Below are 288,358 nucleotides of genomic sequence, written 5' to 3'. Positions count from 1 at the left end.
GTGTAAATGTTAAGAAACAGTGTGCACTTCTTGTGGATTGACACAGTGCGTACACCAATTTTACATTATACCTCCATAACCACAAAACATATAAAGTCGATAAAAGTGGTTTTGGTTTGTTGTTTAACGCCGCACTCAGCAATTTTCCAGCTATATGACGGCAGTCTGTAAATAATCGAGTCTGGATCAGACAATCCAGTGATTGATAAAAGTGGAAAAACTCCAAGGCTTCCTGAGGAGTTTTTCCACTTTTATCAACGAGTGTTGGGGGCGGTCGGGTAGCCTAGTGGTTGAAGCGTTCGCTTGTCACGCCGAAGACCCGGGTTCGATTCCCGACATGGGTACATTGTGTGAAGCCCATTTCTGGTGTCCCCCGCCGTGATATTGCTGGAATATTGCTAAAAGCGGCGTAAAACCATACTCACTCACTCACTCAACGAGTGTTGATATATTTGATATCAAATGACATGAGGGTGAGATTTTATTTATCATCCAACATCATTCTTCCAACTTTTTCATTTTGTAGACAGTAATATGCAGTGTCTTAAGTGTAAAAAGTACTGCTAACAGCTTCAGTAGCAGAGCCATAAGGGATGTCATTTGATTGTGACGTCATGGTAACTAATGTCGTCACAATGGTCTGCAAAGCATTGTGATGCAATTTCATTGCAGTGATATCTACAATGTAGATATCGCTTGATCTCACCCAAGCATATCTCCTGCTGGAGCCAGTTTTGGATGATAAAACACATTATAGGCGTTACAGAGCTAATTAATGACACTATCCAACAACAAATATCTTCAGTGTTACTATAAAAAGTGGTGGTCAGGGCAGTAGTAGATTAATTTAATATTCATTAGTATTTGAGTCTATGCACCAGGATCTTTCAATCATTTATCCAATGATGACTCCAACATGAGATACAACTTGCACAAAATCAAACATTTGGAAAACTTGTGTACAAAGTTTGAACTTTTCAGGATCTTATTGTACAATATTCTAACATTTCATAATATTGGTGTACAATGTTCTAACATTCCAGAATACTTGTGTAAATGTTCCAACATTTCAGAATATTGGTGTACAATGTCCTAACATTTCTGTATATTTGTGTACAGTGTCCTAACATTCCAGAATACTTGTGTAAATGTTCCAACATTTCAGAATATTGGTGTACAATGTCCTAACATTTCTGTATATTTGTGCACAATGTTCTAACATTCCAGAATACTGGTGTAAATGTTCCAACATTTCAGAATATTGGTGTACAATGTCCTAACATTTCTGAATACTTGTGTAAATGTTCCAACATTTCAGAATATTGGTGTACAGTGTCCTAACATTTCTGAATACTTGTGTAAATGTTCCAACATTTCAGAATATTGGTGTACAGTGTCCTAACATTTCTGAATACTTGTGTAAATGTTCCAACATTTCAGAATATTGGTGTACAGTGTCCTTACATTTCTGAATACTTGTGTAAATGTTCCAACATTTCAGAATATTGGTGTACAGTGTCCTAACATTTCTGAATACTTGTGTAAATGTTCCAACATTTCAGAATATTGGTGTACAGTGTCCTTACATTTCTGAATACTTGTGTAAATGTTCCAACATTTCAGAATATTGGTGTACAATGTCCTAACATTCCAGAATACTTGTGTAAATGTTCCAACATTTCAGAATATTGGTGTACAATGTCCTAACATTTCTGTATATTTGTGCACAATGTTCTATCATTCCAGAATACTGGTGTAAATGTTCCAACATTTCAGAATATTGGTGTACAATGTCCTAACATTCCAGAATACTTGTGTAAATGTTCCAACATTTCAGAATATTGGTGTACAATGTCCTAACATTTCTGAATACTTGTGTAAATGTTCCAACATTTCAGAATATTGGTGTACAGTGTCCTAACATTTCTGAATACTTGTGTAAATGTTCCAACATTTCAGAATATTGGTGTACAGTGTCCTAACATTTCTGAATACTTGTGTAAATGTTCCAACATTTCAGAATATTGGTGTACAGTGTCCTTACATTTCTGAATACTTGTGTAAATGTTCCAACATTTCAGAATATTGGTGTACAGTGTCCTAACATTCCAGAATACTTGTGTAAATGTTCCAACATTTCAGAATATTGGTGTACAATGTCCTAACATTTCTGTATATTTGTGCACAATGTTCTATCATTCCAGAATACTGGTGTAAATGTTCCAACATTTCAGAATATTGGTGTACAATGTCCTAACTTTTCTGTATATTTGTGCACAATGTTCTAATATTCCAGAATACTGGTGTAAATGTTCCAACATTTCAGAATATTGGTTTACAGTGTCCTTACATTTCTGAATACTTGTGTAAATGTTCCAACATTTCAGAATATTTGTGTACAATGTCCTAACATTCCAGAATACTTGTGTAAATGTTCCAACATTTCAGAATATTGGTGTACAATGTCCTAACATTTCTGTATATTTGTGCACAATGTTCTAATATTCCAGAATACTGGTGTAAATGTTCCAACATTTCAGAATATTTGTGTACAGTGTCCTAACATTCCAGAATACTGGTGTAAATGTTCCAACATTTCAGAATATTGGTGTACAATGTCCTAACATTTCTGTATATTTGTGCACAATGTTCTAACATTCCAGAATACTGGTGTAAATGTTCCAACATTTCAGAATATTGGTGTACAATGTCCTAACATTTCTGTATATTTGTGCACAATGTTCTAACATTCCAGAATACTGGTGTAAATGTTCTTACATTTTCAGAATATTGGTGTACAATATTCTAACATTTTCAGAATATTTGTATAAATGTTCTAACATTCCAGAATACTTGTGTAAATGTGCTAACTTTCTGAATATTGGTGTACAATGTTAAAACATTTCAAACTATTGCAGTACCATGTTAGAACATTCTCAGTACTGATGCACCATGTTTCAGGATCCTGGTGTGACGGATGGCCATTGTCAAACAGATGAGGATTGCACACCCAATACACCTGTGACAGCAGGCAATGGTGAGGATTCAATTATGTCTGCTCTTTGTGGAGATTACGGGTTAGGATAGGCCCCCTAGCAACCTCAGATGCAACCAAATGGATTGGGCTGATATGAAAATTTTCAAATTGGCAAAAAATTCAAACTTGATTAAATTTCATGTTTTACAGATTTGTATCCTCAAAATGTCTGAAGACAATTAAGTTATTTTAAAATTCAACAAGGGTACTGCATCTATTACTGGTTTTTTTTCGTGTATATAATACACCACCACTTAATGATGCCACCTTATTTCGAAAATATGCTATCCTTTTGCTCACGATATAACAGTTAAAGTTTGGATAACGTTTTCCTAAACATACCGTATTCGACATAATAAGTGCCCAGGGCGCTCTCAATATTAGAAATAGGGGGCTCTTATTAGAATATTATTTTGGTGAAAAAAACAGAGCTGAAAGATCGTAAATTTTGTGGTTAATGCTGACAGCCTGAAATGTTGACATACGACAGATATATTTTTCCAGAATTTAATTGCCCATAATTAAGGGTGCATATAACGCACAAGTGCGTATTATACACGAATAAATAAGTCTTGTGTACATTGATCATTCGGAAGGGGTGCTGATTGGGATTGTTCACTAGCCAATATATTAGCAAATATCGCCGTGGGTGCTTGTTAGAGCGGGGCGCTTATTACGTCGAATACGGTAATTATCACTGACTACACAATGTCTTCCTTTTTTGTAAAATCGATTAACTGGGATGGGGATCTGTAAGATGAGTGACTAAATGATCTGGGCCCCATTCCACATTGCGATCATAGCACTAAGGTGATCTTAACTTCTATACTGTAACATATACTGAAGATCGCTTTGGGGAACAGACCGTAGACCTAAATATCTTTGATATTGCATTCTGTTCTCTAAGGACAATAACCTCCTCCGTTGTCCACTGGATAGAGAGTCTGCCTGGAGAGCAGATATTCGATGTTTGATTACCTTCTGCATCATACCAAAAGACATTAAAAGACGGTACAAGTTGTTACCTTGCTTGGCGCTCGGCATTTAGTAGTCCGCTAAAACAAGGATTGGTCAGCTAAGAGGCAGTATACTCTTTCTGAGTGGGGTATTCATGTTAAACTGCAGCATGGTATCCCAGTGGACGAGCATTAGTCCAGATAAGTACAATACATGCAGACAAGCGCACACGTGCATGCTTGTCGCTATGTAAGTGCAATGATCTTGAATGCATCCTTCAACCCAATATGACCTCACCTAGTCCAGATCATTCTCATCCAAAGTATAAATTGGTTTCCATGGCAACCATATTGAAAAGAACCATCTTAGGCCATTCATTAATGTTGATGTTTGAATGGTTCTGATGCAGTGTTTCCCATTCTAAGCATGAGTTTTCATTGTGATGATTTTGCATCAAATGCATCTTTTTTTCTGAGTGAATTTAATAATTTAAATCCTATTTTTCAACCTTCTTTTACAGGTTATAAAACAGGAATTTGTATTAACTCAACTCGAAACAAGACCCAGAGAGTGTGTGAAATATATGCGTGGTGCCCCGTGGAGATAGACCAAGCGTGAGTTGCCTCCCCTTGATTTTATTTGAATGGTTGAAGATTCCTTCAGTGTGATATTGATGTTCACTAGTCATGGCTCATTATCCAGCTGTTTTGTCATGTGAGAAACACAAGGTGACAGTAAACATTTGATAGGGGCGGTTTGGTAGCCTAGTGGTTAAAGCGTTGGCTCGTCACGCCGAAGACCCGGGTTCGATTCCCGACATGGGTACAATGTGTGAAGCCCATTTCTGGTGTCCCCTGCCGTGATATTGCTGGAATATTGCTAAAAGCAGCGTAAAACCATACTCACTCACTCACTCACTCACTCACTCACTCACTCACTCACTCACTCACTCACTCACTCACTCACTAAACATTTGATAAATGATCAGATTCTCCTCTGTTGCCTACGTCACACAACCAACACCCCAGGAAGACCGGGGTTAGAATTGTCTTCAGCAACCCATGTTTGTCTTCAGAGGCAACTTACAGGATCAGATGGTCAGGCTCGGTGACTTGGTTGATGCATGTCATCATATCTCAATTGCGTTGATCAATGTTCATGATGTCAATCACTGGATTGTCTGACCAAGACTTGATTATTTACAGATTGCTGTCATATAGCTGGAATATCACTGAGTGTGGTGTTAAATAATAAACGAACAAACAAACACTACCAAACACTGACTCACATTAAGTGATTGTTCCCAAATACATACAGACAAACAAAATGTTCCCTTTTTTCTATATTTTATGAAACACACTGTATAAACTATACATGCTTCATATGAATCCGGTCCAAACAAATGCTTCTTCCAAAAGAAATGTAAATACAAAAATTAACTATCCCCCCCGACTTACGTTTTTACAAATGTGGGTGAAAACCTAATAATTAATTTATTGTTGTCTGAGTTCCAGAAACTTTCATTTTCTGTTTGTGTCAAATCCTTCTAGTCACCTCCAGCCCTAGAGATAAAAAAACTATCCAATTGATATTATTTCAGGTGAGGTCAAATTCATATCAATTCTGATCAAGAACTTTATGCCATGTGGCTTGGGGGACTAACCATCGATTATTCTGGATCAAATTATTTTTGTCAAATACCTGTGTATCCCTCGCACTTAGCTGTGATACAAAAATATTATTCAAAATGTGGCAGTTTCACCATCTCATCACTCTGTTTAATTAAAATAACACATCAACTTAAGGAATACCGGGTTAGAATTGATGCCAAAAAACCTATGCTGGTCATAAGAGGCGACTTTAGGATCAGGTGGTCAGGTTCGGTGTCTTGGTTGGTGACGTTGCATTGTACCCTGACGCCATGGATCGTTGCTCACAATGTCAATCACTGGATTGGCTGGTTCAGATTTGATTGTTTACAGTCCACTGGAATATTGATGAGTGCAGCATTAAACAACAAATGCACACACACACAAACACATCCGTTAAAAGACATTGTGCAATTCAGTGTCTTCGGAAACATATATTTTTGACAAAATATTGCTGTCTGTTACTGTGCTTATAGTAAGGACCCATGAAGACCTGGGTTAGAATTGGTCTTTAGCAACCCATTCTTGTCGTAAGAGGCATCTAACAGGATCGGGTGGTTAGACTCACTGACTTGGTTGATGCATGTCATGGTATCCCAATTGCATAGATCGATGCCCATGATGTCAATCACTGGATTGTCTGGTCCAGAGTCGATTATTTACAGACCGCCGTCATATAGCTGGACTTTTGCTGAGTGCGGTGTTCAACAACAAACAAACAAACAAACAAACAAAGCTTAAAGTAAGGTGGTGGAATAGCCATGTGGTGAAAGGATTAGCCCATCGCACCTGAAGGAGCCAGATTCTATGTCCCACACGCTTATAAGGTGTGAAGCCCATTTCTTGGGTCCAGTTCCCATGATCTGGCTGGAATATTGCTAAAAATGTTTTTGGGAATTGATATATATTGGTGTTTGACATATCATCTTCAAAATTATAATTTCTTCAAATATACTTATTTAAAATTGTGTCATTTAAATTTAAGTGAGTGAGTGAGTGAGTGAGTGAGTTTTACGCCGCTTTTAGCAATATTCCAGCAATATCACAGCAGGGGACACCAGAAATGGGCTTCACACATTGTACCCATGTCAGGATTCGAACCCCGGGTTTTGGCTAGATGAGCAAACGCTTTAACCACTAGGCTACCCGACCGCCCCTTTAAATTTAAGCATCACACCATTAAAGATGAGCCCATGGAGATCCAGGTTAGAGTTGGCCTTCAGCAGCCCATGCTTGTCGTAAGAGGCAACTGAGGGGCTCGGGTGGTAGGGCTCACTGACGTGGTTGATGCATGTCATTGTATCCTAATTGCAAAGATTGATGCTCATGATGTCAATCACTGGATTGTCTGGTCCAGACTCAATTAGACCGCCATCATATAGCTGGAATATTGCTGAGTGCGGCGTAAAACAACAAACCAACCAAACCAACCAAACCAACCAACCAACCAGACTCAATTACTTACCGATCGATATCATGAGGCTGGAATATTGCTGAGTGTGGGATTAAACAAAAAACAAATGAAGAGAAAGGACACCATTAAAGATTATTGACCAAGAAATCAGGATCATTTTAAATCGTTTGACCCTTGAATTGTTAGTTGAATGTCCTGATGGCACGGAACAAGAAGCAAGCAGCATGCGGTTTTATATATGTATTGATCTATTGATTTATTGATTCCTGTTTGTGCATACTGTGCTTATGGCATGTTTGTGTTTCAGACCAAAGACTGCAGTTTTACTAGAATCAAGAACCTTTACAGTTTTCATAAAAAATAATGTGGAGTTTCCAAAATTTTCAGTAAAAAGGTAAGTTTTTTATGATTCTAGAACATTCTTGTAAAAACGATATGTGAGCATTTGATTTCCCTTCTTAATGGAAATCTTGCAGACTCCTGAGGGAAATCTTGTCATAGCCGTGAAGTAAACTTCGTAGGCCTCAAAAAGAAATCTCGGCATAGCCGTGAAGTAAATTAGTAGACCTGAAGTAAACTTAGTAGACACACAGAGGAAATCTTGACTTGTTTGATAGGGATTTCGTAGAAGTTGACAGATGACAAAGTAGACAGAAATGTTTTATGGATAAAGAGTTGCTTGACAGTGTTATAAGAATCAATACCATAATGTCGCAATTACCGTATGATAAAGAAGTTGTTATCCTAAAACAATTTTTTGTCTTCTTTGGAAATCTTGACACAGCCTTTAACTAGACCTCAAAAGAAATCATGACAGTGCCTTGACGTAAACATAGTAGACCCCAAATTGAAATCTTGGCATAGCCTTGAAGTAAACGTAGTAGACCCCAAATTGAAACCTTGACATTGCCTTGAGGTAAACGTAGTAGACCCCAAATTGAAATCTTGGCATAGCCTTGAAGTAAACGTAGTAGACCCCAAATCTAAGTCTTGGCATAGCCTTGAAGTTAACGCGGTAAACCCCAAATTGAAATCTTGACATTGCCTTGAAGTAAACGTGGTAGACCCCAAATTGAAATCTTGACATTGCCTTGAAGTAAACGTAGTAGACCTCAAATTTAAGTCTTGGCTTAGCCTTGAAGTAAACGTAGAAAACCCCAAAATGAAACCTTGACATTTTCTGGAAGTAAACATTGTAGACCAAAAATCAAAATCTTGAAGTTGCCTTGAAGTAAATGTAGTAGACCCCAAATTGAAACCTTGACAATGCCTTGAAGTAAACATAGTAGACCCCTACAGGAAATCTTGGCACAGCCCTGAACAGGCATGCAATGTAACCTGAACATTTTCTTCTTGGAACAGTGATATCACATAAAGACACTGCTGAGAAAGCCTGAAATTCTACTAGCCCTTGCAATACTGTTACCTTTTGACAAAATGAGTTTGACATGTGGACTTCCTGGCTTTACCCCAAGAGGAAACATAAGCAGGCCCTTTGTGGATATCTTGACAGACCCTTGATGAAAGTTGGGTGAGTGAGTGAGTTGGGTTTTACGCCACTTTTAACAGTATTCCAGTTATATCACGGCGTGTCAGCTTAATGTGGGAGGAAAGCCCGAAGTGATGCAGGTCTCAGATGTTTACCACTTCGTTGAAACCCACGAGCACGGGTATGGTGCTGACAAACCTAGAAACATAATCGGGGCGAACCGGGATTCGAACCCACAATCATAGGTTTCCGGCATGCCCAAGGGACGCAACTCTGCACAGCGAATCGCGGCACCTTAGACGACTGGGCCACCCCTGCCCCCTGATGAAAGTTGAGGAATTGCACTGTCATAAAAGGATATTTTGACATCTTTCAACCTCTTCTCCTCAGAAAACTTGGATCAGTGAAACTAAAAGTTCACACACTTGTTTGCATCAATGATGACATTCCAATTAAATTTTCTATATGGCTGTCCCAGCAGCCATACTGAAAAAAATATTATGGCAATTCCGCAGCCATTTTTATTCAAAATGTAATGAAATTTGGTATGTGATTAGTTAGTAGTAGGACTAAACATGTGTTCCATTTTTAAGGGCGGTCGGGTAGCCTAGTGGTTAAAGCGTTCGCTCATCACGTCGAAGACCCGGGTTCAATTCCGGACATGGGTACAATGTGTGAAGCCCATTTCTGATGTCCCCCGCTGTAATATTGCTGGAATATTGCTAAAAGCGGCATAAAACCAAACTCACTCACTCACTGTTCCATTTATGTGATATTTTATGTTTAGATCATTGTGTTGACCAAGCTCATAAACTCATAAGTTTTTTTCTGGCTCTGTAAACATCTTCTCTGAAATGTCCAAATTGAGGAAGCTATACTTTGGCATGCATGTGTCTCCTCGTAATGTCATCATATCTTGTTCAAGTCAGATTATAGCATGTGTTTCTTAGTCATCAGTATCTGTGCAGAAAATATTTGACTATCAATGCTGACAGCAACTTTTGTCAAGTGATTGTCTTTGTTGACATTTTAGGATGTTCAGTACAGTTATTAGGGGAGTTGCAGTGCCTTTGGGGGAGGATGGCCAAGTCGTCAAAGGTGTGCAATTCGCTGTGCAGAGTTGCGTCCCTTGGGCATGCCAGAAACCTATGATTGTGGGTTCGAATCCCGATTCGCCCCGATTATGTTTCTAGGTTTGTCAGCACTATACCCGTGCTCTTGGGTTTCACCAAAGTGGCGACCGTGTAAGACCATCACTTTGGGCTTTCCTCCCACATTAAGCTGACATGCCGCGATACAGCTGGAATACTGTTAAAAGCAGGGTTAACCACAACTAACTCACTTACTCACTGCAGTGCCATGGGACTATTTTGTATATATATATGATAAAAAATAGTATCAAGAAAACAACCAATGACAATTAGGAATTCCACGTCTTGATATTCTCAGCAAATATGTTTTCGTCTTGTTACCCACGGCTGCTGGTAGTGGTTCCGCAGATGATGCATAATGGGACGAGGATGGATTGTGTGTGTTGTCTCTAGTGATGCATAAGCTATGCTGTTGGAGCACATGCGCTAACAAGGTCAAATATGATCCATCATCAATCAAAATTATAACAGAATATTCTACATCTGTGACAGAATATATCTTTATATGCTTATCGGATTGTTCTTTAATGCATTCCAACAGATGCTGGATAGTGGTATGGACAGAGAACAGAATTTGATATCAGAGATTAGCTTGAGGTCAATCCTGAAATATCAATAAGTTCTGCTCGTCTCATTAGGAGAAAGATGAGTGAGGGTTTTTCCTGAAGGTCAGGACAGAAGTTATGGTGTTACGTTCAGTGAAACATCGGCTGATATGGTGTTCTTGAAGAAGTAATGTTTCGCATAGGATTCTTGTGTGTAATTGATTGGTTTACTAAATACAAATAAATGTTGAATAAAATGAAACATGAGAGCAGCCTTTGTCCTTCCCATGGGTAACTTACTTCTATTTGAAAATTGAAAATTGAAATTGAAAGGCAGTCAATTAGGAAGGGCAGTAACCCTTTGAGTTTTCAGTTGAAAACTCTTTTTGTTCCTTCTCTGAAATTGGTTTGGGAGATTTCTGAAGAAAATGTTCTTGAACTTTCATTTTACTTTTATTTTGACCTCTGACACTATAGTTGTGCAAAACGGTCCTAAGGTCAAGAGGTCACTAAAAAAAGGACAAATTTGACAGAGGACCAGTTCTTTTATTAAATGAGCATTTGAAAAAGAGTGTTTTGGACCACGACTAGTTATTTCTAGCTTACATTGTGATCAGTTTTTCAAATTCATCTTTTTGGTAGTTCACAGGGCAAGTGAATATATTGCAGGACGAGTATAAATATATTATCTATTTGCCCTACAGGACAAGTTGGGTTTAAGAAATTTTTCGAGCCTTGTTAAGTTAATTAAATTAAAAAAAAGTTAAATCCCAAAGTAAAAAGTTGCTGTGAAAATTAAATATCAACCAAGTTTTTAATTTGAACTTGGAATTTTGTCAGCTGTTTTGTGTGTAATTTTCTTCCTCTTCTCAACCAGACGCAATTTGCCCAACAATGCCACGGACGCGTATCTACAGATGTGTAGAAACAATGCCTACGACACTGTGGACCAATACTGTCCTATATTTATACTGGAGACTATTGTCAACCGCACTGGACAAGACTATGCACGCATTGCCGAACAGGTATTGGTCTCCACCAGCTATGTCTGGTCTTATCTGGTCTGGCCCAACATGAACCTGTAGATGCCGGTTTAGGCCAGTTGTAGACATGAGCACCAAGTTCTTGTTTCTGTCAGAAGAATATTCAAACTGCAAAAATGAAAAAATATTTCAGCGTTTATTTTTTCATATTATGACTGCTCAATAATATACAATGTACTGCTAAAAAAATGTTGAGAACACACAATTTTTTCATATTACTTTTCAGCAAATTCACTTGATTTGGACCAAATTTAATATTCTTCTTTCATAAACTTGAATAAGCTTGAAGCATGGGAATGACTCATCTGCATTGATGGTAGAGGGAAACGTGATTCTGAGTTCAAATTTCTTAAAAGAATGACATCATTATCTGAACTTTGATCAACTGGTATTTTTCTCAAAACCATCTGTTCTGATGCCGAGTCTTGGGGAGAACTGGTTCTGCAGCATGTATCAGCCACAATCCTGCAATGCTTCTTGAGGTCCCATGCTTCGGTTGAAGTGTATATATACTTCATCACCATTGCTAACCGTTATTAATGTTGTCTTTCAGAAGGAACATTCTTGGCTTCAAAAGTGACAAAGCTTTGGGGAAGTGTCGATTCTCCCCTATCGATCCACATAATAAGTTTTGTCCAATTTTCATACTTGCTGACATTGTCAAATTCACAAGTCAAGACTACGCCGTGTTAGCGCTATCGGTAATTATCTATTTCATGAGAAAATTTCACCCTGCTGTGACTTCGGTGTCTGTCGTTATTTTGTTGTTTTTCGTTGAGAAATTTCCCATCTGCATCTCGACTGTTCCAAATATTATTGCTCCCAACTTCAGAAACCTTACACAAATATGTTGCCCAGTTTAATGTAGGATCGGAATAGTTTTGCATTATGACTCAAAACTATAACTCAATTTATTTTCAAATAGGAGTTCCTTGGTTGCAGTGACAACCATTTGGTTTCGATCATGCACGGGTGGCCCAGTCGTCTAACTAAGGCGCCACGATTCGCTGTGCAGAGTTACGTCCCTTGGGCACGCCAGAAATCTATGATTGTGGGTTCGAATCCCGATTCGCCCCGATTATGTTTCTAGGTTTGTCAGCACCATACCCGTGCTCATGGGTTTCACCGAAGTGGTAAACGTCTGAGACCTGCATCACTTTGGGCTTTCCACCCACATTAAGCTGACACGCCGCAATATAACTGGAATACTGTTAAAAGTGTCGTTAAACCCAACTCACTCACTCACTCACTCACTCACTCACTCACTCACTCACTCGATCATGTTGGTAGACATTTGGTAGGGGTGAACATTTCCCTCATTTGTGAATATTTTTTATAAAAATTCATGAAATTTGAGAGTTTTAAGAACTTTTGTCTCAGTTACTTTATTCAGTGTTCATGCAGGTGGGAAATTTGTTACATTAAATTTCATTAAATATTATCTTTTCACTTTAGGTATTGTTCTAATTGTTGTGGAACCCCCATCCAAGCTGATTGTTACGATTTGGTGATTCTATTCACTGCATGAACTTTTTGTGTGTTGAAGCATGCTAAGCATGGAAGACCATTGATTTGTGTTTTTTGCATAATACCAGTTGGTCATCATGATTATGCTGACATTTAAAATGTGCAGAGTTGTGTCCCTTCTCTGGTCTTCACACAAGCTCCTCACAGTGACATCCTGTTCGGGGAGCTCTCTATACTATCGCTGCCACCAGTCAAAACTCCCCACTGTGATAGGTGACCACAACCATGCTTGGAGTTGAACTCACAACTGATGGACCGTAATGTTTACAAATAAGCGATGACTGCTGTGACGCCGAATACACTTACGCTATCTAAATTATTTTTGGTGTTTGTCAGTTTGAACTTCTATTTCATTTCAACTATCATGTAATTGGTATAGTAAGAATGTAAGAGGGGAATTTGGATGATTTTCCGTTTGTCTGCAATCTCGAACCAATTTGATCAAACAAACAAGAAGTTAAATTCATCTGGGAAATATGGTCAGTTGTAAATTTTTTCAAAGTTCGCTATGATGGCATTCCCGAAGACAAAAACAAAAGTATAAACGTTACTATATTTGGGGTTAGAGGGTAAATTTCAAGATTCTTGTAATGGCCGCGCCCACACTGGTAGCAGCGATGTTACCGAGAGTGTAACGAAGGTGTCACGCGCTGGGAAGGAGCTTGCTCTACACATAGATTCTACCAGTGTGACCTTGACCTTTCACCACCTTTGTTTTTGTATATTCTATAATTTGGTCGTAGGCCCATGTAAATTTCAAACATTAACAGTTACATACCCGTTCTGATGGGTTTCACAAGATGAGGTACCCAGCATGTGCCTCATTTTGCTTTCCACAGAGTCGAAGCATCTTCATTGTTATATGACTGAAATACTGTTCAAATCACAATTGGCTTGTACTCCAGGATTGTTGCGTTAAATAATTCCCCCTTACATATTTCTTGCCATTGTAACCTGATGGACAGGATCGTTGCTCATGCTGTCAGCCACTAGTCTGTGATGCATGATCATGTATACAGCACACAGGTCACAAATCAGTTGAAGTTTAACAACGCTGGTCGCGGGGAGTCCTAGGATGGGTGACTGTGTTGGACAGCTTGACTGCTGAGAGTTTCTAGGGCTTCGGTCCTGCCCCACACTGAAGCACATGCACCACATGGTGTCTCCATGGGCAGGTGACTTAATGTTGAAATTTGTCACTGTTCACCCAGCAGTGAATGGGTACCCAGTAGGATGATGTGTTAATGTGACTGTTAACCCTCTTGCACCTAACAGGCAGCTTGGGTTGTATACTTCCTAGGAAGCTGAGAATGAAATCGAGTAGACCCTAAAATGGCCTTATCAATAGTAGTATTAGTAGCCTGACTAATCCGATACATCTGGAATATTGCCGACTGTGGCTCAAAACAATATTCATTCACACGCATCAAGAGCTAACGTTACTAACAAGCTCAAACTAATTCTAACTGTCAGATTTTGCCTCACAAAATTCACTGACAATTATGAATGTTTTCTACACCATAAAACCATTCCAGTGCCTAAAAGCATGTATTGATTAAAATTCTTTTTCAATTTGAAACTTGTCAAATTCAGTTAAGAGAATGTTCCACATTGCAATTCTTCAATTCCAAGTTAACTACATGTTTTTGCTCTCGTCTCTTCTTTCTTAAGAGGGTAATGTGTTGGTGTTTATGTTTTCAACATGATGGACTCCCAGACATGATAATCAAGGCATGCTATTTGTAATACAACTGGCTCTCTTGGCCACACAGAGCATGAAATTAATCTGGTTATTTATTGATTGTTCAAAGTTTTCAATCTGTCCTTGTTCATAATTGGGAATGTTTTGGCCAATCTTTTTTTCAAGGTTTGCATTAGAAAGTGTTCTTTTTCAATTCTGTGAATATGAAGCGTTGTGTTATGTCTATGTCTTACTTCAAGTGTTAATGTAAAGTGATTGTGTTGGTTTACATTAATCTCTTCACACGATGTTGTTAATTCATCAATGGGGCCAACCATTTGATTTCCGGGGGCACGGATGGCCCAGTCGTCTAAGGCGCTGCGATTTGCTGTGCAGAGTTGCGTCCCTTGGCCAGCCAGAAACCTATGATTGTGGGTTCGAATCCCGGTTCGCCCCGATTATGTTTCTAGGTTTGTCAGCACCATACCCGTGCTCATGGGTTTCACCGAAGTGGTTAACGTCTGAGACCTGCATCACTTCGGGCTTTCCTCCCACATTAAGCTGACACTCCGCGATATAACTGGAATACTGTTAAAAGTGGCGTTAAACCCAACTCACTCACTCACTCATTTGATTTCCTGAGGGGGGCCTGGGATTTTGTATCCAGATTAGATATTTTTTGAGCTACAGATATAAAACCATTTTCTTTATTTAAGACTCTGAGCCTGAAGTTTCTTTTTGGAAAACACTCTGCAAGAATGTAATTTTTGTGGCAGTCAATTTAATTTTTTTCAAGACTAAAGCATTAATATTCGTTTCCAAAATGATGGGGCCGTTTAATTTTTTTGATAAAATCCCAGAAATAATATATAAGGGTTTACAAAAGTCATTACAATAAGCACTAAGATTGCAAATGGGAGAGGGTTACTAATTTCAGAATGGGTAGTAAGGTAGGTAAGTATGGTGTGTGGGAAAGTCAAGTCATACTGATCAGAGTTGTCAAACTACATCTTGCCTGTTCTAACAACAAAGGGGCGGTCGGGTAGCCTAGTGGTTAAAGCGTTCGCTCGTCACACCGAAGACCCGGGTTCGATTCCCGACATGGGTACAATGTGTGAAGCCCATTTCTGGTGTCCCCCGCCATGATATTGCTAAAAGCGGTGTAAAACCATACTCACTCACTTATTCACTCTATCAACAAAGTGGCCATAGGTAATTTGAGTCAGGTGTCCGGGCAAACAATCTTTTTCTTCATTTAACCTCATAATAGATGACAATAAGTATAGAATTTATAAATGATGAAGGAGGGAATCAGAATTGTAAAGATGAAATTATAAATACCAAGATTTATACACCATCTGTCCTAAAGCATGGTGATATGAGCTTGCTCAACTTGCTGTTATATCGTGGCCTATGTTATAACTGCTTCTGTGCCATGTTTCAGGGTGGTGTCATACAGATTGTTATAACCTGGGACTGTAACCTTGACTACAGCGTGGATGATTGCGTCCCGGAGTACACCTTTAGGAGACTGGATAGTGACGATTATAAAGTTTCTAAAGGATATAATTTCAGGTAAGGTCAAATTGATATCAGTACTGATTTTGTTTATCCATGAAAGCATTGCGTGATGATGCTGGTGAATTTAGTCCTCACTTGTTTGTGTCTGTGTGAGTTGAACTATACAAGCATTGCTTGATTGTGTTTGTGAAGTTTATTATGAAAGCACTACTTGATTGTGCTTGTGTGAGTTTGACAATGAAAGCATTACTTGATTGTGCTTGTGTGAGTTTGACAATGAAAGCACTACTTGATTGTGCTTGTGTGAGTTTGACAATGAAGCACTACTTGATTGTGCTTGTGTGAGTTTGACAATGAAAGCACTACTTGATTGTGCTTGTGTGAGTTTGACAATGAAGCACTACTTGATTGTGCTTGTGTGAGTTTGACAATGAAAGCATTACTTGATTGTGCTTGTGTGAGTTTTACAATGAAAGCATTACTTGATTGTGCTTGTGAGTTTAATTATGAAAGCATTACTTGATTGTGGATGTGTGTACAACCATGAAAGCATTACTGGCTGCAAATGCCAGTAAATATTCCCAAATAGGAATTAAAAAATTGGGAATTTAAAAAATCTCAATTTATGTTAATATGGTTATACTAATGAGATAGCTTGGTCAAGGTGACCTATCGGTATATTTCACTGGAAGTTAGGTAATATAGGACCAATGTAGAGGAAGTGATCAATTTTACATTAGCGCATTGAAAACAATTTTAAGATACTCAGAAATTAAAGAAAAAAAGAACTTTTAATATATATATAAAAAAATTACAAAATATTTTTTCCCAAGGGCAGTTTTGAATCCTAGATAAATCCATTGGGTCTCTTACTGCTCTCACGAGTCCAAATTTCCACATTTAGTTTTCAAACTCCCAAACCTCAGTAAGAAAATCCACTTACATAAACATTAAACCTTCTGTAATTACTCAGCGACCAAGCAACAATCAACACTAAAGTGCACAAGGTACAACTGGGACATTGAACAGTAGATTGTCTCCTACTGCAGAACAAATGCCTCGCTCTTTCTCCAAGTAGTCATAGCCAAGAAAGGGCAAAGGTTTATGAAAACTGTCTCCAAGGCAGACGAATCTTATCTTGCACCATGACAATATAAACGCACACAGCACAGTTGTAAATTGGATTTTTAAAAAGTGATGTACATAGGAACCCTGTTTATGTGGACAGTCCTGTTAGTTGAGAATGGCTGTATTACCGAGTTTGATTAGAATTCTCTCCCCTGCCTCTGTACTTTTAGACCATGTGAGTGAGTTGGGTTTAACGCCGCTTTGAACATTAAACTGGGCATAAAAACATATACTCACTCACTCTTAATTTTAACTGGTTTGTCAAAAACAAGTGAACATATTTAATTGGAATTGTTGGATCCTTTTTTGGAATTGGGGGGCACAGGTGGCCCAGTCGTCTAAGGCGCCGCGATTCGCTGTGCAGAGTTGCGTCCCTTGGACACGCCAGAAACCTATGATTGGGGGTTCGAATCCCGGTTCGCCCCAATTATGTTTCTAGGTTTGTCAGCACCATACCCGTGCTCATGGGTTTCACCGGAGTGGTAAACGTCTGAGACCTGCATCACTTCGGGCTTTCCTCCCACATTAAGCTGACACGCCGTGATATAACTGGAATAATGTTAAAAGCAGCGTTAAACCCAACTCACTTTTTGGAATTGAATGTCATCTAGGAAATGATTTCAAGTAGAACACTAACCATTAGCTGTGTTGATCAGATTGTTTAGGGACCTGAAAATTGAAAAATACACAAACAATTTCATCATGCCATTGATGACAGATGTAACAAGATTTGGTGTTGAAGATGATAGTGAGGTATCGGTCATGAGACATTGCCGTGGGTGGTTGAGAAGCAGATGATTAAACCAGAGTGTCATCCCCTCTGTCTTGAGTTGGTTCTTATCCATCAGTGTGGCGCCAAGCCAAGTAGTGTCTCAGACTTTAAGAAACTACATTTGAACTTATTACCGTATATCGCTGTGTATAAGGCGACCCCACGTATAAGACGACCCCCCTGTACACGCCTTAAAAATCAACCCAAAAGCCTATACTCCGTGTATAAGGCGACCTGGAATGAAACACATCACAAGTCTGATTGATATTCCGGTAGAAGATTTAACGTGCTTTAACGTTACTTTGGAGATTTAATGTGCGCTTTCCGACTGATGCGTATTTCGCACACATCACAAGTGCGCACACAAACCTTATATATGCAATAAAAATATGTTTATCTTGCGTTGTTTTTTTTCTACAATGATAGGTCGCGTGTGTAACTCCGGCACACGTCGCCATTTTGTGTTTACACGGTACGACACCAAATTGGTGCCCGTAAAATAAAATTCATTTATGAAGTAATAACATATAAGAGACAATGGTGAGTAATTTAATCGCCAATTAACTATGTTGTAACTAACTAGGCTTATGTTTGCTTCACATTCAGCGTGTTTATTCCACAATCACTTGTACACACCGTCTCCAACACTTGTTAATACAACTGTAAAAACAGCGGGAATTGATTTCAGCTTCACCGGTTATCACATGTTAGGTCACATGTGCAATATGCAAATGATTACCGGTACTTCCGGCTCTCTACTCACGGATGTTGATTGTTTTACCGTGTCAGGTGGTTTGACAATCTGCATCGAGGAGAGAGTCATTTCAACTTTATTTGCAGAAATTATTAAACTTTATTCAAGGAAAAGAGATACAAAATCATGTTTATGTATGGAAATAGTTCTTGGAACAGTTATTTAGGACGAAATGCGAAGTTTTATTGTCAAATGCTGGGCTGGCTATCGGACGCCAGTTGACATCGCCAGTGGAAAAAAATGTGAGATCTTCGACTCCGTGTATAAGACGACCCCCCTTCTTAGCCCCCTCATTTTAGGTACGAAAAACTCGCCTTATACACAGCGATATACGGTACTTTATGTGTTTACGTGGCATTTGTTTTGCTAACCAAGCAATTGTTTTGGCATTTTTGTTTCCAGAACCCCCCAAAAATATAAGGCTACACCAACTATCTGTTGCTTGCTTGTTGCATTATTGTGCTGAACAAGGTCACTGATTTCAAATGGTTGTCTACAGGTTTTTGTGTTATAAGCTTTTGTTTGTTTGTTTGTTTGTTTATCGTTTGTTTATTGTTTATTGCCACACTCAGCATTATGCCAGCTATGACTGTGGTCTGTAAATAATCGAGTCTGGACCAGACATTCCAGTGATTGACATCATGAACATCAATCCACGCAATCCAGATACGGTGAAATGCATCAACCAAGTCAGCAAACCTGACCATCCGATCCCGTTAATCGCCTTTTACAGCAAGCATGGTTTGCTGAAGACCAATTCTACCCCGGATCTTCACAGGTCGGATTCAACCTATATATGTGCTTGGAGATATCACTACAATAAAATTGCATCACAATGCTTTGCAGACCTTTGTTGCATCATCGGTTACTGTGACGTCCTGATCAAATGACATCACAAAACTCTCTGCCTCTGAACCTGTCAGCTGTACTTTTTACACTCAAGACACGTTTTTTCTTGGTGACAAACTGAAAAAGTTGGAAAAATGGAAGAATTTTTTATGATAAATAAAATCTCACCCAAGTGTCTTTTGATATCAAATATATCAAACTCGTCAAAAAAACTCCTGAGCACATGCAAGCTTTCCTAAGTTTTCAACTTTTATCGATTCATCTGTGTCCCTCGCTGTGATAGTGCGTGAATACTGTACAGACAGTGGCAGAACCATATTCACTGAATACATTTAGGTCCGCTCCTGGAAGCAGTTTGTGCAATTAACACAGCAAGCTCTCTTTTAATTTGTGAAATCTTACAAGTGACTTTTTAAACTGCATATTTTTTTGTGAGTGTGAATAGTTACAATTTTTCAGAACTTTCTTCGAAATTTAAGTCTGTCCTTAACTGACAAGTTAACATTTCTTAACAAAGGTCAAACAGCTTGATAAGAAGTAAACTCAGTCTTGTCTCTCATTACTGATCTGGAGCTGAAATAAAGAGGCAGTTAGTTGTCCGGAACTACAGATGTCAAGAAGCCTGGGTGTGATGAAGGTGTGTTAGGGAAGGAAGATCACAGTGTACCTTGTGGTTCGTCATTATGTAGTTAGGTTTATGGAGAAATAACGAGATTTTTAACTCATTTTTCTATCTGGTTCAAAGTTGCAAAAATATTGGGGTGACAGCCATGAAGTATTCTTGGGGATTGGGATTTTGTGTGGAGACTGGATATATTTTCGGCAAAACCAGACATGTTTTTAATGAAAACTATAAGTCTAAATACTTTTTTCTAAAAAAAACACCTTGCATCAATGTATGTTTGTGGCATAAAGTTACTTTTTTTAAGCATAATTATTTTTTTCAAAAATTCTCTGGGATGATTTCTCCTTTTCGAAAAAAATCTCATATTTAGCTCACCTGACTGAAAGTTGTGTGTGCTTGCATCATAGCCTGCTTCTTGATTCCTATATTCAATATGGCTGCTTCAGCTTTGTGGTTTGACCATGGTCTTATATTATCACAAAATGCATTTATTTGCCCTGTACACATAATCTCTTCAGAAATTTACAGCAATGATGTTCAAGAGATTTGAATCTGAATTTCAATATGGCAACCACGGCAGCCATATTGAAAAATCTATTTATGGCCTTTACTCAGCCATTCTTTTTCAATATGTAATAAAATTTAGTTTTTCATATTGGCTATAGATTATAGAAAAATATGTATTGAAAGAATTCCCAATACACAAGAATTTGAGTTGTCCAGGGAACAAAACACAATTCCAGGATACATCATAATCATTAAGGTGTCACACTTGGCTGAGCGGATCTGTGTTTTTCATTTGTGACAGGATCCACTGGTCTTAGGTTTGAATCCCAGATTTGACCTGTTTTTTGTCAGAAGCACCATCCACACCACCATGATAAAAATGAACTATTGTTCAATGGAGTGTTTACGATTTCCTGATTGACCCTAATCTCGCGCTCTGCCCCTCAACCTTTATATTAGATTGTCCCGAGTTACATCCTAACTGTTACATTTACATAAATTTATTGCACTTCACATGTGAAAACACTAGTGTATTTTTTGTCTGTCACAATCATTTTCAAGCACCCTCTGAAACAGTCTTTTGTAAGCAGCTGTTTTAATTGTTGTGCTCTCTGTTTGAAGCTGCAGATAAAAAAATAGCTTTAAAACTTGTAAGTATTTGTTGATTGAAAAGTAGTTTAAGTCAGTTTCAATCAATCAATATTGCATCGAGAACAGTTGAATTCTCTTTGAAATTGATCATGTTGAAAAACATTGAGATTAGAAGCTTGGAGAATGTCAACCTTTTTTTATGAAAAAGCCAATAAATAAAGATTTCATGACAGTGTTAAAAGATAAGAAACACTTGCAAATTGACAAAAGTCAGGATTTCAGGAATTTTAAAAAATGGGTGAACCCAGTGGAGGTACCAAGACAGTATTTTGTTTGTTTGTGTGTTTTTTAACGTCGCTCTCAGCAATATTCCAGCTATATGATGCCAGTCTGTAAATAATTGAGTCTGGACCAAACAATCCAGTGATTGACATCATGAACATCAATCCACACAAGTGGGATACGATGACACGTATCAACCAAGTCAGTGAGCATGACCACCCAATGCTGTTAGTCGCCTCTTACAACAAGCATAGTCGCTTTTTTCGGCATGCATGGGTTGTTGAAGACCTATTCTAACCCAAATCTTCACGTGTCACCAAGGCAGTAATAGTTGTAAGCATATGAGATAAAGACAGCCGAAATGATGTAATATTATTATTTTTTCTTGTGTGTTCTTCTGAGAAAATGCATCATACAAAAAAACAATGTGCAAGAGTTGGGTTTGATGAACAGTCCAAGAAATACTAGGATCAGTAGAGTCACTGAAACAACATTGATGATTTCTTCCACGCTTGTGCATCGTGCATCACACGGCAACATGTTTTGTACATGTACATGGTGTGTACCAGATAACCTGACATAAGAATAGGGACACGGAAACTGACACAGATAGGAAACAGGAAATAACACTGTTGTTTAAGATGGAAATGTTTCATTAGTGTTGAAAATGTTCCATCAAGAGCGGGGGCACGGGTGGCCAAGTCGTGTAAGGCGCCGCGATTCGCTGTGCAGAGTTGCGTCCCCTGGACACGCCAGAAACCTATGATTGTGAGTTCGAATCCCGGTTCGCCCCGATTATGTTTCTAGGTTTGTCAGCACCATACCCGTGCTCGTGGGTTTCACCGAAGTGGTAAACGTCTGAGACCTGCATCACTTTGGGCTTTCCTCCCACATTGAGCTGACACGCCGTGATATAACTGGTGATATAATGTTAAAAGCGGCGTTAAACCCAACTCACTCACTCACTCCATCAAGAGCACAATACCCCTTCTCAATAAATGTTCACAGTGGCAGAGGCCCTATAGTGAGAATTCAGTTTTATGAAGACCCAGTTTGTTGCTAGCATGGACTTTTAATTCTCAGTTTCAATTTTGTCCTTTAATATACTGGAAGATTGACGATCCTACCAATAATTCTGCCCAGCTTGTGAAGATTTGGGGTGGGGCTCCAGCAACCCATGCTTGCCATAAAAGGCGACTATGCTTGTCGTAAGAGGCGACTAGCGGGATGGTGGTCAGATTCGGTGACTTGGTTGATGCATGTCATTGTATCCCAGTTGCGTGAATTGATGTTCATGATGTCAATCACTGGATAGTCTGGTGCAGACTCAATTATTTACAGACCGCCGTCATATAGCAAGAATATTGCTGAGTGCGGCGTAAAACAACAAACAACCAACATCCATCGTCCAGGTCCAAATAGATCTCCAGTGCCCAATGCTTATCTCCCTGTAATTGTTCCATGTCTGAATAGATCTCCAGTACCACGTGCTTCTCTCCCTGTGGAGATTCTAGGTCAGATCAGATCTGAAGTTATACCTTTTTTTTGCAGATTAAAGCCATCTTGACATTTACAAGTAGCCACTTCAGATCAATAGAAAACAATTTTTTTTGGCGAAAAACACTGGCTAAGTCCCTCTGACATTACATAAAGACAACTGGTTTGAACAAACCAGGGTGATGAGAATTCAAGTAATGAACCGATGTTTAAACAAATCAAATCCTTGAAACAATTGCCCTTTTATTCCTGGTTCCCCTGTCAACATGTTGAAAATTTATCTAATTTGAAATCCTTGAGTGGAAATCTCTCCCCAAAGAACTGCTGTCAATGTCTGTGGATGTCTACCATTAAGCCATTACCGCTGTCAGCCATCTTGCTTTTGTCTCTGCCAAACTCTGGCAACTTCCTCCGAGACAAAATTCACAAATGTTTGATCACAGCATACTGATTGGCAACTGTTATAGAGGGTTCTTTTTGCCTGTGATGCTAAATGTTTGAGTTCCATGAATTGTTTCGTTTCTATGCTGGACTGACAGTTGAGATAAGAAACAGCCTGTGAAATGCCGTTGATCATACACTATCTGTCGATCTGGGCAATATCTTTCCTTTCTTTTTCTTGTATCGGCTGGGGCGGTCGGGTAGCCTAGTGGTTAAAGCGTTCGCTCATCACGCCGAAGACCCGGGTTCGATTCCCGACATGGGTACAATGTGTGAAGCCCATTTCTGGTGTCCCCCGCCATGATATTGCTGGAATATTGCTGAAAGCGGCGTAAAACCTTACTCACTCACTCTTGTATCTGTTTAAGTGGCAGCGGAAAAATGATTTTCATTTTCACGTTTTTGTAAGGGTTTGAACAACTTAATGCACAAGATTTTGATGACTTACAATTTGAAATGAATAATCTTCTAGTTGTTTTCATTCATTGGTTGTGGTTTTGTTTTGCAAGAGTATCCTCATCCAGTTGGGGGTATTAAAACAATATCTTGTGTTCAAAATGTGTAACACGTTCAAATTGGTCAGATTCTCTCTGTGGAGGTTCCAGGTCAGAATAGATATCCAGTATGCAATGCTTGTCTCCCTGTGGAGATTCTAGGTCAGAATAGATCTCCAGTACCCCATGCTTGTCTCCCTGTGGAGATTCTAGGTCAGAATAGATCTCCAGTACCCAATGCTTGTCTCCCTGTGGAGATTCTAGGTCAGAATGGGAGTATGAAAACAATAGCTTGTGTTCAAAATGCTTCACACGTTCAAATTGGTCAGATTCTCAAGAGGCTAAGGAATTTGGTATAAATGTAACAGTTATGTGGGATTAATCACGTTTGACAGATGTATTTTTTATTACTCCTGATGGTATTGATTTGGGGCAAATGGAGGTCCACTGTTGGTTTATGGGGTCACTTACGCATTGAAGAAACATTTGTATCCTTTGTGGAAACTCTGCTATTATTCTTTGTAAACGTAGACTTGGATGCATTGATCTTTATGGATGTAAGTAGGGAAGATGATATTCCCACATGTAGTTGTAGCCACCACTCTGAAGTCATTAGTTCAGTGTCCAAATTATTGTGGTATTCGATTTAATCAATATTTATTTCCAAGAAAAAGGAATGGGATTGGTGAACCTATTTAAACACCTCTCCTTACAAAGAACATTTATCAATTGATAAGAGTAAACTGTACGTAAAATATAAATTTAGATTAATTGTGCCTACTGTTGCAAATATTATGATGATATACAAGTCACACACAAATACATGCATACATATATCAGTACATATACAAGCAGCATATCACACATACAAACAACTATTTGATCGATGTAATCATTGTGAAGACATATTTAGATTTTAAATCTTTTAGATTTGGCAATGAACAAATGGACAGATTGTACAATAGCAGTATTCAACCAAATATTTATGCCCCCAATGTGAAGAGTTAGGTGAGAGCTCGTTTCCTGAGCAGAACCCCAAAACCTTTGAATATTTCTGGATGAAACTTGCAGTACAGATTAGTTTAGTGGTGAACTGGTGCCATTTGAAGATTTGGGATTTATATGGTTTGGTTTTTTTAAAATTGTTTTTATGACAAGTTTGACCTGTACTGAAAATGAGGGTCATGCTCATGTCAGGAGCAGGACTCCAAAACCGTTGACTATTTCTGGATCACCACTTGTTATTCAGATCAGTTTAGTGGTGAACTGGTGCCTTTTTATGATTTGGGATATTGAAACAATATTGAACAGCACTAAGTTTTTCTTCACTGACCTGAAGGTGTCCAATCAGTGCCTTTTTGAAACCAGCTTACATGGTAGAATGCTTAACATCATCTGGTAACAGCATATCACAGTACCGCATTTGACGTAATAGGCGCCCAGGGTGTTCTAAAAAGTAGAAATAGAGGGCTATTATTAGAATATAATTTTTGGAAAAAAAACAGAGTTGAAAGATCGTAAATTTCATGGTTTATGCAGACAGCCTGAAATGCTACAAAAGAAAGGTCTATGCGTATTATACACAATAGGTATATTTTTCCAGAATTTAATTGCGCATAATTAAGGTGCATATAACCCAGGAGTACGTACTATATATGAATAAATAAGTCTTGTGTACATTGGTCAATAGGAACAGGTACTAATTTGGATTGTTCACTAGCCAATATATTAGCAAATATCGCTGTGGGCCCTTATTAGAGTGGGGCACGTATTATGTTGAATACAGTATTTTATACTGTATATTTAACAGAATGTGTAAAGCTGGATTGGTAAACAAGTAAAGACTTATGTCAATACCGATCCAGTTGTCACACAGTGTTATCAGTTATAATGTACAGTCCGGGGTAAGTGGAAAAGTAACTGTTATGCTTAAAAACACAGTTATTGATTTTAAAGTACAGTATTTGTGCCCCTGTAGGGTAATTTGTGGAAACCTTTTCACAACAGTAAAAATTACAAATTGGAGGTTGTCCAAATCCTTTCTCTAACTGGTATCATAATCTCATTTGCCGCCAGACACATTGTCCATACTCGATGGCTTAACATTTCACTACATTCAGCTCATTTTCAATGAACAGCTGTGCTTTGATACAATCATTTTCTCATTTATCCCAATCTCATTGAAAGAAGTGGAACTTCCATAAACCTCCCCCAACAATGTTCACATTTCTTCACAAAGCAGACTGAAGATATATCATTGTTCACGTTTATTCACAGTTGTTAAACAAAGTTAGATCATCATCAGTTGTATAAATGTTTTTAACACATGACCCCAAAACATGTAACCGAATGGATTAACTATATAATTGATAAAAGTCAATTTAGGGTAAAAATTGATTAAAATGTGAAAGTTTTTACACAAAGTAAGACAAAATTCCAAAAAAAATTATTTTATCAGTGTCAATGACCTGTCCCCAAGCTCACTTTCAACAAAGGTTTTTACCTATTTAGTGTCTCTTTGATGGATGTCGCTGTTTGTTTGAAGTTGTCAGTGACTCGTTAGCCTCAATAAAACACACAGTGCCTTATGTAACGATGTCTAATTAAATTCCTCTTTACACTAACAGTTAGAACTGCTCACCCCATGTGGTGCTCGTATTGATAATCCTTAATTACAGAAGCTTGGGGTGAATGAGCTTATTAAGCAGGCTGCTCTGCCAGTGATTGATGTCACTTGTCTGGCTGACTGGCCATGGACTGTGGAGAGGGGGGGGGCTCACTGTGCAGCCTTCTTTTGTTTGAGACTATCAGTGCAGTGGAGCATGGTGATTGGTAACAACGGACTGCATGGGGGGCCATATACAAAATACAGTAGCTGATATTGATATACATGTATTAATATATTTTTGGATAACACACAGTATTGGTGATTCAAGTCTTTTCCTTTTTAAATTCAAACAAAGATTAAGAGACTCTTGTTCTCATTTTGCATTTTGCATATATCTTTCTTATGACATACCGATCCACTTCATAAAACTATTTACGAATTCCAGATGCAATATTTTCGGACTTAAAGTTGAAACAGGTTGAAATCTAAATATTCCATATGAGAACAGACTCTGTATCTTCTGCGATTCCCTTGATAAATCCTTTATAGAAGATGAACATCATGTTGATATAAACATATTTATTTCCATAAAGTGGAGGGATTGGCAAACAAGCAAATTTTGCTTATCTGAATGCCTCTCCCAAACATGATACACATACAAATTACAATGTACTGAAAGTGACGTGAGTAATAGCATACATTGTATAATTGACAGTAAAGATAAAGATTCTGTAAGTGTTCAATTATTGGATTATCTTTCGTAACTACACTTACGTTATTATTTACATCCAGCACAACAACATCGCATTATCATATAGCAAAGCCAACATCTCAGACAAAATCTCCAAATCGTCAAAAAGAACATCATGTTCTCATGATATGCCCAAGAAATCAGACTGTCAGATATCAATACATAGCACAAGGTTTACACATTGCTCAAATTGTTTAACATTCGTATCATTAATGTCATCAACAGATAAAAATATTATGATATCTATTGGAAAGTTTTTGCTGATAGTATAAGAGAAGAACCTTTGGTTGTTTAAGCATAAGGATTTGAATCATGTGTCATAAAGTCATAAATGTGCTACATACATAGCATACCTACATGCGTGCAGGTTATATAACATGTATATGGGTATGATTTAAAAACGATATTACATGGCAGTAGTTTAGTTGGCAGTTCTACAAACATGACTATTCTTAAATCAGTTCATTATTTCATTGTCAAAAGCAAAAGATTTGAGTAGCTTAATTTTATGCAAAACTGCTATATCTTATTTTGCAGACATCACTTGTATTGGCTTCATATATTTCATTTGTGCATTTAGTATGTTTATGTTTATCACTTTCTTATATATAACCAGCTGTTGTAAAGTTATTACCTGGAGAGGTATTTACATAAGCAAGTTTTGCTTGTTTACCGATCCAGATTTCTTTTGAAATATATTTATGTTTAAACCACCATAACATGTATATTTTATTGTATTTTGGGGTGGAGGCCTAACTACTGAATTAATCTTGTCTTGTCTATATTTATGTTTCATTTGCCTGAGATACACACACAGATAAATATTGCATGTGTGAAAATTGTGCTATTTTCTATATGATTATCTTAGCATATAATACAATCAGAAATACATTCACATTAGAAATACACAACACCACTTCTGAATATACATCTACACACCAAAAACCACTTGTGATATGGCCCCCTTTCTTAAAACAACACAGATTTTTTAATACCCTACAAGCTGCCTGCACAGGAGGTTAAACTGGGAAGGAACAGAATTAATTAGCCCTAACGAGGTGTTGAGACACCAATTGTTTTCACCTGTGTATAAAAGTATCGGTGTGCTATGCAGTTCTCAATCTGAAGTCAACATGCTGACATCATCACTTGCTGAGAGTCTGCCCCAGAAGGCTGTGGAGTACCTACACGAGCAGTCGCAATTCTATCTGGAGTCCTGGTACTTCAAGGAGACCGACCACAAGGTGAAACTATGCTTCTCTTATGACAACAGCAGACAGGCCAAGAAGGTAGCACTACCAAAAGCAAGTGGGAACAAGTCTGAAAACCAGAATAAAGATGGTGCCAGAGCTTCGAGAAGAGATAAGAATTTTGAGCGGCAAGAAAATTTGTCTGAAAGTTTGTGTCATGTAAATTATGAAAATCAACTTGCATCTGTTGCCCGGACACCACTGAAGTGTGTCCCTCGGACTGAGAACCTTCAGACCTTCCAAGCCCAAGCTGATACACCGCAGAAGTTTTTTGCCAACTTGTTGAAGAAGAAACCGGCACATTCTAAGAGTGATGTCAGCATCAGGAACGACTCCCCCACAAGGAGCAGCCCCGTACAGCGGATGGTTGCTGTGATGGTCGGCAAGACTGATTACTACCCAGAACATTCCAATCTGGTGGACAGAACCACGCAGGCGGGTACTACAGTGTCCTGTCATGGAATGACAACACAGACAGATCATTCAGCCCACAGTTACGGGGTCAATGTGTACCCTCAGTCACAGAATGGATGTGTTCAGACAGAGTCAGCTTGGAGTGACGTCAGTGTGTGGACTCAGACAAACATTGAAGTGAAGGCCAAATGTGTGCAAGCAGGATCAGGGTTGGATTGTAATGGTGCAGCCACCCAAACGGAGAGCAGAGCAGTGAAAGTAGAAAACACTTCAGTACAAACTTGTCGGGTCCTCAGTGGATCTGCTTCTTTATCTGCACATCCACAAGAAGGATCTGTTTCTGTACAAACTGAGCAATTCAGTGAATCTGCTTCTCAGACTGATGGGCTTGAAGTACTTCCTCAACAAGAGAACATTTCAGTTCAAACTGATTCCAGTCAGGCTGTCACTGGCGTTGCTTCTCAAACCGATACTTCAGTTCACCCTCAAGGTGAGACTATTTCAGTTCAAACTGATTCCAGTCAGGCTGTCAGTGGCGTTGCTTCTCAAACCGATACTTCAGTTCACCCTCAAGGTGAGACTATTTCAGTTCAAACTGATTCCTGTCAAACCCTGAGTGACATTGCTTCTCAAACTGATAATTCAGTTCACCCTCAAGGTGAGACTATTTCAGTTCAAACTGATTCCTGTCAAACCCTGAGTGACATTGCTTCTCAAACTGATAATTCAGTTCACCCTCAAGGTGAGACTATTTCAGTTCAAACTGATTCCTGTCAAACCCTGAGTGACATTGCTTCCCAAACTGATAATTCAGTTCACCCTCAAGGTGAGACTATTTCAGTTCAAACCGATTCTTCATGTCAGGTCGTCAGTGACATTGCTTCTCAAACTGATGATTCAGTTCACCCTCAAGGTGAGACTATTTCAGTTCAAACTGATTCATGTCAGGTCGTCAGTGACATTGCTTCTCAAACTGATGATTCAGTTCACCCTCAAGGTGAGACTATTTCAGTTCAAACTGATTCCTGTCAAACCCTCAGTGAAACTGCCTGTGAGACTGGTATTGATGTACACCCGCTCGTTGAGAATAGTTCCATGCAGAAAACTGGTTCATTTGTCAAACAAGGAGCTTGTACTCAGACAGATACTGCAAGCCCCCATGTTGACGATGGTTGGGCACAAACTGATCCCGTTGATATTTGCCACAGTAATGCTACACATCTGGAACAAGCCACTCAAATCAGCAGTAAAGACATTGACTACAGTGCTGAGGTAACCACTCAAACAGATGTGGGTCCACTCGAGACCAGGGTCACACAGACAGACTATTTCCAGCATCGTCATGCAAGCACACAGACTGCAAAGTACAAGGTTTTGAGATCCAAAGTAAAACCAGTAACTGTTTCTCCTTGGAACAAGGTGGAGAAGTTCACAAAGCAGTTATCATCCCCAAAGGTTTCCACTGTCAATAATGTATTTCAGTTCAGCTCAAATTCCGATCCCCAGTTGACATCGCCAAGCAGGCAACAGTTAGGAAATAGTGGGAAGAAGTCAAGTAGAAAATCCAGAGATGCCAGCAAACAAGCAGTGAAGGAGAAACATGTTTCCTTTAAAATTGACGTTTCCAACATGATGGAAAATATTCTCAACGGCTCAAAACAACCGACGATAGCAAGTGCTGATTGCTGTGCCTCTGGAGTCACCCAAGTGGCAAAGGTCAATGCTTCATGTGAGAATTCAACTCTGACCTCTAACATGCTACAGAAACCAGTTGCTTCGTCAAATGTTGTACGGTCAGACGAGACCCAAAAGAGCAACACACCTAGCCCATCAGCAGAGTCTCACAAGACCAACTCACCTACCCCATCAGCAGAGTCTCACAAGATCAACTCACCTACTCCATCAGCAGAGTCTCACAAGACCAACTCATCTACCCCATCAGCAGAGTCTCACAAGATCAACTCACCTACTCCATCAGCAGAGTCTCACAAGATCAACTCACCTACTCCATCAGCAGAGTCTCACAAGACCAACTCATCTACCCCATCAGCAGAGTCTCACAAGATCAACTCACCTACCCCATCAGCAGAGTCTCACAAGACCAACTCATCTACCCCATCAGGGATGACCCAAAACTCATCTACTCCATCAAGGAAGAAGACGACCACGACCATTGTTTCTACACCCATCTTCAACACATCTTCCGAGAAGACCAACGTTGCCACCCCTATCTTCTTCACAGTATCAGACAAGTACGATCGCTCCAGTCTGCCACTCTCCGATGAGGCTGTCACTGTTAGGTCTCTAATACAGGCAACCAAAGCCTTCATCATCAAGGACTACAAGTACCAGAAGGGATCAAAATCCTGGCGGATTGATGATGCCGATGGCCCTGACGAATTCTGTGTATATGAGACCATTAAGGGGAAGCCAGAGTATGACATAGAGCTGGAGTCGATGCATGCAGTCAGGTTAAGCATGCCGTTTATACCAAAGGCAGTGTTGAGGCAGGTTCACTACAGATGTGTGTATCGGAATGTGTACGAGTATGAACCTGAAGGGAGGATGCTCCTTCGGGAAGTACTGGAGTGGCAGGACATCCTTGATGAGTTGATGGATTAGGTTGAAGATGTGTCCCGGTACTGTTTGGAAGTGGCCAAGGGTCCATGAGGTGATGAGGGGTTAGCTTGAAAGTGGCCCCTGGGCGTCCAAATGCATAAATTTGTCTAGTGTCTGATGGTGTTGAAACTTCACGATATGTGTACCATATTAAGGATTGGACAGTCACACTCTCTAGGACTGGTTGCAAGATCATGTACAGTTGTGGGACTGATCTGCTATGTCATGTGTTTTATGTGTATTCGTTTGTAATCAACTCTCTGCAATAAAACTTTTATATATGAAGAGAATGTTGTTGAAAGATTTCCTGTTTCACCTTGTTCAATAGACAGTGCATCAGTCAAACACTGAATCATTTTAAGAACTGACTTACGGTACAGAGGAAATCTCCTTTAAAATTATCATTCATCAACTCTTCGATTCTTTACCATGTTTACACTGACAGTTTGAAATGCTTGATGGGCATTCCTTAGGAGTTGATGGATGACAAAGTAGACACAATTTATGGATAACAACTTCTTATTTTACTGTAATTGTGACGTTTTGGAATAGATCCTCATACCATTGTCAGGCAAGGCTATTTGTAGCTTGTTCTTGTTCACGACGGATGTAATATGTTGAACAGTATGGACATCTAGTGGTCACATCTGACAGAGCCCTTGTGGGTCATTCGGTCAGATAAATAGCAGGTCAAACAGAGAGGCGGACAAATAGGTTAGCGTGGTCCAGGAGCAATCCATCTGTGTCTTAACCTTGTTAGGGTTGGTGGTTGGTTTGTTTCTTGTTTAACACCTCACTCAGCAATATTCCAGCTATATGACGGCGGTCTGTAAATAATCTAGTCTGGACCAGAAAATCCAGTGTTTGGCATTATGAACATCGATCCACACAATTGGGATTGATGACATGCATCAACCAAGTCAGTGAGTCTGACCACCCGATCCCGTTAGTTGTCATTTACAGCAAGCATAGTCACCTTTTACGACAAGCATGGGTTGCTGAAGACATTCTACCCCAGATCTTCCCCATTGTTAGGGAATGATAGAACAGGTTGTGTAACTTTGTCAGTGTGTTTGGGGTATCGACAGTGATTGTTATTTGTCTCAATTTTACTGTTATTTTTGCAGTTTGAAACAGTAAAATGTCACAGAAATTTATGTATTAAATGTTAACAATGGGTTTTATTCATTTTTGACTGATTTCCTCTACAATTTGTTTTTAAAAAAAGCCGAAAAGAGGAAATAATTGGCAGGAATTTGGCATCTGAAGAAAATAAATGTTCATCACCCAAAACTGACTGTCACACAATCTCATTAAAATCAGACCTTAGTTCTCGCTACTGATAAACAAAGATCTGAAGACATCTCATTAGGGTCACGTTAGAACGACCTTTTATCCGCCCAATCAGAGCGTTGCTTAACAGATCATGAAAGTGACAGTTGTGATTTCTAATCATGCAACCCCAAAAACTTTACACAGGGTATTCCAAATGATAGTTATGGGTTTAATGTCTAACTCCATACAATCTAGACCATCAATTTGCCATTCCAGAATGTTCTTTTGTTTAGGTTTCAAATTTGTAATCGAGATTTTGTCAAAATATGTTTCGAAGCGTAGTCACCAATTTGAAATTAGTGTCATAAAGCACAAGAAAACTGCCTTCTGATTGGTCATGCCATTGGTCGGTCAAAGTTTGCGCAAGGTCGGTCTGACGTGACCCGTAATGGGATGTCCTCAGATATTTGTTTTGCGGTAGCAAGAACTAAGATTTGATTTTAATGAGATTGACTTTCACAGGAGATATCACTACATTGTGAAAAACTGGTAGAGATATGATATCTGTTGTTGGAGAAAAGGTACATAGAATGGATCTGGAAATTGTGAGAATATCTGGGAACTAACCCCTGTTTCCAAGAATGGACTTGTCCGACACTGCTGAGGCCACATTGTATTCAGGGAGTCTTCATTATTTGAATACGAATAAATATTTTTGAGTGATTGTGAGTGAGTTGGGTTTAACACAGCTTTTAGCATTATTCCAGTTATATCACAGCGTGTCAGCTGAATGTAGGAGGAAAGCCCGAAGTGATGCAGGTCTCAGACGTTTACCACTTCGGTGAAACCCACGATCACAGGTATGGTGCTGACAAACCTAGAAACATAATCGGGGCGAACCAGGATTTGAAGCTACAATCATAGGTGTCTGGCGTGCCCAAGGGATGCAACTCTGCACAGTGAATCGTGGCGCCTTAGACCACTGGGCCACCCATGCCCCCTAAATGTTTTGAAGTTTGTACACTCTCTTAACACAGTAAAGGGGCTGTACAAAATGTTGATATCACATATAAGAAATAAAGACTCATGGTCATTGTTCATCGTACAATAATTATTGAATGATAAACAACAAGTCATGTGTTTCTTACATAAGCTGAAAACGTCCTCACAAACTACCAGATAATATATGTGCATCTCCCTCGATGACCCTGATACTAAAATATTTTCACTTTTTTTATCAAAATTATGATGAACTGCCATGGCAGATGTATTTATGATCGTTTTGAGACAATTATCATGACAGGTTGTTTCAGTTATTGGTAGTTTTACCATACACGGTGTCAATAGTTTTGGATGAGTGGACAATAAATATTGATAATATGTTACTGTTTGATGTATGTACATCCACTGGGGAACTGTTTTGACTCTATTGGGGAATCCACTGTAAGGCAAACCACTAGTTCAAGAAGTCAATAAGTCACTGTGTTGGCACTCAAATACCACAAGGATTGTCATGGAAATGAGATTGCTCTCCTTACCGATGAAGATGATTTGCCATCCATGCTCTTTCATTATCCCAGCCATATTTTGCGTATATTTTAGATGATACTTACCCCACAACTCATGTTTTGGCATAGTGTTAAATAGGAGTGTAGTAACTGATTAAATTTTCATTGATGCCATATTAATGTTGTATCCATAGTTGACATCAATGTCATGCAACATTCATCTTCCTGAGTGGGGCACAGGTGTGCAGAGTTGCGTCACTTATGACTTTGAAAACACCCTTTTTCTTTCTTACACTTGCAGGGGGCACGGGTGGCACAGTCATCTAAGGCACCGCTGTGCAGAGTTGCGTCCCTTGGGCACGCCACAAATGTATGATTGTGGGTTCGAATCCCGGTTCGCCCAAATAATGTTTCTAGGTTTGTCAGCACCATACCGGTGCTCGTGGGTTTCACCGAATTGGTAAACGCCTGAAACCTGCATCACCTCGGGCTTTCCTCCTACATTAAGCTGATACGCCATCATATAACTGGAATACTGTTAAAATCGAGCCTGACCACCCGGTCCAGTGAGTCGCCTTTTACAGCAAGCATGGGTTGCTGAAGCCCATTTTACCCCGGATCTCCACGGATAGTTGTTGTAATAATAATAATAATTAAAGCTGCAAGCAGCAATGGCGGGCTCCAAGTAACACTGTGCACAGTGCACATCCATGTTCGAATCCTCAAAAGGTTTCCTTGAACCAAATCCGTCAAATGTAGGCATCACTTGCAGGGTATCGCCGCTACAAAATTGGCGTGTGCCAGGGTGTACAGGTCTGTTCTAAAACCATTTACGACCTCGAACATGTTCGAATCCATAAAGGGTGTGCTTGTACCAATTCTGTCAAAAGATAGTCAACGGAAATCGTCGCTACGAAATTTGCGTGTTCCAGGGGTGTCCCAAATATTAATCAAATATTACCACCAAGCGGTGTTACTTTTAGCATACAACCATGAACAAAAAACGAGATGCATATGACACACTAACTTCATGTAAACTTGCAATAGTTTCTGTCAACAACCTTACACGATATGATCTTTAAAGTAAAATTTCGGTGAAAAAAATGATCAAAATCAAAATCCAATAGGTCCGTCGATTTAAAAGATATCCAAAATCGGCTAACAGAGTTTGATGTGCTATGTATGGAGACCATTCTCAGAAAGTGTGAAAACATTTCATGCAATGGATTCAGAGAAGTATGCATTTAAAGACAGGTACCCAAAAGACAATGTGGAAACCTTGAATCCAATATGGCTGCCAAACCACGTTACCAATGACCAAAGTCAAAGAACATCAAATGTCAAGCACCCAAAGCAGCAGACACATCTCAAGTTTGAAAGTAATTGGACAAGCGGTTGCGAAGCAATTGGGCAAAATATAGCTTTTAAAATTGCTTATTTTTCAGTTATCTGCCCTTGGTCTTTAGGCCTACGGCCTTGGAATTTGTTTGGTATCTGGTACGTAAGTATCTGGATACACATACAAAATTTGAATGGAATCGAGGCAGTGGTTATTATGCTAGCTCTGGTACAAAAATCGGCGGAATAATAATAATATTAAATCGAACGATAGCACTGGGACTCTTCAGCTTTTCGGCTTGGTGACTCTGAACCAGACTGTAACTTCTTTGTCAGTTGGGCTCCAGTCAAATGGATGAGCGTTCTGAGTTCGTCAGGGCCCCGGGTTTATGTCGTATTGCTGAGATAAAGTGCTAAACCTGTTTCCGACCTCGTCCATGTTCGAATCCTCAAATGGTTTGCCTGTACCAACGCCGTCAAATGTAATGAACCGCTTGTCAGACATCACCACGTGTGTCCCAGTGTGTTCTTAACCCATGTTTGACTTCGACCATGTTCGAATCCTCAAATGGTTTGCCTGTACCAACGCCGTCAAATGTAATGAACCGCATGTCAGACATCACCACATATGTCCCAGTGTGTTCTTAACCCATGTTTGACTTTGACCATGTTCGAATCCTCAAATGGTTTGCCTGTACCAACGCCGTCAAATGTAATGAACCGCTTGTCAGACATCACCACATGTGTCCCAGTGTGTTCTTAACCCATGTTTGACTTCGACCATGTTCGAATCCTCAAATGGTTTGCCTGTACCAACGCTATTAAATGTAATGAACCGCTTGTCAGACATCACCACATGTGTCCAAGTGTGTTCTTAACCCATGTTTGACTTCGACCATGTTCGAATCCTCAAATGGTTTGCCTGTACCAACACCGTTAAATGTAATGAACCGCTTTTGAGACATCCCCACATATGTCCCAGTGTGTTTTTAACCCATTTCCGACCTCGAATCCTCATATTCGAATCCTCAAATGGATTGCCTGTACCAACTCCGTCAAAAGATAGTCACCGTTTGCAGGACTTCAACACTAAGAAATTGGTGTGTGTCAGAGTTAACCAGAGTGTTCTAAACCCATTTACCACCCAGACAATGTTCGAATCCCGATAATCGCCTCTTGAGACAAGCATGGGTTGCTGAAGACCAATTCTAACCCTGATCTTCAAGGGCAGCATACATACTGCAAAAGACACTTGACGGTCAAAGGGAAATAACCCTAGGTTTTCTGAGCGATGTATTCGGTATTTTGTCCATATTACCACCAAGCGGTGTTACTTTTAGCATGCAGCCAAGAACAAAAGATGAGCTACATGTGTCCGACTAACTTTATGTAAACTTTCAATAGTTTCTGTGGAGAACCTTACAAGATGTGATCTTTATATAAAGGAAAAATTCGGTGAAAGAAATCATCAAAATCAAAATCAAACAGAGCCGTCACTAAGACAGATATCCCAAAACGGCTAACAGAGTTTGGTGTGTTATGTGTGGAGACAATTCTCAGAAAGTTTGAAAGCATTTCATGCAGTGGATTCAGAGGAGATAGTATTTGAAGACAGGTACCCAAAAAACCCTGTGAAAACCTTGAATCCAATATGGCAGCAACTAAAAAAGATATCCAAAATCGGCTAACAGAGTTTGATGTGATATGTATGGAGACAGTACTCAGAAAGTTTGGATGCATTTCATGCATTGGATTCAGAGGAGATAGGATTTGAAGACAGGTACCCCCAAAACCCTGTAAAAACTTTGAATCCAATATGGCTGCCAAAGCACGTGACCAATGACCCAGATCAAAGAACAGAAAATGTTCAGCACCCGAAGCAGCAGACATGTGTAAAGTTTGAAAGTAATCGGACAAGCGGTTGCGGAGCAATAAGGCGAAATATATCTTCAAAAAATACTTGTTTTTCAGTTATCTGCCCTTGGCCATAGGGCCTACGGCCTTGGAATTTTTGTGGTATTTGGTACCTAACAACCTGCACACACACAAAAAATTTGAACAAAATCGAGTCAGTGGTTAAACTGCTATCTCTGGAACAAAAAACGGCGGAATAATAAATAATAATAATAAATAATAATAAATCGAACGATTACAATAGGGCTCTACAGCCTTTCGGCTTGGAGCCCTAATAATAATAAATCGAACGATTACAATAGGGCTCTACAGCCTTTCGGCTTGGAGCCCTAATAAATAATAAATCGAACGATTACAATAGGGCTCTACAGCCTTTCGGCTTGGAGCCCTAATAAATCGAAAGATATCAACAGGACAACATGATTACAATAATAAACTCGACAATCCCAATCTACACACGAAATTTGGTCGAAATCGGACCAGTAGTTTCCGAGTTACAAGTGTTCAAAGGTCTGCCATTCAGAGGTCTGCTGTACGGCAGCTTGTGGCAGGGTGACAGGCAGGGTGGGTGGCAGGGTGACAGGCCGACAGGCCGACAGGCCGGGTGGCACTTTGTGACAGGGGGTCAAATAGTCCGGGAGAAGAATGAGCGTAGCTCCTTTGTCCATTGAGCTACAGACAAACGGATCAGCGTTCCGAGCTCGCCAGCACCCCGGCTTTCTGTCGCACTGCTCGGATAAAGTGCCGAACCCGAACCTGTTTCCGACCTCGTCCATGTTCGAATCCCCAGATGGTTTGGTTGTACCGACGCCGTCAAAAGCAAGGAAACGCTTGCGAGACATCGCCGCTACGAAACTGACGTGTCCCGGAACGTCCCGTGATGTTCTACGCCCATTTCAGACGTCGCGCATGTTCGAATCCGCATAAGGTTTGCCTGTACCAACGCCGTCAAACGTAAGGAACCGTTTGCGAGACATTACCGCATGTGTCCCAGTGAGTTCTTAACCCATTTCCGACCTCGAATCCTCATGTTCGAATCCTGAAAGGGTTTTGCTTGTCCCAACTCATGCAAAAGATGGTCACTGTTTGCAGGACATCGCCGCCACAAAATTGGCGTGTGCCTGAGTCAACCAGAATGTTCTAAACCCATTTACCACCCAGACAATGTTCGAATCCCGATCATCGCCTCTTAAGACAAGCATGGGTTGCTGAAGACCAATTCTAACCCTGATCGTCAAGGGCAGCATACATACTGCAAAAGACACTTGACGGTCAAAGGGAAATAACCCTAGGTTTTCTGAGCGATGTATTCGGTATTTTGTCCATATTACCACCAAGCGGTGTTACTTTTAGCATGCAGCCAAGAACAAAAGATGAGCTACATGTGCCCGACTAACTTCATGTAAACTTTCAATAGTTTCTGTGGAGAACCTTACAAGATGTGATCTTTATATAAAGGAAAAATTCGGTGAAAGAAATCATCAAAATCAAAATCAAACAGAGCCGTCACTAAGACAGATATCCAAAAACGGCTAACAGAGTTTGGTGTGTTATGTGTGGAGACAATTCTGAGAAAGTTTGAAAGCATTTCATGCAGTGGATTCAGAGGAGATAGTATTTGAAGACAGGTACCCCAAAAAACCTGTGAAAACCTTGAATCCAATATGGCAGCAACTAAAAAAGATATCCAAAATCGGCTAACAGAGTTTGATGTGATATGTATGGAGACAGTACTCGGAAAGTTTGGATGCATTTCATGCATTGGATTCAGAGGAGATAGGATTTGAAGACAGGTACCCCCAAAACCCTGTAAAAACTTTGAATCCAATATGGCTGCCAAACCACGTGACCAATGACCAAGGTCAAAGAACAGAAAATGTTAAGCACCCGAAGCAGCAGACATGTGTAAAGTTTGAAAGTAATCGGACAAGCGGTTGCGGAGCAATAAGGCGAAATATATCTTCAAAAAATACTTGTTTTTCAGTTATCTGCCCTTGGCCATAGGGCCTACGGCCTTGGAATTTTTGTGGTATTTGGTACCTAACACCCTGCACACACACACAAAATTTGAACAAAATCGAGCCAGTGGTTAAACTGCTATCTCTGGAACAAAAAACGGCGGAATAATAAATAATAATAATAAATAATAAATCGAACGATTACAATAGGGCTCTACAGCCTTTCGGCTTGGAGCCCTAATAAATCGAAAGATATCAACAGGACAACATGATTACAATAATAAACTCGACAATCCCAATCTACACACGAAATTTGGTCGAAATCGGACCAGTAGTTTCCGAGTTACAAGTGTTCAAAGGTCTGCCATTCAGAGGTCTGCTGTACGGCAGCTTGTGGCAGGGTGACAGGCAGGGTGGGTGGCAGGGTGACAGGCCGACAGGCCGACAGGCCGGGTGGCACTTTGTGACAGGGGGTCAAATAGTCCGGGAGAAGAATGAGCGTAGCTCCTTTGTCCATTGAGCTACAGACAAACGGATCAGCGTTCCGAGCTCGCCAGCACCCCGGCTTTCTGTCGCACTGCTCGGATAAAGTGCCGAACCCGAACCTGTTTCCGACCTCGTCCATGTTCGAATCCCCAGATGGTTTGGTTGTACCGACGCCGTCAAAAGCAAGGAAACGCTTGCGAGACATCGCCGCTACGAAACTGACGTGTCCCGGAACGTCCCGTGATGTTCTACGCCCATTTCAGACGTCGCGCATGTTCGAATCCGCATAAGGTTTGCCTGTACCAACGCCGTCAAACGTAAGGAACCGTTTGCGAGACATTACCGCATGTGTCCCAGTGAGTTCTTAACCCATTTCCGACCTCGAATCCTCATGTTCGAATCCTGAAAGGGTTTTGCTTGTCCCAACTCATGCAAAAGATGGTCACTGTTTGCAGGACATCGCCGCCACAAAATTGGCGTGTGCCTGAGTCAACCAGAATGTTCTAAACCCATTTACCACCCAGACAATGTTCGAATCCCGATCATCGCCTCTTAAGACAAGCATGGGTTGCTGAAGACCAATTCTAACCCTGATCGTCAAGGGCAGCATACATACTGCAAAAGACACTTGACGGTCAAAGGGAAATAACCCTAGGTTTTCTGAGCGATGTATTCGGTATTTTGTCCATATTACCACCAAGCGGTGTTACTTTTAGCATGCAGCCAAGAACAAAAGATGAGCTACATGTGCCCGACTAACTTCATGTAAACTTTCAATAGTTTCTGTGGAGAACCTTACAAGATGTGATCTTTATATAAAGGAAAAATTCGGTGAAAGAAATCATCAAAATCAAAATCAAACAGAGCCGTCACTAAGACAGATATCCAAAAACGGCTAACAGAGTTTGGTGTGTTATGTGTGGAGACAATTCTGAGAAAGTTTGAAAGCATTTCATGCAGTGGATTCAGAGGAGATAGTATTTGAAGACAGGTACCCCAAAAAACCTGTGAAAACCTTGAATCCAATATGGCAGCAACTAAAAAAGATATCCAAAATCGGCTAACAGAGTTTGATGTGATATGTATGGAGACAGTACTCGGAAAGTTTGGATGCATTTCATGCATTGGATTCAGAGGAGATAGGATTTGAAGACAGGTACCCCCAAAACCCTGTAAAAACTTTGAATCCAATATGGCTGCCAAACCACGTGACCAATGACCAAGGTCAAAGAACAGAAAATGTTAAGCACCCGAAGCAGCAGACATGTGTAAAGTTTGAAAGTAATCGGACAAGCGGTTGCGGAGCAATAAGGCGAAATATATCTTCAAAAAATACTTGTTTTTCAGTTATCTGCCCTTGGCCATAGGGCCTACGGCCTTGGAATTTTTGTGGTATTTGGTACCTAACACCCTGCACACACACACAAAATTTGAACAAAATCGAGCCAGTGGTTAAACTGCTATCTCTGGAACAAAAAACGGCGGAATAATAAATAATAATAATAAATAATAAATCGAACGATTACAATAGGGCTCTACAGCCTTTCGGCTTGGAGCCCTAATAAATCGAAAGATATCAACAGGACAACATGATTACAATAATAAACTCGACAATCCCAATCTACACACGAAATTTGGTCGAAATCGGACCAGTAGTTTCCGAGTTACAAGTGTTCAAAGGTCTGCCATTCAGAGGTCTGCTGTACGGCAGCTTGTGGCAGGGTGACAGGCAGGGTGGGTGGCAGGGTGACAGGCCGACAGGCCGACAGGCCGGGTGGCACTTTGTGACAGGGGGTCAAATAGTCCGGGAGAAGAATGAGCGTAGCTCCTTTGTCCATTGAGCTACAGACAAACGGATCAGCGTTCCGAGCTCGCCAGCACCCCGGCTTTCTGTCGCACTGCTCGGATAAAGTGCCGAACCCGAACCTGTTTCCGACCTCGTCCATGTTCGAATCCCCAGATGGTTTGGTTGTACCGACGCCGTCAAAAGCAAGGAAACGCTTGCGAGACATCGCCGCTACGAAACTGACGTGTCCCGGAACGTCCCGTGATGTTCTACGCCCATTTCAGACGTCGCGCATGTTCGAATCCGCATAAGGTTTGCCTGTACCAACGCCGTCAAACGTAAGGAACCGTTTGCGAGACATTACCGCATGTGTCCCAGTGAGTTCTTAACCCATTTCCGACCTCGAATCCTCATGTTCGAATCCTGAAAGGGTTTTGCTTGTCCCAACTCATGCAAAAGATGGTCACTGTTTGCAGGACATCGCCGCCACAAAATTGGCGTGTGCCTGAGTCAACCAGAATGTTCTAAACCCATTTACCACCCAGACAATGTTCGAATCCCGATCATCGCCTCTTAAGACAAGCATGGGTTGCTGAAGACCAATTCTAACCCTGATCGTCAAGGGCAGCATACATACTGCAAAAGACACTTGACGGTCAAAGGGAAATAACCCTAGGTTTTCTGAGCGATGTATTCGGTATTTTGTCCATATTACCACCAAGCGGTGTTACTTTTAGCATGCAGCCAAGAACAAAAGATGAGCTACATGTGCCCGACTAACTTCATGTAAACTTTCAATAGTTTCTGTGGAGAACCTTACAAGATGTGATCTTTATATAAAGGAAAAATTCGGTGAAAGAAATCATCAAAATCAAAATCAAACAGAGCCGTCACTAAGACAGATATCCAAAAACGGCTAACAGAGTTTGGTGTGTTATGTGTGGAGACAATTCTGAGAAAGTTTGAAAGCATTTCATGCAGTGGATTCAGAGGAGATAGTATTTGAAGACAGGTACCCCAAAAAACCTGTGAAAACCTTGAATCCAATATGGCAGCAACTAAAAAAGATATCCAAAATCGGCTAACAGAGTTTGATGTGATATGTATGGAGACAGTACTCGGAAAGTTTGGATGCATTTCATGCATTGGATTCAGAGGAGATAGGATTTGAAGACAGGTACCCCCAAAACCCTGTAAAAACTTTGAATCCAATATGGCTGCCAAACCACGTGACCAATGACCAAGGTCAAAGAACAGAAAATGTTAAGCACCCGAAGCAGCAGACATGTGTAAAGTTTGAAAGTAATCGGACAAGCGGTTGCGGAGCAATAAGGCGAAATATATCTTCAAAAAATACTTGTTTTTCAGTTATCTGCCCTTGGCCATAGGGCCTACGGCCTTGGAATTTTTGTGGTATTTGGTACCTAACACCCTGCACACACACACAAAATTTGAACAAAATCGAGCCAGTGGTTAAACTGCTATCTCTGGAACAAAAAACGGCGGAATAATAAATAATAATAATAAATAATAAATCGAACGATTACAATAGGGCTCTACAGCCTTTCGGCTTGGAGCCCTAATAAATCGAAAGATATCAACAGGACAACATGATTACAATAATAAACTCGACAATCCCAATCTACACACGAAATTTGGTCGAAATCGGACCAGTAGTTTCCGAGTTACAAGTGTTCAAAGGTCTGCCATTCAGAGGTCTGCTGTACGGCAGCTTGTGGCAGGGTGACAGGCAGGGTGGGTGGCAGGGTGACAGGCCGACAGGCCGACAGGCCGGGTGGCACTTTGTGACAGGGGGTCAAATAGTCCGGGAGAAGAATGAGCGTAGCTCCTTTGTCCATTGAGCTACAGACAAACGGATCAGCGTTCCGAGCTCGCCAGCACCCCGGCTTTCTGTCGCACTGCTCGGATAAAGTGCCGAACCCGAACCTGTTTCCGACCTCGTCCATGTTCGAATCCCCAGATGGTTTGGTTGTACCGACGCCGTCAAAAGCAAGGAAACGCTTGCGAGACATCGCCGCTACGAAACTGACGTGTCCCGGAACGTCCCGTGATGTTCTACGCCCATTTCAGACGTCGCGCATGTTCGAATCCGCATAAGGTTTGCCTGTACCAACGCCGTCAAACGTAAGGAACCGTTTGCGAGACATTACCGCATGTGTCCCAGTGAGTTCTTAACCCATTTCCGACCTCGAATCCTCATGTTCGAATCCTGAAAGGGTTTTGCTTGTCCCAACTCATGCAAAAGATGGTCACTGTTTGCAGGACATCGCCGCCACAAAATTGGCGTGTGCCTGAGTCAACCAGAATGTTCTAAACCCATTTACCACCCAGACAATGTTCGAATCCCGATCATCGCCTCTTAAGACAAGCATGGGTTGCTGAAGACCAATTCTAACCCTGATCGTCAAGGGCAGCATACATACTGCAAAAGACACTTGACGGTCAAAGGGAAATAACCCTAGGTTTTCTGAGCGATGTATTCGGTATTTTGTCCATATTACCACCAAGCGGTGTTACTTTTAGCATGCAGCCAAGAACAAAAGATGAGCTACATGTGCCCGACTAACTTCATGTAAACTTTCAATAGTTTCTGTGGAGAACCTTACAAGATGTGATCTTTATATAAAGGAAAAATTCGGTGAAAGAAATCATCAAAATCAAAATCAAACAGAGCCGTCACTAAGACAGATATCCAAAAACGGCTAACAGAGTTTGGTGTGTTATGTGTGGAGACAATTCTGAGAAAGTTTGAAAGCATTTCATGCAGTGGATTCAGAGGAGATAGTATTTGAAGACAGGTACCCCAAAAAACCTGTGAAAACCTTGAATCCAATATGGCAGCAACTAAAAAAGATATCCAAAATCGGCTAACAGAGTTTGATGTGATATGTATGGAGACAGTACTCGGAAAGTTTGGATGCATTTCATGCATTGGATTCAGAGGAGATAGGATTTGAAGACAGGTACCCCCAAAACCCTGTAAAAACTTTGAATCCAATATGGCTGCCAAACCACGTGACCAATGACCAAGGTCAAAGAACAGAAAATGTTAAGCACCCGAAGCAGCAGACATGTGTAAAGTTTGAAAGTAATCGGACAAGCGGTTGCGGAGCAATAAGGCGAAATATATCTTCAAAAAATACTTGTTTTTCAGTTATCTGCCCTTGGCCATAGGGCCTACGGCCTTGGAATTTTTGTGGTATTTGGTACCTAACACCCTGCACACACACACAAAATTTGAACAAAATCGAGCCAGTGGTTAAACTGCTATCTCTGGAACAAAAAACGGCGGAATAATAAATAATAATAATAAATAATAAATCGAACGATTACAATAGGGCTCTACAGCCTTTCGGCTTGGAGCCCTAATAAATCGAAAGATATCAACAGGACAACATGATTACAATAATAAACTCGACAATCCCAATCTACACACGAAATTTGGTCGAAATCGGACCAGTAGTTTCCGAGTTACAAGTGTTCAAAGGTCTGCCATTCAGAGGTCTGCTGTACGGCAGCTTGTGGCAGGGTGACAGGCAGGGTGGGTGGCAGGGTGACAGGCCGACAGGCCGACAGGCCGGGTGGCACTTTGTGACAGGGGGTCAAATAGTCCGGGAGAAGAATGAGCGTAGCTCCTTTGTCCATTGAGCTACAGACAAACGGATCAGCGTTCCGAGCTCGCCAGCACCCCGGCTTTCTGTCGCACTGCTCGGATAAAGTGCCGAACCCGAACCTGTTTCCGACCTCGTCCATGTTCGAATCCCCAGATGGTTTGGTTGTACCGACGCCGTCAAAAGCAAGGAAACGCTTGCGAGACATCGCCGCTACGAAACTGACGTGTCCCGGAACGTCCCGTGATGTTCTACGCCCATTTCAGACGTCGCGCATGTTCGAATCCGCATAAGGTTTGCCTGTACCAACGCCGTCAAACGTAAGGAACCGTTTGCGAGACATTACCGCATGTGTCCCAGTGAGTTCTTAACCCATTTCCGACCTCGAATCCTCATGTTCGAATCCTGAAAGGGTTTTGCTTGTCCCAACTCATGCAAAAGATGGTCACTGTTTGCAGGACATCGCCGCCACAAAATTGGCGTGTGCCTGAGTCAACCAGAATGTTCTAAACCCATTTACCACCCAGACAATGTTCGAATCCCGATCATCGCCTCTTAAGACAAGCATGGGTTGCTGAAGACCAATTCTAACCCTGATCGTCAAGGGCAGCATACATACTGCAAAAGACACTTGACGGTCAAAGGGAAATAACCCTAGGTTTTCTGAGCGATGTATTCGGTATTTTGTCCATATTACCACCAAGCGGTGTTACTTTTAGCATGCAGCCAAGAACAAAAGATGAGCTACATGTGCCCGACTAACTTCATGTAAACTTTCAATAGTTTCTGTGGAGAACCTTACAAGATGTGATCTTTATATAAAGGAAAAATTCGGTGAAAGAAATCATCAAAATCAAAATCAAACAGAGCCGTCACTAAGACAGATATCCAAAAACGGCTAACAGAGTTTGGTGTGTTATGTGTGGAGACAATTCTGAGAAAGTTTGAAAGCATTTCATGCAGTGGATTCAGAGGAGATAGTATTTGAAGACAGGTACCCCAAAAAACCTGTGAAAACCTTGAATCCAATATGGCAGCAACTAAAAAAGATATCCAAAATCGGCTAACAGAGTTTGATGTGATATGTATGGAGACAGTACTCGGAAAGTTTGGATGCATTTCATGCATTGGATTCAGAGGAGATAGGATTTGAAGACAGGTACCCCCAAAACCCTGTAAAAACTTTGAATCCAATATGGCTGCCAAACCACGTGACCAATGACCAAGGTCAAAGAACAGAAAATGTTAAGCACCCGAAGCAGCAGACATGTGTAAAGTTTGAAAGTAATCGGACAAGCGGTTGCGGAGCAATAAGGCGAAATATATCTTCAAAAAATACTTGTTTTTCAGTTATCTGCCCTTGGCCATAGGGCCTACGGCCTTGGAATTTTTGTGGTATTTGGTACCTAACACCCTGCACACACACACAAAATTTGAACAAAATCGAGCCAGTGGTTAAACTGCTATCTCTGGAACAAAAAACGGCGGAATAATAAATAATAATAATAAATAATAAATCGAACGATTACAATAGGGCTCTACAGCCTTTCGGCTTGGAGCCCTAATAAATCGAAAGATATCAACAGGACAACATGATTACAATAATAAACTCGACAATCCCAATCTACACACGAAATTTGGTCGAAATCGGACCAGTAGTTTCCGAGTTACAAGTGTTCAAAGGTCTGCCATTCAGAGGTCTGCTGTACGGCAGCTTGTGGCAGGGTGACAGGCAGGGTGGGTGGCAGGGTGACAGGCCGACAGGCCGACAGGCCGGGTGGCACTTTGTGACAGGGGGTCAAATAGTCCGGGAGAAGAATGAGCGTAGCTCCTTTGTCCATTGAGCTACAGACAAACGGATCAGCGTTCCGAGCTCGCCAGCACCCCGGCTTTCTGTCGCACTGCTCGGATAAAGTGCCGAACCCGAACCTGTTTCCGACCTCGTCCATGTTCGAATCCCCAGATGGTTTGGTTGTACCGACGCCGTCAAAAGCAAGGAAACGCTTGCGAGACATCGCCGCTACGAAACTGACGTGTCCCGGAACGTCCCGTGATGTTCTACGCCCATTTCAGACGTCGCGCATGTTCGAATCCGCATAAGGTTTGCCTGTACCAACGCCGTCAAACGTAAGGAACCGTTTGCGAGACATTACCGCATGTGTCCCAGTGAGTTCTTAACCCATTTCCGACCTCGAATCCTCATGTTCGAATCCTGAAAGGGTTTTGCTTGTCCCAACTCATGCAAAAGATGGTCACTGTTTGCAGGACATCGCCGCCACAAAATTGGCGTGTGCCTGAGTCAACCAGAATGTTCTAAACCCATTTACCACCCAGACAATGTTCGAATCCCGATCATCGCCTCTTAAGACAAGCATGGGTTGCTGAAGACCAATTCTAACCCTGATCGTCAAGGGCAGCATACATACTGCAAAAGACACTTGACGGTCAAAGGGAAATAACCCTAGGTTTTCTGAGCGATGTATTCGGTATTTTGTCCATATTACCACCAAGCGGTGTTACTTTTAGCATGCAGCCAAGAACAAAAGATGAGCTACATGTGCCCGACTAACTTCATGTAAACTTTCAATAGTTTCTGTGGAGAACCTTACAAGATGTGATCTTTATATAAAGGAAAAATTCGGTGAAAGAAATCATCAAAATCAAAATCAAACAGAGCCGTCACTAAGACAGATATCCAAAAACGGCTAACAGAGTTTGGTGTGTTATGTGTGGAGACAATTCTGAGAAAGTTTGAAAGCATTTCATGCAGTGGATTCAGAGGAGATAGTATTTGAAGACAGGTACCCCAAAAAACCTGTGAAAACCTTGAATCCAATATGGCAGCAACTAAAAAAGATATCCAAAATCGGCTAACAGAGTTTGATGTGATATGTATGGAGACAGTACTCGGAAAGTTTGGATGCATTTCATGCATTGGATTCAGAGGAGATAGGATTTGAAGACAGGTACCCCCAAAACCCTGTAAAAACTTTGAATCCAATATGGCTGCCAAACCACGTGACCAATGACCAAGGTCAAAGAACAGAAAATGTTAAGCACCCGAAGCAGCAGACATGTGTAAAGTTTGAAAGTAATCGGACAAGCGGTTGCGGAGCAATAAGGCGAAATATATCTTCAAAAAATACTTGTTTTTCAGTTATCTGCCCTTGGCCATAGGGCCTACGGCCTTGGAATTTTTGTGGTATTTGGTACCTAACACCCTGCACACACACACAAAATTTGAACAAAATCGAGCCAGTGGTTAAACTGCTATCTCTGGAACAAAAAACGGCGGAATAATAAATAATAATAATAAATAATAAATCGAACGATTACAATAGGGCTCTACAGCCTTTCGGCTTGGAGCCCTAATAAATCGAAAGATATCAACAGGACAACATGATTACAATAATAAACTCGACAATCCCAATCTACACACGAAATTTGGTCGAAATCGGACCAGTAGTTTCCGAGTTACAAGTGTTCAAAGGTCTGCCATTCAGAGGTCTGCTGTACGGCAGCTTGTGGCAGGGTGACAGGCAGGGTGGGTGGCAGGGTGACAGGCCGACAGGCCGACAGGCCGGGTGGCACTTTGTGACAGGGGGTCAAATAGTCCGGGAGAAGAATGAGCGTAGCTCCTTTGTCCATTGAGCTACAGACAAACGGATCAGCGTTCCGAGCTCGCCAGCACCCCGGCTTTCTGTCGCACTGCTCGGATAAAGTGCCGAACCCGAACCTGTTTCCGACCTCGTCCATGTTCGAATCCCCAGATGGTTTGGTTGTACCGACGCCGTCAAAAGCAAGGAAACGCTTGCGAGACATCGCCGCTACGAAACTGACGTGTCCCGGAACGTCCCGTGATGTTCTACGCCCATTTCAGACGTCGCGCATGTTCGAATCCGCATAAGGTTTGCCTGTACCAACGCCGTCAAACGTAAGGAACCGTTTGCGAGACATTACCGCATGTGTCCCAGTGAGTTCTTAACCCATTTCCGACCTCGAATCCTCATGTTCGAATCCTGAAAGGGTTTTGCTTGTCCCAACTCATGCAAAAGATGGTCACTGTTTGCAGGACATCGCCGCCACAAAATTGGCGTGTGCCTGAGTCAACCAGAATGTTCTAAACCCATTTACCACCCAGACAATGTTCGAATCCCGATCATCGCCTCTTAAGACAAGCATGGGTTGCTGAAGACCAATTCTAACCCTGATCGTCAAGGGCAGCATACATACTGCAAAAGACACTTGACGGTCAAAGGGAAATAACCCTAGGTTTTCTGAGCGATGTATTCGGTATTTTGTCCATATTACCACCAAGCGGTGTTACTTTTAGCATGCAGCCAAGAACAAAAGATGAGCTACATGTGCCCGACTAACTTCATGTAAACTTTCAATAGTTTCTGTGGAGAACCTTACAAGATGTGATCTTTATATAAAGGAAAAATTCGGTGAAAGAAATCATCAAAATCAAAATCAAACAGAGCCGTCACTAAGACAGATATCCAAAAACGGCTAACAGAGTTTGGTGTGTTATGTGTGGAGACAATTCTGAGAAAGTTTGAAAGCATTTCATGCAGTGGATTCAGAGGAGATAGTATTTGAAGACAGGTACCCCAAAAAACCTGTGAAAACCTTGAATCCAATATGGCAGCAACTAAAAAAGATATCCAAAATCGGCTAACAGAGTTTGATGTGATATGTATGGAGACAGTACTCGGAAAGTTTGGATGCATTTCATGCATTGGATTCAGAGGAGATAGGATTTGAAGACAGGTACCCCCAAAACCCTGTAAAAACTTTGAATCCAATATGGCTGCCAAACCACGTGACCAATGACCAAGGTCAAAGAACAGAAAATGTTAAGCACCCGAAGCAGCAGACATGTGTAAAGTTTGAAAGTAATCGGACAAGCGGTTGCGGAGCAATAAGGCGAAATATATCTTCAAAAAATACTTGTTTTTCAGTTATCTGCCCTTGGCCATAGGGCCTACGGCCTTGGAATTTTTGTGGTATTTGGTACCTAACACCCTGCACACACACACAAAATTTGAACAAAATCGAGCCAGTGGTTAAACTGCTATCTCTGGAACAAAAAACGGCGGAATAATAAATAATAATAATAAATAATAAATCGAACGATTACAATAGGGCTCTACAGCCTTTCGGCTTGGAGCCCTAATAAATCGAAAGATATCAACAGGACAACATGATTACAATAATAAACTCGACAATCCCAATCTACACACGAAATTTGGTCGAAATCGGACCAGTAGTTTCCGAGTTACAAGTGTTCAAAGGTCTGCCATTCAGAGGTCTGCTGTACGGCAGCTTGTGGCAGGGTGACAGGCAGGGTGGGTGGCAGGGTGACAGGCCGACAGGCCGACAGGCCGGGTGGCACTTTGTGACAGGGGGTCAAATAGTCCGGGAGAAGAATGAGCGTAGCTCCTTTGTCCATTGAGCTACAGACAAACGGATCAGCGTTCCGAGCTCGCCAGCACCCCGGCTTTCTGTCGCACTGCTCGGATAAAGTGCCGAACCCGAACCTGTTTCCGACCTCGTCCATGTTCGAATCCCCAGATGGTTTGGTTGTACCGACGCCGTCAAAAGCAAGGAAACGCTTGCGAGACATCGCCGCTACGAAACTGACGTGTCCCGGAACGTCCCGTGATGTTCTACGCCCATTTCAGACGTCGCGCATGTTCGAATCCGCATAAGGTTTGCCTGTACCAACGCCGTCAAACGTAAGGAACCGTTTGCGAGACATTACCGCATGTGTCCCAGTGAGTTCTTAACCCATTTCCGACCTCGAATCCTCATGTTCGAATCCTGAAAGGGTTTTGCTTGTCCCAACTCATGCAAAAGATGGTCACTGTTTGCAGGACATCGCCGCCACAAAATTGGCGTGTGCCTGAGTCAACCAGAATGTTCTAAACCCATTTACCACCCAGACAATGTTCGAATCCCGATCATCGCCTCTTAAGACAAGCATGGGTTGCTGAAGACCAATTCTAACCCTGATCGTCAAGGGCAGCATACATACTGCAAAAGACACTTGACGGTCAAAGGGAAATAACCCTAGGTTTTCTGAGCGATGTATTCGGTATTTTGTCCATATTACCACCAAGCGGTGTTACTTTTAGCATGCAGCCAAGAACAAAAGATGAGCTACATGTGCCCGACTAACTTCATGTAAACTTTCAATAGTTTCTGTGGAGAACCTTACAAGATGTGATCTTTATATAAAGGAAAAATTCGGTGAAAGAAATCATCAAAATCAAAATCAAACAGAGCCGTCACTAAGACAGATATCCAAAAACGGCTAACAGAGTTTGGTGTGTTATGTGTGGAGACAATTCTGAGAAAGTTTGAAAGCATTTCATGCAGTGGATTCAGAGGAGATAGTATTTGAAGACAGGTACCCCAAAAAACCTGTGAAAACCTTGAATCCAATATGGCAGCAACTAAAAAAGATATCCAAAATCGGCTAACAGAGTTTGATGTGATATGTATGGAGACAGTACTCGGAAAGTTTGGATGCATTTCATGCATTGGATTCAGAGGAGATAGGATTTGAAGACAGGTACCCCCAAAACCCTGTAAAAACTTTGAATCCAATATGGCTGCCAAACCACGTGACCAATGACCAAGGTCAAAGAACAGAAAATGTTAAGCACCCGAAGCAGCAGACATGTGTAAAGTTTGAAAGTAATCGGACAAGCGGTTGCGGAGCAATAAGGCGAAATATATCTTCAAAAAATACTTGTTTTTCAGTTATCTGCCCTTGGCCATAGGGCCTACGGCCTTGGAATTTTTGTGGTATTTGGTACCTAACACCCTGCACACACACACAAAATTTGAACAAAATCGAGCCAGTGGTTAAACTGCTATCTCTGGAACAAAAAACGGCGGAATAATAAATAATAATAATAAATAATAAATCGAACGATTACAATAGGGCTCTACAGCCTTTCGGCTTGGAGCCCTAATAAATCGAAAGATATCAACAGGACAACATGATTACAATAATAAACTCGACAATCCCAATCTACACACGAAATTTGGTCGAAATCGGACCAGTAGTTTCCGAGTTACAAGTGTTCAAAGGTCTGCCATTCAGAGGTCTGCTGTACGGCAGCTTGTGGCAGGGTGACAGGCAGGGTGGGTGGCAGGGTGACAGGCCGACAGGCCGACAGGCCGGGTGGCACTTTGTGACAGGGGGTCAAATAGTCCGGGAGAAGAATGAGCGTAGCTCCTTTGTCCATTGAGCTACAGACAAACGGATCAGCGTTCCGAGCTCGCCAGCACCCCGGCTTTCTGTCGCACTGCTCGGATAAAGTGCCGAACCCGAACCTGTTTCCGACCTCGTCCATGTTCGAATCCCCAGATGGTTTGGTTGTACCGACGCCGTCAAAAGCAAGGAAACGCTTGCGAGACATCGCCGCTACGAAACTGACGTGTCCCGGAACGTCCCGTGATGTTCTACGCCCATTTCAGACGTCGCGCATGTTCGAATCCGCATAAGGTTTGCCTGTACCAACGCCGTCAAACGTAAGGAACCGTTTGCGAGACATTACCGCATGTGTCCCAGTGAGTTCTTAACCCATTTCCGACCTCGAATCCTCATGTTCGAATCCTGAAAGGGTTTTGCTTGTCCCAACTCATGCAAAAGATGGTCACTGTTTGCAGGACATCGCCGCCACAAAATTGGCGTGTGCCTGAGTCAACCAGAATGTTCTAAACCCATTTACCACCCAGACAATGTTCGAATCCCGATCATCGCCTCTTAAGACAAGCATGGGTTGCTGAAGACCAATTCTAACCCTGATCGTCAAGGGCAGCATACATACTGCAAAAGACACTTGACGGTCAAAGGGAAATAACCCTAGGTTTTCTGAGCGATGTATTCGGTATTTTGTCCATATTACCACCAAGCGGTGTTACTTTTAGCATGCAGCCAAGAACAAAAGATGAGCTACATGTGCCCGACTAACTTCATGTAAACTTTCAATAGTTTCTGTGGAGAACCTTACAAGATGTGATCTTTATATAAAGGAAAAATTCGGTGAAAGAAATCATCAAAATCAAAATCAAACAGAGCCGTCACTAAGACAGATATCCAAAAACGGCTAACAGAGTTTGGTGTGTTATGTGTGGAGACAATTCTGAGAAAGTTTGAAAGCATTTCATGCAGTGGATTCAGAGGAGATAGTATTTGAAGACAGGTACCCCAAAAAACCTGTGAAAACCTTGAATCCAATATGGCAGCAACTAAAAAAGATATCCAAAATCGGCTAACAGAGTTTGATGTGATATGTATGGAGACAGTACTCGGAAAGTTTGGATGCATTTCATGCATTGGATTCAGAGGAGATAGGATTTGAAGACAGGTACCCCCAAAACCCTGTAAAAACTTTGAATCCAATATGGCTGCCAAACCACGTGACCAATGACCAAGGTCAAAGAACAGAAAATGTTAAGCACCCGAAGCAGCAGACATGTGTAAAGTTTGAAAGTAATCGGACAAGCGGTTGCGGAGCAATAAGGCGAAATATATCTTCAAAAAATACTTGTTTTTCAGTTATCTGCCCTTGGCCATAGGGCCTACGGCCTTGGAATTTTTGTGGTATTTGGTACCTAACACCCTGCACACACACACAAAATTTGAACAAAATCGAGCCAGTGGTTAAACTGCTATCTCTGGAACAAAAAACGGCGGAATAATAAATAATAATAATAAATAATAAATCGAACGATTACAATAGGGCTCTACAGCCTTTCGGCTTGGAGCCCTAATAAATCGAAAGATATCAACAGGACAACATGATTACAATAATAAACTCGACAATCCCAATCTACACACGAAATTTGGTCGAAATCGGACCAGTAGTTTCCGAGTTACAAGTGTTCAAAGGTCTGCCATTCAGAGGTCTGCTGTACGGCAGCTTGTGGCAGGGTGACAGGCAGGGTGGGTGGCAGGGTGACAGGCCGACAGGCCGACAGGCCGGGTGGCACTTTGTGACAGGGGGTCAAATAGTCCGGGAGAAGAATGAGCGTAGCTCCTTTGTCCATTGAGCTACAGACAAACGGATCAGCGTTCCGAGCTCGCCAGCACCCCGGCTTTCTGTCGCACTGCTCGGATAAAGTGCCGAACCCGAACCTGTTTCCGACCTCGTCCATGTTCGAATCCCCAGATGGTTTGGTTGTACCGACGCCGTCAAAAGCAAGGAAACGCTTGCGAGACATCGCCGCTACGAAACTGACGTGTCCCGGAACGTCCCGTGATGTTCTACGCCCATTTCAGACGTCGCGCATGTTCGAATCCGCATAAGGTTTGCCTGTACCAACGCCGTCAAACGTAAGGAACCGTTTGCGAGACATTACCGCATGTGTCCCAGTGAGTTCTTAACCCATTTCCGACCTCGAATCCTCATGTTCGAATCCTGAAAGGGTTTTGCTTGTCCCAACTCATGCAAAAGATGGTCACTGTTTGCAGGACATCGCCGCCACAAAATTGGCGTGTGCCTGAGTCAACCAGAATGTTCTAAACCCATTTACCACCCAGACAATGTTCGAATCCCGATCATCGCCTCTTAAGACAAGCATGGGTTGCTGAAGACCAATTCTAACCCTGATCGTCAAGGGCAGCATACATACTGCAAAAGACACTTGACGGTCAAAGGGAAATAACCCTAGGTTTTCTGAGCGATGTATTCGGTATTTTGTCCATATTACCACCAAGCGGTGTTACTTTTAGCATGCAGCCAAGAACAAAAGATGAGCTACATGTGCCCGACTAACTTCATGTAAACTTTCAATAGTTTCTGTGGAGAACCTTACAAGATGTGATCTTTATATAAAGGAAAAATTCGGTGAAAGAAATCATCAAAATCAAAATCAAACAGAGCCGTCACTAAGACAGATATCCAAAAACGGCTAACAGAGTTTGGTGTGTTATGTGTGGAGACAATTCTGAGAAAGTTTGAAAGCATTTCATGCAGTGGATTCAGAGGAGATAGTATTTGAAGACAGGTACCCCAAAAAACCTGTGAAAACCTTGAATCCAATATGGCAGCAACTAAAAAAGATATCCAAAATCGGCTAACAGAGTTTGATGTGATATGTATGGAGACAGTACTCGGAAAGTTTGGATGCATTTCATGCATTGGATTCAGAGGAGATAGGATTTGAAGACAGGTACCCCCAAAACCCTGTAAAAACTTTGAATCCAATATGGCTGCCAAACCACGTGACCAATGACCAAGGTCAAAGAACAGAAAATGTTAAGCACCCGAAGCAGCAGACATGTGTAAAGTTTGAAAGTAATCGGACAAGCGGTTGCGGAGCAATAAGGCGAAATATATCTTCAAAAAATACTTGTTTTTCAGTTATCTGCCCTTGGCCATAGGGCCTACGGCCTTGGAATTTTTGTGGTATTTGGTACCTAACACCCTGCACACACACACAAAATTTGAACAAAATCGAGCCAGTGGTTAAACTGCTATCTCTGGAACAAAAAACGGCGGAATAATAAATAATAATAATAAATAATAAATCGAACGATTACAATAGGGCTCTACAGCCTTTCGGCTTGGAGCCCTAATAAATCGAAAGATATCAACAGGACAACATGATTACAATAATAAACTCGACAATCCCAATCTACACACGAAATTTGGTCGAAATCGGACCAGTAGTTTCCGAGTTACAAGTGTTCAAAGGTCTGCCATTCAGAGGTCTGCTGTACGGCAGCTTGTGGCAGGGTGACAGGCAGGGTGGGTGGCAGGGTGACAGGCCGACAGGCCGACAGGCCGGGTGGCACTTTGTGACAGGGGGTCAAATAGTCCGGGAGAAGAATGAGCGTAGCTCCTTTGTCCATTGAGCTACAGACAAACGGATCAGCGTTCCGAGCTCGCCAGCACCCCGGCTTTCTGTCGCACTGCTCGGATAAAGTGCCGAACCCGAACCTGTTTCCGACCTCGTCCATGTTCGAATCCCCAGATGGTTTGGTTGTACCGACGCCGTCAAAAGCAAGGAAACGCTTGCGAGACATCGCCGCTACGAAACTGACGTGTCCCGGAACGTCCCGTGATGTTCTACGCCCATTTCAGACGTCGCGCATGTTCGAATCCGCATAAGGTTTGCCTGTACCAACGCCGTCAAACGTAAGGAACCGTTTGCGAGACATTACCGCATGTGTCCCAGTGAGTTCTTAACCCATTTCCGACCTCGAATCCTCATGTTCGAATCCTGAAAGGGTTTTGCTTGTCCCAACTCATGCAAAAGATGGTCACTGTTTGCAGGACATCGCCGCCACAAAATTGGCGTGTGCCTGAGTCAACCAGAATGTTCTAAACCCATTTACCACCCAGACAATGTTCGAATCCCGATCATCGCCTCTTAAGACAAGCATGGGTTGCTGAAGACCAATTCTAACCCTGATCGTCAAGGGCAGCATACATACTGCAAAAGACACTTGACGGTCAAAGGGAAATAACCCTAGGTTTTCTGAGCGATGTATTCGGTATTTTGTCCATATTACCACCAAGCGGTGTTACTTTTAGCATGCAGCCAAGAACAAAAGATGAGCTACATGTGCCCGACTAACTTCATGTAAACTTTCAATAGTTTCTGTGGAGAACCTTACAAGATGTGATCTTTATATAAAGGAAAAATTCGGTGAAAGAAATCATCAAAATCAAAATCAAACAGAGCCGTCACTAAGACAGATATCCAAAAACGGCTAACAGAGTTTGGTGTGTTATGTGTGGAGACAATTCTGAGAAAGTTTGAAAGCATTTCATGCAGTGGATTCAGAGGAGATAGTATTTGAAGACAGGTACCCCAAAAAACCTGTGAAAACCTTGAATCCAATATGGCAGCAACTAAAAAAGATATCCAAAATCGGCTAACAGAGTTTGATGTGATATGTATGGAGACAGTACTCGGAAAGTTTGGATGCATTTCATGCATTGGATTCAGAGGAGATAGGATTTGAAGACAGGTACCCCCAAAACCCTGTAAAAACTTTGAATCCAATATGGCTGCCAAACCACGTGACCAATGACCAAGGTCAAAGAACAGAAAATGTTAAGCACCCGAAGCAGCAGACATGTGTAAAGTTTGAAAGTAATCGGACAAGCGGTTGCGGAGCAATAAGGCGAAATATATCTTCAAAAAATACTTGTTTTTCAGTTATCTGCCCTTGGCCATAGGGCCTACGGCCTTGGAATTTTTGTGGTATTTGGTACCTAACACCCTGCACACACACACAAAATTTGAACAAAATCGAGCCAGTGGTTAAACTGCTATCTCTGGAACAAAAAACGGCGGAATAATAAATAATAATAATAAATAATAAATCGAACGATTACAATAGGGCTCTACAGCCTTTCGGCTTGGAGCCCTAATAAATCGAAAGATATCAACAGGACAACATGATTACAATAATAAACTCGACAATCCCAATCTACACACGAAATTTGGTCGAAATCGGACCAGTAGTTTCCGAGTTACAAGTGTTCAAAGGTCTGCCATTCAGAGGTCTGCTGTACGGCAGCTTGTGGCAGGGTGACAGGCAGGGTGGGTGGCAGGGTGACAGGCCGACAGGCCGACAGGCCGGGTGGCACTTTGTGACAGGGGGTCAAATAGTCCGGGAGAAGAATGAGCGTAGCTCCTTTGTCCATTGAGCTACAGACAAACGGATCAGCGTTCCGAGCTCGCCAGCACCCCGGCTTTCTGTCGCACTGCTCGGATAAAGTGCCGAACCCGAACCTGTTTCCGACCTCGTCCATGTTCGAATCCCCAGATGGTTTGGTTGTACCGACGCCGTCAAAAGCAAGGAAACGCTTGCGAGACATCGCCGCTACGAAACTGACGTGTCCCGGAACGTCCCGTGATGTTCTACGCCCATTTCAGACGTCGCGCATGTTCGAATCCGCATAAGGTTTGCCTGTACCAACGCCGTCAAACGTAAGGAACCGTTTGCGAGACATTACCGCATGTGTCCCAGTGAGTTCTTAACCCATTTCCGACCTCGAATCCTCATGTTCGAATCCTGAAAGGGTTTTGCTTGTCCCAACTCATGCAAAAGATGGTCACTGTTTGCAGGACATCGCCGCCACAAAATTGGCGTGTGCCTGAGTCAACCAGAATGTTCTAAACCCATTTACCACCCAGACAATGTTCGAATCCCGATCATCGCCTCTTAAGACAAGCATGGGTTGCTGAAGACCAATTCTAACCCTGATCGTCAAGGGCAGCATACATACTGCAAAAGACACTTGACGGTCAAAGGGAAATAACCCTAGGTTTTCTGAGCGATGTATTCGGTATTTTGTCCATATTACCACCAAGCGGTGTTACTTTTAGCATGCAGCCAAGAACAAAAGATGAGCTACATGTGCCCGACTAACTTCATGTAAACTTTCAATAGTTTCTGTGGAGAACCTTACAAGATGTGATCTTTATATAAAGGAAAAATTCGGTGAAAGAAATCATCAAAATCAAAATCAAACAGAGCCGTCACTAAGACAGATATCCAAAAACGGCTAACAGAGTTTGGTGTGTTATGTGTGGAGACAATTCTGAGAAAGTTTGAAAGCATTTCATGCAGTGGATTCAGAGGAGATAGTATTTGAAGACAGGTACCCCAAAAAACCTGTGAAAACCTTGAATCCAATATGGCAGCAACTAAAAAAGATATCCAAAATCGGCTAACAGAGTTTGATGTGATATGTATGGAGACAGTACTCGGAAAGTTTGGATGCATTTCATGCATTGGATTCAGAGGAGATAGGATTTGAAGACAGGTACCCCCAAAACCCTGTAAAAACTTTGAATCCAATATGGCTGCCAAACCACGTGACCAATGACCAAGGTCAAAGAACAGAAAATGTTAAGCACCCGAAGCAGCAGACATGTGTAAAGTTTGAAAGTAATCGGACAAGCGGTTGCGGAGCAATAAGGCGAAATATATCTTCAAAAAATACTTGTTTTTCAGTTATCTGCCCTTGGCCATAGGGCCTACGGCCTTGGAATTTTTGTGGTATTTGGTACCTAACACCCTGCACACACACACAAAATTTGAACAAAATCGAGCCAGTGGTTAAACTGCTATCTCTGGAACAAAAAACGGCGGAATAATAAATAATAATAATAAATAATAAATCGAACGATTACAATAGGGCTCTACAGCCTTTCGGCTTGGAGCCCTAATAAATCGAAAGATATCAACAGGACAACATGATTACAATAATAAACTCGACAATCCCAATCTACACACGAAATTTGGTCGAAATCGGACCAGTAGTTTCCGAGTTACAAGTGTTCAAAGGTCTGCCATTCAGAGGTCTGCTGTACGGCAGCTTGTGGCAGGGTGACAGGCAGGGTGGGTGGCAGGGTGACAGGCCGACAGGCCGACAGGCCGGGTGGCACTTTGTGACAGGGGGTCAAATAGTCCGGGAGAAGAATGAGCGTAGCTCCTTTGTCCATTGAGCTACAGACAAACGGATCAGCGTTCCGAGCTCGCCAGCACCCCGGCTTTCTGTCGCACTGCTCGGATAAAGTGCCGAACCCGAACCTGTTTCCGACCTCGTCCATGTTCGAATCCCCAGATGGTTTGGTTGTACCGACGCCGTCAAAAGCAAGGAAACGCTTGCGAGACATCGCCGCTACGAAACTGACGTGTCCCGGAACGTCCCGTGATGTTCTACGCCCATTTCAGACGTCGCGCATGTTCGAATCCGCATAAGGTTTGCCTGTACCAACGCCGTCAAACGTAAGGAACCGTTTGCGAGACATTACCGCATGTGTCCCAGTGAGTTCTTAACCCATTTCCGACCTCGAATCCTCATGTTCGAATCCTGAAAGGGTTTTGCTTGTCCCAACTCATGCAAAAGATGGTCACTGTTTGCAGGACATCGCCGCCACAAAATTGGCGTGTGCCTGAGTCAACCAGAATGTTCTAAACCCATTTACCACCCAGACAATGTTCGAATCCCGATCATCGCCTCTTAAGACAAGCATGGGTTGCTGAAGACCAATTCTAACCCTGATCGTCAAGGGCAGCATACATACTGCAAAAGACACTTGACGGTCAAAGGGAAATAACCCTAGGTTTTCTGAGCGATGTATTCGGTATTTTGTCCATATTACCACCAAGCGGTGTTACTTTTAGCATGCAGCCAAGAACAAAAGATGAGCTACATGTGCCCGACTAACTTCATGTAAACTTTCAATAGTTTCTGTGGAGAACCTTACAAGATGTGATCTTTATATAAAGGAAAAATTCGGTGAAAGAAATCATCAAAATCAAAATCAAACAGAGCCGTCACTAAGACAGATATCCAAAAACGGCTAACAGAGTTTGGTGTGTTATGTGTGGAGACAATTCTGAGAAAGTTTGAAAGCATTTCATGCAGTGGATTCAGAGGAGATAGTATTTGAAGACAGGTACCCCAAAAAACCTGTGAAAACCTTGAATCCAATATGGCAGCAACTAAAAAAGATATCCAAAATCGGCTAACAGAGTTTGATGTGATATGTATGGAGACAGTACTCGGAAAGTTTGGATGCATTTCATGCATTGGATTCAGAGGAGATAGGATTTGAAGACAGGTACCCCCAAAACCCTGTAAAAACTTTGAATCCAATATGGCTGCCAAACCACGTGACCAATGACCAAGGTCAAAGAACAGAAAATGTTAAGCACCCGAAGCAGCAGACATGTGTAAAGTTTGAAAGTAATCGGACAAGCGGTTGCGGAGCAATAAGGCGAAATATATCTTCAAAAAATACTTGTTTTTCAGTTATCTGCCCTTGGCCATAGGGCCTACGGCCTTGGAATTTTTGTGGTATTTGGTACCTAACACCCTGCACACACACACAAAATTTGAACAAAATCGAGCCAGTGGTTAAACTGCTATCTCTGGAACAAAAAACGGCGGAATAATAAATAATAATAATAAATAATAAATCGAACGATTACAATAGGGCTCTACAGCCTTTCGGCTTGGAGCCCTAATAAATCGAAAGATATCAACAGGACAACATGATTACAATAATAAACTCGACAATCCCAATCTACACACGAAATTTGGTCGAAATCGGACCAGTAGTTTCCGAGTTACAAGTGTTCAAAGGTCTGCCATTCAGAGGTCTGCTGTACGGCAGCTTGTGGCAGGGTGACAGGCAGGGTGGGTGGCAGGGTGACAGGCCGACAGGCCGACAGGCCGGGTGGCACTTTGTGACAGGGGGTCAAATAGTCCGGGAGAAGAATGAGCGTAGCTCCTTTGTCCATTGAGCTACAGACAAACGGATCAGCGTTCCGAGCTCGCCAGCACCCCGGCTTTCTGTCGCACTGCTCGGATAAAGTGCCGAACCCGAACCTGTTTCCGACCTCGTCCATGTTCGAATCCCCAGATGGTTTGGTTGTACCGACGCCGTCAAAAGCAAGGAAACGCTTGCGAGACATCGCCGCTACGAAACTGACGTGTCCCGGAACGTCCCGTGATGTTCTACGCCCATTTCAGACGTCGCGCATGTTCGAATCCGCATAAGGTTTGCCTGTACCAACGCCGTCAAACGTAAGGAACCGTTTGCGAGACATTACCGCATGTGTCCCAGTGAGTTCTTAACCCATTTCCGACCTCGAATCCTCATGTTCGAATCCTGAAAGGGTTTTGCTTGTCCCAACTCATGCAAAAGATGGTCACTGTTTGCAGGACATCGCCGCCACAAAATTGGCGTGTGCCTGAGTCAACCAGAATGTTCTAAACCCATTTACCACCCAGACAATGTTCGAATCCCGATCATCGCCTCTTAAGACAAGCATGGGTTGCTGAAGACCAATTCTAACCCTGATCGTCAAGGGCAGCATACATACTGCAAAAGACACTTGACGGTCAAAGGGAAATAACCCTAGGTTTTCTGAGCGATGTATTCGGTATTTTGTCCATATTACCACCAAGCGGTGTTACTTTTAGCATGCAGCCAAGAACAAAAGATGAGCTACATGTGCCCGACTAACTTCATGTAAACTTTCAATAGTTTCTGTGGAGAACCTTACAAGATGTGATCTTTATATAAAGGAAAAATTCGGTGAAAGAAATCATCAAAATCAAAATCAAACAGAGCCGTCACTAAGACAGATATCCAAAAACGGCTAACAGAGTTTGGTGTGTTATGTGTGGAGACAATTCTGAGAAAGTTTGAAAGCATTTCATGCAGTGGATTCAGAGGAGATAGTATTTGAAGACAGGTACCCCAAAAAACCTGTGAAAACCTTGAATCCAATATGGCAGCAACTAAAAAAGATATCCAAAATCGGCTAACAGAGTTTGATGTGATATGTATGGAGACAGTACTCGGAAAGTTTGGATGCATTTCATGCATTGGATTCAGAGGAGATAGGATTTGAAGACAGGTACCCCCAAAACCCTGTAAAAACTTTGAATCCAATATGGCTGCCAAACCACGTGACCAATGACCAAGGTCAAAGAACAGAAAATGTTAAGCACCCGAAGCAGCAGACATGTGTAAAGTTTGAAAGTAATCGGACAAGCGGTTGCGGAGCAATAAGGCGAAATATATCTTCAAAAAATACTTGTTTTTCAGTTATCTGCCCTTGGCCATAGGGCCTACGGCCTTGGAATTTTTGTGGTATTTGGTACCTAACACCCTGCACACACACACAAAATTTGAACAAAATCGAGCCAGTGGTTAAACTGCTATCTCTGGAACAAAAAACGGCGGAATAATAAATAATAATAATAAATAATAAATCGAACGATTACAATAGGGCTCTACAGCCTTTCGGCTTGGAGCCCTAATAATCTATATAGCAACAAATTCCAGCTAGGCTGTTCACATGCCATAAGTCGCCTCTTACGACAAGCATAGTCGGGAACTTCCGACAAGCATGGGCTGCTGAAGACCTATTCTAACCAGGAATCTTCACGGGATTTATTGTTAAAAGTAGATCATGTTGGTGCTAAGGTTTGAGCACCGAGGGAGTGCTTGACACATCGGCCTTTACCCTACATGACCTTCTGTTTAAGAAGCCAGGATTTATTATACTTCCTAACAGCACCATAATTGGGAATCATTATTTCCCCAGCATCCTTCACGGGGGAGGGAAGCTATCAATATAGTGTTTCCAAGTTAATGGAGAATATCCTTTCCCAGCTGATTTAGGAACTAGGTCACCAGAGACCGAGCTGGGCTCAGGTCAATTTGTTTCCTTGCAGAAAGCTATTCAGACATCTTTCCTTGTCTACAAAGTCATGGTTTATGATTCTGGTTAATTCACTGATCATCCTAATTAGGGCACTTATGTTTTATGGTTTATTGATTTTATTCGGATCATTTAGTTTGAGTTGGATGAAATGAAAATGCTATCGGTGGAAATCAATGTTAGAGTGTATGATGTTCAGTATTTTATTTTTAAGGCCATGTTCTTTTTATGAAAGGTTCGCAGGTTCAGTGGAGTTGATCAGTTATTATTTAAAAAGTTAATAGGTAAAAAGTTAATCTGTCATGCCATGACAGATTATCTGTAGTGATATGAAAGAATCAGGTCTTGTTTAACTTCCTTTGGGTAGTTAGGGGCCGTCGGCTAGGCTAGCGGTTATAGCGTTTGCTTGTCACTCCGATACCTGGGTTCGATTTCCGACATGGGTACAATGTGTGAAGCCCATTTCTGGTGTCCCCTGCCGTGATATTGCTGGAATATTGCTAAAAGCGGCGTAAAAACATACTAACTCACTCTTTTGGGTAGTATATTATTGATTTGATATTGGTGTGTCTGCACAATGTAATGTATTTTAATCATTGGATTTTTTCAAGAGGTTTTAACATTTTACCGTCTTCGCTTGTTTTTAACCATACCTCTGAACTTGCTCAAGTCTGAAACTTGCAAGTGTAAGAGTGAGTGAGTTGGGTTTAACCCTGCTTTTAACAGTATTCCAGTTATATCGTGGCATGTCAGCTTATTGGGGAGGAAAGCCCGAAGTGATGCAGATCTCAGATGTTTAGTACTTTGGTGAAACCCACGAGCACAGGTATGGTGCTGACAAACCTAGAAACATAATCGGGGCGAACCGGGATTCGAACTAACAATCATAGGTTTCTGGCGTGCCCAAGGGATGCAACTCCGAATCGCAGCGCCTTAGACGACTGGGTCACCCATGCCCCCTGCAAGTGTAAGAAAGTAAAAAGGTGATTTGAAAGTCACAAAAGCATGTACAAGTTTTTTCAAAGCATAAATTCCGAGTTTTCTGAAACTATAATGTTTGACATTTCCATTGGACCAAAGTGGACCCTTATTGTACATTATTCATCCTTTGGTAACTTGTAAGTACGAAAAACTGCTCAGTGAGTTGGGAGGAATTCATGTTTAGTTCCCCTGACTGACAGTCAAGTGATCGTATGTCATGTTTGTCTGTTCTCCATCATCTGTGAGCATCTTCCCCTCAGAAACCACTGACTGCCTCCATGGTCTAGTGGTAGACCGTCCGCCCAGAGAGCGGAAAGTTCGGTGTTAGATTCCCGGCCGCGTAATGCCAAAAGACGTTAAAAGATGGTACTTGTTGTTACCCTGTCTGGCGCTCAGCATTAAGGGGCTAAAACAAGGACTGGTCGGCTCAGAGTCAGTATACTGTGTCTGAGTAGGGTATTCATGTTAAACTGCGGCATGGTATCTCAGTGGGCCAGCGCTATAAATCGGCATCAGTCCGGACTAGTACAAGCAGCCACACACACACATTTGCATGCACATCACTGTATAAGTGCAATAATCCTGGACGCAACATTAAATCCCATTTCACCTCACCCCAGAAGCCACAAGGCCAAAGAAGCGGAAATTTGGCATGTGATTAGAATGAGATTGAATCATCCTTGCTTCCCCCAAGGGCAATTTCAGCTGGTCAGGCTTGCTCACTGGAATCCTTGAGTTCAACATTAAACGGGAAAAAAATAATCATCGACCATGGTTAAGTTGTGTTCTCTGTTTTCAGGTATGCAGAACATTATATGGAGGAGAATGTGAGAAAGCGAACCTTGGTGAAAGCCTACGGCATCAGGTTCATCCTCACCGTGCAGGGGCGGGCGGGCAAGTTCAACGTTGTGCCTCTTTTACTGAATATTGGCAGTGGTCTGGCCCTGCTGTCTATAGTAAGTTTACTTTCTACAAGTACCTGTGAAAATCCAGGTAGACAATAGGTCTTCAGCAACCTATACTTGGCGTAAGAGGCGACTATGCTTGTCTAACGGTATTGGGTGGTCAGAGTCACTGACTTGGTTGATGCATGTCATCGCATCTCAATTGCGTAGATCGATGCTCTTGTCAATCACTGGATTATCTGGTCCAGATTTGATTATTTACAGACTGCTGTCATATAGCTGGAATATTGCTGAGTGTGGTGATAAACAACATACAAACGAAACTTTCAACAAGCATCTTTAGGACTAAAAAAGATGTTATGGTTTCGCTAAACACTAAAAAGAAGGTTAGGCTTCATATTTTTCTCTTTTTCCAAAACCTAGAACTACTGTACAGTTGGGTGTGTTATGATATGTCTACATGTTTTCTATTTGTTTTGTTGTGAACAGTGAGTACCACCAAAACAAGGTCAGGGTCAGCACCAGAAATTAGGGTCTGTTGGTTAATCGTAACCACTTCAGAGTTTGGGCCTTAGCTTCACAGATTGAATGTTTTAACATTTTCTAGATAGTTCAGGACAGGTAGGAATGGCCCAGTGGGAAAAGTGTTTGCCTGTCTTACAAAGTCTGTGTTCAGTGATAGTGAAGTTGAGTGATGCGGAGAATAAGATTTACCTCAAAACTATTATGTTGGCAGTGAAGAGGACGTCTCTTGAAAAATCTAAAAAGAATTATTGTGTGATTCCAGCCAAAACAGGAATTTATGACTGTGATGTATAGATGTAGTATTCTTAGAATTATAGTCAATAATAGGTATTGTTTGATTGCGATATTGCTGGTATATTGTTAAAAAATGCATGAAAAACATTCTCACTTACCATATTTTCTTGAGTATAGTGCGCACCCCCCTCTTGCGGATTCAGTATTTTTGAAAATATTTTTTGATTATTATGTGCAGAAAAAGATTACCTTGTGTATTTTCTCGTAAACTAAGCCGGAAACAGAAATCAGCTGTACACATGTTTTCTTGGAATCTACCAGTGATTCGGTCAAAACACACCCAGTGACATAACTTTCAAGGATATTAATGCTAGGATCGCCAAAATTTTTATCTGTAACTGTTTTTCTTATCAGGAATAATATATTCCAATATCTTGTTATTTTAGTTGCAGCTTTTACTAAATATTTAAAATAATAATAACCCTAAGCGTAGCAGCTGATTGCTATTGTTGGTGATTTATTTTCACATAGAACAATTTGACCATTCACCGTCGAGGCTCCCGTGCAGGTGATTGCGAGAACTACATGTTGACATAGAATCGTCAAACAATAACAAGTATGACTTTTAACGAGTCAAAGTATGACATTTATGATATATGTATCCATTCTCTGTCAACTAAAGTTCATTTCAAGGCGTCAATGGCGGTAATCTGAGCTTCATTGGTGTTAATAACAGTGAGTTGTGCGATCTTCCGATCACTTCACACACGATTTTGCCAAAATTAATTGAAGCAATATTAAAAGGAATTTTGAATAAAATTATGAAATAAGTTACAAACATAAGTCCAGATATACAATGAACACTTTTTATAGCCAGACAGTGTTATGACATGATTAATTTGCGTACTTCAGTATGGATTTCTTGACATGGTATTTCCATTGTTACAGGCTCATGGTAATGTTTGCGTTAGGGAAAAATAGATCAAAACTCATTATGGCGTGCATAATGCGCACCCCCTTCTACACAGCTACATTTTATGGAAAAAAAGTGTGCACTATACTCAAGAAAATATGGTACTAACATAACCATAATAATGGAGGATGCTGTCAATGAATTGTTTGTCTGTTTCAGACCACGATCGTGTGTGATGAATTGTTTGTCTGTTTCAGGCCACGATCGTGTGTAATGAATTGTTTGTCTGCTTCAGGCCACGATCGTGTGTGATGAATTGTTTGTCTGCTTCAGGCCACGATCGTGTGTGATGAATTGTTTGTCTGTTTCAGGCCACGATCGTGTGTGATGAATTGTTTGTCTGTTTCAGGCCACGATCGTGTGTGATGAATTGTTTGTCTGTTTCAGGCCACGATCGTGTGTGATGAATTGTTTGTCTGTTTCAGGCCACGATCGTGTGTGATGAATTGTTTGTCTGTTTCAGGCCACGATCGTGTGTGATGTGGTAGTGCTGTACTTCCTAAAGGCACGGACCTACTACCGGGACAAGAAATACCTAACTGTGACAGGAGACGACGCCTACGAGGTAACACTGACATGTCCAGTTCATTGTACTCATTCTGAGTTCGTCACCACTGACCCACATCTATTTTTTACTTATATGTTGAACTTACTGCTTAAGGGAAAACCATAAGCCAGGACTTGGTTAAATTGCAGGTATTTCATTACTGAAACCATGGTCATTCTGCATTTAAGATTTTGTCAACGTAGTAATGTGATTATTAGTTGTCAGACAGTAGTCTTTGTCCTATTGTAGAAAAATGTCACATTGAAATCAGGTTACGAGCAAAACTATTCAATATTCTGAGATATTACTGGGATAACGTAGATTTCTCAACATTGAATTATGATATTGAATAATATTTTTTTCCTTGGAGACATGCGGAAAACATAGATGCTTAATTTAGAAATGATTGGGGACTGTCTATACACAGATAAATATTCCTTTTCATTTAAGTTCAGTACTGGCGATTAAGATTTTGTAAAGCCTACAACCCAGTTATTGACACAACCCGGGGATGCTGGCTGAAGGGGCTCCCAGTACCTTGTGCACGTCGTAGGAGCTGACGAACATGAGGATCAGGTGCTCACTATGTCTGACTGATTTAGTGTCATCTTAATCTAACACATGGATCATTGCTCATGCTATCGACCACCAGGATTTGTACAGGATACTGTGATTTAGCTTGAACCCCATGGGGATTCCGGGTTAGATTAGATTTCCAGCAACATATGCTTCTTGGAGTGCTGACCTGTGAAGATCTGGGGTAGGATAGGTCTTCAGCAACCCATGCTTTCCGTAGGAGGCGACTAAGGAGATCAGGTGGTCAGGCTTGCAGACTTTGTTGATGCATGTCATTGTATCCCTATTATGTGGCTCAAAGCTCATGATGTCTATCACTGGATTGTCTGGTCAAGACTCCATTATTAACAGACCTCCGTCGAATTTTAGTGGCAAGTTGTTGTGATGAACAAGAACAGGTTGTCATTGATAAACAACTTCTATTGTACAAGTGAGGCTGCTTTTGCTGTTCGTGGTGACTAAAGGGATCAGGTCGTCAGGTTTGGAGACTTGGTTGATTGCGTGCCCTTGTACCCTGTGTATGTTCTTCATTGTATAAATCACTGATTGTCTGATCCAGACATGATTATTTACAGGCCACTATCATATAGCTGTAGTTTTGCCGAGTTCAGTTTTAAACAACAAACAAACGAGGGAGTATTGTTGGCTGTGATGCTAAAACAACATAACTTGCGGTAGTCATACACTCTCTACTTAGACTGACCTTTCGCGATTTTTGGCCGACCAATGGAATGACTGACAATAAGTCAACATTAGCCAATCAGATGGTAGCATTCTCATGGTTTATGGCACTAGTTTCAAACTGTGAATAATACTTAACAAATTCTCGATTACAAATTTCAAAATGGAACAAAGAACCATTCTGGAATGGCTAATAAATGGCCTAGGTCGTATGGATTCAGTCATAAAGCCTGTAACTGTCATTCGGTTTATACTTTTCGAGGTTGCATGATTGGAGATATTTGTGACACATCAGTTAGTTTGTATTTGAGGCTGACATTCTTCCAGTCTGGAGCATCCTATGTGGAATCCATTTTCTACCCTTCCTTGGATAATATCAATTATCACTAGTTATTAATACACAGGTTTTGTCTGCTGCTGTTATTCAAAAGGCCAGTCTAAATTTTCGGTTTTTTTTACGGAATTTGATTGTACAAAATAAAACGCTTTCTTCGGTATTTTTTTTAAATCATCTTAAAGTTTGATTTTGATTGGTAAGGTAATAAAACAAAATAAAGAAAAACTTGTGTATTAAGTCAAATTAAAATCCCTTGGATAATTTGTATTGTAAAGCGACATTTACTGTCAGCAATATAAATAAACCCTTGTCATTCTGATTCTTATTTTTTTTTAAATTTCGCTTAAGGCCAGCAAATTCATTAACTAAGCCAAAAAAAGGTAAGGCTACCTATGTGTTTCTTTAATACAGGTTTTACCGAAGAGAGGCAAACGTTATAATCAGAAATTATAGTAGAAATAGTTTAGATTTTTTTCATGTTGATGGCATGGAACCAAGGATACATCCAAAATGTTTTAAAAAGGTAACTTTGAATAATGAATGATCAAGTGCATTGGCTCTATGGTTCCTGCAATCCTTCTCTGAAAAAAACTAAAAGTTTTAGATAGCATTAGCATGTATGTGTTCTCACTAAGGCAAATCATGTGTTATTGTATTTTTTTGGTTAACTGATCTGCAGACATGAACAAAGGTAAGATAAAAATATGATTAAAATGACTTTTCTGATATTGTTTAAATATTTAAAAAAGACACCTGAAGGCTGTGTTCCTTCTCTCCATTGAAATCCTTGAGGGACACATTCCTACTGTTTCATTGAAGTCCCTAAAGGTTGTGTTCTTTCTCTTCCATTTAAGTTCTTGATGGACGTGTTCCTACTGTTTCATTGAAGTCCCTAAAGGTCGTGTTCTTTCTCTTCCATTTTAGTTCTTGAGGGACGTGTTCCTACTGTTTCATTGAAGTCTCTGAAGGCTGTGTTCTTTCCCTTCCATTGAAGCTCTTAAGGGACACATTCCTTCTATTTCATTGAAGTCCCTGAGGGACGTGTTCCCTCTGTTTCACAGAAGTCCTTGAGGGACGTGTTCCTACTGTTCCACAGAAGTCCTTGAGGGACATGTTCCTACTGTTCCACAGAAGTCCTTGAGGGATGTGTTCCTACTGTTCCATAGAAGTCTTTGAGGGACGTGTTCCTACTGTTCCACAGAAGTCCTTGAGAAACGTGTTCCTACTGTTCCACAGAAGTCCTTGAGGGACGTGTTCCTACTGTTTCACAGAAGTCCTTGAGGGACATGTTCCCACCGTTTCACAGAATTCCTTGAGGGACATGTTCCTACTCTTTCACAGAAGTCCTTGAGGGAATGTTCCCATCATTTCACAGAAGTCGTTAAGGGACATGTTCCTACTGTTTCACAGAAGTCCTTGAAGGACATGTTCCTACTCTTTCACAGAAGTCCTTGAGGGAATGTTCCCACCATTTCACAGAAGTCCTTAAGGGACATGTTCCTACTGTTTCACAGAAGTCCCTGAGGGACGTGTTCCCACCATTTCACGGAAGTCCTTGACAGGTGATGTTCTCATCCCATTTGCCACCAGTGGTGGAGGTAAATACCATCAAGATGAACATATTTTCAGACAGAATATTTATTTTTTAAGACCAGACACATATATTTTTTATTTTACAAAATTATTTTGTCAATATGAGTCGGACGATAAGTAAAAAAAGATGATTAAAATGTAGCATGGTTCCTTCCAGTCTTCTTCCTGGAAGCATTTTCTGATTGGTTGGTTGGGTCCATTGGTCCTAGTTCGAGACACATTTTCTGATTGGTTGGTCGGGTCCCATGTTCCTAGTTCAGGACACATTTTCTGATAGGTTGGTCAGGTCCCATGTTCCTAGTTCAGGACACATTTTCTGATTGGTTGGTCGGGTCCCATGTTCCTAGTTCAAGACATATTTTCTGATTGGTTGGTCGGGTCCCATGTTCCTAGTTCAGAACACATTTTCTGATTGGTTGGTCAGGATCCATGTTCCTAGTTCAGGACACATTTTCTGATTGGTTGGTCGGGTCCCATGTTCCTAGTTCAGGACACATTTTCTGATTGGTTGGTCAGGTCCCATGTTCCTAGTTCAGGACACATGTTCTGATTGGTTGGTCGGGTCCCATGTTCCTAGTTCAGGACATATTTTCTGATAGGTTGGTCAGGTCCCATGTTCCTAGTTCAAGTGACATTTTCTGATTGGTTGGTGGGGAGCCATGTTCCTAGTTCAGGACACGTGTTCTGATTGGTTGGTCGGGTCCCATGTTCCTAGTTCAAGACATATTTTCTGATTGGTTGGTCAGGTCCCATGTTCCTAGTTCAGAACACATTTTCTGATTGGTTGGTCAGGATCCATGTTCCTGGTTCAGGACACATTTTCTGATTGGTTGGTCGGATCCCATGTTCCTAGTTCAGGACACATTTTCTGATTGGTTGGTCGGGTCCCATGTTCCTAGTTCAGGACACATTTTCTGATTGGTTGGTCGGGTCCCATGTTCCTAGTTTAGCAACATATTGTAAGAAGTCATGGCAGGCCGCACTGGCTGCTAAAAAACCCATGGAAATACGAAAACTGGTTTAATTTGTCAGAAAAAAACTTGTGGCAGTAACATACCAATATTTTTATATAAACACCATTTTTGTTCAATAATCTGGACAAGTAGACCTTGTCTCAGGACAAGTGATTTTTTTACTGTTTAGTTGTCAAGGAACAAGTATTATATTTCCACATCCATGCATAGTAATAATTGTTAACCTGGATTGTGTTAGGTGTAAGATGATTGCACAGTTGTTTCGGAGCAGGCCATTATATTTGCACAGTTGGTCATTTTTACATTACTGTCACTCTTAGTATCATACACATTGCCATATCAGCTTCTCCCTGTGCAATTAGTAGTCCTGTCTGGAGGGACTCCTTCATATGATCATGATAATCATGGCTGAGGAGGAGGATGTATGTGTGTGTTACAATAATTGTTACTGACACAGCGAACATTATGTATAATTATCAGTATGAGGATGTATCATATAAATAAGTCAAAAATTTTGCATGGATTTTTACTTCAGACTTGGGCAAGGGCATAAAGATTTTATCACACAGCTAAATTTTGTTTGAGTTGCCCTTAAATTGTCAAAGATCTGATTTATGAGACTGAAACTCTTGGTAATGATGGCTCTTGCATTTTAAAAATATTCGAAAAGAAGGGTCATGAATGAAAATACTATTCGTCATCAACTGAAATGTAGATAGAGTTGTCTACCCTGAAGTGTAGATAGAGTTGTCTACCCTGAAGTGTGGTTAGAATTGTCTACCCTGAAGTGTTGTTAGAATTGTCTACCCTGAAGTGTTGTTAGAATTGTCTTCCCTGAAGTGTGGTTAGAGTTGTCTTCCCTGAAGTGTGGTAAGAGTTGTCTACCCTGAAGTGTTGTTAGAGTTGTCTACCCTGAAGTGTTGTTAGAATTGTCTGCCCTGAAATGTAGATAGAGTTGTCTACCCTGAAGTGTGGTTAGAGTTGTCTACCCTGAAATGTGGTTAGAGTTATCTGCCTGAAGTGTGGTTAGAGTTGTCTACCCTGAAGTGTAGTTATAGTTGTCTGCCCTGAAGTTTTGTGAGAGTTGTCTGCCCTGAAGTGTGGTTAGAGTTGTCTACCCTGAAGTGTAGTTAGAGTTGTCTACCCTGAAGTGTAGTTAGACAAGATAAGACTTGCGTAAAATGTGAAAGAAACCCTTGACAATTATAATCTCTTGGAATTTGTTCCAATTGTTTAGCAAGGGTCATAAAGGTACATTTTCTATGCAACTAAAGTGTGCTAGAGTTATCTTCCCTTGTCAATGAGAAAGGGATTTGTATACCTAAAACAAATGATTTTTTGTGTCATGGATTAGTGCCTTGTGTCATGGTAGTCAGAGCTGTATCCATCCTGTATATCTCAAGACCTCATATTGCGTTAACCCACACTAGATCCTTTCCCGTGGATCTCGCGATCTCAAGTTACTTGCCCTTGATTTTCATTAGCCAATTTGATTTGCTACAATACACAGTCTAGGGGACCGACCAATCAAAATGCAAGTTACGCAGCAGCCATAACCTCGGGTTAGTGATATCAACAACATGGTCGTCAGACCCACTGATTTTGATAAGGTTGGTGAGAAATTCAACACTGAAAACCTGACTGACAAAAGAAAAGCCTTTAAAAAAATTGATTTTTTTTTATGAAGAGTCCATTTATGACCATGAAAACTGCAGTGGCTTTGGTTTCTAAGCAATGTGAGTTACCTCCCTTACCTATTTCCTTTTTCCTTATCTCAATGTTTGATTGGTTGTTAAATGTTAATGAAAGTCAGCGGCTTGTAATTTGAGATCGTAAGAAACGATGGAATGGATTCAGGAGGTAGTGTAGGTTTACTGAAATGCAAGCCACGGAGATATAGAGGGTGACCTTTATGATAATGCATGATGGGAGAAGGTAATACATTGCTATTAGTAAGTCACACAAGCCTCTGTGCCACATGTTTTAGTTTTTGTCTGTTGTGGTAGATGTAGTTGTAGCTGTAGTTGTAGTTGTAGCTACAACCTTTCCTCCCACATTAAGCTGACATGCCTGATATATACCTCGAGTACTGTTCAAAGTAGCCTTAAGCCCAACTCACTCACTCACTCACTCACTCACTCACTCACTCACTCACTCACTCACTCACTCACTGTAGCTGCCACACGTGTAGATTTTGTCTGTTGTAACATTCATATGGTAGATGTAGTTGTAGTTGTAGCTGTAGTTATCGTAGATGATGCCATAGTTGTAGTTGTACCTGTAGTTGAACCTGTAATAATTGTAGATGTTGCCATGGTTGTAGCTGTAGCCGTAGCTGTAGTTGTAGAATAGAAATAGCACCCTAGATCGGAACGTAAGGGTCCACCTCCGTGGTCTAGTGGTAGAGCCTCTGCCCGGAGAGAGGGAGGTCGGGGCTTCGATCCCTGGACAGGTCATACCAGAAGACGTTTAAAGATGGTGCTTGTTAACCTGCCTGGTGCTCGGCATTAATTTAGGGGTCTAAAACAAGGACTGGTCAGCTCGGAGTCAGTATACTGTTTCTGAGTGGAGTATTCATGTTAAACTGCGGCATGGTAGCTCATGTATCATACACACATCGCTATAAAAGTGCAACAATCTTGGATTCATTGTTAAACCTTCTTTTTTCATCATGTATGACCTTTCAGATCTAGTTTAATATTCAAGGATTTGAGTACGCTACAGAGCCTTGGGCTATAAAGTTCTTATCGATTTGTACAAAAACTGTCAGTAAGGGTATACTTTTAGAACAGAGAATGTTTCATTACGCAGGTAAAAATGTCTGGTGACGAAGTCTGTGCTACTTTGATAGTTGCCATGTTTCAAATGTTTCAAATGTAGTTGCAATACAACTTTAAACTGCTTCAGAACAATGATCAAAACAAACTGGTTGCCGTTAGCAATAGGAATAAAATCTAATATGATCCTGATGATTATCCTTGATATCTAATTACACATCTCCGAAATGCTTGCAGTTATTTGTTTGATACTGTAGACTCCCAGCTCGGTGTGCATTGCTAAGTTTACACAGTCAGATGTTCTCTTAGAGGCAGGTTTGCTCATGGTAAAGGCCATGGAAGTTGCAGGAAGTAATAATACTATAATGTTTTAGAAAAGTAGTGGAAAATTTATTTCAAGAGAAGAATTTTTGGAATGGACTTTAGATATATGAACAGTCAATGATGTTGCACTTCTTTCAAATGTTGATTTTGATGATAGTTTTAGATTTTTTGTATTAAAGAGAGCGGTTTTACAAAACGGGACATGCATTTGTACAGAACATGCACTTGTACGAACACAGAACATGCATATGTACCAATACACACCTGTGAAGATCCGGGTTGGAAGAGGTCTTCAGCAACCCAAGCTTGCCGTAAAAAAAAGGCTTGTCACAAGAGGCGACTACCAGGATTGGGTGGTCAGGCTTGATGACTTGATAGATGCTTGTCATTGTATCCCAATTGCATAGATCCCTGCTCTTGATGTCAATCACTGGATTGACTGTACCAATACAGCACATGCATTTATACCTACACAGAACATGCATTTGTAACTACACAGAGCATGCATTTGTACCTACACAAAACATGCATTTGTACCTACACAGAGCATGCATTTGTACCAATAGAGCACATGCATTTGTACCAATACAGAACATGCATAATTTGTACCAATACAGAACATGCATTTGTACCTACACAGAACATGCATTTGTACCTACACAGAACATGCATAATTTGTACCAATACAGAACATGCATTTGTACCAATACAGAACATGCATTTGTACCTACACAGAACATGCATATGTACCAATACAGAACATGCATTTGTACCAATACAGAACATGCATTTGTACCAATACAGAACATGCATTTATACCTACACAGAACATGCATTTGTACCAATACAGAACATGCATTTGTACCTACGCAGAACATGAATATGTACCAATACAGAACATGCATTTGTACCAATACAGAACATGCATTTGTACCAATACAGAACATGCATTTGTACCTACACAGAACATGCATTTGTACCTACGCAGAACATGCATTTGTACCTATACAGAACATACATATGTACCAATACAGAACATGCATTTGTACCAATACAGAACATGCATTTGTACCAATACAGAACATGCATTTGTACCTATGCAGAACATGCATTTGTACAATACAGAACATGCATTTGTACCTATGCAGAATATGCATTTGTAACAATACAGAACATGCATTTGTACCAATACAGAACATGCATTTGTACCAATACAGAACATGCATTTGTACCAATACAGAACATGTATTTGTACCTACACAGAACATGCATATGTACCAATACAGAACATGCATTTGTACCTACACAGAACATGTATTTGTACCTACACAGAACATGCATATGTACCAATACAGAACATGCATTTGTACCAAAACAGTACATGCATTTGAACCTACACAGAACATGCATTTATACCTACACAGAACATGCATTTATACCCACTCAGAACATGCATTTGTACCTACACAGAACATGCATATGTACCAATACAGAACATGCATTTGTACAAATACAGAACATGCATTTGTACCAATACAGAACATGCATTTGTTCTCATACAGAACATGCATTTATACCTACACAGAACATGCATTTATACCCACACAGAACATGCATTTATACCCACACAGAACATGCAATTGTACCTACACAGAACATGCATTTGTACCTACACAGAACAAGCATTTATACCCACACAGAACATGCAATTGTACCTACACAGAACATGCATTTGTACCTACACAGAACATGCATTTATACCCACACAGAACATGCATTTGTACCCACACAGAACATGCATTTGTACCCACACAGAATGTGCATTTGTTCCAATACAGAATTGGCTTTAGTATTCAGCAGAGTCAAGGTGAAGGGGATGACCAAGAACACATACCCCTGCCAAGTATGTCTGAGAGCAATGGCTTGTCCACAAATGCAAAGCCATGAGTTTTTTATATTAAGAAGTAGGATACATGTACAAGTTTTCCATTCCTTTTGTCGAGCATTGCGAACACAATAATGACTCAGCAGAATCATTGGTAGTGTTTCCATGTGTCACATACTCAAGATATCTTACCACCAAGCTCTATAGGACCTCTGGTTCATTTGTATCGTTCTGGGTTCGACATTTAGGCTATGCAACACACAAAAACATATTGATAGATCAGAAGCAATAATTAGTGTAAAACCCTCTGTTGTAGATGTCTTGTTCAACCCTTGTATTCCGTACTGTAAAATGTAATTCCTTGCGTATCTTGTCTGATCATGACCTCAACACGACCTTGACATGACCTTGTTGATGTAGTAAATTGCTACAGCATGTTTCAGCTGAGTATGAGAGTGACCTCCCTTGTAATGTTTCCCTTGTCTTCTCCCAGGTGGAGCTAGTAGGTTCCCCCAACTGTAAGGCAGGACAGTTCCAGTACGGAACAATGACTGAAGAAGATTAACCACGTATTCCTCCCTTCGTTCCCTCTTTCTTTACTAATACAGGTTGGTTTCTTTCTTTATTTCTCTCCCTCATTCACTCACTCGCTTTTTCTCACCAGTTTGTGCTTGGTCCTCTTGTGGCTACAGTTTACTTGTGTGTCTGTTCGTCTGTCATTTTCAAGGTCTCAATCTCTGAATGGTGGGTTTATGATTGTGCTTTTGACGGTTGTTTGAATATTTATCAGTGTTCAAGATCATGTATCTATCCCTCTGCGCTTCTTTCAGCTCGATTGGCTTATGATGTTGTTTTCCTGCTGTTCACTGTTGTTTCATCTGATTGCACAAATGGTCAAATTTTGTTCAATTTAGTAATGTCAGATTGATGTTCATTTTATACCATCGACTGGGTAAAGAGATGTACAAATATATTTTAGGATATTGAGAACAGGTTTGAAATCTTTTACAAGTCTTGACTTTTTCTCTTAGGACATGGAGAGCAGGTATTAAATCATTGAAAAGTCTTGGCTTTCTCTCTTAGGACATTAGGAACAAGTATGAAATCTAAGTAAGGATAAGAATTTATGGATGAACAACTTCTTTATTACAATAAAGAGCGACGTTTTGGTGTAGGTTCTAACACCGTTATCAAGCAAGTGATGTATATAAAGAGTGTGGTTGACAAGTATATATACAAGTAGGAGGCAATGTTTATACAGTAGAGTAGATATTGTTATATGGGAGTAGAGAAGCCTCTTAGGACATAGAGAACCGTTATGAAATAACTGAAAAGTCTTGGCTTTCTATCTTAGGACATGGAGAACAGGTATGAAATCATTGAAAAGTCTTGTCTTTTTTTCTTAGTACATAGAGAACCGTTATGAAATCTTAGGACATGGAGAACTGGTATGAAATCACTGAAAAGTCTTGTCTTTTTCTCTTAGGACATAGAGAACCGTTATGAAATCTTAGGACATGGTGAACTGGTATGAAATCATTGAAAAGTCTTGTCTTTTTCTCTTAGTACATAGAGAACCGTTATGAAATCTTAGGACATGGAGAACTGGTATGAAATCATTGAAAAGTCTTGTCGTTTTCTCTTAGGACATAGAGAACCGGTATGAAATCTTAGGACTTTGGGAACTGGTATGAAATCATTGAAAAGTCTTGGCTTTCTCTCTTAGTACATTGGGAACAGGTATGAAATCATTGAAAAGTCTCGGCTTTCTCTCTTAGTACATTGGGAACAGGTATGAAATCATTGAAAAGTCTCGGCTTTCTCTCTTAGTACATTGGGAACTGGTATGAAATCATTGAAAAGTCTCGGCTTTCTCTCTTAGTACATTGGGAACTGGTATGAAATCATTGAAAAGTCTTGGCTTTCTCTCTTAGGACATTGGGAACAGGTATGAAATCATTGAAAAGTCTTGGCTTTCTCTCTTAGGACATTGGGAACAGGTATGAAATCATTGAAAAGTCTTGGCTTTCTCTCTTAGGACATTGGGAACTGGTATGAAATCATTGAAAAGTCTTGGCTTTCTCTCTTAGTACATGGAGAACTGGTATGAAATAACTGAAAAGTCTTGGCTTTCTAACTTAGGACATTGGGAACTGGTATGAAATCACTGAAAAGTCTTGGCTTTCTCTCTTAGTACATGGAGAACTGGTATGAAATAACTGAAAAGTCTTGGCTTTCTAACTTAGGACATTGGGAACTGGTATGAAATCATTGAAAAGTCTTGGCCCCTCTTAGGACATTGGGAACAGGTATGAAATCATTGAAAAGTCTTGGTTTTCTAGATTTATGCAAGCAGAAACCTAATTTTGTCAAACCTTTAAAGGAATGCTTTATATATATATATATATATATATATATATATATATATATATATATATATATATATATATATATATAAGTATATATATATATAGGTATATACCCATGCAGCAAGCATCCCCCGACCCATCACACAACTTAAGCTCACATATATTTATTAACACAAGCACAAAAGGAATTGCTGGGTTAGAAAACCAAATGCCATGAAATCACTTGCAATTTGTTCACAGGACTGATATATAATAGATGTAAGATATGTGGAAGCCTTTGATTGATGATTTTCAATGAGACTGAAAATATGCAATTGATCACTAATCGGCTAATATTGATTCATCAGAATTGTCATCTTTTGTATGCATTAAACAGGTTCTCTTTGCCAGACAACCAAAATGCAGGTGATTTTCTATTTCAAGTTGACCTTGATATCTCACATGTTATGAGCTGGTATTCCCATAACCTTTACATGATCATAGAAATTGTTTGGGTACTAGAAGGATCATGGGTGAATGTATTCAGTGGCTCTGTGTGTTCATGCCTGAGTCAGGTACTTGACAATAATTAGCATCCTCAGACCGACTGATCCATCCAGATACGTCTATCAAGAACAGAGGTGCCAGGATAAATAATGTTTCCTTGCATAAATATGATTCCTGATTGCTTTCAATCAAAGACACTTCAGACTGAATCCATTGCAGAGTCGCTTCACATTGCATCCATGGCAGGATCTCTTCACATTGCATCCATGGCAGGATCTCTTCACATTGCATCCAAGGCAGAGTCTCTTCACATTGCAGCCAAGGCAGAGTCTCCTCACCTTTCAACCAAGGCAGAGTCTCTTCACCTTGCATCCAAGGCAGAGTCTCTTCACATTGCATCCATGGCAGGATCTCTTCACATTGCATCCAAGACAGAGTCTCTTCACATTGCAACCAAGACAGAGTCTCTTCACATTGCAACCAAGACAGAGTCTCTTCACATTGCAACCAAGACAGAGTCTCTTCACCTTGCATCCAATTGGCAGAGTCTCTTCACATTGCATCCAAGACAGAGTCTCTTCACATTGCAACCAAGACAGAGTCTCTTCACATTGCAACCAAGACAGAGTCTCTTCACATTGCAACCAAGACAGAGTCTCTTCACATTGCATCCATGGCAGAGTCTCTTCACATTGCATCCAAGGCATGATCGCTTGACATTGTATCCAAGACTCTTCACTCTTCACCTTGCATCCAAGACAGAGTCTCTTCACATTGCATCCATGGCAGGATCTCTTCACATTGCATCCAAGACAGAGTCTCTTCACATTGCAACCAAGACAGAGTCTCTTCACATTGCAACCAGGACAGAGTCTCTTCACCTTGCATCCAAGACAGAGTCTCTTCACATTGCATCCATGGCAGGATCTCTTCACATTGCATCCATGGCAGAGTCTCTTCACATTGCATCCAAGGCATGATCGCTTGACATTGTATCCAAGACTCTTCACTCTTCACATTGCATCCAAGACAGAGTCTCTTCACATTGCAACCAAGACAGAGTCTCTTCACATTGCAACCAGGACAGAGTCTCTTCACCTTGCATCCAAGACAGAGTCTCTTCACATTGCATCCATGGCAGGATCTCTTCACATTGCATCCATGGCAGAGTCTCTTCACATTGCATCCAAGACAGAGTCTCTTCACATTGCGACCGCCTCCGTGGTCTTGTGGTAGAGCGTCCGCCCGGAGAGCGGAAGGTCCAGGGTTCGATCCCGGGCCGCGTCATACAAAAAGACGTTAAAAGATTGTACTTGTTGTTACCCTGTCTGGCGCTCGGCATTAAGGGGCTAAAACAAGGACTGGTCGGCTCGGAGTCAGTATACTGTGTCTGAGTGGAGTATTCATGTTAAACTGCAGCATGGTATCTCAGTGAGCTAGCACTATAAATCGGCATCAGTCCGGACTAGTACAAGCAGCCACACACACAAATACACGTGCACGCACGTCGCTATATAAGTACAATAATCTTGGACGCGACGTTAAACCCAATTTCACCTCACCTCACCTCTTCACATTGCATCCAAGGCATGATCGCTTGACATTGTATCCAAGACTCATCACTCTTCACCTTGCATCCATGGCAGAGTCTCTTCACATTGCATCCAAGACAGAGTCTCTTCACATTGCATCCATGGCAGAGTCTCTTCACATTGCATCCAAGGCATGATGGCTTCACATTGTATCCAAGACTCTTCACTCTTCACATTGCATCCATGGCAGAGTCTCTTCAACTTTTGTAGTCACTGCATTCAATCCCTAATATTGGGATACTTGGCATCATGATCGACATTGGTGTCTTAACTCATTGAGTGTCTTTCTTCTATCAAGTCTGTTTCATATAACACAGTGATAGGTGATCCATACTTCTCATCAATTTAAATGTCTGCAGCTGCAACAATTTCCATGACGTTGCATGTTAACTTGACACGGTGCACAGTATCTTTCATTCACTCTTGAGAAAACTTAGTCACTATGATCCCAGTGGATTAGTGAGTGAATAAGAGAGTGTGGTTTTACATCACTTTGGGGACACCAGAAATCCACCCAGTGGCTTAAGATACATGTAAGTCCTAGAACTGTTTCTAGTCTCTAATTTGTAGTAGAGTATTTCAGTCTTTGCAGACAGACGTGGAAAGTTGGTACTTGTCACATCATACCAATAAACATTGAAAGATAGTACTTGCTGTTTCCCTGTCTGAATTAGGCATTAAGGGAATAAAATGAGTTGGTATACCATGGTTGAGATGGACAATAACAATTAATAACATTTAATGGGTCATCCTAGTTCATAGTTAGCACATAAAGTTGATTAATTGCAGGTCTAGATAAAAAAACATTATTTAAACACATTCAGAATAACTCTATTCATACAATGAGGCTTCGAAGGAAAAACACAAAGACTAACATATTTTTTTATTGAAGTGTTTTGAACTCTGTATGTTCTGCTGATGTTCTTCTCTCAGGATCGTAGTTTGGCAAGGTATGTAAATTAGCAATAATTTTAAAATTTCGTCAGGGAAGTAGCATTACAGATGGGGTTGTAAACTGACATTAAGTCCCTGATATAAAGTTATTTTCAAAAATGTATATCTACAAATTAGAAATATTAAAATCCTAAGGAGCCCAGAATAAACCTTAATTTCAGTCTAGAGCTCAGGTAATGTAGACTTGCCCAATCATTCAAGAGTTGAACTCCTTTTTAAATGTATTCTCTAGATTGTGGGGGCGGTCGGGTAGCCTAGTGGTTAAAGCGCTCGCTCGTCACGCCGAAGACCCAGGTTTGAATCCCGACATGGGTACAATGTGTGAAGCCCATTTCTGGTGTCCCCGCCGTGATATTGCTGGATTATTGCTAAAAGCGGCATAAAACCAAACTCACTCACTCTAGATTGTGGGAGACAGACTATTAGGGGTCATATTAAAGATATAAGGAACATGTCTCTTTGACGTCTAAATGAATTGAAAGCAGATCATTGTTGTGAGTATATATTTTTCATTTATTTGATAATAAGTCCATGGTGAATAGTGATGAACTGATAGTTCAGTCAGTTGTTGCGCTTGTCGGGGCGGTCGGATGGCCTAGTGGTTAATGTGTTCGCTCGTCACGCCGAAGACCCGGGTTCGACTCCCAACATGGGTACAATGTGTGAAGCCCATTTTCTGGTGTCCCCCGCCGTGATATTGCTGGAATATTGCTAAAAGCAGCGTAAAACCAAACTCACTCACTCACTCACTGTTGCGCTTGTCATGCCGACCTGTCTGATGATGGGAGAGATCTGTATAATTCTCTCTGTGTGTACATTGGGAGATGATGGTGAATCTATTCTATAATTTCATTTCATTAAGAATATTACATGATGTGGCATCTAAAACGGGAGGAAAGACAGAACTGATGCAGGTCGCACACATCTACAGCCCTTGTTTTTACCTTTTTGGTGGAACCCACAATCTCATGTATGGTGCCAACAAACCAAGGATCATAATTTAGATGAATTTGGGATTCAAACTGGGATCACTTGTAATATTGTAGTTTGTTGTTTAACGCTGCACTCAGCAATATTCCAGCTGTATGACGGCGGTCTGTATATAATCGAGTCTGGACAAGACAATCCAGTGATTGATATCATGAGCATCGATCCACGCAATTGGGATACGATGACATGCATCAACTAACTCAGCGAGCCTGACCCCCTGATCACATTAGTCGCCTCTTACAACAAACATGGGTTGCTGGAGATCTTCACGGGTATTTGTTGTAATAATAATAATGATAATAATAATAGTAATAATAATCCAGCTAGGAACTTTGCATTATTTCCCTGGTCAATGGATCAGTATGCACATAATTTTCATTCTCAGCTCCATGGGGAGTATAGAAGGTTAACGGTCACATTATTACTATTCTCATCCTACCGGGTACCCATTCACTGCTGGGTATTACAGAGGCATATTTCAGAGAAGTCACTTGCCCGAGGAAACACCACACTATCATGATGCAACACTATACAGCGGGGTCTGGTTCTGGTGACAATGTTATCAACTGTTTTTAACTTGTCTGTGTTGGTTCACCAACCATACTTGCATTCTAGGATGTTTGTTTTCATTATTGTGAAGTAAAGGGCTTATTAAGTGTAGTGAATACTGTGTAGACATAGCAGTAGTTGCAGTCCTGTCGTATCCTACATAATTATGTTGTACCCTGCTTCCGTACAGCCATAGTCCTACGTGCTGACTTACCTCTACAACAAGACACCCTCCACGTGCATTTAGTGTCTGTCATTTGTAACGGTTTAAGTACTATTTATCACACAATTTCTAAATAAACACCATTCCAACTCACTGTTCTGACTGCTCCAATGAAACGGGACATTATTGGACTCTTGCCCCCAACAGGTCCCTGGTACCATCTTATCTCTCTGTTGAAATTCGAGGGAAGAGCCGGTCCACAGGGGTGATTCAGGGGTAGAACAGGTCCCCATGCCCCAAGCTTGTCTCCCTGTGATGATTCGGGGCAGAGCAGATCCCCATGCCCCAAGCTTGTCTCCCTGTGAAGATTCGGGGCAGCGCAGGTCCCATGTTCTGGTTTGATCCCCAGACACGTCATGCCAAGAGACGTTAAAAGATGGTACTTGTTGTTAACCTGCCTGGCACTCGGCATTAAGGGGCTGAAACAAGGACTGATCGGCTCGGAGTCAGTATACTGTGTCTGAGTGGGGTATTCATGTTCAACTGTGGCATGGTTGTCTCAGTGTGCTAGCACTATAAAATCAGCATCAGTCCAGACTAGTACAAGCAGCCACACACACACACATGTGCATGCACGTTGCTGTATAAGTGGACGCGACGTTAAACCCCATTGTATATTACCCTACTTCGTTGCTCATGCTTTCAGTCACTGGTAAGCCTGGTCCAGACTTGATTATGTACAGGCTGGAACATTGCTGACTGTAGGATGTTTAGATCAGTTATGTAGGATGTTTAGATCCATGTGTAGGATGTTTAGATCGGTTGTGTGTAGGATGTTTAGATCAGTTGTGTACCATGTTTAGATCCATGTGTAGGAGGTGTAGGTCGGTTGTGTAGGATGTGTAGGTCGGTTGTGTAGGATGTTTAGATCAGTTGTGTACCATGTTTAGATCCATGTGTAGGATGTTTAGATCGGTTGTGTAGGATGTTTAGATCAGTTGTGTACCATGTTTAGATCCATGTGTAGGATGTTTAGATCGGTTGTGTAGGATGTTTAGATCCATTGTGTAGGATGTTTAGATCAGTTGTATAGGATGTTTAGATCAGTTGTGTTCCATGTTTAGATGTGTAGATTTAAACTGTGCTTGTTCCATGCCTACATTTACCTTCATGTTGCTTTGTCATCCAGAACTATTTTGAAGTTGGGCCCAAAGGTAGCAGTATGTAAACCAGCTGTGGTGAAGCTGTTGATACTAATATCTTTACAACAAGTTACATGTTGTTTCATCTGTTGTGTCACATGTCTACTTACAAAGCATGGCTCCAAGTCAGTTATAACAAACAGCCACCATGGCAGCGAGTCACTACGTGCATGCAGTTTGTGTTAGATGTGTTCGTGTTGTTGGTCATTCATAGTTGTATTGAAATAAGATATTGAAGCAGTTGTGTGGCATATGTTATCAACTATTCCTAAGGTCCTTCTCATTGTATTTGCTTGAATGCCTTGATGACATTTCAACAAGTGTGTATACCAAGTGTTGTATTGAGCTGTTGTCCATGCTATTTAACTGAACTCTGAGCTTCTATTTAAATCTGTTGTCCCTTGGTGTGATGATGTTTTCTTGTACAAGATGGTACTGTTTGGGTATTTGAATCGTCTTCAGAGTGTGGTAATTCTGATTATATTTGAAACTTTAATAGCATGTGGGTCAGAGTATTGTACTATTGGTTCATAGTATTGTACAATGGATAAGCAGCATTGTACAACTGGTGTACAGTATTGGACATTTGATATACAGGAGTGTACAATTGGTGTACAGTATTGTATAATTGTTGTACAGTATTGTACAATTGCTGTACAGTATTGTATAATTGGTATGCAGTATTGTACAATTGGTATGCAGTATTGTACACTTGTGCACAGTATTGGACAATTGTGCACAGTATTGGACAATTTGTGTACAATATTGTATAATTGGTATGCAGTATTATACAATTAGTACACAGTATTGGACAATTGGTGTACAGTATTGGACAGTTGGTGTACAGTATTGGACAATTGGTGTACAGTATTGGACAATTGGTGTACAGTATTGAACAGGTGGTACATAGTACTGTACAATTCATTATATATCAAGAAATATGCAGCTGAAATTAATCAGTATTATTCATAATCAGTTTACAAGTTCTAAGAAATGATGCATGTATAGAATGATATTTTACTGACTGTTCTATCTGACAAAATAATATTCGGGCATTGTTTATGAAACGGTTGATGATGCACTCATGCCCTCTCTTTGATTTGTCCTTCATCTGCTGCAATGACCAGCACCATGTTCTAGCTGTACCTCTATGGCCTCCCATGATGCACTGTATGGTTTGAAAAATACACCCACGTCCGGATACAAGGTGTATTACAGTTCCCACTCTGATGTCAACTGCAGAATCTTCAATATAACAAAGGGTGGCAGGGTAGCCTTGTGATTAACATGTTACCTCGTCACGCTGAAGGCGCGGGTTCGATTCCCCACATGGGTACAATGTGTGAAGCCCATTTCTGGTGTCCCCCGCCATGACATTGCTGGAATATTGCTTAAAACAATCCAATATACGACATCAAGTTGCGAACGCATGTTTGAATCTCCAGAAATGACGACACGATAGAACAATGTTTTATCGTGAAATAAACCACACTTCGTTCTTCATTGTTCTTTGCAATTTATCTCTGTAGCTATGTTATATTGTGCATTAACATACGAGGGCATGGGAATTTGCTCATGACATCACTCACTGGTTTGTGTGATCCCGAATTGATCTGCAAGCTGCCTTGATACAGCAGGAATATTGCCAAGTTATATAGTTGGTTCATATTTGCAGGTGTTATTGAGAATTTCATTTGAAACCCAAAGACTGAGACAGAGGTTTCAAATGTTGAATTGTCACCTGTGGCACTTCCTCAGTGTTTTACAATGTTTCATATATATAAAGAACAAAACGTTTTGGATCATGAATGTTTAGGGGGATAGAGGTTACACACAACAAAATGTTTTCCCATAGACTTCCATAGTAACGTAACTAAGCATTCAACAGCTATTACCTGTACGTGTGTGCACAGTTTGGCCTTAGAGCAGCAATAAAAAAATTAAAAATGACTAGCTTAGCCAGCTCCTTTTCCGAGGACAGGAAGCTAAACACACCACCCCCAGTTTCACACCAAAATCACCTACTTGAAAATAGCTGTGGTCACATTCAGCATAAGTCATCATGTTGAAAAAGACAGTACTAAATATCGAAAAACATTGTCAGTTTTAATAACTGGATGGATGTACATTTGAAAAACATAAAAATCTTACAGAATATCCTCCGATCACAGCCTGCAGATATCTCTTGATCTGCACTGAAGGCTCCTCACGAAAACCGCACTGTCCAAACTGGTTCTGATTTGGTGTAGTAGAACCTGTAGTGCACAATTTCATAAAAATATCCTGAGAAATATTTATGATCCCAAAATTGGGGTGGTCGGGTAGCCTAGTGGTTAAAGCGTTAGCTCGTCACGCCGAAGATCCGGGTTCGATTCCTGACATGGGTACAATGTGTGAAGCCCATTTCTGGTGTCCCCCGCCGTGATATTGCTGGAATATTGCTAAATGCGGCGTAAAACCTCACTCACTCACTATGATCCCAAACTTTTTTGTTCAGTATATATATGTTGCAATGTCCAATTCAGTCAATTTGTGAATGACTGAAACATTTAGTCCTATTACAAATTGCCTTAACATGTCCTTGATCTCTGTGACAGATGGACTAATTCCCCATGGTCCCTCATTGGGATTAATTCTTCTTTGTCTCAGTTGAAAAGAAATTGTACCGTAAATAAACTTATAAACTAACAAATAGATACATTGTAAAAACTGTAACAGAAGACAATGAATTGTAAACTCAGTATTAATCTCAATTTGTGAGTGAATATTGAGCAGAATGAGCCAATCTCTCATTGAATGAATGGCGCTTTCTGGCAATTTGTCTCGTGACTCAGTGAAACGTTCAGTCGGTTAACACATTGATTTTTTCAGCGGACTGTAACTTATATCAATTCAGAGCCTAAATTGGTTATGTTTTCAGAGAATTTTTACAAATGAGATAAGTATTGTGTCTTGATGCAGGACTTAAAATGTCTGTGTGTTGATATCACTGACATACACCAATCTGTCCGTGGTATGCAGCTTTGTCATGTCTAATTGAGGTATCCGACTAGTTCAATGGCCGCCATCAGCCCTGTGAGCTTCAGTAGATACAGGGATGTTTGGAGTTTGAAGTGATTACATTTGATTCTGCATCAGTTGCTGGAACAGTTCACCCATAATGTCCTTCCCGGACTTTGAATTGGATATTATGTTACTGCGGATACTTATGCGGAGAACTGTTTCAGAAGTTTCATCAAATTTAATTGGGTTTCTTTGACAAAGAATTGTGGTAAGGTTGGCTGGGAGGTTTGTGTTACTTGATGATGATGAGCAGAAGATCATCCTCTTACCAATGTCTCATTGTGACTGTGAGAATTGTTAGAAAGCTTGGACAAGAATATTAAGCTTCGTTGCAAGGAACTTGGCATTTTAACTTTCTGGTTTAACTAACAGTGAAATCTTGTTAATTCAATGTCATTAGAACTGTGATTTCTCTTTCCAGTTTCGAGACAAGCGGTTAGAATATTTGATGTTAGAATTATATTTTAAGTGTCAGTTCAGCAATGTAAAATTATGTGATTCTTCCTCACTGTCTCATTGGAGTTTGAATAAGGAAGGTGTCACTGTGTGTGTTGACCGCCTACGTGGTCTAGTGGATAGAGGGTCTGTCTTGAGACATCCAACAAGATCTAGTGGATAGAGGGTCTGTCTGGAGACCGCCTCCATGGTCTTGTGGATAGTGGATGTGTCTAAGGGCCTCCTCCAAGGTCTAGTGGATAAAGGGTCTGTCTGGAGACATCCTCCATGGTCTAGTGGATAGAGAGTCTGTCTTGAGACTGCCTCCAAGGTCTGGTGGATAGAGGGTCTGTCTGGAGACCGCCTCCATGGTCTTGTGGATAGAGGGTCCATCTGGAGACCTACTGCATGGTCTTCTTGATAGAGAGACCGCCTCCATGGTCTAGTGGTTAGAGTGTCTGCCTGAGGACCTCCTCATAGGTCTACTGGATAGAGGCTTTGTCTGGAGACCGCCTCCATGGTCTGGTGGATAAAGGGTGTGTCTGAGGACCTCCTCCAAGGTCTAGTGGATAGAGGGTTTGTCTGGAGACCGCCTCCATGGTATAGTGGTTAGAGTGTCTGGTGGTTCGATTACCTGTTTGTGTCTTACCAAGAGACATTAACAGTTGGTACTTGTTGTTACCCTGCCTGACATGGAACTGGTCGGCAAAGAGTTCGAATACTAATGTCAGAATTGGGTATCCATGTTAAACTGCAGCATGGTATCTCAATGGGCTGGCACAATTAAACCGGCATTAGTTCAGGCTAGTACAAGTAGTTCCACAGACATGCATGCACGTTGCTGTATGAGTGCAATAATCTTTAACGAGACGTTAAACCCCATTTCACCTTTCCTCGCTGTGATTGGAATTGGGTATAGACATGTTAATAGAATTTTATTTTTGTGTATATTATTTTCTCAAAGGAAAACGCTGAATATGAAGAAATTGAGTAGCTGGTGCCGTGAGTATTTTGTTGATGGTGACTCAAGTTAGATAACACAATGATAACAGACCACAATTAACACATTGGTATTTACCTCTTTGATCAGGTGGCCAGGATCATTGACTTGGTTGATTGCATGAATTTTCATAATTTCACATGACATAATGTCATAATATCATATCAATCATTGTCTGGTCAAGACTTGATTATTCACAGGCTTACATCATAAAAGCGACAGACTAATTATTATTATTATTATTATTTTTATTTTTATTTTTATTATTATTATTAACAACTCACTTTCTGAATGTTGCACGTCCTCCATTATCCAGACTAGTATATTTATCCATTCTATTATAAGTACCTTGGACCTGTACACCAAAATGTTTTGTTTTTTAGCCCGATTTGACTGACACGTCACTAAAAATAGCCATCCAATCAAACTACTTTCATGAGCAAGAGGAATTCTGTGCTCAGTTAGTGAGACGTGAGATGAAGATGGTGGCATCAGTTCAGAAGTGAAGCTGTGGTGGCGAATGAGTCCTGGGTATCTTTCATAATAGAATGGATATTTCATACCCTGGTTAACCCGGGATGTCTTGTAGCTCTTCGATCTGGTGATGGTGTATTCGAAACACTTCTTTACTAACCATGTCTTGGGAACACTTTTTCAATCTTATGGTTTACATGTGTATCTTGGGACTGTTGAAGGAAATATACCATATTTATTCATGTATAATACGCACTCGTGTATAATGCGCACCTCAAATTATGGGCAACTAAATCCTGGAAAAAGAATATCTTTCGTGTATGATAAGCACAGACTTTTCTTAAGAATAATTTCAGGCTGTCATGATCAGTCATCGGAAATAGCATATCAACAAATCCGTTCTGAATAAGTTAAACATGTTGTTACACTATCTGGTAATTCTCTGTATATCTGACCTTATGTTGGTCATCTGTTTTATTAATTTTATTTAAAATTTCATTCAATAATGTTAACCTAAATTTCGGTGAACCATGTGTCCTCGGATACTTTCAACTTCCGTTTATCCCGTTTCATAGGGTCCGCTTTACCACAAACTGTGACAGCGCAAAATCACATTATTTACAGCAACAATGATTATATTTCTACATTTGTGTTGCACACTTTAATTTAGATATATAGGTTCGTACAGTAAATTTATTTACTTCTGTCCAAAATGGCTTTTTTTTTCATTACAAAGTGGTCACAGTTGCCTGGAACTACCCACAGTGCATTTGATCAGTGTTTATTGAACATTTAAATTTTGTTCGAGTTTTGGAATTGTCTCTTGTTGTTTTTCTCATCCATCTAAGATAGTGAACAAGCCAATAAGTATAAATTTAAAGTTTTTGAAGTTTTATTATTGTGGATTTTGGATCTGACTGGTTGAATCTGTAAACCAAAATATGTGATGGGTGTTTCCTATATGGTGTGTTGATGATGGTGGTAGGTATTATGATATCTTTCCTCATCTGTGTCTTAGCTCCATCTTAAGCCATCTATCAGCGCTTTCTCCTCCTCTGGGCTAGTCATCTATCAGCGCTTTCTCCTCCTCTGGGCTAGTCATCTATCAGCGCTTTCTCCTCCTCTGGGCTAGTCAGCTATCGGCGCTTTCTCCTCCTCTGGGCTAGTCAGCTATCGGCGCCTTCTCTGGGCTAGTCATCTATCAGTGCTCTCTCTGGTGCAGGATTGCTTCAGGTTTCTGAAAAACGGGAGTTGTCATGACTCACTGCATATATTTAATGAATTTAATTTTGAGAGGCGTGAACACAATTGTGAATACAATTTTGAATCAAGAAAGCAAATTTGAGTCATGAATACAAGCATGTGAGTCATGAATATCATTTTGAGTCATGAACACAATCTTGAGTCATGAACAGTTTTGAATCATGAAAACCCTTAAGCCTCAAGTATGAATACTATCAGTCAGTCATTAATGCAATTTTGCATCATGAGTACAATATTAAGAGTCATAAGTACAACTTTGAGAGTCATCAAAACAATTTTGAGTCATGCATGATTTTTGAGATTTTGACATCAATATGAGCCTGACGACTAATATTGAAAAACTTTAATAATTTGAAGTTGTACTGAAATTCAGTTTATCTTTTGTTGCTGTCCTGTGGTTTTCATTATTCTTGGTCACAAACCTCAAAGCAATCTTAAAAAGCGACTGTCAAAACGACCTGTACTCAAACAAGATTTATCGAGCATGCTCTTTCTACCATTATTTCAAAGAGCGCCCTACAACTTTTCACAGAGGTTTGTTCTATCAAGGTTACAACATTCAAGACTTCAATAAAGCTTTCAAAAAGTTTTTTGGTAGATATGTGGAGGACATTTCCAAATTTGACACATCAGTGACAAAAACACCCGATGCAATTCCCTATTTTGACTTGTACCATTCTGTTCCCATGTTTCTTCAGGTGCATAATTGACTTGCCTTTGCATGAGTTTGCGATGGGTGCAACCAGTGGGGCAGGATAAGCTCACCTTTCGCGAACACCTGGTTTGATAGTGATTCATAAACACATGCTTCATGACATAGTCAGAATTGTACTACGGCTGGGACGGGTCCAAATTTACTACCCGGGTACCCATCCCCCTATTACCTGACCCTACCCGGGTATCCTCTGTAGGTCTCAAGAGATAGGTACAAAATGTCCGATTGGAAATAGTTTGACTGTAGCCCTGGCTAAATGTATTTAGATACACATATAAAACAATCTGGTCATACATACACTGAATTGACTGAAGGTTTATCTTCAGAAAGAAATGCGAACATTGGTGACTTGTAGTGTAACCATAGAGTTCTAGATCATTTTTGCCATGAGACAATATATCATGTAACTAACCACAGGTCCGGATAGTCCTGTGGGTACCCGGGTCCTACTCTATACCCACCCAACCCGGGTACCCGAGTTACCCGTCCCAGCCCTAAACCGTACAATAATGTCTGTCTGTTTCATCATGACCGTGGGTTTCACCAAAGAGATGTTCATGTGGCCTGTCGTATGTTTTTTCGTGTCTGAGAAATATGTAGGTTCTAAACCTAGCTCGTAAACATCTAGTCTCCAAGGAACTGAGTTGTGTGTCGGTTCTCTAAAAGTCCAGCTCTAAAAGACACTGTGACTGAAGCACCCTGCATAGAAGCACAGATATACAGTGTCTGACAGTGAGCTTGAGACATCACTATTTAAGACACACTGACTTTACCTGGCATAGCAGCATAGATACAGATCCATCTTGTACAGCAATCTCCATGGCACAGGCCACAGATATTACCCAGAAGGCAGTGTTATCTCACTGTGAAATACGGGGGCGCAGTTAGACTAGTATTCTAAGAGTTGTCTCCCTTTAGTGTGACATGATCGATTCCAGAATCTAAACAGCTAGGATTACTGCTATTCTATCAACCCTGTGTTTCTCTTGTCTACACTTAACGCAGTCATATAACTGTTTCATTATTCACTGCGTTCAAAATCAACATTGATGCCGACAATATCAGTCACATATTACCTCAGCTGCTTAAAATGTTGAATCATGAATCACTAATGCAAGTTGGAGTGGTTCAAATGAAATTTGAAACCCAATAGTAATTGCTAACCCATAAATCCTGGAATAAACATCTGGAATTTTGTTCTGTTTGGAAGGCGTCTATACTTGTTGGAGACACATTTGAAGCAATTTTTTTTAAATATTTTTACTCAAAATGTCACATCTTGATATTTTGTAAGATTCAAAGGAAGAGAGTCTGACCCGGCATTTAATAATGGCATGTGTTTGTTCAAGGAATTTCAGTTTATACACAGTACACTTGGAGAGCAGTTTAGTGACTAAATTGTGCACTTTGAGTTAAAAGCATGAAATTTGGTACACAGGTTCTTCATCCCAGTACAAGTTTTAGTGGCTAAAGAGCCATCCAAAAATTTCCAATATGGCCACCAAATCCAAGATGGCTGCCCAAATTATCCTTATTTTATACTATAACCTGCTGAGTATTCACAGTACCCTATAACCCACTTGCTACTAGGTATGGGTGGAGCATGTCACAGGTTCTTCATCCCAGTACAAGTGCCCAGTACAACATATGCTTTTTGGAGTGCTGACCCATGAAGATCCGGGGTAGAATACTTCTTCAGCAACCCATGCTTGCCGTTAAAGGCGACTAACGGGATCTGGTGGTCAGGCTCGCTGACTTGGTAGAAGCATGTCATCGATCCCAATTGCTTGGATCAATGCTCATGATATCAATCACTGAATTGTTTGGTCCAGACGTGATTATTCACAGACCGCAGTCATATAGCTGGAACATGCCGAGTGTGGCGTAAAACAACAAACAAAAAACAAGCACTTTGCTATAGGGCCATCAAAAAACTTTCAATGTGGCCACCAAATCCAAGATGGCTGCCAAAATGTTCCTTATTTTAGACTATAACCTGCAGTGTATACACAGTACCCTATAACCAGCATGCTACTAGGTATGGGTGGAGCATGTCAAGTAAACACTGTTCACTATTCTCTCATCAAGCAGCGCAATTGGAATGGTTGTGGGCCACAGCGGGTAAAAACAACAAACGTATAAAACACATTGTAGATATTACTTTTTATTTCTTCCATCTTAGCTTTTGTTTGTGAGATGCTGATCAAGCAAGTCATGTATATTTCAGAAATGCATGAGCTGTCATTGAAATCCATCCCTTATTTATTTTATATTAAAATTACATTTTTGATTGACATTGAATTTCTAGTTGTTCATTAACTTAATCATGATTTTTTCACGATATTAATATGTATATTTGTAAAAATATTTTAATTGTTAATTTATCTGATCTGTCATTGAGATTGTATGATGTTTGTAAACAGATGTTATAAAGAGTGCAAAAAGACATGATTATAAGACTTTTTTTTCCTTTCTTTGAAGGAAAATAGTTAATTATCAACAATTTTGTAAGGATAATTTTTGTAAAAGTTTAAGTTGGTGTGAGTTGGACTCATGTTTAGGACATGCTACTCGAAAAAGGCTATGGACTACCTGATTCTTTCATATTACTATGCCATATGACAGATTAACTATAGCAATATGGAAGAATTGGGTTGTTCTTAACTATACTGAACAAAGAAAGTAAGTGATCATAAATATTTTTGTGAATTTTTTTGGAAGTAAAGACTGAGAAAACTATTTCTTAAAAACATCCCAAAAAATATTGATGTCCCCCATCTTTCTTTATTCAGTATATTTTTTTATTTTTTGAGTAGTAAATATATTTATATAACATGTCAGTTATTCAGATCATATTAATATCAGTTGTATTTAGCAGTATCTCGATGTAGACAAAGTGTTCATTAAATTACTAGAAGTGCGATTCTGACAGATTGTGTTGCACCGATGTAGTTGCATGGTCATGTGACATTTGCATGCAGTATTTGTGATGATGATGATGATGATGATAGTCATGAGAGGAATAAGCATTTGTTGGAGCTTGCATGGATGTTTAAACTTGTGTTATCCGTACGACTGATATCAGACTCTTAAGAATTTTCAATTTCCCAAGATGACAGTGGAAGTTCACAGTGACAGGACTCTACCATGTTGTGTAAATGGCTTTTTCAGAAAAATGTTACTTATTAATTATAAAAAATGAGCAGTGTATCTTATAAATATTTTCTCGGGGTTTTAATTAATTTAATTGTAGTGAAGTTTGATTGTGCTATTTGACGATCTAGATTTATTCTTTGATATTGTATTTCAGTTTTCATAAAATTGTAAAATTCAGCTTTGAATATTTTGTAATCAGATCTTACATTTTCATATAGTGTTTTAAATATGTATTGTAAATAATTGTTTTGTTTCCGTTGCCTAGCCGATGGAGGAGGACCGGTTCAAAGAAAACAAGGAAGATAACACTCCTTCCAATGTGAACAATGGGAAGTAGTCACAGGAGACGCCAGAATACCCACCCACTGAAGTGCTACGCTGTGATATACACCTCTCTCCGTCTCTCATGGACAGTGACATCACTTCCTGTTTTGTGACATCACTTCCTGTTTTCAGTGCAGACTTCCCAACTGGAGCCAATCAGTGACAAATACAAACTGTCCCCTGACCTCTACTGAATATTTTGAAGCTTATGCCTTTCCCAAATAAACCTAGTAATAATTAAAGTTAGTATGTTAGAAAATTCTCTTAAATCTGAATTCCTACTCATGTTCAAAGCCAATTGCAGTGTTGTGTTCAAACTCCAATAAATTTGAACCAAGGGCAGGTAATTCTAATTTGCCAACCCAAAATCAAATCTGTTACAATTAACCTTTAAGGTATGTAAGCAACTATTGATATGTTAGGTCAAGAAGGAAAAAAAACTGACTGGTCTCTGCCTAAAATCATCCCTCCTTGAAGAACAGACTAGCTTGATGTATTTACTATGGTCTCCAGGCTTTGAGGGTACAAGGGTTTTACTGTATTTGTCAGATTGCTCGAAGCATCTGGTTGGCGAATCCATCGTCATGAATAAAGATTTTACTGTTCATGATTTTAAAGTAAATATAAATTGAACTTAAATTAGGCTTTACACAGTGTATTGTTAAACAAAGTATTAAACTAGTTCTTGATGCTCATTTCATAACATTTTAGGGGTCAGAAAAATCAGGAATCCAAAAGTAATATAACAAATAATGTGTTGCATTTTTAATTTCAAACAAACATTGGATGATTAAAGTCATAGGAATTCATTTTCCTTATTAGCCTAGAGAGCAGCTGGAATAAATGTGACTAAATTATTATTGCTTGCAATTTACACCTAATCAGGAGCTTGGTAAGATGTACAAGACATATATATATTTTATGTTCATTTAACAAAATTTCTTCATGATTAGCAAAGAAAATGGCTGCAAGGGAGACAACTCCAGATAGATTGTGTTGAATGATGCAAATGAACATACATATGGACTAGTATTTTTTGTAACAACAAAAATTATGTTTTGTTATTACATTATAGTGTTAGCCATTAATTAGAACTGTGGGTAGTGATTTGGAGGGGGGAGGGAGGGGGGGAAGGTGTTCCTTCCCTGGGTTGCAGACCATGTACATAGACTCACCATAACTATCTCATCGCCATGACAATGTGTGTCCGATGTTTACGATTCTACAGCCAGCATACAAGTAGCTTTATAACATGTAACAATTGATCAAGGCCAAGCTTAATCAGATCAATCTTATCAAAATCAGATCTTAGCGTTTGCTACCACTACACAAAGATCTGAGCCTGTTACAGGTCATGTCAGAACAGCCTTTCACGAACTTTAACTTACCAGTCACATGGCTAACAAGTCAATAAAGATCTGATTTTAATGAGATTGAATCAGAACCCACAGAGGCTTCTGCAGTGAATGTATATGTTTCTAGTTCAGGGGAGGTGTGGGGGATTTCATACAGTTAAAGAGTGCCAGGCTGACATTGGATGCACCGTGATAAACCGTATTCGACGTAATGAACGCCCCGCTCTAATAAGCACCCACGGCGATATTTGCTAACATATTAGCTAGTGAACAATACCAATTAGCACCCCTTCCGATTGATCAATGTACACAACACTTATTTATTCGTGTATAATATGCACTCGTGTGTTATATGCACCCTTTACTATGGGCAATTAAATTCTGGAAAAATGTATGTCTCGTATATAAACATTTCAGGCTGTCAGCATAAACCACAAAATTTATCTTTTAGCTCAGTTTTTTCTCTCGTCAAAATAATATTCTAATAAGAGCCCTCTATTTCTAATTTTGAGAGCGCCCTAGGCGCTTGTTACGTCGGATACGGTAGCTGGAATATTGCTGAGTGCGGCGTTAAACAACAAACAAATAAACAAAACATTGAGTGCCCATGTCCAGTATAGCTTTTATAAGTATAGCTGTTGAATTGTGACTTGCTGACTTAACCCATATTGCTAGCAGTTCTTCTTATCTAAAAGATTTTCAAAACAAGGTAAAAACATTACAATTGGAAAGCAGTGTGATGCAATAACCACCAGATTAATTATAGTCATGAAAACATTGGGTGTTCTTAAACTTCTTTTGAGTAGTATATAATTGATTATCAAGGATGAGTTATCATGTACACTCCACTAATAGTGGAAAAAAACAAATTTAGATGAAGACCCCCCCCAAAACTGAATGTTAGGATTGATTTGCGGGCAAAACATTGATAAGGATTGCGATTGTGTGTGATCACATATTTCACATATCAATGCATTTTTAATCTTATTATTTTTGCGCTGTTTTGAACATGTTGATCGAGAAAATATATATCTCAAAGAGGAAATCCATACTGATTTGCTTTTAGCCATACTGCTCAACTTTGGACAGGGTCATTTCTGTTATGAAATGTCCTGTCGAAAGTTGACAGTCCAGTTGGTATCGCAATTCGCTGTGCGGAGTTGTGTCCCTTAGCCATACCAGGAACCTATGGTAGTGGGTTCAGATTATGGTTCTATGTTTTTAGCACCATACCCATGTTTGCTGGTTTCGCCCAAATGGTAAATGGAATTGGTATCACTTCAGACATTCCCCCCACATCAAGCTCATGTGCAGTGCTATAGCTGAAATATGGTTCAAAACAGCGTTAAACTCAGCTCACTCACTCACTATGGAATGCCCATGCCAAATCCTATCTTTGCTCATAACTTATATCTTTACACAAATCATGTTCAAATTTATGCACAGTGATATTGTTCTCCTAACTTGGTCATTTTCACAGTAATCACATCAGTTCCCAGTAATCATAGATCATCAGAGTAATGGAACACTCTCTACCATACATATGATAAGGGATAGGTGGCACTGGTGACCTGTCATCTAATGTGCCGCAGTTCACTGTGCAGAGTTATGTCCCTTGGTCACACCAGAATCCTGTGATCATCCATTCAAATCCCGGTTCGCCCCGATTATGTTTCCAGGTCTGTCAGCACCATACCTGTGGGTTTCACCGAAGCGGTAAACGTCTTAGACCTGCATCACTTCGGGCTTTCCTTCAACATTAAGCTGTCACACCGCGATATAACTGGAATACTGTTCAAAGCAGTGTTAAACCCAACTCACTTGGTCACTCTCTATGATAAGAGATAGGGTAATAGTATGTTGGAAGGATATCCCAAATCATGCTGTTTTATGAAGAGATTTGTTCACAATTCAAAATGTTTTTAGACATTCTTAAATCGTATTGTACATCACGTGATATCTTGTTTTGTTTGTGCTGTGACCGCCATGCTTTATTCACAGGGTATACAAGCCTTCTCTGTCGGTCAAGTGGTCAGTTTCAAATAGTAGCCACTCCAACACTGTGCAACATTGTTTGAGCTTCAACCATAACAGCAAGATTAGTCACAAGTGTTTTTGAGTCATATTCTACAAATTCAACAATTTGGAGCCACTTCTGATATTTAATACCCGATGAAACCATTATGATAACATCACGTTATTGTTGTTATAGTTGAATCTGAGCCAGGAATCCAGTGGCCATTCTGAACGTGCATTGAACAAGTAATTGTGATGCAACTATTGGTCATTTGCAGAATTATAGAAAAACCCATTCGTCACCACTCGACCCTTTCCGTAACCTACAAGAAGACTCGTCCCCCATCGATGAATGTTATGTGCGAAAATATGACAAACCAATCAGAATGCGTGTATGATTTTAAGTTCTTCGTCAAAGAATCTCTCAAAAATAATTTTTGATTTTACATATGTCTTGCATCTTAAAATATACCCAAGACACAGTTAAATGTGTTAAATCATACCGTATAATTCCGCACATCCCAATGTGCTTTAAATTGCATCTGAAATATATATAATACATGGGGAAATAATATGTGAACCATTACGCAACGAGTTGACAATTGTTTTAGGTATGCCTGTTTACGCACCGGTCGCAAAAAAGGCCATGAGAGGGGCACGAGACGCTATTCGGCTTGTCGCAGAATAACACGAGTTGGTCACGAATGACAAAAAACCATATGGTTTAACTCTGTCATGGCTACCCTCTGATCACCATGACACCGGCCAATCAGATGGTAGACGTGAGCAATGTTTTATGGTTCAGTCTGAACTGACCATCCATACCTGCAAAATACATATCATTGTTCGATTCAACAAGTATTATAATTAAACAAGTAGTGAGGTGTCCTGAAATTAAATTGTCCAATTGAATTCAATTGTTATTATTTTAAACTTGGTTACAATACTGTGTTACTTAAACCACGTTGAAAATGGGGAATAACAGTTTGAGTGCCATTATTCAGAATGTTTTTGGTTTGTTTGTGTTGGGTATTACGTTGGCAGCATATGTCTTAAGGACATGTTAATGGATCAAGACTTCCACAAAAAATATCTTGGAGGTATGTGCTAGGATGTAGATTATGAGTGGTTGATCCATACTAAAGTGGTGTGACTATTTTAAGTCTGTCAAGGTACAGAACTTACAGGTGGCCGAGGTACTGCAATTTGGTGTGCAGAGTTATCTCCCTTGGGCATGCCAGGATCCTGTGATCTTGGCTCTAGATCCCAGTTCGCACTGATCATGTGGGTTAAGACCTGCACTTAGCTCCAACAATAACAGACATGCTATGATTTAACTGAAATACTATTCAAAATGGAGTTAAACCAAACTCACGAATGTACTTACAATACTTCCATTTCTACATATTTGTGTTAGATGAGGCCCGAGCCTTTAGTCCGGGATGTTATGGTGATCTGTCCAAAAGGGTATATATTTCAAATATTAAAGCCAGATTTATTTATTTTTACTTTGAAGATCTTCAGGCAGGATGCAAAAAAAAAAAATAACACATTTGTCTGAGTGGATTTGCAGTTAATTTCTGGAACTAAATATTTCTTGATTAATTGTTTTAAAAAATAATTAAATTTCAATCAAACACAGCATTTTAAACATTTTTGTTGTTGGAAATTTAGATTAGGTAAAAGAACAAAAGCAACTAATGTAGAAATTAGATGTGATATTTGTATGAGTAATTAGTGCGGAAATAATACAAATAAAGTTTTTAAAATTTAATTTACTCTTTGTGTAAGTTAGGAATGCAAAAATATGATACATGTCTTACTAATTAATGTGGAAATAATAAACTAAAATATTTGTGAAACTGATTAATGTGGAAAAAATTGAAATCTGTGTGTAAGAGTTTTTCTGAATTAGTTTGTATCTTCAAAGCTTGTAGCAGGGGAACTGTTCAGATGAACTGTTCTGTGTGTGTGTGTGTTATCAGACAGTTGATGTGTATCAGGTCATATGAAGATGATGAAATCAACCATGATGTACAGGGGCTGTGAGAGATGTATGAAAGGAATTAGGAAATCTGTTACCTTCTGTGTGTGAGACATAATGCTGATTGTATTAGTTCAGGTTGATATAGGAAATATGCTTGTTAGCTTCTTGTTTGTGGCTAACCTGTTGGCCTAAATATATTGATTACTTGTTATGAATAATCTACTTATAGAAAAAATGAATAAAAAAACTCTTTGGTGATTAAAGCTCAATTAAATCACCATACATGTATATCGACTAACAAAAATATCTGTTCCAAGGTTCTAAAATAACAAACTCTACGATTAATCCATAATATGTATTCGTGCATAATGTGCACTCGTGCATGTGTATTCATGCATAATGTGTTGCACATCAGATGCATACATCGACTGACATCAATTTTAAGTTTCTGTCTAAATTTTATGATTATATGTTGGTCATTACAAGTTTACAAAAAATGTCCAACTCAAAATTTGACCAAAAATATTTGAAGAACCAAATTATCGATGAGTTGGCGCCTAGTATAAAGTATCAGATTAGATTACAAGTTTACAAGAAATGTCCACCTCAAAATTTGACCAAAAATATTTGAAGAACCTAATAACCGATCAGTTGGCACCAAGTATAAAGTATCAGATTAGATTACAAGTATACAAAAAATGTCCAACTCAAAATTTGACCTAAAATATTTGAAGAACCAAATTACCGATCAGTTGGTGCCAAGTATAAAGTATCAGATTAGATTACAAGTTTACAAAAATGTCCAGCTCAAAACTTGATAAAAAATAGTTGAAGAACCAAATTACCGATGAGTTGGTGCCAAGTATAAAATCCTTACTTCTTCCTGTGTATGGCTGAATATTGGATATAGGTGGTATACGTGGCATATATACTCCCCAAAAGAAGTTAAAGAACACCGGATGGCCATAACTGATTTACTCTAGTCATGGGAACAGTTCAGGTGTTCAACTTCAGTTGAGGATAAGTGAAGACGAGACATCCGAAGTTTGTGTCAAGTTTGAAATGGGCCCAAGGTAACCAAGGTCACCGTCTGCCGATCAAATGTGTATCACATAGATATATTTTACTAATGAAGTAATTGTGTTTTGTTGATGTATATAAATGTGGTCACTAAGCTTGTTACACTTCACTGTAGTGTTCGACTAATCTATCGCCACCTGTCACCCGAACAACGTGACTGACCAATCAGAGAGCCGCATAGAATCTGCCATTTTGTAAGACCAATTTGAACCTGACAGACATTTATCAAAGTGATAGATTATTCCGGTCAACTTCCTGGGCAATGTTAATTTCTGTTGAGTAGTCCTCCGTCAAATGTTGATCCTAAAAGTTTGATCATTTAAATGTGAAAAAATGGAAGAAAAATTACCTGAATTTTGAAACTGTATCTCAAATTAGTAATGTCATTATACATTTGACATTGCTACTCTTGGGAAGCATCGTCTGTGGAGAATATAATGACATGTCATTAGGAGTATAGAAGAAAACAAATTCCTATATAGTTGGAAGACTAATTTCTGCCCTGATGGCCACGTGGGCGTAGTCAATGCCAGTCTGGTGATAGGTTAGTTGAAGCCATTCTGGCGCTGTGCAATACACTGATGAATATTTTGACTAGCTGTTTTTTGTTGATCCACCTTTGTTGATAGAGTATGCTTATTATGATAAAAAATAAATCATGCACTTTATTTTCAGCTATTTAAGCTGTGGGATACACACAGGCCCTTTTGTATCAGTAAATTCTTAACACCTCACATTATGAGATTATTTTTAATCATTATTTTTTTTTATTATAAAAAAATATTTTTTTGTTTATGTGTTCTGTAGGAGAACCAAATTTGTATCATTTTGTATGGATCTGTTTGTTTTCTTTTGAACCGCGAGATTTTTGCCAATGAATCGCTGTGAGCCACTCTCCCACTGAGGCGGTCGGGTAGCATAATATTGCTAAAAGCGACGTAAAACCATACTCACTCACTCATTCTCTCAACAGGGTCATTTTAAGACAAGATCTTTGCATAAAAGACGAAGCGAGCTTTGTGTCCACCATTATTCAAATGAAGGACTGAGAACCAATTGTGTTCTTTCTTAGCCTTATAAGGATAAGCAACCAGAAGCAAGTGGAACTGAAGGTCAAGGACCTTTTTGAGATAGTCAAGATTCTGAGATAAATGGTTTAATGTGAATACATTGAGATAACATTGGAGAATACAAATTCATTGTATTTCAGGCGGAAAAATCAACAAAAGATTTATTGTGAAAATGTGAACGATGTGCCCTATGTTACACCCAAGACAGGCAGTGACCCCTTCAGCCAATAGGCTGCGAGCACACTCCACACAACATGAAACATGGCTGTTGATTGGTTCTTTCCATACTGACATTTCATTGGTTTCAATTTTTCAAAAGATCATTTGCATAGGAAAATCCATATAATCTCAAGGTCTGGATCATTACTGGTTCATCAGAGACGTCACAGACTCTTCTTAATAGGCTTAATCTCTGATAACAATGCTATTTTACCTATTATTCAACAGTTAACTGCGTTTTTTGGTGGGTTTTTTTCAATCATTGCCAACCAATAAACTGAGAAACAAAAGTACTTATTACAGAATGTTTTATGGAAATGTAATTTGTAGGTGTTTAGATGGTTATTTTTCATTATTATTTATATTTTTTTTCTGAAGGTGATATGTTACAAAAAATTCACAATGTACATATCCATTTTTATCACAAAAGAACAGAGTAATTTGTAGTTATGAAGGGGGCAAAATCACTTGCGATTTCAAGCTTATGGCTCCCCCAGGTGCTAGAGTCTGTAGTCAAAGCCCTGTTGCCACACAGGTTGGTATTTTTGCTGCAACTATTTTTGGATTTCTAAAAAGATGACGGAGTCTGGTGAAATCAATGTTTCACCAACTACTAAATCAATAAAATGGTCGGCTAAATGTTTGTATTTCGTTCATCAACAGTAAATTAGTATGGAGGTTAATTTTTTTTTTTTCAATTTAAGATTACTGGGCTGAATATACTGTAAACCATGTACATGTAATAAGATATAACAGGTAAAAAGGTTGAAAAGAAAATTCTTTGTTTCTCATTGGTTCGACCGTGTCCTCCAATGAAAGCAGGGGATGGACTGGGACGAGTCCAAATTTACTACCCGGGTACCCACCCCCATATTACCCGACCCTACCTGGGTACCCGCTGTAGGCCTCAAGAGATAGGTCAAAATGTCCGACTGGGAATTGTTTGACCGTAGCCCTGGCAAAATGTATTTAGATAAACATATAAAACACCCGGTTATGCATCAACTGAATTTGACTGAAGTTTTATCTTTATTCATACATATAAAGTCAGGAGGAATGTGTGCATACTCAAAAAGAAATGCAAACATTAGTCACTTATAGTGACTTGTAGTTTAACCATAGAGTTCTAGATAATTCTTTGTCATTTAACAATATATATAAAATCTTTTGGGAGTCATGCTTTGGAAACACAGAAAGAAATGCGAACATTAGTGACTTGTAGTGTAACCATAGAGTTCTAGATCATTTTTGCCATTAGACAATATATTACGTGACTAAACACGGGTCCGGGTAGTCCTGTGGATACCCAGGTCCTACTGAGTACCTACCCGAGTACCCGCAACAGCCCTATTGTGAGGCCAATGCCTTCTTCGCCTCGACTATCATTTGTTCAGAAAGTGTTTCGCGTAAATATTTTCTATTCCCCTAGATCTAGCCTCGCCATGTGTGCAGGAGTGTCTGCAGACCTGATGTCTGTGTGTCTTGGGAGTAATGTCGACATACGTCAGGAGATGGCGTCATAGAAACGTCCCCTTTTGTTCACAACTGTAGTACACATTAGGAATTTGAAGGAAATGAAAATTTGGATACCTTTCTCAAATTGCTGATCAGGTTGTTAGTTGATAGCATAAATCTGTATGATTATTCATGTAAACTATTGAAACATGTCCTTAGATAAAATATACTTGAGTAATGTAGTTGTGTGTTGGACTGGATGTCACCTTGACTCAGAATTATAGAAAGTACATGCTAAATAATAGGATATTATTGCTTAATATTTTGATTCAGGTAGTCAAATTAACCGATACGATTGTTAATCGATGGCCGTATATCGGCTGAGATTATTAGTGCAAATAAAAGATATTTTATAAACTTCATATATACACTTTATATTTACTTTGTTTCAGTACTGTTGAGTCTACTGAATGCTCTTTTCAATTTTTATTTTCAGCTAAATTCTTATCACTGCTTTATTTTGTTTTATGTACTTAATTGTAAAGTGATAATCAATATGTGAAAATATATCATTGTTCATTCCTGTGATTGTTTTTGTTATGTGATAATTTGTATTATTGATTTAGTTTCTGTAACTGAATAAAATGAAATAAACTTTATCTCCAAGATTGTTGTCAAAATCATTCAGATGAGCTTGTTGTCAGTTCCCTGCTGAACAGGAAAATATGACATCAGATGCACCTGGGCCCTGTTCATTGAACCCGGGCCCAGTCAGTGTGTTCAGCTTGGGCCATGTTCAATGTGGGTCCACCTTGGGCCATGTTGAATGCCTGCAGCTGTCAGTGTGGGTCCACCATGGGCCCTGTTGAATGCCTGCAGCTGACAGTGTGGGTCCACCATGGGCCCTGTTGTATGCCTGCAGCTGTCAGTGTGGGTCCACCTTTGGCCATGTTGAATGCCTGCAGCTGTCAGTATGTGTCCACCTTTGGCCATGTTGTATGCCTGCAGCTGTCAGTATGTGTCCACCTTTGGCCATGTTGAATGCCTGCAGCTGTCAGTATGTGTCCACCTTTGGCCATGTTGAATGCCTGCAGCCGTCAGTATGTGTCCACCTTTGGCCATGTTGTATGCCTGCAGCTGTCAGTATGTGTCCACCTTTGGCCATGTTGAATGCCTGCAGCTGTCAGTGTGGGTCCACCATGGGCCCTGTTGAATGCCTGCAGCTGTCAGTATGTGTCCACCTTGGGCCATGTTGTATGCCTGCAGCTGTCAGTATGTGTCCACCATGGGCCCTGTTGAATGCCTGCAGCCGTCAGTATGTGTCCACCTTTGGTGATGTTGAATGCCTGCAGCCGTCAGTATGTGTCCACCTTTGGTGATGTTGAATGCCTGCAGCCGTCAGTATGTGTCCACCTTTGGTGATGTTGAATGCCTGCAGCTGTCAGTATGTGTCCACCTTTGGTGATGTTGAATGCCTGCAGCCGTCAGTATGTGTCCACCTTTGGTGATGTTGAATGCCTGCAGCTGTCAGTATGTGTCCACCTTTGGTGATGTTGAATGCCTGCAGCTGTCAGTATGTGTCCACCTTTGGCCATGTTGAATGCCTGCAGCCGTCAGTATGTGTCCACCTTTGGTGATGTTGAATGCCTGCAGCCGTCAGTATGTGTCCACCTTTGGTGATGTTGAATGCCTGCAGCTGTCAGTATGTGTCCACCTTTGGTGATGTTGAATGCCTGCAGCCGTCAGTATGTGTCCACCTTTGGTGATGTTGAATGCCTGCAGCTGTCAGTATGTGTCCACCTTTGGCCATGTTGAATGCCTGCAGCCGTCAGTATGTGTCCACCATGGGCCATGTTGAATGCCTGCAGCCGTCAGTATGTGTCCACCTTTGGTGATGTCCCAAGTGATGGTGGAACAAATGTGTGGGCAGTGACGAGCAAATCAACATGGAAGTACCAGACTGACTGCTGGGAGAGAGTCCGACTACAAGAAACAACACACACTTGAGTCTATGTATAATATTTATTCCGGCTACCATCGTTGGGCTGCCATGAGGTGACTGTGCTACAAAGGGAATGTACAAGGGTTGTAATCCTCCATCAGACACCTGGTGTCCCTATGTATGGCCATCTGAACTTTGTACTTCCAATCTCCAGCAGGTCCTAAAAAGTCAATATTTATATAATCCCCTTCCCTGGAACTGCCTTTTGCTTTATATTCTAACCCTCTGCTTTTTTTGCCCTTAAACATTAAACAATGGCACAATAATAATTGCACTTAAAAATCTTAGTACTACGACTGTTGTCGGTCAATGTCACGATGTACCTGTTTCAGTGTGGTCATCTTAGCAGTAGAGCTGTCATCAGTCAATGTTAAACCATTGGAGTTACGATAGCAATACAATCATCCTGTGAAATGAGACCCTGGCTTGCTTCCTGATTCAATTACCGACAAGCTGATAAAATAAATACGCTGATTTTTAAACCTTTCTTCACAAATGATAAAGTATGACAATCTTGTTTCATTACTAAATTCAACAAAATTCAACAAAATTCTCACAATATAGCCATATTAGGTCATGTATGCAAAAATTTCAAAACTGGACTTTCAACTCAAGCTCCTAAGATGCCAGGCATCGAATGAAATAGACTATTCTCAAAATGAATCTAACTAAACCTAGTACCTGCAGTATAAAAATAGGTTACGCCTTTTGTTACAGAATCACTATACACCATTATAAAACAGTCTTCTGAGAAAATAAATATAGATAAACATCAATAAATACACAATGTGACTGATTTATGTGAACTCATACACGTAACTGCTAACTATTAAAGCTGACATATATTTATTTGATATACTTAATACATGATAATTTCCAGCACAAAATGTATATGATAATATCAGCTACGATATTTACTGATTCCTACCCCCTGCAATGATTCTGGTGAGATAAGCATAATGAATTACACATTCAAATAGACGGATGAGTCATGCATTATAGATTCTTTTACAGCAACACCAGCATCTGGCCCTGTCGCCATCAAAAAGTCGCCTAAGAATAAGTTAAAAAAAAATATGAAATGTCTAAAGACACAAATTTAGATTTAGATTTGACTTGCAAGAATATAAATGATCAGGGACCAAGCTCATCAGATTGTCAAACAATGAAGACCCTTGAAGTGGCATGATGTCGCAGCAAAGACGAGATGGTATACCTTTTTTTATTCTTTTCAAATTATTCAGTACAGAAGCTAGAACCTTTATCAAGTGAGTGAGTTGGGTTTAACGCCGCTTTTAACATTATTCCAGTTATATCACGGTGTGTCAGCTTAATGTGGGAGGAAAGCCCGAAGTGATGCAGGTCCCAGAGGTTTACCACTTCGGTGAAACCCACGAGCACGGGTATGGTGCTGACAAACCTAGAAAAATAATGCGGATGAACCGGGATTCGAACCCACAATCATAGGTTTCTGGCGTGCCCAAGGGACGCAACTCTGCACAGAGAATCTTGGCGCCTTAGACGACTGGGTCACCCGTGTCCCCAGAACCTTTATCAAGAAAGTGAGCACGGGTATAGTGCTGACACCTAGAAACTATTGGGGTGAACCGGAACCCAGGTTCTTCTTGCCCGAGAACATAGCCAAGAAGAGATATTGCTATTTTGTCCAAGTCAGTTTGTCCAAAGTTGAAAGAGAGCTTTAAAACCTGGAAGTCATTGTCTTGTTAAATATACAGAACCAAATCTGGGACAGAATCATCTAGTATTGGTGTAACCGGATGTTTCTGTTTTAAAGCAGGGTTTGAAATTAACATTCAGTAAGACTCGTAGACTTCAGGAAGTGCTGGTGACATTTCCTCGTGGACTGCCACTTTTACCTTTAGGTAGATGGCATCTCTGTAGCAGATACGTTTTGCGGACCAGTGAAAATAAACGGTAACTTCTAATCCTGTACAGGACGGGTGAAACGATACAGGAATGTCATGATACAATACGTATCATGCTACATGGGTCACAATATGTTACGTATCACGATATCGCATAAACACTTTTTGACTATAAATATTTCAGAGCAGGTTCAAAAGGAAAAGCTAGCTTCTGACACAAAGTTGTAATGGCTATTTTTAGCAGTGAACTTGAAACGCTATTTACAACACATTTTGCAATATCTGACAGAGAAATATGCTTGGGGTCATTAAACGAGTAGTGAGTAATTTGTGCTAGCAAGTGTATCGTCTTATATCGATACAGAAAAAACATATCATATATCGTATCATTGAATGAAAACTCCCGGTGCACCATTGTATTGTTTCACCCCTCCTGTAAAGTGGTACTCAAATAATTATGAACCTCATATATATTTCATTTAAAGTGTCAGAAACCTTGAACCAATATATTTAATATCCACATCAAGACTTCCTATAAATTCCTTACGTCGCAAAATGGCTGAAATAATGCCGATGGGACTTTAAATTTTACCCCACTCATTATATATTCCTTACAATGAGAGGCAGTCTGATTGAGAACATTATGTGACAATGTCAGACATTTCCATCCTGTAACAAGTTCTGATGATCATTTCTTTTAACAAATGTGGGACTGTTGCCATTTTATACATTGCCTTCCCTGATATCTAGATACAAACGTTTCTGTTGCAAAATATACAGTTGAGAGTATTTGTCGATACAACGGTTACAAGAATAAGCACTGTCAAAAATAAACAATGTCATTTTCATGTCATCCATGTCCTGATGACACCTTGCATTATCAGGCAAGAGAAGATCACACGTCACACAAATGTTTGTACACTGTACATGTTTGTCAACCACAAACATCTGTCATTCAAATAAAAAGAACGAAAATATCTATCACAGAAGGCAGACGGACTAGGACGGGATTGAAAGAATACTGAGCCATTTGCAAAATGAAATCACATCTACGATTGAATTTTCAAAAATATTGCCATTTTCTTCAAGTACACTCATTATTAGGAGTTCCTCACAGAATAACATGGTTGTCTGTTTCCATGGCAATAGTTCACCATGACCACAATCTTATAACAGTTGTGAACATATTAAAATTACTTACCTATCACACTGCTGTTCATTTTAAGAGAAGAGAATTTACAATTTGAATGTTTTCTCATATCTCTGAATTACAAAGGTGCAAAATTTGAAAGACATTCTGAATTTAACATTATCAGTAAGGCACAGGCGGGAAAGTAGACAGCAGACAGTAGACATTGTAGACAGACGTAGTGGAAGCCAGTAACACTGCAAGTAGTTGACAGGGAAACAGTCTCATAAAGTCATTCTTACTTGAAGAAGTTAATAAAAAGTTATGCAATTTTTATTTTAAAAACTGCTTGGTGTTAACTGAAGATTATTGACAATAAGGATGTGTGAGCTATGAATAACATCTATTTTACATAATCTCAGACAAACCACCAACTCTATTTTCAATAAACTGGACATAGGTGTACATTCAAATGATCTTTTTTTAAACCAATGAATATTGCTGGCGATGAGAGTGGTTTTGGTTTAACACTGCTTTCAGCAATAAGTATTGTTTGTTTGTTTGTTGTTTTACACCACACTCAGCAATATCCCAGTTATATGACAGCAGTCAAAATATTGAGACCGGTCCAGACAGTCCAGTGATTGACATCATGAGCATCGATCTACTCAATTATGATACGATTACATGCAATCAGCCCAAACAGTGTGCCTGATCCCTTGATCCCCAGAGTTGCCTCTTAGACTTCTACTGGTGCCAAGTGTGATATTTAGAAGGAGTAATGTTTTTTAACCCTGATTTCATCATGAAGGACAGGGGTACAAAATGGCCTTCACACATAGCAACCATTTGGGAATAGAACCCAGTTCTGGTGTGATGAGCAACTGAGCCAACTACTGACCCTTTAAGGACAGATTTTTTTTTAAACTTGGTTTATGAATCTGTGGACTTAAAAAAATTGAAATGTGAAAAAAAGTAACTAAATGGAAATCTGTGCTTTGTTCTGCCGACCTGAAATAAGTCAAATTTTAAAAAAAACCACTCATTTACTGTCACTATCAATATAAATATATTATTAAAAATACTATGATTAAAACCTGTTGAAAATGTATCTTGAATTTTAAGATAATATATTAAAACAAACTGCGAGATGAAAATTTTAAAATATGTTTGAAACCTAAATTTTCATCTTTGAACTTTTTTATCCACCGACCTGAATTTTGGAGCCAAAACTCTTTAACTGCCTAAAAAAGGTCTGGTGTAACTATTAGATTAAATGACAGACTTCAAATCAGACTATTCTATAATCAATCATGTCTCTTTCATGAATAAAATAACATGACACAAAAACATTGAAAATATAGAAGTGTCCGGAAGTCATCAATTTGCATGGCAATTAATAAAAAACATATGCAAGTTGTTCTTTCGTAAAAAAAGAAGCAGGAATAATGTTGAAAGATAATGCAATAGTTTTCATATTCCTGCATCACTGAGACAACAAGATGGTAAAGGATGAGACAGGATAAGAGCCATCTTTGGCCATGGGATATGCATAATGTAAAAAATGGGGGAATTCTTTACAAATCATTATGAAAGTAGAATCATATGTTCATATGAATGTGAATTAAGCTTTGTTCCTCTCACCAGCACCAAAGGCATAGGTAGGGCAAAGAAAAGTCTGCTTTTAGAGTATTCCAGGAACAATTTTGCTGGTATTTCAACATCAGAAAGTCTTTGACACATCAGGAGATGTAGACAAAAAAGAACAATGTAAAAATATCATACTGACTCACAGACTTGGTCATACTTAGTTTTCTCAAGATTGAATATCAAACTGAAAATCAAGCATTTCACCCATTTTAGCCATATTAACGCATTTGACCTTGACAAAAGTTGAAACCTCTGCAAGTTTAGAAATGATAAAAGACTGGTATAAGACATTGGAACAAGTCTGATCATCTTCACATCTTTATTCGACGTAATAAGCACCCAGGGCGCTCTCAAAATTTGAAATAGGGGGCTCTTCTTAGAGTAAAATTTTGGAGAAAAAAACCCAGAGTTGAAAGATTGTAAATTTTGTGGTTTATGCTGACAGCCTGAAATGATACAAAATAAAAGTCTGTGTGTATTATACACGACAGATATATTTATCCAGAATTTAATTGCCCATAATTAAGGGTGCATATAACACACGAGTGTGTATAATACGCAAATAAATAAGTCTTGTGTACATTGATTAATCAGAAGGGGTGCTAATTGGGATTGTTCACTTGCCAATATATTAGCAAATATCGCCGTGGGCGCTTATTAGAGCAGGGCGCTTATTACGTTGAATACAGTAATCAGTTTTCCCAAACTTTAAGAAATTGACACTGGCCCCAAAACGGCCCTTCTTATCCCATCTCATCCTCAGTGCTTCAGAATAAAAATCAACAAGCAATGACTACATGTACTCAATGACCTCAGCTGTAAACAAAACAATAAACAAACAACCAATGGACGGAATCGGAAACAAGGAGAAACTGTATGTAAATGTAATACACATATAATCCATATGCAAACTATGTATACACAATGTAGAGGTTATATACACAATATTAAATACCTGGTTGTTACAACAACACTATATCACATGTAGAAATGGACGGATGGCATCTCTTGGTTCCCCCTGCAAACTCCCACAACCCCACTCCAGTAAAATACTGTCATCTCCAGTTGATACTTGTCATCATCTACAGCTGATACTTGTCATCATCTACAGCTGATACTTGTCATCATCTACAGCTGATACTTGTCATCATCTACAGCTGAAACTTGTCATCATATACAGCTGATACACATTATCTTGAACTTGTGGGTGAGCATGAATTTTAGTTTTAACAATATTCAAGCAAATTCACAACAGGAAACAGGAAAAAATGGCAGGGTTAGAACTAAACTCAGACGCTTAATAGCCAAGGTTGAAACAAATCTCCCTTGTAATGATAAAACAATGGGGAAATTGGGAATTTTTTTCTAGCCTGCAGGAATTTGTACTAGCCTGCAGGAATTTGCACTAGCCTGCAGGAATTTGTACTTGCCTGCAGGAACTTGTACAAGCCTTCAGGAATTTGCACTAGCCTGCAGGAATTTGTACTAGCCTGCAGGAATTTGCACTAGCCTTCAGGAATTTGCACTAGCCTGTAGGAATTTGTACTTGCCTGCAGGAATTTGTACTTGCCTGCAGGAATTTGTACTAGCCTGCAGGAATATGTACTAGCCCGCAGGAATTTGTACTAGCCCACAGGAATTTGTACTTGCCTGCAGGAATTTGTACTTGCCTGCAGGAATTTGTACTAGCCCGCAGGAATTAGTACTTGCCTGCAGGAATTGGTACTTGCCTGCAGGAATTTGTACTAGCATTCAGGAATTTGTACTAGCCCGCAGGAATTTGCACTAGCTACGGGCTGGCAGGCTAGTGTCAAGGTCTAACCCTGAAATGGGCTTTGAAAGTACAATGTTGGGAATCAAACCTGGTGTTTGGTGCAACGGGTGAACACAGTAACCAATAAGCTACCTTGCCCCTTATTGTCAAACCGATATCTAGAAAATACTCATTGGTTCTCATATGGAAAACAACATATATGTCAAACCGATATCTAGAAAATACTCATTGGTTCTCATATGGAAAACAACATATCTGTCATTCTAAAAACATGGCTCCTACAAAACTTGAGCCATCAAATTTAAGGTCGGTTCATGGGTTTTTCAAGGCATTGGTTACATTTGGTAAGGCTGAAAGTAAGCCCCAAGTGTCCTTGCAAACACATTCATTTGTACATCAAAGTACATAACTAAAATATTTATTAGATTATCAAAGATTCCACATACCAGTGTTTCAAAACAATACTGAATTACGATTAAATTACACACTAATCTTCTGCTGTGACGAAAAACAGTAGAGTGACCCATAGTTGTCAAATTCCAGCCATTTTCAAGTCATATTGTCAACGTTTAAGGCCTTTTCAAGGCTGAACAGCAAAATATACTGAACAAGACTAGATAAGGGATCATGAATATTTTTAAGGATATCTGTATGAAATTATGTGCTCAGATTTCACTACAAACAAATATCTCCAAAATTAGTCATATCCTTAACTTTGTTAAGTATATGCCCTGTCACTAGAGATATTGTTGATCTTAAATGCCCTAAGTTCAATAGAGGTCCTACAGGTTTCCAGACAACAAGTTTCCACTGTAGATCATAATGACACATTCTTGTCCTTGAAAGGCATTTAGAAGTGAGACACTTTCTTGACAACAAATGCCTTTTTATATGTGTCCATGATGAGGTGTTCATGCATAACATATACAAATAAATAGAGATACAAACAAATAGTTGTGGAATACTTACACACACAATCAATTCTGTAACAATATATATGCGCTTCCAAGCCATGTCATATTCCGTATAAACACTAAGATATGCTATTCCAACAAACACCCCATCATGACCCCAAATAAGGCAGTAAGATTTTCTTGAATCTAAAGTCAGCTTAAAGATTTATCATAATGGTATTGACAAGGACTGGTGAGCATCCATTCATAATTTCGAACACTCCATGGCATCGATAATCTGAACAGCTGGGGCAGGCATTGTTTTTAACTGCTCGAGTCTGATCTTGAGGTCGGAGGTCGTGGAGTGCGGCGGGATACGGAACTACGTGTGTTGGAGTTGCGAGAAGTCCGCCCAGATACGCCGGCACTACTTCTCCCTCTGATCGGCAATGGTGGTTTAGCACTGGTAGGCATCATCCGAGCTGAACTGTGGCCGTCCTGGAAGAAACATGGCCACATAGTCAGTGTACAAAATACAACAGGCAATCGACAGGACCTTGTGCATCAAAGATTTTAGTACTATGACTATCTCACTAACTTCCATATCTTAACATAGACTTTTGATAGCCTAACCAACTCTAATACCTTAACATAAACTTATGATAGTTGTAGCACTGAGATCGCTCTGGGCAACAAGCCCCTGGCAAGCAAATTCTAATCTCACGTATTCCCCACTCAATAATTTGCTACTACAACGCTGTTGTTTTACCAAACATCTTGCTCCACAATCCATTAATACTAGTTACTGCAGAACCATATCCTGGCAAAATATATATCTACAATTTACAATTCATTTCTCCACATGTTTTCTTTTCAAGCAAACCACCTTACAAGACACTATATCAGTGTCGTTATTACAGGAATGTTGAGTGGAATTGTTTAATGCTCCAGTCGGCAATATTACAGCTAAATCACAGCTAAATCTGATTGATAGTACTATCTTTGATCCACACCCCCGGGGCAACACAGACACAGAATCAACAAGTACACATTACAAGGTTTAATAATTACTTGGTTTACAGATCTTTCCTCAAAACAACAGCTAATAATTGTAAAATCATATATTTTTATTGTTTGTTTTTTTTAAAGTATGGACTGAATCTAAAACATGATGAAATAAAACACAACACATGCATGTTAGAAAGTTCCCTTGAACAAGTCTTAGAGTTACCTCCCTTCCCCAATCAATCTTTCTAGTGAGTGAGTGAGTATGGTTTTACGCCGCTTTTAGCAATATTCCAGCAATATCACGGCGGGGGACACCAGAAATGGGCTTCACACATTGTACCCATGTTGGGAATCGAACCCGGGTCTTCGGCGTGACTAGCGAACGCTTAAACACTAGGCTACCCGACTGCCCCCAATCTTTCTAGTATATTCATGAAATGTGTTAACAGACTCAGAGAAATTAGGGAAATTTGGGTCTGCAGATCTGTGAACCAAGTAATGAAAGTAAATTCTAACAATTCAATTCCCGCTGTCATCAGTTAGTGAGTGAGTTGGGTTTTATGTCTCTGTATTTAAACAGTCAGTTTTTCCCTTCACACAGCTACCAACTTTCCCAAATTACAGTCAGTATTTTGCTATGATCTTCCAAAGCCTGATGATATTAATTTCCATTGACCAGGTACAACACAATAAATAGATTTCATACCAGTTGATAAGCAAGACAGGTTCACAGCAGACGTAGTATTGCTAAATAATTACCCTCTGTTTACCGGTGTCTATGAAAATTTAGTCCTTGCTATTTCGGCCCACCCACACCTTAGTTTGGTATGTTATTTGTAGGAATTAAGAAAGAAATCATACTTTTGTACTTCAGTAATTTAGTTGCTAATTCAGAACAAATACGAAATATTTGGGTCAGTTAGCAGCTGTGCCCTTAATTCAACATTTGACTGAGTCTTTAGTGATTCTCAACATCAAATATTTTCGTATGGTAGAAATATAAACATTGCTCAACATGAATAGTTGCAAGCTTGCTGATACAGCGTAAAGCAGTACTCACTCACTCACCCGTGACTCTGACCAGTATTTCAGGTATACACAGCATGTCAGCTGACTGTGGGTGGAGGGCCGAAAGTGAAGTAGTCAACCATGCTAATAGTGAGTGAGTGAGTGAGTTGCGTTTTAAACGCCCATTTAACATTATTACAGTTATATCACGGCGTGTCAGCTTAATGTGGGAGGAAAGCCCCAAGTGATGCAGGTCTCAGACGTTTACCACTTTAATGAAACCCATGAACATGGGTATGGTGCTGACAAACCTAGAAACATAATTGGGGCGAACTGGGATTTGAACCCACAATCATAGGTGTCTGGCATGCCCAAGGGACGCAATTCACTGCACCTTAGATGACTGGGCCACCCATGCCCCCAACGATGCTAATAAACCAAGGTTGGTTGGTTGGTTTGTTTGTTGTTTTACACCACACTCAGCAATATTCCAACTATATGACGGCGGTCTGTAAATAATCGAGTCTGGACAAGACAATCCAGTGATTACATCATGAGCATCGATCCACGCAATTGGGATCGATGACATGCATCAACCAAGTCAGCGAGCCTGACCACCTGATCCCGTTAGTCGCCTCTTACGACAAGCAAAGTCGCCTTTTACGGCAAGCATGGGTTGCTGAAGACCTATTTTACCCCGGATCTTCACGGGTCAATGATCAGAACTGAGACCAACTCCAGATTCAAACCCATGATCGTCAGACCCTGGCATGACCAAGGGACACAAACCCATCGATCGATGCGCCAGCCCCTTCAGCTGACAAGCCTGCAATACTGGGGACAGGAATCTCCACACGACAAATTCAGTGGGACTCAAACGATCATAAAGCCCCTCAGATGCTGTACGTATGATATTCCCCCTTCCACAACATCATTGAATTGTTAGTTTGAATACATCTGACATTTAGTACCGTATCCTTGCATGTTGCTATAGTAACAGCCTGTGGGGAAGGATCATCTGAAGCAGGCTATTGTTAGTTGCACAACCAATCACCATCTCATAGGCAATGTTACATTACAGAATGCTGAAGCATGCCAAAACAGAGGTGGATCCAGACCTTTTGAAAAATGGCGACACACACTATACACAAAGTTGAACAAACACACAAGAAGGTTGACATGTCAGATGTCTGAAAAAAAATGGGGGCCTCACATCCCCCCCCCCCCCTCCTCTGGATCCACCAGTGCCGAAGTTACACAAACATCAAGCAGGCAAGCCTGAATTAATCCAGGTTAAAACGTACTAGAATTTGATAGTTTGGAATTTGCATCTGTATAAGCAAAGATTTAGTCATACGATGATAAACACAGTGATATAAACTAGTAAACATAATAACGGTATATCACTTATAAGGATTAGTCATCCCACCCGACTCACGAACAAACACCAAACTTCACATCATCTTATTATCCCCTACAAATAGAGAATCTCAGCCGAGTGTCCTTTGATATCTAATATATCAACACGAGTCAATATGTCTCATATCAAGCGACATGAAGGGTAGAACATGTTTATCATCCAAAATCAACATTTGTCTATAAAAGTTTATAACTCCCCAGCATCCCTGTGACTTCTAAACTTTTATAGACTCGTGCTGACATATTTCATATAAAAAGACACTTGAGTGAGATACTCTATGCACAACACATAAGGCATTTTTCTTAATGATGAAATAATAGCATAACGCTCAAATACAACTTAAAAAAATCTTCTCAGAATGGACAATTGCCTCAGGTTGTCATTGTTTGGGAGTGAGTGAGTCTGGTTTTACACCCCTTTTAGCAATATTCCAGCAATATCACGGCGGGGGACACCAGAAATGGGCTTCACACATTGTACCCATGTCTGGAATCGAACCCGGGTCTTCGGCGTGACGAGCAAACGCTTTAACCACTAGGCTACCCGACCGCCCCTGTTATTGTTTGGACACTTGGTGAAAACTTTACAAACATGCATAACATGTCAGTAGACAAAATAAAACATTCTCCAGTATGGATTCATCTACAAGAAAGCTGCTGGATGAAACGTAAGCACATGCTACATATATACTAGGACTTCATGATGGCTAAATGTGTACACTACCAACCACTATACATGTATACAATATACAGACACCATGTGCTGAGTGTATCACGAATACGGGTGTACTAGAGATATCTCTACCATCATCATCATCATCAAAATAATAATAATAATAGTGCCATGGTACAATAGCTCACCAGCTTATGAAGTGAACGGTTAAATGTCAACAAAGAAAACCACTTAAACGTTGTCAGCATTGATATTTTAAAAAAACAACATTATAGGACTTTCGTCTTTTCTTTGAAACACAAACTAAAATCATAATGATTCAAACAAAATAGGATTGTAAGAGAATTTAGGAGAGTGGTCCAAAAGCAGAGGTCAAATCAAGGTCAAAGCTTAAAATATTGCAAAAAAACAGAAAAGCAGAAAAATAACAGTGTTCATTTCCAATACTAACTAAACAAAAATGATTAAATTTCATTACATTCTGAACAAAAAAAGACTAAGTAATGATCACTAACATTTTTTTTGTTCTGACAGTTCACATTGGATTTTCAATATGGCTGACGATACCTGACACTGGACAACATGGCCACAACAACACTTCAGTCAGGTGACCTAACCGAAACCTACAACACTATTGTGCAAAGTGAAACAATTTCAATTGACCTCTAAAAACAAATTTAAGATTAACATGAAGATGTTTTTGCACCGAGGAAATAGAAAGTGATTTAAAAAGTTTGTTCTTTGCTTTGGTGTTGCTATTTATAAAATAAGCTGTGTACAAGATTGAAACAAAAACAAACAAAAACTTAAAATGGTGGTGAGGTTTACCTTTCAGACCCTAAATCTATTATGCCATATGGTTTTAAGTATTATCTGAGAACAATTTAGAATTGAAATCAGGCATTTAGCATAAGGGGGCTTCGTCACGTTCAAGATGATTGCACTTATACAGCAACGTGCATGCACAGTAAGTGTGTGCTTGTTCTAGTCCGGACAAATGCCAGTTTTATAGTGCTAGCCATTTGATATACAATGGCGCAGTTTAACATGGATACTCCACTCACAGTACACTGACTCAAGCCGACAATGCTTGTTTTTTTATCCACATAATGCCAGCTCTCTAACACCTCAATTGAACATTTTGATTCTAAATATACAATACCCATAACAATATCAGCGGTAGAAACTAACAGTTTTAGCCCACTGGTCCTTATAATGATAACATACAGCAAAACCCTTAAAAATGGTATATTTCTACTAGTCCTTATGATACCTTCACTATTGGGCAGTTTGGCAAGGACTACAGGACTAGTTCCAATTTTTAATGCTGAATATATTGGTGTGACCTTCAGTGTACAGTCGGGAAAGGTCGCATATGTTTGTTTTCGAGATACGGAAATCAGATATGCTTGTCTGAAGGCTTCACTCACTCACACCGAAAATTAAGAAGCTGAGCAAAACCTGACAAGACCATCTATGGAGGATACCTTCACACACAGAGGTGTCGTATCAGAGTAAATGACTTGATTTTAATGAGATTGAGTCATAAGCTACTGGACCAAAATAATTTTACTAGATTCAGGCTTTAAACATAAAAACTGTTTCTGAATTATCATGTAGCTATTTAATCAAAAGGTGACGAAGAGTATATTTGCTTTCTCAGTGAGCGAAGTGGCTAATGCAAAATGGCTGACATTGGATTTGACCAACTGCTCATGTACTGGACTAATCATTACTGTTCCAACATGTCCTATATATCCATACTTCATCCATACTCATACACGGACACCAAATGTAACTCTCCATACTTAGACAGCATTAGATCTTTCAAAGATCAAATAATTCTGATTCCAGTATTACATCACAGCTTGGCTGGGGGGAAATCCAAATGTAACATCATTTGTTTATTGCTACCACTTAGCAGAAAACCATGAGTACTGTGCTGACAAACCAAATCTAGATTTGAGCTTATAACAAGCAAATCCTTCTCCGGGTAAGGGAGGCAACTCTGCACACACCTTCTGACTCTACTTATAACTAACTTGACCACAAAGATAAACATTCTTAGAGATAATGAAGCCCAAACTATCCAAAATTCATTTCATGCATTGACAGAATCTGAAATGTCAGATCACCAGAAGAAAACAAATACCGTATTCGACGTAATAAGCGCCCAGGGCGCTCTCAAAATTAGAAATAGGGGGCTCTTATCAGAATATTATTTTGGTGGAAAAAAAACAGAGTTGAACTATAAATATTGTGGTTTATGCTGACGGTCTGAGCTGTTTATATACGACAGATATATTTTTCAAGAATTTAATTGCCCATAATTAAGGGTGCATATAACACATGAGTGCGTATTATACACAAATAAATAAGTCTTGTAGTGTACATTGATCAATCGGAAGGGATGCTAATTGGGATTGTTCACTTGCCCATATATTAGCAAATATCGCCGTGGGCGCTTATTAGAGCGGGGCGCTTATTACGTTGAATACGTTAGATTTAATTATAGTGGTGTCCTTTTTTGACATTCCAGTATTTCAAGGGCGTTTCAAGCACCATCAAAGTATGCTGTTGTACTGTTCCTTTCAATAACTACACAAGACACAAGACGTCCCCACAAGTTCCACTCTTTCCAAGAATCATTTCTCTTTGACCTCACACAATTCATTCCCAGCCCCGAAATGTACACAGACTAGCTTACTGCAGACAGATTGACAGTGCATGACACAAAGACGCTGCTGTCACTACACGGAGACCCTGTGCTGGTCGGATGGAGACCGGGTCCGGAAGCTGATATACATGCGATACATAAGGACAAGACAGCTCAGCTGCATCAAACATAATACATATAAAGACGCATGGGACAGTACATCAGAAACTTGGCAGAAAAAGAAAAAGAGCTTTCAGAATGACTATTTGTGGTGCACCATATTTATTCTATAATTAATACAACCCTTCTGAATATATAAATATATTGTATGATGAAATACTGTGCTTATCTGAAAAAATACAATTGACATATCACTTAAGTGCCATAACCCTTACATGCCGGAACAACTACTTTCAGTGTGCTTCAATGACGCAATGGTTTTTAGAGTAACAGGGTTTTTTGGTAATAAATATAACATCTGTGACCCAGCAGGCATAAAGGGACTAGGGTGCTAGGATACAATTGTGCCACGACGTCATAAAGACAATAACGTCAACTAACTTCAGTGAAGAACGGTATGTATGATGTCATGTATCTTTGTAATAAATATAAATTGAAGCTTGTGAATTGTAAATTTGTGTTCCGAAGATTCTGTAGTTTTAAAATGTAATGAAAAATCAAAATATGATTTTTCACCCATGAGGTCCCTATATGATGGATGGTCACATTTGTTCTTTCTTGTCAAATAACATGTTTAACATGATCATCAGACCTGGCACTATTAAAAAGCTTTAGAAAACAGAATGTTATGTTTTTCCACATTCCTGATTTGAGTCAGCAGGTCTGTAAACCAAGTAACAAATATAACACCCTACCACTAAGAATATGAAGTCCCATACTTTAACAAAGCCTTACAATGGTCAAAGCAGTACACTCCAAAACAAGTGGTCCCCAGATTTATAGTTTCAAGACATGAACATTTTGCAAAATACCTACATGTATGAAAACCACAAAAATCATTCTGAAAGAGTGTCTTTAAAAAAAATAATAAACTGTGTACTGTATGCATATGTTCCCAAAATAAACTTTAAATCAAACAAAAACAATCCAACAGAATAACTTCATGTGAAATGCACATGCATATTTGTTATCAATAAACTGTCTCCTGACCAAAACAATGTTTCGTTAACACATATCTTTTCAAAACCATGGTAACACAATTTTGGTAAAAAACAAATGCATTATCAATATGTATGGGCATTCACAGCCAAACACTGTTAGTCCTACAGGTATATATGTTTGATGCCAGCTGGACGCTGTCGGTCAGGCTAACCAAGCTGACCACCAGAAAGATACAGAGAGAGCCTGACATGGTCAGACACAATGCAAGTTTACATGCGAGTCGTCAGACAACCTAGCACAGCTTACCGCTTGCACCCTCGTCACAGGGGGGACTAAACTGCTGAAAAAACACCACCGGTTAGCTCATCGGAACAATGACGATGAATTATTAGACAAGAAACATTTGATGATATATTGTGTCCTAGGTTTGGACAGCTTAATAAATTCATAAATCTTTGCACACATTGAGCTGCAAATAGACTGGTTACTTGAAGTCCTTGCACTGCATCACTTTTATGATTCATGACAGGTTTGTGCCCCATCATTATTATGGAACTATATGTGAGTGAGTATGGTTTTACGCCGCTTTTAGCAATATTCCAGCAATATCACGGCGGGGGACACCAGAAATGGGCTCCACACATTGTACCCATTTCGGGAATCGAACCCAGGTCTTCGGCGTGACGAGCGAACGCTTAAACCACTAGGCTACCCGACCGCCCTGGAACTATATGTAGTAAACAGACATTGGTCTTTACCGTTTGTTAAACCCAATATAGTACAATTTGTTAATAAATTACATTCTGGGTTTAGGTTTTCAAACAGAAGTTTAACGGGGATGATGTGACAGTCTCGGTACACATGTATCATCAAATTTTCCTTCCCTTATCAGTTGCTTCTAACAAGCGATAACAAATATGGCAGCCTCATGTCTCTGGATTTTATCTCCTTATAAGCCGAAGCATCTACAGAAATGAGCCTGTTAGAGACAATGATTCATAGCATATGTTCAAAAACAGATCATGATGAAGATGATACACTTTGATCCTCATATTATATAAAAAATTGAAAACATTTTTTAAATTTTTCACCCTTTCTTAAAAATCTTAAAATTTACATAAAGAGTAAATATGATTATGTTCCAAGATAAATCAACAGGGATACTACGGATACAAACATTAGTACCAACCTGTGGGACTGATTGAGAGAGTTGTCTCCCCTGAGCGGCAGAGCTGTATCGGCCCCCTGACCTGAAGGCTTGAGGGGGAGGTATTAATGGGCCGACTTGACCCTCTTCTGGAATACTGGGCTGCTGCAGTTGGTTGTCTCCCCCTGCCTCAGTGTACTGCGTCTCCTCTTCTTCCATTGGCTGTAGCCTCTGACCGGGCCGAGCTGACCGAGCTGGAGTGTCCTTCATCGGCAACGTATGACCATTGATGACCACGCCCTTACTGTCTTCAGTCTCATCACTGTACCTGCAGTAACCAATACGCATGTTTCGCACAGTTTTTCCAATGGGCCTACAGTTTTTCCAATATGCCTACAGTTTTTCCAATGGGCCTACAGTTTTTCCAATAGGCCTACAGTTTTTCCAATGGGCCTACAGTTTTTCCACTAGGCCTACAGTTTTTCCAATGGGCCTACAGTTTTTCCAATGGGCCTACAGTTTTTCCACTGGGCCTACAGTTTTTCCACTGGGCCTACAGTTTTTCCAATGGGCCTACAGTTTTTCCACTGGGCCTACAGTGTTTCCAATGGGCCTACATGTGCTCGCCCTTAAGGCTCTCAGTTTTCTCTGCTGAGTACAGACACTGGTCTTCAGCAAATATTGGAAAAACATAAAAACATCTGAATTCATGTCAACATAGTGTTAATGTTATGGATTTGTATGGATAATCAGGCCATTGAATGCACTGTAAATGGTTACTATGTCAATAATATATTCCCAACACTCCTATCAAACCACAGGTATGCTCACCTGGAGTCGTGATGTTGCGGAAGTCCTTTAGACGCCCTGGGGGCCGACGGTGCCGCCGACCTCACCCTCTCTGGTTGCTGAGGGAAGGGGTGGAGGGGGGCAGCAAACCCCCTGGGTGGGGGGATGTCGAGGGGGTTCTGCAGGTTCTGAACCTCGGGGGGCGACTTGGTGTCTTGTTCCCGTTCTTTGTCTCGATCCCGCTTCTTCTTTTTCTTCTTCTTCTCGAGTTTGTCGAGTCGACTGAGTGATGGCACTTTCGGCGCGTTTGGAAGAGGAGTGAGCATTGGAGGCGGAGGGATCCTGCGGCCTTCTAGCACGCCTGTGGAGAGGTACCAGAAAATGAGTCAGTGCTTGCTGTTGTTTTCAAACAATCTAGTCATGATTCATTTGTTAAATGCCACACTCATCAATCTTCCAGTTACATGACGGTGGCTTGTAAATAATCAGACTGGACCAGACAATCCAGTGATTGATATTGTGAGCAACGATCCATGCTGACGAGGTACAAGGACACGCTATCAACCAAGTCACCAAGCCCCCAACCGACCCATCTGGTCACCTCTTACGACCATCATAGGTCATGATCAACGTAGACACGTCATCGGCACACAATGACATACAACCAACCAACACGTAGATCCAATCACATTTACACATTTTTCAACCAATCATAATGCAGCAATAACTTCCAATTCATAGGAATAATTTCATCTGGACCAGAAAAAACAGTGATTGACATCATGAACTTTGATCCACGCAAATGGGATAGATGACATGCAATCAACCATTAGTTTCCAAGTCTGATCACCCAATCCATTTACTCGTATTTCACAACAAGCATAGGTTGCTGGGGGCCTACATTCTTACCTGGGATCTGATGAAACCTATAACAGGTGAGGTAAAATGGGGTTTAACGTCACGTCCAAGATTATTGCACTCATATAGCGACGTGCCTGTACGTTTGTGTGTTTGTGTGGCTGCTTGTACTAGTCTGGACTGACGCCAATTTATAGTGCTAGCTCACTGAGATACCATGCCACAGTTTAACATGAACACCCCACTCAGACACAGTATACTGACTCCGAGCCGACCAGTCCTTGTTTTAGCCCCTTAATGGGTAACAACAAGTACCATCTTTTGACGTCTTTTGGGATGACGCGGCCGGGGATCGAACCCCGGACCTTCCGCTCTCCGGGCGGACACTCTACCACAAGACCACGGAGTTGGTTTAAACCTATAACAGCCCTACCTGGAGGTTTGGTCTGCCCGCCCGACCCCGGTCTGTTGCCCTGGTCCGGACTCAGGGGCTTCTTCATCGATGGTCCTTGTTCGACTGACTGTCCCGACCCGCTGGACAGAGGGGGAGGGCTGGCGACCTGGTCACGTGAGGATGGTCCAGACCCTGGACGAGGAGCAGGTGCTTCCCTAGGGGCGGGGCGTGGGGGGAGGGGCTGCTGCTGCCGGATCATGTGAGGTCTCTGAGGGGTGATGTTGGGAGGAGAGGGGGCAGGCCCTGTCCGCCCTGTGCGGTAGGCAGGGGAGAAGCCCTGCGGGGCGGAGAACTTCTGTGAGTTTTGGAAGCGCTGCCCTGGGGGTGGGTCTATCATGCTGGTGGTGGTGGTGGAGCCCTCCTCCAGGACCTCGTACTGCGACGGCTCCTGCTGCTGTTGGGGATGACTGTTGTGTTGTAGCTCCTGTGTCAGCAACATATAACATTGAGTGAGTGAGTGAGTTTGGTTTTACGCCGCTTTTCGCAATATTCCAGCAATATCACGGCTGGGGACACCAGAAATGGGCTTCAAACATTGTACCCATTTCAGGATTCGAACCCAGGTCTTCGGCGTGATGAGCGAACGCTTTAACCACTAGGCTACCCGACCGCCCCAGATACAACATTGAATTCACTGAGGTTATAGGATTCTCAGGTCAGCAGAATACAACATTTGTGGCCAACCATGACATAAGGGACCTCATGGGTGAAAAATCACATTCTGACTTTCCATTATATTTCAAAACTGCAGCATCTTCGGAACACAAAAATACAATTCACAAATTAGATACTTTATGTACAGTTCAGACACATGGCAATCTTCACTGAAGTAGGTTGACGTCAAATGTCTTTATGACGTCACAGCACAATTGTATCCTAGCAACCATAAGGTCCCTTTTCTCCTGGTGGGTCACATTTGTTCTTTAGGATTTTCAGTCTCGTTTGTTTGTTTGTTGTTTAACGCTGCACTCAGCAATATTCCAGCTGCATCACAGCGGTCTGTAAATAACCGAGTCTGGACCAGACAATCCAGTGACTGACATCATGAGCATCGATCAACGCTATTGGGACAGCGATAGAAATTGGCACTAGTCCTACAGTCCTTTCCTAACTGCCGAATAATTCAGGTATCATTATGAGGGCTAGTGGACTAAAAATGCTAGTTTCTAACCCCGTTGGGATACGATGACATGCATCAACCAAGTCACCGAGCCTAACCACCCAATCATTAGTCTCCTCTTACGACAACCATAGTCACCTCTTATGACAAGCATGGGTTGCTGAGGACCTATTCTAACCCAGATCTTCACGGGTCTTTCACAGTCTTAGATATTAGGGTGGGGAGGCCTATGGTCTTTGAAGTTAATCTGGTCAGTATGGACCCCAAAAATATCGAAGTTTTACATTATGGTATTGAACACTGTTCTTGTGTAAGGGAAGTGTATAAACTGTCAGTGTTAACTACCAGACCAAGATGTTACCTTAACAAAGATTTTTTTTTTTTCAGAAATATTATCAGGACTAGGGACAATATTCTTTCATTTTTAGGATCATGCAGTCAAAAATAATTACTTGCACAAGCCAACCTCTTATTTCTAATGGAAAGTTATGGCTGTCTCCCCACATTCCAATTTGCCAAATACAGATTGTGATCAGTGAGCCTTGACCACCACTCACCCCTACAGCCAAGACAAGGGAAGCAACTCTGCACAGCGAATGGCAGAGCCTGAGCCAGCTCGGCCACCAGAGCCACAGCTTTATTTCATAAAGAATCAAAAGAATTTACTGACACTGTCATTTCCCAAAAGATGCAGCAACACTCACTTGAGGCTGGGAAAAAGATGAAGGCGGTGGGGGCCGTGGCTGGGTGTGTCTTGGCGGGGGGCGGGGCTGGATGGTCTGAGGGCGGGGGGCAGGAGCAGGTCGAGCCCTAGGTTGGGGTCGGTCCTCATCATCATCGATGTCCGAGACATCCATCCCCCCAACACTCACACCATCAACATCCTCCTCTCCCTCCACGTGACCATCTGCAACAGTGTTGACATCCACATTCGTTTGTTTGTTTGTTTCTTTGATGTTTAACGTCACACTTAGTAATATTACAGCCAAGACAACAGTTTGTAAATAATCAAGTCTGGTCAAGACAATCCAGTGATTGACATCATGAGTATCAATCTACGCATTTGGGATATGATGACATGCATCAACCTAGTGAAAGATATTCACAAAGTTAGCAGATGGATCATAAATATCAGGCCTCATAGTTGTGACTAAATCAGTCGCCAATGCGACCTACATTTCAATTTGTCTACTGTCTAAAATTCAGAGGTGGTCAAATGACTACCTTCAAAAATATCTTGTGGCGACTAAATTCTATTGCTACACATATGTAGACACAAATATAAACATGTCTGCTACTGATTGTACTTGTAAATAATTCCTCCTAAAGTCAACAATGGACCGAAATGCATAAATATTAATGTAATTAGTATTTTAATTTAGTTGATAGTTTATTGGATAAGCAAGGATATACCTATATCATCTAGTACCATAAATTGTTCGAGTCACAAATAACAAAACTAAAGTACAGTTTCCACTGATATACAATTCCAAGACTAGTGCTATGACTTGTACATATAATAATTATTTGATAAAAGATCATTTCAAATGCTTTTTGCTACCTACAATATTGGCTTGACTTCTTGATTTTACCACTGGCTACCTGGAAAAAAATACTTGTAGCTACTTTAAGGCCTGAGTATTCTAGAAACACACTGAAACATTGTTTATAAGTGCCCTATGGCATACTTGAAAAAATAAGCATTTCATTGTCGATGACTGACCATGTTCATCTGTGATCATGTCCGTCTCCTCTCGGCCGTTAGCGTAGAAAGCTATGTTAGCTGTCCTCTTGGTGTCCACGCTCACCTGGAACAAGGGAGGTAACCACAATAACAATTGCCCATATCATGTATATATTTATATATATCCTTCCTTTCCTGTTTAGGACTAGAAGAGTGATGTGGACTTTACCAGTGTTTCAGTCATATATCAGCAGACAGTTTTTAAGGAATGAGAAAAATCACCAAATGACCCATTCTTGACAGTATAAAAAAAGAATAATAAAAAAGTTCTGTATGAAGCATAAATAAATATATTATTCCCCAGTAAAGAGATCGCCTGTTTAATAAACATACAGCTGTATTACACATTGTGAGTGAGTGAGTGAGTGAGAGAGTGAGAGAGTGAGTGAGTTTCATAGGTTTCTGGCGTGCCAAAGGGACGCAACTCTGCACAGCAAATTGCGGCGCCTTTGACGACTTGGCCACCCGTGCCCCCATTGCACATACACTTGTATTACAAATTGAGTAATACCAAAGCACATGCTTATGTACTGCGGGAACAAGTTTCACTAACAAATATTAAAAACTCCCAACAGCCAGAACTTTTTTTCAATATCAAATTAAGTTTCATAAGAACGTGAGTTCTTCTATGAAACTACATTGTGAAAGATTGTATATTCTTCAGCTAACATTCACACTTCCCCTTCTCACCATCAACAGAGGCATTAGACTATACAAGGGAGGTAACTCTGGGCACCATCTGTGCAGCAGCAGCCACAACCCTGTCATCTCTCCATCAATACATACTTCAATGCGTTCCTTCTTCCTCTCGTTCCCTGCACTGCTGATGACTCGGTCTCCATTGACGTCCGTCTTGTCGCGGCCTTCTGGTGTAGACAGGCTGTTGGCTCGCCGTGACAGCAGTGGCCTTGATGTTCTTGGACGTTTCGGTGGATGAGGTGGCGTCACTGGAGTTGTGTCCCCTGACTTGCCCGGCCAGTGCTGGAAACATGGAAATTCAAATTAAGGATATTTTGTTGTTACAAGAATAATTCTTAGTGACACTATGGCTTTTCTCCATGTGCAAATTACTCCATGTGCAGATTACTGTGTGTGTGTGTGTGTGTGTGTGTGTGTGTGTGTGTGTGTGTGTGTGTGTGTGTGTGTGTGTGTGTGTGTGTGTGTGTGTGTGTGTGTGAATGTATCTGTGTGAATGTGTGCGTGTTCCATGTAGTGCAACGACAGTCGTAAGTGTATGTTGAAGTATGGGAGTTACAAAAACTGTGCGTGCATGCATGTTGCACGTGCGTGTGCTGTGCGTGTGCACTCCGAGCTAACCACTCCTTGTTTTATCCCCTTCATCTCATGCACCAGGCAAGTACCATTCTTTAACGTCTTCTGGTATGACACAGCCAAGGATTGAGCCAATGACCTTTCCGCTCTCTGGGCAGACGTTCTATCCACAAGGCCACAGAGGTGCTTCCATTCAGTCTACTCACCTTCATAGTGAAGTCCTCGCTCTGATTCACGTCGCCATTCATGATGTGTAGACTGTCAATCAGACCCATTCCTGGCACCATGGGGGAGGTGGGGTTGGAAGCAATCCGTTGTCGCTGATGCGACATGATTATCAGCTGGCAGTAGTGGAGCTGGCGGTTGCGGGCGTAGTCCCAGGCGGTGGCGTTGAAGCTGTCCACCACAGTCAGGTCAACTGTGGAGTACATACATGATCAAGGAAGGTTTCAGGGTGTATATGGGATTCAAATTCAAGTGAATTCTGCAGAGGAGGGGTGCTGTTTAAAACATAGTTGTTTGTCTAATGGGGATGAAGGAGTGTGGAAACTATGATCACACATAATCAGAAATGTTACAGCTAATTGCAATAACCTGATATTGATCCAGGCTGGACCAGACAAACAGGTTATCAAAAGTGTGAGCATGGATATACAAATGACACACAGTCAGATGAGCTGTTAGCTATGAACTGTTAATTTTGAGCTGCTTTAAGCAATTAGCTCTGAGCTGCCATGATTGTTAGCTGTGAGCTGCTATGATCTGTTAGCTATTAGCTACTACGATCTCTCCGCTATGAGCTACTATGATCAGTTAGCTACGAGCTGTAAGCTATGAGCTGCTAGCCTTCCTTGGTGTTCAGTCTCAATTTCTCCCTGTTCAGCATCCATTGTGATCACTTCGTCCCCTCTCACAACAGGAATAGGTATTTCAGGCCTATTAGTTCTGTCTTACAATTACTAAAACTAGTACAAGGGCTATTTCCCTGTTCCTGAAGCAAGTTCATGCTACATCTATTATCATTTTAAGTCATAATATGGGGGAATAATCATCTTAGCCCTAATATCGCTTTCCAAAGTAGACACAATTTATGGATAACAACTTAGAACTTTATTTTACTGTAAAAGGTGATAGACCCTTATACTGTTATTAAGCAAGGCGATGTTTCGGTATAGATCCTTATACTGTTGTCAAGCAAGGCCTTGGCATAAGGATCTATACCAAAACGTTGCCTTTACAGTAAAATACAGAAGTTGTTATCCATAAATTGTGTCTACTTTGCAATCCGTCACCTTCTAAGAAATGCCTATGAAACAAAACTAATATTGCTTTGTCGAACACGGCCTGGGTTTTATTTGGACGTACCTCCTTGTTCCAGAAGGAAGTTGACGATCTCCCCGTGCCCACGTATCGTGGCGAGATGGAGAGCGGTCCGCCCCTGAGCATCAGTATCATGGATACAGATGCGCCCCGCTATCTCCATGATCAGCTTGGCTGCCAACAGTGACCCTGAAACACAATGAACCAGCCTGTAAACCAGCCCCTTGCATGACACCCAGGAGTGAGTGAGTGAGTTGGGTTTAACACCGCTTTTAACAGTATTCCAGTTATATCACGGCGTGTCAGCTTAATGTGGGAGGAAAGCCCGAAGTGATGCAGGTCTCAGGCGTTTACCACTTCGGTGAAACCCACGGGCACGGGTATGGTGCTGACAAACCTAGAAACATAATCTGGGCGAACCGAGATTCGAAACCACAATCATTGGTTTCTGGCGTGCCAAAGGCACGCAACTCTGCACAGCAAATTGCGGCGCCTTAAACGACTGGGCCACCCATGGCCCCTATGACAACCAGGAAGAGGGAGGAGTGGATTTAACACCACCTCCATCTGTACTTCAGTTGTATCACAGCTTGTTAGCTGATGGTGAGGGACGCCTGATGTAGGTCTGTGTACCAACATTACAAAGCAGTAAATTTAAGGATTATTTTTTTCGTTTAAAAAGTGTTTTTTAACAACACACTCAGCAATATACCAGCTATATGACAGGGGTCTGTAAATAATCAAGTCTTGGTCAAACAACCCAGTGATTTACATCATCAGCATCGATCTATGAAATTGGGACATGATGACACGCATCAACCAAGTCAGCGAGCCTGACCACCCGATGCCATTTGTCACCTCTTACGACAAGCATAGTTGCTGAAGACTAACCCTAACCCAGATCTTCACTGGCCACATCTAATATTCACGCTGACACTAGATGTTGGAGTGAGTGAGTATGGTTTGATGCTGCTTTTAGCAATATTCCAGCAATATCACAGCGGGGGACACCAGAAATGGGCTTCACACATTGTACCCATGTCGGGAATCGAACCTGGGTCATCGACGTGACGATCGAACGCTTTAACCACTAGGCTACCCAACCGCCCCCAATAGATGTTGGACTCTTCTGCCACATTGTCAACAATTAAGCACGGGTGGGGGGTGGTGGGGAAGTAACTCACCCATCTCGGCAGCGAGAAGTAAGACCGTCTTGCCATCATCATCCTTGATCGCTGCAGTGTCTGCAGTTATTAATGTCTGAAACAGATCAAATCCAAACCTTAAGTAATCATATTTTCCAGAAAATCGTCAACATCATCCTTTCAAACATTTAGACGGGTAATTTCAGGACTTTTACAAAAAAGGTCTAAACACTGAAACATTCTTAATGGAAAATATATTAGTATTACTTCTTCGACATGAAAGTCATTCCAACTATAAGAAACATCTATTACAATCATCATCATTACTAACAACAATCTCATATAAACAGTGATTCATTAACATCACTGTTACAATTAACCCATCATCCACTACAAACATCATTTTTTTTTTTGCTTGTTGATTTACGCCGCACTCAGCAATATTCCAGCCATATGTCAGAAGTCTGTAAATAATCGAGTTTGGACCAGACAATCCAGTGATCGATTCTGTGAACGATTCACACTGTCAGGGTACGATGACACATCATCAACCAGGTCACTGAGCCTGACCAGTGACCAGTGACCAGTGACCACTGATCCATTTGGTTGCCTCTAATGAGAAGCATAGGTTGCAGGGACCAATTGTAACACAGGGGGTCCCTCATCATCATCATCAGCAGCAGCAGCAGCAGCAACAGCAGCAGCAGAAATCATACCCACCTGTAGACACTCCAGCGGTTCTGTCCGTCTCACGGCCCAGTGCATCCATGTGCGGCCATTAGCGTCTCTTTCTATCCCATCTGGCTCCTCGATGTGAGAGTTATCGGCCCTGCTCAGCAGTTCGAAGTGCTCGATGTGATCCATGCGACACGCCCACATGGCTGGGGACAGTCCGTCCTTGTCCCGGATACCGGGGTCCGCATTGTGCTCCAGCAGCAGCTGCAACATGGACATCATTTCAACAATCAGATCTGCAGCATGGGGACAGATACAGGGATGCCATTGGGTGAGGTGAGGGAGGTGCATTTAGGTGAGGTGAAATGGGGTTTAACGTCGCCTTGATTGCAATTATATAGCTCTGTCTCTGCTCTGTGTGTGTGTGTGTGTGTGTGTGTGTGTGTGCGTGTGCATGCGTGCGTGCGTGCGTGCGTGCGTGCGTGTGTATGGTTGTGAATGTGTGCATTCGTGTATGTGTGCATGTGTGTGTGGTTGTGTGGTTGTGTGTGTGCGTGTGTGCTTGTGCGTGTGTGCTTGCGTGTGTGTGCATGTGTGCGTGTTTGCGTGTGTGTGTGTGGCTGCTTGTACTAGTCCAAACTAATGTTTATAGTGCTAGCCCACTGAGATACCATGCCGCAGATTAACATGAATACCCCACACAGACACAGTATACTGACTCCAAGCAGTCCTTGTTTTAGCCCCTTAATGCCGAGCACCAGGCAGGATAACAACAATTACCTCCTTTTACCACTGTTTGGTATGACACAGCAGGGTATCATACTACCGATTTTCCTCACTCCCGATAGACGCTCTATCCACTACACCACGGAGGCAGCCCTCATGAGGTGAGGTGAAATGGGGTTTAACGTCGCATCCAAGATTATTGCACTTATATAGCGACGTGCATGTACGTGTATGTGTTTGAGTGGCTGCTTGTACTAGTCTGGACTGATGCTGATTTATAGTGCTAGCTCACTGAGATACCATGCCGCAGTTTAACATGAATACCCCACTCAGACACAGTATACTGACTCCGAGCCGACCAGTCCTTGTTTTAGCCCCTTAATGTCGAGCGCCAGACAGGTTAACAACAAGTACCATCTTTTAATGTCTTTTGATATGAAGCGGTCAGGGATCGAACCCCGGACCTTCCGTTCTCCAGGCGGATGTTCTACCACAAGACCACAGAGGCGGTGCAGCCCTCATGAAGGAGGAAAAGCCTGAAGTGTTGCAACTCAATTGGTCTTGGTGTCCTTGAGGTTTGCTTGTGTGGTATTTGAATTTTGGAACCCCCTAAACCTATAACTTTTAACATACGGGCATATGGCAAGGACACCTTGACTTTCATACTTAATTCCACTGCAGGTCAAGGATGTTTAGCATCTTGGACATGGGTCTAATGCTGACAGATCACAAATCTTAAAATATGTGAGTGACTGTCGTTTAACGTCATAGTAATATTCTAGCTGTATCACTCGAAATAATCCAGTCTGGGCCAGACAAACCATGTTTTTAAGCATGCCACCACTGTCTTCAAAATATGCCTCTGTTCACACAGCAGTAAAAATGGGTACCCGGTAGGATGAGATGGTTATGTGACTTTTAACCTTCTAGCCTCTGACATGGCAGGTCAGGTTGTATACTCCCCAGGGAGCTGAGAATGAAAAATCCACACTGATCCATTGACCCGGGTAATAATGTTAGCGGTTTGAACTTTCATCAAGTGCGCTGGCGCATCATTATTATTATTATTATTATTATTAAGCAAGTCACAGAGCCCGACTAATCAATCGACATGTCGGCACTTACGACAAACGAACCTGGAATACATGCGGTATCACACAAAGTCTAAGTAGTACAAATTGCCTCTCAGCACTCTTTAACAGAGCAAGGAAACTTGGACACAGCAATAAAAGATAAATTACTTATCAATAACTGAGATGCAAAACCATTATCCATGACCGTTCACCGAAGCCTTAAGCCAGATTACATCCACAGACATGGCCCAAAGCTTATCAAGGAATTGATTACACCCCGCATGGCCGGTCACAAGGCTAATTGACCCTGGTTTATTTCCAATAATGATACTGCTTAACAGCAGTGTTCCATCAGATACACTTGATTAAATCTCCACCAACCACACGACCATATATTAAAGGTTAAGCCAGAGGACTCTCAGAATGTAGCCCGTGGCATGTGCTCACTGAAGCCAGCTGTGCATGTCTATGGCTGTGGATGTACATATCGGTGACAGGTGACAGGTCAGCTGTATGACATGTTGAGTGACAGGTCAGCCATATACAACCGGGTCACCTCAACTCAGCCTACAATTTTGCTTCTCCAGAGGAGAAACAGGTTCCCTTTGGGACCAGACAAAACTTGTTCAGTGTTTGACACAGCAAAGAAAATTTGGGATTTTGTCAACAACAAAAAATTGTCAAAGAAAATGGTTGAAAAAGTAATGCTTCAGGGAGTTGAATTTTTTTTTTGTCAGCCACAAAAAAAAATTGTTGCAAGATTATTTTAACAAAAACATATCTAGGCTCACAGTATTATTTTTTTTTAAAATCTTGTTTTGCAGTTGTAGCTGAAAAAATATCCAGTCTCAATACAAAATATCCCCGCCCCCCTCCCCTCCGAGTTGTTGGTCCCTTAACCTCAAATTAAGTTATCTTGGTACACAGTCCACAATGTCTGTGTGAATGAATGTTGTTTTAATCACAATCAGCATTATTCCACCATCAGACAGAAGCCTGTAAATAAATCTGGAGAAGTTAAACCAGTGGTTGATAACATGAGCATGATAACGCCCTGTGAGGCAGGACACACAATGTGACCATCCAATTCTCACAGGGAGCTACGGGCCTAACTACCCCGGAGTCCGAATGGGGCAAGTCAAAAAAATATATTGCCACCCAGGGTTTATTTTCAAATATATATTTCCTTGTTGAAAGGTAACAGCTTCAGGTGGCAAAGTAGACAAAAATTTATGGATAACAACTGTTATACTATCATAGCGACATTTCGGTAAAGATCATTATATTGTTGTCAAGCAAGTATATTAGACTATAGACTAGTATATACACAAGACTAGTATATTAATAAAGTTGTTATCCATAGATTGCGCTACTCTGTAACCACTATTTTGCCTTTTACACCCAATGGAATCTGTGTTGGTAGATACTCAAGACTGATTATTCTCTCATGGTGAATTATATTTAGGATGTTGTCTATGAAATTGTATAATCAAAACCCCAGTAGATTTAACTTAGAAAGATGAGGGACGAGTTCAACATCCTGTTCAGTCCTGTATGACAACGACATCAGGATCTATAACGAGACGTCACCATAATAGTATATTAAAAGAAAACTTTTAAAAAAAACATTAAAAATTGTTATCCATATATTGCTTCTACTTTGTCATCTTCAAAGACATGCCTATCAAACAGCTTCAGGCGATCAAATACAACAGTAATCTACTGATTTTCTCAGAAGTTGTCTTTAAACTGTGAAAGCCGACTGCACCATCAACGCAGCTACACATTATGTGTAATTATCAAGGGGAGTAGCTTCCTAATCACCCTGGAGTGGTCGCCGATTCCATACGTATGGTCGAGAGCCTTTGAAAACAAGAATGTGCCCTCTACGTTGCAGTCCATGCTACATGTTACAGATAACAGCATGTAACAAATCTAGCTAAAATCTGTCCCACCTGAACACAGCCAGTTCCCTATCTCCACACGCGCATGTAATGCTACACATTCTTAATTCAATGGTACATAGATTTTATTGTTCACCAATAAGCATGGGCAGAGATCATCTGGTCTCTGGCATGGTTGGTTGGTTGGTTTCGCCACACTCATGACAGCGGTCTGTAAATAATCGAGTCTGGACCAGACAATCCAGTGATTCACATCATGAGCATTGATCCACGCAATTGGGATCGATGACATGCATCAACCAAGTCAGCAAGCCTGACCACCCGATCCCGTTAGTCGCCTCTTATGACAAGCATAGTCGCCTTTAAAGGCAAGCATAGGATGCTGAAGACCTATTCTACCCCAGATCTTCACGAGTCCTCTGGCAAGGGTAGTTGAGATGAAGGTGAAATAACCTCAAGATTATTGCACTCACATAGTGTATAACAGCAGCTCCAAGACGACCATTCCTTGTTTTATCCCCTTAATGATGAGGCCGTGCAGGGAAAAAGCATGGGAAGGTTGAATTGAAATTAAAATAAACTTGCAGACAAAACTTATTCACTTCCTACATCAAAGAATTTAATTATGACCAGTAAATGCATGAAGCATTATATAATTTTTGGGTAACAAAAGTTCCCGCGAGGCGGATTTGAACCACCGACCTAAGGATGTCAGCTGAACCTCTACAGTCCTCCGCTCTACCAACTGAGCTATCACGGGGCTGGGAGATGAATGTCACCAAAAACAAGTTATTCAAATTAATATCTAGCCGATCAATGAAATTTCATGTATGGCTAATATGTACTTAAAATATCAACAATTAATGACTAAGCACACAAAATCCATGAAATGTACTAAATGTGTGCTCACCAGCTTTACTTTCGGCAGTGAAAATGGTCAGTGACATGTGTGTCCCGGATCAGGGGTTAACAACAATTGTGTACACACCTGGTAACCCACAATAATATATGTGTAGTGAGAACTGTGTGTGTAAACACCAAGCATAACCAACAAACAGATGAAGTACATCTACGTAGCAACTGTAGTACATCTATGTAGCAACTGAAGTACATCTGTAATACATCTATGTAGCAACTGTAGCTCATCTATGTAGCAACTGTAGCTCATCTATGTAGCAACTGTAGCTCATCTATGTAGCAACTGTAGTTCATCTATGTAGCAACTGTAGCTCATCTACGTAGCAACTGTAGCACATCTTTGTAGCAACTGTAGCTCATCTATGTAGCAATTGTAGCTCATCTATGTAGTAACTGTAGCACATCTATGTAGCAACTGTAGTACATCTATGTAGCATCTGTAGTTCATCTATGTAGTAACTGTAGCACATCTATGTACCAACTGTAGCACATCTATGTAACATCTGTAGCACATCTATGTAGCAACTGTAGTACATCTTTGTAGCAACTGTAGTACATCTATGTAGCAACTGTAGTGCATCTCTAGCAACTGTAGTACATGTGTAGTAATCTATGTAGCAACTGTAGTACATCTATGTAGCAACTGTAGTACATCTATGTAGCAACTGTAGTACATCTATGTAGCAACTGTAGTACATCTATGTAGCATCTGTAGTACATCTATGTAGTATGTGTAGCTCATCTATGTAGCAACTGTAGTACATCTATCTAGCAACTGAGTACATCTATGTACCAACTGAAGTACATCTATGTAGCAACTGTAGTACATCTATGTAGCAACTGTAGTACATCTATGTAGGAACTAGTACATCTGTAGTACATCTATGTAGCAACTAGTACATCTGTAGTACATCTATGTAGCATCTGTAGTACATCTTGTAGCAACATAAAACAACAGTAGCAACTGTAGATGCACACAGCAGGATACTAAACTAGATGTCATGAAAAAACATCTAGTCTTTCCAAAATGAATTTACTTCAAGATTTTAAACACATAACAAAGACTTAGACCTAGATCTAAAAAAGTTGCCAAAAATATATATGTCAAAACATTAACATCATTAAAAAACATAAAGACTTTCTCAAAAGTTCTCAAAAGTTCGCGCGAGGCGGATTTGAACCACCGACCTAAGGATGTCAGCTTAACCTCTACAGTCCTCCGCTCTACCAACTGAGCTATCACGGGCTGGGAGATAAGCATTACCCACAATACATCTACCAAAGAGACGAGACAGACAGCTCACGATATATACCTGTGTACGTCACATGACGGCTATAAAATGTTAGAGTTGTTGACAATATGACGCTAATTGACAGGATCGTGTCTGTTACTAATATCACTCTGTACACACAGGAGGGCGTTATGTACACAAGATAAAGTACCGTACTTCCTCTAATACTGGATGCTGATTGACAGGACCATGTACATACAGAGACATACACATGAGGAAGTAGTGTATTGATCAGGCAGTACACACGTATTACTGAATTCATGAATCAACCCAGTGTATCTAAGTGAGTGAGTGAGTATGGTTTTACGCCGCTTTTAGCAATATTCCAGCAATATCTTGGCGGGGGACACCAGAAATGGGCTTCACACATTGTACCCATGTCGGGAATTGAACCCGGGTCTTTGGCGTGACAAGCGAACGCTTTAACCACTAGGCTACCCGACTGCCCCTTAGTGTATCTAAGTCTCGGCTTGTACTGGGGACCCAGTGTTGAGCAATCCCAACTCTTGTTAGAGGTAACACGGCATATTGGTATATTGGCAGGTCACTCAGTGGCAAACTGCCGATCAATTTCATTAGCCCAAGACAATGTTAACAATCCCACATGAATATTTGAGGTAGGGACTAACAATAGGCTGCACGAAGACCCTCCTGTCTGTCTCATCATTCTGTCCTATCATCATCCCATCTAGGCTAGGACCTGACATCATCCCGTCTAGGACCTGACATCATCCCGTCTAGGACCTGACATCATCCCGTCTAGAACCTGACATCATCCCATCTAGGACCTGACATGCCCCCGTCTAGGACCTGACATCATCCCGTCTAGGACCTGACATCATCTCGTCTAGGACCTGACATCATCCCATCTAGAACCTGACATCATCCCATCTAGGACCTGACATGCCCCCGTCTAGGACCTGACATCATCACGTCTAGGACCTGACATGCCCCCGTCTAGGACCTGACATCATCCCGTCTAGGACCTGACATCATCCCATCTAGAACCTGACATCATCCCATCTAGGACCTGACATGCCCCCGTCTAGGACCTGACATCATCACGTCTAGGACCTGACATGCCCCCGTCTAGGATCTGACATCATCACGTCTAGGACCTGACATCATCCCATCTAGGACCTGACATCATCCCATCTAGGACCTGACATGCCCCCGTCTAGGACCGGACATCATCACGTCTAGGACCTGACATCATCCCGTCTAGGACCTGACATCATCCCGTCTAGGACCTGACATGCCCCCGTCTAGGACCTGACATCATCCCGTCTAGGACCTGACATCATCACGTCTAGGACCTGACATCATCCATTCTTGGACCTGACATCATCCCGTCTAGGACCTGACATCATCCCGTCTAGGACCTGACATCATCATGTCTAGGACCTGACATCATCACGTCTAGGACCTGACATGCCCCCGTCTAGGACCTGACATCATCCCATCTAGGACCTGACATGCCCCCGTCTAGGACCTGACATCATCCCGTCTAGGACCTGACATCATCACGTCTAGGACCTGACATTATCCCGTCTAGGACCTGACATCATCCCATCTAGGACCTGACATGCCCCCGTCTAGGACCTGACATCATCCCGTTTAGGACCTGACATCATCCCGTCTAGGACCTGACATCATCACGTCTAGGACCTGACATCATCCATTCTTGGACCAAACAATCCAGTGAATGACATCATGTCAGCATCAAGCTACGCAATTGGGATACTATAACATGCATCAATGAAGTCAGGACAGCTTCTCCTCTTCTGACAAGCATGGGCTGCCGAAGCCCTACTCTAACCCAGATCTTCACGGGAGTTATTGTGTGATAAACCAGTCCAATAAAGTTGATATCTATACAAATATGCAAATGAGGTCACCTATCAGGAACTACTTTTAAGCTGCATACATCAATGTAATGTCTGCTACACTTCATTTGGCACTATATGCCCAATAGGGCGGTTCACTCAAACATTGTATTCATACACAATTATTTGACAAATGACACTATATAAAAAAGTGATTATTACCCTCATGTGTTAGTGTATCGTAAATATCACGTATTAGGAATAAAAATATATTATGCAAGTCTTTGAAAACACACTCGGCTATTAATCTCAATTTTTGTAACACATATCCAATTGTCATGAAAGTTTAGCAAATACGAGGGCTGGTCAAAAAGTTCTTAGCCTAACAAACAAAACCAACAATTGTGAAAGTATTTTTAATTTTATTTTTCAACATAATCTCCCTGCTTTTCAATATACTTCTCATATCGACAGTGAAGCTTTTCAATTCCAGTAAGAAAAAGGTTTTCTGAAGCCACTCTGAAAAACCCATTCACGGAATCCTGCGAGACTTAGAGTATAATACATTTTTTCAAACTTAACACATGATTAACGCTACATAAACACACAATAAGCTATATAACATATCTCACTATCTGACTAACTGACTAACTGACTGACTGACTGATTGACTGATTGACTGACTGACAATTTACTGAAACAATTAACCTATTCATGTTGGCATCTATTTACCTTTCACCATAAAAATATTTCAAAATATTTATGTGAGCAAATCTGAAAAGACATAACAAAGACTTAGATCTACAAAAGTTTGCGAAAATATATGTCAACACATCTAAATTAGTCAAAAACTGAAAGTCTACGATAACTTTTCTCAAAAGTTCCCGCGAGGCGGATTTGAACCACCGACCTAAGGATGTCAGCTAAACCTCTACAGTCCTCCGCTCTACCAACTGAGCTATCACGGGGCTGGGAGAGTCCCATCACACGACAGATGCAGTGTTACAAGATCCACAACACTTCCATGGGATGACTCAGATCAATCATCCTGCCTGCCTATTGATGACAACACGCACACACACTACAGCGCCCACAGCTTCACCCACACCATACACTCCACATGACGTAACATACGTACTCAACACACATCACAACTGTGAACACGTTCTTCATAATGAAATTGTGATTTCCTTGAAGTTCTTTGAATTTTATTTATTTTATTTTCATCACGGACTTGTATAACTTGTTATATAGGTCCATGTTTTCATCATTCTTTTCATTGCAAGATTTAAAGTGCACTGGTGTTAATTATGTCTGAAGATGAATCTCATAACCCTTTCAAAGATTCTGCCTTTGTTTAAATCAAACTTTCATATTTTGTCATATATATGTAGTGGCAGTTCTTCAGAAATATAAAGCCACAATTTTTTGTACATTCTTTTGTCCCCAATTATTTAAAAAAAAATTGGTAAAATTTTCAACAGGTTTTATTTATAGCACTTTTATATTTATTTATATTGCTAGTGCAGCAAATGAGTTGTTTTATCAACATTTTACTTATTCCTGGTTGGCAGAATAACAAACCCCATTCTTTTCATTTTCATTTTCAGAGTAAAAAGTTCCACAAAAAGTCTGTCCTAATGGTGAAATGGCTTTTTCCATAAGAAATGTACAGCTGTTTGAAAGGCAAAGAAATTTAACTTTTCCTTTTCATCAATACACCAGACATGGACCAGACAATGCAGTGATCAATATTGTAAGCATCGATTGATGCCGCCAGGGTACGATGACATGCAATCAACCAAGTAACCAAGTCTGACCACCTGATCCATTTGGTCGCTTCTTATGACCAGCATAGGTTGATAGGGACCAATTCTAACCTGGGATCCCCATGGGGGAACTGTCTTATTGACGAAAAATTATTAAAATATATCTATTTCTCGTTTCTCGGCAGATTTGAATCACCACTCTTAGCCACGGGTCAGGCCCAAGGACTTGGCTGATTGTGTTATTGTGACCCAATGCCATAGATATTTGTTCATGATTTCGATCACTATTTTTCAAACTGAAAGGCTGATTTGATGCAGCCTAAATATTGCTATTATTGACATCACACAACATTTGGGGCACGGGTGGCCCAGTCGTCTAAGGCGCCACAATTCACTGTGGAGAGTTGCCACCTTGGGCACGCCAGAAACCCATGATTGTTGGTTCAAGTCCTGGTTCGCCCCGATTATGTTTCTAGGTTTGTCAGCACCATACCCGTGCTCGTGGGTTTCACTGAAGTGGTAAACGTCTGAGACCTGCATCACTTCAGGCTTTCCTCCCACGTTAAGCTGACACGCCATGATATAACTGGAATACTGTTAAAAGCGGCATTAAACCCAACTCACTCACTCACACAACGTTCATTCATGTTTATAATAAGAGTGTTGTTGTCATATGAACACCTTCAACTGACTGGGGCAACAATAGATTCAAACACTGCACCAGTTAACAATGACAACTATTCAAAAGTTATCATTCCATTTTCAAAACACTTCAATATTCATATACCGTATTCAACATAATAAGCGCCCAAGGCGCTCTCAAAATTAGAAATAGGGGGCTCTTATTAGAATATTATTTTGGTGGAAAAACAGAGTTGAAAGATAAATGTCGTGGTTTATGCTGACGGCCTGACTGTTTATATACGACAGATATATTTTTCCAGAATTAAATTGCCCATAATTAAGGATGCATATAACACATGAGTGCGTATTATACAAGAATAAATAAGTCTTGTGTACATTGATCAATCGGAAGGGGTGCTAATTGGTATTGTTCACTTGCCAATATATTAGCAAATATCGCCGTGGGCCATTATTAGAGCGGGGCGCTTATTACATCGAATACGGTAAGCAAAATTTCAAAACACTGACATCACATTCTATTAAACATTTAACCAGTTTCTGTCTCTTCACCTTTCACTATAAAAATAATTCAATATTCTACTGAGCAAAATGTTAAAAAAGTTCCCGCGAGGCGGATTTGAACCACCGACCTAAGGATGTCAGCTAAACCTCTACAGTCCTCCGCTCTACCAACTGAGCTATCACGGGGCTGGGAGACACTAATTAAATATCTCCACTCCTCAAAACCTTCAATACAGAGGGAATATATATACTATACAAAAATTTAAAGAACAGCCAATTTTTTTATATGACTACGGTAAATCTGTCATGGCTGGTGGGTATTGCAACACACAATTGCGGGTGTTCTGTAACTTGTTCGGAGGAATATATATAGACTGACTATAATTCATGAGTCAATGTAATCGAACAAACACACCTGTCCTATCTCACCCTACCATGGTGGAAATCAATACCCTTCAGGTGATAATGTCCACCTGTGAATACTGATACTGAAATACCTTCCCTGATACACACTTCATGATGTAAGCACTGTTGCCATGGCAGCTTCATACAGACAGACCACTACATTCTCTGCCATGAAACCAGGAGATGGGTACCAGATCATATGTTGTTATCTTTTTCTGCCAACCCTATAAAGACTAAAAACTAGAAAAAATATGTGAAAGGCACAGTTTTATTAACCCCACCAGTGCAAACTGACCTACTAATCTTAATGAACATGTCGTAAGTATTTTAACATAAAACTAGTACAAACAAGAGTTTGCCACTAACGTGGCTATATCCCCCGCCCCTGTTGCAGATTTATGACATAATTAAATCTAAACAAACCCTAACCTTTTTTAACCGAGGTGGAACTTATGTATTGTTAAAAAAAGAAGAGTTTGGAACCTAAGTCCATCTTGTTGCCACGGAAACGTAAAAAATAAAAATTTATAAAATTTATAAATAGCAAAAGGCACCAGTTCAGCATGTACCTGACAAACCTGCAAAGTTTCATGAAAAAATATTGAACGGTTTCTGAGTTATTCTCCGGAAACAAAACGTGACGGACGGACGGACGGAAGGAGCCCGTTTCTATATCCCCCGCCCAACAAAGTTTTTGCGTGAAGAGTATGCACAGGATTAAAACTAAACATATTTCTATATCTCATACCTCAAAGCATGCATCATTATACAATACAACTTAAAAGGTAGTTCGTTTAGTTATACCTAAATTGAATTTTTACAAAATGCATCTGGTCCGTGAAGATCCGGAGATAGAATAGGTCAAGATGACAATCCACCAGTTTATTGTTATTTTCTGAGATCTAACATTCAGCAGTACTATTCTTATGTCACCCGTGAAGATCCAGGGTAGAATAGGTCAAGATGACAATCCACCAGTTTATTGTTATTTTCTGAGATCTAACATTCAGCAGGACTATTCTTATGTCACCTGTGAAGATCCAGGGTAGAATAGGTCAAGATGACAATCCACCAGTTTATTGTTATTTTCTGAGATCTAACATTCAGCAGTACTATTCTTATGTCACCCGTGAAGATCCAGGGTAGAATAGGTCAAGATGACAATCCACCAGTTTATTGTTATTTTCTGAGATCTAACATTCAGCAGTACTATTCTTATGTCACCCGTGAAGATCCAGGGTAGAATAGGTCAAGATGACAATCCACCAGTTTATTGTTATTTTCTGAGATCTAACATTCAGCAGTACTATTCTTATGTCACCCGTGAAGATCCAGGGTAGAATAGGTCAAGATGACAATCCACCAGTTTATTGTTATTTTCTGAGATCTAACATTCAGCAGTTCTATTCTTATGTCACCCGTGAAGATCCAGGGTAGAATAGGTCAAGATGACAATCCACCAGTTTATTGTTATTTTCTGAGATCTAACATTCAGCAGTACTATTCTTATGTCACCCGTGAAGATCCAGGGTAGAATAGGTCAAGATGACAATCCACCAGTTTATTGTTATTTTCTGAGATCTAACATTCAGCAGTACTATTCTTATGTCACCCGTGAAGATCCAGGGTAGAATAGGTCAAGATGACAATCCACCAGTTTATTGTTATTTTCTGAGATCTAACATTCAGCAGTACTATTCTTATGTCACCCGTGAAGATCCAGGGTAGAATAGGTCAAGATGACAATCCACCAGTTTATTGTTATTTTCTGAGATCTAACATTCAGCAGTACTATTCTTATGTCACCCGTGAAGATCCAGGGTAGAATAGGTCAAGATGACAATCCACCAGTTTATTGTTATTTTCTGAGATCTAACATTCAGCAGTACTATTCTTATGTCACCCGTGAAGATCCAGGGTAGAATAGGTCAAGATGACAATCCACCAGTTTATTGTTATTTTCTGAGATCTAACATTCAGCAGTACTATTCTTATGTCACCCGTGAAGATCCAGGGTAGAATAGGTCAAGATGACAATCCACCAGTTTATTGTTATTTTCTGAGATCTAACATTCAGCAGTACTATTCTTATGTCACCCGTGAAGATCCAGGGTAGAATAGGTCAAGATGACAATCCACCAGTTTATTGTTATTTTCTGAGATCTAACATTCAGCAGTACTATTCTTATGTCACCCGTGAAGATCCAGGGTAGAATAGGTCAAGATGACAATCCACCAGTTTATTGTTATTTTCTGAGATCTAACATTCAGCAGGACTATTCTTATGTCACCCGTGAAGATCCAGGGTAGAATAGGTCAAGATGACAATCCACCAGTTTATTGTTATTTTCTGAGATCTAACATTCAGCAGTACTATTCTTATGTCACCCGTGAAGATCCGGAGATAGAATAGGTCAAGATGACAATCCACCAGTTTATTGTTATTTTCTGAGATCTAACATTCAGCAGTACTATTCTTATGTCACCTGTGAAGATCCGGGGTAGAATATGCTCGCCTAAAAGGCAAATATGCTTGTTGAAAGGGGCGACTAACGGGATCGGGTGGTCAGGCTCGCTGACTTAGTTGATGCATGTCATCGATCCCAATTGCGTGGATCGATTCTCATGATATTAATCACTGGATTGTCTGGTCCAGACTCGATTATTTACAGACCAAATAAACAACAAACCAACCAACCAACCTTTTTAAAAAAAGTGAAAAAATAAAAGAAATGATTTCTACTAATTGTTTTTTATGTGCAACTGTAGGAGGTTTTCTTTATCACATCAGGGCATAAATGTCCACAGCGGCGGGGAAAATTATGATGAAAAAAAACATTTTATTATTTCACGTTGGAATGAAAATTCAGGGAGGGCAGTGATGGGAAACACAGAAAAGAATATGGAGAGCCTAAACCATACCAACCAGATGTGGCTTCAGATCAATATGTTGTCACAGATGTGCCTCAGTCCTGATATAATACATGTACCACAGCAAAGAAATACAGGGGATACTATATGCCCATTCCAATATCAATACCTGGTACGTACCCCACAAGAAAATTCAATTTTTAATGAAACAAGTGGAACACTCTGATACATTATTTCTCCATTGTTAAAATAAAAAAAATAATTTCACTCACCACAAAAAAATCAAAACATTTGTAAAACTTCTCAACACACACAAAAATTCATTCGTTCAAAACTCCAAAAAGTTCCCGCGAGGCGGATTTGAACCACCGACCTAAGGATGTCAGCTAAACCTCTACAGTCCTCCGCTCTACCAACTGAGCTATCACGGGGCTGATAAAGAGAAGCTCTTCAGAGCAGGTAATTCTCTCGCCAGCCCACAGCAAGGGCTTGTAAATCAATACTAGCCGAGGCAGGGATTGACGAGGCAGGGATTGACGTCATACAGCCATTAGCTGTAGCCTGGCTGGCATAGGGCTGACTTGCTAATATATCACCCAGCTCCACAATAACCAGCCTCTTAGCAACCAAAGAAAATTACAATACCAGGACTCTCTCTACAAATATCACATTTCAGTCTTCGAGAAACAGGGGGACCTCGAGGTCTGCTGTATATAAATCTCGAGCCCCAAATCCTTATAGGGTCACATGAAGGACGGCTTGACATTCATGTTTAATTTCAAACAGTGAATCTCGGTGTCAGTCACTTTGTGACAAGTATTTTTAACGTATATATATTTTAATGAAACGTATCCGGAACCCGAACACAAGACATTGTACGTCACTAAATACAGTTATAGAAATCTTGTGACTGCTTGACTGCTTGGTCTGAATCAGATGTCTACCTACAAGGAATTATAAATATCCGTGCTGGTTTGGTAGGTCATTACAATGACAGTGTAATACAATGTGGCATTCATAGCAGTTTCACCTACATTCTGTAGGCCAGGAGAGTGGTTATGTAGGCTGGGTAGGGAGAGATTGTTGAGGTATTCCTTGGTCAATGTTTGGTCAAGACAATCCAAGATTGACTCAAGGTTGTGCTGTTATAGTTTTAACAAATAACTTTTAATCAAATGGGAGCTATTAAGTTTCAACTCATCATTTTCCATATAATTTTCGACACAGATTGTGTTTGTTACAGTGTTTGAAGTTAAGCATGGAATTTTGGGGGTCATGTTACCCTGTGGGGTCGCCAAAGTTTGAGATGGGGGAGGTGAAATGGGGTTTGATGTTGCATTCACAACTATTGCACTTATATATAGCGACATAAATGCACATGTGTGTGTGTGGCTGCTTGTACTAGTCCGGGCAAATGACAGTTTTATAGTGCTAGCCCACTGAGATACCATGCCGCAGTTTAACATGAATACCCAACTCAGACACAGTATACTGACTCCAAACTGAACAGTCCACAAATGATTTAGCCCCATAATGCCGAGAGCCAGGCAAACAACAAGTACCATCTTTTAACGTCTTTTGGTATAACGGGTCTGGGGATCGAACCACCAACATTCTGTCCTCCCTAATGTTCAAGACTAAGGAAGTATCAAAGTCAAAATACTAATGAAACAGACAACAAAGACCCGATGACACATATAATTTTGAACATGATGTAAGCATTGCACATCATTTAATATTTAACACATCTCAAGTAATAGATTAACGATTAATCACTATACTTTTGTAAACCAGATGTGAAAACGAAGAGAGATCTTCATGACTGAAACAAAATTTAGTTTCTTGAGTGAGTTAGTTGGGGTTAACGCTGCTTTGACAGTATTCCAGGTATATCACGACGTGTCAGCTTAACGTGGGAGGAAAGCCCGAAGTGATGAAGGTTTCAGATGTTTACCACTTTGGTGAAATTGAGTTTGTTGAATGTGAAATGTGTACATTAAGGAGTAAACACCAGAGTTTAATGCATCCCGTCAACAGCTCACCTCAGACGAGTTGTAATGTAACATGATACAAAAACAACTAGTCCTGACTGTGACCAGTGTCGTGCCAGTAGACTGTCCAGCACTGTTGTGACATAAACCTTGTGTTAAGTTGATTATTGTTTAGGAGATGAATATTAATAATAATAGTATCCCAGTATCGAATACACATTTATTAATTGGAGATAAATTTGATGAACTGCAACTGAATAAGGCCACACACAATCAGAAATATTATTTATCATCCAAAACTGGCTCCCACAGGAGATATCGCTTGGATTAGATCATGGCTCTGCTACTGAAGCTGTTAGCAGTACTTTTTACACTGAAAACACTGCTAATTACTGTCTATAAGCCTTGGAATTTTTCCACTTTTATCAACTCGTGTTGATATATTTGATATCAAAAGACACTCGGGTGAGATTCTTTATAATATAATATAATATAATATAATATAATATAATATAATATAATATAATATAATATAATATAATATAATATAATATAATATAATATAATATAATATAATATAATATATATACTGCTTTAACAGTACATCAGACCTGTAGTATGTGAGGAGGTTTTGTAACTGAAGTAGACAGTTATCGAAGGGCTGAATTAGTTGTCAGGACATACACTTCCTCCTTGTTTGACGTCCTCACATCCTGGTACACACAGCTATGTCTCTTCCTGTACGGAGCAGCCAAAGCAGACTACTAAATGATGCTGAGGACAAGTAAAGATCCATTGATGGTAGTCCTCATTGACTAGCAGCATTTAAGGGCTATAATTCTGGACCAGATCTCAATGTAATAATTTTGCTACAAATTGGAAGTGAACAAAACTGACAGAACTTGTGAAGAGAGTAAACATGATTGCCTGGTTCAAGTGGGACTACTACACTAGTTACTATATACATGTATATATAAAGGGTGTGGGATATCTGTATGCTTCAGAAGAATTACACTTGGGTAGAATTAAGCTTCAGTAGAATTAAACTTGGGTAGAATTAAGCTTTGGTAGAATTAAACTTGGGTAGAATTAAGCTTCAGTAGTATTAAACTTGAGTAGAATTAAGCTTCAGTAGAATTAAACTTGGGTAGAATTAAGCTTCAGTAGAACTAAACTTGGGTAGAATTAAGCTTCAGTAGTATTAAACTTGAGTAGAATTAAGCTTCAATAGAATTAAACTTGGGTAGAATTAAGCTTCAGTAGTATTAAACTTGAGTAGAATTAAGCTTCAATAGAATTAAACTTGGGTAGAATTAAGCTTCAGTAGAATGAAACTTGGGTAGAAACAAGCTTCAGTAGAATGAAACTTGGGTACAATGAAACTCCAGTAGAACAAGGCTTCAATAGAAATAAACATTAGTAGAATTAAATTCCCTGGCATTAAACTTCAGTAGAAGTCCACTTGTTTTCATGATGACTTCCTTGTTTTACTTTCAACATGTGAATTTCTCAGCGATAGATACTGTGAAATTAATCATAAAATATATACTGTGAAATTAATCATTAACTATATTTAATCATCTGACTGAAAACATATTACACTGTGTCAGACTGACAGCATAACCAGACACATTTCACCTTATATGAAGAATAATTAAAATAAAACAACTTTTATTAATCAGCATTTATCATAAAATAAACATAATTGTTAACAGGAGAATATAGAACATACACATCAAAAACACTCCTTGTGGTGGCTGTGGTTGAAGCCAGCCGACAGGGGGAAGCTTACACAGATCCTACGTAATCTTATTCAGAGTAAATATACTGTGTCAAAGAAACAATCACTGTCACATTTAAGATTCCAGTACACCGCGAGTGACAGGTACAATCTGGACACTTTCGTTTCCGTGTGGCGGACTGCCAACATGACGCTGTGATTACATTACATCATGCCCCGGGGCAGCAACTCCCTGCTGACCTTTCACCTCTCAACATCTCGTTAGTAGTTGTTAGCGTAAACCACACACTACTGCTTCCCTCGTAAGCCACAGGCAAATATGTCCGGCCATGTGGAGTTATCTGCGTTTATGGAGGCAGATCTACTCCGAGAAAAACATCTTGTGAATACATTCATGTAATTCATTCATGTATTCATTTAGCCCTGCTCAGGAGCCAGTATTCGCCTCCAAGTCTGCAGCAATGTCAGTAAAAATTCGCAAATTGAAACAAAAAGATCCCAATTCATGTCAATGTTGTCATAATTAGTGTGACGGCTTGGTCAAGGTGACTGGTATTTCACTGATAACAAAACAAATAAAGAGAAAGAGGTTTTTCAATAATGCATTACTGCATCAAATGTCATGCAAGAAACCAAATGTTAAAGTATCTTTGAAATTATTAAAATCAAGAATTTACATAATACCAATTAAGATTTTTTTGGAAAAACAAATATCCATTTGCCCGCCAAGGGCACTTAGTTTTGAATCCTAGATAAAACCCCGTTCATTTTTGGTGATGGGCATATTTTTTTGTGAGGTAAATACCTTAAGTATTCACGTAATAAGCGCCTAGGGCGCTCTCAAAATTAGAAACAGGGGGCTCTTATTAGAATATTATTTTGGTAAAAAAAAAACCAGAGTTGAAAGATAAATTTTGTGGATTATGCTGACAGCCTGAAATGTTTATATACGAGAGATACATTTTCCAGAATTAAATTACCCATAATTTAGTGTGCATATAACACACGAGTACGTATTATACGCGAGTACATAAGTGTTGTGTACATTGATCTATCAGAAGGGGTGCTAATTGGTATTGTTCACTAGCCAATATATTAGCAAATATCGCCGTGGGCGCTTATTAGAGAGTGGCGCTTATTACGTCGAATACGGTATTACTCAGTCTGTGGCTTTTTCCACGAATCCGAAGCCAGAATCTAGTAACATTCTGTTCACAGTTTGGTCTGATAAGTTCAGCTAATAATCTCCATATAATAACACTGTTAAACATCTACAGCATATAACAGGTTGGGGCTAGCAGATTCAAAAGTTGTGATCACAGACTGACAACTGCATCTACTATTGGAGACCACTTAGGGTTTAGTATCATTCATTGGTCTGCATCAGTTTGTTTATCCTTGATTGGTTGCTATATATGTTACTGTAATTTCAACAAATAGTAAGTAAATTAGAACATTAAAGAGCAGAGTTAGAAATTGGCACTAGTCCTATACCCTTGCCAAACTGCCCGATGGTAAAGGTATCATAAGGACTAGTAGAAAATTGCCATTTTTAAGGGTCTGGTTATATGTTATCATTATAAGGACGAATGGACGAAAACTGTTAGTTTCTAACACTGAAGAGGCCTAGTTCCATTATAGATGAGGAATACTCTACTAAAGGTGAGTGAGGTTCCTTTAAAGGGACTAGACTCCATTAAGGCTGAGCATGGCTCTATAAACCATAAGCATGGTCCCAATAAAAGTGAACACCCCTCCATTAAAGGGAGTAGGCTCAATTAAGGCTGAGCAGGGTTCCATTAAGGCTGAGCATGGCTCCATTAAGGCTGAGCATGGCTCCATTAAGGCTGAGCATGGCTCCATTAAGGCTGAGCATGGCTCCATTAAAGGGGAGCATAGCTCTCTTAAAGCTGGGCATGGCTCCATTAAAGTTGAGTATGGTTCCATTAAAGGGATTAGGCTCCATTAAGGCTGAGCATGGTTCCATTAAAGGGAAGCATAGCTCCATTAAAGCTGGGTATGGCTCCATTAAAGGTGAGCATGGCTCCATTAAAGGAATTAGGCTCCATTAAGGCTGAGCATGGTTCCATTTAAGGGGAGCATAGCTCCATTAAGGCTGAGCATGGCTCCATTAATGATAAGCATGGTCCCAATATAAGTGAACATGGCTCCATTAAAGCTGGCCATGGCTCCATAAAAGGACTAGGCTCCATTAAGGCTGATCATGGCTCCATTAAGGCTGATCATGGCTCCATTAAGGCTGATCATGGCTCCATTAAGGCTGATCATGGCTCCATTAAGGCTGATCATGGCTCCATTAAGGCTGATCATGGCTCCATTAATGATAAGCATGGTTCCAATAAAAGAGAACATGGCTCCATTAAAGGGACCAGGCTCCATTAAGGCTGAGCATGGCTCCATTAAACAGGGCATGGCTCCATTAAACAGAGCATAGCTCCATTACAGGCGTGCAGAGCTCAATTAAAAAAACTCCATTAAAGATGAACATGGCTCCTTCGGAGTTGTACATAGTTTTACCATGATTTCAAAATTTAAGAGTTTTAAAAACTTATTGATTTCATAGTGTTGATGAATGAGTAATTATTTACACATCAAAGGAAAAACTGCAAACAAATGTGATATGAAATAGAACATTTCCTCACAATCAATTCTGGACGAAACCGATCAATGCATCATCACAGGGTGGCTGGGCAGTCATCAATTGAATCAATCACTAGAACAGTGAACCACAGAAAGGCAGGGCATCCATGTGCCTTGGATCTAGTATTTTAACCAAAGGACATCATGGTTCTCTCCTCGACATTAAGGAGATAAAACGAGGATGGTCGGCTTGGAATCATCAGCTGAGTTTGTCTGAGTGGGTTATCCATGTCATGCTGCGGAATGGTATCCTAGTAGGCAGCACTATAAAACTGGCATTAGTCTGGACGAGTCTGAATGCAACGTTAAACCCATTTCACCTCCCCTTCCCTATTTCTCTACATCTTTTCATTAGTTATTGACAAGATGAATTTATCTAGGCCTGATCTGAAGCCACTATATGGATGTAATCTGCGAATAAATCATAAAATTATATGTTAATGTCACGTCTTTGTAGAGGTGTCTAGTATTGCACTGACAACAGAACCAATAAAGAAGAATGCCTCTGAATTTAAGAAAATAAGTACTTAAAGAAGAAGCCAAATTTCAACAAAATATTGATTTATCTCAATTTGAAGGTCAAGGACACTTAGTTTGGGATCTTTGTTAAATTCAGGACCTCTGACCTCAGAGCTCTGACCCCATTCCTTATGTTTAACACTGTTAAATAACGTTGGTTTGTTTGCTGTTCAACGCTGCACACAGCAATATTCCAGCTGAATGAGGGCGGTCTGTAAATAATCGAGTCTGGACTAGACAATCCAGTGATTGACATCATGAGCATTGATTCATGCAATTGGGATACGATGACATGCATCAACCAAGTCAGCAAGCCTGACCACCCGTTCCCGACAAGCATAGTCGCCTTTTACGGCAAGCACGGGTTTGTGAAGACCTATTCCAACCCGGATCTTCACTTCAGCATGGATCGATGCTCATGATATTAATCACTGGATTGTCTGGTCCAGACTCGATTATTTACAGACCGCCGTCATACAGCTGTAGTATTGCTGAGTGCAGCGTTAAACAACAAACCAACCAACCAACCAACTGCATTCTGACTCTAAACTTTCAGACAGTGGCTGCTTACATGGTACTTGTATTGGACAAAAAAAAAGTTTCAAGAAAGAAAAATCAAAGTTTAACAAAAAAGGTGAATGTTTGTGTGTTCAACCATTTAGGGAATAAATATGATCTAAAAACAAATTTGTTCTGTTTAATAAGTAAAATTATTAGTGTTCACTGACTAAAGTGTTTCTTTCTACTATCTACCCACATCAGCACCATCCTTGAATAGTCTGTATCTTACCGCTAGACACTCGTGACTGGGGGAGGTGACGGCCCAATGGATGGCAGCACGCCCGTGGGTATCCTGTATACTGACGTCACCCCCATAGTCCAGCATGAGGCTCAGGGCCGATAGGTTGGCGTCATGGCACGCCTGGTGGATTGCGGTAGAACCATCTGGAAACAGACATCTGGATTAGGCCATAGGCATTTTTTTTATTTTTCATCTCCCACCGGGTTCTTTTACACTAAAAAATGTAAAACGTTTTTGCATAAAAAATTATGTGCTCTATTTCATCGAATAGGTGAGGTGAGGTGAAATGGGGTTTAACGTCGCGTCCAAGATTACTGCACTTATATAGCGACGTGCATGCACGTGTATGTATATGTGTGGCTGCTTGTACTAGTCCAGACTGATGCCGATTTATAGTGCTAGCTCACTGAGATACCATGCCGCAGTTTAACATGGATACCCCACTCAGACACAGTATACTGACTCCAAGCCTACCAGTCCTTGTTTTAGCCCCTTAATGCCGAGCGCCAGACAGGGTAACAACATACCAACTTTTAACGTCTTTTGGTATGACGCGGTCGGGGATTGAACCCCAGACCTTCAGCTCTCCGTTCGGACGCTCTACCACTAGACCACGGAGGCGGTCTCATTGAATAGATATTCAAAGAAGGCAAGTAACTCGCATTAATGCTTTGTTTTTTTCTTTAAAATAATTTCTCCAATCTTTCTCTCAGTCAGTACTCTCAACACTGATAACACTACTGCATAAATTAAAAATACAGTAATATTTAAAAATTATAACTTGGTGAAGCCCATTTACACATTATAAACGACAGACAACACATCATTATTCCAAGGAAAGGGTTTTTGTATTATTCTGCCCACTCCCTCTGAAGCTGATGATGGAGATGAGATACACAAATACCACACAAAGCCGCAGGGTAGAATAGGCTGTATTGGTTCTGAAGAATTAGTTTCTCAAAACTTGTTGAGTTTGGTTTGATGCTAGTTTTTCAGTCATATAAGGGTGGGTCCGCCTGCTGATGGTTGGTTGATTTGTTGTTTTACGCCGCACTCAGCAATATTCCAGCTATATGACGGCGGTCTGTAAATAATCGAGTCTGGACCAGACAATCCTGTGATTGTCATCATGAGCATCGATCCACGCAATTGGGATCGATGACAAGCATCAACCAAGTCAGCGAGCCTGACCACCCGATCCCATTAGTCGCCTTTTACGACAAGCATAGTCGCCTTTTACGGCAAGCATGGGTTGCTGAAGACCTATTCTACCCCGGAATCTTCACGGGTCCCGCCTGATGATAGAGACTGCATGCCGCAGGGCAGGAATTTGGTGAAACATGGTATGGTCAAAATAAGCATTACAGGCTTCTACAAACAAAACTTAAGTCAGGTATTCTAAACCCATGTAAAATTTATATAACAGTTATATTAAGTATTACCATCATCAGAATAACGTCTACCTTATTTCTAAAAACATATATTTTGTTTTTGGTGACCTTATCTTTAAGAGTGATATTTAAAAACTTACCATGTGCAGTTAGGTTAACATCGGCCCTCTGCTCCAATAGCGTGTTGACCGCCTGTGGATGGTCAAAGTGGACAGCGTAGGTCAGCGCCGTCCGACCAATACCATCCTGGTCATTCACACAGACAGGATCTGACCGAAAGGAACACAACATTACCGAACAGAACAAATAACAAAACTCAAGCAAAAAGCTTGAAAAAGTTAAAACTTTAGCAGTGTTAATAATAAAAGAGGGTCCTGGGGTCTTTGTGGTTTGCAGCTATAGTATTTGAATCTCGGGACCCCCGGGACTTTCTTATATTGACATTAGAGTTAGGACAAGGACGCTTCACTTTGGTGCTTCATTTCGATCTCTGTTGGTTAACTGCGGATGGAAACAGAAATAAAACTATCTCTGTATTCGAGTGTTTGTTCACAGAAACTTCAGAAGCCAGCAACAGTTCCGTCACGTGAATTCAGTGTTCAAAACCAACCACACAGACACAGGGGCCTGTAGGCGCTGTTCTAGAAAGCTTCCTTAGTGCTTTGATGATCGTAAATCCTATACTTTAACATAGACTTAAGACAGTCATAGAGCTAAGATGATTGTAACTCCAATACTTTAACATAGACTTATGAAAGTCATAGAGCTAAGATGATCGTAAATCCTATTCTTTAAAAAAGACTTATGACAGTCGTAGAGCTAAGATGATCGTAAATCCTATACTTTAACATAGACTTATGACAGTCGTAGAGCTAGGATGATCGTAACACCTATACTTTAACATAGATTTATGACAGTCGTAGAGCTAAGATGATCGTAAATCCTATACTTTAACATAGACTTATGACAGTCGTAGAGCTAAGACCTAACTCCTATACTTTAACACAGACTTATGACAGTTGTAGAGCTAAGATGATCGTAAGACCTATACTTAAACATAGACTTAAGACAGTTGTAGAGCTAAGATGATCGTAACACCTATACTTTAACATAGACTTAAGACAGTTGTAGAGCTAAGACAATCGTAACACCTATACTTTAACATAGACTTATGACAGTCATAGAGCTAAGATGATCGTAAATCCTATACTTTAAAAAAGACTTATGACAGTCGTAGAGCTAAGATGATTGTAAATCCTATACTTTAACATAGGCTTATGACAGTCGTAGAGCTAAGATGATCGTAACTCCTATACTTTAACACAGACTTATGACAGTCGTACAACTAAGACAATCATAACTCCAACACTTTAACATATATATGACTTATAAAAGTCACAGCGCTAAGATCGCAAAGCGGAACTGGATCCCAGTCATAAAACCACTGTTTAATTATCCAATGTAGATATTTCAGCTTGTGAACCTATGTGTCTTTACAGATCATTATTTACTGATCGAATGCAGGCATCATGATTATATGAACTCTACTGGAGTAAAAATGGAAAAAGTGCTATGTCTTGCTTATTGTAACTTAGATATGTATAATCGCTGGGATGAGCGAAGGCAACATGGGCTTGGGGCATCACATGGACAGTTGCAATTTAGAAACTGTCACCATGGACTAGCGGTGAAACGATACATCGGTGCACCGGTGCATCATAAGTTTTCTTGCGCCAAAACTATACACGATACTTTTTTTATGTATCGATACAAGACGATACACTTGCTAAAATATATTAATGTTCGTTTAATGACACCCTGGCGTTTTCTTCAGTCAAAATCACAAAATGTGTTGTAATAACGTTCACCATTAAAAATGCTGCAACGAACAAGTATCTAGCTTTTCCTTTTGACCCTACTCTTGCATATTTATAGTCAAGACATTTCCAAACGATTTGACGTAAATATGCATGTCGGGAAACATGTTGTTTCGTGACCTTGCTGTATCGTTTCACCTCTACCATGGACACCTGAAACTGCATGACAAATAAGTTTAGAAATGGTTCACTCGCTGGTTTAAAAATACCCAATACTAAATAGACTGAACCAAAGGGAGAACAAATATATTGAATACCCAAAGAAAGCTATTAATACCCGAAGTGAATGATAAAATGCAAGTAAATACTCAATGGCTCAAAGATTTATCTGAAGCACTGCAATAAACCAAGGCATCGAGTCGGAGCACCCAATTCATAAATTAATCACCTCTTCTAACAAGCATAGGTTGCTGGGGACTGAGATTCTCAACCAGGTATTCTTCCTAGGTTGAACACTGTTTTTTACACTTATAACTCCATAAATGAAAAAAACATATTGAAGTCAACATTTAACAAGAGTCATCCGAAGATGACATATCCCCCCGACGTGGCATGTCGGTAAACTGTGTGTACTGTGAAAGATATAGTTAATGTACATGTTGTATGACAACTAGTTTCATTATATGTCAGGGGCTACAAATTAAAAAGATAAAAATCTATAAATAACAAACTGCACTACCAGGGAACATGATTGATGTGTGCATAAAGTTTGGTGAATCTCTGTCGCATGGTTTAGAAGATATGCTCCAGGCGAGGACATTACCCTAGGTTCATCAATTTTCAATTTAAATTGAAAAAAGAAAAAAAAAGAAAAAATCTGTTAATAGCAAAGGCACCACTACATAACCTGCTTGATAGGTGTAAAAACTTTTGAGGAGCTAAGTTGTATGGTTCGGGAGATATGGTCCGGAGCACTACCCTCAAATTTCCTAAGTTCATCATATTTCCATGGAAACGACAAAAATATAAAATTCTAAAAATCTCTAAATAGCAAAAGGCACTACTACTGAGCCTGATTGGTAAGTGTACCAAGTTTTGTGAAGCTAGATTGTACGGTTTAGGAAATATGCTCCGGACAAACAATGATTACAGACGGACGGACAGACGGACGGACAGACGGACGGACAGACGGACGGACGGACAGACATACTGATGGCTATATCCCCCTGTCATTATACGTCGGGGTGATAAAAATAGTGAGTGAGTGACTGAGTTGGATTTAACACCGCTTTTAACATTAGTCTAGTTATATCACGGCGTGTCAGCTTAATGTGGGGCGAACCAGGATTCAAACCCACAATCATAGGTTTCTGGCGTGCACAAGGGACACAAGGGACATGTCAACTATAGTAACGTCACAGACAGATTAATTTATCGTTACCAACAAAAATGACAACAGTACGAATCAGTGACAGCCTTCTGCGCAATATTGCCCCATCAATTCTATTTTCAGCAATCACTATTTTGACAGTTTCTCGTATCAGTGGTAATGTCCAATTCACAAGCTGTAACCCCACACAAACATGAGATTCTAGCAGCAAAGTGTCTTAAGGCTGTAATGGTCCACCAGTGCATCATAACATGTGACACGTGACACGAAACATGATACACTTCGACCTGTAGTGATTAATATCCGTTCACACATAGTAAAAGTTATCTCCAAATCTCCTGGTCGACATGCTCACTGGTAGTGACTGGTATTTATCTCATCAGGTCTAATGCGTTATCTCCGCATGTCCTTGTGATGTCTTACACCAGCACAGACACTTGATTATCATGTTAAGTTATCACATGAACACAGTTAGTCTGTCTTACAGACCCTGATACATTTATATCAACTACAGCCCATGCAAGTCTATAATGTTTGGCAAGTCTAGATTACTGCAGTATCTGAAAATGAAGAGAATCACTGGGCTCCCTTTTTATTAGATTTTTATTAAGATAACTGAACAACTGTTTATTTCTGTACGATATGTTCATTTCAGAGACTATATGTAAGTCTAGAACACAGTGAAAGAGCTGTTTTCTCCTTGAAAGGCTAGAACAATTTATATTATACATCCATGTCAGAATGATGAGACCTGATTGGTTCATGTGAACTTGATAAAATTTGATGTATCCCGTCATGGAGGGTAATATATTTCTCAGCGGGAGAATAAATCCCTTATACCCAGCTTCGAAGCAAGAAGCTGCATGCTTTTTCCAAGTCCATGAAAGTCACGTGACATACCATGAGTTAACTTCAGCTCAATTGAAACAACTGTTTTCTATCAATTTTGAATTTGTTTTAATTCTTTTACAATGTCATATTAAAATATGTCGGAAAGATAAATTCATTGTAGCAGTATCATGAGAGCTACACTAGGTAATATGCATCCCGCGTTAGGTTTTATACCATGAACTGGCAGTGAGTGGTACAAGACCTAGCACAGGACGCATTAAACCTCACGTAGCCCTCATGAAAGTGCTACAACTTATAATATTCCTGTTTAAACTTCTCTTTTTATCAATGTGCTAAAAGGAGCTGGGGTGTGAAACCATATAAAAATTGTCATGGTCAAATTGTGCATTATTTCTTTACAATACACCACCATGTTACACATACTGTACTGTACATCACCATGTTACACTGTACTGTACTGTACATCACCATGTTATACATACTGTACAGTCCACCACCATGTTACACATACTGTACAGTACACCACCATGTTACACATACTGTACAGTACACCACCATGTTATACATACTGTACTGTACACCACCATGTTACACACACTGTACTGTACACCACCATGTTATACATACTGTACAGTACACCACCATGTTACACATACTGTACAGTACACCACCATGTTATACATACTGTACAGTACACCACCATGTTATACATACTATACACCCCCATGTTACACATATTGTATAGTACACCACCATGTTACACATACTGTAGAGTACACCATCATGTTATACATACTGTACTGTATACCACCATGTTATACATACTGTACAGTACACCACCATGTTATACATACTGTAGAGTACACCATCATGTTATACATACTGTACTGTATACCACCATGTTATACATACTATACAGTACACCACCATGTTACACATACTGTACAGTACACCACCATGTTACACACACTGTACTGTATACCACCATGTTATACATACTATACACCACCATTTTATACATACTGTACAGTACACCACCATGTTATACATACTATACACCACCATTTTATACATACTGTACAGTACACCACCATGTTACATAAACTGTACAGTATGCCACCATGTTACACACACTGTACAGTACACCACCATGTTATACATACTGTACAGTACACAACCATGTTACACACACTGTACAGTACACCACCATGTTATACACACTGTACAGTACACCACCATGTTATACATACTGTACAGAACAGACCATGTAACACATACTGTACAGTACACCACCATGTTACATAAACTGTACAGTACACCACCATGTTATACATACTGTACAGTACACCACCATGTTACACACACTGTACAGTACACCACCATGTTATACATACTGTACAGTACACCACCATGTTATACATACTTTAAGTACACCACCATGTTACACATACAGTACAGTACACCACCATGTTACACATACTGTACTGTACACCACCATGTTACACATACTGTACAGTACACCACCATGTTACACATACAGTACACCACCATGTTACACATATTGTATAGTACACCACCATGTTACACATACTGTACACCCCCATGTTACACATACTGTACAGTACACCACCATGTTACACATACAGTACAGAACACCACCATGTTACACATACTGTACTGTACACCACCATGTTACACATATTGTACTGTACACCACCATGTTACACATACTGTACTGTACACCACCATGTTACACATACAGTACACCACCATGTTACGAATACTGTACAGTACACCACCATGTTACACATACTGTACAGAACACACCATGTTATACATACTGTACAGTACATCATGTTATACATACTGTACTGTACATCATGTTATACATACTGTACACCACCATGTTATACATACTGTACAGTACACCATGTTATACATACTGTACAGTACACCATGTTATACATACTGTACAGTACATCATGTTATACATACTGTACACCACCATGTTATACATACTGTACTGTACACCATCATGTTACACATACTGTACAGTACACCATGTTATACATACTGTACAGTACATCATGTTATACATACTGTACACCACCATGTTATACATACTGTACACCACCATGTTACACATACTGTACAGTACAACATGTTACACACACTTTACACCACCACGTTACACACTGTACACCCCCATGTGACACATACTGTACACCACCATGTTACACACACTGTACAGTGCATATGATCATCAATCAGCAAGCTAACTTACTTTGGTGAACAAGTCGCTCAATTTCCTGCAAGTCGCCATCCATGGCTGCCTGAATGACAGGAGGTAGTCTGACGAAGTTCATACTGTCCTCTACACTCATGGTAGATGCCAGCCGTGTGAAACTGTCCATACTCATCCATTTCCACTGAAACTTGTCAGGGGTATCTACAAATGGGGTCATGGGGCTCAGCCCTCTCGCCGTCAACTGTAACGTATTTTGCGAGTTCTTCTCATGCGAGCGCGATTGTAATATCCGATAGTACTTCTGCATGTGCAACAACGCCAAGTTAAGTGTGTCCCGTAATTCTGCACACTCGCCATCTTCGTTTAGTTTGAGCAAAAACTCATGAATAAAGGCTGCTGCCTTTTGGAAATCTGAAACAAAGTTAATAAATGATTATATTTTTTGTTACATATACAGGCCTACAGACAGTGGTCAAACTACAGGGGTCCTGGAGTCCATGATGTCATGTATGGTCTTTGAATATAACGGACCCCTAAATCTCTAACATTAAACATAAGGGTTATAACATTATTCAAGCTCAATTTCCAAATTTCATCTCCCCCACCCCCCCCACCCTCCCAATATTATTGAGAGCAATCCTTTCAAATATTTATCAATATTCTATCTACCACTAAAAATCTATTATCAAAAATATGTCCATATATTTGAGTGAGTGAGTGAGTGAGTTGGGTTTAACGCCGCTTTTAACAGTATTCCAGTTATATCACGGCGTGTCAGCTTAATGTGGGAGGAAAGCCCAAAGTGATGCAGGTCTCAGACGTTTACCACTTCGGTGAAACCCACGAGCACGGGTATGGTGCTGACAAACCTAGAAACATAATCGGGGCGAACCGGGATTTGAACCCACAATCATAGGTTTCTGGCGTGCCCAAGGGACGCAACTCTGCACAGCGAATCGCGGCGCCTTAGACGACTGGGCCACCCATGCCCCCCTCCATATATTTGAAAAGTCATCTACCTATGAAATTACGAATGTAAAACCATGACTGTTTTTTTATTAATATTTTAGCACATGTTCACACATGTGTATCAAGTATGTTAACAAACTCATGGCCATTTGGCCTTTATTAATGAATAACCTCCTCTTCATCCTTCATTTCAAACACTGTACAAAAAATAAATTATTTTTTATTTAGATTTGATGATTAAAGAAGGAAATTTTCAGTAGTCTAGGACAAGCACACTAGTGTAAAATGTCTATCCCTGATCAATTCAAATCAGTACCTAATTGGTAAGGTCAGTACCCACCATTATGCCAGAAACAGTTAAAGAAATGTTTTCAATACTTCCAAATTGGATAAGGGAAGAGTTGCTATATGGCTGAAATAATGCCGATGCGATATTAAATTTTAACTCACTCACGATAAGAGAAGGGGATTTGGATGAGGGCAGTGGTCAGGAGTGGTGTGATAGTTTATGATCTATGGTTGTTACTACCAGACACATATGTTTGTCTTGCATAGATAGTAAAGTGTTTCAGGCAATGGTTTATGACTGGTCAAATGACATTTACATTGTTTATAGCCAAACAATAAACACCTCAGACATTTGATAACAATTCTGTGTGATCATGGATCATCATTTTAATCCAACTAGTTCCAGAGAAATATATATACGAAAATGCAGATGAGACTTAGGCAAGAAGTTAAATATAGCCTTTGCAGATAAAGTTTCAGAGGAAGAAATATTCATAAATGTTCCTATACTTCATCTCAAAGCGAGATTCATACAGTTTGCACATCGGTTTTTCAATTCATACCTCAATGAACTGGAAAAAATACACAGTCAATCCTTAAATGAATATCTGACAATAGCCTCAAATTAAAAAGTATTTCAAAAGAATCCCTGCATAATACTGAATCAGGATATATTTATTTTCAATTTTCTTCTTGAAAACAATATCAACAAATTAAGTTGTAAAAAGAGAATCGTACTGACAGATTACATGTTAGTATAACAAATTTGATGACATGTCAATCCCTTTTACGGTTTAAATTGTCGACTAATAACAACATTTTACAACCCAATAAGGGCCTCTCCCGATATAGTTGATATAGTAACCAGGGGAACAAGCGCGTCTTCCGACTACCAGTAATACTTGAATTAACACCTCGAAAACAACTTGGTGTCTAACAACTCATTTTGCTTTGATTGCAGTGCCACTAATTAGTTAATCAGATGCATGTCATCGATGGACAATCAGTGATTTGGGGAAATATGACAAGCAACGACTCGTTTACCCTCCACATGGCCGCATTTTGAAACATGAATCTGGGGATATATAGACCCTCAAGCCCTACACAACTCCCTAAAATAATTCAGTGCGGTATTTGATAACATGCACTAAAGACCTTAGGTCATTAGTTCACACATCTTGATTTAATTGTTAAAGTATTTTGCAGGGAAACGATGTAAACAAACCCCTATCACTCACCTTTCCGTTTTATCACCATCCTCGTTCACATGTCTCCGCTTAGGGCGAAATAATTCTAAAGGCAAAACGAACCCCATTTCTTTCTACATGTTCTCAAATATCCAATAATAGCATACTGTCCTCTAATTTGTTGCATCCCCGAACCATAACTCATGTTGTCATCTAAATTTTAACTATGAACTTGGCGGCCATTATTACCCACAGTTCCATTATTGACAATCATATATATACTATTTGCCCGCCCGCTACCTTTATCAGCACAACAGGTGCCCTTGATTTTAGATACACAGTATATTTCTATTCCAAATCAACTTATTTTTAGAATAACGATTATCCATTTTTAATTTCGTCAAAATTTAAATGTCACTTTAGTCGAACATATTTATCAAAACTTAAAATCCATATTTGAAACAAGCCGGTCGAAGTGATGAGATACGATTGTGATTTAATTAAGGAAACTAATCAATGGCTTGTTTTCCGAGCTGAATATGTAGTACGAAACAAAGGCACGCGGGCAGTCTATTAGATCATCATCATCACAACACGATGTGATTACGTAACAGTGATGTCAGTTAATCAATATGTGTCGCCTCTGGTGTTACACACGAATTGCCATTTATTGGACGCGTGCTTGGCGGGAAGGTATCCCATAGTTATCTGAGGCGCTTCAGAAGCAGTTGGTAACATGACTAATATTTGAAATAAAATAGAGAAAAGTATTCTATAGGTTTATGAATATAAAATTACTTGTGAATCCGAAATAATTTATGTTACAAAATTGATTTGTGTAACAAATAGACTTGGTAGATCTATACATTTATATGAACATGTTCATTCGCTGATATAATTTTTTTGTTCGTTTTGGTAATGAAAAATGTAACATAACATATTTCATTGATATTTTGTAAATATATTTCCGATATTTCATACATATAGCTGTTAGTTTTTACATGAAAGGTATAAATAAGGACCTTATTTCATACCGATGTTTATATTTACATGCATCAAAGACTTGACTTTATTCGAATTGACTATGTCGTTATGTGGAAAAAAAGGACAATACGTGTAAACACGTGACGCTGCTTTCAACACACGGATTCTCTTCAATTTATCCATTTTTCATTTTGCAAACAATTGTTATTACTGTAGCTCATACAAAAACGGTTGAAGACATATCCACACCCTATTCATAAAGTACAGTATGCAACAGGTTTTCACTTTTCCTCCAAAATTCAAAATCGTATTTCTTAGATCTTCTTCAATTATATAAATGACAATGTCTGTTCTTGATAATATTATTATGTCTTTGATATAACGTAATGCCTACTTACACATATGCCATTGCAATTACTTTTGTTTTGCTGTTATATATAAATTCATGTTTTGTTGTCTTCTTCTATTGCACTTGTTGACATTCGATCCATTAGAATAGTTGTGATCCCGGTACTTTTTGGTAAAAAGTTATTGTTATTTGTATATTGGCGCCTGAAAATTAATGTATGACGCCAGTTTTTAATTTTAATGCAATTTCAAAGTATAAATGTACTTATTTTGTTTTTGGTACTTATAAATAACCTGCTGAAACCAAATATGTATACGGGCTTTGTAACTGCGAAGAAAATAGTTCCTGGACTATTCACTGTTGATACGGAAATAAAATTCATACGCCCTTCGTAACGGCCGCCATCTTTCTTTGATAATTTTGACATAGGGGCTGACTTCAGAAATCTGTCATCATCGGGACTTCCAAGGGATAAATACATCTAAAATTCCAACACATCGATAGGTGAAGTCTTTGTGATGGCAGATACAGACAAATTAAATATCGATAGCATCATAGCACGGCTTTTAGAAGGTGAGTAATACCGCGTAAACCGCGACAGAAATGGGATGATACTCAACATAATAAGATACAAAGAATATATAGAGGACGGACAAACTCTTTCTATTAATATGTGTAGCAAAGTAGTAACATTTCCTGTCATTGAGCTTTGACAAAAGTGATACAGTTATATGTTACTCTGCACGTTTTTATATCAATGTTATGCTGAAATGGCTTTGTTGATTGTTTACATTTGAACCATTTTGGAGACGTCTGACAGATAAACGTTCTCTTTATTTGACATTTATGCTTGCCCGGAGAAGGTTTTGGGGATAAGCAACTACATGACGATGATGACTACAACGTTTTTATATTCGTATAAGATTCCTAGGTGTTCTTTTTACTTCATGCCCGATTCACGAGAAAGACAGTGGATTCAAAATCGTTCACGAGTGTAGGCTAATATTCCGCCCCAAGTAAATGCAGTCACTGTGGTAGGCCTAGTTCTATTGTTATTTCAGTTATTACTATATGTGATATTCAAAATGTATTATTGTACTACATGGCATGAAGCTTGACAAATATAGAAGATTAGACTCGCCATGTTACGAGTGAGGAGTGACTACTAGTAAATTGTAATGGTAAACCTTAGGCCCACATTCTCCTACAATAGCATATTTAGTAAATTGCCATGGTCCCATGTTCTACACAGTGGGGATTTAGGGTTAACATTGGTCCCCAGCAACCTATGCTGTTTGCAAGAAGCCGACTTGATGGATCTGGTGGACAGACTTTGTGACTTGTTTAAATGCATGTCACCGTACCATCAATGGTGTAGATGCTTACTCATTGTACCAGTAACAGGATGGTCTGGTCCAGAATCGATTGTTTACAGTCCGCTGTCATAAAGGCATGTCATAAACTAACAGCTATGTGGCTTTTGGTATCAATGCACTGTCATAAGATGTAATTGTCCAGGGTTTAAGATCAGTTCATTTTCTAAGATGTGGACTTATTTTTACCCCAAATGTATTAAAGATAACAGTGACTGATGCTCCAGTATTAGACTTTCCTACCCTGTTACTGATTGAAGAAGGGCTGTGATGATACTAAGTCTGGTATGATACATACATGATTGATCACAACAGTGTGTGTGGAAGTCATGATTGAAGTCAGTGGTGCAAATGCTGTAATGCCTTGATATGAACAGTAATATCATATGTAACAAATATGTAAAGCCAGTAATTGAAACTAACGTTAGGCGGAGACGGGTAATTCAGTAAGGATCAGGGGTTTGGAAATTTCAAATGAGAACCATACATTTTGGGCACCTAGTGCTACCTGCCTGGTGCCACATCAAGACTTCATACAAAATGTACCATACACTGCAGCGTTAGAAATAGGCACTCGTCCTATAGCCATTGCCAAACTGACCAATAGTTCAGGTATCACAGTGGTAGAAACTAACATTTTAGTCTACTAGTCCTTATAATGATAAGATATAGCAAAACCCCTAAAAATGGTAATTTTTTACTAGTCCTCATGATACATGTACCTTATTTATTGGGAAGTTTGGCAAGGACTACAGGACTAGTGTCAATTTCTAATGCAGTATCATAAGGACTAGTAGAAATTGCCCTCTTTAAGGGTTTTGCTATGTGTTAAACGCTGCATTGCGCAACATGCTACAAGGTTCTTCTCTGATTAATCCAAATGTCCTGAAATGTGATTGAAATCAGATCAAGGAAGTAAACAATACACTGCCATGTGTTTCATTGGTCATACTCATAGACTCAATATTTACACTTTTTCAAAGCTATGTTTACTGTCTGTTATAAATATTTTGTCAAAATTAACTAAAGGATTAGATTTTTAAAGCATACTGATTTCTCAAGTTTGGAATTGATTTTCCACACTCTTGATGACTCTGCACATTCCCTTATGGACTACAACTTTTGCCAATAAATGGAAACCCTGTAGATCATTTTGGCAAACTGCAGAAAATAAGAACTTAGTTCCTATCCCTGAAAGCCTAATGTCAGATTAATGCATTGACCTACAAAACGATAAATGTATCGAAACTTGAATAGGTGAATTGTCCAACCCCTTTATGATTACACTTATTAATAATGGTGGTTATGGAGAACATATTCCTAGTGTTGAACAATTATCTTAAGCATTGGACGATCAGCCACTATTCATCATGATGCCGAAATGTAGCTGTTGTGTTGCTGACCGCAGCATGTCCAATGCTGAACAATATTTAATCGCTGGAACATATTTAATATATGAATGCTCTTTGTTAATTTTGTTTTGTCTACATCCTGTCAAAATACGGAAGTTCTACTTCTCATGCTCTCGTCAGAAAACCTGGTCATGGCTTTTCCAGGTTCCTAATTTGAGAGTTCAATGAGCAAGGAAGTTAAACAATCACTTGCTTATGACAAACTGTAACTTTCTACTGCAGAACACATTAACCACTGAACATGCTGAAGTAGTTGCGAGTTGTCTCGAGTCATGTAATTGAATGAGTTAATCATTGTCTATCATTTATGACTGCATTGTTACACCACTAGGTGATACAGACTTCATCTAACCTTACTCAGTGATGACACTAATGGCTCTTGATTTATACAATCTATTATTAGTCAAGCAATGCTCAAGCAAATCTTTTCAGTAATTAATGAGTTATAACCTTTGTGTCTGTACTTGAGAAAAGTTCAGTCATGATGTTTACAAGCCATAGCGACATACATTAGGTATTGAGAGTATAAGTCACAAACCAATCCTTTGTGCTGTATGGGCGTACCTCTTTGAATATTTGAAATTTTCACATAAAGTGTCCATGTCAGAAAATTTATAGAGTGAACCCTGATACAGTATGTTTCATTCTGTAAAAATATGCATTGTTTAGGGATTGGTTTTATAGCATCTTCAGAAACAGACTGATCGTCATTTTAGATTCATGTTTGGATTTTTCAAGTATTTATTTTGAACTTGAATTGATGAATTTGATATTTTTAAATAAAATCAACGTTTGACATTAAGAAAAAAGATTTTGAAAGAAAAAGATTTTCTAATCTGTTGTATTAGAATTTGCAAACTTACCTGAAATAATCTATTCCAGTGCATATTGTATGACATCTTGAATAATGCATTGTGACTGAACGTGCTTATGTGACAAGGTGACAGTGTATTGTTTTCACATAATTTCTTCACGGTCATTCCTTCTTTTGATCAACCCATGTAGTCAGGGATGACATAGCCTTGTGTTGAAAAGGTTAGCTCATCGTGCCAAAAGCCCAGCTTTGATTCCCCACTTAGTGCAATGTGTGAAGCCCATTTCTTAGTGTCCCCTGCTGTGATGTGGCTGGAAGAGTGCTCTAAAGGCTCTTTCACATTAAGGTTGTTCCAGATTCTGCTGAGAAATTCCAACAATTGTTATCTGTGATGTTGAGCATGTTATTTTCTGTGAATTGCTAGCTTAAATTTTGTTTGTTCAACTTTGCAGTTAGAGGATCAAGACCTGGCAAAAATGTCCAGTTGACAGAATCTGAAATCCGAGGTCTCTGCTTAAAGTCAAGAGAGATATTTTTAAGTCAGCCCATCCTTCTGGAACTTGAAGCTCCCTTGAAAATATGTGGTAAGTGAATAGTTTGGTGCATTGGTTAAAAACACAACAAGACATATACTCAAAATTACAACAACATGAACAAGTGACTTTGCTTATAATTTTCATGATCTGTATTGGTAAGCAGTTATTGTACTGATTGTTAAAAAAAAAAATTCAATCCAAAGTTTGTGTTATATTTTTCAATCAGAAGCTCATGAGGTTGTGTTAATGTTTCAGGTGATATTCACGGTCAGTACTACGACCTTTTGCGTCTATTCGAGTATGGGGGTTTCCCACCCGAGAGCAACTACCTGTTTCTTGGGGACTATGTGGATCGAGGGAAGCAATCTCTAGAAACGATATGTCTGTTGCTGGCATACAAGATCAAGTACCCAGAGAACTTTTTCCTTCTTCGGGGAAACCATGAGTGTGCAAGCATTAACAGAATATATGGATTCTATGACGAGTGTAAGTTTTGTATGAATATTCAAGCACCTTTTTGGAAGTTCTCATTATGAAGTTCTGTAATACCTATTGCTTCTTGTTAACTTAAAAAACTCCATACACATTTCTTCATTGCTTTTTGCATTAGCTTTTAAGACAGAGTATCATAACTACTCACATTTTTTCAGGCAAGCGGCGATACAACATCAAACTGTGGAAGACATTTACAGACTGTTTCAACTGTTTACCAATAGCTGCAATCATTGACGAGAAGATTTTCTGTTGTCATGGAGGTATGTGGCATGTCAACATGTTATCATACACTGTATAATCAGAAATATTACGAAGAAAAGGGCATTGTTTGTCTTATCTTGCCACATCATTTTTTAACATCCACTTATCATGCTTATCAAGGCATTAATTTATTGTTAACTGTTTTTATTGTAATTTCAAGTGATAAGAATTATAAATGTTGCTTCTAGTGAAGGTGTTTTGCTTATTTCAGAATATTATTTGTAGTTTGTGCAAGTGTGAGTCTGGTGTGTGTCCGTCTTGTCTGCATCTGTCTGCATGAAGGAATCCCTTCCAGGGGAAAACTCCTGACCCTTTAATCTGAAGTACTGCAAGTTGCTGTGCAGTTGTCTCTCATGATCGTCTGGTGATGGCATCTGAAGCCTATATTCGCCCCCATTATAACCAACACAATGTTGTCAGATATGATCAAGGGGAGACAATTCTATGTGCAAACTGGAATGATGGAAGAAGTACTGAAAAGGTGATGTGTCATTTAGCAAGTATGTCAACAGTCGAATGATGACATTCTTGTTTCATTTATATTTCAGGCTTGAGTCCAGACCTTCAGTCTATGGAACAGATCCGACGAATCATGCGACCAACAGACGTCCCCGACCAAGGTTTACTGTGTGACTTGCTGTGGTCAGATCCAGACAAGGAAACAATGGGATGGGGAGAGAATGACCGAGGCGTGTCATTTACATTTGGAGCAGAAGTCGTTGCAAAATTCTTGCACAAACACGACTTGGACCTTATATGCAGGGCTCATCAAGTATGTTCAAACCTCACATTAAAAATGTTAGATAATCTCTTGACCTGCCTATATGAGGTATGGGGTTGACTTTTGTCGAGAATATTGTGATGCTGGGTTTACACAGCCTCCTTGTAAGGCCTAATGCTCCCTCACAGTGGAAAGTCCATCAAATATGATTTTTATTTTTAGATGAACATTTCGACATCACAAGTCCTGCCTTTTTTTCCTGTATTAGACCTGGGAGTAGTATCCCTGCATATCTAAGTGGGAAGGAGTATTGGTTTGGATGTCATCCATTCTTATTTCTGCCCACCTGGAACATCGATAATACAATTGAAAGTTGTAGGAATAAATTGTTATCTTACCACTGATTTTGCCCGATACAATGGCATAACAACATTTTGTTATTTGATTGAACTTTTGATTGTATATTCTTCTGTCATTCCCAGATTTGAGAGTATCTTTAGGACATCGTGAATGGTACTCCATCCATGTCCTAGAAAATGAATATGAAACCGTGTCACCAATCATCTGTAAACATCTTGTCAGAATACAAAATGTGATACACAGCTTTTGGAAAGACTTTGCAATACAAAGTGTACTTAATACATGGATGTTGACGTCCACAACAATCTTGAGTTTCTTGACCTAGCTAGTATGTTGAGTCAGTTTAGCTCCAGTACTAAGGCGATATTCTCTTGCATACAGAAAGTATTCCTTTGTTTTGAAATGCCCGATTCTCATTTACCAGCCGGATTATGGAAAATTGATGTCCAGTTTGTTTTTGTAATATATGTCTGAGCTATGATTGAGTGATGACCTTTGTCTATTTCAGGTTGTAGAAGATGGGTATGAATTCTTTGCAAAGCGCCAGCTAGTGACACTGTTCTCTGCCCCTAACTACTGTGGAGAGTTTGATAATGCTGGTGCCATGATGAGTGTGGATGAGACCCTCATGTGCTCATTCCAGGTAAGACCCGTTGTTTTGTAGTGCATGATTTGGAAAAACTTTTCTCACCACTGAACTTTCTGTGCTTCTAATAGTGACAATTATTTAGTAGAGTGTTAGTACCAAGTGTTATTGTTGGGGCAAAACTCTTTCTTGTATGAGAAACATTTCATATTTTTTCCTTGAGCTAATGCAAAATAGAAATAATGTATAGAAATAGTATGTCTAGAAATGGAAATTGCAATTCATCAACATTTTCAACAGTCCAAGATCTCAAATTCAGTGTGAGCTTTGTGTAAATTACATTGAGACCATGGTATGCTTCTTATTTTAGTCTTATAAAGGTTTCATTAAGAAGTTCTTTAGCTTAAATGACATTAATCTGACAGACATACAGCACTCTATTGAACATTAGATTATAGCCGTTCTTGACATCTCGCCTAACCGGTATAAGACTTGAGTCTTCTCACCAGGACAGTCTGAAATACATTGTAGTACACAACTTTAACAGCTTTGAAAATTAGAAAATCAAAACATCTTAGGTTCCTGTTTTTGTCACACATACACGTGCATGCACGTCGCTATGTAAGTGCAATAATCTTGGACGTGACGTTAAACCCAAATTTTACCTCACCTACTGTTTTTGTTTTTAGAAGTAATATCAGTAAATAGAAACAGTTGCCCTTTTAAGTTTTCAAAACTCAATTAGAATAATTAGTAACTGTTTAAGAGGTGACAGCTACCCCATGGAGAACTGTTAGTAGGTTGCTGCTTTGAACATTTTGAAAGTGCAGCCTCACCATAGTTTGGAACATGAGATTTGAGTATGTGAGCAGTCAATGGTACTGTCACTACTGTGTATTGTCAAATTGCATGAAAGGAACTGTAAGGTTATCTGACTTTTCCAGAGAGCATGATCTTCTATTACAATTTCCTACATTAATATTTGTACTGCTTATTTTTCCAGATACTTAAGCCTGCAGATAAGAAGAAATTCCCATACGGAGGATTAAATGCAGGTCGACCAGTCACACCTCCTCGGGGAGCCCCGAAAGCCAAAGGAAAGATGTAATCATGTCAATAATGGGATTAAAGTTTAAAAGTAAAAAACAAAACTGCAAAACAGACCTGGCAGAGACAGCTGATCTGTGCCCGACAGATGGCGGCCGACAATTCAGACACAGCAGCCTTGACATAGTGTACTAATGGACCTGCTCACTTTTCCCTGTTAGCTGGCTTAGCTAGTGTGTGTTAACAGTTGTGTGATGATACACTGACTGATATCGGATGGAAGATAAGCACTGTGATGTAGCTACCAGGATGGTGGGGGATATTCTGCCCAGGCTGCTGTGGTTGAATCAACTTTGAACGAGCAAGACCAGCTGCCACTTACTAAGGGAGCATCAAATGGGTTGGGTGGGCATTTTTTTAGTCTGTGAGTGGGATGGTCTTTGTAAATATTGATAAAATTTTGTTTCATGAAACAGTGTTGGTGTGCATGTTAATACCATGGACATGCATCCTCCCCTGCTTACCAGTGCTGTACAGTTCTGGCTTGTCACCACTCCTATGTCTAATGGCGGTCTGGGAACTTCACCAATCTGACACACTGAACGACCTGCTGCCAGCAACCACCAGTCATGTCCTTAACTCTTTGTTCACTCACAATATGATGAAATACTTGATTATGTATGTATTTTATTTAGAGTGTATAGTCTAGCATTCCCGCAACAAAGTCACCAGCTGTACAGGACTTCATTTCACATGACAATAAATTTTTAGTCGCTCCTGTTGTACAAATGGAACTTCTTATTTAAATAATTACTTATTGTCTGTCTGTGGTTGTTCTTCAGTCCTATTCCTTTGTGGTGTCCTGGAGCAAGCCGGTGGTTCCTGTTTTACCTTCCTACTGTGTAATTTATCACAATGTATTCTGGCCACGGCCTGACAGGAATCCACACAAACAAAAAATAATTGGTGATCGTTAAAATTTGGAGAATGCATCAGATAACACTTGACAGTCTTTGCGCTTTACTTTTCATTCTTTGAAGGTGATTATGTGCTAATATTGGCTCGGAAATAGGAATGACAATTCACACATCAATCACTTCATGTATCAATTTTACAATTTGTTCGGTCAACTGTAATGTGCTTTCAAGTATATGTATCATACTTTCTTGTATAAATAGTTTCAAGAGAATATTTATGAAATTCCAATGATGCGATTTTAGAGTTTCGTTTGAACTGTATATGCTGAAAAATGCTACAGGTTTCTGTGAATTGCTGTTCCCGTGAAGAGAGATTTTATCACTAGTCTCCGAAAATCATTTGTGCAGTTAGTGAAAAGAATTGTGTTGATCATTACCATTTTATTATGTCCATTTGTCTTCTTTTGTAGCTGAAATTCTCACACTGTAAAATAAATGAATGTAGTTTCGTAAAGACTTAGTTTGTTTTGTCAGTTTTCTTTATTAAAATTGTGGTTCTTTCATCATATCATGCTTCAATTAAATACAAATTAAGTGGATTTTATGCCTAAGCATTATTTCAGCCATATTCCAGCCTGAAGTGTTCAAGCCTTCAGCAATGTTAAAGCAGGATACTATACTAAACTTTTGATGGGATGGTCGGATAATCTCATTCTATTTAAATGTACATTTGACATAAGAGAATTTTGTGTATCATAAAATTGGGCACTGCTTTATGCTATATGTGAAGATGAGATATCAGATGGTATATATTGAGTTTGGGTTTACAGTTTATATTTGGTTTGCTTTTATGAAACACTTCAAACTTATGGAAAGAATAGGACCTCATAACACTCATTAGCGTTTGTTGCAAGCTGACTGACATCTTACATGGTGTGAGATACAAACAAGACATTGTCCTTACTCTTTGGGAACACTGGGCACGTTCTTTTTCAAGTCATGTCTAAGGACATATACATATTTCTAATAAAGCATAATAGATAAATTACCAATATTTGTTATGAATATAATTTTACATAAACGGTCCCAAAATGCAGGAAATGGCGTTTGAAGAGCATCTAATTGTTACTAATTTCTTGGCCCTCAAAACTGGTTTTGCTTATAGTTACAATTAGCCAAACTGCGCTCCTGTTCTTCAAACATTACAGGTCGCCTAGACTACACGAGGAAGCTGTGAGAACTATTGAACCCTAGTGTTTATCATATTGCAATAAGTTACTCAAATGTCTTCAAGCGATTGAACGTGTGTGTGGACTTTCTGTGTAAGCCAACCATCAGCCCAAGTTCCTGTAAGGAGGTACATAACGGGTTCAGTTCGCAGAAGTTTATCAACGCTTGCACAAGAAGACGACTTGTGCACAACACTTGCTGGACCTGCCCATGGAATACTTTGACTGATCCTGCAGTGCAAGCTATGTTCAGGTTTCCTTTACATGTGGTTGGTTGGTTTGTTGATTTACGCCGCACTCAGCAATATTCCAGCTGTATGACGGCGGTCTGTAAGTAATCGAGTCTGGACCATACAATCCAGTGATTGACATGATCATCGACCCACGCAATTGGGATCGATGGCACGCTTCAACCAAGTCAGCGAGCCTGACCACCCGATCCCGTTAGCCGCCTCTTACAAGCATAGTCGCCTTTTTGGGCAAGCATGGGTTACTGAAGACTTATTCTACCCCGAATAGCAGTAACGATGACGACAGCACGGGATGTCAAGTCACATGGGGGAGAAAGTGTTATATTGAGGATCGTCAGCTGTCAAAATTTTCATAACCATTAAAGTATCGAGCAGAATATCTATTTGAAGCGTTCGTAAATAATTTAGACAATACTTTTCTCGCTATCCAACGAGAAGTTGACCGTATGATCTGTAGGTACGTTTTGTTTTACGGTTTGAACAGTATTGTAGTTGTATCACTGAGTGTCAGCTTGATGTTGAATGAACGCCCGAAGGGAACGGATGTCTTACAAAAGTAACAATACACGCAGTATGTATTATAGTTTCACCAGGTGTATAAATGTGTACATGTATAAAAACATTACAAATGTCATGAAATCTACACTCCTATTTTTAAAATACACAAATAACCTTACAAAGTATGTGCACAATGATGTTAAAGAATGAATATTAACGCTTCAACGTAGCACTAACTGTATGAAAGCCGCTGAAGCAGAAGTAAAATATTGTAGTACTTAATATTGCAAAATATTTTTAAGACCAACGTGTTGCATAAAAGGAGTGATAACCTTTCTTTCGTACATAAGAACATCCCAATTGAGTGGATCGACGCTCATGATGTCAATAACTGGATTGTCTGGCCCAGACTCAATTTATAGACCGTCTTCATATGCAGTGTAGCTAGACTATTGCTGAATACTGCGTTAAACGAACGTTTTTGAAGTGGTTGTGTTACAATGGCTGCCCAGGGCCGCTTGATACGGGCACGTCATTTGCGAAGGCTATTTCTAACTGGAACTGCCTTCGTGGCGGTCTGTGAGTGGTGTTGATTTGGCAGAACGACATCGTCGACTGTGACGTCAATGGTGCTTAGTACACAAGAGTATGGCCAAACCATAGATGGAGAACTGCTAGTTTCAGCGACGAGTTAAGCTTCAAGCTGCATTGCCGTCGCTATGCACGTTTTTCCTCCCTACGTGTGGTCGACAAATGTGGCGGTTGCAGCGTAATGATGTGGGCGGTAAGATGGTGCATGTGCAAGTCAACTTAACCCAACGCTATCGTGATGAAATCCTACATCAATTTACACATTAGCATCGGGGATACGGGTGGTCCAGTCATTTAAGGCGACGTAAATCGCTGTGCAGAGTTGGTGTCCAATGGGCACGCCAGAATTCCAGCAATTATTGTTTGACCCCGATAAATCCAAATTTTGGTTGTCTCCAACTTATTTTGTAATCCCAAATAACAAAAAACCACAATTTTAAGCATTGTACAATTATGTTAATTTTTGTATTCACCACTGAACTTCTGTTTTCTTTTTCTCTCCTTTTGTTAATAAATAAACAGTTTATATTAATATTGTATTGGTTGTTTAACATGAACTGTTCGATGTTGCTATATTTACTTTAGTTCACGATCTAAATTCCTTTGGGTTTGATGTTTTGAATGTATCGAACACTTGATTTATTTCTCAAAATCCTTTGAGAACTATTTTGTTCAAGACATTTTAGGGGCGGTGGGGTAGCTTAGTATTTAAAGCTTTCGCTCGTCACGCCGAAGCCCCGGGTTCAATTCGCCACTTTGGTACAATGTGTGAAGCCCATTTCTGGAGTCCCCCGCTGATATTGCTGGAATATTGCTAAAAGCGGCGTAAAGCCATACTCACTCACTCAAGACAGTTTAAGCACGGTAGTCCTGACAACAAGAAGGCCTAATTATGTCAGTGGTTATTTATCATTTATTTTATTGGAACCATCTCGCCTGTACGCATGTAGGGTACATGTAGCAAGTTCATGGTGGAATCCTTTCCGCTGTACGCTCATTTTGTAGTTGAAAACTTCATGAAAGGCTGACGTGGCAGTTGATTTGTTAAACCAGCAACTCTCTTTGCTGTTTGCCTAATTACTATCAGTATCTAGCATCGCTATCAATAAGACAATGTTATGTCAGAGAATGAAGGTGAGGTTCACTCTGGTTAAATTCTCCGATGTTGCAAATATTTTAGAGACTTCATGTGCGCTACAAAGCCCCGTGTCGCTGAATAATAACTGTGCGTATACCACAATGCGTGTAGCACATGTGGTGTCTCTTGGGTAAGTGATTTTGTTCCAAATATGCCTGTTTATCCAGCAGTAATGGGTACCCGGTAGGATCAGATGGTATTGTTACTGTCAATCTTATTAAACAAAGATCTGAATACATCCTATTACGGGTCACGCCAGAACGACATTTCATCCGACCAATCAGAGAATCGCTTACCAAATCAGGCAAAAACGTGACAGGCGGAATGTGTTTTCTAATCAAGCAGCCTCAAAATATTTAACACAGGGTATTCCGAACAATTATGGGCTTTATGACTGAATCTATTAGTCATTCCAGAATGTTCTTTTGTTCAGTTTTTATTTTTTGGGGTCAAAATTTGTCATTTCGAAGCGTAGTCGCTAGTTTGAAACACTAGAAAGCACGAGGAAGCTGCCTTCTGATTGGCTAACATCGACTTCTTTTCAGTCATTCCATTGGTCGGTCAAAGGTCGACGTGACCCGTAATGGGATATCCACATTTTTTAGCGCTGGCGGGACCTAAGATCTGGTTTTAATTAGATTGTGTTACTGCCAGTCTTCTAGAGCTGACGGGGCGGTCGGGTAGCCAAGTGGTTAAAGCGTTCGCTCGTCACGCCGAAGACCCGGGTTCGATTCCCGACATGGGTACAATGTGTGAAGCCCATTTCTGGTGTCCCCCGCCGTGATATTGCTGGAATATTGCTAAAAGCGGCGTAAAACCGTACTCACTCACTCACTCACTCACTCACTCACTCACTCACTCACTCACTCACTCACGCACTCACTCACTCACTCACTCTAGCGCTGAGAATGAAAAATCGAGTGCACACTAATCCATTGACCGGGGTAATGTTTAAACCTTTGATCACACATCGAGTGTATGGAGGTGAAAATAAGTACGCATTCCTGGGTTGACGTTGACGTTACTCTGTCCGGGTCCAGGTCCGTTTTCCTTTCGAACTGGTTCAAGTTGATAAGGAAACACACAACTCAGAATACGGCCATTTGTTTATTTGTTGATTAAAATATCCACATATTGAAAATACATCGTCATTTACAATATGAAAAAGTCAACACAAAATACATATCCAGACAATATTAAATATGTGTCATGAAAAAGCAGGCATAGTTTGAATGTTCCAATAATGCCAACACAAAAAAAACAACTGCCTTCCCTTCTATCGACAACTCGCAGACATACGGTGGCCCATACCCGCCACTGGTGAGATCATTTTTTACTGTATGCCCTATATTTTATCTGGCTCAACCTATCAAAGCTCAGTCTTACGGATACAATCTCCAACCTGTCGATTGCCAGGGCACTGATCTGGAAGTAATTCTGGTCACACTTGGTATGCCAATTTGAAACGGAAAGTATCTGGCAAAATATAGAGGCATACAGTGAAAAATGATTTACCAGTGGCGGGTATGGGCCACCGTGCAGACACGCCTTTATAGTCGACAATGTAAAATGATAGTGTTTGGCATACGCGCCACTGGAATGAGTGAGTGAGTGAGTGAGTTGTGTTTACGCCCATGTAAACAGTTTTTTTACATTTCACATTATGTCGGTTCAATGTAGAGGAAAGATATAAGTGGCGAATAGACGTTTACGATTTGGTGAAATGAAAGCGACAAAGCCCTTTCCATAATCATATATAAAAGTGACAAAACAATTTCCATAATCATAGGAAATCTCTGCTTGAAGCATTGTACGATTCCGACTTTATCATAAGAATGCGTTTATGAATCACTATTAAAAGTGTTGACACCAGGTGTTCGCGGAAAGGTGAGCGTATGCTGTCACACCGGTGGCTCACGTCACAAACACATGCAATGACAAGTCAATTGTTCACATGAAAATATACACGGAACTATATGTACAAGACAAAATGGGGAATTGCATCGGACATCATTTTGGTCACCGATGCGTTAAATTTGGAAATATCCTCCACATGTCAACCCATTAAACGTCTTGAAAGCTTTACTAAGGAGGCCTTGAATGTACATATACCCCTAACGTTCCGTAACATGTAAATAATACAGGAGCTGCTGGAATATTGATCGACATGAAGGGAAAGGTGAAGTCATCCCTGTTGGCATGCAGTCTTGATAGTGTTTTGTAGCCTTGAATCTTTATGCATATATATAAACATGAAACCGTTCAGGCGGTATCTCTGGTCTCTTTTATTTTCTAGCTCGGGTGAGTAAATCAGTGGAAGAGAATTGGCCATTTAGCCGTTATGGAGTGAGTGAGTATGGTTTTACGCCGCTTTTGGCAATATTCCTGCAATATCACCAGAGATGGGCTTCACCTATTGTACCTACGTGGGTGACCATTATTGAACGATATCAAACCAAGCTTATGTTATACGTTGGCCAAGTTCCCATATTTTGATTTTGCAAATCCGAGCAGAAATTCTAACTCGTTTTATTACAAGGTTATTTCCAAATTGAAACGGAAAGGTTAACCCCGAAATTAGTTTTACATAACTAAATTGTAAAATGACCCCACGCGATCAAGGAATAATTAACAAATAATATTGAAACACAGTTTTAGGTTTAGAATCACAAAAGGCAATACAATGGATCAAATAAAGTGGCACCAGCAAAAACTAACAGGCCCTATAGCCGATGTAGGTGAACTCACGAATTTTCAGAATTTGACACTGTCAGATATCTTGAAACAGGCCGTTGCTCCATTCTTGTATCCGGAACAATATTGGCAAGTAGATGAGTCGTAAGTGAAGTCGTACAAGGCCTCGAATCGTCATCGTGTCGCTCCTGCATAGGCACAGCCTACCTTCTAGAAACTCCACTCCCGAAACTTCTCGAACGATCATGTCTGCCCTGTGTTTGTCAACAACCAATGGAGATAACTCTAAATCACACTTCCTGTTACGATCTGTCCACTACAACACTCAATATTTTACGAGCGTGTCACTAATTTGCCGCCACTTACAACCACTACGAATAAACTTACAACAAACACCACTGCCACATATCAATATGCATAAAGAAACAGTTCAGCGAAAAAAAAAAGGGGGGGGGGGGGGGGGGGGGAGGGGGTAGCACAATTGGTGTGAAGTCCGGCATTTCACATATTGTTTCTTTATATGACATTTGCTTTCATATTTGTTAAATTGTCCTGAATATTTGAAGATAGATAAGTAACTATATCTACAGTCCCGACGTTGTCGATGGTTCAATGAATGAATGAGTGAGTTAATATGTTCAACGCCGCATTTAGCAATATCACACCGGGGGACGCAGGAAATGGGCTTCACACATTGTACCCATATGAGGAGTCGAACTCGGCGTGACGAGCGAACGCTTTAACCACCAGCCTACCCCAACGCCCTTTCAAGGAATGAACTTCCTCAAGTTTGTCATGTGGTATAGGAGTGTAAAAGTTGAAAAGTCAAACTTTTTGACAGAATTGAATTTGGTTCTTTTCCCTTTGAGTTTTTGAAAATTCTTATGGTATTAATTCCAGTTTTCTGAAAGGAAGTCCGTCCCTGATTGTATGAAGGATAATCTCTATGGCGTGGATTTGGTGGTACTTTTCAATGTATGTCTTTGTACGTCCGATTCCAGTACAAATCAGGGACTGACATGTCTTCAGGTCTTCAGCCAAAACGTAATAGTCCTGACGGGAGGTTCTGGCAGATTTCTTCCTCGGTTAACATACTGGCCTTATATGTGACACTATTTGATATGTCTCTCACACCCCGTTCCTTGATCAAACAATTAATGTAGATGACCTTACATATAATGGTTATGTTATCTGATGCCTTGTCAACTACAAACGTTAGCTGTAGGGCAGCCAGACGTCGGATGACAGCTGTCTGGGCAGAATGGGCTAAATCCAATTCTGTTTCCACTTTTGTAAGTGTCTGCAGTCTACCAATGACAACATCACGCACATGCTTAACCCACTCTGAAAGACAGCAACAGGATCATCCTCTCTATTGGTCTATTATATTTGGCATATGCCTCGACAGCATCCATAATCCTAATTGGTAGCAGGTTCATATTTTGGGCACTATTTGAATAACTGACGAAGGTTGTTATCGTCAGCAATGGAGAAGTCATCTGCGACCCATAAGCACGGGTGCTGACAAACCAAGGTCCTTAATCGGACCACAAAGGGCAGCGTAAGCTAGCGTCTAAGGAGCATTGGGTGCACAGCGACTAGTGATGCGACCAAGGGTCATAATCATGGCGAATCTGAGATTCGGACCAACGATCAGCGGATCCTGCAAACAAAAGTGTGGCGGCTTAAAGAACGTTACCACCCGTGACCTCTCTCACATATGAACACATACATCATCATCGTCATCATCATCATACAAACAGATACACATGGCTTTCTGATACAGTTAACACATGTACATACATATTCACGAGTAAACGTTCTGTTTTGTATATTTGTTGTTTAAGGCAATATTCCAGCTATATGACGGTGGTCTGTAAATAATCGAGTCTGGACCAGACAGTCAAGTGATTGACATCATGAGCATCGATCCACGCAATTGGGATCGATTACATGCATCAACCATGTCAGCGAGTCTGACCACCCGATCTCGTTAGTCGCCTTATACGACAAGCATAGTCGCCTTCTATGGCAAGCATGGTGGCACCGTTTCGTGATCCAAGATGACATGGGTCTCTTGTCGTCGATGGTGTCTTGATATCCGCAACGATCTAGCCAATGAAATACGATGACATGCATCAACCAAGTTAGCGAGCCTGACCACCGGATCCCGTTTGTCGCCTCTTACGACAAGCATCGTTGCCTCTTATGACAAGCATGCGTTGCTGAAGACCAATTCTAACCCGGATCTTCACGGGAAGATGTAAACTGGCGAGCAAAAGAAAGTACACACCCATGGTGGTGCCTAAAATGAAACCAAAATCGAGAAATGGTTGTTCGAGGGTGATGTATTTGACAGTTGATAGCATCATAGTTGTGACGTAAAGTATGCAATGTTTCGGCTACCATTTTTAGCCTAGTAACGTTGGTCATTTTTTTTTTATCAGATTCATTTTCCAAGCGTATACTTTCTTTTGCCAAGAAGTTTATAGTACTAAAGTGTGTAGCTAATACGACAATGGAATTATGAAACTTAACTAAACCATGGTTCACAATAACATTTCGACCTAAATTTAATAAAGGAAAATAAGGGTTTTAATCAATATACATTTGAACCGTGCAAAAGTAAGCATATACTTGTAATTTGGACTTGACAAAAAAAAGTCGAATAATTATTTCTTGTTTGTTTCATTTGTAGCCATCCTCAAACATGGGTGTATATTTTCTTTAGTTCGGCAGTTTACATTTCCTTAAGGATCGATCAGCGATACAGAGCTAGACGTGAAAAAGAACAATCTGCGGTTTCGTGATTTGGATGGAATATAAAGTAATGAAAGTATAAAAGAAATCGTATCTTAAATTTACAAAATCCATCAAAAACTCCCCTTTCACTAATTGCGAAAGAATTGATTTCCTCTGCTCGTCTCAATGCGTCTAAGAGTGACCTTCTCGAGGGATCAGCTGACATGAAGGTGTCTGAAAAAGTGAGAAACACTCCCACCAATCCAGACCTGTATAAAAATATCGCGAATTTCATTATGGCTTGTTTTCAAGTTTGTTTGTTTGTTGTTTAACGCCGCACTCAGCAATATTCCAGCTATATGACAACGGTCTGTAAATAATCGAATCTGGACCAGTCAATCCATTGATTGACATCATGAGCATCGATCCACCCAACTGGGATCGATGACATGCATCAACCAGGTCAGCGAGCCTGACAACCCGATCCCGTTAGTCGCCTCTTACGACAAGCACAGTCACCTTTTACGGCAAGCATGGGTTGCTGAAGACCTATTCTACCCCGGATCTTCACGGGGCTTGTTTTCAAGTATTACCACACATGCAGTTAATTAATAATGGCGATAGTTCTTCATTCTATTTTAAGCGGTGATGACTATAAAAGCTCTAGTGAGGAGCAGCCGAGAATTGTGTCGAATCATTGCAGTGCAACTTATCACCATCTTCCCGAGGCAAGAGAGCTAACTGACTTTAAAAGTCCAGTTTCAACCCTTGCCGAACTGGGCTGGAATTCCTGGGCTCGATCGTAGCGCCGCCAGTGGCTATTACCAGTTATGTCCCTTCTAAGCCTCTCCTATGGACCAATCAGATTCTCGTATCACTTGCATTTGCTTCAAACAAAATGGCGGCGCCAAGTCTGGACGATCTGCTCGATAATCAAGATCTATATTGTGATAAAACGGGTCTTACATCGCGAATCGCTCAAATCACGCGAGCATTTTGATAAAATACATGAAAAGATTTTGATAATATCTGTTGACAACGAAATGGCGGTGCACATGCTTTGCAAATCCTGCAATCGACCGAAATCTGCATGACAAGTAACGAGCCGCATTTCGATTTCGTTGCGCGATTTTGATTGGACTATGCATAGACTCGTTAGTCCAGCCAAATTGTAACTCCATAATACAAGCCTAGTTCGGCAAGGGTGGAAACTGGACTTTTATAGTCAGTTTACTCACTTGCCTCGGGAAGATGCTATTCACAGACATACTAAACCTTTCACATTGCCTGCTGTTACTGACTGGCTTCTGGATTCTATCATTATTGAAGTCATATCAGGCTGTGACAGCTAATTATGCTCTCGGGTCCATTCGGCACATTCCGCTGCATAATACCTCGGCAGCAACTGAGTAGGGACATTGTATGAATTCACCGTACTCCCATTCTCGCATTCGGCTTTGTCCGCCAAATCTGAAAAAATATCCCAGCGCCCTCTGTTGGCTGATCGCCGGAAACTAAAACACTAGATCCAGGCGGGTGAAGTGAGTATTCAAAAACGGGTTATTCTACGCTTAACTGAGAGTAGGTATATATAGTTTAGTGTCAACAAAAGTGGAAACAATTTGAAGCGTTATATATGTCCACAACTGTCGCCATGTTGTGTCTCGTGACAGCCGTCAAGTAGAATCTGTTCCAATATGGATTCCGTCTAGCCTTTACTTTCGTTAGTGATTACTGATGTGTATCATTTTGATTCCTGTGAAGAATACAACCTTTTAATGGTGGTGTTCCTCATGCAAGCCCATGCCTCTTGATACATCCTGGGGCCACGGGTGGCCCAGTCGTCTAAGGCATGCACTTTTCCGTGCAGAGTTGCGTCCCTTGGGCACGCCAGATACCTATGATTGTGGGTTCGAATCCTGGTTCGCTCCGATTATATTTCTAGGTTGGTCAGCACTATACCCGTGTTCGTGGGTTTCACGAAAGTGGTAAATGTCTGAGACCCCCATAACTTTCCTCAAACATTAAGCTGACTCGCCGTGACATAACTGGAATACTGTTCAACGCGGCGTTAAACCAAACTCGTCACGATCTGAGTGAGTTCTAGATCATAACCTAAAATCTCCCTGCCAGTCTAATATACAAAACAATTTCAACATTACCCCACGAGGAACTGAACGCAGAGTAAAGGTATGTTCAGTTCAAGTCCCGTAGTTGATTTAATATTAACTTCGGAATGTGTCCAAAAACTAGTGTTTCCTTCAGATATGGGTGTCGTTCACTTCCTCCGCGTGGCGATCAGATCCGTCATATACGACAACAATGTCTCCATTAGTGTCGGGGATTTCCCGCGGAAGTAGTTCCGGCATAGACTCCATTACTTCACCGTTGCCTTCTGGGATACGTGTGTCATCCACATCCTGGTGTGACGTCAGATGCGTAGTGCTGACTTCGCGTCGTTGTCGATCCTCGTGTCTAGAGGGGTCTCTGATCAGTCTGCGCCGGCACTGGTACCAGACGTTAAGGGGGTGTCCCATTGACACCACGGACAGACAGAGGAGCAAGATGTTCACCTACAGAGAGAAAAGGGAAAACAAAGTTAATCTGAACTCCATCAAAGGTGGTCATCGAGTGCTGATTCAAAACGCTGCTATTATTGTACTATCATGGCGTTTTCTACCTATAAGTGCTTGTTTTCACTTTATATCTATCATTTCACTCAATATCTATCAGGCTGCCTCCGTGGTTTAGTCGGAGGGTGTTCGCCCGGAGAGCGGAAGGTCCGGAGTTCGATTTCCGACCGCGTCATACCAAAAGACATTAAAAGATCGTACTTGTTGTTACACTGTCTTGCGCTCGGCATTAAGGGAGGGGCTAAAACAAGGACGGGTCTGCTCGGAGTCAGTATACTGTGTCTGAGTGGGATATTCATGTTAAACTGCGGCATGGTATCTCAGTGGGCTAGCACTATAAACTCAGCTTTTGTCCGGACCAGTACAAGCAGTCACACACACGTGCATGCACGTCGCTATATAAGTGCAATAATCTTAGACGCGACGTTAAACCTCATTCCAACACACCTCATCTTAATCTATCGTTTAACTTTATATCTATCATTTCACTCTATATCTATAATCTATTACCCCGTGGGGGTACCCGTTCAGAATTTGCCCCCCCCCCCCCCCCCCCCCCCAGGCTCCATGCTGGTTGTATGAGACGAGAAAAAGGATCGGTGGTCAGGCTCCACTTAGTTGTTGTCCTCATTTGCATATTTATCGCATTGTGATACTATTTTTTTCGGATTGCTTTATCCCACTGATAACACTATCCATAATATGACAATTATGTATAACGAACTTTACATTATCATTTTCAATATGGCCGCCGTGACGGCCCTGCTTACAATTTGCCGAATGTAAAAAACCCTGAGACACGTGTCTTACTTCTATGTCATAGTAAACACATATTACAAAGTACCTTTCAAGCCCATTCCGCCGACAAACTGTGTCTGTCGCAAAGGTCACCGATCATTTGCTTTGTATTTGAACATAAGGTTTCGCCCGGTCGGCGTATTGTGTCGCCTCCTTATTGCAGGAACCATATTCAAAGTTGAAAGAGCTCTACTTTCGGTGCATTGTCATACAAATATCGACAGACGGAGAAGCCATATACATGCAACTGTTGCTTGGCTTCTTATATCATATTTAAGGTAGATCGCTTTATTCCTGAAGACAGCAGTAAATAACCTTGAAATTGGATTTGACAAAAAAATTACAAACGTCATAAAAATGTTAGTAGGCTGAAAACAGTCCGGCTCACCATTTCGTGTTTGTTTCATTTTTAGCCACCATCAAACTTGGGTATACTTCCTTTTGCCCGGCAATGTAGAAGACAGTAAAACTAGATCAGCGCCTGTATAGCATGAAACTGGGAGGAGTTGGTGTAATAACAAGTGAGTGAGTGAGTGGGTTGGATTTAACGCCGCTTTTAACAGTATTCCAGTTATATCACGGCGCGTCAACTTAATGTGGGAGGAAAGCCCGAAGTAATGCAGGACTCAGACGTTTACCACTTCGGTGAAACCCACGAGCACGGGTTTGGTGCTGACAAACCTAGAAACATGATCGAGGCATAATCTGTTAAAACAAACAAATACAAAAGAAATTGTTTCGGTAAGAAATGAGGATCTTACTGACTGACGTCCCCTTCACAAAAACTTATGTGTAGAAACTTTGTATTCTATATCTGTATTCCAAAAGAAAATGAGATGTTCCATTTTTTAACACAGTGCCTTCATTTTTTTTAAAACAAACCCAACACGCTTAATACTTTTCTGTTTTTGCGTTTCCTCGTGTTAGAAAAGAATAATATGTTAAAAACATACAAATAAAAAACATCTGACTGACTGACATCAGATCTGACTGACGTCCTCCTTCACAAAAACAATGTGAATTAAATTTGTATTCTATATCTAATTTCAAGAATCATTTTAAAAATAAAATGAGAAGTGACAGTGAGGATTAATGTTTCCGGGGGAAATATATATTCATATAGAAAAATATAACAGTGTTAGTAAGATGCTGTCTGTGGAAATAATATCCTTGGCAAAAGTTTGCACTGGATCTTTTTACCGAGGTATTACTTCCTCTGGATTAAATATCCTTTTACACTTACGCAGTGTTGTAATACTATAGTTGTTTAAAAACTTTTATAAGCAAGTCAAAAATTAATCGGGGAATGGTGATATATATACTCTTCAAAAAAAAGAAACTTGACACTGACTTTCAAAATGTAATATAATGCTATTGTTTCAAAATAGGACACAGAAACCATAATTGAAACACTGCTTGAAGATCAATGTACACAATGTTCAAAACATTAATCGTGTCACCTAGACAGACACACGTACACGATACAGTTAATGTCACAGGGGTACAGAAAATGTCAGTATCGGTTGTGCCCACCATGTGCATCAATCACCGCTTGACACCGACGACCCATAGATGCAATCAAGTTGTCAATAACACGCTGTTGCATGTGCTGCCATTCATGCTGAAGTGCACCAAGAAGCGCCGGAAGTGTTTGGGGCGGTGGATTCCCTCTGCGAACGCGTCGATCAAACTCGTCCCACAGATGCTCAATCGGGGACAAATCTGGTGACCGGGCTGGCCAAAGTAATGTCTGGATGTTGTTGTGCTGTAAAAAGTCCTGACAAACGCGTGCAATATGCGTTCGAGTGTTGTCCTGCTGGAACTGTCCGCCATGAACGTTGACGTGAGGAAGAACGTACGGCTGTAGGATCAAGTCTCTGTAACGCACACCTGTCAATGCACCTGTCACATGCACGAGAGGCGTCCTACCACCGTGATGAATTCCGGCCCATACCATGACACTCCCGCCGCCAAATGGGACAAACTGTTGCACACAGTTGGGGGCGTAACGTTCACCCCGACGTCTGTAGACACGTTGCGCCCATCAGCACGTGTGAGTAGAAAACGGGACTCGTCAGTAAACAGTACATTTCTCCACCTTGCACGTGCCCATCTAACCCTCTGTTGGCACCAAAGCGGACGGTCTGCCAGATGACGTGGGGTCAATACATGACGTCGAACAGTTCTTCGTGCTAAAAGTTTGATCTGATATTCTGCGTACCCCAGGGATCTGTGTGGTTGTAGACGTGGCTGTGTTAGTCCGGTCTCGGAGATGTCGAAGCCGGATGTATCGATCTTGTGCTTGGGTTGTCACCCTTGGTCTTCCTGACCTTGGTCTGTCCTCAACTCTGTTGGTGTTGATGTATCGGGTCCACAGTGCGGAGATTGTCTGTCTGGATACGCCAAAGTGCCTGGCCACTTCTTGCTGAGTTGCTCCAGCTTGTAATCTCCCAATGGCGTTGTTCCGTTGAGCTGCATTCAGTCTTGGCATTCTGTCACCGCCTCTACTCTCGTTATTAGGACTGTATGAACAGCCGTTGATGTGGATTTTTATACCCATTCAGCAGGGGGGCCTGCAAGCCTAAATGCAGGATCCTGTGCTGCACGTTTTTTACAGGCGGTTGCGTTTGGATGAAGCTGTAAAATTGATCCCCAAACGCTACGTTTATGTGCTTTGCATGTGTTTTCGCGAATTAAAGACACATCATCTTTCTGTTGACTTAATTGGTTCTCATTTAATGTAATTATTTTAGATATTTGGCAAAAAGTGGTTTTACATCTATGTCCAGTTTCTTTTTTTGAAGAGTATATTTTGCGTATTTCGCAGTTAATATATATACTCAACAACAAAAGTTCCTATGACACCAATATTTTAGTGTAACGCGTAACCAATAATCGACAAGACAATTGGATTCGAACAACACACCTACGAAATCGATTCCAGCCAGCAACAGTGACTGCAAGAAGCATCCATGGCCTTCGACGAATATCTTCACAAACCGTACGTCGCCGCCTCAGATGTGCAGGGATTGTCGCCAGAAGACCCGCCAGACGTGACATTTTGACGGAAAACCACCGTCAAGCACGTCTACAGTGGTGCAGACAGCGTCTACGCTGGACGACCATGCAGTGGGGACAAGTTCTATTCACTGACGAGTCTCGTTTTCACCTCAGCCACAGCGATGGACAGAATTCGAGACGGATACCGACGTCCGTTTTTGCGTCGTCATGGCCCAGGCATTACCTTTCAACATGACAACGCCCGGCCTCGCATTGCCCGACTTGTTCAGGATTCCCTTCAACAAAACTACGTGAATGTCATCCCCTGGCCGGCTCGCTCCCCTGATCTCTCACCAATCGAGCACACTTGGTTTAGATGGATCGGCGCCTTCGACGTCAACCACGTGTTCCACAGACACTCCAGGAACTTCGAAACATGCTCCAGCAGATATTGACAGATATCCCACAGGACTTTATGCGACGCCTGGTCCATTCCATGAGACGAAGATGTGTTGCTTGCATCGCAACCAGAGGTGGACACACACGCTATTGATTTGTCAATTGACATTTTGGCATGTTCATGTTTTATATGAAATCACGCATTTTCTGAAGTCAGTATGGCAAATTAAACCATTTGAACACATACAGGAGTCTTTTATCTGTTGCAAACCGAAATCATTTCAGATTTGGTAAAAAACATAACTTTGCATTAAATCTTATTCAATGTCACAGGAACTTTTGTTGTTCAGTATATGTGAAATTCGGGATAGGACATTTAGGCAGGAAAGAGGCATTCCAACTGGCACTACTTGTGCTCCCCTTGTCATCTGTTTCTTCATGCATCATGAATTGGAATTTCTGAGCAAGTCAAATAATTTTGAACGCGACGTTGAACCTCAACTTATCTTTATGTCGAGAAAATTTCCAGCAGCTTCGGCCTCCGGTCTACACTTCACAACCTTTGAGGCACAATCAAGATAGTTCTTTCCTACGATGATTTCAAACAGCGTCATGTGACTCTTGCTGAAAAGTTGTTTGATCAGTGTTACAACATGCAAACCTCAGGTTAGGCTTTTAAAAATGTTTATGGTAGGCATATGGAGGATATTTCAAAGTTTGAATCACATTTGTGTTTGATCAAGATTTTGTGACCTTTCGCCTTTCACCATTTGTCACCATTTTGGCGAAAACCTAGTGTCATCACTGATTTACAGTGATCCATTTTCATCGCTATTTTGCCTTTTACTTTTATGGAATTTGTTTCGGTGTATAATCAAGACTGGTTATTCTCTGGCGTTGAGGGGCGGCCGGGTAGCCTGGTGGTTAAAGCGTTAGCTCGTCACGCCGAAGAACCGGGTTCGAGTCCCGACATGGGTACAATGTGTGAAGCCCATTTCTGGTGTCCCCCGCCGTGATATTGCTGGATTATTGCTAAAAGCGGCGTAAAACCTCACTCACTCACTCACTCTGGCGTTGACGTTTAATATTTATGCTTATAGAAATAGCTTTGTGGCTATGACTTCATAAGCCTGATAGAGATTCAACATGTATCGATTTCTTTGTTCCATTGATGCCTGTATTTAATCTTTATAAAATAATATCTGCTTATAATTGTCATTAGTTTCCATTTGCTATAATTTCCACCACTGTTCTGGGGATTGGACGTAGTCAATTTTTCTCTAAGGGCCAAAGATGAAAACAAACAGCCTACACTTCCAGTCTGATGACATCACTTCCGTTTTAGACAGACCCATGGCTCTAGCCAACGCTATATGGACTTCCTGTCTAATGACACCACTTCCGGTTGGGGATGTCAGAACAGTGCTGTGGTGGCGGTGGTTGTTTAAAGCATTCCCGGAATGACCAATCTTATACTAGAAGCATACACCATTAATTATCCGTAAACATCAGCAATGAAACATCAATCTTTTCCATCTTCTGACCAAATCAGTTTCACATGCCTGCCGTTCCTATTTCAGGCAATCTCGCGTTTAATCGCCGTGCTTTCCAGCAACGCAAACAGGAAACGAGAGTTTGAGGACAGTGGTTCAACAGCATCAGCCGGGACTAATAACAAGAAGGGTGTCTGTGTCTGTGTCTGTGTCTTCGTATGTGTCTGTGTCTGTATGGCGCTGACACGAAGGAACCAATCATTACATCAACACTGGATCTCAATGAGAATTCGTACTACATTCAAACAAAAACCATCCTTTGACCACTGACACGCACGTCAAAGTTGGAACTTGACCAGCACTATACGAGGCTAGCTATTACCGCGGCATCGTCTTGGCCGTCTTCGTGGTCAGTGTGTGTCCGTCAATAGGACCACATCGTTATGACTGAACACTCCTTCTGTTGAGGCAATGCCTGATTAACCAATCTCCCTCTTGTCACGCTCCCCCAGAAACAAGTTCAGACATAATATTATGTGCATGTGGTTAACAGTGCAGTATATATTGGTTTACGTACATTTAGTCCATGGTTAGTAAAAACTAGAAAACATTTAAAATAGGCATTCAAGAAGAATGTACATAACCTGAAATTGATATTCCCACACGGTTATAAATTACGGCGAATGATCGAATTGAATATATATATTTCACGACATGACTGAGATGGAGAAAGCTTGACATGTAGGTGAGGTGAAATTGGGTTTAACGTCGCGTCCAAGATAATTGCATTTATATAGCAACGTGCATGGACGTGTGTGTGTGTGGCTGCTTGTACTAGTCCGGACTGATGCCGTTTTATAGTGCTAGCTCACTGAGATACCATGCCGCAGTTTAACGTGAATACCCCACTCAGACACAGTATACTGACTCCGAGCCGACAAGTCCTTGTTTTAGTCCCTTAATGCCGAGCGCCAGAGAGGGTAACAACAAGTACCATCTTTTAACGTCTTTTGGTATGACGCGGCCGGGGATCGAACCCTGTAACAACTAACACCCGATCTACAATATCTCTACAGCAAAGTACAACTACCACATGACTCATAATGTGTCTGTACAACAAGGCCAAGCTACCACCTTACCTGCAATATGTCTATACATCAAGGCCAAGCTACAGCCCTACCTGCAATATGTCTATACAACAAGGCCAAGCTACCACCTTACCTGCAATATGTCTATACATCAAGGCCAATCTACCACCTTACCTGCAATATGTCTATACAACAAGGCCAAGCTATCACCTTGCCTGCAATATGTCTATACAACAAGGCCAAGCTACCACCTTACCTGCAATATGTCTATACAACAAGGCCAAGCTACCACCTTACCTGCAATATGTCTATACAACAAGGCCAAGCTACCACCTTACCTGCAATATGTCCATACAACAAGGCCAAGCTACAGCCTTACCTGCAATATGTCTATACAACAAGGCCAAGCTACCACCTTACCTGCAATATGTCAATACAACAAGGCCAAGCTACCACCTTACCTGCAATATGTCTATACAACAAGGCCAAGCTACCACCTTACCTGCAATATGTCAATACAACAAGGCCAAGGCTACCACCTTACCTGCAATATGTCTATACAACAAGGCCAAGCTACCACCTTACCTGCAATATGTCTATACAACAAGGCCAAGCTATCACCTTGCCTGCAATATGTCCATACAACAAGGCCAAGCTACCACCTTACCTGCAATATGTCTATACAACAAGGCCAAGCTACCACCTTACCTGCAATATGTCCATACAACAAGGCCAAGCTACCACCTTACCTGCAATATGTCTATACAACAAGGCCAAGCTACCACCTTACCTGCAATATGTCTATACAACAAGGCCAAGCTACCACCTTACCTGCAATATGTCCATACAACAAGGCCAAGCTACCACCTTACCTGCAATATGTCTATACAACAAGGCCAAGCTACCACCTTACCTGCAATATGTCTATACAACAAGGCCAAGCTACCACCTTACTTGCAATATGTCTATACAACAAGGCCAAGCTACCACCTTACCTGCAATATCTCCATACAACAAGGCCAAGCTACAGCCTTACCTGCAATATGTCTATACAACAAGGCCAAGCTACAGCCCTACCTGCAATATGTCTATACAACAAGGCCAAGCTACCACCTTACCTGCAATATGTCTATACAACAAGGCCAAGCTACCACCTTACCTGCAATATGTCTATACAACAAGGCCAAGCTACCACCTTACCTGCAATATGTCCATACAACAAGGCCAAGCTACAGCCTTACCTGCAATATGTCTATACAACAAGGCCAAGCTACCACCTTACCTGCAATATGTCCATACAACAAGGCCAAGCTACAGCCTTACCTGCAATATGTCTATACAACAAGGCCAAGCTACCACCTTACCTGCAATATGTCTATACAACAAGGCCAAGCTTCCACCTTACCTGCAATATGTCCATACAACAAGGCCAAGCTACAGCCTTACCTGCAATATGTCTATACAACAAGGCCAAGCTACCACCTTACCTGCAATATGTCCATACAACAAGGCCAAGCTACAGCCTTACCTGCAATATGTCTATACAACAAGGCCAAGCTACCACCTTACCTGCAATATGTCTATACAACAAGGCCAAGCTACCACCTTACCTGCAATATGTCCATACAACAAGGCCAAGCTACAGCCTTACCTGCAATATGTCTATACAACAAGGCCAAGCTACCACCTTACCTGCAATATGTCCATACAACAAGGCCAAGCTACCACCTTACCTGCAATATGTCCATACAACAAGGCCAAGCTACCACCTTACCTGCAATATGTCTATACAACAAGGCCAAGCTACCACCTTACCTGCAATATGTCCATACAACAAGGCCAAGCTACAGCCTTACCTGCAATATGTCTATACAACAAGGCCAAACTACCACCTTACCTGCAATATGTCTATACAACAAGGCCAAGCTACCACCTTACCTGCAATATGTCTATACAACAAGGCCAAGCTACCACCTTACCTGCAATATGTCTATACAACAAGGCCAAGCTACCACCTTACCTGCAATATGTCTATACAACAAGGCCAAGCTACCACCTTACCTGCAGTGTGTCTATACAACAAGGCCAAGCTACCACCTTACCTGCAATATGTCTATACAACAAGGCCAAGCTACCACCTTACCTGCAGTGTGTCTGTGTATTTTTTAATGAGGAAGTTCCTCATGGGAAACTGGAAGGCTCCGATTATTGACGATACCGCCGTCATCACACCAAACAGTTTGCCGAAATGTTGCTGGGGAAAGTGCCTGAAATTCCAGATGCAGAAACAGCAAGTCAGTCCAAAGTTCTACGTGAATAAAAATACTAAATTTATGGTTGGTTTGTTGTTTTACGCCGCATTCAGCAACATTCCAACTATATGACGGTGGTCTGTAAATAACCGAATCTGGACCAGACAATCCAGTGATTGATATCATGAGCATCGATCCACGCAATTGGGATCGATGACATGCTTCAACCAAGTCAGCGAGCCTGACCACCCGATCCCGTTAGTCGCCTCTTACGACAAGTATAGCATGGGTTGCTGAAGACCTATTCTACCCCGGATGTTCACAGGGAGCTAAATGTATGGAATCAAGCCCGCTTTTCATAGACTTACAGTTACGTTGATTCCTAGAATCCAAAACGCAGGAAAACAGACGTCTCGTATTGATTCGAGATATTCAAGTTACTTGCCCAAAGAATATTCATCACCGCTTTGACCGAACAAACGTTGGCCGTATCTATTGAATACTGAACTTATCCAGTCCTCGCATATTGAACTTTTCATTTCTCATTTCGCTAATTTCTAATCTCACAAATAGCAGATAAACATAGCCCAAAGAAATGTACCAAAACATGTTTTTGCCAAGCAGATTGGTTTCCAGACTGAGTATTATCAAACAGAAGCCAGCCCTCATCTGTCTTCACGTGAACTGATGACCTCCCAGTACACTGCATCTGTCCCCAAAACCACCGAGCAAGAAATCAGATGCTCTTTGCAGAGTGCTTTGGAAATTGGTTCATTTTTTAATAAAAAGCTTTCGAATAGAAACAGCTAAATTTAGAAGCAAAGTAATTAAAATTGATTTCAGTATTCATTGAAGCAGGTGTTAGGCTTCAGATTCAATTATGTTGTAATTTTGATGATTAAAATCAATGGTATTCTAAAGCTCCGAGTTCATTTCTTTAAGCAATGAAAATGTGTTTTTCAACATGAGAAGAAAACGTGCATTTTGCAGCGCTTGAAAAGAAGACAAATATTATGCCAGTTTTAAAATAACTAATCTGTTCGACTTAAGGACAAATCCTTATCGAAAAAGTCAGTCTCGAAAACACGGCATAGGTTTACACGGATCCAGGGGCAGGGTGCAGTAGGAAGCAAGTGAATGTCGTCAGTGACAACCAACGACGCAACAGGAGATGTCATCACAAGCCTGGTTCCCTGGGTGTGCTGCGCTGGCGCTGTGTAGCGCCAGCGCAGCACACCCAGGGAGCCAGGCTGATGTCATCACATGCCCAGTCCTGTCACCTATTGGCACATTTGTGACCAACTCGTGTTATTCCGGGACAAGCCGAATAGCGACTCGTGCCCCTCTCGTGGCCATTTTTGCGACCGGGTTCCGTCTTAGCGCAAACGGGCATACCTAAAACAATTGTCAACTTGTTGCGTAATGGTTCACATATATTTCCCCGTATATTATATATATTTCAGATGCAATTTAAAGCACATCTGGACATGCGGATTTATACAGTATGCTTGAACACATTTAATTGTGTCTTGGATATATTTTTAGATGCAAGACAGATGTAAAATCGAAAATTATTTCTGAGGGATTCTTTGACGAAGAAATTGAAATCATACGCGCATTCTCATTGGTTTGTCGTATTTTCGCACATAACATTCATCGACAGGGGGACGAGTCTTCTTGCAGGTTACGGAAAGGGGCGAGTAGTGACGAATGCTATTGGCAGCGTCCACAACTGTATTGTTCAGAAACTAGGTCAGTATCTGTGATATCATTGGTTTGTTTAAATTGATGATCAGGGGCGATCGGGTAGCCTAGTAGTTAAAACGCTCGCTCGCCACGCTCAAGACCCGGGTTCGATTCCCAACATTCGTACAATGTGTGAAGCCCCTTTCTGATGTCCTCCGCAGTGATATTGCTGGTATATTGCTAAAAGCGGCGTAAAAAACATACTCACTCACTTAAATTGGTGATCACTAGGTCATGTAAATAAATCGGTGATTTATTGTTTACAAACAGTGTCATGGGTTTCATGCAACTTTATGCACACTGTGAATGGCATAAAGGACGTGCTCCCCCCTTTCGCGAACACCTGGTGTCATCACTGACTTCAAAGGTCCATTCATATAATTTCCACAGCTATTTGGCCCTATATGCCAAATGGAATCCTTTTCGATGGATAATGTGGTTAACTTCTTGCATTGAAGCTTCATGCTGTTAATACCGTATTCGACATAATAAGCGCCCAGGGCGCTCTCAAAATTAGAAATAGGGGGCTCTTATAAGAATATTATTTTGGTGAAAAACGAACAGAGTTGAAAGATCGTAAATTTCGATGTTTATGCTGACAGTCTGAAATGTTTATATATGACAGATATATTTTTCCAGGATTTAATTTCCCATGATTAAGGATGCATACAACACACGTATTATACGCGAATAAATAAGTCTTGTGTACGTTAAAGGGGTGCTAATTGGGATTGTTCACTAGCCAATATATTAGCAAATATCGATGTGGGCGCTTATTACGTCGAATACGGTATCACGAAACCACATGCAATAAACAAGTCGTGAGGGGTAACAAACGGGATCAAGTGGTCAATTTCGCTGACTTGGTAGATCAATGTCGTCGATCGATGCTCATGATGTCAATCACTGGATTGTCTGTTCAAGACTCGATTATTTACAAACCGCCGTCATATAGCTGAAATAGCTGTAGTTCGGCGTTTAACAACAAACAAAGAAAAAAAATGAAAAAATAACTTACACATGCATGAGGAAAGCACACGTGGTTGTGAGGAGGAACACGCGGTGGAGGAGGTTGAAGAAAAACGAGGCTATGCGGGCTGCTAGTTGATCCGTTACCATGGACGCCACCAGTTCAAACACAGAAAGTGCTGACGTAGTAAACATAACCGGAAGTATATTCTGCATTTGTTGCGTACCAGCAGGAACTCCTGTGGAATAAACCAGTCTGTGAGTACATGATAAGGATGATGATGCGCATAAAAATTTATAATTTTTCTGATGAACTATTTTACTGCTAATGACACACGAACCCAAAAATGTAAAAAAACGTACCTAACTCTCTTCTCCTGTATTTGTCTATCCACAAGCCAGCAACAGGGGAGAGAACCACGGCGAATATTTGCACACTGCCGTAGAGCTGTTCATAGTCTGAAAGGGAGTGAGTGAGTCAGTGAGTGAGTGAGTTGGGTTTAACGCCGCTTTTAACAGCATTCCAGTTATATCACGGCGTGTCAGCTTAATGTGGGTGGAAAGCCCGAAGTGATGCAGGTCTCAGACGTTTACCACTTCGGTGAAACCCACGAGCACGGGTATGGTGCTGACAAACCTAGAAACATAATTGGGGCGAACCGGGATTCGAACCCACAATCATACGTTTCTGGCGTGCCCAAGGGACGCAACTCTGCAAATCGAATCGTGCCCCCGTCTGAAAGGGAAGATATCTTCGCATGACATTTATACAAATAGATGACATAGTTTGATGACACACAATACATCCGGGCCCCGTTTCACAAAGTGAATGTGGTGGTACAACGGTACGAACTATTATTTTCAACACAGACTAACGACAGTCTTGCTATAGGTTCGCTAAGGTCACACAGTTTACCCCCCGATCTTTGACCAAACGGGGATTTCACGTGCAGACCGATTGCGAAGTCGTACAATTCAGTTTCAAGTGGATTGCCTTATGTGCCGTTCCGTGAGCACCGGTGTCTACGCTGGCATTTAATGGTCCATTCATAGAGCGGCTACCGGTAGAGTAGGACATGCTTACCCTTTTCTCTAACACCTGCTGTCATCACTGATTTTCAGTAATCAATTCGTAGCGAGTGAGCGAGTTGGGTTTAACGGCGCTTTTAACAGTATTCCAGTCATATCGCGGCGTGTCAGCTTAATGTGGGAGGCAAACCCGAAGTGATGAAGGTCTGAGACGTTTACCACTTCGGTGAAACCCACGAGCACGGGTACGGTGCTGACAAACTTAGAAACATATTTGGGGCGAACCGGGATTCGAACCCACAATCATAGGTTTCTGGCTTGCCCAAGGGACGCAACTCACCACAGCGAATTGCGGCGCCTTAGACGACTGGGCCACCCGTGCCCCCCTAATCAATTCGTAAAATTGAACCAACTGTTTCGGCAGATACCCAAGACTGATAATTCTCTGGCGTTGACGTTTTATATTTAGAGATGTATAGATATATGAAGGCCCTGATACACATTGGTCGCCAAGGCAACCATATTCCGAAGAAAGTTATTAGCAGATGCTCATGATGTCAGTCACTGGATTATCTGGTCTCGATAATTTACATTCGCCGTTATACAGCTAGAATATTGCGGCGTTAAACAACAAACAAACAACATTCCCAAGATCAATGACAATGAACTTTCAAATGACAATGAATATTTACAGGATCCTGTCAGACGGTAGTTGTACACACAAACCATTTTGAGACTTTGTTGTTTAGTTTTTCCGCTGTATAATGTGAAAAAGCATATTTATTTACACATAACGTTGCCAGATTAAGTCAAAAAAGTAAAAAGTACAATACACTTTTATCCACTTATCCACTGAAAATCTATATTTCAAAAGATCAACATATGATTCGCAATTAAACTGTAACCAGAATATAATTAAATGAAGCCTTTTCCCTAATATTCGAAAGTATAAAGCCAAACAAACAAAGCTAGAAACAGTCATCCAAATACAACGTGATATACAGGTGACACATGCTCACCTTGCCGTACCACCACTTTCATTCGGCTGATTTCGTGTGCCTTTTGAAAGGATCTTGTCGCTTTTATTTGCATAAAAGGAACTGTACAACCTTTCCACTGTGTGCGATACACATGCCCCCAAGAGTGTAAGAATCCTAGAAATGTGGGTTCGAATCCCAGATTCGTTCTATGATCGTGGTTGCGAATCCTTGATTCGCCCAGATTATGCTTTTTGGTTTGTCAGCATCACAGTCATGCACGTGGGCAACCTGACACGGTGTGAAATAACTGCAATACTGTTCAAAACGGCGCTAAACACTCACTCACTTAATTTTTAACTGTCGGGTAAAAAAAAGTATACCCAAGAAATGCAAACGTTATCAGTAGGTTATAACAAATATAAGTCGCCGGAACGCTGCAAACTTAAGTTCCAAAACACAACTAGAATGCCCGTATCCAATACATCAACTCCGTGTTTGTTTCATTTCAGGCCACAGTCAAACATGGGTTGATACTTTCTTTTCCCCCGGCAGATTATTTCATGCAATTTGAAGAAACATTTCACAGATATGACACTTTGTCATTTTGAAACAAACAAAAACACGCACCTGTACACGCGGTTAGAGGAAAATATGACCTGCGGATAATACCGATAATAAACAATATACATATCTGAGTGATTGAGTATTGTTTTCCGCCGCTTTTTGCAATATTCCAGCAATATCACGGCGGGGGGCACCAGAAATGGGCTTCACACATTGTACCTATGTGGGGAATCGAACCCGGGCCTTCGGCGTGACGAGCGAACGCTTTAACCACTAGGCTACCTACCCCACCGCCCATATGCATATTTGCATACAGTAATCTACGTTTATAACGAACACGCTTATAAGAAACTGACGGATATGTTTTGTTGGTCCCTGACATTTACTTTTATCAACGAGTGTTGATATATTTTTCAGTTTGTAGACAGTAGTGAGTAGTGTCTTAAGTGTAAAAAGTAATGCTTACAGCTTCAGTAGCAGAGCTATTAGTGATGTCATCTGATTGTGACGTCATGGTAACAATGACGTCACAATGGTCTGCAAAGCATTGTGATGCATTTAATTGCAGCGATATCTACAGTGTAGATATCGTTTGATCTCACCCAGGCGATATCTCCTGTGGGGGCCAGTTTTGGATGATAAATGCGTATAACGAACTATGGTTATAACGAATAAAATTAGTGGTACCTTTGAATTCGTTATAACCGTAGTTTACTGTATAGGTGTATTAGTTGATTCGTGTTCAATACCGAGACACTATTCACGGACAAGGAAATATCCGATCTTAATTATGAGCATTCCTGAGCACTGACATGGAAGAACTCTTAACACTCTCAGCTGTCGGCGAATTTATACGCCAAGCGCGGGCGACACGAAATACTAACGTGTAGCATGGCGTCAATTACCACTATGCCATCACACGAGTGAAGCAACAATGGTTGGTTTAGCCACAGGGTTGTATGACTCAAAACACTGAGATATATGTGCAGGGTGGTGTGTCTGCAAGCTACAATTACTGTTACTGATCTTGCGTCAAAATAGCTTTGTTAAACTTTGATGTCGCAACAGCCGCGGGCTCCGCACTCGAAGTGGCTGCGAAACAGTAGGCGTTGCTGCATGGAGTTACGCAGCTAAAGATTACAATGGTTAGAGGACCGATTAGGACACTGCAACGGAGGAGGGCGGTGCGGTGGAGCTTTACAAGCACCTTCGGGTGGAAATGATAGACACACTCCCTGTCGAGTCTCTCGCAATGGCCACAAGATACTTTCCAAGATGATAATATTTTGATTCAATATAACACCAATATGGGTTATTTTGAAAATACATCCGATGTTTTCGCAGAGAATACGATAATTGTGTCTGGATGAGACAAAGGACAACTTCGTATACATGTATGACGTATGCATAGGAGTGTATGCCTGCATGCAAGCGGGCGTGTGTTTGCTTGCTTGCGTGTGTGTTTGTGTGCGTGCGTGCGTGCGTGTGTAAAATCGTGTTTGTATGAGTATGTTTGTAGTGTGTGGGGATGTGTTCTTATGTATGATTGGGGGGCACGGGTGGCCCAGTCATCTAAGGCGCCGCGATTCGCTGTGCAGAGTTGCGTCCCTTGGGCACGCCAGAAACCTATGATTGTGGGTTCGAATCCCGGTTCGCCCCGATTATGTTTCTAGGTTTGTCAGCACCATACCCGTGCTCGTGGGTTTCACCGAAGTGGTAAACGTCTGAGACCTGCATCACTTCGGGCTTTCCTCCCACATTAAGCTGACACGCCGTGATATAACTGGAATATTGTTAAAAGCGGCGTTAAACCCAACTCACTCACTCAATTATGTATGATTGTGCGTGCGTGCGTTTTCGCCTGTTCTAGTCTGCATGTTAGTATAAGATATTTGCGGGTTTGCACCAGACAAACCAGTGACTGATAGTCTGAGCATCGTCCAACGCCATCGAGTTACGATGACGCAACCCACAAAGGAACACGCTCAGGTTACAGGGCACCTATTTAAACAGTCTGGAATCAACACGAACAGATCCAATAATTATACAACGTTCCCCTCTGGCAAACTATTCATAGGTTTGATCAACACCGACACCTGACATTTATGTTTGTGTATATATCTCTCCAAAACAGTATCTCACATCAAGTTTCCAATCATGTTTATTGGATATCTAACTAAATATGAGACAATTGTCCTTAATTATTAGAAAAATTCATATTTTGAGCAGAATGGTGTCATACTCAGTCTATCTATTCGTTCTTGAAAGACATCTTCTTTCCCCTTAAATTTAACTGCCAGATGATTAATCCCACGTCTACGTACAAAGTATCAGTTGCAAACCTAAACATTTGAAATGTTTTATGTGAAGAGGTGGGGTAAAATGGGGTTTAAACGTCGTGTTCAAGGTTATTGCATTTAAATAGAGACGGGCGTGCGTGCGCGTGCGTGCGTGCGTGCGTGCGTGCGTGCGTGCGTGCGTGCGTGCGTGCGTGCGTGTGCGTGTGCGTGTGTAATGCTAGTTCGGACCAATGCCGGCTTTATAGTGCTATCCCACTGTGATACCATGCCGCGGTTTCACACGGATACGCTACTCTCCCTACTGTATACACAGTGTACTGACTCCGAGCCGACCAAGCCTTGTTTTACCCCTGTAATGCCGAGCACCAGGCAGGATACCAACAAGTACCATCTTGTAACGTTTGCTATAACACGACCGGGGATCGTACCACCAACATTCCGCTCATGTCAAAACGATTTGAAAGGAATAAGTGAGTGAGTATGGTTTTACGCCGCTTTTAGCAATATTCCAGCAATATCACGGCGGGGGAACACCAGAAATGGGCTTCACACATTGTACCCATGTCGGGAATCGAATCCGGATCTTCAACGTGACGAACGCTTTACCCACTAGGCAACCCGACTGCCCTCGATTTCAAATGGACGAAGTGGACAAATGCCGAACTGTGGGTTCATACCGATTAAGCCCAAAGCATGCATTTATAAGAGATACCTATATGTAGAGGCGGGAACATAAATATGTTGTCCACCGGTTCCTTTGGTGACATGGGTTGGTGTACCGTCTATGTTAGTTTCTCTTCTCGCGGAACATAAACTAACATAGCTGGATAGCTGCACCAACGTCTATCCCGCCCATGTTTATCCCGCCTATGTATATCCCGCCCATGTATATCCCGCCTATGTATATCCCGCCTATGTATATCCCGCCTATGTATATCCCGCCCATGCATATCCCGCCTATGTATATCCCGCCTATGTATATCCCGCCTATGTATATCCCGCCTATGTATATCCCGCCCATGTATATCCCGCCTATGTATATCCCGCCCATGTATATCCCGGTCATGTATATCCCGCTCATGTATATCCCGCCCATGTATATCCCGGTCATGTATATCCCGCCCATGTATATCCCGCCCATGCATATCCCGCTCATGTATATCCCGCCCAGGGTATCCCGCCCAGGTATATCCCGCCCATGCCTATCTCGCCCATGCATATCCTGCCTATGTATATCCCGCCCAGGTATATCCCGCCTATGTATATCCCGCCCATGTATATCCCGGTCATGTATATCCCGCCCATGAATATCCCGGTCATGTATATCCCGCCCAGGGTATCCCGCCCAGGTATATCCCGCCCATGCATATCTCGCCCATGAATATCCTGCCTATGTATATCCCGCCCAGGTATATCCCGCCCATGCATATCTCGCCCATGCATATCCTGCCTATGTATATCCCGTCCAGGTATATCCCGCCCATGCATATCTCGCCCATGCATATCCCGCCCATGTATATCCCGTCCAGGTATATCCCGCCCATGCATATCCCGGTCAGGGTATCCCGCCAATGAATATCCCGCTCATGTATATCCCGCCCATGCATATCCCGCCCAGAGTATCCCGCCCATGTATATCCCGCCCATGTATATCCCGCCCATGTATTTCCCGCCCAGAGTATCCCGCCCAGGTATATCCCGCCCATGCATATCTCGCCCATGAATATCCTGCCTATGTATATCCCGCCCAGGTATATCCCGCCCATGCATATCTCGCCCATGCATATCCTGCCTATGTATATCCCGTCCAGGTATATCCCGCCTATGTATATCCCGCCCATGTATATCCCGCCTATGTATATCCCGCCCATGTATATCCCGGTCATGTATATCCCGCTCATGTATATCCCGCCCATGTATATCCCGGTCATGTATATCCCGCCCATGTATATCCCGCCCATGCATATCCCGCTCATGTATATCCCGCCCAGGGTATCCCGCCCAGGTATATCCCGCCCATGCCTATCTCGCCCATGCATATCCTGCCTATGTATATCCCGCCCAGGTATATCCCGCCTATGTATATCCCGCCCATGTATATCCCGGTCATGTATATCCCGCCCATGAATATCCCGGTCATGTATATCCCGCCCAGGGTATCCCGCCCAGGTATATCCCGCCCATGCATATCTCGCCCATGAATATCCTGCCTATGTATATCCCGCCCAGGTATATCCCGCCCATGCATATCTCGCCCATGCATATCCTGCCTATGTATATCCCGTCCAGGTATATCCCGCCCATGCATATCTCGCCCATGCATATCCCGCCCATGTATATCCCGTCCAGGTATATCCCGCCCATGCATATCCCGGTCAGGGTATCCCGCCAATGAATATCCCGCTCATGTATATCCCGCCCATGCATATCCCGCCCAGAGTATCCCGCCCATGTATATCCCGCCCATGTATATCCCGCCCATGTATTTCCCGCCCAGAGTATCCCGCTCATGCATATCCCGCTCATGTATATCCCGCCCATGTATATCCCGCCCAGGTATATCCTGTTTTTGTATATCCCGCCCAGGTGTATACCGCCCATGTATATCCCGCCAATGAATATCCCGCTCTTGTATATCCCGCCCAGGTATATCCCGCCCGTGTATATCCCGCCCATGTATATCCCACCCATGTATATCCCGCCCATGTTTATCCCGCCAATGAATATCCCGCTCTTGTATATCCCGCCCGTGTATATCCCGCCCATGTATATCCCGCCCATCCCATGTATATCCCGCCCATGTATATCCCGCCCATGCATATCCCGCTCATGTATATCCCGCCCATGTATATCCCGCCCAGGTATATCCTGTTTTTGTATATCCCGCCCATGTATATCCCGCCCATGTATATCCCGCCCATGTATATCCCGCCCATGTATATCCCGCCCATGTATATCCCGCCCGTGTATATCCCGCTCTTGTATATCCCACCCATGTATATCCCGCCCATGCATATCCCGCCAATGAATATCCCGCTCATGTATATCCCGCCCATGTATATCCCGCCCATGCATATCCCGCTCATGTATATCCCGCCCATGTATATCCCGCCCATGCATATCCCGCTCATGTATATCCCACCCAGGTATATCCCGCCCATGTATATCCCGCTCATGTATATCCCGCCCATGTAAATCCCGCCCATGTATATCCCGCCCATGCATATCCCGCTCATGTATAACCCGCCCATGTAAATCCCGCCCAGGGTATTCCGCCCATGCATATCCCGCTCATGTATATCCCACCCATGTATATCCCGCCCATGTATATCCCGCCCATGCATATCCCGCTCATGTTTATCCCGCCCATGTATATCCCGCCCATGTATATCTCGCCCATGCATATCCCGCTCATGTATATCCCGCCCATGTATATCCCGCCCATGCATATCCCGCTCATGTATATCCCACCCATGTATATCCCGCCCATGTATATCCCGCCCATGCATATCCCGCTCATGTATATCCCGCCCATGTATATCCCGCCCATGCATATCCCGCTCATGTATATCCCACCCATGTATATCCCACCCATGTATATCCCGCCCATGTATATCCCGCCCATGCATATCCCGCTCATGTATATCCCACCCATGTATATCCCGCCTATGTATATCCCGCTCATGTATATCCCGCCCATGTATATCCCGCCCATGTAAATCCCGCCTATGTATATCCCGCCTATGTATATCCCGCTCATGTATATCCCGCTCATGTAAATCCCGCCCAGGGTATTCCGCCCATGCATATCCCGCTCATGTATATCCCGCCCATGTATATCCCGCCCATGCATATCCCGCTCATGTATATCCCACCCATGTATATCCCACCCATGTATATCCCGCCCATGTATATCCCGCCCATGCATATCCCGCTCATGTAAATCCCGCCCATGTATATCCCGCCCATGTATATCCCGCCCAGGGTATTCCGCCCATGTATATCCCGCCCATGTATATCCCGCCCAGGTTTATCCCGCCCAGGTATATATATCCTTTCATAGCAATATGATCTGGCAATATCAGTGTTTGGCTATAGAAGGACAGTTTGTCAGTCAAGTCACGTGTAAATGAACCGAGTACAATACCACTGGGTATACAAGCTGTAAACATAAATACGTTCTCCTCTCACAGCAAACTTGCTGAAGGGCACACAGCAATTTCGCCCACTCTGTGCAGTCCACACTTAAATACAAAAGCATTTTTTAAAAACAGTGTAGATTGATTTTCAAATGATATTCAGAAATCAGAAACAGAAACATAATCCTTGCTTGGGTTAACTGATAACGTGAGGATTCTTCATCGTCTGTGATGATCGTGTTTGATGGGGCATCCTTTGATGTTTGATACCTTACATTTCTATATTTTGCACTATATTAAATATTTTTATGACGCTGGACCATAGGTTTAGTTTTACCTTATCACATTACTTTGGTTAACAGGGAGATGGATACAATTCTAAATACACGCAAATAATGCTCATGAAGTTTTACGTTTTCATTTTACAGAATATGTCTGTGCGAGTGATTTCAATACATTGCTAAGTTTGATCTAGTGGTCTAAAAGGTCGGTGCAGTGCAGAGTTGCGCTCGTAAGGTGAGGTGAGGTGAAATTGGTTTTAACGTCGCGTCCAAGATTATTTCACTTATATAGCAACGTGCATGCACGTGTGTGTGTGTGTGGCTGCTTGTACTAGTCCGGACTGATGCCGATTTATAGTGCTAGCTCACTGAGATACCATGCCGCAGTTTAACATGAATACCCAACTCAGACACAGAAAACTGACTCCGAGCCGACCAGTCCTTGTTCTAGCCCCTTAATGCCGAGCGCCAGACAGGGTAACAACAAGTACCATCTTTTAACGTCTTTTGGTATGACGCGGCCGGGGATCGAACCCCGGACCTTCCGCTGTCCGGGCGGACGCTCTACCTCTACACCACGGAGGCGGTCTGCGCTCGTAAGAAGTAAAACGAAAAAAAATGTTTTGTGTATTTGTTCTTTAACGCCGCACTCAGCAATATTCCAGCTATATGACGGCGGTCCGTAAATAATCGAGTCTGGACCAGACAAACGAGTGATTGATATCATGAGCATCGATCTACGCAATTGGGATCGATGACATGCATCAACCAAGTCAGCGAGCCTGACCATCCGATCCCGTTAGTCGCCTTTTACGGCACGCATGGGTTGCTGAAGACCTATTCTACCCCGGATCTTCACGGATCCCACGAAAATGTGATCGCGGGATGATATTCTCAGATTTAAAAGGGGCGGTCGGGTAGCCTAGTGGTTAAAGCGTTCGCTCGTCACGCCGAAGACCCGGGTTCGATTCCCGACATGGATACAATGTGTGAAGCCCATTTCTGGTGTCCCCGGACAGTGACAAAAGTCAATATATTACAACTGAAACTAGTGTCGGTAGTCCTTGGAACCTACAACGGTAGTCACATGACCGGGACATATTATCGAAATACCGTTGGTATTTATGGTGCAATGCGGAAAGACGCGAGGAAAAAAATCTTTTTATCATATAATGGGGGCGGTCGGGTAGCCTAGTGGTTAAAGCGTTCGCTCGCCACGCCGAAAACCCGGGTTCGATTCTTGACATGGGTGCAGTGTGTGAAGCCCATTTCTGGTGTCCCACGCCGTGATATTGCTGGAATATTGCTAAAAGCGGCGTAAAACCATAATCACTTACTCATTATCATACAACGTCATTCGAAATACAATCGATATTATATTTACTTAGTGAGCTTAGTGCTGAAGAAAAGCCCGAAGTGATGTAGGTCTTAGACGTTTACCATTTTGGCGAAACCCACGACCACGGTATGGTGCTGACAAACGTAGAATCATGCTCGCGGCGAACCGGGATTCGAACCCACAATCATAGACTTCTGGTGTGCCCAAGGGACGCAACTCTGCACAACGAATTGCGACACCTTAGACGACTGGGCCACCCGTGGCCCGTTATCCATTTAAGGTGTCGACACAATTAGCTCGTCAACTCTACAGAAATGGTGTTTGCCACTTCGTAAAGACTTACTGAAACTGAATGTTCTTCCGAAGCTCAGAAACTGGGAGCTTACTTTCATTATCATGTAAAGATTGACTCAGATCTCTCGGATATGTACTGTGAGTGTGCTGGCAGACCAACGACCATACGCTTGGCGATTTTAAATCTGAGTGTGAGTGAGTGAGTTTGGTTTTACGCCGCTTTTAGCAATATTCCAGCAATATCACGGCGTGGGACACCAGAAATGGGCTTCACACACTGCACCCATGTCAAGAATCGAACCCGGGTTTTCGGCGTGGCGATCGAACGCTTTAACCACTAGGCTACCCGACCGCCCCCATTATATGATAAAAAGATTTTTTTCCTCGCGTCTTTCCGCATTGCACCATAAATACCAACGGTATTTCGATTATATGTCCCGGTCATGTGACTACCGTTGTAGGTTCCAAGGACTACCGACACTAGTTTCAGTTGTAATATATTGACTTTTGTCACTGTCCGACTGACAAATCACTGACCTCATTAATGCGCACATTTCAGGACAACTTGCAATGGTTAGGCTAAAAAATTGACATGTTTCTGTGGCATGGACGCATCATTTTTAATCATGTGCACCAGACGTTTATATTGCGATTTTATAAGCATATTTCCCAACTTCCTGCGTCATATCGACTATCTGTCATCTGTCCACCAGTGCTACATTTCTAGTTAACGGATAAACGAGTGTTCGTCGCGCTCTACGCACTGCGTGTTATGTCTTGGTGCATTATCTAAAACTATCAATAGGTTGTTGAAGTCAGTGTTTGGGGCTATGAATACACGTGCATGACATGGCGCTTCTAGTGTCAGTGAAGAGTACTGATGGAACAAATATCATTCGTCAATGGACGAAAATATTACTTGGAACAAGTTCTTTGATGTTATATCATATACAGAATTGGACGCAGACATTGGCGAATGACCAGACATGCCGTCTCAGTACAGCGTTCTAGATATAGTCGACGACATCTTTGTTACAATTCCAAGCGAAGTACGCCTAAATTAGCTACACCCAGCAACATTCTGTTTACGGATGAAGATAAATTGGAAGCACTTTATAATGTCTTTACTATGTTTCTACAATCCTGTAATCTTGGTGGGCACAAATCAGTTGTAGATATTGCTGCTCTTCAGTTGCCGTGGGCTGACTGACATATGGTGAAATATTGATCAACGCAGATATAATTTTAATGATTATATAGTATTATTATATTATTATATAAAGAATCTCACCCGAGTGTCTTTTGATGGTACATATATCAGCACAAGTGGGGAAACTGCGAGGCTTGCCGAGGATTTTTTCCACTTTTATCAACGAATGTTGATATATGTGATATTAAAAGACACGAGGGTGAGATTACATTTATCATCCAACATTATTCTTCCAACGTTTTCAGTTTGTAGACAGTAATATGCAGTGTCTTAAGTGTAAAAAGTACTGCTTACAGCTTCAGAAGCAGAGCCATTACTGATGTCATTTGATTGTGACGTTATGGTAACCAATGACGTCACAATGGTCTGCAAAGCATTGTGATGCAATTTCATTGCAACGATATCTACAGTGTAGATATCGCTTGATCTCACCCAAGCGATATCTCCCGTGGGAGCCAGTTTTGGATGATAAATTATGATCACCTCCGTACACAACAGAAGAGAGTAGCTGACATGCTTTAATAGTTCTACCAGTGACAATTAAAACACAGTGACAGTGTGAAAACATGTTTAATAAAGTTTGGTTTAATGACATACAAATATAGAGTGGGCCTTTCTCGTTGTATTTTCTTGATAAAAAATAAAATTAAAGCCCTACCTCTCTCTCAGTTGTGAAAAGAATAAGTCTGGGAAACATTTAAATTTTGTGTAGCCTTAGGTTTGTGAAAGATGGGAATACCTTTTTCGACGTGGAATTTATGAATGAGATTTTATTTTAACACTTGACAATTCATATTTCAAACTTTATTTGTGAAAGATGGAAATTTGAAAGCTCTACACCGCTTCAGCCGACTAACGGGATCAGGTGGTCAGGCTCGCTGACTTGGTGGGTGCATGTTATCGTATCTCAATTGCGCAGATCGATGCTCATGATATCAATCACTGGATTGTCTGATCCAGACTCGATTATTTACAGACCGCCGTTATACAGCTGGAATATTGCTGAGTGCGGCGTTAAACAACAAACAAACAAATCCTACTGTTTTGAAAGACTGAAGCCTCATCGTTCTCTTTCTAAAAAGACGACAGTAAACAAACTAAACAAACGCCTCCGTACTTTTATAAAGTATGAAGTTTGAAACTGCCAGAAATATCGAGCGTTTGCGGTTTTTATCTCCTAAAACATGTTAACGAAAGTGAGAAGTGAGATACTTAGTTGATTTTTCGAGCCTTCCATCTTTCCGAAACGTTGTACGGAAGTGAGAAGTTGGAAGCGGCGTTGAAATTTGAAGCTTCAATCTTTCAAACCAGATTTCGGACGTGAGAAGTAGGAAGCGTTGTAGAGCTTTTAACTTTTCCATCTTTCAAACATGAAGTTTTAAAGACGAATTGTCAAGTGTTACCCAGACCGATCAAGACGTTATTTAGCTTGTGTTATTTTTATGGTAAATATCCTGTATTTGGAATAAACATTGTATCTAGCGAGCACAGTACACACTAATCTGCATTAATCACATATACCAGGGAAACATAAAACTGCTTGTGCTGATTACCTATTCAGGTGAGCTACAGTGCCGTGACAGTATTTCTCTAAACATTCATCCACATGTATGCGGTCACGTTCGTAACAGGAACCATGTCATTACTCAACACAACCGTGATCTCAAGTGTTAACGCATGGTATCAATGGGCTTACAAATGAATATAAAAGTCATCTCCGACCAACCTGACAAGGAGAGAGAAAAAGGGTCAGCTTGATGCGGCTTCATTAGTGGATCTGCCGAAGTATCGATTTGCCTTGTTTGACAAAATACGCTTTTGGCGAAGGAAATCCGAAAACATGTCGCCAATGTGTTGTTGCAGTTTCTCATGACATCTTGTTTGTGGAAAAGTCACATAATCTTAATCAAACGCAAGTAACTGAAGCAAGCTATGATCAGACCTATGCTGATAACGAAGTGGATAACTTTCATTGGAATATGGCTGCTTTTGTGGCCATATTGGAAACACGCCATCGTCTCAATCGAGCCATGATGGACACCTAGTAGTCATTATCAATGATGCATTTAATCCTTTTCAAGACACGAGTTACTTATCAAGAGCCTGATCGTGTGTTCGAGTCCCGATTATGATTCTTGCCAGATCATTCCTGTGTTCGACTTTTTTCAAACTAGAAATATAACCCACGATCCAAGTTTTATGGCGCACCTAAGGGACGCAACTCTGCACGGTGTATTGCAACAGCTTTGGCGTAAGACTTAAGGCAACCCTTTCACCTTACGTTTCAGGGGTGAGCGGGTAAACTAACTGTGAGCGTATTACAAAGATATGACTATCTTATTTTGTTCCTCAAATTAAATATCTCTAACAATACAAAATTGCTTCTCGGGTTATCGTGTAACGTGTAATCCCCTGTAGTTTGATGATGGGTGAGTGAGTGAGTTTGATGTAACGCTGCTGTGAACAGCGTTTCACTTATTGCACGGCGCGTTACGACGATGTAGCTGATGGTGGAGGACTAGAAACATATTAATCAAGACGAATCTGGGATTCGAACCCACGATAGTAGCTTTCAGTCTCGCCTAACAGACGCACTCGCAATTGACCTGGCCATCAACACCCTTTGTCTTTTGTTTATTTTGATTATGGAGTGAGTGAGTGAGTTTGGTTTAACGCCGCTTTTAACAGTATTCCAGTTATATCACGGCGTGTCAGCTTGATGTTGGAGGAAAGCCCGAAGTGATGCAGGTCTCAGACGTTTACCACTTCGCTGAAACCCACGAGCATGGGTATGGTGCTGACAAACCTAGAAACATTATTGGGGCGAACCGGGATTCGTACCCACAATCATAGGTTTCTGGCATGCCCAAGGGACGCAACTCTGCACAGCGAATCGCGGCGCCTTAGACGACTGGGCCACCCGTGCCCCTTTTGATTATGGAAATGGTTTTATCACTTTTTTCTCTCATTTTTTTAATGATGATGATGATCATCATCGCCATTGTAAACCAATCTTCAAAGCAATAAAGTCCCTATCATCATAATTAAATCCCTTTGAGCGTAGTTGCCCTGTCCTAGGTTGTCGACATTTTTGACAAATTTCTTGTCCCCAGTACATCAACATGTAGTAACTGGGAAATATAAATACAGTAAACTACGGTTATAACGAACTCAAAGGGACCACAAATTTTAGTTCGTTATAACCGTAGTTCGTTATAAGCATATATACAGCATATATACAGCAAATGTACGTGACCCAAAAAACAGTTCGTTATATCCGCCGGTTTGTTATAAGCGTGTTCGTTATAAACGTAGTTTACTGTAATGTAAACACGTTTGATGTTTCAGAAAACAGCGAATCTGAGCGGTAGGTACACGGACCGTCTCTGGCCAACCGGACATGGCATACTGTATTCAAAGTTTTCTAGATTAGGGTTCGTTAAGCCCACTAAAATTCTAAATTTCAGAAGCGGTGAATATGATCTGAAGTTTCCATTTGACAGGGAACTAAATCTTTTAAAGCTTTGTTGTTTGAATTTTACAAACATAAAGCTACACGTATACGATGTCTTACAATACCACCATTCACACAATTTTAATTTACAACGAGTGCTGTGGCACTGATTATCACCCGGATGTGTGGACAGCCATTAAATACCAACGTTGCTGTCAGAATTGATAATACAATTGTTTCTGCATCAAAACAAAGTATCATCCTATGATGTTTCCGAGGTGGAGTTTACAGAGCCAAACATGCATTTTGGGACGTTTAAGGGTATGGTCAAAAGAAGGTCAAAATTTGATATAATGAGAAAACTGGAACAAATTACCTAAATAATTAACAAACTTTACGGCCATAAATAGATTCGTCAATATGGCTGCTATGACAGTCGGTCGGCATCAAATCCCCTTCAACGAACTAGGGACTAGATGATGCCGTAAGATTGAGGTGAGGTGAAGTTGGGTTTAACGCCGCGTCCAAGATTATTGCACTGGTATAGCGACGTGTGTGTGTGTTTTTTGTTGTTTTTTTGTTTTTTTGTGTGTGTGTGTGTGTGTGTGTGTGTGTGTGTGTGTGGCTGCTTGTACTAGTCCGGACTGATGCCGATTTATAGCGCTAGCCCACTGAGATACCATGCCGAAGTGTAACATGAAAACCCCACTCAGACACAGTATACTGACTCCAGTCCTTGTTTTAGCTCCTTAATGTCGAGCGCCAGGCAAGGTCCGTAAGATTGAGGTCATGCTATATTTCTTGAACTGAAGGGGAAATTCATGGCTGGAAAATCGACAATAGCCGTCGTAAACCTTGTTACAGACAATGCCACCATTCAAATTTATATGGACAGATAAGACACATGCTATCGTTTCTCAGTTGAACTTTGATTTTCAACTCTACAAATATAACCTGGCATTGTTGGTAGAAATAAGGTCATCAGTCTTTCTGAAACTGAAGTTAAACGTTTACGCAACGTTTATAATTTTGTATTGGCCATTTCTAGTGGGGTTTAGTTTGAAAATAAACAGGATCTAAAATCATCACAGTGTGTATATGACCGACTGCTGGCGTTTTTCTCTTTTCAAACCTTTGGAATCAATGTTTTTGAAGACATGAGTACAAGTAGGTCCTTTGATATAGCGGATATCAAGACACCATTGACGCCAAGAGGTCCAAATGTCATCTTGGATCACGAAACGGTGCCTCATTCGTGCCTTTTACAACTGCTCTGTGTTTAATTTTGTTCTTCTTGTTAATGAAAAATGTCAGTCATTTGAACATTTGCGATAAATTTCAAATTCTCATTTCAAAATTTTTTCCCAAATTTGTTCATTTAGTCGACCGAACTGTCGCTTATCAAACCTCATCCCATTACAATACGCGGCGTTGGTAGTAGACATTCGCTCCCAGATCAGATACATTATTCTGGCGAGAAGATTAAAGCCATTTGTGACGGTCTCATTGATCCGGTAGTGCGAGAAGGTTAACGTGCGAGAGCTGATGGAGTGATGCTGCTGCTCTCAGGAACAAGAACAAAGCAAGAACAATTATTCCAAAGAAAAAAATCAAACGGCGTTTCAGCTCAACTTTATATAAAATGGAAACCCGTCAATTCGAACTCTCGATATAACAGTTAAGACGTCGGGATGCCATTGGGTCTCCTCACTCACTCTCTCACTTACTCACTCACTCACTCACTCACTCACTCACTCATGCACTCGTTATTACACTATCTCTTCCCAGTTTCATGCTATACAGGCGCTGGTCTAGTTTTACTGACTTCTACACTGCTGGGCAAAAGGAAGTACACCATGTTGCGCTAGAAATGAAACAAACAAAAAATGGTCATTCGATGATGATGTATTTGCTGCTGGTATCATAGGCGGTATAAAATACATGACGTTGCAGAGTTTCAGCGACTATTTTCAGCCTAGTAACGTTTTGAAAACGATTGTATTTGTCAAATTCAATGTGTGTACCCTTCCTTTCGTCCGGCAGTTTATATTATAATATCTGCACTACGTCTCGATCTTCTGATTAATCCATATATTCTCGAGGTAATAAAGTTTCCATGTATAATTTCAATATCAAGTATGAAACACAAGATAAGTGTTTAATGTAAAGAAAAAGAAGCCGCGTGTTTAAATAACAGACCATTACACAAAAGACGCTGGGCGATGACGTCTTCATAATCTGCAAGGTGTACGACTCATATTTACCCACTCAGTTTCTACTTACTACAAAAACGAAATCTTAAAGTTAAAAAAGTTAAAAGTTAAAAAAGGCACTTCGATAGCAGAACGGATGTTTTGAGAGGCATGCCTGTCAGGTTTCGGATGTGAATGTTATGTCATACGACAACAAGGTCATATACAAACTTAATTTTGGATCCGAACGCTGTCTGTTTTTTCATGCCATTATTGATAACCTTTTATTCAATTTGCAAAATAGTGTCAAAAATAAAATTACATAACGTCCACAATGAGATACATGACGTCCCTCAAACAACATCAAGGCGTCCCACTGTCGAGAAAAAATGAAAAATTGTCAAAAAACATCTCTTATCATGTCCTAAGGGGGTGGTGTTATTGACTGAAGGAAGATGACTAACGTTTTTTAGATGAATAAAATGTATGGAGCATTGTCTGTTTGCAGTGTCATAAATTAGTCATATTTCCCCAGTGATACGGTTGGAGATAGCGTATAACTGCATCCAGCATACTCAGACGCCTCAGTTGGTGGAGAGCAATTATGGCCCTCGTTTAGTTTTATCGATGAGTGACCTTGAGGTATTTTATGTGCGTAATGTCACAGAGCATCACGTGGGCCGGGGTCACTGTTCATCGTAGGGGGTCGGAGATGTAAGAGTGTGTGGGGTCATAGGGGATGGGAGGAAGGGGGGTTGGACATTGATGAGGAGTTTGGGCAAAAAGGGTCGAGTAATAACGATGAACTAGATAGCTTTGATCACAGATCAAATTAGCAGTGTAGTCAAAGGTTGCTGCCGACTGTCGAGTTCGGCGAGCATCATCACCGAGGATGCTGGAATCTGTAGTTTGTGATAAATATTTCGTGAAACACTCCTTTTTCCGTCATTGATTATCATTCATTTCCAGGTGAGTGAGGGGAGGTGAAATGAGGTTTAATGTCGCGTTCAATGTTATTGCCCTTATATAGCGTGCACCAGTACTTGTGTTAGCCCCTTAATGCCGAGCGCCAGGCAGGGTAACAACAAGTACCATCTTTTAACGTCTTTTGGTGCGACGCGGTCGGGGATCGAACCCCGGACCTTCCGCTCTCTGGGCAGACGCTCTACCACTAGACCATGGAGGCGGTCCTAAGGTGAGTGGGTGTTGAGACTGTTTTTAAAAAATATTTTGTTAGTTAAATACATATGGGTTTTTTCACAAATACAAGATCAATACTTACTATAGGGTATATTATCATGACAAAAAGCTTCTCCTTGACAAGACCCCGCAGGCATCCTGGGACAACTGATATCACACGAAACTAAAGAGATGATTTAAAGCTGACAAATTAGACGAACTAAAAGTGATAGAATAAAGAGACGAACTAAAGTAAAAGAGTGAGTGAGTTGGGTTTTACGCCGCTTTTAACAATATTCCAATTATATCGCGGCGTGTCAGCTTAATGTGGGAGGAAAGCCCGAAGTGATGCAGGTCTCAGACGTTTACCACTTCGGTGAAACCCACGAGCACGGGTATGGTGCTGACAAACCTAGAAACATAATCGGGGCGAACCGGGATTCCAACCCACAATCATAGGTTACTGGCATGCCCAAGGGACGCAACTCTGCACAGCGAATCGCGGCGCCTTAGACGACTGGGCCACCCGTGCCCCCAAAGTAAAAGAACTATAGCAACAGTATAAATGCAACGAACTAAAGTGGTGAACAATAGCGAATAATCGCCACATGTTGATGATCACCGACCTCGATTATCCAGTGTGTTTTATTTCTATTCTATGACGATTCATACTCTGATCTCCATCTCCATCTCCATCTCCAGCTGCCTATCGAAAACCCAGCACAGACCTTCTCTCGTCTGTGAGCTTGTAGTCAAAAACCAATACAAATAACTCTCCTAAACGAAAGTACCGCGTAGATCTAATAACAGAATCGAGGCGTGATGGGAGCGATCCCTTATGTAATGAAATGAGAATACCGCTGTAAATGAATCTTTTTCGCAGGAAAAGCTGTTTCCCTTAGGAATACGATTGGGGAGTGAAGTCCTGGCAAGTGATGATGGTAGTGGATGGGAGGGTGGGAGAGGGGGGATGGGGGGTCAGACAACTTGAGACTTGAGACAGCGAAAGAGGGCGGCCGCCAACAAAAAATATTCACAACTATCTATGATTATGTAGGAACTGGTTATTTATTATACGGGAGCAGCATTTATTTGGGGACCTTGGAAAAATGTTGCGTGTGAGGATGAAGGTTAGATGGATGCTGACGCCGATGAAATGAGACAGGTCTGAGAAATGGTTTAGGGATAGTCTGAGTAAGTGAGTATGGTTTTACGCTGCTTTTAGCAATATTCCAGCAATATAACGGCGGGGGACACCAGAATTGGGCTTCACACGTTGTACCCAATCCATCCCGGTGCTTCGGCGTTTAAATACTGATCCAACTTTAAACAATAAGAAACTAAACGAATCCGTGACTCCGTGCGCGGCTTTAACAGTATTTCAGTAATATACGTACCGTATTCGACGTAATAAGCGCCCTGCTCTAATAAACGCCCACGGCGATATTTGCTCATATATTGGCTAGTGAACAATCCCAATTAGCACCCCTTCCGATTGATTAATGAACACAAGACTTATTTATTCGCGTATAATACGCACTCGTGCGTTATATGCACACTTAATTATGGGCAATTAAATTCTGGAAAAATATATCTGTCGTACATAAACATTTCAGGCTGTCAGTATAAACCACGAAATTTATCTTTCAACTCAAGTTTTCTTTTCACCCAAATAACATTCTAATTTTGAGAGCGCCCTGGGCGCTTATTACGTCGAATACGGTATCTGTTATCTTTGACGGCACGACAAGGGGCGCAACTCTGCACTGTAAGTGAAATCCGCGCCCCTATTACATCCGAAAAAAGGTAAATATTTTAAAATATCAGTATGCATGCATGCTTGTCTTGGGAACCGAGAGCTAATGTTTTGTGTATATGATGTACACCATAATATTTATTGCATATGGTTTCTTTAGATTGATTGGTAATAACACTGCCGTTTGTCAACAGTTTCATAAGGTGTTCTGAGTGGTTGTATACTCACCAACACCTTCGTCGATGTCGGGGTTGGTGAGGTCAATGAACCTGGACTCAAACATGGCTGTCTGCAGATGATGGACCCCGTACCACACAACCGACCAGATATAAAGAGACTGAACCAGCACCGGCGAGAACTGGGGTTGAGGCCTGCGGAATCGGGATATCCCAGCTTCTGTCGAGAGGAAAAAATAGATACATTGTTGAAAGACCTGCGAGATCGAGATATACCAGCTTCTGTCGAGAGGAAAAAATAGCTATATTGTTGAAAGACCTGCGAGATCGGGATATCATCGCTTCTGTCGAGAGGAAAAAAATAGATACATTGTTGAAAGACCTGCGAGATCGGGATATCCCAGCTTCTGTCGAGAGGAAAAATAGATACATTGTTGAAAGACCTGCGAGATCGGGATATCATCGCTTCTGTCGAGAGGAAAAATAGATACATTGTTGAAAGACCTGCGAGATCGGGGTATCCCAGCTTCTTTCGAGAGGAAAAATAGATACATTGTTGAAAGACCTGCGAGATCGGGATATCCCAGCTTCTGTCGAGAGGAAAAATAGATACATTGTTGAAAGACCTGCGAGATCGGGGTATCCCAGCTTCTTTCGAGAGGAAAAATAGATACATTGTTGAAAGACCTGCGAGATCGGGGTATCCCAGCTTCTTTCGAGAGGAAAAATAGATACATTGTTGAAAGACCTGCGAGATCGGGATATCCCAGCTTCTGTCGAGAGGAAAAATAGATACATTGTTGAAAGACCTGCGAGATCGGGATATCCCAGCTTCTGTCGAGAGGAAAAAATAGATACATTGTTGAAAGACGTGCGAGATCGGGATATCCCAGCTTCTGTCGAGAGGAAAAATAGATACATTGTTGAAAGACCTGCGAGATCGGGATATCCAAGCTTTAGTCGAGAGGAAAAATAGATACATTGTTGAAAGACCTGCGAGATCGGGATATCCCAGCTTCTGTCGAGAGGAAAAATAGATACATTGTTGAAAGACCTGCGAGATCGGGATATCCCAGCTTCTGTCGAGAGGAAAAATAGATACATTGTTGAAAGACCTGCGAGATCGGGATATCCCAGCTTCTGTCGAGAGGAAAAAATAGCTATATTGTTGTAAGACCTGCGAGATCGGGATATCCTCGCTTCTGTCGAGAGGAAAAAATAGATACATTGTTGAAAGACCTGCGAGATCGGGATATCCCAGCTTCTGTCGAGAGGAAAAAATAGATACATTGTTGAAAGACCTGCGAGGTCGGGATATCCAAGCTTCTGTCGAGAGGAAAAATAGATACATTGTTGTAAGACCTGCGAGATCGGGATATCCCAGCTTCTGTCGAGAGGAAAAATAGATACATTGTTAAAAGACCTGCGAGATCGGGATATCCCAGCTTCTGTCGAGAGGAAAAAATAGCTATATTGTTGAAAGACGTGCGAGATCGGGATATCCTCGCTTCTGTCGAGAGGAAAAAATAGATTCATTGTTGAAAGACGTGCGAGATCGGGATATCCCAGCTTCTGTCGAGAGGAAAAAATAGATACATTGTTGAAGACCTGCGAGATCGGGATATCCTCGCTTCTGTCGAGAGGAAAAATAGACACATTGTTGAAAGACCTGCGAGATCGGGATATACTGGCTTCTGTCGAGCGGGGAAATAGTTTAACATAAATATGTCCCACTCATACAGTGTATACTGACTACGAGCCCACCAGTCGTAGCCAGGGTAACAATAAATACAATCTTTTAACGTATTTTGTTACGACGTTGCAGGGGATCGAATCCCGGACCTTCCGCAGACGCTCTACCACTAGACCACGGAGGCTGTCTTTCTGTTGAGAGACAGAGAGAGAGAAAAAAATAGATACATTGTTGAAAGACCTGCGGAATCGGGATATCCATACTTCTGTCAAGCGGTAAAATAGAAACGCCAGTGAAAGCATTGCGGGATCGGGATATTCCGGCTTTAGCAGGAAAAAGATTTAGATAAATTGTTGAAATGCCTGCGAAATCAAGATATTTAGATTCGTAAGGAGAAGACAATATGACATATTTAAAAAAAAATCAAAATCAGAATATTCCGTTCCGACTATGCATTATTGAATCGGAACAAATCCAGTTTCTGTCAACGGGAAATGAAGGCATATTTACACCTTGAGAATATTTTAGATGCTTCTACCAGCTCCAAAAACTTTACCAAAAACATTCAACACATCCAAGTAAACAGTTAGCTGTGGTCTATAGTCAGGAAAACAAAGTTTATATCAAACAACTTGGCGGGGCAACTAGCCCTGCTCTGTCCTCACCGCTATCTTCCAAAACCATATAGTTTGTTTGTTTGTTTGTTTGTTTGTTGTTTAACACCGCCGTCAGCAAAATCCCAGATATATGACGGCGATCTGTAAATAATCGAGTCTGGACCTGACAATTTAGTGGTTGACATCGTGAGCATCTATCTACGCAATTGAGATACCAAGTCAGCCAGCCTGACCACCCGATCCATTTGGTCGTCTCTTACGTCCAACATGGGTTGCTGGGGACCTATATCTCTACCCGGGGTTCCCACCCGTCCAGTAACCATGCAGCTTTTGTACATCCGCCAATTGAAATGGAAAGAATACTTACTAGAAAACACGGATGAGTCACGTCCCTACCATGGTATTCAAAGTATACATCAGTGTGACTCGTTATTGTTTTCTGGTTCAACTCGACTCCACTCAAATAATGTACGATATTATTCCAAGAGAAAGTGAGTATGGTTTTACGCCGCTTTAAGCAATATTCCTGCAATATCACGGCGGGGGACACCGGAAATTGTACCCATGTCGGGTCACACATTGTACCCATGTCGGGAATCGAACCCGGGTCTTCGGCGTGACGAGCGAACGCTTTAACCACTAGGCTACCCGGCCGCCCCCATTTTATGATAAAAAGATTATCTTCCTCGCATCGTAATTACCATATATAATTACCAAGAGGATTTGGATTATATGTCCCGGGTCATGTGACTACCGTTGTAGGTTCCAAGGACTACCGAGACTAGTTTCAGTTGTAATATATTGACTTTTGTCACTGTCCGACAGACAAATCACTGACCTCATTAATGCGCACATTTCAGGACAACTTGCAATGGTTAGGCTAAAAAATTGGACATGTTTCTCTGGCATGGACGCATCATTTTTAATCATGTGCACCAGACGTTTATATTGCGATTTTATAAACATATTGCCCAACTTCCTGCGTCATATCGACTATCTGTCATCTGTTCACCAGTGCTACATTTCTAGTTAACGGATAAACGAGTGTTCGTCGAGCTCTACGCATTGCGTGCCCTGTCTTGGTGCATTATGGAGAACTATTAATAGGTTGTTGAAGTCAGAGTTTGGGGCTATACACGTGCATGAAATGGCGCTTCTAGTGTCAGTGAACGGTACTGATGGACAGAACCTTATTCCAAGAAGTGTTTGGGAATTTAAAGCAGGTTCTAACATCAGTACCGGTCTCTGTCAGAACGTGCCCGCAGGAGAGAACCGGCAGCTACATGTATGCAATAGAAAACAGTAGAGGTCGGTCAGTTGAAACAATGCATGAATCACTGGATTGTCTGGTCCAGACTCGATTATTATTAATACAGGCCGCCGTCATATGGCTGGGATATTGCTGCGTGCTGCGTCGAACAACAAACAAACCAACAAATAAATTAAGCAAACAATTATTGCTGCGTGCGGCGTCGAACAAACAAACAAACAAATAAATTAAGCAAACAAATATTGCTACGTGCGGCGTCGAACAAACAAACAAATAAATTAAGCAAACAAATATTGCTGCGTGCGGCGTCGAACAACAAACAAACAAATAAACAAATAAAACAAACAACTTGGCGACTCAGTCCTCACGATGAACGTCAACTTCACATAATGAGAAATGAAAATGATGTTCAGATAATGGACTTGGGTTTAAGTGATTAATCCAGGGGACTATGCCTTTTGAGATGCATGAATAACGTACTTCTGTTTTGACTATGGTCACGTTTGACTACATGATACTTAGGTACACAATCGCCGTTTCTATCTGACACCGCAAACCCAGGAGGGATGACAACCTCGACATGTTTTCCATTAGCATCAACGTAAAGTTGAAATGATTTAGTCCTAAGCCATCAACTTCAAGACCGACTTCATGTCTGCAGTTACTTGATATACTGTTAAAATCCTCCGCTACAAAAGAAAGACGATATAGGTTTAGGTTTCGTCTGCCCGTCAGTGTGTCAGACTTCAATGGGGACTTCGAAAACCGTGATCGAAAAAATATATATATTTCAGAGTTATTGTCCTTGTTTGATCTTTTGCACATGATGACAATGGGGGAAGAATTACTCAGAAACCACTCTGGATGCAAGGATGACATTTAGCATGTATATTAAAGTGAGTGTGAGTGAGTTGGGTTTAACGCCGCTTTTAACAGTATTCCAGTCATATCACGGCGTGTCAGCTTAATGTTGGAGGAAAGTCCGAAGTGATGCAGGTCTCAGATGTTTACCCTTTCAGTGAAACCCACGGGCACGGGTATGGTGCTGACAAACCTAGAAACAGAATCGGGGCGAACCGGGATTCGAACCCACAATCTTAGGTTTCTGGTGTGCCCTAGGGACGCGACTCTGCACAGCGAATCGCGGCGCCTGAGACGACTGGGCCACCCGTGCCCCCGTTAATATGTGACTACATGTACTTTAGAGTTATCATAGGAAATTGTACTTACTTCTCAACTTAACACAATTCCCCCCTGTTCATGAAATAATGTATAAGGGAAACAACTCTGCACAGCGAATCGCGGCGCCTTAGACGACTGAGCCACTCGTGCCCCCACATATATATTAAAGGGATGAATGTGTTGATAGTAAATTCATGTTTCACAGAGTTATGACCTCTGTTTTATCTTTTGAACGCGGTGCACAGTAACACCAATTTCTCTTAAACTACTATATATGACATTTTTGAATACGTGCATATGCTATAAAGTTTGAAAACTGACATCAAAACTTGACATTTTACAGAGTTATGCTCCTTGATTTGTTTTTTAGCATAAGCTTTACTGAGGGTAGGGTACGTTTCAAGAGCATAACTTATAAAAAGATTATTATATAAAATCAATTTATCTTTTCCTTTTCCGAGGCGACAAGTTCAATATAGAGTAGGGCGTTTTAATCTGGAGCAAAACCTTTCATTATTTCTGCATAAAATTTAGCAAATGTATTAGGCTGTTTAAGACTGGTGGCTATCGCTTTCACAGAAATCAAAACTATTTATTTACAACTGGAAGCATGTGAGGATGGATCACCCTATCTTTTCGTTTAAATTACAGTTTCAATTTTATAAAGAACTCGCACATTGTGTTTTGTACAACTACTTCAATGGGATGTGTTCATATAGCAGACAATGGGTTAATCTTAACAGTATTTCCTTTATATCACGTGTCATCTTGAACATCTTAAAGGAAGTAGGGGCGGTCGGGTAGCCTAGTGGTTAAAGCGTTCGCTCGTTACGCCGAAGACCCGGGTTCGATTCCCGACATGGGTACAATGTGTGAACATTTCCGCCGTGATATTGCTGGAATATTGCTAAAAGCGGCGTAAAACATCACTCACTCACTCACTCTTGCAGGAAGTCATCGAGAGGTCATTTATTACTCGAAAAAACTGTTTGTGAGAAACGTTTAACCAAGATACTGTTTTGATGTCTGGCTTTACATAGGGACAGGTCCCGGAGATGTGTTAAGCATGCCACTTGGAATCCAGCATGCGCTACCTCAGTGCGGGCTACGGGACGAGGCTCTAACGATTACCACGTGTTACTTCAAGTATGCCATCCTTTTTAGATGACTCACTGACTATCTTTACTGTTGGAGGAAAGCACGTCGTTTCCTGGATCCGAACATAGGTATGTTGCAAACAAACCAAGAATCAAAATCAGGGTTAATTTGGGATTCGAACCCAGAATCAGTGGATGGCACGGATGAGAGTTGAAACTGTAAAAGCGAAATTGACTGAAACTCCCTGAAAGGAATTACAAATATTAAACATTAGCATTTTACGACATCACGTGTTATGGTCAACTTCCGGCGTACTCTACCCGACATTCTCCGTTGCCATGCCCTCTGCTTCCGGAGCATCGTCTCGTCCAGTGATTGGTTGCGGCGCTTGCCGTAGTCCAGTGGGAGGGGCCAGGGGATCTTGGTCTTGGGCAGGAAGGCGATGGTTGAGACGAGCATGGGGACGATGCCAATGGTGAGAAACATGAAGGAGGTCTGGATGTTGACACCGATGAAATGAGACAGCTGTAACAGAACGCTTTGTTGGTTTAATGGTTTGGTCTAATAGCAGTTACGTTTTGAAAAAAATAACAAAATGGCCGGTTCCTGATGAACAATTTAATATATCCATCTGACTCGATACTTTCTTATCTCTACGAGTGTACTACAACTACTACTACTACTACTACTACTACTACAACTAATAATAATGAAATGCAGATTATGGAATGAGTGAGTGAGTGAGTGAGTATGGTTTTACGCCGCTTTTAGCAATATTCCAGCAATATCACGGCGGGGGACACCAGAAATGGGCTTCACACATTGTACCCATGTCGGGAATCGAACCCGGGTCTTCGGCGTGACGAGCGAACGCTTTAACCACTAGGCTACCCGACCGCCCCGATTATGGAATGAATTTAATGAGACTGTCCAATACATTGTCAGTGGATGCCCATCTTAAGCGACATGATGGAGTGGCTCGCCATGCTTGTGTGTGTGTGTGTGGGGGGGGGGCCTGAGCTGAGGATGAGCATAACCAGCCTGACTGTGGCAGGATCACCCAAACCCTCTTTGGTTTCACTTATTTATTTTATAATATTAACTTTATATTTTAAATAATGATAATTATAACAACCTTAATAACAACAACAATAATAATAATCATCATCATCATCATCATCATCATCATAATCATCATCATAATCATCCAAAAGATATCCTTGAAATATCTGTCTTGTTTTGGGGTAGTTCATAGTGACACAAAATAATATCATCCAAATGTCAATACATGTAAGAGACGCTGACTCGCATCAACAGTGGTGAAGGTCAACCGCATTATGAAATCATTCAGTAAATCAAACAGACTCGGGCTTGTTCCAAAATAAATACCGCTTATATCCCATTCCGAGATATACTAAAGTTGGAACTATGTGAATATTTTCAAAACTTGAACAGACAAAAGGGATAGATTTAGTTCACATTCGGCCTTGAAACACAAGAAGGCGCTGTCAAGTTGCCACCAAGAGCAACAGGTCGTGACGCTCGTACGCCACTACTTCGCGCTCGTAACCATCTTTCAGATCAGAGAGAGGGGCTTGCAGTATTGATTACTATAAGCCTCTTGCAGGCGTAGGTCAATGATTCATGAATCTTTTATGAACGAAATGAATCAGTTACAAACCTCATGTTTCAATCCATCTTTAAAGGGGTATTGTTTGCTTTTGTTTTAATCCCTATATTGCAACCTCTTTCCTGCAAAATAACATGCCATGGCGCCTGTGGATGTCTGTGTTTTCATCTGTGTGATAACCAGATTAATATCACCTCGTTAACTCGATGTTCTGGGGACTGTCGAGTTAGTTTGAGACAAGCGATATTAGAACATATTGCCTTGTTAAAGGACAAGTTGACGGGGTCATAAGGCTATTTCAGTTTAAACGATGTATCGAGATAAAGTGATTATTGACCGAGTGTGTTTCTGTGTCATAAATATAATATATTAGGAATAAAACTCGCATCTTCCGCGCCTTTGTCGAATATCTGCCGAAACCGATCACAAAGGGCGTAGGTGGCACGGGTGGCCCAGTCGTCTAAGGCGCCGCAACTCGCTGTGCAGACTTGCGTCCCTTGGGCACCCCAGAAACCTATGATTGTGGGTTCGAATCCCTGTTCGCCCCGATTATGTTTCTAGGTTTGTCATCACCATACCCGTGCTCGTGGGTTTCACCGAAGTGGTAAAGACCTACATCACTTCGGGCTTTCCTCCCACATTAAGCTGACACGCCTTGATATAACTGGAATAAACCCAACGGCGGCGTTAAACCCAACTCACTCACTCACTCACTTCACAGGGCGTAAAAAGCAAAATAGGGACACCAGGTGTTCGCGAAAGGGCAATCAAGTCCTGCAAAACATATGATGAAAGAAGAAAATCTCTTGATTAAACTAGGGAAATCCTGATAGTCGGAGGATTTGGAAACCAATAAGTCATGCGACAGCCTTCATGAAAAAATCGCCACATCGTTTGAGGAGACTTGGCACAATTACTTGTCCCGAGTCATGTGACCTGCGCGTGACAAACTGACGCGATCTCGGCCAGCTCGACTGCTTTATTCAGCTCACGGCAGGCTGCACTCGGCGGACTTCGGTTTTTTTCGGGATTTCAAACAACGTTCTCTTTCTCGGTGCATGTGTGACTATTTTAAATGTGTTTAAATTGTTTTTGATTTGATGCTAAAACACCATTTTTAATAAATAAACATCGTTGTACTTGTTGCTACATTTAATTTAAAGAATTTATGTTAAGATACCTTAAAACAAAGCTCAAAGAATTCACAGAAGGTATGTCAATGTCACGCTTAATATACAAACGTTTTGCCGGAATATGACTGTGTTTCATTATTTGCATCTTCTAATATGAGTATGAAAGTATAAATTATATATGGACTGAATGTTAAAAGGACACGCATACATTCCAGTGGCAGCTCTTTAAAATAGTCGTCTAAGGCGCCGGGCATGCCAGAAACCTATGATTGTGGGTTCGAATCCCGGTTTGTCCCGATTATGTTTCTAGGTTTGTCAGCACCATATCCGTGCTTGTGGGTTTCACCGAAGTGGTAAACGTCTGAGACCTGCATCACTTCGGGCTTTCCTCCCACATTAAGCTGACATGCCGTGATATAACTGGAATACTGTTAAAAGCGGCGTTAAACACAACTCACTCACTCACTCTTTAAAATAGCTTAATATATATTGATAATTGACGTCAAATACTCTGTGTGGCAAATTCGATGCAAATACATATTGCGCGGAAATATTCATTTTCTATTCAATCACTGTCCGTAATCCATTCATGTACTTTTACCGTTATTTTGTCTTTGACGCCCAATGGAATCTGTTTCGTGGGATAAAATAAACTGTTTTTTCTCTGGCGTTGACGTCGTATATTAAGCTGGCGCCATGTATATGTTATGCCGCTGACTGAAGAGAAGATTCCTTGTACTTCTTCGACGGATGAAGGAGTAACACGCACCCGCTATTAGCAGGGATCACTATCAGTTTCTTCTTCAGTCCCTGTCTCCTGTGCATAAGCGAGATTCTCAGATATTTAAGGCCGGGTTTAAGACCTTGTTTTGTTCAACGAACTGAGTCAAGAGGTTTAATAAGGCAAGGGCCCGGTCACACAAAGCGACTTTAATTCTCATTTCTCTCAGAGACCCACGAAACTCTCGCGCGACTTGGATTTCATATTAATAGAACACACACTAGCGACAGTCGTGGACCTAATATAGTTCTTCAATTCGTTTCCGTTTGTCATCAAATCATAGTGTATAGCTAGGGTCTGTCAAGACAGAATAACCTGTCTTCTAAAATCTCCGGGAACTACATTACAGTGTTCGGGGTACGATGATGGTAATCAACCACGTGACCCACCCTGGTGACCAGAGCCATCGCAGCGGAGTTGGTGGACCAATTATATCTCCACGGGGGTGTCAGCACCATGCAGGTCCGCTAGACAGGTACGACAACACAGGTACGACAACCCAGGTACGACAACACAGGTACGACAACACCGGTACGACAACACAGGTACGACAACACAGGTCCGACAACACAGGTACGACAACACAGGTCCGACAACACAGGTACGACAACACAGGTCCGACAACACAGGTACGACAACACAGGTCCGACAACATAGGTACGACAACACAGGTCCGACAACACAGGTACGACAACACAGGTCCGACAACATAGGTACGACAAGACAGGTACGGCAAAACATGTTCGACATCAGGTCCGACAACACAGGTACGACAAAACAGGTACTGCATCAGGTCCGACAACACAGGTAAGACAACACAGGTACGACAAAACAGGTCCGGCAACACAGGTACGACAAGACAGGTACGACAAAACAGGTACGACATCAAGTCCGACAACACAGGAACGACAACACAGGTACGACAAAACAGGTCCGGCAACACAGGTACGACAAGACAGGTACGACAAAACAGGTACGACATCAGGTCCGACAACACAGGTACGACAAAACAGGTCCGGCAACACAGGTCCAGCAACACAGGTACGACAAAACAGGTATGACATCAGGTCCGACAACACAGGTACGCCAAAACAGGTAAGACAACACAGGTACGACAAAACAGGTACGACATCAGGTCCGACAACACAGATAAGACAACACAGGTACGACAAAACAGGTCCGGCAACACAGGTACGACAAGACAGGTACGACAAAACAGGTACGACATCAAGTCCGACAACACAGGTACGACAACACAGGTAGGATAAAACAGGTACGACATCAGGTCCGACAACACAGGTCCGGCAACACAGGTACGACAGGTACGACAAAACAGGTACGACATCAGGTCCGACAACACTAGGTAAGATAACACAGGTCCGGCAACACAGGTCCAGCATTACAGATACGACAAAACAGGTACGACAAAACAGGTACGACATCAGGTCCGACAACACAGGTAAGATAACACAGGTCCGGCAACACAGGTCCAGCATTACAGATACGACAAAACAGGTACGACATCAGGTCCGACAACACAGGTACGACAAAACAGGTACGACATCAAGTCCGACAACACAGGTACGACAACACAGGTAGGATAAAACAGGAACGACAACACAGGTACGACAAAACAGAACCGACAAAACAGGTACGACAACACAGGTACGATAAAACAGATCCAACAAAACAGCTACGACAACACATACGACATCACAGGTACGACAAAACAGGTACGACATCAGATCCGACAAAACTCCGGTCTGGAGTTTACCATCCGAGGTCCATAAATAACAGCTCTAAACAAGTCCAAATGTAAATATGAACGCCGTTGTCATAATGATCGAAAAGGCAGTCCACTTGAATGCACTTGAGACACACGAAGCCTCTACAAAACACTATCTTGCAGGTTGTCAACATTTTCCAAAGTATTTGTGGATGTTGTATATTTTCTTAGGAGGATTTGTCTAATAAAGGTATGGTCTTTGGTCATCACACCTTGAACTGCACAAACACGACCAATTGCTTACGGAGGGCGACTCACAGACTAACTTGTAGTGCGGTCAAGCTTGAAACTTATCAATCAAACAACGCGTTATTTAAGCATCGTGAAGTCCACTAGCTCAGCTTTCATCCCCCAGACCAGCCTGGGAATACATGATGATCCTGTAGTAGATGTCGCTCTTCCCCACACTGCACCGGTTACAGCGTCAGGGCCTGGACAGGGCATTGCTACTGGACCCTTGTGATTGTCTACCGTTAACGTTTGATGTCAATCTCATTAAAATCAGATATTAGTTCTCCCTACTGCTCAACAAAGATCTGAGGACATCGCATTACGGACCACATCAGAACGACTCTTTATCCGAACGTCGCTTACCAGATCGGGAAAGTGACAGTCGAAATGTGTTTTCTTGAATGCCTAATAGCAAATTAATAGCCGAGAATGTATAGCAGTACCTCATTACTTTTTTAAGGTTTTGGAAAGTCTCCTCCGTTGAACTTCCAATATTTTATTGCACTAAAGCGACAGATAGACGATGATTTTGACGGAATCTGTCACAAAGCCCGCAACTGTCGTTCGGAATACCCAATATAAACTTTTTCGAGGTAAACCTATTGCAACATAATCGCAATAGTAAATTCAACTTTCGTTGTACTATTGAAAAGATATCACAGTAAGGTGTTATACTGTACTAATACTATTGCAACATTATCACAATAATGTTTTTAACTGTCGTAATTTCAATTGCAACATTGTCACAATCGCGTGTTTAACTATCACAATACTATTGAAACATTATTACAATAGTGTGTTTAACTATCACAATACTATTAAAACACTGTCACAATCGTGTGCTTAATTATCGTAATACTAATGAAACATAATTACAATAGTGTGTTTAACTATCATAATACTATTGAAACATTATCACAATAGTGTGTTTAACTATCATAATACTATTGAAACATTGTCACAATCGCGTGTTTAACTATCACAATACTATTGAAACATTATTACAATAGTGTGTTTAACTATCACAATACTATTAAAACACTGTCACAATCGTGTGCTTAATTATCGTAATACTAATAAAACATAATTACAATAGTGTGTTTAACTATCATAATACTATTGAAACATTATCACAATAGTATGTTTAACTATCATAAAACTATTGAAACATTGTCACAATCGCGTGTTTAACTATCACAATACTATTGAAACATTATTACAATAGTGTGTTTAACTATCACAATACTATTAAAACACTGTCACAATCGTGTGCTTAATTATCGTAATACTAATAAAACATAATTACAATAGTGTGTTTAACTATCATAATACTATTGAAACATTATCACAATAGTGTGTTTAACTATCATAATACTATTGAAACATTATTACAATAGTGTGTTTAATTATCGAAATACTTTTGAAACATTGTTACAATCATGTGCTTAATTATCGTAATACTACTGAAACATTATTACAAGAGTGTGTTTTACTATCATAATACTATTGCAACATTATCACAATAGTGAGTTTAATTATCGTAATACTATTGAAACATTGTCACAATCGTGTGTTTAACTATCATAATACTATTGCAACATTATCACAATAGTGAGTTTAATTATCGTAATACTATTGAAACATTATTACAAGAGTGTGTTTAATTATCGTAATACTATTGAAACATTATTACAATAGTGTGTTTAACTAATGAAATAGTATTACAATATTACCACAACAGTGTTTGTAACTATCGTAATACTATTGCATATGTATGACAATAAGATTTTTAACTGTCGTAATACCGTTGCAACAATATCGCATAGGAAAACAGTAAGGTGTTTAACATATATAAACTCAACATTGTTAAACTGGCATATTCTCGAACACGTTACCGAAATCTGGGACAACCAAACGTATGACAACTCTGATGAACTTGAACAGATCCAACTGGAAGCAGCTGGAATAGTCACTGATCGTCATCCATGTTTGGAGACACTATCGATAAGACGTAAAGCTAAACAAAGTGTGTACAACTTATGACCAGCTTAACTGAATTACCCTTTGCCATCAGGAGTAGCCACCATTAGCCGCTATAATCTTAGAAGTAGGCACTATAAAAACATTCCACGGTTCCTGGAACTGTTCCTTACCAGCACTCTTTTATGCCAGACACACTTGCATTATTGAAGAGCTTTCTCTCGAATGTTGACTTTCTTTCATACTTTCATGTTCGGAAAGTTGTGTTAAACCAGAAGTCCATGTACCTCCGTGTTAAATAAATGTTATCGGGTGATAGAAGAGCAAATATACTTAAAACCCCTCTAGGGCATCCCTGTACTGAATGCAGATGCTGTGTTTAAAGCCAGTATCTCAAGATACTTATCACGCCTGTGTGAAAATCCCTGCAAAAATGTGTATCAACGTTTTCCTTGATTTTCCTAATTATATCGTCACTAGAACGTATATAAAGTTGATTAATTCCCATGTTCAATATTTTCACTTTTGTCTAGTGACTATTTAATGTATGTTAAAGCATCGTAGCTACGACAGTGGTAAGTCTATGTTAAATATGTAGCTACGACAGTCGAACTAGGTGTTAAATATGGAGCTACGGCAGTCGAACTAGGTGTTAAAGATGGAGCTACGGCAGTCGAACTCAGTGTTAAATCATGGGAGCTACGACAGTCGTTAGACTACGTTAAATCATGGAGCTACGATAGTCGTAAGTTCACGGTTAATCATGGGAGCTCGAATAGTCGTAAGTCTACGTTAAATCATGGTAGCTAAGACAGTCGTAATCCTCTGTTAAATCATGGTAGCTACGACAGTCGTAAGTGTATGTTAAAGCGTCATAACTACGACAGTCGTAAGTGTATGTTAAAGCGTCATAACTACGACAGTCGTAAGTGTATGTTAAAGCGTCATAACTACGACAGTCGTAAGTGTATGTTAAAGCGTCATAACTACGACAGTCGTAAGTCTATGTTAAAGCATCATAACTACGACAGTCGTAAATCTATGTTAAAGCATCATAGGTACGACAGTCGTAAGTGTATGTTAAAGCATCATAACTACGACAGTCGTAAATCTATGTTAAAGCGTCATAACTACGACAGTCATAAGTCTATGTTAAAGCATCATAACTACGACAGTCGTAAATCTATGTTAAAGCATCATAGCTACGACAGTCGTAAGTGTATGTTAAAGCATCATAACTACGACAGTCGTAAGTCTATGTTAAAGCATCATAGCTACGACAGTCGTAAGTGTATGTTAAAGCATCATAGCTACGACAGTCGTAAGTCTATGTTAAAGCATCATAGCTACGACAGTCGTAAACCTCTGTTAAATTATGTTAGCTACGACAGTCGTAAGTGTATGTTAAAGCATAATAGCTACGACAGTCGTAAGTCTATGTTAAAGCATCATCGCTACGACAGTCGTAAGTCTCTGTTAAAGCATCATAGCTACGACAGTCGTAAGTCTATGTTAAAGCACGGGAGCATTAGCTCACTTTATGGAACGGTGACCCAGGTCAACATGGTGACGGCTGACGTCACACGGGGTACACGGCGACTTTGACGACAACTAGGTCGCCACTACAACTAGGACCGAAGCATGAAGTCCCAACTGTTGAACATCGCCGACCTCCCCAACATACAACGTTCAGTTATGCAGCATCCGTTCTAATTTGTCATCAAATGCGTCCATTACCATCGGATCGATGTGGAGGAGACGAGAGCGTTAATTCAGGTCTAACCGTCATCACCCAGTACCTTAGAAAGGCTATTATACAGATCCCCCTTGAACTGGGGCTCAGATGCAACTCATCTTATATAAACCATTAGTATGGCCTGGAAATGTTAAATAACATTACACGGCAAAGGTCAAGGTTGTGGAACTAAACACAATTTGGTGACAGTAATTCTGTTATTCCCCGGAACCCGTTCGTTACTATTTCTTTGGGAAATATACCTTATATACGACTTGGCAAAAATATTATAAACCTTATCAAAACGTTATTAGGCTGTCGAAACACTGCCAATTAAGGCACGACACTATAATACCCGGGGCGGTCGGGTAGCCTAGTGGTTAAAGCGTTCGCTCGTCACGCCGAAGACCCGGGATCGATTCCCGACATGGGGACAATGTGTGACCCGACATGGGTACAATTTCCGGTGTCCCTCGCCGTGATATTGCTGGAATATTGCTAAAAGCGGCGTAAAACCATACTCACTCACTCACTATAATACCCGATTCAAACACATCACCATTGAATAACCATTTCTATTTGTTCCATGTTAGCCACCATCAAAACATAGGTGTGTACTCTCTTTTACCCGGCAGTTTATATATATTTGAATGCTGGAAACTTTATGTAACTTTACTAGAAATACCAGTTTTGTAATATTTTATGTTCGACTAAAACACTTTCTTCACTGTTATCGTTTGCGTTGAATACTCAAGGACACCGTGCATTATTTACTTGTCTCAGGGTTTCATTCAATGTTTTACAACAAGTGAGACAAACTTTTCACGGTATCCATGTATGTTATATATCAACTGATATGATTATGTGAAGAATTAGTGTTCGGTTAGACAACGTGTGTGGTGCTTTTCAAGTGGTAAAGTCTCTCAAAGGGAACACAAAAAGCCTTTATTACGACCCTATGCTGTAAGTGTGTGTGTGTGTGTGTGTGTGTGTGTGTGTGTGTGTGTGTGTGTGTGTGTGTAAAGTTGAAACATGTAGGAGAACAATCCGTGTCATGTAATTATTTTGTGTATTTCTTAACATATGTGCTACTGTACATCAGTGAATCTCATCACTTTATCTATATAAGTGTCTTATAAAACGAAAGATACTAATACTAATGCCCCAGTTTCCTTTCACCATACGACCGCCTCCGTGGTTTAGTGGTAGAGCGTCCGCCCGGAGAGTGGAAGGTCCGGGGTTCGATCCCCGGCCGCGTCATACCAAAATACGTTAAAAGATGGTACTTGTTGTTACCCTGTCTGGCGCTCGGCATTAAGGGGCTAAAACAAGGACTGATCGGCTCGGAGTCAGTATACTGTGTCTGAGTGAGGTATTCATGTTAAACTGCGGCATGGTATCTCAGTGGGCTAGCACTATAAATCGGCATCAGTCCGGACTAGTACAAGCAGCCACACAAACACACACACGTATATGCACGTCGCTATATAAGTGCAATAATCTTGGACGCGACGTTAAACCCCATTACCATTACCACCTCACCTTACCTTTCACCATACCATCATATGCTACCGGGTACCCCGGGTATCCCCTCATTGCATGATGAACAGACGTAATATTTTGTTCGAGTATAAGACAGCGGTATTTATATCATAATGAAGTGCTTTGTTCCAGCAATGACATAAATATAGCTTTGCTTGTTTGTTTGTTTGTTTTTTGTTTAACGCCGCACTCAACAATATTCCAGCTATGTAACGGCGGTCTGTAAATAATCGAGTCTGGACCAGACAATCCAGTGATTGACATCTTGAGCATCGATCTACGCAATTGGATACGATGACATGCATCAACCAAGTCGGCAAGTCTGACCATTCGAACCCGTTAGTCGCCTCTTACGGCAAGCATAGTCGCCTTTTGACAACAAGCATGGGTTGCTGAAGACCTATTCTAACCCAGATCTTGATAGGGACATTTCAGACGTAATCAAGCAGCCCCTTGACAGCCGTTATTTGATATTACAATTATATTTATATTAGATAACTTATCAGTATGATGATAAGTACACCCTATGCGAATGTCATCGTTCATATACATAAGAAGGTTTTGAAATCTAATACACGGGCGGAGTGATACCTACCTTCATGAGAAATGTGATGAGGGCACTGGAGACCGAAGCACCGGCGTATGCTGACATGACTGTGTGTCTCCGCCGGCCGAATAAGTTCGCGATCTGGAGGTTGGTGAGGAGGACGGCGGTGCCGGCGACACCGGTCAGACTCATCGCGGGGACGATCAACCAGGGGAAGGCTGGAATGAATGGGAATAAGTTGAAAATATTTAATTGTTATATGGTGGTAGAACCTGTTGCAAGTTTATCAGTAGCAGACCCGTGAACATCCGGGGTAGAATAGGTCTTTAGCAACCCATGCCTGCCGTAAACGGCAACTATGCTTGTCGTAAGAGGCGACTAACGGTATCGCGTGGTCAGAGTTGCTGACTTGGTTGATGCATGTCATTGTATCCCAATTGCGTGGATTGATGTTCATGATGTCAGTCACTGGACTGTCTGGTCCAGACTCGATTATTTACAGACCGCCGTCATATAGCTGGAATATTGCTTAATCGAGTCTGGACCAGTGGTTGACATCATGAGCATCGATCCACGCAATTGGGATACGATGACATGCATAAACCAAGTCAGCAACTCTGACCACTCGATCCCGTTTGTCGCCACTTACGACAAGCATAGTCGCCGTTTACGGCAGGCATGGGTTGCTGAAGACCTATTCTACCCCGGATCTTCACGGGTCACATAGCATATGGAGTGAGTGACGTAGATGTGACGTCGTATCGGCATATATTTCAGCCATACAGCTATGACAACATGTTATGTAGGAGCTTAGTAACTTATAGGTTTATGCCCAAGAAGCAAGACAAACATGGCCGTGTAACGAAGGGACATGCGGGGGCAGGTGGTGGATCTCTTAGATCTACGGGGCGGTCGGGTAGCCTAGTGGTTAAAGCATTCGCTCGTCACGCCGAAGACCCGGGTTCGATTCCCGACATGGGTACAATGTGTGAAGCCCATTTCTGGTGTCCCCCGCCGTGATATTGCTGGAATATTGCTAAAAGCGGCGTTAAACCATACTCACTCACTCTTAGATCTACGTCCGGACTAAGTATATTCAGTAACAAATAATGACCTTGCACTGAGTTCTCAACAGTCGACTAAAACGATGCAACTGTTCGGACCAAGCACAATCCTTAGCGGCGGTGGGGTTTTCCGATAACTTGATATATCGTCCATGAGTGAGTGAGTTTGGTTTTTACGCCGCAATATTCCAGCCACATTACGGCGGGGGACTGTACACATTGGCTTCACGCATTGTACCCATGTAGGGAATCGAACCCGGGCATTCAGCGTGACGAGCGAACGCTTCATTTTCACTCAACAACAACAACAACAACAACAACAACAATAACAACAAATATAATGGACGTTGTCTTTCACCTGCACCCGTGAAGGTCATCATCAGCGTTCCCACAGCAAACACCAACCTGAGAAAAATAAACATGGAATGAAAAAGAATCATTACTCATATCTTAGGCTATATATGTCTTAGAGTGGGGGGCACGGGTGGCCCAATCGTCTAAGGCGCCGCGATTCGCTGTGCAGAGTTGCGTCCCTTGGAGACGCCAGAAACCTGTGATTGTGGGTTCGAATCCCGGTTCGCCCCGATTATGTTTCTAGGTTTGTCAGCACAATACCCGTGCTCGTGGGTTTCACCGAAGTGGTAAACGTCTGAGACCTGCATCACTTCGGGCTTACCTCCTACATCAAGCTGACACGCCGTGATATAACTGGAATACTGTTAAAAGCGGCGTTAAACCCGACTCACTCACTCACTTAGAGTGAACGAGGTATTGCTGTGAACGATCATGTCCTACCGGTACTGCTGTAAAAACAGTGTGTTCTCGAATATATGTTCTATTATTTTGTCTGAAAATATGTGTCAAGCTGCCCATTTGGATGACACCCGCGGGGGCTGGTACGGTCCTCACACTCGAATAGAACACAAACCCACAACCTTTGCATCCCGACACGAATATACAGTTAGGAATATGACCACAAGTACCCGTTGCTCTTCGTCTGTGTCTGAGTTGGGTGTCCATGTTAAACTGTGTGGTGTCTCAGTGGACAAGCACGAGAAAACCGGCATTAGATCGGACAAGTACAAGCGTGATTGGGTTATCATTTAATTTCACATCGGTAATAATTCAGCCATATCGTTACGATACTAGTACAAGCTGCCACAGAGAGACAGAGAGAGAGAAAGAAAGAGGGAGAGAGAGAGAGAGAGACCTTGACAGAGACAGAGAGACAGGGACAGAGAGACAGACACATACACACACACGCACACGTACGTAAGATGGTACTTGTTGTTACCCTGCCTTGCGCCCCGGATTAAGAGGATTAAACGTTACGATACTAGTACAAACTGCCACAGAGAGAGAGAGAGAGAGAGACAGAGAGACAGAGACACAGAGATAGACAGAGAAAGAGAGAGACAGGGACACACAGAGAGACAGACACACACGCACACGTACGTAAGATGGTACTTGTTGTTACCCTGCCTTGCGCCCCGGATAAAGGGGATAATACAAGGACTGGTGGAATCAGAGTCAGTCCGAGTGAGGGATCCTATCCACACAGAAGAGAAGTTCAGTAACGTTTTGATAAGGTTTGTAATTATCTGGTCGAAACCAATCTTCAAGTGTATATTCCTTTTGTCCGGCAGTGTATCTGAATTGCTAGGAAATGTGTAATACTGGTAAACTTAATAGCTACCCCTACAAATCAGCAGAAGCAATCGTGTAGCTGTATCAAGCAAGGCTGTCCTATCATAGGCCCCGGAAGCACTGTTTTATGAGACAATACGCCAACCACTGGACTACCCTAACCCCAGATGGTAGATACAACACTGAACACTGAGATCGATGTGGGAAATGGCTTCAGTATCAAGTGTCACAGACATTACTGGAAGAACAAGCAGCACTAATGTCGTCCCTGGACAAGACGAAGCCAAGGTCAAGTGTTATAGTTGCTACTGGTGGAGGGGCATTGTGCGGCATGAGGTGAGGTGAGGTGAGGTGAGGTGAGGTGAGGTGAGGTGAAATGGGGTTTAACGTCGCGTCCAAGATTATTGCACTTATATAGCGACGTGCATGTACGTGTGTGTGTGTTTGTGTGGCTGCTTGTACTAGTCCGGACTGATGTCGATTTATAGTGTTAGCTCACTGAGATACCATGCTGCAGTTTAACATGAATACTCCACTCAGACACAGTATACTGACTCCGAGCCGACCAGTCCTTGTTTAAGCCCCTTAATGCCGAGCGCCAGACAGGGTAACAACAAGTACCATCTTTTAACGTCTTTTGGTATGACGCGGCCGGGGATCGAACCCCGGACCTTCCGCTCTCCGGGCGGACGCTCTACCACTAGACCACGGAGGCGGTGTGCGGTATGAACCTTTCAAGTGGCCCTCGTGGGGTTTTCCCTGTCTGACGGTACTGTAAACATTCACTATCGGCGTGTTGTAAGCATCCTCCCAAAGATAGAATATTGTTTATATATATTTAAAAAATAAATATACAAATATATAGAGAATCTCACCCGAGTGCCTTTTGATATCAAATATATCAACGAGTGTTGATATATTTGATATCAAAAGACACGAGGGTGAGATTTTATTTATCATCCACCATCATTCTTCCAACTTTTGTTGTAGACAGTATAAGCAGTGCCTTAAGTGTAAAATGTACTGCTAACTGCTTCAGTAGCAATGACATCTCAATGGTCTGCAAAGCATTGTGATGCAATTTCATTGCAGCGATATTTACAATGTAGATTATCGCTTGATCTTACCCAAGCGATATCTCCTGTGGGAGCCAGTTTTGGATGATAAATATAAAACTTCTACCGCAGAGAATAATCAGACTTGATTATCCACCGTGACAGTTCCATTTTGGTGTAAAAGGCAAAATAGCGTTGAAAACTATATGATTGTTTTAATGAAAATCAGTGATGACACCAGGTGTTCGCGAAAAGGGTAAGCAGGTCCTGCTCTACCGGCAGCACCCGCAACTCGCACAATTTACATAAAAAAGTGTTTGTTTGTTGCCTGACACACAACACATCATCATCATCATCATCATCATCCTGCCATACGACGGTTGAAACTATAAACAATGTGTTAATTTTGAAATACGTCTGCTGTGGATTCCCTGAGGATGTGCAGTTTTTAACTGATTGCCTTATCGCTTTGCTTTATTTTATGACAGTATTTTCAGGAAGATTGACAAACCTCATTACAGGACTGCCCCAGTGACCTCCCGCCCCAGGGCACATCTGATGAATATTTATGAGGGTTGGTTACCCTAGCTTCGGTAATGTAAGAGAGTTAAACGAACGTGTTATTTGCGGAAAATTAATTTGCTTTCTTTTTTTAACCACTTTAGGACCATGAGATTATAATCCGTCTGATGGACTGGATACGTCTTTGTGACTAGTGTGGTATGTGTGCCAACAGCTGGACCAATAAGATAAGAGAGTTGGGGTCATGTGACCGAGCTTGTATCTGTCACGTGATTTCTAACAAGAAAGACATTTATCTTCACTAAATCTTAGCTTTTCTACATTTTGTTTGACCCTGTTAGAATTCAGGCTGATTTATGTTATTTTTTTTTTTAATCACGATTGTTAATTACAAAAATGCTAAAAAAAATCGGAACAGTTTGAGGTATTCGGCGTTTTCCGCTAACCGAGGTTTCGATTCATATAACACGCATCACATTATCTTAACCTCGGTGAGGAAGAATAACGGACACTCGCGAAACTACACACATTGTATATATGTACTTTATCTTATAATGAACAGTGATATCGATGCGACATCGTGCGATAATCTAGTGATTGGCATCGTGAGCATCGATCCACGCAATTGGGATCGATGACATGTATCAACCAAGTCAGCAAGCCTGACCACCCGATCCCGTTAGTCGCCTTTTACGACAAGCGACAGGCATAGTCGCCTTGTACAGCAAACCCGGGTTGCTGAAGACCTATTTTACCCCGGATCTCCACCGTCATATAGCTGGAATATTACTGAGTGCGGTGCTAAACAACAAACAAACAAAATATGTTCATGATGTCAATCACTGGATTGTCTGGGCCAGACTCGATTATTTACAGACTGCCGTCATATAGCTAGAATATTGCTGGATCTTCCCACATGGGTACAAAGTTTGAAGCCCATTTCTGGTGCCCCCCGCCGTAATATTGATGAAATAATGCTAAAAGCGGCGTAAAACCATACTCACTCACATTATAGTGCAACTTTCTCATTCCAGATTATGAAAACTATATTGCTGCCTCAGTGTGAAAGGAGGACCGAAGCCCTAGAAAACATCAGGAGTCAAGCTGCCGAACAGGGGCGGTCAGGTAGCCTAGTGGTTAAAGCGTTCGCTCGTCACGCCGAAAACCCGGGTTCGATTCCCGACATGGGTACAATGTGTGAAGCCCATGTCTGGTGTCCCCCGCAGCGATATTGCTGGAATATTTCTTAAAGCGGCGTAAAACCACACCCACTCACTCAAGCTTCCGAACACCGCCGGCCGTGCAAGGATTGATGTCACGAGCCTTCGCGACCAACGTTACCTGCTTTGTGACCTGTGCGCTGTGCACTTGGCCACGTGCCGTCACGTGATGTGATATACCATGTATACGATGGCTGTGTACATTCATATAAATGTACGTAGCTTTGAAGGGACAAGAGAATTAGATTAAATGCACAGCGCTGAGAGCGAAATATAAGGCAAAATGTCAAGGCTATTAATTACGTCTGTTACATTTCACAACTTCGTGTGAAATACACCAGGAAACATGTATTTTTCATGGGAGCGTACTTCAATGCATATTTTCAGTTGAACTGAACTGAACTTTATCTAAACTTAAGGACACATAGCATGGCACGCCGCACCAGATGAGGTGAGGTGAAATTGGGTTTAACGTCGGGTCCAAGATTATTGCACTTATATAGCGACGTGCATGCACGCGTGTGTGTGTGGCTGCTTGTACTAGTCCGGACTGATGCCGATTTATAGTGCTAGCTCACTGAGATACCATGCCGCAGTTTAACATGAATACCCCACTCAGACACAGTATACTGACTCTGAGCCGACCAGTCCTTGTTTTAGCCCCTTAATGCCGAGCGCCAGACAGGGTTACAACCAGTACCATCTTTTAACGTCTTTTGGTATGACGCGGCCGGGGATCGAACCCCGGACCTTCCGCTCTCCGGGCGGACGCTCTACCACTAGACCACGGAGGCGGTCTCCCTGGACCAGACAAACAAGTGATGACATCATGAGCATCGATCTACGAAATTGGGATACGATGATATGCAGTCAGCGAGCCTGACCACCGGATCCTGCTAACGCATCTTAGGACTAGCATGGGTTGCTGAAGATGTATTGATCTACAGTAAACTACGCTTATAACGAACTGACGGATATAACGAACTTCCTTTTTTGGTCCCGACTATTTGCTGTAGTTTTGCTGTATATATGCTTATAACGAACTACGGTTATAACGAAGTAAAATAAGTAGTCCCCTTGAGTTCGTTATAACGTAGTTTACTGTATTCCAACCGGATTTTCGCGGGCCACTTGTAATATTCAATCATTGGTGGGTAAGAGCTTTTCATAATTTACTTAAATGTCTAAATAAAGATTTTACAGAATTGTGCTAGTTTCCTGAGAACATTTAGAACATCATTAGTTGTATTGATCTACCCAATATGATCAATATTGATTCCAACAGTATGAATGTTAATATATATTATCTAACAAAAATCCGTAAAAGACTTAATGACTGAGCGTGTCAGTGAGTATATGAACATTTACGTCCAGCAGTATTCCATCACGGTGGAGGATACACGAAATGGACTTCACACGATGTATCTATATTGGGATTCGAACCCGACTTGATAAGCGAATGACTTAACCACCGCCTCCTTTACAACCGTTATATATACTATGCAAACAAAGTAGGGGATATTTTGCGTTGAGGTGAAACTACAGGAAAATACACCAATGTCTGGCAATGAAAGTAAGTGATCTATATGACAAGAACATTTCCGAAAAAATCAAGCTCCAAAACACAACGTTATGACGCGCGTGACCTTGGACAGCACTTGCAAGGGGTATGCCAGATTTACCATTGTCACGCAGACTCGGTTGTGAGCAGACCAAAAATGATTTCTTGGAACCGGACTCTCAAAGACACTTAATTAAACACAGTCAATCATTAAGGACACAACGTCATTGATCATGCGACGTTTGCAACGTGCTGAACGTTTACGTGCCATTGGCATGGTGCAGGTGGACACACGTCAGAATATTGTTGCCCAAACGCTGAACGTTTCCCTCCGTAGTCTAGTGGTAGAGCATCCGCCCGGAGAGCGGAAGGTCCGGGGTTCGATCCCCCATACCAACAAACACATAACGTCGTTGGACGCCCAAGGGCAACAACTCCAGCCAAGGACAGATTAGACAGACCGGTGGCATTAAGACATGGGTGCAAACTTCTACTCAAATAAGCGACCGGTTGCGACTGGCAGTGGTGTAAGAGTACAAGCCGGGACGGTGCGAAGTCGTCTGCACAGATGGCGTCTGCGTGCACGACGTCCACGTGTCATCCAACAACTTACTGCACGTCATTTGAATCAGAGGGATCAGAGTGAGTGAGTGAGTATGGTTTTATGCCGCTTTTAGCAATATTCCAGCAATATTACCGCGGGGGACACCAGAAATGGGCTTCACACATTGTGCTTAATCGTGAATCGAACCCGGGTCTTCGGTGTGACGAGCGAACCCTTTAACCACTAGGCTACCCGACCACCCCAAGAGGCATCAGAACGTTAGCACTTAGATAACCGACATTTTGCTGATTGTGTTTGTTGTTTTTTCACTTATTGGGGTTCTCTCTCGACTTCCTTCACCGGAGAAATCGAGTTTGGAGGCGTCCATATGAGCATTTTATGGACCTTAACGTCGTACAGCATAATCGTTTGGGGGATGGGTCCATAATGGTATGTGGTGGTATCATAATGACTGGCCGATGGCGTTTGATATTGTCCATGGTAGAGTCGTGGGTCGATACTATCGGGAGAGGCATCAGAACGTTAGCACTTAGATAACCGACATTTTGCTGATTGTGTTTGTTGTTTTTTCACTTATTGGGGTTCTCTCTCGACTTCCTTCACCGGAGAAATCGAGTTTGGAGGCGTCCATATGAGCATTTTATGGACCTTAACGTCGTACAGCATAATCGTTTGGGGGATGGGTCCATAATGGTATGTGGTGGTATCATAATGACTGGCCGATGGCGTTTGATATTGTCCATGGTAGAGTCACGGGTCGATACTATCGGGACAATGTCAATGCACGTTTCAAGATAATATAGCACGTGCTCGTCGTTCCAGGATTGTGACCCAATTCCGCAAACAGCAAAACATCCATGTCATGCATGACCAGCACTCAGCCATGACCTTTCCAAGATTAAACATGGTAGACGTCAACGTCAACGTCAAAATCCACCCACCACCCTCAATGACATCGGTATTGCCCTCACGAACGAGTGGAACAAGACAAGCTGACATTTGTCGACTCATCAGAAGTGTGCCTTGAAGAATTCACGCAATTCTGGCCAACAGAGGTGGTTTTACCTGAAATTAGTGACATTTGCTACAAAATGCAAATTTCAAATTTGACCCCCGACCTCTTTAACGACCTTGTGCGCCACCATCTTATAACACCAACCATTAGAAAACCATTAGATCTGGTCCCTACTCCTCAGGAGATGCTATCATATCACTCCCATGTGCCAATACCATATTTATCAGAAGATATGTCCTGATTCCCACTATCCCCTACTTTTTAAGCATAGTATATTAACGATATTTCATTACATACAGAAGTTCTTTTCAACAGGAAACCTTGTCAAAAAGTAGGACAAAACGCGGGGCTGACAACTACATCTGTCCCCCGCAACGTCATCTCCGTGATTTGACTGACACTACGACGGGGAGTTGTCTGTGAGACAACCGGTGGAGCACCCACGACGTGTGTTTTCCAGACCGGTAACCTCGTTACCTCAGATCAGCTGTTGACTCGTGAGATTCCAATTTAATTCACGATCCAGGAAAACTGTACGGATATGGTTAGTTTTATTACAAGGAAGCTGGCTAGTTCGTTCTTTCAGGGCCGTAGTTCATTTAGACCGAGTTTCCGTTTTTTTATCTGAGAGAAAGATACATACAAGGGTTATAGAGAGAGAGAGATATGGAGAATGGGAGAAAGAGAGAATGCGAGAGAGTGAAAGAGAGTACGAGAACCTGTAAGAGTACGAGAGAGAGACGAAAGTACGAGAGTGGGACGAGACTACGAGAGAGGACGATAGTACGAGAGAGAGACGAGAGTTGCACGAGAGTGCGAGAGTGGCACGAGACTACCTGAGAGGAACGAGACTACGAGAGAGGACGAGAGTACAAGGAAGGGGTGGGGGGTAGGGGTTGGGGCGAGTCTACGAGGGAGGGACGCGAGTACTAGAGAGGGACGAGACTACGAGAGGGGGGCGAGACTACGAGAGAGGGACGAGAGTACGAGGGAGAGACGAGAGAGGGGCGAGACTACGAGAGCGGGACGAGACTACGAGAGAGGGACGAGATACGAGAAAGTAGCCGAGAGTGCAAGATAGAAGACGATAGATAGTTACTTTAATTTGTGCCTGTACGGCAATTCGGAAACGTCACACACATAGTTACTTATATCTAATGAAATAGAACATTTCCATGCCCGAGAGGCCTGTTGTATCGAACTATGCATCGATCAGTCGGAAACTCCTTAATTCGGACCCAATCTTCAGCCATTTTACCTGTCCGGCACAAGCTAACGACTCAGGCGGGGATGTGTTTTAAGCCGTCGGAGTTCATTAGATGTAGACATTTCTCATCAGCAGAAGAAACACCAATAAAAAAGCGATTCTCCCTGGACAATCCAGCAGAGCTTGTTCGACAGGGAGACAGTGTAATGGACTCGACGGGGAACCCAGATGCCTCTAAACCTGGTCTTCCTGGTGCACGGTGACATAGGCTTATGTCACTGGCCTAATTATTACAAAGCCCAATGTCCGATTGCTTAGCTCATCTATTTTATCTTTATTAATTTCAGCCTCACACCTCGGATTGTAGCTTGGGTTAGACAATGATGCAACATGTGTTTATGTGTGTGAGTGAGTGAGTTTGGTTTTAACGCCGCTGTAAAAGTATTCCAGTTATATCACTTATGGATGTCAGGGTATTTTGTTTATTATGTCAAGTATTAAAAAATGGCATTCCAAGAACTGTCGGATGGCAGGGTATATTGTCTGTCATGTCAAGTATTAAAATATGGTATTCCAAGAACTGTCGGATGTCAGGGTATATTGTCTATTATGTCAAGTATAAAAATATGGCATTCCAAGAACTGTCGGATGTCAGGGTATATTGTCTGTCATGTCAAGTATTAAAAATATGGCATTCCAAGAACTGTCAGATGTCAGGTACATTGTCTGGTATGTCAAGTATAAAAATATGGCATTCCAAGAACTGTCGGATGTCAGGGTATATTGTCTGTCATGTCAAGTAAATAAATATGGCATTCCAAGAACTGTCGGATGTCAGGGTATATTGTCTGTCATGTCAAGTATAAAAATATGGCATTCCAAGAACTGTTGGATGTCAGGGTATATTGTCTATTATGTCAAGTATTAAACTATGGCATTCCAAGAACAGTTGGATGTCAGGTACATTGTCTGGTATGTCAAGTATTAAAATATGGCATTCCAAGAACAGTTGGATGTCAGGGTATATTGCCTAGCATGTCAAGTATTAAACTATGGCATTCCAAGAACTGTCGGATGTCAAGGTATATTGTCTATTATGTCAAGTATGAAACTATGGCATTCCAAGAACTGTCGGATGTCAGGGTATATTGTCTGTCATGTCAAGTAAATAAATATGGCATTCCAAGAACCGTCGGATGTCAGGGTATATTGTCTGTCATGTCAAGTATAAAAATATGGCATTCCAAGAACTGTTGGATGTCAGGGTATATTGCCTATTATGTCAAGTATTAAACTATGGCATTCCAAGAACAGTTGGATGTCAGGTACATTGTCTGGTATGTCAAGTATTAAAATATGGCATTCCGAGAACAGTTGGATGTCAGGATAAATTGCCTAGCATGTCAAGTATTAAACTATGGCATTCCAAGAACTGTCGGATGTCAAGGTATATTGTCTATTATGTCAAGTATTAAACTATGGCATTCCAAGAACTGTTGGATGTCAGGTACATTGTCTGCTATGTCAAGTATAAAAATATGGCATTCCAAGAACAGTTGGATGTCAGGGTATATTGTCTAGCATGTCAAGTATTAAACTATGGCATTCCAAGAACTGTCGGATGTCAGGGTATACTGTCTATTATGTCAAGTATTAAAATATGGCATTCCCAGAACAGTCGGATGTCAGGGTATATTGTCTGGTATGTCAAGTATAAAAATATGGCATTCCAAGAAAAGTAAGATGTCAGGTACATTGTCTATTATGTCAAGTATAAAAATATGGCATTCCAAGAACTGTCGGATGTCAGGGTATATTGTCTGGTATGTCAAGTATAAAAATATGGCATTCCAAGAAAAGTAAGATGTCAGGTACATTGTCTATTATGTCAAGTATAAAAATATGGCATTCCAAGAACTGTCGGATGTCAGGGTATATTGTCTATTATGTCAAGTATTAAAATATGGCATTCCAAGAACTGTCGGATGTCAGGGTATATTGTCTATTATGTCAAGTATTAAATGTGGCATTCCAACTGTCAACAAAGAAATAAAACAGTTTTCACTTCATCGGAAATTTGTTTCACTTGAAATGTTTGATATTTTCTGTGTGAAAAGGGTTGAGTTTTTCTGAGATAGAATGTCGACACGATGAACGTGTGTACAATTGCGAGATGGACGTTCAACTGGCAGGTGACGAGATGGAGACGCGTTGAAGGGGCTCAGTTGTAACAAAGATCAAAAACGGTTTCAGATCATCAATAAATGATTTTTTCCCCAATTTGTGTCAAACTACAAAGTGTTAATGGCAGCAGCTGAATAATATCAGCGCTTAGATCTCTGAGACTGAAAAAATACCCAGCTTATGCAACCTCCCTGTACGTTGATAGCGTGGTGGTGACACTTGACCTTAAACACGTCAGTTTCAACTTGAAGTGTTTGAGTGAAGGTATGTTTTTTCACGAAATATTGTTCCGTATTTCATTTATGTAGCATCCATGAGCACGGATAGGATGCGGACAAACCAAGGACGACAATTGGGTTGAGGTTTGGATTCGAACCTGCGACCATCGGAACTTGACAGCCCCTATACGCCGTTTTTTGTTTTGTTTGCTCGTTTGTTGTTTAATGATAGTATCAGAACTATACGGTAACTTGGTAACGTCCATCTTGTTTTGTTTGTTGTTTAACGATAGTATCAGAACTATACGATAACTTGGTAACGTCCTTCTTGTTTGTTTGTTGTTTAACGATAGTATCAGAACTATACGGTAACTTGGTAACGTTCTTCTTGTTTTGTTTGTTGTTTAACGATAGTATCAGAACTATACGATAACTTGGTAACGTCCTTCTTGTTTTGTTTGTTGTTTGACGATAGTATCAGAACTATACGATAACTTGGTAACGTCCTTCTTGTTTTGTTTGTTGTTTGACGATAGTATCAGAACTATACGATAACTTGGTAACGTCCTTCTTGTTTTGTTTGTTGTTTAACGATAGTATCAGAACTATACGGTAACTTGGTAACGTCCTTCTTGTTTTGTTTGTTGTTTAACGATAGTATCAGAACTATACGATAACTTGGTAACGTCCATCTTGTTTTGTTTGTTGTTTAACGATAGTATCAGAACTATACGATAACTTGGTAACGTCCTTCTTGTTTTGTTTGTTGTTTGACGATAGTATCAGAACTATACGATAACTTGGTAACGTCCTTCTTGTTTTGTTTGTTGTTTAATGATAGTATCAGAACTATACGGTAACTTGGTAACGTTCTTCTTGTTTTGTTTGTTGTTTAATGATAGTATCAGAACTATACGGTAACTTGGTAACGTCCTTCGTGTTTTGTTTGTTTGTTTGTTGTTTAACGCCGCACTCAGCAATATTCCAGCTATATGACGCCGTCTGTAAATAATCGAGGCTAGACCAGATAATCTAGTGATTGGCACCGTGAGCATTGATCCACGCAATTGGGATACGATGACATGCATCAACCAATTTAGCGAGCCTGACCATCCAATCCCGTTAGTCGCCTCTTACGACAAGTATGGGTTTTTGAAGACCTATTTTCTTCCCCGGACCTTCACGGGTCGACCACTGGGGTTCCAATTCTCATTCTCGCGAATATATGTTCTATAATATTGTCAGATCAGATTTACAAATCTTCGTTTTATTTACTTGTTATAATCTGATATCGTTCAAGTCTCAATTTCCGCATAGAGTTGCATTTTGACCTCTGTATAGCATGGAAAGTGAAAACAAAGAAGTTTAATCTTTGGTCAGAGGTAATGCCACCTTTGGGATTAATTGCATGAGAGAGACATATCAAGGCGTGTGGAATTAAAATACCTGTTCACACAATTTAACGGCAACGGTTTGGATACTTTTGAAATATGGAATAATTGCGTTAATTTTGAAGAACCATTACCATGAATGTGATGGCAGACACACGATGAGTGAGTGAGTGAGTTGGATTTAACGCCGTTTTTAACAGTATTCCAGTTATATCATGGCGTGTCAGCTTAATGTGGGAGGAAAGCCCGAAGCCCGACACACGACGAACTGTCTGACAATTGCTGATTATGAAAGCATTATCGTGTTTCATGTTTCCTGTTCTCACAGCTTAAATACATGCTCAAATGGTGAAGTGTGAGGTCAGATACTTATTTCTCGGTCTGGTCGACGGACGCCCAAGGGCAACAACTCCAGCCAAGGACAGATTAGACAGACCGGTGGCATTAAGACATGGGTGCAAACTTCTACTCAAATAAGCGACCGGTTGCGACTGGCAGTGGTGTAAGAGTACAAGCCGGGACGGTGCGAAGTCGTCTGCACAGATGGCGTCTGCGTGCACGACGTCCACGTGTCATCCAACAACTTACTGCACGTCATTTGAATCAGAGGGATCAGAGTGAGTGAGTGAGTATGGTTTTATGCCGCTTTTAGCAATATTCCAGCAATATTACCGCGGGGGACACCAGAAATGGGCTTCACACATTGTGCTTAATCGTGAATCGAACCCGGGTCTTCGGTGTGACGAGCGAACCCTTTAACCACTAGGCTACCCGACCACCCCAAGAGGCATCAGAACGTTAGCACTTAGATAACCGACATTTTGCTGATTGTGTTTGTTGTTTTTTCACTTATTGGGGTTCTCTCTCGACTTCCTTCACCGGAGAAATCGAGTTTGGAGGCGTCCATATGAGCATTTTATGGACCTTAACGTCGTACAGCATAATCGTTTGGGGGATGGGTCCATAATGGTATGTGGTGGTATCATAATGACTGGCCGATGGCGTTTGATATTGTCCATGGTAGAGTCGTGGGTCGATACTATCGGGAGAGGCATCAGAACGTTAGCACTTAGATAACCGACATTTTGCTGATTGTGTTTGTTGTTTTTTCACTTATTGGGGTTCTCTCTCGACTTCCTTCACCGGAGAAATCGAGTTTGGAGGCGTCCATATGAGCATTTTATGGACCTTAACGTCGTACAGCATAATCGTTTGGGGGATGGGTCCATAATGGTATGTGGTGGTATCATAATGACTGGCCGATGGCGTTTGATATTGTCCATGGTAGAGTCGTGGGTCGATACTATCGGGAGAGGCATCAGAACGTTAGCACTTAGATAACCGACATTTTGCTGATTGTGTTTGTTGTTTTTTCACTTATTGGGGTTCTCTCTCGACTTCCTTCACCGGAGAAATCGAGTTTGGAGGCGTCCATATGAGCATTTTATGGACCTTAACGTCGTACAGCATAATCGTTTGGGAGATGGGTCCATAATGGTATGTGGTGGTATCATAATGACTGGCCGATGGCGTTTGATATTGTCCATGGTAGAGTCACGGGTCGATACTATCGGGACAATGTCAATGCACGTTTCAAGATAATATAGCACGTGCTCGTCGTTCCAGGATTGTGACCCAATTCCGCAAACAGCAAAACATCCATGTCATGCATGACCAGCACTCAGCCATGACCTTTCCAAGATTAAACATGGTAGACGTCAACGTCAACGTCAAAATCCACCCACCACCCTCAATGACATCGGTATTGCCCTCACGAACGAGTGGAACAAGACAAGCTGACATTTGTCGACTCATCAGAAGTGTGCCTTGAAGAATTCACGCAATTCTGGCCAACAGAGGTGGTTTTACCTGAAATTAGTGACATTTGCTACAAAATGCAAATTTCAAATTTGACCCCCGACCTCTTTAACGACCTTGTGCGCCACCATCTTATAACACCAACCATTAGAAAACCATTAGATCTGGTCCCTACTCCTCAGGAGATGCTATCATATCACTCCCATGTGCCAATACCATATTTATCAGAAGATATGTCCTGATTCCCACTATCCCCTACTTTTTAAGCATAGTATATTAACGATATTTCATTACATACAGAAGTTCTTTTCAACAGGAAACCTTGTCAAAAAGTAGGACAAAACGCGGGGCTGACAACTACATCTGTCCCCCGCAACGTCATCTCCGTGATTTGACTGACACTACGACGGGGAGTTGTCTGTGAGACAACCGGTGGAGCACCCACGACGTGTGTTTTCCAGACCGGTAACCTCGTTACCTCAGATCAGCTGTTGACTCGTGAGATTCCAATTTAATTCACGATCCAGGAAAACTGTACGGATATGGTTAGTTTTATTACAAGGAAGCTGGCTAGTTCGTTCTTTCAGGGCCGTAGTTCATTTAGACCGAGTTTCCGTTTTTTTATCTGAGAGAAAGATACATACAAGGGTTATAGAGAGAGAGAGATATGGAGAATGGGAGAAAGAGAGAATGCGAGAGAGTGAAAGAGAGTACGAGAACCTGTAAGAGTACGAGAGAGAGACGAAAGTACGAGAGTGGGACGAGACTACGAGAGAGGACGATAGTACGAGAGAGAGACGAGAGTGCGAGAGTTGCACGAGAGTGCGAGAGTGGCACGAGACTACCTGAGAGGAACGAGACTACGAGAGAGGACGAGAGTACAAGGAAGGGGTGGGGGGTAGGGGTTGGGGCGAGTCTACGAGGGAGGGACGCGAGTACTAGAGAGGGACGAGACTACGAGAGGGGGGCGAGACTACGAGAGAGGGACGAGAGTACGAGGGAGAGACGAGAGAGGGGCGAGACTACGAGAGCGGGACGAGACTACGAGAGAGGGACGAGATACGAGAAAGTAGCCGAGAGTGCAAGATAGAAGACGATAGATAGTTACTTTAATTTGTGCCTGTACGGCAATTCGGAAACGTCACACACATAGTTACTTATATCTAATGAAATAGAACATTTCCATGCCCGAGAGGCCTGTTGTATCGGACTATGCATCGATCAGTCGGAAACTCCTTAATTCGGACCCAATCTTCAGCCATTTTACCTGTCCGGCACAAGCTAACGACTCAGGCGGGGATGTGTTTTAAGCCGTCGGAGTTCATTAGATGTAGACATTTCTCATCAGCAGAAGAAACACCAATAAAAAAGCGATTCTCCCTGGACAATCCAGCAGAGCTTGTTCGACAGGGAGACAGTGTAATGGACTCGACGGGGAACCCAGATGCCTCTAAACCTGGTCTTCCTGGTGCACGGTGACATAGGCTTATGTCACTGGCCTAATTATTACAAAGCCCAATGTCCGATTGCTTAGCTCATCTATTTTATCTTTATTAATTTCAGCCTCACACCTCGGATTGTAGCTTGGGTTAGACAATGATGCAACATGTGTTTATGTGTGTGAGTGAGTGAGTTTGGTTTTAACGCCGCTGTAAAAGTATTCCAGTTATATCACTTATGGATGTCAGGGTATTTTGTTTATTATGTCAAGTATTAAAAAATGGCATTCCAAGAACTGTCGGATGGCAGGGTATATTGTCTGTCATGTCAAGTATTAAAATATGGTATTCCAAGAACTGTCGGATGTCAGGGTATATTGTCTATTATGTCAAGTATAAAAATATGGCATTCCAAGAACTGTCGGATGTCAGGGTATATTGTCTGTCATGTCAAGTATTAAAAATATGGCATTCCAAGAACTGTCAGATGTCAGGTACATTGTCTGGTATGTCAAGTATAAAAATATGGCATTCCAAGAACTGTCGGATGTCAGGGTATATTGTCTGTCATGTCAAGTAAATAAATATGGCATTCCAAGAACTGTCGGATGTCAGGGTATATTGTCTGTCATGTCAAGTATAAAAATATGGCATTCCAAGAACTGTTGGATGTCAGGGTATATTGTCTATTATGTCAAGTATTAAACTATGGCATTCCAAGAACAGTTGGATGTCAGGTACATTGTCTGGTATGTCAAGTATTAAAATATGGCATTCCAAGAACAGTTGGATGTCAGGGTATATTGCCTAGCATGTCAAGTATTAAACTATGGCATTCCAAGAACTGTCGGATGTCAAGGTATATTGTCTATTATGTCAAGTATGAAACTATGGCATTCCAAGAACTGTCGGATGTCAGGGTATATTGTCTGTCATGTCAAGTAAATAAATATGGCATTCCAAGAACCGTCGGATGTCAGGGTATATTGTCTGTCATGTCAAGTATAAAAATATGGCATTCCAAGAACTGTTGGATGTCAGGGTATATTGCCTATTATGTCAAGTATTAAACTATGGCATTCCAAGAACAGTTGGATGTCAGGTACATTGTCTGGTATGTCAAGTATTAAAATATGGCATTCCGAGAACAGTTGGATGTCAGGATAAATTGCCTAGCATGTCAAGTATTAAACTATGGCATTCCAAGAACTGTCGGATGTCAAGGTATATTGTCTATTATGTCAAGTATTAAACTATGGCATTCCAAGAACTGTTGGATGTCAGGTACATTGTCTGCTATGTCAAGTATAAAAATATGGCATTCCAAGAACAGTTGGATGTCAGGGTATATTGTCTAGCATGTCAAGTATTAAACTATGGCATTCCAAGAACTGTCGGATGTCAGGGTATACTGTCTATTATGTCAAGTATTAAAATATGGCATTTCCAGAACAGTCGGATGTCAGGGTATATTGTCTGGTATGTCAAGTATAAAAATATGGCATTCCAAGAAAAGTAAGATGTCAGGTACATTGTCTATTATGTCAAGTATAAAAATATGGCATTCCAAGAACTGTCGGATGTCAGGGTATATTGTCTGGTATGTCAAGTATAAAAATATGGCATTCCAAGAAAAGTAAGATGTCAGGTACATTGTCTATTATGTCAAGTATAAAAATATGGCATTCCAAGAACTGTCGGATGTCAGGGTATATTGTCTATTATGTCAAGTATTAAAATATGGCATTCCAAGAACTGTCGGATGTCAGGGTATATTGTCTATTATGTCAAGTATTAAATGTGGCATTCCAACTGTCAACAAAGAAATAAAACAGTTTTCACTTCATCGGAAATTTGTTTCACTTGAAATGTTTGATATTTTCTGTGTGAAAAGGGTTGAGTTTTTCTGAGATAGAATGTCGACACGATGAACGTGTGTACAATTGCGAGATGGACGTTCAACTGGCAGGTGACGAGATGGAGACGCGTTGAAGGGGCTCAGTTGTAACAAAGATCAAAAACGGTTTCAGATCATCAATAAATGATTTTTTCCCCAATTTGTGTCAAACTACAAAGTGTTAATGGCAGCAGCTGAATAATATCAGCGCTTAGATCTCTGAGACTGAAAAAATACCCAGCTTATGCAACGTCCCTGTACGTTGATAGCGTGGTGGTGACACTTGACCTTAAACACGTCAGTTTCAACTTGAAGTGTTTGAGTGAAGGTATGTTTTTTCACGAAATATTGTTCCGTATTTCATTTATGTAGCATCCATGAGCACGGATAGGATGCGGACAAACCAAGGACGACAATTGGGTTGAGGTTTGGATTCGAACCTGCGACCATCGGAACTTGACAGCCCCTATACGCCGTTTTTTGTTTTGTTTGCTCGTTTGTTGTTTAATGATAGTATCAGAACTATACGGTAACTTGGTAACGTCCATCTTGTTTTGTTTGTTGTTTAACGATAGTATCAGAACTATACGATAACTTGGTAACGTCCTTCTTGTTTGTTTGTTGTTTAACGATAGTATCAGAACTATACGGTAACTTGGTAACGTTCTTCTTGTTTTGTTTGTTGTTTAACGATAGTATCAGAACTATACGATAACTTGGTAACGTCCTTCTTGTTTTGTTTGTTGTTTGACGATAGTATCAGAACTATACGATAACTTGGTAACGTCCTTCTTGTTTTGTTTGTTGTTTGACGATAGTATCAGAACTATACGATAACTTGGTAACGTCCTTCTTGTTTTGTTTGTTGTTTAACGATAGTATCAGAACTATACGGTAACTTGGTAACGTCCATCTTGTTTTGTTTGTTGTTTAACGATAGTATCAGAACTATACGATAACTTGGTAACGTCCATCTTGTTTTGTTTGTTGTTTAACGATAGTATCAGAACTATACGATAACTTGGTAACGTCCTTCTTGTTTTGTTTGTTGTTTGACGATAGTATCAGAACTATACGATAACTTGGTAACGTCCTTCTTGTTTTGTTTGTTGTTTAATGATAGTATCAGAACTATACGGTAACTTGGTAACGTTCTTCTTGTTTTGTTTGTTGTTTAATGATAGTATCAGAACTATACGGTAACTTGGTAACGTCCTTCGTGTTTTGTTTGTTTGTTTGTTGTTTAACGCCGCACTCAGCAATATTCCAGCTATATGACGCCGTCTGTAAATAATCGAGGCTAGACCAGATAATCTAGTGATTGGCACCGTGAGCATTGATCCACGCAATTGGGATACGATGACATGCATCAACCAATTTAGCGAGCCTGACCATCCAATCCCGTTAGTCGCCTCTTACGACAAGTATGGGTTTTTGAAGACCTATTTTCTTCCCCGGACCTTCACGGGTCGACCACTGGGGTTCCAATTCTCATTCTCGCGAATATATGTTCTATAATATTGTCAGATCAGATTTACAAATCTTCGTTTTATTTACTTGTTATAATCTGATATCGTTCAAGTCTCAATTTCCGCATAGAGTTGCATTTTGACCTCTGTATAGCATGGAAAGTGAAAACAAAGAAGTTTAATCTTTGGTCAGAGGTAATGCCACCTTTGGGATTAATTGCATGAGAGAGACATATCAAGGCGTGTGGAATTAAAATACCTGTTCACACAATTTAACGGCAACGGTTTGGATACTTTTGAAATATGGAATAATTGCGTTAATTTTGAAGAACCATTACCATGAATGTGATGGCAGACACACGATGAGTGAGTGAGTGAGTTGGATTTAACGCCGTTTTTAACAGTATTCCAGTTATATCATGGCGTGTCAGCTTAATGTGGGAGGAAAGCCCGAAGCCCGACACACGACGAACTGTCTGACAATTGCTGATTATGAAAGCATTATCGTGTTTCATGTTTCCTGTTCTCACAGCTTAAATACATGCTCAAATGGTGAAGTGTGAGGTCAGATACTTATTTCTCGGTCTGGTCGACGTTTTTGAAAGGTAAATCATGTTCCGGTTCCGGGCGCTTTCTGTGCTATTAGCACCAATCCCAATTCGAGTTTTAATTAACACTGCTTGGTAAAAAAGATCCATGAAATATCTTGTCTTTACCGCTGGGTTGTTTCAAAACTATTACCGCTGTTTAAGGAACGAAAAAGGAATTGAATTCGAATTTTCAATATTTAGGACTATATACATATGAAAAAGGACAATATATATATAATTTGAATTGAATATAAATTACCCTTTTTTTTCAATTCATATTCAAATCCTTTTTCGTTTCATAAACAGGGGTAATAGTTTTGAAACCACCAAACGGTAAAAGAGAAGATTTTCATAGATTTATCGTACCAAGCGGTGGTATATATAGATATATAGGTATATCTGAACGTAAGAGCATGACCATAACATGACATAAAAATCTGACATGGCAGATTTGCCCGACTACTTACACCGTGAGCAGCCGGGTCCGTGTGGTACCATACTTGTCAAAGAATATTCCAATCGGAAACACAAGAACGTCTCGGATGATCACCACCAGGGCAAACAACACCCGCAGCTGCTCGTTCTGCTCCCAACAACCAATGAAATCCTTTCTCGTAGAATTCTCAGCTTCCTCATTGGCTGCGACTGTCGTGACGTCATACACAGCCACAGTGGACGCATGTTTGAGGTTTGTGTAATAGGCACTGTAAACTTGCACGTCTTCTGTGACGTCACGTTGTCTGCGGTTTGGTTTTCGACAGGGTTTTCGTCTGACCGGGGCTTTGGTTGTTGTCTGGTAGATTCCTTTAAGCAGCTCCCCGGGGCCCAGATCGAGGTCAGTGATGTTACACAAATCCACAAAGTATTTGTCTGATCTGAAGACGACCATGAGCCAGGACCAACCCAGCACCACGCCGGCGAAGAACACACACTCCAGCACGGACCACGTGAGAGTACACGCGCGCTTCGAACACGGTCTGTTGCTCATTATGCTGGGTCAAAGGTCAGAGGTCAGATGTTGAGGGTTGAGGTCAGCTGATACTGAAGGTCAGCTTTGAATTCCCATGTTGGAAGTTTCTAACTGAAATATACGGATTAATGGTGAAACTCACAATATTGACGATTCAATGATCATACAAATTAAACAATATATTGAATAAAGAATCGCATAAACACAAACATATTAAAGGGGCAGTATGCCCCTAGATCTGGTGCCACTTGTCGGTCAATCTGTTTAAGTAGAGTAACCATCAACTACAAGAGTAATATATACTACTCAAATTAAGTTAAAGAACATTCGAATATTTTATATTACTATAGTTAAGCTACCATGGGATGACAGATTAATTACAGTAATATAAAAGAATAGGTGTTCCTTAACTTCTTGTGAGTAATATATTTTATAACATTGGAGTTTACCACAAAGAAATAGTTTTGGAATAACGTGAATTAAAGTTGATAGTAATGCCAATTTAACAGAGACCAATTCCCCCTTAACTTCAATAATTCAATTTTCAATTGACTTGATGTAATGTATGATACGATAAAGCTTTATGTCTACACCCCGTTTGTATCGAACAGCGGATAACTCGATGTATTTTCGACTCTTCCAAGGACTTCGAGTTAAAGAGGGTTCATTGTATGCTAAAGTGATTTGTTTGTTCGTTGTTTAACCCCGCACACAGCAATAGTTCAGCAGTATAAAGACGGTCTTTACTACTAGTTACAAGTATATATATCAGTGATTAATATTATGAGCAACGATTCACACTAAGTTGTTTCGTACGAGAAGTATAGGTTGCTGTGAACCTAATCAAACCTAAAATCCCAAAGGATGAAGATAAACTGAAGATGAAATAACAGTTATCAGCATCAACACGAACATATAAAACACTTTGAGGTAAAAGGAACTCATATCAGCTTTTCAGACTGAAGCTAACAAATGAGGATGTGATAAATAGAGATTACTACACGAGTGTCTGTCAGATACCATTTATCTCACAACGTTGTTTCAAAACGTATCTAACGATTCGCACTATATTAGCATCGAATCAATGCATATTTAGGCTATTGTCATGATCGCGTCATGATACATAACGCAACGGTCATGACTGACTTCACCCGTCTATCTGTTTACTACTCATATCTAGTGTGACCCTCCACAAAAAAAGTTCCAGCCGTATCTGTGGATTGTCAAGGCGATGATGATAATTAAACCTAGATCCTGAACATTTATTAAACACTATAATACACATAGATTCGACACAGAAGCAGAGAATTCGACTGAAGCACGAGAAACTTAATGGATTACATTCGTCACCACTCGCCTGCAAGACGACTCGTCCCTCTATCGATGAATGTTATGTGCGAAAATACAACAAACCAATCAGAATGCGCGTATGATTTCAAGTTCTTCGTCAAAGAATCCCTTAGAAACAATTTTTGATTTTACATATGTCTTGCATCTAAAAATATACCCAAGACACAGTTAAATGTGTTCAATCATACTGTACAAATCCGCATGTCCAGATGTGCTTTTAATTGCATCTGAAATATATCTAATTTATGGGGAAAGATATGTGAACCATTGCGAAACGAGTTGACAATTGTTTTAGGTATGCCCGTTTGCGCTAAGACGGAACCGGTCGCCAAAATGGCCACGAGAGGGGCACGAGTCGCTATTCGGCTTGTCCCGGAATAACACGATTTGGTCACGAATGAATGGATTACAATCAAGAAAGTAGTCCGTCATGGAGTAGCCAATCACGGACCTGGAATTCAGTCACACATGATTGATGCCAATTATCTGAAATGGGTTGGTCACCCACAGGTGTGTAAATAAAGCGACAAAGCCCTTTCCATATCCAATAGAAATCTCTGCATAAAGCAGAGTCGATTGTATTGTAGCAAGAAAATGTCGTTGGGATAAAATACTATTATTGAGATGCAGCCTTAATGCGGCTTGAGATTTGAAATAAATAAAACTACAAAAACCTTCCATAATCCATTGTCCGAACCCGACTATATCACGAGTGTATGTTTATGAATCGCTATCAAACAGTTATGATATAAGGTGTTCGCGAAAACGTGAGCGTATCCTGCACCAATGGTGGCTCCCGTTACAAACACATGCAAAGGAAACGAGGTTTACTCCGAGGTTGATGGATAGTCGTAACTGTCTGGCAGAACACTCTCATATCTGGCCGGATAGGATCAACGTTGTTGCAAATTTGCATTAGGGAATGCTGATCAACCAAGCTGAAACCTGGAACTATTCGATTTTCGTCCAGGCAAAATCAGTGGTTGATAGTATGAGCAAATCTATACGCCGTCGTAACACGATGACACACAGTAACGGCCCAGCTCCACGAAGCGATCGGAGCGCTAGGACTACCGTAATGTATGATACCAGTGTTAAAGTATGGGGATTACGATCGTCTTCATTATCATTAAAACAACATTTTACAGACAAAATAGAGACAAACATAATACGCAGTCGGTAATGAGGTCGCTAATGACGTCGGTTAATGAGCTCGCCTATTAAAGCCAGGTTCGTGAGATGCGCCAGCTCAATACCATTGACACAAAGGTTGACGTAAACGTAACTTTAATCAATAAGCAGTCTGTGAAGGTGAGCTGTGGGTTACACTGTACAAATTGTGTGAGGCCCATTCCTGGTGTCAACAGCTTGATGTGGGAGGAAAGCCCGAAATGATGCAGGTCTCAGACGCCTGGGTCACCCGTGGTCCCCGTGATTCATAGACATGTACTCATGATAAAGTCGAAATCGTACAACGAACTCTTATTTCTTATGATTATGTAAACGGTTTTGACGCGTTTCTTTATTTTAAATCCGAAGCCACAATGATATGATAGTATTTTATCCAAAATTCATTTTGTTGCTATGGTAACGTGTGTATCCGGACATAAGAGAAGTCTTTCTTGATGAAGCTTCATCGATGCTTTACATCTTAGACCATAATTCAAGACATGAAAACACATGAAACAGGGAAATATTACATTCAAGTTAATTAAACATGTTTCCTTTATAAAACTTTTTCAAAAATAATCGTTATTGGTGTTTTAAGTTCGACAGATAACGTTGTGCTTAATGTAAGAGGTTCTTAACACTTAGGGGGCATGGTGGCCCAGTCGTCTAAGGCGCCGCGATTCGCTGTGCAGAGTTGCGTCCCTTGGGCACGCCAGAAACCTATGATTGTGGGTTCGAATCCCGGTTCGCCCCGATTATGTTTCTAGGTTTGTCAGCACCATACCCGTGCTCGTGAGTTTAACCGAAGTGGTAAACGTCTGAGACCAGCATCACTTCGGGCTTTCCTCCCACATTAAGCTGACACGCCGTGATATAACTGGAAAACTGTTAAAAGCGGCTTTAAACCCAACTCACTCACTCACTCTTAACACTTAAGTATCATCTATTGATCTTAGTATCAGTGTGTTCAGAGTTTATCTGTATCTATACAATTTATAAGAAACATTTAAGTGACTTTAATATACGCCTTATTAGTGAAACTAAGTGTTTAGCGCATAACGCTTCGCGAAAAAAATCTGTTTCAATACATACTGTATTTGAACACTGAAATTGGAAACATTCAAATGAAGAAAGAATATCACACCTACCGAGTTGAAGCTCTATCAGTACTACGCCGCATCCTTTCCTCTGATTTTGTTAAGAGACCAACTAGTTTCTTGTGTCAACTCTCGTAAAGTGTCGCGAGATCTCGTACACCTGACACATACACCGTCGTTGGTAACACCGTTAATGTCAGCTTATACATCAAATAACCTTGGCTTCACGCGTGTCAAATTCTTCGTCGACCAGTTCGTTAACAACAGCATATTAACAATATCTATGACCACTAACAGGATTCTAAGCTACGAGATAACGCGAGATGTGGTCGAGATTTCACTTCCTTTGCAAGCACAACTAATCACCACAACAGCACCATCCTGCCTATTACAGGAACAAAGAGCCGCTCCGGGCACTGCCTTACGTACTATGATAAGGCCAACCTCAAATTACAGCAATATTTTCCCAATCTTTCCTTGTCTAATGTTCGTCAGGGCAAGGTAATGGATGACAAATTCAATAAAGAGACACAGGAGACAAGCATTCTCTAGGGACACACCTTGTCCCCACTCTGCGTTTTCTCACCCGGTGTCGTCTAGAGGGACAGACGAGTAATGGTGGTAATGTTATTTAGCCATCCCGAGAGCCCTATCGTTTATCGTGTACAGTAAGCATCCTTAACCGCTGCCACGTACCTAGGCGGGATGCTGGCGGTCTTAAAGATGACATCAGCGTGGCCTAACGAAGGCCATAGTGGTTATTAATGATAAGATGGGCTGATATATTTGCTTAAACGTCACAAGACTAAGACCTTTTGGTGGATAAACATACCTTTGTGGGAATAACGGATTTGTTTCTGTATAAAGACGGAGTAAGGGTTAGCAATTTGACTGACATCAGTTCCAAGGGGGAATCAGAGAGCCCAATTGGTTGTAAGTTGACGGTCTAGTTTTGTCTGGGAGTTATGGTTGCAAAGCATCTGTACTCATATTGTGTTGATCAGGTTTGGGTCTCTCGACTTCTATTCGGTCAATTGGTCTCAGTGATCCATATTCAGACACTGTTTTACTCAGCGATGTGCTATTTGATCATTGATTGCTGGTCGCGGTAATAAAACAATGCCAACATCAATATGCTGTGCCACAACACGACGCACAGCAAAGGAGAGTGAGTGATGTTGTATGCCACTTAGACAGGGAACATGGAAATGTGATTGGCAAAGAGTACTCGTGTGGAATCGATGCTCTCACCGATATCTGGAACCCATCCTCCAACAAAAACACCAACGTCGGTTTTTTTCCGAGAAGCTGGTATAAAAAATTGCAGATTGTTTTTATTTAAAAAGAAAAAGCTTTTTTTTAAAGTCCGTGCCATGAACAAATTTAAGCTGAATTCACATATGGCCCTACATATCACCATGACGTTTATGACGGTTTTTTTTCAAAGTTTCAATATTCAAAAAAGCATTTTTCATTTTTTCTGACATGGATACATCTCAATCTTATCATGCTGCATATCACAAATGAAGGTATACACCTATGTTTTGAAGGTGGCAAAAAATGAAACAAACAAGAAATGGTTACTCGAAGATGATGCATTTGATACGGGTATCATAGTTGTGTTTTGGACCTTAGGTTTGCAGTGTTTCGGCGACTGTTTTAACTGTTTTAAGCCTAATAACGGTTTAATAACGTATGCAATTTTTTGGTCAAATCCAATTTTCAAATGCATACATTCTTTTGCCCGACAGTTGATATATTATATTAATATATTATTATTAATATATTATTTTCAGTAGAACTTTTGATTTTATGGGGAAGATTCCTAAAGAGTTTTCATTATTTCATGTCTTTGTGGGGGCGGTCGGGTAGCCTAGTGGTTAAAGCGTTCGCTCGTCACGCCGAAGACCCGGGTTCGATTCCCGACATGGGTACAATGTGTGAAGAGCATTTCTGGTGTCCCCCGCCGTGATATTGCTGGAATATTGCTAAAAAGCGGCGTAAAAACCATACTCACTCACTCACTCATGTCTTTGTGTCATTATGTCATGCCTTTGTTTAAATGCCATAACAAAATCAAAGTCTAAAGCTTCTGGCTCCCCCAATCAGGTCAGAGAAAACGCCGAAAGGTAACAGTTGGATAACAATGGACAGAAGACGGACAATTGGACATGCCAGAAGTTCATTTGGATCTTTGCTCCTGGTGACCGGAACTAGTTTTAAACCAATCATAATGAATACTGCAAAACACCACATAGTAAACTACAATAGCTTTTGTCGTGTGTGTATCTGGGATTCGAACCCACGACCAGAGGACTCTTGCATGATGAAGGGCCCATAGTACAGATGACTTTCTAAGTGGTTGGCAACTTCCAAATAAAATTCTAGGCTACATAGCAAGGTATATAAACACGGACAAACAAATGTGAACAGAAAATGGATCTAAGGTAGGATTTCTATAATACTGAAGACTTACATATTTACTTCTTAAATAGGGGCGGTCGGGTAGCCTAGTGGTTAAAGCGTTCGCTCCTCACGCTGAAGACCCGGGTTCAATTCCCTACATGGGTACAATGTGTGAAGTCCATTTCTGGTGGCCCGCCGTGATATTGCTAGAATATTGCTAAAAGCGGCGTAAAACCATACTCACTCACTCACTCACTCACTACTTCTTAAATACATAGTCATATTTATCACAAATGATAAAAAAAATAGCATTCATCCTCCATTACATTTTAATTTACATTGTTCACAAAGTCTCTGGCCCGGATGTCTAAGGCGCCGGAATTTATGTGTGTAGAGTTGCGTCCCTTTGGTATTCCCGAAACCTATGATTATGGGTTCGAATCCCGATTGTGTTTGAAGGTTTACCAACACCATACCCGTGCTCGTGGGTTTCACCAAAGTTGTATATCTGCCACCTGCAACACTTCGGGCTTTCCTCCCACATTAGGCTGACACGCTGTGATAAAACTGGAATTCGGTTCAACGCAGCGTTAAACTCACTCACTCACTGAATCGCTAGGCATTTCTCTCGGCATTTTCCGATGTTTCCCGCGTCCAATCACCAATCTACCCAAGCTATCGAAACTGTGATAAAGCTATCATATAATTGGTCAAATGTACCCCAAAGTTTTTGTGTTGAAATGAGATTTAAGCAGCTTATAAAAAATCCTTTATTGGAAAAGGACTCAAACGAAAGCCATTTGTGTAAGGAGTTTGTCACACACCCTGGACAGCTCGGACGTGAGTGGAGTACGTTCCGTGGTACCATTGGCGTCAACCCAGAGTTGGACACTCACAACTTGGTTCGACACCATTCGTCACCACTCGCCCCTTTCCGTAACCTGCAAGACGACTCGTCCCCCTATCGATGAATGTTATGTGCGAAAATACAACAAACCAATCAGAATGCGCGTATGATTTCAAGTTCTTCGTCAAAGAATCCCTCAGAAACAATTTTTGATTTTACATACGTCTTGCATCTAAAAATATACCCAAGACACAGTTAAATGTGTTCAATCATACTGTATAAATCCGCATGTCCCAATGTGCTTTTAATTGCATCTGAAATTTATATAATTTATGGGGAAATATATGTGAACCATTGCGCAACGAGTTGACAATTGTTTTAGGTATGCCCGTTTGCGCTAAGACGGAACCCGGTCGCAAAAATGGCCACGAGTCGCTATTTTGCTTGTCCCGGAATAACACGAGTTGGTCACGAATGGGTTCGACACATCACAGTAGCGTGGACCTATCGAACCACGTCACACGTGTAACTAGCGAACACCCTACCTTCTGGGCTACTCAATAACACCCATAACAACTACGGATTAGTTCTGCTAAGGGGTTTGAAAGTGCTGACAGGTCCGTCTTAGATGAAAGACATTAAGTCTACTTCAACAGCTTGATCCTGTAATTAGCTCGTTGTCACCTCAGAGCAGTTCTAGCGTCTGTTTTATGTGCGTTGGCTAAAGAAGTTTAGATACTACCCCAAGGTATATAGTGCTATAATTGGTGTTAAACTTGCAGTAAATAACATTTTAATGGGATAGAAGTTACGTGACGAAAATCAAAATGCTTTGTTCCTTGTGGTTGATGTTTGTAGTGTGTGTGTGTGTGTGAGAGAGAGAGTGAGAGAGAGAGAGAGAGAGAGAGAGAGTGTGTGTGTGTGTGTGTGTGTGTGTGTGTGTGTGTGTGTGTGTGTGTGTGTTTGTAACGCTGCTCTGAAAGTTTAGAATTAAAGGGGAGAGAAACATGCGCCCTCTCCCTTCACGATGTTTGTTTGTTGTTTAACGCACAGCCTAAACACCACCTAAACACAACATTCACATAATCTAAACATGTTTAGAACTTAAACACCTTTAAACATAAAGTGTACTGCTAAACCTTACGTTAAACGTCAGCTGAAACAAATATTTTCTGCGCATCGGAAAATTGATGGCCTAAATAGAAAATTGAAAAGACAGTATCCACTTAAGAACCATATTAACTTACTGGAAAATTAGATCATGATTTCTGGAAAGTAATCGTCAAAGTCGGTTTTGGAAGTGAAATATATTTCGGGCTACCCATAGAAGTGGTAGCAGTGGACGCACTGTGTGCTCAGAAATACCGTCAGTGATTGAACAGTGGAATCTGGCTTTAAATCAATGTACTCGGGGAGAGTTAGTGAGTGAGTTGGGTTAAACGCCGCTTTTAACAATATTCCAGTTATATCACGGCGTGTTAGCTTAATGTGGGAGGAAAGCCCGAAGTGATGCAGGTCTCAGACGTTTACGACTTCGGTGAAACCAACGAGCACGGGTATGGTGCTGACAAACCTAGAAACATAATCGGGGCAAACCGGGATTCGAACCCACAATCATAGGTTTCTGGCGTCTCCAAGGGACGCAACTCTGCACAGCGAATCGCGGCGCCGTAGACGACTGGGCCACCCGTGCTTTCCGTACTCGGGGAGAAACCAGGATTTGGACAACAACCATTTACAACCATCTTCCAGAGGCAAGAGAGTTAACTGACTTTAAAAGTCCAGTTTCCACCCTTGCCGAACTAGGCTGGAATTCCTTGGCCCGATCGTAGCGCCACCAGTTGCTATTACGAGTTATGTCCCTTCTATGCCTCTCCTATTGACCAATCAGATTCCACTTCTCGTATCACTTGCGTTTGCTCCAAACAAAACGGTGGCGCCCCGTCAAGACGATCTGCTCGATTATCAAGATCTATATTGTGATAAAACGAGTCTTACATCACGAAGTGCATCAAATCACGTGGGCACCTTGATTAAAAACATGAAAAGATTTAGAAAATAACTGCTGACGAGTTAGCGGTGCACATGCTTTGCAAATCCTGCTGTCGACCGATTTCGGTGCGCGATTTTGATTGGACTGTGCATAAACTCGTTAGTCCAGCCAAAATGTAACTCCATAATACCAGCCTAGTTCGGCAAGGGTGGAAACTGGACTTTTAAAGTCAGTTAACTCACTTGCCTCGGGAAGATGGTTTCAACGGGCCATGTCAGAGTTGGATAATCTAGAAGCAAGCTCTTTAGAAGATGAAGATACGATTCTGAATCAGACTCTATAAATAGAAATGAGATGGTGAAGGCCGAAGAGAGATCCAAGTCTATAGGAAGGCAGCAGTGCTGGATTGTATCCCGGGGGAAGTATTGAAAAACGAACACTGTGTTGATATTCTGTATAAACTTTATTCTTTTCATACCAGATAACGTGAGAGAGTTGGGTTTAATACCACTTTGAACATTATTCCAGTTATATCACGGCGTGTTGGCTTAATGTGGGAGGAAAGCCCGAAGTGATGCAGGTCTTACCACTTTGGTGAAACCCACGAGCACAGATATGGTGCTGACAGACCTAGAAATATAATCGGGGAGAACCGGGATTCGAACCCGAGATCATAGGTTCCTTACGTGCCCAAGGGACGCAACTCTTCACAGCTAATTGCGGCGCCTTAGACGACTGCGCCAAACTGTTCTGTGATATTGTAATTCAACGTTTATAAGAAGAAAACCAATATGGTGCATTTTAGAAAAAAACGTCTATACAACGATCTACTTAATAATTTTCGTGTGAAAACGAGACTTTAGACTACACAAATACCTATATGTACCTTGGCTTGTGGTTCAAGGAGCATCTCAACATAAAGTTTACTATAAAGGAGAGTGCTGGGCGCGCTCTATCTCTGCTTGTGACCAAATAAAATTTATTACAAGTGTGGTGACATGGCTTATAATGTATGAATCAATGTATGTACGCGTTCGCTCGTCACGTCGAAGACCCGGGTTCGATTCCCGAGATGGGTACGATGTGTGAAGCCCATTTCTGGTGTCCCCCGCCGTGATATTGCTGGAATATTGCTAAAAGCGGCGTAAAACCGAACTCACTCACTCACTCACTCAATGTATGTACAACCGATACCATTGTACGGAGCGCCAACTTTAAAGCCACGGAGAAATTAATAATATACAAAACAGAGAGTGTCGATCTTACCAAACAGAGACTTGAAACATTAAGACGGTTCTAAAAAGTCAACAGTTGGTTGGTTTGTTGTTTAACGCCGCACTCAGCAATATTCCGGCTATATAACGGCGGTCTGTAAATATTCGAGTCTGGACCAGACAATCCAGTGATTAATATCATGAGCATCGATCCACGCAATTGAGATCGATGACATGCATCAACCAAGTCAGCGAGCCTGACCACCCGATCCCGTTAGTCGCCTTTTACGACAAGCATAGTCGCCTTTTACGGCAAGCATGGGTTGCTGAAGACCTATTCTACTCCGGAATCTTCACGGGTCTAAAAGTCAGCAGAAGCGAAGAAGATAAAAATCGTTTTATAACACAGCCATATCCACGACTTGATATTTATGCTAGGCTCAACTCAGTATGTGATATCTCTCATAAAGAATAAAACTCAAGGAAATAGACGAATATACTTGGTTTGAACAACCGTGGAATAATACATCGAATCCTTAACATGGAAATAACCTTCACAACTATCGTCTTTTTGAAAAAGATCTTGTCCCAGAACTTTACTTGCAAACCTTATATTCAGGAATTTCAGAAAATATCTCTCCAAACGACGTTGTGGGAGCCCCACCCAAGATTGGGAGACTGGTCAGCACAAAAGACCCCCATCCTTTTAGAGCAAAGAATTTGTTATTTTTGAAACGTTCATTTCCTTTCAGAGGCAAAATTTTATGAAGACCTAAGATACAACATTAATTTATATCATAGGAATTTGAAGGATTTATTTATTAAACTGTTATCTGAAAATAATTCTAAATGTATTGCGTCTATCACAAGAAACATGTTTTTTGACAATTTTACATATGATACTTGTATTGATTATTGTTATATATCATTTTGTAACGATTATTTCATTATAAACAGCATTTTACCGTTCATAATGTAATCAATAAGAAGTGTCTCGTAAGGCAAAATATGTCTGGATCTTAAACTTTTTATACCGTACTAAGAATTTTTTTACCTCCTTGTGACACTTTAATAAACTGTATCTGTCTGTCTCTCTGTCACTTAACTTTTTTCAGTTACACGGATGCTGACAAGAGACATGGCTGAAAAAACCCCATTTGGTCTCTAAAAAGTAATATTTGACACTAAGGAAACTGGGAGTGTACACGGGTCATCGCTTTCAAAAGCCAAAGATGGCATATCGCCAAGTCTACGAAACACAGCAGAATAAGTGGGGTGTGATAAAAGTCTTCTTTGCCTTTGCAGTTCACAAACATATCAGCCGCCTTTTTAGCAGTTGGGTATTTGCAAGAACGTGAAGTAGTTAAAAAGTGACAAAAAGAACAAATTTTAAATAATTACAAATTCGACAGAATCGGACATTTTTGCTGCTTCTTAAAAAAAGACAAGGGTGGTATAAAACCTGTTTATCATGAAAAGACAATCCTTGTTACATTCATACAGTATTTTATATCTTTTCAGTGGGACTTGGTGTAGCATTCGTTTGGCACTTCATCAACACTTTGTGTTATCTGTACATGTATATGACCTATGTCATAACAAAATGTTCATACCAGTGCCAGTACTATACGATAACTTGGTAATGCCCTGTCTTGTTTTGTTTGTTTGTTGTTTAACGCCGCACTCGGCAATATTCCAGCTATATGACGGCGGTCTGTAAATAATCGAGTTTGGACAAGACAATCCAGTGATTGACATCATGAGCATCGATCTTCGCAATTTGGATAGAATGACATGCATCAACTAAGTCAGCGAGTCTGACCACCCGATCCCGTTAGTCGCCTCTTACGACAAGCATAGACGCCTTTTACTGCAAGTATTGGTTGCTGAAGACCTATTCTAACCGGATCTTCACGGGTCTGTCTTGTTTTTGACTCGGCCCTGAGTATTAATAAGTCAAGCCTATATTTATGTCATTGCGGTCGAGGAACATAGCTATTCATAATAATGAAAATAGCATTGTCCTTTACTCATTGCCATATATTATGCAAATGAACCGAATGAACCAAAATCTACCGAAAATGACTTTGGAATAAATAACCAGTTGTTAGGAATATCAAACATACCTTACCGTAGGTGCTGTGAACTGTCGACGAGGCATCTGCTGTGACTCTACCAGCCGTTGATTGAGCCGCATGTTTTATACAATACAGGACCATCTATCACACACAAGAAGCCCCGCAAGACGTAGACTGACGTTAAATCAGTTCCGACGAACGTCATTTTACCGAAGTAGGGCTTCGAGAATCATGCAGAAATATAATAAATCAAACAGGGAGGACATTGGTCTTTAATAATAAATATTAACGCATGTCATCGTATGTTGCAGGTGACTTAGTGTTGTAAGGTCGCTGGTTCATTCATAGAAGGCACTTCTTAACAAGTGAATCCTAGAGTCATTCACCAGTACTCCGAACCATGTCCATTTCAACCTGTTGACACACCGACCGACTCGCTGACTTCTTCACAAAAGCACTGAACTCAATTATTCGCTCTACCACCAAACCACCACCTAAACATACTCACTCATCAACTCAACCACAAACACAACACTCTCTCTCACTCATCAACTCAACCACAAACACAACACTCTCTCTCACTCATCAACTCAACCACAAACCCAACACTCTCTCTCACTCATCAACCCAACCACAAACACAACACTCGCTCACTCATCAACCCAACCACAAACACAACACACTCAATCACTCATCAACACAACCACAAAACAACACACTCAATCACTCATCAACTCCGCCACAAACACAACACACTCACTCACTCATCAAATCAACAACAAACCCTACACTCTCTCTCACTCATCAACTCACCCACAAACCCAACACACCCACTCACTCATCAACTCAACCACAAACTCAACACTCTTTCTCACTCATCAACTCAACCACAAACCCAACACTCTCTCTCACTCATCAACTCAGCCACAAACCCAACACTCTCTCTCACTAATCAACTCAACCACAAACCCAACACTCTCTCTCACTCATCAACTCAGCCACAAACCCAACACATCCACTCACTCATCAACTCAACCACAAACCCAACACACCCACTCACTCATCAACTCAACCACAAACCCAACACACGCTCACTCATCAACTCAGCCACAAACCCAACACTCTCTCTCACTCATCAACTCAACCACAAAACCAACACTCGCTCACTCATCAACTCAACCACAAACCCAACACACCCACTCACTCATCAACTCAACCACAAAACAACACACTCACTCACTCTACTACAAACCCAATACACTCACCCACTCATCAACACAACCACAAAACAACACACTCACTCACTCATCAACTCAGCCACAAACCCAAAACACTCGCTCACTCATCAACACAACCACAAAACAACACACTCAATCACTCATCAACTCCGCCACAAACACAACACACTCACTCACTCATCAAATCAACAACAAACCCTACACTCTCTCTCACTCATCAACTCACCCACAAACCCAACACATCCACTCACTCATCAACTCAACCACAAACTCAACACTCTCTCTCACTCATCAACTCAACCACAAACCCAACACTCTCTCTCACTCATCAACTCAGCCACAAACCCAACACTCTCTCTCACTAATCAACTCAACTACAAACCCAACACTCTCTCTCACTCATCAACTCAGCCACAAACCCAACACATCCACTCACTCATCAACTCAACCACAAACCCAACACACCCACTCACTCATCAACTCAACCACAAACCCAACACTCGCTCACTCATCAACTCAGCCACAAACCCAACACTCTCTCTCACTCATCAACTCAGCCACAAACCCAACACTCGCTCACTCATCAACTCAACCACAAACCCAACACACCCACTCACTCATCAACTCAGCCACAAACCCAACACACTCGCTCACTCATCAACTCAACCACAAACCCAACACACCCACTCACTCATCAACTCAACCACAAACCCAACACTCGCTCACTCATCAACTCAGCCACAAACCCATCACACTCACTCACTCATGAACTCAACCACAAACCCAACACTCTCTCTCACTCATCAACCCAACCACAAACCCAACACTCGCTCACTCATCAACTCAACCACAAACCCAACACACCCACTCACTCATCAACTCAACCACAAAACAACACACTTACTCACTCTACTACAAACCCAATACACTCACCCACACATCAACACAACCACAAAACAACACACTCACTCACTCATCAACTCAGCCACAAACCCAAAACACTCACTCATTCACTCACTCATCAACTCAACTACAAACCCAACACACTCACTCACTCATCAACTCAAAACAAGTCCTAATTTTGAAAAGAAATGTCTGCCAAGGGCACTTAGTTTGGAATCCGAGAGAGATAGCTCTCACTTCACCGGATCAGTATGACCAACATACGGGCGATCAAGTAGGGAAGCCAACACTAACCAATCAGCTACTAGCTCACACCGAATGCCTCACGCCATCGAAAACAATCAGTGAGTGACAATTCTTCAATCCCTAATGCTTTATGAGTCCATAACGAGTCTACCCTACAGCGCCCACGATCTAACGCCAGTTCTCTCAAAGTACACTAATTCTCAAAACCAACGTTCCATCGACCGTGTGTAGTGCGCGAAATCACTGCGATCCCTGTTTTTTAGGGGTCAAGGCATCAAGATTGGATCTCGATGGGATCCAGATGGATCCCTACCACCAATAACCCGATCGATTCAGAGTCACCACCGGTATTAGTGCTGTGTATACACAGAAACAAGGCTGAAAATAATCGAGGCGTATTGGGATTCGAGTGAGTGAGTGAGTTGGGTTTAACGCCGCTTTTAACAGTATTCCAGTTATATCACGGCGTGTCAGCTTAATGTGGGAGGAAAGCCCGAAGTGATGCAGGTCTCAGACGTTTACCACTTCGGTGAAACCCACGAGCACGGGTATGGTGCTGACAAACCTAGAAACATAATCGGGGCGAACCGGGATTCGAACCCACAATCATAGGTTTCTGGCGTGCCTAAGGGACGCAACTCTGTACAGCGAATCGCGGCGCCTTAGACGACTGGGCCACCCGTGCCCCCTATTGGCATTCGAACCCATGAACAACATTCATACACGACTAAGGGGCACAACGTCTCATACAGATAACTGTAAATAATAGTCTTCGTTAACAAACATGTGACACCATCTGAACCAAAGTTTGTCTTTATAAATTTCAGATTTACTAAACAGGTTCTCCCGGTTCACATCCTCGAGACTCCATAAAGACAAACAGACCTCTGGACACATAGACTGTATCTGGATAAAAGCGATTTTAAAGCAGGTTACTGAAACATATCTACCTCCATTCGTCACTACTCGCCCCTTTCCGTAACCTGCAAGAAGACTCGTCCCCCTATCGATGGATGTTATGTGCGAAAATACGACAAACCAATCGGAATGCGCGTATGATTTCAATTTCTTCGTCAAAGAATCCCTCAGAAACAATTTTCGATTTTACATATGTCTTGCATCTAAAAATATACCCAAGACACAATTAAATGTGTTCAAGCATACTGTACAAATCCGCATGTCCAGATGTGCTTTAAATTGCATCTGACATATATATAATATACGGGGAAATATATGTGAACCATTACGCAACGAGTTGACAATTGTTTTAGGTATGCCCGTTTGCGCTAAGACGGAACCGGTCGCCAAAATGGCCACGAGAGGGGCACGAGTCGATATTCGGCTTGTCCCGGAATAACACGAGTTGGTCACGAATGATCTACCTCGTCCAAAAAAACGCTTATTGGTAAGGTGTGACAACTACACGTGCGCCTCTGGCAGTGATTCTAAATTGGCTTCAGACATCCACAAGCAGAGTTTAATCATACTCACAGCCAGGAAACAGCTGCCAGACCAAACGGTATTGTTCCCCCTAATTGCTGAAACCCTTGTAGTGATGAGGCAAGCACTGCTATAGTCATCACTCTTTTCACAAAGGCCCGATTTGAACAAGAATGGCCTCGCCAACAAAGAAGATGGAAACCCACACCGAGGCTACTTGACGGTGCTACTAAAGTTGCTAGAATAGAAACCTGCGTCCTTCTGATTTCATCGAGGCAATTAAGAATCCGTATGAGTGAGTGATTAACTGTTGTAGATACGTCCTGGTATAGAAGACATTACTGGTCAAAGATGACTCCTGGAAACACTATTTGTTGGGTGTCGTTAGTGCATTTTTTAATAGTTTCAGAAAGGTTTGAAGGTCAATGTTAGATTGATCTTGTCTGAGGTTCAGCGATTTTGTTAAGGGTTCGGACTGTCGAAATTGGTCTTAAGTTAACAGTGAGGGAGTTAAGATTTAGCGTCACATCGGCAATATTTCAGCCATATCGTATCACCGTGTTACCCTATATTGCATTAGGTTCCTGAAAACTCGAGTAAACCTTGTAACCAGCTCATCTTCCAAACCTAGGTTTTGTAGGGGTTCTCTATCAAACCTAGGTTTTGAAATGGGTCACTTCTAAACATGCTTTGAGGTTTTACATTTCAATTGTAAAACCTAGGTTTTACAATTTACGTTTTATGAACTGACCTCACATATCGTGATAAGTTTTGTAATCCACAGTTTTCCTACTGAGCCACCGGGGCAGGTGATGAAAATGTGTTCAATTTTACATGTCATGACTCCCGCTGGCCCATGCTGCACGTTTTTTTCTCGCATGCTTTGATCGAATTCCTTTTATAACGCGACGTGCTATCATGTTTCACTATAAGGTATCTCGATATTTCTTAATTTGTCTTATATTTCTTGCATTCAGACTGTTCATCAGTTGGATAAAACACGCCAACTTGAAAATGTAAAACCTTCAGCTCGGGAAAACCCTTCGCTCCCGCTTTTACATCTTCGACTAAAACCTCGGAGGCGTGTATTATCCTAAACATAGAATATAGTAAGAACGTATAGTAAAGCACGTAACGCTAGAAAGTCCTTCCAGTCGTCTTGAATCACATTATTAATGCATGTCTTTTTTATTATGGCAATTTATTTGCCATTATTACCATTAGTTCTGTTTATATAAGACATGGAAAATATGAATCTGCACACTTTAGAGCCTATAAATACAATGCCATTTTGTGCAGATTTGTGAATTATTTCGCCCGCAGCAGGGAGTGAGTACAGATTGGTGTTTCATGCGCCGCCTCACTTTTCCGCCTCTCTAATGCAGCATTGTAATGGACTACTCGTGTGATGCTGCAGTTATTTAACGTGAAGAGTCGCAATGCTTGCCACACTTCCAATCTGACCTTGAGAAACAAGTCCCATTTTTAAAAAAAACGCCCCTGGGTAGAACAAAATAATTGCACTAAACCCCAAACCCACATATCTTACTCACTTCTGAACAGTAAGCTTATCTTCAAAGAAATTTGAATAATTTCGGATTTCTCCCCGTCCGCGTGTGATTAAACCTACCGCTGCACGTGATCTGTTTGTACCCGAAGGGAACAATCGCTCATTGGTGCGAAGGGCATCTGCCCTCAATCATGGGCGCTTATTTCAAGCATCATTCCACTGGCCTTGGGGAATAATCAGGATTTTTGATATCCTACCTAAACAAGTCAAACATCGCAAGTTTTAATACATCAAAGAATTTCGACAGTTAATCAGAAATTCATTACGGTCATTAACTAAACCAGGTCACACTTCACTAGGTAGGTGAGGTGAAATGGACTTTAACGTCGCGTCCAAGATTATTGCACTTATATAGCGACGTGCAAGCACGTGTGTGTGTGTGTGTGCGTGCGCGTGCGTGCGTGCGTGCGTGCGTGCGTGCGTGCGTGCGTGTGTGTGTGTGTGTGATCTTGTACTAGTTCGGACTGATGCTAATTGATAGTGCTAGCTCACTGAGATACCATGCCACAGTTTAACATGAATACCCCACTCAGACATAGTATACTGACTCCGAGCCGACCAGTCCTTGTTTTAGCCCCTTACTATCGAGCGCCAGACAGGGTAACAACAAGTACCATCTTTTAACGTCTTTTGGTATGACGCGGCCAGGGATCAAACCCCGGGCCCTTACCTTCCGATCTCCGGGCAATATGAAGAATTTTGAGAATTGTCTCACCTTGCTTTTAACGGGGATACGCCGTAATGTAACTGGAATACTGTTCAAAGCGGCGTTAAACCCAACTCACTCACTTTTAACGGGTGTGCCAATTGTTGCAAAACGGACATAATTTTAAAAATGTTTTTCTTTATGAATAAGGAGCAGAATGTCTGCACTTGTACACTGAGGACGAAGTTCAAAATTAACATGTTCCGTTTCAACAAAATCATTATATGCGCTATTGTGTCAGTGGATTTTCTGGTCCATCACTTGATTGTCTGGTTTGTTTACATGCGCCGGCGTATGGCATGGGAACTGCTGTGTGACGTCATGCAAAAAACAAACACGTATTGTTTGCATACATTGCGTGTGACGGGTGCTACCGGTAGGACAGGATATGCGTACCCTTTTCGCGAACACGTTTCCTCTTTTAGACCCGTGAAGATCCGGGGTAGAATAGGTCTTCAGCAACCCATGCTTGTCGTAAAAAGCGACTATGCTTGTCGTAAAAGGCGACTAACGGGATCGGGTGGTCAGGCACGCTGACTTGGCTCATGATGTCAATCACTGGATTGTCTGGTCCAGACTCGATTTTTTTACAGACGCCGTCATATAGCTGGAATATTGCTGAGTGTGGCGTTAAACAACAATCAAACAAATAAAACAAAAAACATACATAAATCTCCAGAAAACCCTTTTGACTCTCAAAGTTTTTTTCATGTTTTGTGTTCTTCTAGAATGCCACAATATGATTTAAAGAACAGCTCACATTTACCTCAGCCGGTGTGTGTGTGCATACACTGTGAGGTAATAAGTCCATAAATACATCATCTCTGTTCGTCTTAAGATCAACTGCACTGGGTCGTCATGACATTTCAAGTATGTTGCCATGATGTCATGTATAATGTCAAATCAAGAAACAGTTAATCTCATCCCAACGCTCACAAAGAATCGGACCTTACGTTTAGTTTGACAAAGAATTGAAGGTTATAATGTTTACGGCAGCCAACGGAGGAGGCTAAACACCCACTGATTGAAAACAGCTTGGAGAAAAGCGTGTTTTTTTTCTGTTTCACCAATATCAATCTATGTTTGTTACCTTTCCTGTAAAATACATCCACCATGCCCCCCGGTAGTATGGAAGACTAACATGGCGTTATCTTGGAAAAACATCGATTGCGTAAGGGGAGGAAATTGTTTTGAAATAGCAGTACACTGGCGACATCGAACGGAAGTCATTTCTATGGAAGCGTATTAGTGCCACAGTCTAAATAAAAATCATCTACGTAGAGGATACTAACATCTACGTAGATGATACTTAAATCTACGTAGAGGATACTTACATCTACGTATATGATACTTTCTTCTACGTAGATGATACTTACATCTACGTAGATGATAATAATCGACATAGATGATGCTTTCATAGACGATTTGTTTGCCTTTGTACCTGTCTAAACATTGCATAAAGTAAATCTATATTCCAATGTGTCGAAGTTACTGGAGAATAACACGCGCCACACTCTTTTACAACCGTAATAAAAAAGGGGAGAGCTCAAACTGTTCTCCAAACTACCAACAAACAAACAACCACGGGTCAATATTCAGACTTCTAGCGAGGTAATATTTCAACAATAACATGGTTTAAGCCGGAGAAATCACTCGAATGTGTTGATTCTCGTGATTTCAGCAATACGGAAATTAGCTTCAAGAGGTAAAACTTGATTTTGAAGGAGTTATTCACTCAAACTATAAAAACTATACTCTGAAGCACTTTTATTTTAGCGCTGATTGTTTGACATTTTGAAATGATCTCAGCATGTTGTAAAAATACGGAAAAGGCCAAATGAAAATAACTAACTAAAATGCCCCCAAACATTTAATTAAATTAACAGTAATTAAGTAATCACGTTTATTTATAGAGGATTCATCACGAGTGTTTTTTAATATGGGAAATATCAACCGAGTCTTAGTTAATCGGTATTAACGGGACGAGGTTGATATTTCCCATATTAAAAAACACGAGTGATGAATTCTATTTATATATTTCACATTTTTGCTTCCAAATTAAGGAATAATTGCATTAAACATTAACATCAGCAACTTGTCGAAATCTTACGTATAGATCGTGCGTAGTGATACATGTGTTCCATAGCCATGTAAACCAAAATAAACAATTCGCTGAGAAAAAAAGTTCCTCGGATTATTTTAAACAAAATACTTGAACAGACTTTTGCAGAATAATTGAAACTTTAATAACGGTAACAACAACGATTCCGTGTAATCTGATTATATCTCTGGTGTAACTTCACTTATAATATATAGTTTCAAATCAAACCGCTCCCTCTTCCGGTTATCTAATTTGCATATCTAATTTGCATACTTGGGGCATTGGGGCATGACATACATGTTTTTATGTCATAACTTATGTCATGGATAAATGCTTAAGTTAAATGATAAAAAATATTAATGCTTGTATAAACTAGTATCCAAATAGGGTCGCAAATTCTCAAGACAAAATCACTGTCTGAGTAACGATTCTTCGATTATATCTTCCGATTATTGTATCACTACGTATATAAAAGTATCATCTACGGAGATGTAAGTATCATCTTCGTAGATGTAAGAGCTGGATCTCAGCTGACCTTATATATGTCTGACCTTGAACTCCGTTCACCTCATGTATGTCTGAGCTGGATCTCCGCTCACCTCATGTATGTCTGAGCTGGATCTCCGCTGACCTCATGTATGTCTGGGCTGGAACTCCGTTCACTTCATGTTTGTCTGAGCTGGATCTCAGCTGACCTTATATATGTCTGACCTGGATCTCCGCTGACCTTATATATGTCTGACCTTGAACTCCGTTCACCTCATGTATGTCTGAGCTGGATCTCCTCTCACCTCATGTATGTCTGAGCTGGATCTCCGCTGACCTCATGTATGTCTGGGATGGAACTCCGTTCACTTCATGTTTGTCTGAGCTGGATCTCAGCTGACCTTATATATGTCTGACCTTGAACTCCGTTCACCTCATGTATGTCTGAGCTGGATCTCCGCTCACCTCATGTATGTCTGAGCTGGATCTCCGCTCACCTCATGTTTGTCTGAGTTGGATCTCCGCTCACCTCATGTATGTCTGAGCTGGAAACTCCGCTCACCTCATGTATGTCTGAGCTGGAAACTCCGCTCACCTCATGTATGTCTGAGCTGGATCTCCGCTCACCTCATGTATGTCTGAGTTGGATCTCAGCTGACCTTATGTATGTCTGACCTGGGACTCCGCTCTGTGTTAGTAGTAAAACGTCGCAACTCAATTACAACAAAGATACTGCACCCATCGCCATCCAATGGTTACCGTTATCTTGAACTGTCACATTTGATACCGAAAGAATTCAACACTGCGAAATATTGGTCACTGCTAATGTTACCAGCTTCTAAAACATTGGGAAAGAGCACTAATAGTGAACATGATATTGTCATCCTCCATCAAACGAAGCATTCGTTTGATGTATAACTCGATTTGAAAAGAAAGACGAGGCTGATCGTGGACGATTGAATGACTGAATATGGTTTGATTGGTTCTTTGGACATTTTAAATGTTAAATATCTATTTTTGATTTGCAAAATGCTAACTTACGCTGTTTATGGCCCTCCTAGTGAGTTTGCATGAAATACGAGACAGTTTCCTATATGTCACGTAAAATAGTTGTAACGGGTGTGTGCAATGAATGCACATCGGTTTTTCGTTTGTACCTCAATCCACAATTTCTGTCAACCTGGGTTGATCGGTCAAGCTGCGTCAACCTGAGTTAGTCAAGAATGGCATATGGGACAGAACTTGAAATCAAACACTCAAATATAATAATTAATAAATGAACTTGTCTATTGCGCCAATTCCATGCACTGGTACATAGTCATACTGCTCCATGAGTGAGTGAGTGAGTTGGGTTTAACGCCGCTTTGAACAGTATTCCAGTTATATCACATCGTGTCAGCTAATGTGGGAGGAAAGTCTGAAGTGATGTAGGTCTCAGACGTTTACCATTTCGGTAAAACCTACGAGCACGAGTATCGTGCTGGCTAACCTAGAAACATATTCGGGGAGAACCGGGATTCGAATTCACTATCATATGTTTCTGGTGTACCCATGGGACGCAACTCTGCACAGCGAATTGCGGAGCCTTAGACGACTGCCCCTCTTCCCTTCGTGAGTGTTTTGTCTCGATCGAAAATGACAAGTGCGCCCTGATTTGATGTCAAGAAGAAGAGAGCTCCACAAGACTGGCAAACAGTGGCAGAAAGATATATTCCATAAGACATGAACTTGAAGCGAGGGACTGTCAGGAGATTTTAGTTTTTAGAAAGGAGTGAGTGAGTTGGGTTTAACGCCGCTTTTAACACTATTGCATGTTTTAATGGCGTGTCAGCTTAATGTGGGAGAAAAGCCCGAATTGATGCAGGTCTCAGACGTTTACCGCTTCGGTGAAACCCATGAGCACGGGTATGGCGCTGACAAACCTAGAAACATAATCGGAGCGAACCGGGATTCGAATCCACAATCATAGGTTTCTGGCGTGTCCAAGCGACGCATCTCTGCACAGCAAATCGCGGTGCCTTAGACGACCGGGCGACCCGTGCCCCCTTTGAGAAAGGAGTTAACGTATGAGGCGTGAGTAGATCAGAGATAGGCAGGACAGGTACCATGAAGAAGGCACCTTCTGGAGGCGGGAGAAAGAAGCACCCTAGGACATACTACACAATGGCTGTGAGGAGGAGACACCTGTAGCCTTATGAATTAATATGATCAAACAAAACTATGAGGGATTAACACGTGTTTTATTAGCGGATAAAGTTGTCAATATATCCTATACACGTGATGCAAATATAATGTAGAACGTCAGAGAAAAATCTCGATTATCATATAATGGGTAGGTTTCTCAGCAGGATAAAGCCAACGGATAAAAACGATATCCGTTGGAGTCATATGCGGATAGAGATGCAAATATCAAAGGTCAAGTAGGGACTACTTTCAGTGTTTATAAACAAACATGGTGTTGCCCTTGTCATTCGGCGATCGAGACAGAATTAACCTTCGGGAATCTGGATAAACTACGGGGATAATTGCTATCATTATCAAAAGAACAGTCTAATATACTGAAAATCAGTGTCTAACTGTGACGTAGCTTAGGCATTTAATAAGTTTTTGCAACTTTGGCCTAGCCAAGCGGGATCAGTAGCCATATCTGCACTTGTAGACATCTGCGGCTTGAAACCTTTTCCACAAATTACAATAGTTGGATTTGTCCGATATATGTTTGAATTGTTACCTTGTTTCGTTTTGTCGCTTCGTGTACATCTGACTGCACGTCTTTACACTCAGGAACTCGATAATAGTGTGTATAACATAATATATTCGTATGGAAAAAATCACACCCCTCTATATTCATAGAGACAAGGAGTGACACCCGCCATCTTGGTTCTTATTCAAGATGTCGCACTCGGTTCGAATCATAGCTCATTATCGCATGAAATTTAAATGTCACTTATTTCAACCTATTGGAACCTGCTAATCAAACCTCAGGCAACACAATCGTGTTTATCTGTGGTCACCTTACCCAGTATTTATTTTAAAACAACCATCAAATCTCAACCCTAAGCTTCGCCGCCGAGGTAAAGAAGAAAAAGGTGGCCGGAAATATGCGCTACACGGGCTTGAACTCGCCAAACGTTTCTGATTGGCTAAAATAAAAAAATAGTGGATCGAAATATTAGCAAACAGTGAAAGGAAGGAAATTCAAAACCGTCAATGGCAGGCCTGCTTGCAAAATGTTGGGGTTGACAAGGAAATCTACAGCATAATTAAACATTTCGAAGCAGATTATCATTGACGGTCTTGAATTTCCCTCCCTTCACCATGTGCTAATATTATGATACACATTTTAACCAATCAGAAACGTTTGATTAGTTGAAGCCCGTGTAGCGCCGTAGTTTCCGCCCACCTATTTCTTGTTTACCTCAGCGGCGCAGCATAGAATTGACATTTGATGGTTGTTTTAAAATAAATACGAGGTAAGGTGACCACAGATGAACGTGATTGTATAGCCTATGGTTTGTTAAGCAGGATCCAATAGGTGGAAATAAGTGACATTCATATTTCATGCGATATCGAGCTGTGATTCGAACTGAGTGAGAAATCTTGAATAAGAACCAAAATGGCGGGTGTCACTCCTTGTCTCTATGTATATAGAGGGGTGTGATTTTTTTCTATACGAATATATTATGTTATACACGCTATCATCGAGTTCCTGTGTCTTAACCTTTATGACAGGACAGGTCGACTGTCAACAACGTCTGAACGTGGCCGTGACGTCTCATAGACAAGTGTTAGAGTAGCTTCCCTTTGACAAAGGGCAGTTATTCCAGCAGACAGACCGATGGATTGCCGCGAAAGGCAAGTAAAAACAATTGTTGTTTTGCGCATATGTTGCTTCGCCACTGTATAAGAAGAGATTTCAGTTGGAACTATATTGGCCACTGTCACTGCCCGACAGACACATCACTTACCCGGTGACGTAATAAATATTAATGCGAGCATTCCAAGGCCCGCTAAATACAATGTTTATTCCTAATGCAGGATATTTACCACCCCCAAACACACTCGCGTGATTACCTCTATTTATCTGCCGAAACAAATTCCACTGGATGTAAAAGGCAAAGTAGTATTGCACATCATATGAAAACATTGCTAAAAATATGTGTTGACACCGGGTGTTCGCGAAAAAGGCAAGCATCTCAGGCTCTACAATTAGCACCCGCCGCTTACACAATATCGTGTTCACTGATTCTGTTGATGCTGATATAATTTTTTAATATGACGTTTACACGATATACGGCTTTTCCATTGGACGAGAGGTCGGTCACATGACCGCGAAATGGACGTTCATAAGTGTATGAACGACACAATTTGACGTTCATACGTTTTTCACGAGACCGTGTTCTTGAAATGACGTAAACGCTGACGGACTACTTACCCCTGGGAATTCCCTAGCACGAAAACATACATATGCGTTCTTGCTGATCATTTAGAACCTATATTCTTGGTCTCAGCGTTTCAGTATACATTGAGAAATGTCAGAGAGCGTGACTGCATGATTGTTCACGAATATCCTCGCTACGGCCTATCCTAATGAACAAACGAAGAAATGCACATCCAAACTATCGTAGTATCGACTCGATCCGTGTCTAGGCTGACACTGACCGTCTCCAGCAATCTACGAATTTACCTTAGTGTCTGTTTGACGCATCACCGTTCAATGATCGGCCAGTTGATCAATGATGACTAACACATGTAACTGCCACAGGTTCATTAACAACTTCGGAAATCTCTCCCGTCACGTTTATCGTGTCGGCCATTTTGACGTCTTGTACTTGATGTAACTGCATTACGACGCGCTGTCATTGTGACTGACTTACTGAGGTAGTTCTTTACAGACCTTTCTCATCTAATGGTGATATTATTTTAACACATGTGTTTCGTAAGATGTTTCTGAAGAGCTAGTTGTGCTTCCATACGCTCATGTCACCTCTCTTTTTGAGGAACTATTTTATTCCGCGATACAGCTGGTTGTGTTTAGATCTTGGCCTACATCCTTTGAGGTAAGAAATCGTGATAAAAAAATATAAGAATTGACTTTCACTTTGTTTGAGTTCATTGGAGTATGAACCTTCATAGAGTGAGGGCCAAACAGTCTGACCCTCACTGTATAAAGGTTCATACTCCAATGAACTCACACAAAGTGAAGGTCAGTTCATATATGTCAATATTATATCAGAGATGTGTATCAGATTTGTTAACTTTGAATTACTTCTGATGCATGCCAGTGCAGAGAATCACTTTAGAAAGTGTGTGTTTGTGGGGGTATGGGGGATGAGTCTACGAGAAGTTCAAATATCGTGTACAGCATCAACCTGAGATGCACCATCGTCATCAAAGTATCATCTTACATGCTTTCTGAAGTATATATACCAATTCGTGACTCAATGACGTCACTTGGAGCGCCGCACCCCAGAGGTTCAGTACGTAGGGGCAACCGAAATATGACGTCAACGAATGAAAATGTAGTGTGCGTTCGTTGTGTGTGCGTGCGTGCGTGCGTGCGTGTGCTTGTGAGACTGATATCATGAGTATCGATCCACGTAAATGGGATACGATGACATGCATCAACCAAGTCAGCGAGCCTGACCACCCGATCCCGTAAGTCGCCGCTTATGACATGCATGGGTTGCTACAGACCTATTCTAGCCCGGACCTTCACGGCTCTGAACATGTAGTGACATCAGTCAACTAAAGCTGACCAGGATTATCCCTTGGTCAAACCGCGTTCACCAGGGTCGCCCAGGGTCGCCCAGGGTCATCGAACGCAAGCACCTTTCATTAGACTGGTACTCTGACGCCCCCCCCCCCCCCCCCCCCCCCCCCCCCCGACCACCCACCCCCTAAGATAATTACATGCACCTTATAACCTTTATAACGGTGTAACGTAATCCTGACAGTATTAATCCTTAGATGGCAATAACAGTTCCTAATGAATTCTGGCTTAGTCTTTGAAAATGATCAAAATACCATTCCATTAAAAGAGTTCACAGAGGCATCTCCGTTAAGGGATTCCCACGAGGGCTGATAGTCCATTGCCAATTCATTACCGCAAAAAAATAAACTAATTATTGGCATGGCAAGTATGATTATTATTCCGGCATTTTCTGAATTTGCCACTGTTGAAATGCGTTAAAAACACAACGCTCGTAGCTGTGTCTTTCTTTATCAATGAACACGGATAACACAAATTGCTTTCAATATCTAACCTAACAGTGCATCAACAAATGGAAATTATTTACAGGGAGCTTAAGGCATAGCCTGTCACGTGCTCAATTAAGACGACAGTGCACTCGTAAATTTTAACGTGAAAACTTGCAACGACAAGAGAGGTGAAATGGGGTTTAACGTCGCGTCCAAGATTATTGCACTTATATATAGCGACGTGCATGTACGTGTGTGTGTTTGTGTGGCTGCTTGTACTAGTCCGGACTGATGCCGATTTATAGTGCTAGCTCACTGAGATACCATACCGCAGTTATATACCCCACATGAATACCCCACTCAGACACAGTATACTGACTCCGAGCCGACCAGTCCTTGTTTTAGCCCCTTAATGCCGAGCGCCAGACAGGGTAACAACAAGTACCATCTTTTATCGCCTTTTGGTATGACGCGGTCGGGGATCAAACCCCGGACCTTCCGCTCTCCGCAACAATAAAAGAGAATATAGAGCTCTCGCGGCCGTAGATCCTCAGAGCAATAGCTGGTAAAAAACTTGTACACACTGCGTACCTGCCATGGAGACTGTATGGTTAACGTTTGTTTGTTTGTTTGTTGTTTAACGCCGCTATATAGTGGCGGTCTGTAAATAATCGAGTGTGGACCAGGGACTGATATCCTGAGCATCGATCAACGCAATTGGGATACGATGACATGCATCAACCAAGTCTGCGAGGCTGACCACCCGATCCCTTCAGTGGCCTCTTACGACAGCATAGTCACCTTTTACGGCAACCAATGGCTGCTGAAGACCTGTTCTACCCCGGATCTTCGTATAGTTAACCTGTCCTCTTTCGACCATCATTAAGTACATATAGTATCAATAAACGATGGTGCGCGTTGGAATCACCTGTCTATTTATATCATGGATGTCATGTAGGTAAAATGGGACAACCCTGGGGGTTTCCAAATAAGGAAGTGTCTCCAGGAATCGCTCCAGGTGGTGCCGTTATATCAAAGAAAGATTCTACACTCTAGCATTGGTTGCATGCGTTAGTCACTTCACCCAACAGCCTGTATAATAAGGTCGAGTTCAAAGATCTCGTCTATGAGTATGGTTTTGCGCCATTTTGAGCAATATTCCAGCAATATCACGGCGGGGGACACCAGAAATGGGCTTCGCGCTTTGGAGAATCGAACCCGGGTCTTCGGCGTGACGAGCGAACGCTTTAACCATTCGGCTACACGACCGCCCCATATCGTCTATGATGAAAATGAATGATTGTTTTTGTTCCGTTCTTCGTGTTTGGTGAATAAATAGAGAATTTCACCCTCGTGTCTTTTGATATCAAATATATCAACACGAGTTGATAAATGTGGGAAAACTCCGAGGCTTGCCGCGGATTTTTTCCACATTTATCAACGAGTGTTGATATATTTGATATCAAAAGACACGAGGGTGAGATTTTATTTATCATCAAGCATCTTTATTCCAACTTTTTCAGTTTGAAGAGTAATAAGCAGTGTCTAAGTGTAAACAGTACTGCTAACAGCTTCAGTAGCAGAGCCATTAGTGATGACCATTGACGTCACAATGGTCTGCAAAGCATTGTGATGCAATTTCATTGCAGCGATATCCACAATGTAGATATCGTTTGATCTCATCCTAGCGATATCTCCTGTGGTAGTCAGTTGTGGACGACAAAAAAGCAATGCATTTCACCTGAACTGAGTGACGTGATCGCAACACTCGGATTGGTCAGGGCACAACAGCTCGGTTTATCAAATATTTCTCAACTTAAATTAAAACAAATAATCTCATATTACATTTCAAGAAATATGTTTCTAAATTTGTCTGACATCGTTAAATCTGAGGTTAACGTAGCTCTACCTATGACAGCACGTGAGTCTCCTGAATATCAACTGTTGGGATTTATCCGCCATTTGAAACGTTTCATAAAAAAATATAATTTAACTTCAGAGAAAGAAGCCTTGTAAACTAAAGTTTGCTCATAAGTCTATTGTCGACGATTTCAATTTCAAGCAATCATTTGTCAATTTGAAAAGTCGGAAGAACGCGGGCTTCGACGGTACAAATGCTGATTGTTTAGTTATAGTAGTTTACTTTTTTGTTAAAGTTATATTAACCTTTCAGAATGTATTACCAAGTAATCATAAAGAAATCGGTCATACCTAATATTTTCAATTTTAGATTGACTAAGACAGACTGAATAAAATTGCGTTTGACATATCTGCGTTTGACATTGGACAATCAGGTCAAATTTAAGGAGTAAATTAACTTATAGCTGGAATAGTGATGAGTGTGGCAGTAAAGGACAAACAGATGCTGATGAAACTGGTGCAATTCTAAGATCTTAAACATCAATTCGTCATATTCGTTCAAATGTTAGTTACCACTGTTTAAGGCCAAGAATGGGGGTTGACAAAGCTGACTGTTCGCTTTATCCGACTTCGACATATCAGCATTATAGCTAGTATAACTAGATTGTACTTGTGGTGAGACTGCTAAGAAGAATAACGTTCTGACCACTCACTCACTCACTCAACTCACTCACTCACTCACTCATACACGCACGCACGCACGCACCCAACCCACTCACTCACTTACTCGTAAACCCACACTCACGTACTGAATAGAAAGGAACGCAATTCGGTTGAATGAAATTGAATTCAGTTTGCTGAACATATTACGAGCTGTCCATCTGTCATTAATCAAACACAACTCGATCACACGGGTTATCACTGGTGGTAGCTCGTGAATCCCTTGATCCGATACAAACACACTACACGAATGTCATAACCGGGCAAGTCTGTGCAGCATAAGCCCTTTGCAGCTGGATTGTTGTGCGTAATTAAATCTCCACTGCAATATTGTGAGGCCACTCTAGAACCAGTAGGAGGTTGATATACCATATAGAACACTGTCAAATCTCGCTATCTCGGTCGGGACGTGATAACCATAATTTCGACATAAAGGGGTTTATAGGAATTATTAAAGAAATAAGCAGGACCGGGGGCAATTTATCATGGTGGCAGTTTTATGAATTATTGCTAATTTGTGAATGTTATGTGCGTGCGTGCGTGCGTGCGTGCGTGCGTGCGTGTGTGTGTGTGTGTGTGTGTGTGTGTGTGTGTGTGCAAGCATCACCTGTACGCGTTCATTGCTTCATTCTACTTCTATTCATCTGTACAAGAACCTGCTGCTGTGGTTGGTGACCCAGAGAAAAGATGAGGCTTCGAGAAAAGATAGAACTATTAATTGTATTTTTAATTTTATATTTTTCTATGTATCTATGTGTTATCTTTTGTGGAAAGTTAGACATCTATTCTTTGTATTGTCGTTAGGTTTAGTTTTACCCGGTTAGATTGGACTCGGTGACTTAGTTGCGAGATAGCACATGAAGATCCGGGTTAGAATAGGTGTTCAGCAACACATGTTTGTCGTGTGAGGAGACTAACAGGA

The 288,358-nt window shown here is 41.0% G+C and overlaps 4 protein-coding genes and 5 non-coding genes across 13 annotated transcripts in view; 2 read left to right on the top strand and 7 right to left on the bottom strand.

The window, feature by feature from the left end:
- LOC124135187 (P2X purinoceptor 4-like) overlaps positions 1-97,448 on the top strand; it is a 141,647-nt gene extending 44,199 nt beyond the window's left edge. The window contains exons 4-12 of one of the 4 annotated variants that reach the window (XM_046500429.2): positions 2,962-3,037; positions 4,515-4,608; positions 7,365-7,451; positions 11,120-11,267; positions 15,938-16,068; positions 65,506-65,662; positions 67,807-67,908; positions 77,531-77,645; positions 95,714-97,448. In XM_046500429.2, the coding sequence (XP_046356385.2) occupies positions 2,962-3,037; positions 4,515-4,608; positions 7,365-7,451; positions 11,120-11,267; positions 15,938-16,068; positions 65,506-65,662; positions 67,807-67,908; positions 77,531-77,602 (867 nt within the window). In that variant the 3' untranslated portion in view covers positions 77,603-77,645; positions 95,714-97,448. Of the gene's footprint in view, positions 1-2,961; positions 3,038-4,514; positions 4,609-7,364; positions 7,452-11,119; positions 11,268-11,838; positions 11,987-15,937; positions 16,069-65,505; positions 65,663-67,806; positions 67,909-77,530; positions 77,646-89,804; positions 89,843-95,713 lie in introns of all 4 variants that reach the window. The other 3 variants (XM_046500432.2, XM_046500427.2, XM_046500428.2) reach the window with 3 other exon arrangements.
- Positions 97,449-113,006: 15,558 nt separating this feature from the next.
- LOC124135185 (espin-like) lies at positions 113,007-164,744 on the bottom strand. Of its 2 annotated transcripts, XM_046500426.2 has the most exons (16): positions 164,536-164,744; positions 162,077-162,451; positions 155,874-156,002; positions 154,331-154,485; positions 132,744-132,962; positions 132,063-132,138; positions 130,924-131,067; positions 129,765-129,976; positions 129,073-129,267; positions 128,266-128,350; positions 127,247-127,449; positions 125,402-125,846; positions 124,153-124,471; positions 123,364-123,649; positions 122,481-122,514; positions 114,600-114,786 (listed from the first exon to the last, which is right to left on the bottom strand). In XM_046500426.2, the coding sequence occupies exons 1-16, from the start codon at positions 164,552-164,554 to the stop codon at positions 114,746-114,748; spliced, it is 2,937 nt and encodes a 978-aa protein (XP_046356382.2). In that variant the 5' UTR covers positions 164,555-164,744; the 3' UTR covers positions 114,600-114,745. The 2 variants fall into 2 exon arrangements, with proteins under 2 accessions (XP_046356381.2, XP_046356382.2); XM_046500425.2 differs by lacking the exon at positions 122,481-122,514 and having other exon boundaries at positions 113,007-114,786.
- On the bottom strand, positions 137,076-137,161 carry Trnay-gua. Its single transcript is given in 2 exon segments — positions 137,076-137,111; positions 137,125-137,161. It is a non-coding gene; the product is annotated as a tRNA-Tyr (tRNA).
- Positions 138,480-138,565, bottom strand: Trnay-gua. Its single transcript is given in 2 exon segments — positions 138,480-138,515; positions 138,529-138,565. It is a non-coding gene; the product is annotated as a tRNA-Tyr (tRNA).
- Trnay-gua lies at positions 141,320-141,405 on the bottom strand. Its single transcript is given in 2 exon segments — positions 141,320-141,355; positions 141,369-141,405. It is a non-coding gene; the product is annotated as a tRNA-Tyr (tRNA).
- On the bottom strand, positions 143,453-143,538 carry Trnay-gua. Its single transcript is given in 2 exon segments — positions 143,453-143,488; positions 143,502-143,538. It is a non-coding gene; the product is annotated as a tRNA-Tyr (tRNA).
- Trnay-gua lies at positions 146,974-147,059 on the bottom strand. The gene is given in 2 exon segments: positions 146,974-147,009; positions 147,023-147,059. It is a non-coding gene; the product is annotated as a tRNA-Tyr (tRNA).
- A 1,448-nt stretch (positions 164,745-166,192) lies between the features above and the next one.
- On the top strand, positions 166,193-174,853 carry LOC124135184 (serine/threonine-protein phosphatase alpha-2 isoform). The gene is made up of 7 exons (XM_046500424.2): positions 166,193-166,390; positions 169,869-170,000; positions 170,208-170,438; positions 170,603-170,707; positions 171,257-171,480; positions 172,298-172,432; positions 173,379-174,853. The coding sequence occupies exons 1-7, from the start codon at positions 166,336-166,338 to the stop codon at positions 173,481-173,483; spliced, it is 987 nt and encodes a 328-aa protein (XP_046356380.1). The 5' UTR covers positions 166,193-166,335; the 3' UTR covers positions 173,484-174,853.
- A 10,638-nt stretch (positions 174,854-185,491) lies between these two features.
- On the bottom strand, positions 185,492-257,828 carry LOC124135244 (equilibrative nucleobase transporter 1-like). The gene is made up of 9 exons (XM_048395848.1): positions 257,308-257,828; positions 237,401-237,447; positions 236,027-236,196; positions 224,934-225,138; positions 218,806-218,973; positions 198,224-198,319; positions 197,910-198,099; positions 195,037-195,160; positions 185,492-186,055 (listed from the first exon to the last, which is right to left on the bottom strand). The coding sequence occupies exons 1-9, from the start codon at positions 257,826-257,828 to the stop codon at positions 185,744-185,746; spliced, it is 1,833 nt and encodes a 610-aa protein (XP_048251805.1). The 3' UTR covers positions 185,492-185,743.
- Positions 257,829-288,358: the final 30,530 nt, after the last annotated feature.

This window comes from Haliotis rufescens, unplaced genomic scaffold (assembly GCF_023055435.1).
Source record: "Haliotis rufescens isolate VD_foot unplaced genomic scaffold, xgHalRufe1.0.p SCAF_15, whole genome shotgun sequence".
NCBI lineage: Eukaryota > Metazoa > Mollusca > Gastropoda > Lepetellida > Haliotidae > Haliotis > Haliotis rufescens.
Note: the sequence above shows the minus strand (reverse complement) of the source record. Positions and strands in the feature narration are given on the sequence as shown.

Excerpts from the sequence above, each read along its gene's own strand:
- LOC124135185 (XM_046500425.2), bottom strand. Across the intron at positions 154,486-155,873 it reads TGTTAACCTAACTGCACATG|ATGGTTCTACCGCAATCCAC; the intron begins GTAAGTTTTTAA and ends GTCTGTTTCCAG. Across the intron at positions 129,268-129,764 it reads GCGAGGACTTCACTATGAAG|CACTGGCCGGGCAAGTCAGG; the intron begins GTGAGTAGACTG and ends CCATGTTTCCAG.
- LOC124135184 (XM_046500424.2), top strand. The coding sequence starts at position 166,336 with ATGGCAGATACAGACAAATTAAATATCGATAGCATCATAGCACGGCTT. Across the intron at positions 170,708-171,256 it reads GATTTTCTGTTGTCATGGAG|GCTTGAGTCCAGACCTTCAG; the intron begins GTATGTGGCATG and ends TTTATATTTCAG. Across the intron at positions 171,481-172,297 it reads TTATATGCAGGGCTCATCAA|GTTGTAGAAGATGGGTATGA; the intron begins GTATGTTCAAAC and ends TGTCTATTTCAG.
- LOC124135244 (XM_048395848.1), bottom strand. The coding sequence starts at position 257,828 with ATGAGCAACAGACCGTGTTCGAAGCGCGCGTGTACTCTCACGTGGTCC. Across the intron at positions 198,100-198,223 it reads ATACAGGAGAAGAGAGTTAG|GAGTTCCTGCTGGTACGCAA; the intron begins GTACGTTTTTTT and ends TTTATTCCACAG. Across the intron at positions 195,161-197,909 it reads TGTGCTTTCCTCATGCATGT|GCACTTTCCCCAGCAACATT; the intron begins GTAAGTTATTTT and ends CTGGAATTTCAG.